Genomic DNA, 240,446 nt, shown 5'->3' with positions numbered 1-240,446 from the left:
AAGTCAAATTCACACAATTTGAATGTGCTGAATCTGATAAGACTGTTTCCCAAGCCGATTTCTCACGTTTTCACCATCTAATTTGCATAAAACAAAATGGCTGCCAAATTGGCCATTTATAATCTTATTTCTACAATTTTCTTATATAATATTCGCTTTCACAGATATGGATACTGCAAAATCATGCATACATAATGTGTACCTTTCGGGAATTTTTTTTCTGTTTGTCGTTATTAATTATGCAAACTTATGCATATTTTGCAATATTATGCTATAATTTGATAATTCCACCCAAAACCTTATTTTTGGTACAAATAGCATTTGTATCATTGTGAATAATTTTTTGGCCCTTAAAAATATAATATTACAGTCAATTTTCTTATTTATTTTATTGTTCTTTGAATTTTTATAAATGTACTTTTTGCATTTTCTGCCCTTTGCTTTGGACATGTTACGAGATCTTTCAAAAACTAATATCAATGGCAGAGGATATTAAGCTTCAATGATTGAATTATTTGATAAACTTATTTTGCTGCAACTGTTAATAGAGAAGAAAACACACATCCTCCCACACCCTCATCGCTATAGAAAGTAATATGCTTTCAAGGTATGTTAGACATGCCAAATACATAAACACACTGATGCTGATCTTATTATGACAATTACCAAATTAAAAAAACCTGTAATAAAAGAGTTTAGAAATTTGAAAACTAGTAATCATGCGGAATTTTCTAAATTAGATACATGAAAAAGTTTTATATGTCCTTTATAAATAGTATTAAATTAAACGTATGATATACAGTGCGTTTCAAAAAAAAGTTTACACTTAGAAAAAATCTTGTAAAATTATACATTTGTAATATCCTGAAGATTTTTCCACATTTTAACATTGTTACAGATTCATTTAAGCAAATTACGATATAACTGTCAAAAAATGTTTCCGCTTGAGTGAGCACCACTTTTAAAAAGTTAGTGAAAAATGATTTGCACAAATCTTTGAAATAGTTATGCAAATAAAAGTAGACATTAATGATGAAGAACATGTGGAATTTAGCTAGTAAAATTGATATGAAGATATCTTTTACCTTTGTACATGTAATTTGTTTCCTTGCCCAAAACACTTCGAAGAGTGCACTGCGCACCAGCCCACTCCCCCACACACCGAGGCCATTGTCACGATATTTGCTTTACACTGAGCAGTGATTTACATAAAATGGCTTAGGCTTGATTTTCATTTAGTTAATCATTGTCAAGCTTAGGAAAAGTGTGGGGAAACATGTATTAAATAAAAATGAAATGTAAACCCACTTTAAATGATAAAACTTAGTGAAAATGCTGAAGATGTCTGATATAAACTTTTGGTCAGATTCAGTTATGTCCTCAGATCCAGCTGGCACAAAATAGGTAAAGGTTGTGCTGACTAAGTGGTGAAATGTCAATTTGGGTGGCAAAATTGTTACAAAAATGCTTGAATGTATCCGTTTTATTTCAACTGACTAAAAGTCCAAGGGAAATATATGAGAAATGTTTCGCAGGGTAAGTTTGATTTCGCCCTTTCCCCTTGACACAGCGTGAAAACAAGCATTTCTGCGCAAACAGATTTCTGCAAGCTTTGCAAAAATGGAAAGTGCTCACTCAAGTATAATATTCTGTCAAAACTTTTACTTTCATTGGATAGATGAGACCCAAACCCAAGAATATATGTGAAAAAATTACCCGCATGTTGTATATTTTTTAATTCCCAGGGCTTTTGCAAAGTGTAAACTTTTTTTTGATACGCACTGTATATAATGTAGTTTATCAATCTGATAGAAGTATCAGTGGTGTTAACATCCTTATAGTAAAACTACATCTTTGATTCAGCTCCATCAGAACTGCAATCATCGCAGTTAACCAAAGAACAGTTTGTAATAAGGGCAAGGGGCCTTTATTACCAGACCACTTACTCATTGTCTTGGTCATTACCGATTTATATATTTATTTGGCGACGATACATTTCCCCGAGTCTACCATCAAAGTGATAACTGAAGACTACGGTTTCTATCCGATCCTTGGATTATACTTTGCCGAACGATACTGAATACAGAATGGGAAATGATAAAAACATGGTTCTAACAACAGATTAGCTCCATGATAAAAGCATGGGCAAGAAGGCTTCCAGCCCAGTCAATGCCCAATGCAGAGCAAATGTTCACACTGCGTCCTATGATTGAAAAGTGCTAGGGATGCCTGATGAAGGTAAACCAGCAAGGAGACAGAAATCCAGTCTAGAGGTTATCGGGGCATAGATGATATTTTCTCTGGCACCTCGTATAAGACAATGCCTGATCTCAGCAATCCTGTGGAGCTGGTTGTATGGAGACTGGCAGACATTTGATGTGTGTTCTTGCTATTGTTCTATCAAAGACTATGTCAAGATTTCTAGCCTTGCATACTGGATATATAGCTTCCCCAACTATTAAGACTGGAGTCGTAATCAAGATAATTACCCATATATGACAAAAAGATATTCAAATTTTTTTATTGTTAAGCTTCAGATAACCTTCATCCACATCAAATCTCACTGGCAGCATCAACAGCAGCTGCACAAACTTTTGCATCTCCAACGTTTGGATCAAAAGTGAGGTATACAGCTGGATGTCATCAGCATAATCTCATAATTCTAAAAAAAAATCATTTTATGATTGAAATTGAAGCAATCAAACATATCGGCTTTGATTACAGATAGGTTCATGAAATTTGCTGGATCACCACCAGTGTGCTTTTAAATGGAAATGTCCTCCTTGCAAGCACTTTTCTTTGTATGCAGATACGGGTGTGGGTGAGGGTGTTTGTGTGTATGCCCATGGATATATACCAGTTAAAAAGTTGTAAGATACATAATTAAATCATTGAAGCTAATTATTTTCTGTCTTTGGTAATCAATAATTTGACAGATCTCAACAAAACATGTACAAAACAAATGATAAGAAATTAAAAAACAATAAAATATCATTATTATTGACTGTGATATATTCTAAGGGCAGTAAAATTATTCATAATGATGCAAATGTTATTTGTACCAAACATTAACATTTGAGCTGAAATTATCAAATTATAGAATAATATTCCAAAACATGCATAAATTTGCATAATGAATTAAGCCGCAAACAGAAATTGCCAATTTTCCCAAATGGAACATGTTATGTTTGCAGGATTTTGCAGTATCCATGTCTGTGAAAGCCAATATTGTAGAAATAATATTCTGAATGGTCGATTTGGTAGCCATTTTGTTTATGCAAATTAGGTGGTCAAGACATGAGAAATAAGCTTTGGAACCAGTCTAATCAGATTCAGCATATTTGAATTGTGTGAGATAGCCCAGTTCTCAACTATTACTCCAAAATACTTCTTAAAGTCTATACAGGCCTCTTTTTCCAGAATGGTTCTAGTCTATATTATTCATACAAGTGGAGCGCCTTTGGCAGTCTCACCTGCATTACATGATTCAATATAGCAGCAGCACTGACTGAAAATTCTGTCCACATTTTATTAATTTTATTGATACACTTTCAAAGTTATGATGGCAATTTAACAATTGCAGAAACCATGGCCAAAGTTCATTGACCTTAAACTACCTTTGGCCTTGGTGATGTGACCTGAAACTTGCACAGGATGTACAGCGATACTCGATTACTCTTATATCCAGTTTTTCTTAGGAAGTAGATCCAGATAGTTTCAAAGCTACAATGGTAATTTAACAAATACCTCCAATTTGTCCGATCTTCAATCTTTAATGATGTTTGACTTTGGTCATGTGTCCTGAAACTTCAGTCAGAATGTTCAGTAATACTTCATTACCCATAGATGAAAGTTTCAAGAACTAGGTCCATATACTTTCTATGTTATGACATTTCAAAAACTTAACCTTAGGTTTAGATTTCGATATTGATTCTCAAAACATGGTCTAATTTCATTGAACCTAAATGATCTTTGACCTTTGTCATGTGATCTGAAACCGAGGCAGGATATTCAGTAATACCCCACAGGGAAGGGGGGCACTTCCATTGACGAGTGGATACCATGCGTGACCCCCAAAATACATTTAAAAAGAATGTTTTTTCAAGATAAGGCACGTAATAAGTGTGTAAAATACACTTTATACTAATGAAAAAAGGTATATAGCATAATTATAATATGTCCATTTTATAGCGCAGTTACTATGTGCATATTATTACCCCAGCTGTAGCCTAGCCGCCCACCATATTGATAGACACTAATAAAGCGTTCAAGGAATAAATCCTATCGAGTATCCATTCGCCTGGGTTGAGTGCAGCACAATTTGGATAAATTTCTTGCTGAAGTTACACCATGGCTGGGATTCGAACCCATGACCCTCTGTTTCATAGTCCAGAGGCTAATCCACTGGGCCACAATGCTCCTCTAGGAAAATACATGTTTATGGTCCAATTTGTGAGGGTAAAAAAAAGACTAGACTACTTTACAAAGGATGTCATTTTTGCCCCAACATTATGTGTTTAGGGTCCGATTTGAGCAAAGTGTGTGGGGTGGTAATAAACCTAATGAAAGTAAAAATAAAGCAGACATCCGTGACATAACAATTAAGATATCTTTGTAGGCTACTAATTGTTTAGGGGTTCAGTTCAGAGAATACTTGTGAAATGTACTGTATTGTTTCAAATGCTTGTTAAGGGTAGGGTTTCATATGCCAATATTTGTTAAGGGGTGCATATTTAAAACGTGGAAAATACTTGTTTAGGGTGTTTTTTGAAACTCCATGGTCATGCATGGTATCCAATCGTCAATGGAAGTGGCCCCCTGGGAGTAATACTTGATCACCCTTATATCTAAGTTCAATGAACTAAGTCCATATACTTTCTAAGCTATGTCATTTCAAAAATTTAATCTTAGGTTAAGATTTTTTAATGTTGAAGATGCCACCACTGTCAGAAAAGCGGTGCCTGTAGTCTCGCATTGCTATGCAGGCAAGACAAAAAAAATAAGGAAGAGTTCATACTACATCAAAATACAGTCAGCAGGTACTTAGAAAGTAGCTTCTATTATCCAAGTGATATTCACGACTAGAAGGTATTTGTATGTTTAATGACCTTCGTGTGGACGAAGACGCCTTTATTTTGCAATTGCTGCTCGAAACATTGACCAAATTTCATGTTTTTGTTATCTTTATAAAGAAGAAACCTTCTTGTAGGTCATGTGTCTGGAATTATAAGCAGATATTGTAATACAGGTGAAAGTTATGATCTAAAATATGATACACAATTTAAATCTTGCTCATTAGCATAGAGACCTGCAGTCTTAATTGTAATACACAACAATGGACATTCATCCTTAAGACCACTATTCATATTAGAGGGTCAATACTTAATATTCATGTAAAAATCTCCTCAGCAGGATGATTAAAGCCAGGGGAAAGTCCACCCCCACAATAGTAAAAAGAGGAAGATCAAACTACCACTTTCCGGTCAGTATGAAAATGAAAACTGAATCCTTTTCCCCTATTATGCGTAGAGACCCTAATGAATACTGACTATCTTTTTTATGATTAACAGTGTGTAGTGGCCCTTATGAATTACAGAAAGCCATTTTCCCATGACCAGTGATCCTTATCATTTGGCAAATATAAAGACAATATTGCTGACTGACATAAAAATATGTATAACATTTCTAACATTATTTGTATAGTGCTTGGAATTGTTCTTCGCAAGTGATGTTATGTTGCCCTTTTACTTGCTGTTAGACTTCTGAGTAAGAATGTAAGAAGAGTGACAAGTTTAGACAGATGAATCAGTGTAAAAGAATACTAAGAACAGGAAAAAGATAAAATAGTTTCCTTGCTGGTAAAAATCAGTGATATGTTTTTTTATACGCCCGTCTCGACGAGACGTATTATGGTATCACGATCGGTATCCATCCATCTGTCCGTGAACTTTTCATTGTGATCGCGATAACTTCAATTTAGCTTAACCTAGGCTCATGTAATTTGGTGTGTATGATACTAGCATGAATCCCAGGAAGCCTATTGATTTTGAGGTCAAGGTCGCAGTGACATATTCTCAATCCTTTTGCAGTAAATGTAAACACGGTAACTTCAGTCAAACTTAAAGGACAAGTCCACCCCAACAAAAACTTGATTTGAATATAAAGAGAAAAATTCAACAAGCATAACACTGAAAATTTCATCAAAATCGGATGTAAAATAAGAAAGTTATGACATTTTAAAGTTTCGCTTCATTTCACATAACAGTTACATGTATATGCACATCTCGGTCGGTATGCAAATGAGGGAACTGATGACACCACTCACTATTTCTTTTGTATTTTATTATATGAAATATTTTGATTTTCTTGTCATTGTCGTGAAAAGAAGTATCATTCCTCCCTGAACACGTGGAAATATATTTTGACATTTTGTGCTTCAGGCAAGGAGGTCCTAATCGTCAAATTCGTAAAAATTGAAATATTTTATAATTCAAACAATAAAGAACCAAAAAAATAGTGAGTGAATGACATCATCGACTCTCTCATTTGAATGTAACTGGCTCGTTCATATAACTATTTTGTTGAAAATAAGTGAAACTTTGAAATGTCATAACTTTCTTATTTTACATCCGATTTTGATGAAATTTTCAGCATTGTGCTTGCCTGACTTTTCTCTATTGATTCAAATCAACATTTTTCTGAGGTGGACTTGACCTTTAACCTAGGCTTGTATAATTTGGTGTGTATGATACTAGCATGGATCCCAGGAAGCCTATTGATTTTGAGGTCAAAGTTCTAACACCTTTATCTTTCTATCATTTTTCTGCTTTCACAAAAGCTAATTTGTTCCACAGGCTTCATTGTCCTTTAGATAGGAAATGTTCACCCTATTCTATTAAATTTTCATTAGAAAAATAACGAAACTAGATAAATTGCATCCTACATCTGCCTGGTAGCATGGACCTACTACATGTATAAGGGTGGTAACCACTGATGGACCTACTAAATGTACAAGAGGCTGCTAACCACCGACGTTTTTACTTGAATATGTAAACAGATTTATTACAAGTATGCCATAGATGTTGAGTTTAACATCCATAAACATTATCTGCTTTGGTATTCTTTGAACATGTCACTAGCCAATAAACACAAATTCGATGTGCAGTTTGTATCTTATTTTCCTAAAAAAAAGTGAAGAGAAATTTGAAATGCATGAATCTATTGGATGAAGAATGACCCAACATCTTACCCCATAAACTTTCATAAAAATGTTCCACTACATTGCTCACACCATTAAACCATTCTTGAGAATGACTCAACATCTTCAACTGTTCCACTACGTTGCTCTATCTGCTCACACCACTTAAACCATTCTTGAGAATGACTCAACATCTTAAAATGTTCCACTACATTGCTCTATCTGCTCACACCACTTAAACCATTCTTGAAAATGACTCAACATCTTAAAAATGTTCCACTACATTGCTCTATCTGCTCATACCACTTAAACCATTCTTGAGAATGACTCAACATCTTACTCCATAAACTTTCATAAAAATTATCCACTGCATTGCTCTATCTGCTCACAATACTTAAACCAATGTTTGCAGGGTTGGCTTCATAAGCAAGACTGCTTTTTAGAAATTTGAATTTGGATGATTTAAGCCACATTTCAACAAAATAATAACTAGCACATCAATGATTTGTTGTTCATCTGGCATCTGACAAAGAATTTAAACAAATTTAATTTTAACTTGGTTGACAATGTACAGCATGTTAAAGAAATGTATATGGCACTCTAGATGGGTATATTAAAATTACACCATATTCTTTATATCTTGACACATGTAAACTATGATTCATTTCCTACAACTGGAAGAAATTTTTGTGATATGGTCCAATAATAACAAAGATACAAACATTATTTCATTACACATCAGGAAACCTATCCCTCTGAGTTTTGTATCAAATAGTTTATGTTGTCAGGTTCATCTTTTCAAGTTCAGCCATGAGCATAAACCTTAAAGGATTTGCATTTTTTCAGGACTTGGGATGACCTATTTATCCCCCTCTGATGAATATATGAGATCATGGATTAAAAAAAAAAGAATTTCATTGTAGTTATCGTATTAGGCCGATAATTTTTTGTTTGATTAAAGATATCACACCATTTTCGTAAACATTCATTAAAGGTCAAGTCCATCCCAGAATATTGTTGATTTTAATCAAAGAAAAATCAAACAAGCATAATGCTGAATATTTCATCAAAATTTGATGTAAAATAGAAAGTTACAAAACTTTTCAGTTTCGCTTACTAGTATTTTTCACAAAACAGTAATACCAGTATGCATAACTCAGTGATATGAAAATTAGAGAGTCGATGATATCCCTCACTCACTATTTCTTCTGTTTTTTATTGTTTGAATTATACAATATTTAAATTTTTACAGATTTGACAATGATTTGACATAAAGATTTGACTTAACCATAAACTGTTAAAATAATGGTAATTCCACCTGTTCAGGGAGGAACAAAATTTAGTTGAACATGAGGAGAAAATTCGAATTTTTTGTATGTCATATACTAAAATACAAAGAAATAGTGAGTGGGCGACATCATCAGTCTGACCATTTGCATACTGACCAGGATGTGATATTAAGTGAAACTTTAAAATGTCATAACTTTCTTATTTTACATCAAATTTTAATGAAGTTTTCAGTGTTATGCTTGTCTCCTTTTATTCAAATCAACTTTTTGTTAGGCTTGGACTTGTCCGTAAAAAAAAAAAGTATGGGACTGCAAGATTTCGGCCCAAATATATAAACAAGTTGAATGCCTCTGACAGTCTCGCCTGCATTACGCAATTTGATATAGCAGCAGTGCTGACCTTTAAAACAGCTATTAAATAAGTATTCACAAATGAAAACATTCATTTGATAATAAAGTACTATGTCCATTGACCCAACATGACCTTTGACCATGATCATGTGACCTCAACATGTGCAACATAATAATTCATACTTGATTACCCGTCTACATGTAGATCTATAAACTTTATTATGACGATTCCACAAATACCTTCAACATTATCAAAGTTGTTGACCCTGAATGACCTTTGACCTTGGTAATGTGACCTGAAAAACGCACAGGATGTTCAGGTATACTTAATTGCTCTTATGTCTACGTTTCATGAACTAGATCAATAGAATGTCAAAGTTATGATGACAATTCCACAAATACCCCCAACATGGTCAGTTTGTTGACCCTTAGTGACCTTTGACCTTGGTAATGTGACCTGAAACTCGGTCAGGATCTTCAGTGATACACTATCATTCTTAGGTCAAAGTTTCATAAGCTAGCTCCATATACTTTAGAAGTTATGACAACATTTCAAGAACTTAACCTTGGTTAAGATTTCGATACTGATTCCCCAACATGGTCTAAGTTCATTGACCCTTAATGACCTTTGACCTTGATCATGTGACCTGAAACTCTGGCAGGATGTTTAGTAATACTTGATAATCTGTATGTCCAAGATTTATGAATTAGGTCAATATACTTTTAAAGTTATGATGACATTTCAAAAACTTAACGTTGGTTAAGATTTCCATGTTGACGCCTATAGTCTCGCTCTGCTATGCAGGCGAGACAAAAAACCCAAACTGATCAGAAAGCCTATATTAATCATATGGTGTTGGCAAGAGTTATATTCAATACAAATGCATTGAAGTATAAAGATGAAACGAGTGGTAAAAACATGTAATTTATAAATACTGATTTATGTGAATACAAAAGGTTTAAACAAAACATGATATCATCTTTCTAGATTTCTCTCTCTCAAAAAAAAATCATGCTTACATGTTCACAGAATAATATGTCCATTTATATAGCGCAGTTACTATTTGCATTGACTCAACTAGGCTTTCATACTTGATATCATATCATTATCCCCGGCTGTAGCTGAGCCGCCATATTAATAGAAAAAAGGCATTGGATACTTTGAATCATACCGCTAAAATTATAAATGCTCAGGGTCGACAAAACAAAAAGGAAATTGAAATTTCTCCTTTTTTGACAAGAAGATTCAATGACAATCACCTTTACAACATTATTGGTAAGTATTTGAATGGTTGATTAGGATTTTGATCTGAGAAATAATGAGTGCAAAATAGCAGGTACAATAGATCACTTTCATTTTGCAATTAATATGTAAAATGTTCTAATGGTGTATCAACATTGTTCCAAGATATTATTTTTTATTCAAATTTCTCAATTATTTCATAGTAGTAAGATAATAACAAATAAGAAAATCTGCTAACAATTTTAAGGCACTTTGAGAATAAGGGTTCATGACATTCGTGATTTGAGACAGGAGAACTGTTGTAGAAACTTAAGTTAAGAAACAAAACAATACATTTCATTCTTATAGTCAAGAAGAGAGGATACAATATTAGCCACATCACTTTTAAATGACTTATTGATATTCTTAAAAATACATGAATCAAATATAATGGAGAAAAATGTATACGTACGATCTATAATTCTACTTATTATGTTTGAGCAGTAAAAACCATACATGATATGACACAGATAATACTGAACAATGTAGATAATGAAACTAAGCTTCAACTTGCTCTCAAAACTATCTTCATCCTATTCCCAACATAATATGTAAAGATAACAAACATCACCCAAACCATCACAGTCCTCTATCTAGTGCTAAAACATATCAAGAGTTAAAAACAATAGGGAGAACAACGTTCTGTATGCCTACATGTTTCTATACAGAGTGAATGATATCATCTAATGTTTAGCGCAATTCCGAACTGACTTTGATATAATCATCATGGCTTTAACAGGGCAAGCCAATTACAGTGCACAAGCATTTCAAAGAAATACTTCCTGCCATGTAACTCTTTACCTCATTTGTGTTAAATGCAGCACAAAAAAAGTAATTGCAGAAGGAAATTATGCCATGGCTGGGATTTCTTCCACTTGAGTCCCCAATGACAACCTTCCTTGGAAGCAATGCCATATTGTTATTTAGGTTAAAGGAGAATGAAACCATTGGAACAAGATAGCTTGTGTGAAAACAGAAAAATCAAAGAAACAGATCAACGAAAGTTTGAGAAAAATCGGACAAATAATGAGAAAGTTATGAGCATTTAAATATTGCGATCACTAATGCTATAGAGATAGCAAATTGGCAATGCGACAAAGATGCGTGATGTCACTTGTGAACAACTCTCCACATTACTTTAGTATATATTTCACTTGAATTGCCTCTTTTATCACATCTATCCATAAATCATACTGTTCTTTCTACATGAGGGCATGTAATACATATTTTTTAAAAATACACCATGGATAAAGAGTTTGTATCATCATAAGAAAAAGCAAAAAGAGACATTTTGAGGGTATTTTATAGTCCACCAAAGGGAAAGTTGTTCATCAGTGACATCACACATCCTTGTCGCATTGCCAATGTGAGGATATCTATAGCATTAGTGATTGCAATATTCAAATGCTCATAACTTTCTCACTATTTGTCCGATTTTTCTCAAACTTTCTTTATTCTTATTCTTTGATTTTTCTGTTTCTACACAAGCCTATTTGTTCCAAAGGTTTCATTCCCCTTTAAAGAATTGAAGACTTACACAATCTGATCACATTTACCTTTAACCTCCCAAATTTGTTAATTCATTTATAATTGTTAGGAAATAGGAATGCAATAGAGAATATTTACACAAACTAACACATCAATGATGTGGAGCTCATCCGGCATCTCGCAACAAAATTTAACACAATTTTAATTTCAGCCCAGTTGACACTGTAGTGAATTATATTGGTGACATAAATTGAGGATATAGAATTGAAATTGATGAAGAAATGACATAGAAGGCTGAAGCATTTTTTTGTGATCTATGAATAAATTTCATATGAATTAAGTATTAATAATTATCTAGTCAAGTTTCTTAACTCTGTGTAGAACCTTAGTGAACCTAATGTAGCTCTCAGATGGAACAAAAATAACCAAAGTCAATCAACAAATAAATAAGTAATTTTTGTGAGTTTGAAAATATATGAATAAATTAGCATATTTCATGAGTTTCAAAATTCCATGTTGAAATTTTGTATCACCACCTCGAGCTATTATATAAAGCAAAATAAATTGAAATTGATCAACAGATGAAGAAAAAACTTTTCTTTGTAATTCTGTGTAGAATTTGGTGAACCTCATAAAGTTCTACAAAATGGAAGAAGAAAAAAAAGTAAAAATCGGTCAACAATTAAAGAAGAAAAAGCATTTTATGTGAATTTCTAAAAATATGAAAACATTAATCTCCCATAAATAAGCATAAAAATTGTTCTAGTAAATATTTCAAAATTCTGTGAAGATTGGTGAACCTCATAAAGTTCTACAAAATGGAAGAAAAAAAGTAAAAATAGGTCAACAATTAAAGAAGAAAAAGCATTTTATGTGAATTTCTAAAAATATGCATTAATTAATTTCGCATAAATTAGCATAAAAATTGTTCTGGTCAAAATTCTGTGTAGAAGTTTGGTGAACCTCATGAAGCTCTACCAGATGGAAGCAAAAAATTCAAAATCGGTCAACAAATAAAGAAGAAGCATTTTTTTGTGTATTTTGAAAAATGCGCATAAATTAGCATATTTAATGAATTTCAAAATTCTATGTAGAAGTTTTGAATCCCCCACCTAGTGCTATCATAAAAGCAAACAGAATTGAAATCGGACTTGAAATGGCGAAGTAGTAGCATTTTGAAATTGTGGACGGACGCCACGCCATGGCATAAGCTCATCTTGCCCTTCGGGCCGGATGAGCTAAATAATGACTATATTCTAGAAGCTTTAAAAGAGCTTTATGGCACAGCCTCTTGGTCACACATTCTTTGTCAGTGGTTACCATGTTGAAGAGTTTATCAGACATCTAGATCAAACTGAAATGCACAATTTCTCCTTTCTTAATCACTGTCTTCAACAGCTCTTGATGACGTCCCATTTGATAGATTAAGTGTTCCCATCTGTTTGCATGAAAAAAAGAGAAAAAGACGAATATAAGGAAAGAAATGAGCATTGGATATACATGTATACAAGAAAAAAGTAAACTTCCATTAAGTTAATATACCACATGAAGGAAATTATTGGTAATTTCAACAAATAACAAAAAAATTTGACATTCATAATAAGCAGTAAATTATCAAATTGACAATCATGGATCTGAATAAGATAAAATATTCAGGAGTTTAAACATCTTCATGGGTTTTAAGCACACAAGTTTACCATACATTTCATTTGGATCAATTACCATCTTTTAATTTCAACTTTGCCAACTTTTTTTTGTTATAAAGAAATCAACCAAGTTGTACATAATGTTTTATTTAAAATTTAAATATAGATATAGTTAATATGGTATCATGAAACTTTCTTATGTAATGCACTTTGTTAATATTTTTTGAATGTTCTTGTGTGTATTTCTCTTTGACAATGACATGAATTATTTTTAAGTTTGCTTTTATTCAAATTGAAAATTCAGTCAGAATTCTATCAAATCTGTAATATACCTATACATGATAGATACAAAAAGAATGCAAGCAAGGCTAATGCTTATTTAACCTTTTTGGCATACTGCCATTTCGAATTAAACCAAATAATAATAATAACAATAGTCATTTATAAGGCACTATCTATCTAGAAATAATCTATTCCAAGGCGCATTGTTATTATTACCCAGGCTTTAGCTCGAGCTGCCTTTCAGCGCTCAGTGCAATCAAGGAATTAATCCTGCCGGGTACCAATTCACCTCACCAGGGTTGAGTGCAGCACAATGTGGATAAATTTCTTGGAGAAGGTAATTATATCATGGCTGGGATTCAAATCCACAACTCTGTTTCACAGTCAGAAGACTAATCCATTGGGCCACAATGCTCCAAATATTTCATCTTCCTTTGTGAATTGGGCCATGAAGTTACAATTCAATGCTCATTCAACAAACCTAAAGTAGGTACAGTATATAGAATGCAGGATCTTGTTGGGACTGCTAATAACTATTATATTATAAGAAATCCTGACAAAAAATACAGGAAAGAATATGATTGCCATTCAATTTTAAATCATTGTACTTATTACATATATCATTTTGGTATGAGGAGAGAGGGTGGGACAATACTAAATTTTCCTAATACACATTTTTCTTAACTAAACCATCCTTACTTTAATAATGTTACAAAAAGAATTGTCAATCTTTAGGCAGTTACCTTGGGGCATTGATTATAAGCATGTCAGCCACTTTTCCAGGTTCCAGTGACCCATGTGTTGCTGACCTTCCTATAGACTTTGCTGCATTGATTGTAGCAGCCACCAAAACCTCTTCTAGTGACATACGGAATGTCACACAGGCCATGTGCATGGTCAAAGGCTGAAAGAATAATGGTATGAATTAGTTGATTATATGTTTTCATATGATCCCTAAAAAATTTCTACAACCATTTCTTCACTCTTTTACACAATTTCATATGCATGAATCTATTAATTTTTCCAAAATATCAAGTGTGAAATTTATTGAATTTTGATCAATTGTCTAAAATTGAACTTCATTGAATTTCACAGCATCCTGCAGAGGTTTGTATTATTGGTTAGATAATCTGTCTCATGATGCTAAAGTGAAAATTTTGTTCTCTGCTTTCAGATGTACAATAAGTAAAACTAATATGGCTCTGAAGACTCTTAGTGGTGTAAGTCAACCTTGAGCACTCAAACCAAACAATCTCAGATCTCTTTTACTCTGAATTTGGAGGAGTGGAACATGTATTTGAGATGAATGTTGTGAATAAGAAACCAATGAATTTGACTGAGCATCATCACAGTTTAGTTGGAAGATAAATGAGTAATACCAAATAAAGAAAAGTGAATTTGGTTAGCATACAACTTTCTGTTAATCTTCCAGTAGAAGTAGTTTTTTGTATTGATAAATTATTTAAAATGTGAGATTGGGTTGAATATGACATAACAATAATATTTATTCTTTACATTATCAATAATATTGATAAACACCTTGCGAGTCTGCCATGTTGATGAACGCTTCTTCATATCAGTAGACTTCGAAAGAAAACTTCAGTAATATTGTTAACAAAATCATCACATAGTAATGAACTCAATATTCTTTATTATATAAAGAAAAAATAATAATTTCAGCAGTTACTATGTCACTTAGTCTCTCCCTTAAAGGTAATAAATCAGTGCCACCTTAAAGTGCTTGTGGGAGAATATAAAAAAAAGAGATGTGACTAGAAGTGAGATGATTACACTGATTAAAAAAGACGAAATGATGAAGAAGAAAAGGAGGAAAAGGGGAAGAATATCTTCCTTGAAATATATAGCAATGAAAGTGATAAAGAAAGGGAGTGAGATGAGAGAGAGATATGATAGATATAAAGGAAATAGAGGAACAAAAGGTGAAAATATGAGAAAAAAAGAGAAAAAGGTAGAAATTTAAATTTTGGTAGTTTGAGAAAGGAAAGGGGGGGGGGGGGGGCTAGAAACAGATTTTAATGTCTTTAATTACCATTGAGAGGCAGTAAGCATTTGGGTTAAAATCTGAGCCTAGCGCTACAGGTACACCTTCACTGATCATTTTCCTTGCTGGAGGAGGCTTGAGCCTCAGGATGTATGCAGTGGTTGGTAGTAGTACAGCTACAGAACCTGCCTCAGCCATGGATTTAATACCAGCATCAGAAACTTCTTCTAGATGAGAGACTGCTCGGGCACCAAGACTAGCTGCTAGCTGGATTAAACAAGAAATTACATGATACACAAATAAAATGAATTTATGCTCTATACCTAAATGTTCACCCTGACCTTAAGGTGACCGTAATTGAATGCAGAGAAAGGAAAAACCTCCATCAGAGAATTTATATATTTAATTGCCTGTTAACCTTTTTTATTTAACACAAAACTCGCAAAGGATGTTTAGTGATACTTGATTACGCTTATTTTCAAGTTTTATGAATCAGATCCATAAACTTTCAAAGTTATGATATAATTCAATAGCCCTAACTTGGTCAAAGTTCATTGACTATACATGACCTTTGACCTTGGTCATGTGACTTGAAACTCAGGCAGGATGTTCAATAATGTTTGACTACCCTTATGGCCATGTTTCATGAACTAGGTCCATAAACTTTTAAAGTTATGATGACATTTCAAAAACTTAACCTTCTGATTCCCCCAACATGGTCTAGTTCAATGACCCTAAATGACCTTTCACCTTGGTCATATGACCTGAAACTCAATCAGGATGTTCGGTAATACTTGATTAACCTTATCTTTAAGTTTCACGAATGAGGTCCATATACTTTTTAACCCTAAATCTCCCGTGGTATTTTGATTCTTGTCATTCCCGGGGGGGGGCCATTATGGCCCCCCCTTAAGATCTCGGCCACCGATCGCGCGAGCGACGCAAAAATTTGCACGCTGGTAGTGTGCGATGAAATCTTCAAGGCTGTATGGTAAAATTTTCCAAAATAATGAGATTTTATTTTATATGAATTAATTATGCTAATTTATGCATAAATCATACTTTTTGCTCTAATTCACTAAATAAAGCTCCTAGAATGCTAATTTTTGGTAAAAATTTTCTTTGTAGCATTCTTAACAATCGTAATTCAAAAAAACTTTGGTTTGGAAATAAATTTCTTATGTATTTTATTGTTTTATGAATTTCTTATGTATTTCTTTGTTTTTTTACTTTTTGTTTTTTAATTGTTTTTTCAATGGAAATTGTTCCAGACATAATTCTGATCATAAACAAGGCAAAATTTATTAAGTTTAATCAGTAAAAGTAGAAATAATGATACATTTATGAATTTTGGCTAAATACGCAATTTGCATTGGATTTGTAGATGAAATCCCGTTTATGAGCAATTTTGGGTCTGACATGCACTTGCATAATGTTGCGTAATGTCGTAACCGCGTACCCGGGCGTCACAAATTTGGTCTCAAAATTTGCGCGAGACTTGAATGTAAAAAGTCAGTGAGCTGCGAGGTGAAAAAATTTCGCGCAGCAGATATATCGCGAAAATTGTTGAGGGGGGGGGGCCATTATGGCCCCCCCGGGAGAATTAGGGTTAAGTTATGCTGTCATTGCAAAAACTTTTGGTTAAGATTTGATGTCGCCGCCATCGCCGTCTGAAAAGCGGCGCCAGTAGAATCACTCTGCTATGCAGGTGAGACAACAATTCACAAAATGATAAAATACATTTACTAGTATAACGTTTTGGCAAATTAAAAAAAAGATATTTGCTAGAAATGACAATAATTGATTTTTCACCCAAACTTAGCATTTTACAAGCTCTTTAAGGCGAGTTAAAGGAAAAATATACATATGTACTTTTTGTATAATAAATCAAAAATAAATTTTAGAATTTTTTTTTACTAGATGCTGTCTCATAGTTTACAACCAGTTCTATGTGCATGCATCAGCAGCTGAGATCTTGAGGGGGGGGGTTAAAAAAAGAAATAGCCCAGTTAAAGTATAGTTAAGGGTTAACATTACTTCCGAGTTACAGAAAGTTGTAAACATTTTAAAAATAGTTAATCTAAACACCTTATTATAGCTATAGATTTTTGTTACTATAGAATTGTGTTTACAACTAAACATGATAGTAGACCGGCCAAAACGATTTTTTATACTTTGGACGGCAAAATTTGTTAATGCTTGCTAATGCTTGGCATCCCAGCTAAGAGTTTTGCAAAAATACCCAGGAATAGCGTACGGGCGGATGCCAAGCGCAGTTTTGCGTGAAAGTGTCATTTTTAGCGTAAAATCTGAAAGACTGTCGAAAATCACGCATTTTGATATTTTGACGGATTATCATCATATTTTTGATTATCTTTGATATGAAATTATTTTTATTCAGAATTTCAAATTATAAGTCTACTAAATATGCATTTCAAATTTGAATATTACACACACACACATATGGCACAGGAAAACATAAAACCGCGATTTCCTCGAAATAAAAGTTTGTGAAAACTATCAATAGTTTGAAGTTTTTTTTACGCAACATAAATTATTCGATTTAAATGCGTTTATCCATCGAATGTATAGTAAATGTCCTAGTGCCGCAAATATTAAAAGAATTTTCTAGTAAGATGGTAGATATCTCATTTTATGTTATCCGAAAGGAGACAATGTGCATTTTACCAGGTGCGCATTTAGAAAGAAAAATTGAAAATACCGTACATTATGTACATAATTACATGTATAAGTACATACTTAAGCGAGTTTTTATTTACATGTATAAGTCCATAATAAAGCGAGTTTTCAATTGGATAGCACAATTTGTCAATTCCTTGCATCCCAGCTAAAAGTCTTGCGGAAATACTGAGTAATAGCGTACGGGCGGATGCCAAGTGCACTTTTGCGTGAAAGTATCATTTTTAGCGTAAAATCTGAAAGACTGTCGAAAATCATGCTTTTCGATATTTTGACGAATTATCATCATATTTTTGATTATCTTTGATATGGAATTGTTTTTATTCAGAGTTTCAAATTATAAGTCTACTAAAATATGCATTTCAAATTTGAATATTACACACACATATATGGCAATATGAAATATAAAATCGTGATTTACTCAAAATAAAGATTTGTAGAAATTATTAATGGTATAATGTTTGTGTTCCGCATCTCAATTTCGTCAAGATTTAGTGCTAACTAAATAAATACTTAATAATTGTTGTCATGTCACTTATAGTGAAAACAAATACTGAAATAAGATGCAAGATATATATCATTTTATGTTATATATACGAAATATAACAATGCACATTATTTTATCAGATGCGCATTTCCGATAAAAAAAATAAACAGCGCACAATATTACATCGATATTGCACATTATCTTCTATCAGTGCGATACTCGTCATGATATTATATAGGATTATGATTGCTTTTGTAGAGTTCGATCTTCTTGTTATTTCCACGAATGAATTGGTGCTGAACTTAAATCTACCTGTGGCGATATTCAAAAATAGGTCTGATATTCAATTTGCTGTTACCGTGGTAGCATTAATTTTACAGGAATATCTATATCCAAAATCATAGAAAACATACATGTATGAATAAAGCCATTGAATTAGCGTTTTTAAACCACTCTGTGAATTTTCAGTGTAATCAAATCAATTTTATGTTGGGGTGGACTTGTCCTTTAAAGTTCACATTTCAAATCTTAAAGCTCATTTCATCACAGTGTATTGCCATTTTGGGAAATGCCGTCACACGACCATTATGACAAACAAATCTAAAGGCTAATGACCAGCGTCCATATATATATTGTAATATATAGATGGTCGTACAACTGCATTTCCCAAAAGGGCATTGGTATGTCCAGGGCTGCCCAGGGTCGGGCTGTCCGGCCCCTGTCTTAGACCAGGATATATATCAACATGGACCTGTGATAATAGCAAATGCAAAAACTTTTATGAAGTAAAATGAATTGAATGAAAATTATAATTTGCAATGCAAAAGACCAAATAACATTTATTGTTCATATTTTAACATAATAATTATAGCAGCAGGACATTGGAAACAACTGAAATTAATAATTCAAAAAAAAAACGCCATCCATAGCTCATCGAACCAAAATAACGTATGACCTTGATCATGTGAACTGAAATATGTGCAAACTGATCGATGATACTTTAATACCCTTATGTTCAAGTGTAATATTTAACTGGATCAATAAAAATAAAAAGTTATGATGACATCTAAAAAAATACCCCCAGCATATGGCCAAAGTTCAGTGACTCTAAATGACTTTTGACCTTAATAATGTGATCTAAAACTTGTGCAAAGACGATCAGTAATACATGAATATTAAAGTGTTATTAAAATTAAAGTGTCATTAATTTTTTTCTATACGTTCAAAGTTATAATGAAATTTTGAAAAATGTAAATTTGGTTAAGATTTCAAGGTTGATATGACGCTGTTATATCAAAACTACCGTCACCTCCACCAGGGAAGTGGCTCCTTTAGTCCTGCTCTGCTATGCCGGCGAGACAAAAAATAGGTACTGCCGTGCAACGGCCATTTTTTTAATATACTTAATATATAATCAAATAACTGAAGTAAAATGTAGATTGACAGAGTGGTTTAAAAGTGCTAATTCAATCGCTTTATTCATACATGTATGTTTTCTATGATTTTGAATATAGATATTCCTGTAAAATTAATGCTACCATAACGGCAAATTAAATATCAGACCTATTTCTGAATATCGCCACAGGTAGATTTAGGTTCAGCACCAATTCATTTGTGGAAATAGCGAGAAGATCGAACTCTACAAAAGCAAACATAATCCTATATAATATCATGACGAGTATCGCACTGATATAAGATAATGTGCAATATCGATGTAATATTGTGCGCTGTTTATTTTTTTTATCGGAAATGCGCATCTGATAAAATAATGTGCATTGTTATATTTCGTATATATAACATAAAATGATATATATCTTGCATCTTATTTCAGTATTTGTTTTCACTATAAGTGACATGACAACAATTATTAAGTATTAATTTAGTTAGCACTAAATCTTGACGAAATTGAGATGCGAAACACAAACATTATACCATTAATAATTTTTATAAACCTTTATTTTGAGTAAATCACGATTTTATATTTCATATTGCCATACATGTGTGTGTAATATTCAAATTTGAAATGCATATTTAGTAGACTTATAATTTGAAACTCTGAATAAAAACAATTCCGTATCAAAGATAATCAAAAATATGATGATAATCCGTCAAAATATCGAAAAGCGTGATTTTCGACAGTCTTTCAGATTTTACGCTAAAAATGATACTTTCACGCAAAAGTGCACTTGGCATCCGCCCGTACGCTATTACTCAGTATTTCCGCAAGACTTTTAGCTGGGATGCAAGGAATTGACAAATTGTGCTATCCAATTGAAAACTCGCTTTATTATGGACTTATACATGTAAATAAAAACTCGCTTAAGTATGTACTTATACATGTAATTATGTACATAATGTACGGTATTTTCAATTTTTCTTTCAAAATGCGCACCTGGTAAAATGCACATTGTCTCCTTTCGGATAACATAAAATGAGATATCTACCATCTTACTTGAAAATTCTTTTAATATTTGTGGCACTAGGACATTTACTATACATTCGATGGATAAACGCATTTAAATCGAATAATTTATGTTGCGTAAAAAAAACTTCAAACTATTGATAGTTTTCACAAACTTTTATTTCGAGGAAATCGCGGTTTTATGTTTTCCTGTGCCATATGTGTGTGTGTGTAATATTCAAATTTGAAATGCATATTTAGTAGACTTATAATTTGAAATTCTGAATAAAAATAATTTCATATCAAAGATAATCAAAAATATGATGATAATCCGTCAAAATATCAAAATGTGTGATTTTCGACAGTCTTTCAGATTTTACGCTAAAAATGACACTTTCACGCAAAATTGCGCTTGGCATCCACCCGTACGCTATTCCTGGGTATTTTTGCAAGACTATTAGCTGGGATGCCAAGCATTAACAAATTTTGCCGTCGAATCCTTATCTAGAGCACTTTTTGAGGTTTGGCCGGTCTACTATGAGTTGAATGCAAACTTGATTACCTCAGCAGCCTTGACATAGTGTAGCTCATCACCATGGATATTGATTGCCATTCCTGCCTTCATACCAGCCTCAAGGATACTCTTAGTCTCTTCAACTTCAAAGAGACCTTTATCACAAAAGACATCAATGTTCTCTACTTGCAGATCTCCTTTATTCATCAGCTCCTGTATTCTTGGTATCTGTACATTAATAATATCCTGAGTAGCCTCCTGTACTGTCATTCCTCTGTATGGATTGGTAAAGGGGTCAATCAAAATTAGGCTAACAAAGGCAATGTCTTTTATAAAAGTCTTGTGCTTGAGATACCTTATTTTGAGCACAAGAAGACACTCAATGTTCATATAGAAATTCACTATAGGATTTGAACCCAACCCTCCATCTTCAATCAAAGATATCAATCTTAGAGCACATTTTGAATTACCACAGAATAATACCATTTGATCTGTTCTATTGGGAAATTAAGGGCAATTCAGAATAACTCATTTTCCAAGAGAGAAAAATTATAGTGTGGATGCTTAAAAAAGATAAACAGCACAAAAAAGAAAGTTCATCCTCAATGAAAATGGCATAAGTTTTCAATGAAGGAGGTTTTGAGAAAAGGTACATACCTGTTGGATATGTCTCTCACTTCTTTACTATGTTTGTGTATAAAATGAAATTAATCAGCCATGTCATGTCTAAATGACTAATATTCACCTATCAAATGTCACAGATGATATGTTTTATTACATATACAGGAGTGTATTTTCAATTTGTTTTATTTTCAAAAGAGATAAAAAGTCTTAATCTTGGTTAGATTTTTCATATCGATACCCCATGGTCAAAGTTCATTGTCCCTAAATGTCTTTTGATCTTGATCATGTGAATTGCAACTCATGCCAGATCATGAATGATACTTTATTACCTTTATGGCCAAGTTTCATGAAATAGGTCCTTATCGTGTTGACATTTCAAGATACCCAAACATGGTATAAGTTCAATGACCCTAAATTTTTTTTTATCTTGATCATGTGACCTGAAACTACTGTAATATGATCTATGATTCTTGATTACCCCTGTGTCCAACTTTCATAAATGAGCAGGGGTCCATAATATACTCCAAGATATAATGACATTTCAAAAACATAGGTTTAGATTTCAATGTGGCGACGTAAAAAACAAAAGCGGCACCAATAGTTTTACTCTGCTATTCGGGCAAGACAAAAAAGAAAATTTTGATGACCAATTATGAAAATAACAAATACGAAAGACTCACTTTGGAACAGCATGTGCTCCACAGTAGGTGCTTGATATCTCAATAGGGATATCTCTCTTGGCTTGTTCTAATACTCTCAACATCTTAATTTCAGTATCTGCATCCAATCCATAACCACTCTTACACTCTACAGTAGTAGTCCCACATCTTAACATGCTTTGTAATCTCTCCTTGAGAAGGTTATATAGATCATCATCACTTGCATTCCGTGTGTGGTTAACTGTGAAATGTATACCACCACCTGCCTTATGAACATCCATGTATGAAGCACCAGCTAGCTGAAAAGTCAAAGAGGTGGGAATAAACACCTTTAAAAGGTATGCAAACATTCATCTCTCTGAACATTACCCAGACTTGGTCTGTTTTGTCTACTTTCTGTTTCTTATCTCCATCTATAACCAATTCATATACTAACCATCATAGTCTAAAAGCAATTTCGCCCATTCACCAATCTGTTGATTTCCATATTTATAAGCTATACTCGTTTTGTCCATATTGTCTTGGTCCACCACTATTTACTCAGTCTGATTAAATGAAGTGTTCGTCAATCTAATTTTCATTTTACAAAATATGCAAAATAAGTAGTAGAGCAGGGTTCCCAGCTTTTCAAGAAATCAAAATTCCCTGATTTTTCCCTGATGACGTATAAAAAATTCCCTGATATTTAAACCCATTCCCAGTTTCGCATGTTGCACAGTGAATTACATATATTTTTAGTATAAGAACAATAATATGTAAAACTAATTAGTACCACTATAACCAGTTATTCAATTGATGTTGTTTTGATATGCAACAAAATACAACAGAGTCTGACTGACTACCGTGCTTTTGACTTTTGGGCTGATCAAAATTCCCTGATTTTTCTCTACTGGAAAAAAGTAAAATAATTTTCCCTGATTTTCCTGATAGGCTGGGAACCAGTTATTAGACCATCTGGTCAATAGAATAGACAAAATTACAATGAGACTATCTGGGTATTTGACCAATATCTTTTACATGATCCTATTGCTTACATTGAATATTAATCTTTATATTATCTTTATTTGCTTGTGTAAAGATTTCCCATGTTATTCAATTGAGTAGAGTTGAAATGAAACAAGTGGAATGCCTCTGGCAGTCTTGCCTGCATTAAACAATTCAATATACATGTAGCAGCAGTGCTAACTATGAAATCAACTATAAATAATTATTCACAAAAACAAAATTCATAAGAAAATAAAATAATATGTTTATTGATCATAATACCTTTGACCTTAATCATACATGTATGACCTAAGACTTGCGTAATTTGATCAGTGATATTCGATTACCCTTATTTCCAAGTTTTATTAACTAGATCCATAAACTTTCAAAGTTATGAAGACATTCAAAAATATAATCAAACATTGTCAACTTTCAATGACCCTAAATGACCTTTGTCATAGTAACCTAAATCTCAGGCAGGGTGTTCAGTAATACTTGATTAAATTCATGTTTAAGTTTTATGAACTAGGTCTATATACTTTGCACGTTATGGTGATATTGGTTAAAATTCAAATATAGACGCTGCAGTCAGAAAAGTGGCGCCTGTGAGAAAATAAAACCAAACTTGAAACAGAAATTTAAACAAATTGATATAAGACCAACTGAAAAACTGCTTATAGACTAAGTGAATATAAACATGAATATCAGATACGTAGATTAAATGAAAAATATCATAAGTAGATTAAAGGAAGAATATGAGATACACTGATTAAAGGAAGAATATCAGATACATAGATTAAAGGAAAAATATCAGATACGTAGATTAAATGAAGAATATCAGATACATAGATTAAAGTAAGAATATCAGATACGTAGATCAAATGAAGAATATCAGACACATAGATTAAAGTAAGAATATCAGATAGGTAGATTAAAGAAAGAATACCAGATACGTAGATTAAAGGAAGAATATCAGATACATAGATTAAAGGAAAAGTCCACCCAAACAAAAAGTTGATTTAACACTATTTTAACAGAGCTATTTCAGACCAAACTGGGCGTTGTGGTGTGCGTCTGTAATCCAAGCTGTGGGGAAGTTACAAATTGATGCAGAGGTTTGAGGTTCGAGCCCTGGTCACGTCTTTCGGATGGTGACGTTAAAGGTCGGTCCCAGACGTAAATAATCATATCTGATTGATAAACGTCTGACAAAACTCAAATACACACACACACACCAAGCCATTGCTGCAAAAATTTGCACACGCGTACTAGAGCCAAATCTAAACTACAAGACTGTAAACTAAAATTTTCTTAAATTTTTTAAATCAATTAATCATGCAAATAAGCGTATAAAATTTGCTCTAAGTTTTAAAATGTTTTTGCCTGTAACTTTGGTGAACATATCAACTTTTACATTTCTAACAAAAAAAATTGCTAAAAAATGATTTTTTAAATTCTTATGTATTTCTTTGTTTTTTCTGGTGAACTTTGTCAAGGATCCTTTTGCGATCATAAAATAAATCTATCTAAACCAACAAAAGTAAAAGCAAGTTGAACGCCTCTGGCAGTCTCGCCTGCATTATGCGATGCAATATTGCAACATTGCTGACTTTGAAAACAGCTTTTGAATAATTATCCACAAAAGAAAACATCGATGTGATAATAAAATATATATGTCCATTGACCCAACATGATCTTTGAAAATATTGACTTGTGTGCAAAACATACTTTTTGATGACCCATATGTCTAGATGTTTCGTGAAGTACATGAGTAGATCCATAAACTTTCTAAGTCATGATGCCAATCCAACAAATAACCCACAACAAGGCCAAAGTTCATTGACCTTAAATGACCTTTGATCATGATCATATGACCTGAAACACATATTAAGGGATACATGGCTACTCTCATGTCCAAGTTTCATGAACTAGATCCATAAACTTTTAAAGTTATGATAATTCCACAAATACCCCCAACATCATCAAAGTTTGTTGACTCTAAATGACCTTTGTCCTACGTCATTTGACCTGAAACTCGCACAATGTTAAGCGATACCTAATTGCTCTTATGTCTTAGTTTCATGAACTTGATCCATAAAATTTTAAAGTTATGATGACAATTTCACAAATACCCCCAGATTGGTCAAATTTTGTTGACCCTAAGTGACCTTTAATCTTGGTCATGTGAACTGAAATTTAGGCTGAATCTTCAGTGATACCGGTATATTATAACATTATTACAATGTCATACTAACTTCAGATGTGTGCAAAGCATACTTGATAACCCTTATGTCCAAGTTTCATAAACTACATGTAGGACCATATACTTTTTAAGTTATGATATTTCAAAAACTTAACCTTGGTTAAGATTTAGATATTGATTTCCCCCAACATGGTCTAAATTCATTGACCCTAAATGACCTTTGACCTTAATCATGTGACCTGATACTCAGGCAGGATCTTCAGTGTTACACTATTACCCTTGATGTTTTGTGAACTAGGTCCTTATACTTTTTAAGTTTGATGACATTTCAAAAACTAATCCTTGGCTAAGATTTCAATGTTGACGCTGCCACAATCAGAAAAGCCGCGCCTATATTTTTGCTCTGCTATTCAGGCTAGACAGCTATCATACATTAACGATTTTTTTGTTGAAAAAAAAACAATTTGCATTGCCTTTGTACACAGACTCACACTTTTGAACAATTTTGGGACTGACATGCGCTTACAAAATGTTGTGTTATTTCGGAACCGCGTGCCCAGGTGTTGCAAATTAATTCTCAAAAGATGCGCAAGACTTGAAATTAAGACAGCAAGCATCACGGTGAAAATAGAATTGAGCAGAAGCATAGTGACAAAATTTATTGAGAGTTGACTCCTCCTCAACAAATTAAGGGTTAAATAAAAAGAGAAAAATTAAACAAGCATAACTGAAAATTTCAAAATCGGATGTAAAATTTCACAAAACGCATATATACATGTATTTCACATCCAGTCTGTGTAAGCAAATGAAGGGACCGATGCCATCACCAACTCACAATTTCTTGTTTCTTATCATACAAAGTATTAGTATACATGTAAAATATTTAAATTCTCCTCATTGTGATGTGAAACAAAGCTTTATTCCTCCCTGAACATGTGGAATTACAATTGTTTGATCATTTTGTGGTTCAGTTCAGTTGTTCCTTATTGTCAAATCTGTAAAAATTGAAATATTATAAAATTACAATAAAAAACGTTAAGAGGTCTGGTTTAGAACCAAAACCAGTGAGATTCTAAATTTTTTCAGATGAAAATCAAATATTCAGATTTATTGGAAAAAACAATTGTGCACTTAATTGTATTTTCATTATATTAAGAAAAACTGTACATGATTGTAAAATCAACAATACAATTCCTCTTTTCAGTATCATTAAATCAATCATTACCAAAATGAGAAATACATTGCCCAACTAAATTTCAATCAACGAAGATTTGCAAAAGATGGTTTCGATTGAAAAATCTCTTTATCGTTTGACTTTCACATGTAAAATTAATTTGTTATACTTGTCAGTTCATTGTTTATATCAGTGATTGTATTATTCATTGTATTCTGTATCTATTGACTGTTGATTGCCATTAAAATCCCTGTGGAGAGGAAAAAGATTTTTTTTAAATTAAAATAAAAAACGAAAGTGAATGAGGGACATCATCGACTCTCTCATTTGACCGAGTTGTGCATACAACCATTTTTGTGAAAAATAAGCAAAAGTTTAAAATGTCATATCTCCTTCATTTTACACTTAATATTGATGAAATCTTCAGCATAGTGCTTGTTTGATTTTCCTCTTTTGATTCAAATCAACAATTTTCTTAAATGGACTTGACCTAAAACAAAACAGTAAGGGGAAGTTCAACTATGGATCCAATAATCTAATTTCGAATAGACCATGTCAAAGCTGTATGAAGTAAAAAATGGCAATACCATGTTTGACAAAGATGGATAAGATTTTGACCATGGTTCATCCTGAATTCATTATCAGACCTGATTTTATAGGCAGACACTGAGAAAAGTCGTATAATAAATACATGCTGATCTAAGCCTGCTTTTTGTTCCAACTAGGCATTTGTTATTAGACTTTTGTCACAATTCACACTAAAATAAGTGCAACTATAGCACAAAATCTGTTTGTATGCTATGAATAAGTAGTGATGAGCTTACCTTCATTGCAAATTCATGGACTCTATCTCCAGCCCACACAGGATGGGTATGACCATCAATCAAACCTAGGAGAAACAAATCAATTCACATCACTAAAATGCATACATAAACGTAAGAATTCATCTATACTTCAAATAAAGACAAAGAGAGCAAAACAATGAAAATGGTAATTTTATGTGACAAATATGGAGTTCTGGATTACTTTATCAAAATGACTTAGGTATGAAATAAAGAATTAATCTCTATCTGTAGTATGAAATAAAGAATAAATCTCTATCTGTAGTATGAAATAAAGAATAAATCTCTATCTGTAGTATGAAATAAAGAATAAATCTCTATCTGTAGTATGAAATAAAGAATAAATCTCTATCTGTAGTATGAAATAAAGAATAAATCTCTATCTGTAAATAACAAAAACCTAACTATGCAGAGACTCCAACTCTCCCGCTTTCGGCGGGAGATCTCCCGCCAAAAGCTCATCCTCACAAAATATCCTGTTCTCCCGCCCAGGCCATGTCTCCCGCTTAATAAGATGTGTTTTCTCCTGCTTAAAATTATCTTTGTCCCACCCAAACACCTTTTTAAACTAAATGGAATCAAATTACTATATCCAAGTTAAGAATTACATTAAGTAGAGCACCAATGCTCCGCGCGATCTCGTACTCATAAATTTAGCAGGCGTGGGCTAGCTTGCTAGCATCATCCCTCCTTATTAGGTCCTCCTATGGCCTATGTGTGTTATTTGATTCATTCACCAAGTACCAACCTAAGGCGTACACCCCCCCATAAAAAAAAAATCACGACCAAGAACAAAAGAGGAAAGGAAACAAGTGGAATGCCTCTGGCCGTCTCACCTGCATCACGCGATTCAATATAGCAGCAGTGCTGACTTTGCATACTACTCTAACTCGCACAAGATGTTCAGTGATACATGGTTACTCTTATGTCCTCTTTATGAACTAGACCAATAAACTTACAGAGATATGATGGTTATTCAACAAAAAAACCCAACATGGCCAAAGTTCATTGACCTTACATGACCTTTGACCTTGATCATGTGACCTGAAACTGGAACAGGATGTTCAGTGATACTTGATTACTCTTATGTACAAGTTTCATGAATCAGATCCATAAACTTTCAAAGTTATGATGGTAATTCAACAGATACACCCAATTCGGCTAAAGTTCATTGACCTTTGACCTTGGACATGTGACCTGAAACACGCACAGGATGTTCAGTGATACTTGATTACTCTAATGTCCAAGTTTAATGAACTAGACTAATAAACTTTCAAAGTTATGATGGTAATTCAACAGATACCCCCGATTCGGCCAAAGTTCATTGACCCTAAATGACCTTTGACCTTAATCATGAGACCTGAAACTTGCACAAAATGTTCAGTGATGCTTGATTACTATTATGTCCTAGTTTCATGAATCAGATCCATAAACTTTCAAAGTTATGATGGGAATTCAACAGATATCCCCAATTCGGCCAAAGTTCATTGACCCTAAATGACCTTTGACCTTGATCATGTGACCTGAAACTTGCACAAAATGTTCAGTGATGCTTGATTACTATTATGTCCAAGTTTCATGAATCAGATCCATAAACTTTCAAAGTTATGATGGGAATTCAACAGATATCCCCAATTCGGCCAAAGTTCATTGACCCTAAATGACCTTTGACCTTGGTCATATGACGTGAAACTCATGCAGGATGTTCAGTGATACTTGATTAACCTTATGTCCAAGTTTCATGAACTAGGTCCATATATTTTCTAAGTTATGATGACATTTCAAAAACTTAACCTCAGGTTAAGATTTCGATGTTGATTCCTCCAACATGGTCTAAGTTCATTGACCCTAAATGACCTTTGACCTTGGTCATGTGACATGAAACTCTAATAGGATGTTCAGTAATACTTGATTAACCTTATGGCAAAGTTTTATTAACTAGGTCCATATACTTTTTAAGTTATGATGTCATTTCAAAAACTTAACCTCAGGTTAAGATTTGATGTTGACGCCGCCGCCGTCGGAAAAGCGGCGCCTATAGTCTCACTTTGCTTCGCAGGTGAGACAATAGAGACGGGTGAAATATAATATCATTATGATGTCAAAATCTATCACAAAGTTGGATTTTTAAAAGTAAAAGTGTCAAATTTATTGCTTGCTCACTTCACTTGCTTGCAGCTTTTTATGAATTTTATGTGATACGCCATATCTAGCCCCCTCAAAATTTTGGGCTCATTATGCCACTGATGCATTCATATATTGAAAAATTAGCCTGAGAGAGCATCTAGAACCCTAGAACTTCCTGGGCCCTTTAAGTGAGACCTGGACCCCGGCCGCAAGGGACTTCGCGCTCGTGATGTGCACTTTGCGCACATCAAGTTGGAGTCTCTAGTTTGCTATGGGATCCAGGCAGGAGAATTTCCAGATCAAAAAGTTCTTTTGGTTGGAGTCTCTGACCATGTAAGAGTCTTTGTTACATAAACTTCTATATTCATTATAAATTTTGTTTGGAATTTCTAAACTCAGGAAATAAGTGATCTTGTCTCCCTGTCAAGGTTAATTCTCTGAAATTGATCATTATTTTTAATTTATTTGAATTGATGCTACTCCTTGCCAACATTTTATCATGATATAAAGGACTCAGTACAATCAGGTACATGGATATGTTACCATTTGTTGTTTGCCTACATGATGTGAGTTTACTATTGACATTATCGTTGTTTGTTATGGCCAATGACTTACACGCAGAACGCATCATCATCGACACATACCAAGATTTTACCTTTCATATGCAAATTTCTTGTATAAACACAATGGATAAGCCTTGCCCTGGATGGTCAAGTTCCCATACTCCCGAATGATATATATTCGGCCACCATACTTTACGCACTGCCTCTTATCCGGTTGAGAAAGTGCGTCAGGTTGCCAAGAAACTCAGTATTGTTCCACGTATAAGGGGTAGATGCCATAATCGTAAGCCAATTAAATCTCTATGTAACAGGCCTTTTTTGAGATTAAATGCCCATTATCAATAAAAAAAATGTACGTGTCAGAACTCTTATCACAATACAAAATATCAACAATGTGAATCATTACTCAACTCCTCTGAACAGAGCTCGATACCTGTCGTTTTTATTGAATAACATTAGATCACTAATAAACTCGATGACTTGATTGTTATAGTGAATGTACAATGAAACTGATATAGCAATTATTTCTGAAAGCTGATTGAATGATTCCCAGCCTGATGAACAATTCCATATTCCTGCATTTGTGCTTCATCGTTGTGACTGTCAAGGTCGCCAAGGAGGTGGCGTCGCAATATACACTAGATCTGATTTCAATGTTATCATCATTGATAATGCAGCATCATCATCAGATCTTGAGGTCCTATGGAATAGATTGGATACTCCTAAGCTCCGGCCAATGTTTGTTCCTGCTGTTGATGCCCCGCCCAGCTTGCCCTTTCACCAAGATCTCAATGATTCACTGGTTGAAACAATGGATATTATTCACACCCGTTTTTCTGATTCTTGAGAGATTTCAATGAGATGCATACTGAATCTATTTCATCCGAGCTCAATTTCTCTCAGATTGTGGACAGACCTACAAGAGGCGATATCATTTTAGACAAGGTGTTGACAAATATTTCTGATGATTTTAACCGACCAGCCATCAACAATCCGATCAGAAACAGTGATTATAGAACAATAACATTTTCTCCAAAGGCTTCTATTCCTAAACCAATGTGCCAGAAGGTATCAATCCACCCCGTTAGAGATTCTTCAGTCAGGTTATTCGGTCAGTGTCTGACTTCTGCTGATTGGAATTGGTTACATGATCTTCAAAATGCTGTGGATATGCAGGTAGCCTTTCAAGCTGAGCTGTCTTTAGCGTACAAAAGATGTTTTCCTGAAATTTCGATTGTAAAAAGAGACAATGACAAGCCTTGGATGAATAATCGCATTCGCTCCCTGATTAACCAATGCCAAAGATTCTTGGCACCTTTCACAATATAATCAACTCAAAAACAAGTAGATCGTGAAATTAGAACTACTAAGAGCACACATGACTCACAGCAGTGGGAAAGTCTGGAAAACAATTCGGATACTTGAAAACGACTACAAGAAGTCTCAGCCAAGGCCCCAAGTTACTGCTGACCAAGTGGCCCACCAGCTTCTTGTGAACAGCTAAGGAAATCCTGGTCATTGCCCACGGAAAGCCAACCTCCTTCAAAGTGCAGGAACAGCCTCCCTCAAGCCATCTGAATCCACAAGGCCTTTCAGCATATACGACTTGTGCAACGCTGTCAAAGCAATGAAGAACAATGCTGCTGGATTGACTGATGTCCTCTGTGAGCAGATTAAACATCTCGGACCCGTTGCAACCCAAATGGCTGCTTGACATGCTTAACTACTGCGGAAATGAAATACAATGCCAAAATTATAGAGCAAATCAAGGGCAGTCACTTTACTTAAACAAGTGGAGCGCCTCTGGCAGTCTCATCTGCATCACGCGATTCAATGTAGCAGCAGTACTAACTTTGAAAACTACTATAAAATAATTTTTCACAAAGAACACAATTTATATAATGATAAAATAAATGACATTTGACCTTGATCATGAGACCTAAGACTTGTCAGTGATACTTGATTACCCCTACATCCACTTTTTGGTATATCAATAGACTTAGACAGTTATGTCAGCAATCTAATACTTACCCCCAACATGGACAAAGTTCATTGACATTTGACCTTGGTCATGTGACCTGAAACTTGCACAGAGTGTTCAGTGATACTTGATTACTCTCATGTCCAAGTTTTATGAACTAGACCAATAAACTGTCAAAGTTATGATGCTAATTCAACAAATACCACAATTTGGCCAAAGTTCATTGACCTTAAATGACCTTTGACCTAGATCATGTGACCTGAAACTTTCACAGGATGTAAGTGATACTTGATTACTATCATGTCCAAGTTTCATGAATCAGATCTATAAAATTTCAAAGTTATGACGGTAATTCAACAGATACCCCCAATTTGGCCAATGTTCATTGACCCTAAATGACCTTTGACCTTGATCATGTGACATGAAACTCAAGCAGGATGTTAAGTAATACTTGACTAACCTTATGGTCAAGTTTCATGAACCAGGTCCATATACTTACTAAGTTATGCTGTCATTTAAAAAAATATACCTTCGGTTAAGATTTGGCGTTGATGCCGTCACTGCCAGAAAAGCGGTGCCTACAGTATAATCTCACTCTGCTATGCAGAAGAGACACATATTGATTCCTAAAATTCTTTATTGGATCAATATAGAAGTGTGGTTTCAAGTTAATTTTTGTTGTAGGCTGTTTAGTATTGTGATTATAACTCTGCACAGGAATAAAGAAAAGCCGTACTGAGGTTGCTTGCCAGAAGTTTTGGGGATCGTCCTCCTTTGTGATGTCACCACGATGAGTCATTGTGTTTGTATTCTCTGAGCGATAGTCGTATTCTTGAATGGGCTCCAATCACTTGAAACCAGCTAAGAACTTAATATTTGTTTAATTATTTTTTTTCCTGAAAAAATATTTATATCATTTATGGATATGAACTATGTTGAAATTATAAAAGATTTGTAATCATTTAATTGAGTTGGAATATTTTTTGTTTTGTCATGTACATGTACTGTAAGTATCGTAACTTGTTTTAAGTACCCACTACTAACCCTATCTAGGCCGGGGGGGGGCCTTGGAGGCCCCCCTCAACAAATCGCGCGATATTTTCGCCGCGCGAAATTTTTTACCGCGCTGCTCACTGACTTTTTACTTTCAAGTCTTGCACAACTTTTGAGACCAATTTTGCGTCACCCAGGTACATGGTTCCGAAATCACGCAACATTATGTAAGTGCATGTCAGACCAAAAATTGCTCAAAACCGTGATTACGTGTACAATGTACAAAGTCAATGCAAATTGTATTTTCAACCAACATTCATTAATGCATGATTATTTTTAGTTTTGCTGGTCCAAATGTATTTATTTTATGCTTTTTATGATCACAGAAGAGCCCCCAACAAATTTAATTGAAAAAAAATGAAAAAGAAAAGGTAAAAAAAAAATATATAAGAAATTGCAAAAACAATATAATACATACGAAAATTATTTGACATCGCAAATTTTTCATGTACGCTTGCTAAGAACACCACAAAGAGTTTCTATACCAAGAATTGGTACATATGGAGCTTTATTTAGGGAGTTAGAGGAAAAAGTATGATTTCGCATACTAAATACGCATAAATTAGCATAATAACCTAATACAATTCGCATTAAATAAATTACTATAAAATCTTGTAGATTATGTCCAAGGCATTCCGCGTGCCAATTTCGGCGCAATCGCGCGGTCGACGGCCGAGATCTTAGGATGGGGGGGCCTGGGAGCCCCCCCCCCGGCCATATGAACTCCCAAAATACCCCGGCCTATACCCACTATTACTTACTTTTTTTTCATTAAAACCGTATTTGCATTTGTATCACTGTAATGGATCCCCTTGATTCATTCATTTATTATTGTCCTGGGGCAGGTAGCTCAACTTGCCCCTATGCTCAACTTACCCACCTTCCCCTACTCAGGCAATCACCTTTTCCCCTATAGTATTTTGTTGTTTGCTTTTGAATTGGGCCTGTGATACTCCCTCCCCAAATGAAATCCTGCTACACCGGTTCCATGACATTTACTCCAATGGAAAATCTGCACATAAAGTCAAACATAAAACCTTACTTCCAAACCTAAATAAACCTAAATCCTTATCTTAACATTATTCTGAACCAAAAACTCTTTCACAATCCTAACTCTAACCCTATGCCCTCTGAGATATTAAGACTGGATCAATTGCTGCAGGAGCAAATGTTGTGTCACCGCTACACCTGCACAACTATGCTGGGTTCATCCACTGTAACTCACCTGGAATTACACACATATTAGTAGCATCAAGAACCTCATCAAATTCACATGCTCCATATTGACTCTGGATAACACTGCTGTGATCAATCGCTATGATATTCCCATCTCTGTTAGCATAAGAAGAATGGCAAAAAAAATACTTGGGTTAGAGTTAATTTGATCAAACATTATTGCCATACATTACAGTGTTATCAAAATTAAGTGCTATGGAGATGGTGCGCATATTGTGTGTGGTGGAGGTATGAAAAAAATCAATCCTAGTAATGATAAATTATTATTTTTGGGGCAATTGATTGCTTTTCATCAATCATCAGTTCTTAGGAGCATTATAAAAAGCCAATAACAATCACTTTGAGACACTTTTCTCCATTCAGCTTTGAGAGACTTTCCTCCATTAATCACATTAACAACTAGAACTAACAAATAATGCTCTCTTTAAATTTAACTAGCACATTAATGATTTGGAGCTCATCCATCATCTCGCAACGAAAATTAGTCCAGTTGACACTGTAGTGATTGGGGAAACAGAATTAAAATTGATGAAGAAATGGCATAGAACCATTTTTTTGTGATCTATGAATAAATTTCGTATAAATTAGCAAAAATAATTTTCTTGTCAAAATTTCTAAACTCTGTGTAGAACTTTGGTGAACAACCGCGTAGCTAGGATTTCATTTTGGAGGGGGCGATTAATGCACGCGAAGCGTGCCAACACTTACAGAGCACGCGACCTAGGGGGTGGGTGCAGGGAGGGGGAGTTTCCCCCTCCCGCGCGAAGCTTTTAGTATTTCATAAATTGAAATGAAAAGGAGCCGTTTCTCTTGTCTCTAGTACCTCCAATCGGTTGACTATATTGCGATTTTGAACCTTGTTTTCAAAAGTGATTGTGAACGCACAAAAGAGGTATACAATGGAGGAAATTAAAATGATAATAACTGAAGCTAAAGCGTTTTATCCATTTTTCTTGCCATAAAAAGGGTCCCGAGAAAAGGGTATTCTCAAAGATATATTGAATACTTTCCTTGGAAAGATCAGATTTGATTACAACCAATTTAGCAACAGTGCATATTTTTAACTCGCAAAAAAGAGGAGAAGTGTGGAGGAAGATATTCCTCCCCGCGCAGAGCAATGAAACTCTGAAATTTCAAAAGGCGGACGTTTCATCAAATGTAGATATCTCTACTACCCAATCGGCTCTAATTCAATTGATTTTCTAAGATTATTGAACTTAATTACAAGGAAAATAGTGCGCAAAAAGTTGAAACTTCTGTGATTTATTGAAATTATCTTTCTATATAAAAAAAAAGATGCCTAATTTCTTTGACTTATCCTGAAGCGCTTCATTTTGAATATAAAGAAACTTAAAGTGTCATTCAAAATTTCAAACTGAGGGCACAAAACAGGACAGGAGATAAATGTATACAGGGAAATGACATGAAGTTTAATACAATTTGATAAAAAATATTGTACTTTTTTTATTTAATACGACACGAATTTCATACCTTCCTCTTTTTATATTAGGAACCTAATTGCTCCAAAATTATGATTGTTTAGTAATGAGCTGAAAAGCGGGAGAAGTTGACTTTATGGAGGTGACGGCAGAAACTGATATAAAGATTTTACCCGCTCAGAGCCGACCAGACCAGAAGTTGCGCGATCAATTGAAAAAAAAGATAACTTCATATATTTACTTCGGCCTCAGTAACCTTACTCAAATTCATGCACTAATGTATACAATTTCAACTCTAACTGGCAAGAAGCACATAGCTGAGGTGGAAAAACAGGGTTTGAGAAAAGGTGGGGGAAACAATGGCGAACTTCAATATTGTCATTTAACCGCGCGCAGCGTGGAAGCAAAATTCATATATAAATTTAGATCAAGAAGAGTGAAGGAGTTTATCTTTTGAGAAAAAAATAACGAATAAAAAGAAAAAAAAACACAAAGCTACCTTTCTTCCCTTTCCTCCCTTCCCTTTTCCTTTTCTCCTTTCTTTTTTCCCTTTTTTTTCTCTTTTTGGGGGCGTTTTGGGGGGGGGGCGACTGCCCCCACCTCCCCCCCTGGCTATGCGCCTGTTGGTGAACCTCATGTAGCTCTCGGATGGAACAAAAATAATCACATCATTCAACAAATAAATAAGTATTTTTTGTGAGATTTGAATATATATGAATAAATTAGCATATTTAATGAGTTTTAAAATCTGTGTTGTAATTGATCAAGAAGGAGAAATTTTTTTTTGTGATTTATGAATAAATTTTTCATAAATTAGCATAAATAATTTTCAAGACAAAATTTCAAAATTTTGTGAACAAGTTTGGTGAACCTCATGCAGCTCTACCAGATGGAAGAAAAAAAACCCAGTGGAACGCCTCTGGCAGTCTCGCCTGCATTGCGCGATTCAATATAGCAGTAGTGCTGACTTTGAAAACAGCTATTAAATAATTATTCACAAAGTAAGTACTCATATAAAATAATAATAATAAAATACTATGTCCATTGACCCAATATGACCTTTGACCATGATCATGTAGCCTAAGGCATGTGCAAAACAATCATTCATACTTGATTACCCTTGTTTATGTTTCATGAACTATATGTGTAGATCCATAAATTTTTAAGTTATGATGCCAATGCAACAAATACCCCCCAACACGGCCAGAATTCACTGACCCTGAATGACCTTTGATTTTGGTCATGTCACCAGAAAGAAGCACAAGATATTCAGGGATACATGGTTACTGTTATGTCCCAAGTTTCATGAACTAGATCTATAAACTTTAAAGTAATGACATTTCCACAAGTACCCCCAACATTATCAAAATTTGCTAATGACATTTGACCTAGGTCAGGTGACCTGAAACTTTCACAGGATGTTCAGGGATACTAAATTGCTCTTTATGTCCAAGTTTCATGAACTAAATCCATAAAATGTCAAAGTTATGACAATTCCACAAATATCCCCAACACGGTCACACGTTGATCGTAAGTGACCTTTGACCTTGGTTATGTGACCTGAAACTCGGGCAATATTCAGTGATACACTATCAAGCTTATGTCAAAGTTTCATGAACTAGGTCCATATGCTTTAGAAGTTATGACATTTCAAAAACTTAGCCTTGGTTAAGATTACAATTTAGTCTTGCTCTGCTATTATTGGCGGCGGAATCCAACAAATTTAGGGGGGGGGGTCCATCTGAATTTAGGTGGGGGAAGTAGCAAACAAAATTGAAAAGAAAAAAAAAGGTTATCACCCCCCTCCCTCAAAACCGGTCAACAAATAAAGAAGAGGCATTTTCTGTGATTTATGAATAGATTTTGCATAAATTAGCATAAGTAATTTTCTTGTCAAAATTTCTAAATTCTGTGTAGAAGTTCATGCATGAAGTTCTACCAGATGGAAGAAATAAAATCAAAATTGGTCATCAATTAAATCATTTTATGAGAATTTTTAAAATATACATAAATTACCATTAAATAATTTCTATTGAAAAGTTCAAAATTCTGTGTAAAACTTTGATGAACCTCAGAAGGAAGCAAAAAATAAAATCTGGTCAACAAATAACGGAGAACCAATTTTTGTGAATTTTGAAAATGTGCATAAATAAGCATATTTAAAGAACAAGAACACCCCAACAAAAAGTTCGGATTGCGAACTGCGGTGTTGTACCCCATTTTCCATTTGGATCTCCTAAAAATCATTTCCAAGCCCTTATCAACCGCGCTTGGCCAAGTAATCCAGGGGTAATCCCCGCTGTCTCAATTTCACCCCCAACGGCCAGTATATGAGCGTTGAGCAAAGGACGAAAAGATAAACAGCTGCACTATTACGTAAGACTTCTCTGCCTGTAGTAGGACCTTAGGAATCCATATTTAATCACGTTTCCAAAGGCATATTGTATTCAGTAACCCAATGTTAGTCCATTTTCAATTTCGAACAAAGAAAATCGACCTCGGAATAAGGAAAGTAAACGAATAAAAATGACGGCATGCTTACAGGGACCGCACTCAGCGCTGCGCATGCATCCCATCGTGCGTGGCCCCTTGCTGTGACTGTATATGCCGGGCTGTTGTTTTATCTTCGGACCAACGTCAAGAAACAGGTGTTTTGATAATTAAATTGCTTTCTTGAGGCAGTTACGGCTGGAGAAGAGAATTGATGAGAATGGGAACTGGGGTATAGTGTTCCCAAATGGAAGCTTTTCGTCATGCACATCCTTGTCGGCATGCAAATGAGGAAACTGATGACATCACTCACTCACTATTTCTTATGTACTTTATTATATGAAATATTCAAATTTTCTCCGTTGTCGTGTGAAACAATGATTAATTTCTCCCTGAACATGTGCAATTAGCATTGTTTTATACTATATGGTTCAATCAAGTTGGTCCATATTATCAAATCTGTAAAAAATGAAATATTGTATAATTCAAACAATAAAAAGCAAAAGAAATAGTGAGTGAGGGACATCATTGACTGCCTCATTTGCATGTCACTGAGTTGTGCATCTCACAGTTTTGTGAAAAATAAGTGAAACTTTAGAATGTCATAACTTTCTTATTTTACATCAAATTTATCAAATTTTAATAAAATTTTCAGCATACAATGCTAATTTGATTTTTCTCTATTGAAATTAACATTTTTCTGGGATGGTCTTGACCTTTAATGAGTTTCAAAATTCTGTGTAGAAATTTTGTATCCCCCACCTAATGCTATCATATAAAGCAAACAGAATTGCAATCAGACTTAAAATGACGAAGAAGAAGCATTTTGAAATTTGGTCTACAAATAAAGAGGCATTTTCTGTGATGTATAAATTTCGCATAAATTAGCATAATTTTCTACTCAAAATTCTGAGTAGAAGTTTGGTGAACCCCATGAAGCTATCAGATTAAAGAAAGCAAATCAAAATCGGTCAACAAAGAAAGAAGCATTTTATGTGAAAAAATATGCATAAAAAAATTTTGCATAAATTAGCAAGAAATTTGTTAAGTTAAAATTTCAAAATTCTGTGTAAAAGTTTGGTGAACCTCATAATGCTCAGATGGAAGCAAAAAAAATCAAACTCTGTCAACAAATAAAGAAGATTTTTTTGTGAATTTTAAAAATGCGCATGAATGAGCATATTTAATGAGTTTCAAAATTCTGTGGAGAAGTTTTGAATCCCCCACCTAGTGCTATCATATAAAGCAAACAGAATTGAAATCGGACTTGAAATGACAAAGAAGCATTTTGAAATTGTGGACGGACGCCGAGGCATAAGCTCACCTGGCCCTTCGGGCTGGATAAGCTAATAATTGGAAAATTATTTTTTCAAATGGGTAGTTTTTCATAAGGACAGAAATATAAAAGTATGTAAATGTACTTAATAAAATCTGAAAAGTGGTATTTTGTCATGTATTTGTGCTATGCAATAACTGATTAACATTATCATCCCAAAACAACACATTTTTTCTGCTAGATTTGCTGGCTACATGAATTTGTTAGCTGAATTAAAAAGTTAAACTGTTTATCATTAATCACCTTCCAACTACGATGTCAACACCATCTGTGTCATTCTGTTGTATTATGGCCAGGCTTTTCATGTTATCTCCAGTAAGGCATGTCTCACCACCATTACAAACCTGAACCACTTGTCTTGCATTCATCACAAGTAACTTCAAACTATCCATTCTGTCTCAAGAAGTGTAAAACAAAAAGAAGAAATATGAATTATCTAAACATTATTTTGATTATACTGTATTGGAAAAATAACAATAGAGCAGTTTCATATCAGTGCATGGTTTATGTGGTAGTTTGTGGGACTATGTCTCAATTGACATATGAGGAACATAAAACGTTAAGAACAAGTAGATTTTAGAGATATACTTAAAATAAATTCTGATTTGATTAAAGGGATGCTCCGGGCTGAGGATATTTATATCTAAATAAAATATACAGAGCAAAATGCTGAAAACTTCATCGAAATTGAATAACAAATAATAAAGTTATTGAATTAAAAATTTTTTAGCAAGTTTTTGTGAAAACAGTCATCATGAATATTCACTAGTTGGGCTGATGATATCACATCCCCAATTTCTTTATTCTCATGTTATTACATGAAATCATAATTGTTTCACTTTTTATAATTATGTGTATATTATACATGTATGTCTCCATCATGATGAAATAAGTTCCAACAAGAAATGACTTATGAAAAATCAGTTGTCAATCCAAAAAATATTGAATAAACCTAATTTCATATAATAAAGTACAAAAGAAAATATGGAGATATGACATCATCAACCCACCTAATGAATATTCATGAAGACATGCCAAGAACTGTTTCAGAGGAATGATGCAAATCTTTAAACTTCAATAAGTTTGTTATCAAATTCTCATTATAATGCTTTGTTAATTTTACTCTATTCATTGAAATATAAATATCTTCAGCCTGGAGCATCCCTTAAAGGATGTTCCACAGTTTAAATTAAGTACATGTCTTAATATTGTCATTTTCACCAAATTTTGCAGAGTTATTTTGGTATCTATGCATTATGAAAATGAAAAAATAATATTGGTTAATGTGCTTATTTCTTTTCTATAAGCTTCAAAGTCGCTGTATTTGAATGATACGAAATGTTGCGCAATGAAGAGAATTATGCCTCCCTCGGTTACACTTCGTAATTCCGAAGGTTTGTAATTCCAAAACACGCATATTGCCTACACCTCGATGTTCGTAAAACGTAAAAGGGTTCGTTAATCCGAACATTTGTGGCGTTATTCCGAAGGTTCAATAATCCAAAAACTAAATAAGGTTTGATGTTCCGAAGGTTCGTTAATCCGAAAACGAAATAAGGTTTGTTGTTCCGAAGGTTCGTAATTTCGAAGATTCTTTATTCCGAAGGTTCGTAATTCCGAAACGCGCGAATTGCCTATACCTCGATGTTCGTTAATCCGAAAACGTAAAAGGGTTCGTTAATCCGAACAGTTGCGGCGTTATTCCGAATGTTCAATAATCCAGAAACGAAATAAGGTTCGATGTTCCGAAGGTTCATTAATCTGAAAACGAAATAAGGTTCGTTGTTCCGAAGGTTCGTTAATCCGTAAGCGAAATAAGGTCCGTTGTTCCGAAGGTTCGTTAGTCCGAAATAAAAACAAGGCAAAAGCAATTTTGTGTCTCGCTCACGTATAAAAATAACCAGAAATATCGTGATACGCGAGGGTATGCAACAGAATTGTATCAAAACTTCATTGTAATATGACTGGGTTGGAATAACACTTGCCTTAAGAGCCTTGCACGTAAACTTTAATGTTGACCTGAAAATGACCTTTGACCTTATCATGTGACCTCTGACTGCAGCATAACATGCAGGTCCCCCAAGTCCATCTACCATCCAAGTTTGGTTGAAAAGCACCTTACGGTTGCGGAGTTAGGTGTCATAAGAGAGTCTTGCATGTAAACTTTAACGTTGACCTGAAAATGACCTTTGACCGTACCATGTGAGCTCCAACTGCAGCATAACATGCAGGTCCCCCAAGTCCACCTCACCATCGAATTTTGGTTGAAAAGCGACTTACGGTTGCGGAGTTAGGTGTCATAGGAGTCTTGCATGCAAACTTTAACGTTGACCTGAAAATGACCTTTGACCTTACCATGTGAGCTCCAACTGCAGCATAACATGCAGGTCCCACAAGTCCATCTACCATCCAAGTTTGGTTGAAAAGCGACTTACGGTTGCGGAGTTAGGTGTCATAGGAGAGTCTTGCATGTAAACTTTAACGTTGACCTGAAAATGACTTTTGACATTACCATGTGACCTTCAACTGCAGCATAACATGCAGGTCCCCCTAGTCCATCTACCAACCAAGTTTGGTTGAAAAGCGACTTACGGTTTCGGAGTTAGGTATCATAAGAGAGTCTTGCATGCAAACTTTAACGTTGAGCTGAAAATGACCTTTGACCTTTACATATGACCTCCGACTGCAGCATATCATGCAGGTCCCCTAAGTCCATCTACCATCCAAGCTTGGTTGAAAAGTGACCTACGGTTGCGGAGTTAGGTGTCAAAGAGAGTCTTGCATGTAAACTTTAACGTTGACCTGAAAATGACCTTTGACCTTACCATGTGAGCTCCAACTGCAGCATAACATGCAGGTCCCCCAAGTCCATCTACCAACCAAGTTTGGTTGAAAAGTGACTTACGGTTGCGGAGTTAGGTGTCATAAGAGAGTCTTGCATGCAAACTTTAACAATGAGCTGAAAATGACCTTTGACCTTACCATATGACCTCCGACTGCAGCATATCATGCAGGTCCCCTAAGTCCATCTACCATCCAAGTTTGGTTGAAAAGTGACCTACGGTTGCGGAGTTAGGTGTCAAAGAGAGTCTTGCATGTAAACTTTAACGTTGACCTGAAAATGACCTTTGACCTTACCATGTGAGCTCCAACTGCAGCATAACATGCAGGTCCCCCAAGTCCATCTACCAACCAAGTTTGGTTGAAAAGCGACTTACGGTTGCGGAGTTAGGTGTCATTAGAGAGTCTTGCATGCAAACTTTAACGATGAGCTGAAAATGACCTTTGACCTTACCATATGACCTCCGACTGCAGCATATCATGCAGGTCCCCTAAGTCCATCTACCATCCAAGTTTGGTTGAAAAGTGACCTACGGTTGCGGAGTTAGGTGTCATAAGAGAGTCTTGCATGTAAGTAAACTTTTACGTTGACCTGAAAATGACCTTTGACCTTACCATGTGAGCTCCAACTGCAGCATAACATGCAGGTCCCCCAAGTCCATCTACCATCCAAGTTTGGATGAAAAGCACTTTACGGTTGTGGAGTTATGTGTCATTAGATTTGTGACGGACGGACGACATTTGGATCCCTAAGTCTTGCCTTCACCTCTGGTGGGCGAGACAAAAACGAAATATTAAAGGTTAGTTAATCATTTAGTTTTCTGACTAATGAACCTTCTGAATTACGAACCTCTTTTCGTTTTCGGACTAACAAACCTTCAAAATTACCAACCTCATTTTGTTTTCGGACAAAGGAACCTTCAGAATTTCAAACCTTCGGAGTATCCGAACCTTCGGAATAACGAAGCTTCGTAATTACGAATGTATGCTGCCTCTCTTATATGCTTTTCACACTGCACCTTTTTCCCTTAACCCCAGGAAATTGGTGGGGCTAAGGGGGGGGGGTCTTAGCCCCATCAATTTCCTGGGGTTAAGCTTAGCCCACTTCGTTTTCACACTACGTTTTAGCAAAGTGGGCTAGCACGGTAAATAGTATGGTACTATCTGGCCCTGCAAAAGAGCAGGGTTAGCCGGCTTATTGTGGTGCAGCACAATTGTGGTGCTAAGAGATGCAGTATGAAACGAAACAGGGCTTAGGAAAAGTGGGGCTAAGCATTAGCCAATCACAGAAGTCGAAATTGCACGTACATCGCGCTCTGTATGGTAAACTCATCAATATTCATGAGCTGTGTGATTGCCCGGGGTTAAGGCGTAAACCCCGGCTAAGCAGATAGTAAGGGGTTAAGACTGACAGTGTGAATAAAAAAAAGACAGTATGGGGTTAAGGATAGCATGGGGTTAATAAGGAAATTATGCAATGTGAAAAGCATATTAGATCCCACAAATTCACGAAATGAGTTTGAATCATCTTTACTCTGTCAATATCGCATCAAACTTTCAGGATATGTAAATATTTTTAGATGAGTCAGCAACAACCTCGTTTGACAAAAATGCTGCATAAACTTAAAAAAAAAATCTTCATAAGACGTGAATCAACTCAAAAATTAAATAAGCTGCACTTTATTCAAAATCCATGTAATTTTCCTCAAATACGGCAAATTGTAGAGGAATGCATTGGAAAGGTGTAGGGAAGTAAAAAATATGGGGTTCATGCGCTCGTTTTTTAACTATCAGTGTCCAAATTGTTGCAAGTTGGCTTGAAAATCACCTAAAATGAGTTGAAAACATTTTAAAAAGTCTGATAATACCGTCCTAAATGAGAATGGTTTCGTAGTTCTGCTCCCAAACATTCAAAATCCATGTCATTTTCACCAAACTTTGAGAAAAGTTGTAGACCAAGGATTACCTAAGATGTGAAAACATTAATAAATATGGGTTCATGTGCTTGTTTTCAAACTATTAGCTTTTTTATGAGAGCAAATGTGCCTTTTAAAACATCCCAAAACATGCCAAAAGCTTTCTCTCATTGTGAGGAAAAATTCCAAACCACTCTACCTTTTATTCATACACGGGGTCATGTGCATTATACTTTAATTTGCAGCACTACAGAGCAAAGTATTTTGAAATTGTAGAAGAATTGAAAAAATAAATGGTCCATGGAATGAATCCAGTTTATTGGCTTTATAAAAAAAACACATTGGATCTGCAATTGGTGCGTATAAGGAGAAAAATCAGCTCAAACCTACAGCTGATTACACACCTGTTCATCTATTGTGACGTCAGCGAACAGAGTGTAAAATATGATGCGCACAAACATAACTGTGGAACATCCTCAAACCATTACATTATCTTCAAAATAGATCTCTATTCCTAATGACACTAATGTGGTTATGTGTGAGTGATACAAACATCCAAGAATATCCAGCTGCATGTACACATAAATAAAATGCTGGCTTTCTTCTTTAAATACAAAAATGTAGAACATTCAACATCATTTCTCAAACTACATGTACATTCACCTACATTTAACTATATTCACCTTATCTCAACTTGGTCGCTGCTTTCTATTTCACCTTGATCATCAGTAATTTGCCTAGCCATACGTATTGGTTGATAAGTTCTAAATGGGTGTGCCAAACGAGCTCGTCGAAGCCGGCTTCTGATGCTTTTAAATGCAGGTACATGGACATGTATATCTGGTGAATGGTGGTGTCTGTCTGAAACAATGTCATATGCTCTCCTTATAGTAAGAGTTGGATCACTTTTAATCAATGCTGTAGTTTCATCAACAAATTGTCGGCGGCAAATTTGATTATCATCGGATTCATGTGTGTGATCCCCAAGAGGTTGTCGTTGAATATCAATATCAGGATTTGAATGATTAATGTCAAACCGATTTGTAATTATTGTTTCACCACAGCCAGGTCTTGCACATCGCCAATATATCCTAAAGCGTGAAGTGTTGCTGCGGACATATCTGCAAGAGAGAACAAGAGAGAAGGAACCAAAGCAGTAGTAATAGTACTTTGTATGCTACGAGAAAAGATTCCAATATCTGAAAAAATCTGAAATGCACTATTTCTAGCAAGTGGCTGGCCACAATGCTGCACAACGGGTTGAGTCTAGAGGCCTGTTTTAGGCCCCTGGTGGAATCCAGTGGTAAAGCCCTAGCAGGGGTCCAGGGGGTTGGGGCCCCAAGAAGCTCCCAGGTTTTAGTGTTTTACAGATGTGCCAAGAGAAGCATTTTCCGTTGTTGGTACAAAGTTAAAAAACACGAATCCCTGATAATTATGGCTTACAATGTATGGGAAAGTTGTCCTTGCCCCTTGTCATAATTTACTTACCCAGATGCCAATTTGAAATCTACATACATGTAGTCTTAGGGATTCTTATTGCTTGTCCGATTTCTTTTAAACTTTCACCATTCTGTTTTATTTATTCTTCTACTTTCCAACACAACACTCAATGACCAAGGCTGGATTCCCCTTTAATAAAAAAATCTTGAATAAATACAAGAATTTCTAAATAAAAAGTACTTTTCAATCATGTCATGAGTTTAAGATCTCTGAATTTGATTTTTGTCTGTACATAGCTTAAATTCGTTTAATTCCACTCAGTAGAATCTGAATCGCTCAAATACCACTTTTGAGAAAAAAAAACATAATGGAGAAATAATAATTAAAAAATGATCAAAACTAAAGTTTCAAATTTTCTCAACGAATAAACATGATTTTTTTTATGATCGGTAAGTAAATTTACAAAAACTTCATCAAATCAATGTCCTTTATAATGTAACTTATATGAAAATATTCGGTTTTCTTTGGATAATACAGCATATTCTCCAATGAAAACTGAAATATGGAATAGTTTCCCATTGCATATTCAATATGCCAAGCTGAAAATTTTCCACTGACGAATGCCTTATGCACCCTCAGCCTTGTGGACCCTTGGCCATGTGGGATAATAATTGCCCTGGTAAACCAGCTGTTACCATGTAAACAGTGTATCAGTATTTATGTAAGGGTGCGTTTATTCGACACTTTTTTACCCTAGAATCATGATTAGAATCATGATTCAAATCACGATTCTGCAGAATCACGATTGCATTTAGTCGAAAGTGGAAATAAACGTCTTTAAAATCACAAACATGAAACACGGAAAAAGGAGCGTTTTGAAAGACGTTTCTGTTGAATCACGAACGAAAAAGGTCGTATAAACGATATCGTGATTTGAATCACGATTCTATGACGTCATTGTGTCGTGCTTCTTCCTGGTTCGACTCAAAGGCGCGCGCTGTGTTTCGTGCAGGTTAATTTTCGTGTAGCAGTACTGCCAGTGTACTAGTACCGGTATATGCCAATTGTCATGTGCATTTAATATGAATTATCATTTTGTGTATTGTACCCCCGGGGTTGTACTGTAGCGTCATTTGTATAGTTCATTGTTTTCATCATTCATGTCTTCAAGTTCCATTTGGACTAACGACGAACTCAGGGCTCTGCTTGTGCTTTGGGCTCAGCCCCGCTACCCTGATAGCACAAGCATCCCTTACCAGGATTCACAGAAATTGAATACAAGTAAACAAAAACTATAAGAGGTACAATACACGGAATTCTGGAAGTAAAAGATTTATTTTTCGGAAGCCGAGTAAACGTGGCACAAACGATCGCGCGTTAGCTCCGGCGGCAGCAAAAATCTAGCAGCCGACGTGAATTTAGAAACACGCGCGAAAATGTTGACCTTGCTTCCTGGGTCAAACTGCCCACTGTGATGCGCACTGGATCGGCCCGAATTCAGGGAGAAACGGCGATAGAAAGATGGTCGTATAAACGCTGATTCTGTCGGATCGTGATTCATGTTGCTGTTTTGAATCATGATTCAAATCGTGATTCAAATCATGATTCTGGGTTGAGGTCGCATAAACGCAGCCTAGGTCTATTTCTGTCAGGGATATGCTATGCTGAGACTTCATCTGGCTTTGCGGTATCCCTTCCGTCAATAGACCGATGATGGCCATAGGATTCGTGATGGTGGAGGTTTGACCGACGTAAAAGGGTGTGCTGGCGAACCCTCCACTATTACTGCTTAATTCCCCCTTTTGATGGGCAAGAAAGGGAGCAATAATAAGATAAAATAATAGCGAACATAATCAGCTAATCACCTTACCAAAATATATGTGTCAGAGTGCCCCTGAAATATATTAACTACCGGTACTTTTTCATCTACCCTGAATTCTCTTGATCCATTTGAAAAGAGCTGCACTTGATCTTTGCAGTGGCGTAACAGGTGGGGGGGGGGCAGGGGGCAAGCTGCCCCCCCCTCTGGTGGATTTCACCGGGGAAAATAAAAAAAAAACAAGAACGCCTCTGTCAGTCTCGCCTGTATTGCAATATAGCAGCAGTGCTTCCTTTGAAAAAAGCTATTATTCACAGAAGAAAACACTAATATGATAATAAAATATTATGCCCATTGACCCAAAATTACCTTTGACCATGATCATGTGACCTAAGACATGTGCAAAACAATCATTCATACTTGATTATCCTTATGTCGATGTTTCATGAGCTAGATCCATAAACTTCCTTTATTTGCCAATTCAACACATACTCCCAACACGGCCAGAGTTCAATCACCTTTGATCTTGGCCATGTTCCAGAAATGCATACAGGGTATTCAGGGATACACTGCTGCTCTCATGTTCAAGTTTCATTAACTAGATCCATAGACTGTTAAAGTTATGAGACAATTCCACAAATACCCCCAACATTACCAAAGTTTGTTGACCCTAAATGACTTTTTACCTTGGTCATGTGACCTGAAACTCGCACAAGATGTTCAAGGAAACTTGATTGCTCTTATGTCCATGTTTCATGAACTAGATTCAAAGTTATGATGAAAATTCCTAAAACAACCCCAACATGGCCAAACTTTGTTGACTCTCAAGTGACCTTTGACCTTGGTCATGTGACCTGAAACTCGCCCATGATATTCAGGGATACATGGTTGCTCTATGTCCAAGTTTCATGAACTAGGTCCATATACTTTCGAAGTTATGATGACATTTCAAAAACTTAACCTTGGTTACGATTTCGATATTGATTCCCCCAACATGGTGTAAGTTCATTGACCCTAAATGACCTTTTACTTTGGTCATGTGACCCGAAACTCAGGCAGGATGTTCAGTAATACTTGATTACCCTTATGTCCAAGTTTCATGAGCTAGGTCCATATACAAGTTATGATGGTAATTCACCATATACCCACTAACTGGGTCAATGAACTTCTACATGTAAATGACCTTTGACCCTGATTACCTGTATGGCCAAGTTTCATGAACTAGGTTCATATGTTTTCTAAGTATAGATGACACTTAAAAAACTTACCCTTGGGTTAAGATTTTGAGGTTGATTCCCCCAACATGATCTAAGTTCATTGACCCTAAATGACCTTTGACCTTGGTCATGTAACCTGAAACTGACATCAAATTTGTAGCTATAGAAACTAATGAATTAACTTACAGCTAACCAATGCAATTAAAGAAAATAGGACAGCCCAACTAAAATGTAGTAATCCAATTCATAATATAAACCAAAAAGATGAAGGAGATAAAAGATGTCTGGGTGATTACATGTATAATAGCATAAGAACAGGGATGCCACTAGGTGTCCTCCAAAAAGGGGGGGGAGAAGACCAAGTGGCTTCTTACCTTGTTGTGATCGATGACTTTGAAAAACTGACGGTAGTTAGTTGTTGTGTGTTTATAATAGAACGCTAGACCAAAAGCTTCAGTCTCTGTATTTGGTTGTTCCGCTGAACCGTATTGGCTCCACTCACCAATACATAGACTGAAGAGTTGTTGGCCTGTACATTAAAGACGTGTCAGCTACAATGTAACCTAGGGAGCTCCGACACTCGAAGTGGTTGAAAAGGGACTCACGGTTGCGGAGTTAGGTGTCCAGCATGTAAACTTTAATGTTGGCCTGAAAATGACCTTTGCCCTTACCATGTGACCTCCGACTGCACCATAACATGCAGGTCCCCCAAGTCCATCTACTATCCAAGTTTGATTGAAAAGCAACATACGGTTGCGGAGTTAGGTGTCATAAGAGTCTTACATGTAAAATTTACCGTTGACCAGAAAATGACCTTGACCTTACCATATGACCTCAGACTGCAGCATAACATGCAGGTCCCCCAAGTCCATCTAACATCCAAGTTTGGTTGAAAAGCGACTTATGGTTGTGGAGTTAGGTGTCATAAGAGAGTCTTGCATGTAAACTTTAACGTTGACCTGAAAATTACCTTCACCTTACCATGTGACCTCCCACTGCAGTCCATCTACCGTTAAATTTTGGTTGAAAAGCGACCTACGGTTGTGGAGTTATGTGTCATTACAGGTTTGTGACGGACGGACGACGGACGGACAACATTTGGATCCCTAAGTCTCACCTTCACCTCTGGTGGGCGAGACAAAAACGATCCGAAGATCAGGTTTCTGCGGAATGTTAGATCTAACGTTACTGCTAATACATTGTCTTTACGTACGGGCCAGGATCTCTTCAGTCTATGTATTGGTGAGTGGAGTCAACGCAGTTCAGCTGAACAACCAAAATACAGAGACTGAAGATTTTTGGTTTAAGATTCGATATGACAAAAATCAAACAAAATTTTGAATTTACGCATATGATATATGAAGTCTTTTTGAAGAAAAAAGTCACAAATTCTTTCTTACATCATTATAATCAAGAATATCTTCTTCACCTGTCCGGAATCATGATGTAATTTGTCACACAAAAAAATAAAATTTTCATGGAGGGGTATGCGCAAGTGAGATGCAAAGAACTTTGGTAATTACCATATATGTAGTATCAAATAATTCTACCATATTCCTAATTTTCATATTTGGAAAAAGGAAGTGCGAATATGTATTGATTGTATTTCCTCTAGAATAAATGGAAATTCTAAATAAATTGTCATTTTAAAGTGCATTGAAATAGAGGTTTCCGGCAATAGGATACACTACCTACCTTCAACCTACACTATTTATCATTTTAATCGATATCAAACAACCAATCAAATGACAAGGATCTACCTAGGTGTAGGTGATTTCAAGTCCGGTGTTGGTGATGAAATTTAGATTGCTTCTCCCAGCTCCAAAACTAAAAAGTTAACTGATCTAGATAACATTATTGACACCTCAACAACTTACTAAGTCAGTGTAGCGACTTTTGGGGACCATCCACTTGCTCACTGCTACCATCCTGCCTTTGGGGAATCTACAGGACTATGGTATGCCAATGCTGTGCATAGCACACACTTTAAAAAACCATTAAAATATCACTTTTGTGATAAAAATTACTAATTTCCATACAGTTGCAATTTATTTTTCATTAGTAACTTAGGAATTATTTTTGTATTCACCAGAGCCCTCAAAAACTTGGATTTTGGGCATATGTTTGTGTACGCCCTCTATTGATGGAAAGTAATATGGCAAGAAAAGTTTTATTTTTCAATCTCTATTTTTAATTAAGAAAAAATAATTTAAAGAATTAAATTTACAGAAGCACCAATATGATGAATAGCTGTAGTGGAAACTGACAGTGTAATGAAATCAAGCATTTGTCCCATAGAAAAAGAAAAAAAGAAGCCAAACATTGCCACCCTTATTTTGCCACACATGGAGATGTAACTGAGAACAAGGTTATATCATAACCTTGTTCATTGAATAAGTGCACCGCCGTGAAAATCAAGCTTGATTTCTCGTAGAGTGGGGACTGTATCACGAGTATATAATAGGAAGAGAACCCAAGAGTGTGTTTCATTTTTGTGTTATCATTTCGCAAGTTCTTGAGCTGTGCCAGTTGTTCATAGCAACCATCCTGCCTGTGGGGAATCTACAGGTAGGACTATGGTATGCCAATGCTGTACAGAGCACACACTTAAAAATCATTAAAATTTAACTTTTCAGACCAAAATTACTAATTTCCATAAAATTGTAATTCATTTCTCATTTTTAACTTGGGAATAATGTTTGTATTCACCAGAGCGCTCAAAAACTTGAATTTTAGGCATATGTTTGTGTACGCCCTCTATTGGTGGAAAGTAATATGGCAAGAAAATTTTAATTTTTCAATCTCTATTTTCAATTAAGAAAAAAATAATTTGAAGAATCAAATATATTTAAAAGCCAAGTTATATGATGAAAAGCTGTAATGAAAACTGATAGTGTAAAAAAAAATCAAGCATTTGTCCCAAAGAAAAAGAGAAAATAGCCAAACATTGCCAATCTTATTTTGCCACACATGGAGATGCAACTGATAACGAGGTTACCGGTATATCATAACCTTGTTCATTGAATGAGTGAGCTGTGCGAGAGTTGGGGACTGTGTTCTGGAGAAAGGAAGTGATTTTCATGCGTTCTGGTACTAGTGGTAGGTATGATTATAATATTCCCCATTTTGGGATTTGGGGACAATTATGCCAAATAGGATCACAGAATCCTCAAGGCTAATTCTACCCCATTTTGGATAGTGTTTGACTAGTAATACATGGATGACTGTACTGCCTGGCTGGGCTCCGGCCCTCCCTGCCACAGTTAAAGAGAAATGCAAGTATAGTGAGTGATTTACTGACCGGCCTTGTATTACCGAACGTGCGCATCGTATGCGTCAGAAAATAATTTTATACGCTCAATTCTTTGCAACATCCTTCCAAAGTGAACTTGAATTGAAAGATGATGAAAAATGGTAAAAAACACATTTTCAAAGTCTTAATATTCTAAAAAATAATAAAATATGGTCAAAATAGCTCATCAGTGATTTTGTTGATTTCTCAACTTTCCCATAGAAAACACACGTTCGGTACTAATACAATACATTTTTCAAGTGACCAAAATATTTCACATCCGAAGAGGTGTCCGATAGGAAGCTAATATCATCAAAAGGAAAAACGATTTCGGCAATTTTTTACATATTTAAATTTTGTAGGTAATTGTGTATTTATGGTTTGGTGAATTTTATGAGAATAATATTTTTTAAATGATTGAATTCATGAAAAGTGTTCGGTAATACGATCCACTACCATACCCACCCATGGTTTCAAATCATCTCACGTGTGAAGGATTCATATGGGTCATTCCATCTGGATTCACCCAGTGGTTGCACCCGACCGTCTCAGAATTCATTGTAATTTGATACACATAAAATTCAACATGGCCCAAGCACAAAACAAAAAAAATTAGTCCAATCGGTCCGTCGGTTCTCGCGCTACGGCCCGCCCTTTTCTCCTTGTTTTGACAAAAATGGGCGTGACCTTCAACTTTCAATGGCCATTGCGTCGTAACGTGTTGACCAATTTTCACAAAACTGGTACCATTTAATTTTAATAGGAAATTCAGAGAGGAATCCAAAACATGCATCAAATAAGGTATTGGAGCAATTTATCAGGTCATGACCTTTGACCTTAACTTTGACCTTGAGTTTGACCCCTGGACAAATAATTTTTTAACTTGATTTTCGTGTATGTTGATTATTGGTATGATATTGACAAAATATGTTAAAATCAATATTTTATTTCTTCACCTTTTAAAACTCTTCCAAAAATACCATGAAATTTCACTCTAGTCCCACACACTGATATTCATGTTAGTAAAGTGTTTACCAGTTACATCATTTCTTCCAATCTTAAGTTACAGTATGCAAACACATGAAAAGAAATTAAGCTTAATCAGTTCACAAATGAAACATTAAATATTTATGCTCATGAATAGGTATCTGTTTAGGCATTTTGATGCTCAGCAATATATATTCATTTTGATGTTCAGCAATAAATAACATAGATATATATATATATATTCATGTTAGTAAAGTCTTCACTTTTATCCTCAAAATATATATATATATGTATATGATATATATTGCTGAACATTAAAATGCCTAAACAGATCCACTTTCATTATCATCTTGTCAAAAGATGGCGTACTTTACCTATAAGTATATACATAAGATGCAACCTGTTGATTTTTGGTACAATTTCCTATTATGCACCGACGACTTGAATCGAGAATGTTCGATAGGAAAAATTGAATTCCGATTGTTGTTTGCGTAATTTCCACCGCAGTATTAAGGATAACTAAGGACGGATCGAACGGTTGATATTTGGAGGTAAGCGATAAAAACACTTTTATAAATAATTTCTAATTCCTTTTTATAATGAACATTAAAATACGGACAAAAATAACATAGTGGAGAAATATTGAAAGGTTTGGCGTGTTTTATTCCCTCACATTCGTGTGATGAATGAAAACGTCAAAGTCCACTATGAAATCACATGCGTTGTGCGAGGTTTGTATTACTATCCTCGCATTGTGTGAGTGTACCATACCAGTAGTTGCAGTAAACACTGATTTCATGAGAAAGTCTATTGTTAAAACCAGGCTTAATTGTCAGTATATCATCGATGATCTAGATCTGATTTCATGAGAAAGTCTATTGTTAAAACCAGGCTTAATTGTCAGTATATCATCGATGATCTAGATCTGGTACAGTCACATAAACTGAACTTTGTGAAAAAAATCTTGAAATCTACGCTGAAAAATATTCACACTGAATGAAGATCACCAACACAGATAAGCGCACGTGGGACAGAGTATACCCAGTTGTTATGTATCCGGACGGGTTGTGTGTCCGGACGATCAATTTTAGAATGTCATTTGGAAAAATTTACAAGCGAAGTTTCATCAATTTTTAGTATAGTGAGTGATTGTATTACCGACCGGCCTTGTATTACCGAACGCGCGCATCATATGCGTCAGAAAATAATCAAATACGCTCAAACCTTTGCAACTTCCTTCCAAAGGGAACTTAAATAGAAAAATGATGAAAAATTATCAAAAACACAATTTCGAAGTCTTTATATCCTCAAAACAATAAAATATGGTCAAAATAGCTCATCAGTGACTTTGTCGTGTTCCCAACTTTTCCCATAGAAAACACACGTTCGGTAATACGATACCTTTTCAAGTGACCAAAATATTTCACTTGCGAAGAGGGGTCCGATTGGAAGCTGATGTCGTAAAAATGAAAAACAATTTCGGCAAAATTTCTGCATGTTTATATTTTGTAGGTATTTGTGTATTTATGGTGAAAGTTTGGTGAATTTTATTGGAATAATGTGTTTGATATGATCAAATTCATGAAAAGTGTTCGGTAATACGATCCACTACCATACAAAATGTTAGGAAATATTATAAATCACAAAATAGAAAATGATTACAAGTAATGAATTCATATTTTTAGTGTAATCCACAAACAAACAAGAAGGCTTCAAAAAGATAGTGTCCGGACACCCGACCCCCCATCCTACCTACAGGTATTATTGCTGCCTTATGCTTATGAAATGCCCTACGCTTCCTTGACCCGAATCCTGTGCTTATTCTAATTTCCCCGCAATTACACAATTTCTTCCAGAATCCTTTGGCACATAGGATCTATTGTTTATTTATACAGACACTTTGGTGGTAATTTCATTGGATTCTGTAGGAACTCATATCGTTACCAAAACTGGCATTTCTACCGGTACCACACTGGCACCACTTGTTCACTGCTACCATCTGGCCTGTGGAGAATCTACAGTTAGGACTATGGTATGCCAATGCTGTATAGAGCACACATTTTTAAAAAATCATTAAAATATCACTTTTGTGACCAAAATTACTAATTTCCATATAGTTTTAATTCATTTATCATTAGTAATGTGGGAATAATTTTTGTATTCACCAGAGCGCTCAAAAACTTGAATTTTGGGCATATTTTTGTGTACGCCCTCTATTGGTGGAAAGTAATATGGTAAGAAAATTTTCATTTTTTGATCTCTATTTTTAATTAAGAAAAAATGATATAAAGAATCAAATTTAAATAAGAGCCAAGCAGTATGAATTAACAGGTCTAATGGAAACTGTCAATGTAAAAAAATAAAGCATTTGCCCCAAAGAAAAAGAGAAAATAAGCCAAACATTGCCACCTTTATTTTGTCACACATGGAGATATAACTGAGAACAAGGTTATATTATAACCTTGTTCATTGAATGAGTGACTGGCACTACACAAGAAACTAATTCATTGGGACACTGTACCGTATTAAATGGTGATAGTGGCATATTTCGACCTTTTATCGACCAAACGTACTTACCTATATCCTCTGTGGATCAATATTCTTCCACCTCGCCTGTCGGCATCTGTCATAAATGGGGCGTCGGCAGTAAAAATGGGTTTCACATCTTCCGTTAATTCCATCGCTGACGCTGATTGTCTAAACTTAGCTATCTCATCTGGACCAGTGTGGCCAGCGCTCAAAATGAAATTATGCTAGGGAGGACCGCAAAATTATGCTAAAATTATGCCAAATGAAATAACTAAATGGAGCAGCAAAAAATACTAAATTACGCTAAAATTTATGCAAAAATGGGTGAGATGACTTAACAATTTTTTGAAATCAAATGAAATAAATAAATATGTCTATATAAATAAAATAAAAACTATTAAAAAAAAAAAAATTGAAAAATAAAATTTGATTTTTTTTTTGAAAATTATAAAATCAAATATAAAAAATAATTAAAAAATTGACAATTTAATTACAATAATCAATTTGCTAAGTAGATGCAAAAATGCAATGACTTGCACGGTTCTCATGCACTGGGAGAAGCCTGAAAGAAGGGGCGGGGGTATGAAAACCTGTATGTGGCTTGTCCAGATTGTGAAGACTTAAAAAAACATAAACAAAATATTGGCCTGAGCCCCCCCCCCCCCCTCCCCCCCCACACAAAATGCATCCAGCCTTGCATCGCCACTATACCCTGCCTGTCTTTATTCTAATCTTTGATAAACAAAATAGTCAAGCTTGCTGAAAAGGGGTATAGTTCTATATTCAAAATAAGTTTTATAGATCCTGCATGAGAATACTTGGTTGACATAGTAACCGAGGGGGAAACTTTCTTGTCGTAAGCATGTAAAATTCATGTTATATCTTTTTTTCTGTATGATGCTGCAGGAATTGCTTCAAATCTATAAAAGACGATTAACAACATTATTGAATATTTCTGTCTCAAATTTTGTGACTGCTTAAAATAAAATTTAAATATGGTATATTTTTTTTCTCAACCTATTTGTTCTTTAACTGCGATTATGACATCATGAATCAACATCTGTCATGCGCTATGCACAACTGAATTACAACCAGAGAAAGAACAACACAAAATGACGCATATAGATGTCTGGTATAATTATTGGCATCTGCAGCTTATTTGTGAGGTATTTTCACAGAGACCCTGAGTCAACATAAGTATTTTGATATAATCTATAATGTGTGCATGCACAAAATGAAATACCTCAGACTTCTGACCTTTAAACTCATGACTTAATATCAAATCTATATACAAGCATAACAATGCATCTACCAACGTGTATAACAATTACATAGCTAGTAGCTACCAAAATTCAGAAGCAGATAACAGTCTTACTTCATGAAAACAGGAGTACACATGTACTTGCCAACTGCATACATTTTACATGGGAATTGACCGACATATAAGCTAGATTCTGCAATTCGCACACTAACGGGAGGGAGTACCTCTTTTTGGTTTTGAATTTCATTTTCATTTCGTTTATTTCCACAATAACAGCAAAGATAATTATTTTACAACAGAAATGTGAGTATAGAATAAATTAACAATTAGAAATATTGAAATAGTTCACAAAGGTCCAGTACACAGATATAATGTACAATTGAATTTTAGAAAGTTCAGTTTTAACTTAAATGCTAGCTGTATATTGTGGGGGAAACCTTGGAAAGCGGAGCTTGTAATTCAGGTTCCCCAAAATAATATTACAGTATCATTAATTAATGAAAATGGTATAAAAAGATACAAACTAGACGGGACGATACAAGACTACACTAAACGGGACAAGTACATCAGAACAACTCAAGCACAAACATGGGACAATGAACAGCCTCCTGCAGGAAAATCATAGTGTAACATTATAGTTATTTATCAGTGTAGTCTTAAGCTTATGTTTGAACGAAAATAAGCTTGGTGTCAGTTTTAAAGATTCATCTAGAGAATTCCAAAAATGGGGACCAGTATAAACAATAGTCTTCTGTTTGTAAAAAGTTCTGAGCTTCGGAAGATGGAAAGATGACGATAATCTGGTGGGGTAGCTGTGCAAAATCTCGTTTCTTAAAAACAGTAAACTTAAGGAAGTTGGCAGCTCTCCTTGGTTTAACTGAAACATAAAGCAGCCCAGGTGAAGAGAGTACAAATCCTGTATTTTTAAAACTTTATTGGAGAAGAACAATTGATCTGAGTGAGCTAATCTGTGTTTATGACAAATGATTCTCATTATTCTTTTCTGTGTAAGTAGTAGTCTATCCAACTGATTTCTAGAGGAACTGCCCCAAGCTAATATCCCATAATTTAAGTAAGAAAGAATAAGGGTATTATACAAATTTGATAAAACGTTTGGAGGCAAAAAAGTTTTTAGTTTGTTTATGACGCCAACATTTCTAGATAAAAGTTTTGATAAATACGTAATGTGCGGCTTCCATGAAAATTTGTTATCTATATATAGACCAAGAAATTTCGTTGAATCGACAATATCGATTAAAATATTATTAAGAAAGACGTTCCTGGGTAGAGCTGTGATTGAATTACTAAAAAGCATGCACTGGGTCTTTGCAACATTTAAAGAAAGTTTGTTACAACAGATCCATTCATGAATACATCTGAGTTCAGTATTTACTATGTTTACAAGAGTATCAGGATTTTTATGTGAAAAGAAAACACTGGTGTCATCTGCATATAATATGAAAGACAAGGCCTTTGATGAATCCTGAAAATCGTTGATATATAGAATGAATAATAATGGCCCCAAAAGCGAACCCTGGGGTACTCCGCAAATCATGTCATTATAATCGGAATTAGAATTGTTTATGGAGACAAACTGTTTTCTTCCAGTAAGATAACTTCTGTACCACTCCAAGGCCTTCCCCCTAATTCCATAATGTGATAGTTTAGACAATAAGATTTCATGGTCAATGGTGTCAAAGGCCTTGGAGAGGTCCAGAAAGATACCAAGAGTGTGAAGGTGGTCGTCAACAGCAGTCGCTATATGATTAATGAAATATAAGATTGCATGTGTTGTTGAATGCTTTTGCCTAAAGCCAAATTGTGATTCTGATAAAAGACCAAAACTCCTCACAAATTTTATTGTACGATTGTATATAATTTTTTCTAAGACTTTGGAAATAGAAGATAAGAGAGATATAGGTCTATAATTACTTATATCGGACGGATCTCCCTTTTTGTAGATAGGAACTACCTTCGCAATTTTCATTCGGTCGGGAACTATACCATTAACAAGAGATAAATTCATGACGTGTTCTAAAGGAATAACAATTTCGTTAATGATATCTTTTAACAAGTCATTACTTATTTCATCATAGCCTGGACTTTTTTTACTTTTAAGTTCTTTTACTATCTTTATGATTTCATTAGCATCGGTTGGAATAAAAAATAGTGAATGTGGGTTTTGGTTCTTTAGAAAGCATTTAAAGGTTTTATCTGTGTGTGGTATTTCGTTGGCAAGATTTGGACCAATGCCTGAGAAATAATTATTAAAGTTCATAGCTATATCAAAATTATCATTAATAACTGAATTGTTGATCTTCACATGTTTTATAGTATTGCGATCTTTTTTCTTATTTAAGACATCATTGATTACTTTCCATGTATCTTTTATATTATTTGAACTCGCTGCAAATTTAGAACAATAAAATTTCTTTTTTTCAGATCTCAAAAGAGTTGTCAAGGTGTTTTTATATTTGACGTATTTTTCACGAGCAGCATCTGACGGGTTTGCACGATACTTGTAGTAAAGGTTATTTTTTCTATTGATAGATCTTAAAAGTGATTTACTAACCCAGGGGTTTCGTGGTGTCCGTTTGTTGTTTGGTTTATATTTTACAAGAGGGATACATTCATTAAAAGAATCGAGAAGGATAGTCATGAAATTATCATATGATTCGTTAACATCGTTTGTAACTAATACTTCGTTCCATTTGAGTGAACTTAGCTTATCCTTGAGTTTGGCAATCTTTTCAGGGGTAATTTTCCTAACCATTTTTACATGAGAAGAGTACGAGTTGTTATCAAAGAGAGATGGTATCCTAGCGAAAATAAGAAAATGGTCAGAGATGTCAGACAGAATGACACCAGAATCAATTTCTCTCTCAACGTTTGAAAAAATATTGTCAATTAAAGTTCCTGAATGAGAAGAAAATCTAGTGGGTCTGGTAATCAACGGAATAAATGAAAATGATAATAAAGTGTTTAGAAAATCTTGAGAGAAATTATCCTCTCTGCATTTTAAGAGGTCAACATTAAAATCGCCCATCAAAAAGCAATGTTTATTTTGAAGCAAAGGATTAGAAAGCAGTTGTTGTAATTCATTTAGAAACGTATTATGATCGGAAGAAGGTGGACGATAAACTGTACCTATAACTACGTTTTTTCTTTTGGATAATGTTATTTCGATAAAAACCGTCTCCATCGTTTCATTCATAAGATTTAAGTCATGAAGTACAATGTAATGCAGGTGTATTGGAACGTACAGTGCTACTCCACCACCTCGCCTATTTACTCTATTATTAAATATAAGGTTATGCTGAGACAAGGAATGTATAGTGTGAGGAGCATCCGTAAACCAGGTTTCGGTCAGGCCAATAACAAAAGAATCTACTTTAGTATTATCTAATAATAAGCTCAGTTGTTCGAAATTTTTATTTGCACTGCGGATGTTAAGATGCAAAAGGTTCAAGTCATTCTTTCCAGCTGACTTTAAATTGTTGACAAATTGGTTCTGGGTGTAGTATTGAGATTTAACAAAGGATTTGTCATTGACATCAAAAGTATATTCAAATTCTTCTACGTTGTTGTTCATAGTGTCAGAAATATTTTGTTCATATTGTTCGTCAGAAATCGAAAAACTGCCAGCATTTTGCTGTAATTGAAAAAGAAGGTTCAAATCAAAGTCACTGACATCACTAAATGGAAAACTACTCATGCCAAGTAAAACAAGACTGAAAAATGAATATTTCCAGGTGAAGCAAGACTACATAATCAATTGAGGTTAAACAAATAAGGAGCACCAAAGAAACTTCAGGCAACAGCTGCAGAAGGCCACATAGAACGAATAAACAGAACATGAATTTGAACGGAAAATTTAAGCACATATAACTACAACGATAAGCATACGTGTAGATTTTCCTCTGTAGATGGCAGCTAAATCAGCTGTGGCTTTCAGCCTATGCCCTATACATGTATACAAAGATCAATATCATTTGCAATTAAATCTTGTAATAATCTTGACTGAATGAACTTAACAATTATGTTATACAGTACCATCACAGTGAGCATGATGAGAGAAAAAAAAAAAAAAAAAAAATAGTGAGCACATTGTAGGTAAGCATTCCAATAAAAAATTCATACTTTTCATGGTGGAAAGGAAAAGAAGAAAGAAGTAAATTGAAAGAGAGAGAGAAAGAGAGAGAAAACCACGCATACGATCTGTTAAATAATTATATACAGCATTAAAGATATAATCTTTCGGTGTTGATGGAAATTCAAACGAGTGTTGTTAGCGGTATCATTCCCACCATGATACTAAAATTATTTTTCTTTTCTTACTCTTCTTCCTTTTCAAAGACAGCAACTAGAAAAAAAAAGCTCATTCCCAATACAGGAAACACTCATTCTATATACTTAACATTAGCGTTTGACTAACCAAAACAGATCTGGCTGTGTGCATCAAAGTTCACATGTTTACGAATTTACTTTTTCACTGAATTTACTTTTCACTGAATAGAATTGGTTGTAAGGCTATGCAGTTACTTAATAAGGTATAGCAAGGCATGTATATTTGTTAGTTGTCAAAGTTTGCAAAGCATATGAAAATAACTACAAAAGTAAAGTTTGAGGTATAACAAGTCATCAAGTTTGAGGTATGGCAAGGCATCTCATAGTAAAATTCAAGTGTAATGTATAAAAAAGACAAGTGGAAAGACAGCAGCAAGTTTCATGTATGTGCCCAGTATATCAAGGTATCTGAACACACGAGTTTCAAGTTTAATGTATAAAAAGGCATGTGGAAAGTGAAAACACAGAAGTCAAGTCAAAGGTCCAAGGCATCTGATGACACATGTACCTAAACCATTCAAGTTTATAAGGTATATCAAGGCATCTGAAAACACCTACAACATTCAAGTTTAAGGTTTAACAAGACATTTGGAAAAAAAAGTTTAAACAAATTTCGAACATCAATTCTAAAAACAGATAATTAGACTTGTCAGTGGCGTACCGTGGGTCACGGCATTGGGGGGGCACCAGCAAAAATTTCGGGTCACTTAGGGAGCGCGCGAAGCGCGCTCAGTTGTCAGGTAGTATACTGACCTAATAGAGATATTTTAAGGACATGCAGTGCCATCAAACGAATATGTATCTCACTGATTAAATAATGCGAGCGTGAGCTGAAAATTTTTTATATTGAGGGCTAAAAATTGACATTATAAGGGAATTGTTTTGTAATCATGATACTTAACTGTCTCGTTAAACAAACAATGCGAGCGCGAAGCGCGAGCTAAAATTTTTGTATATACTGACCCTAAACAAGGAAATTTTAAGGATTATATGTTAGAATCCATTAAGAGTATAAATATCTCACCATAGTCATCTAATGCTATAGTGCCATCCTTTGCTGATTTAAATTGTTAGAATTACATCTAAACACAGTCATGAAGCACCTTTTGTAGTCATGTAATCATGATTATCATACGTATCTTACTAATCAAATACTGCAAGCGCGAAAGTGCGAGCTGAAAATTTAGGAAATATAGACCTGAAGAGGGGCATTCTAAGGGTTGTTTGTAGGAATTCTCTAAGACCCTACGTATTTGACTAACCAAATGATGCGAGCGCGAAGCGCGAGCTGAAATTTTTGTATATATTGACCCCAAACATGGATATTTTAAGGACTATAGTTACGAATCCATTTAGTCAGAGTATACATATCTCACCATAGTAATCTAATGCAAGTGCCAAGCGCTTGCTGATTTTGTTAGAATTATATCTAAACACATGGAGCACTTTTTGAAGTCATTGTAATCATGATTATCATACGCATCTCACTAATGAAACACTGCGAGCGCGAAGCGCGAGCTAAAATTTTTTGATATTCAGATCAGAAAAATCGACATTTAAGGACTGATTTTAGGAGTTCATGAAGAGCAGAAATCTCACCAATCCACTAATGCGAACGTTAGCACGGACAGGAAATGTTTTATATTAAGACCTTAAAATAGGGCAATAACTTTCAGTAGTCATAAAAAAGAATATATTACTACTTAAAACAATAATAACTCTAATTGAGAGGAAATGTATTATTTTGTTGTACATTGATTTGAAAACGGGAGGCTTTAGTACAGCAGTTTTATATATCTCGTTAAAAAGTCTATGTGAGCGCCAGGAACAATGAAGACATTAAGCAAAAAAGTAAAGTTGTGAAAAAATGCTTCTTATGTTACATAACATAATATAATACTATAATAAACAATTTCTTCTTTCCCCCACTACGTTTCTCTTCCTTTTTCCCTCTTTTTCTCCTTTTCCCCGTTTTTTTTTTTGGGCCAGCCGATTGGGGGGGGGGGCCGCACGTGCCCCCACATGGTTTCACCAAAAAAATCCAAATTATGCTAAAATTATGCTAAATTTTGTCAAATTATGCCAAGCATAATGCCAGATGCTGAAGCGGTCCAAATTATGCCAAAAAGCATAATTATGCCAACTCTGGCAACTATGATCTGGACGCGACGCGAGCTAGCTAGCTAGAGACGCAGTGGGCTGCCCCGGCCGCGTATTTTTTTTTTACACCACTGCTCCGCCAAAATATTGAAAAACCCCACAGAAACGGCTCGCGCTAGAGTCTAACACGTTGACCACACACGTTTCGTCGTGCACATCTTGATTTCGTTCAATAGTCATACAAAACAAACCTTATGATTTCAATATAGATATATTATAGCTTTTTAAAAGCGTTTAGTTTGTAGAGACCTAATCGCACTTATGGCACCTCCAGACATTCAGATACATGAAACAAAGAATTAGCGAGGGTTCTTAGCTGCAGATAGACTAGATTTCTTTTCTTCGTCGACTAAAATTTTCACCTCTCTGATCTTCAGCACTCACCCTAGCTCTCTCTCACTCTCCAGCATTCTCCGTTCTGTATTTGGGCGACAGTGGTCTTGCCCAATACAAAAAACCTTTATTTTGTTGTCATTAAATTAGGCACAATCACTTTGGTCTGTATTTATTGATAAGTACACCTTGATACCTTTGCTTTTCTCTATAATTACAAAGCACATAGGGACTGCTTCTGCAGTGATATGCGCTCTAGGAATATGATTTTATATTAGTCATATTTTGATCATTATTATTATTATTTTTATTTGGCAGATAAGATCTTCTCTCTACGGCCTCTATTAATTCTTTCTTTCTCATTTTTTTAAAGGAAAGTCTACGCCAAAAAACCTTTTTTTTCAACGGGACAGGAAAAATCAAATTGACAGAAAAGGCATAAAGGGAAATCGGAAAACTAATACGAATGTTATGAATTTTTAATGAAATGAATATCACTAGGCGATTACCAACTTGCTGACATCATAGGTGCACGACTAACCAGCATAGTTCATTAATCATTACTACAAAATGTAATTTTTTCCGAAATTTTGATTTCCTCAAAACTTTTTCCAGGATATCTAGATGATGGATATGCTTTTCATGTTTCCATTATTACAGACTTTATAGTTCTATTTAACAACCTTGAAAATATGAATTTATGATTCAATATTTATAATAATTGAGTGATTAAAGGTATAAAAATATAGTCAAGCTCAATATTTTGAGTTCATTATATTTTAAGAAGGCCTACATAACAAGGCTTGATTCGAGTTCTGAAAAAAATCATGTGATTGGTCAAATAATGATAAATACATTTGTAAACAAAATGAATGGTTAGTGGTGCATCCATGACTTCATGAAATCAGCAATTTGTCATGTGATTTCCCCATATTTTTATGTGATTAAAATTTCATAAATATTTAGTTGTCCAATGAACGTTTTCGTTTTGTTCATCTGATTTTTCTGCTTGGGTAGACTATTCCCCCACCCCTCTTGCTTAAGGCCCATTTCTTTTGATTTTTTTTCACAATATAATTTCTTTCCAAATCAATCTCCTTGTATCTCCTAGCTCTCCCCCTTTATCTCTATTCCTTCGCACTCCCCACCCCTATAGCTTCTCCTCTCTTTTCGGGCTCTTTTCATCTTTCTCAGATCACAGCTACAACTGAACTTTATCCAACAGGTGCACTACGTACAAATTGCTGCAAATGTATACTCTGTACGTGATTCTGAAAAGTATTTAAGGTTGGGAAAACCTCAGAACAAGTCAATACTAGAAAGCCTAGCTATATCAGTGACGTACGTACCTAGGATTTTTCACGGGGGGGGGGGGCAAATTCGTCCGCCCCAAAATTTGACAAGCAAAAATAAAAAAAAATAAAAAGGTCTTCAACCACAAATATAGGATTTCACGGTACCAGAAAAAAAATTGACAAGCAAAAAAAGGGCTTCAAGCTCGTCAGGGGGGGGGGGCAGGGATACGTCCGTTGCATGGTTTGTGACTCGTCAGGGGGGGGGGGCAGACTGCCCCCTGCCCCTCCCCCCGTAGGGACGCTGGTGAGGCCTATATATATACTGTAGGAAAAATACCTATAAAGTGCCCTCACCACACTTTCAGCAAATTCAATTCGCCACAAGACTTTAAATAGACAATATCCTTTACATCTTATTCATTTTCAATACAAAATCAGCTCAGTTACAAACTAAAATGGTTTTTAGAACCTTTTCCGTAATATCAACAATAACCTTAAGAAAATAATGTGGTAACGGGATGATTTCAGGTGGTTTTGGATGATTCATTCAACTTAATACACCGGGTTCATAATACACATCTCACGCGGGAATTCCGAGAGCTTTGCTTTCAAGAGCGCATAGATTAGACTTGCCCGAGAGTCGTTTCTTTCGTATTTCTGGGGATTTTGGCGGAGCAGTGGTGTAAAAAAAAAATACGCGCCCCGGCCGCGCCGGCCTCGGCCGCGGAGTCGCCGCGCCGGCCGAAAGCTCGCGGGACGCGGGACATAATTATGTCCAGTCGGTATTTATTTATTTATATATTTATTATTTATTTTGTTTTATTTATTTTACACTGCAGCGTAAGCCTGTTCAGTTCTTCACAAAGGCGCCCTTATAATGCTTGATTTATGAAAATTATGAATAGTATCTCGCTAAAACCATGGACATATTGACTTGAACATTATATTTTTAAGCCACAGGTAAGAACAGATAATTTACATAATTATCTCAGTCAACATTTACGAAATTTTGAATTTTGTAGAACTAGAAATGAATGACCCGAAAGATTTATATTGGTGACAAAAATTGTTTGGATGAGAGCTAACAGTGAATGGATGAGAAAAATTAAAAATTAAAGAACGAAAAAGCTGTACTTTGCAGCTTTAGTAGGATGCTTATACACTGCATTAGATTTTTTTTGTAAATTTGGGGGGGGGGGGGTGCAATGCCCCCGCGCCTCCCCCTCGGTGCCGTCACTGATGTTTTTAAACATTGGAGATGACCACTTTTTTATCAAATCGTGGGTACATACACAACACATAATTAACTTCATCGCAGTTGCGGATAATAAACGAAATATTTTGAGGCAGCACATGCAGCATAGGAAATGTACATAGTCGCCAGCGAGCGAAGCGAGCTAAAAAATTTTGTCATTTTAAAATGATTTTGAAATTGAATTCTAATTATGTAATGGCATAGCTTTGGAAATTTAACCGATGTAAATATTCAGAGGCTTTTTTAAAATGATAAGTCTAGCCAGAAAGCTTAAAGGGGAATACCATTGGAACAAGATAGCTTGTGTGCAAACAGAAAAATCAAAGGAACAGATCAACGAAAGTTTGAGAAAAATCGGACAAATAATGAGAAAGTTATGAGCATTTGAATATTGCGATCACTAATGCTATGGAGATAGCAAATTGGCAATGCGACAAAGATGCATGTGTGATGTCACTTGTGAACAACTCTCCCCATTACTTTAGTATATATTTCTCTTGAATTGCCTCTTTTATCACATCTATCCATAAATCATGTGTTCTTTCTACATGAGGGCATGTAATACATATTTATTAAGAATACATCATGGATAAAGAGTTTGTATCATCATAAGAAAAAGCAAAAAGAGACATTTTGAGGGTATTTTATAGTCCACCAAAGGGAAAGTTCATCAGTGACATCACACATCCTTGTCGCATTGCCAATGTGAGGATCTCCATAGCATTAGTGATTGCAATATTCAAATGCTCATAACTTTCTCACTATTTGTCCGATTTTTCTCAAACTTTCTTTATTCTTATTCTTTGATTTTTCTGTTTCTACACAAGCATATATGTTCCAAAGGTTTCATTCCCCTTTAACTTAGGTTAGGACATATAATTATAGGGGTTTATTACGATATTACAAACCCTTGGCTATAACCCTTGGCTAAGGATTTTTGTCCTGATTGCAACCATTATGCATAAAATCTAGCAAGCTTAAAATGATATCCTGTTCTATATATTTTTCAAGCTACCATCACCGGCGCTCAGTGCATGCAAGGAATCAGTGGCGTATACCGGCATGGGGGGGGGCACCAGCAAAAATTTTGAGTCATTTTCGCGCGCTCAATTGTCAGGTATACTTACCTAATGGAGACATTTTAAGGAAGCACTTGTAGTCATTGTAATCATAAATAAAAATACGCATCTCAGCAATCATATAATGCAAGCGCGGAAGCGCGAGCTTAAAAATATGTGATATTCAGACCTAAAAAGGGACATTATAATCGATTCTGTAATCATAATACGTACCTGTCTCGCTAAACAATGCGAGCGCGAAGTGCGAGCCGAAATTTTTTTATATATTGACCCCAAACAGGAAGATCTTGAGTTCTATATTTTAGGAATCCGTTAATAGACATGTCTCACCATAGTCATCTAATGCTTGCTGATTTTGTTAAAATTACATATCTGAACACATGAAGCACTTTGTGTAGTCATTGTAATCATGATTACCATACGCATCTCACTAATCAAATATTGCGAGCGCGAAGCGCGAGCTGAAAATTTAGATAATTCAGACCTGAAGCGGGGCATTCTAAGGTTTGCTTGTAGAAACTCACTAAGACCATACGTATTTCACTAACTAAATGATGCGAGCGCGAAGCGCGAGCTGAAAATTTTTGATATTCAAATCAGAAAAAGGGACATTTTAAGGACTAATTTAGGAATTCACGGAGAGCAGACTTATCTCAACAATCCACTGATACGAACGTAATCACGGACAGGAAATGTTTTGTATTAAGACCTTAACATGGGGCAATCATTTTAAGTAGTCATTAAAAAGAAGCATATATCACTACATAAAACAATAATATATTTGGTGTATATTTAACTTGAAACGGGAGTTTTTCGTACAACAGGTTTATAATGTATATCTGTCTAAACAGACAATGCGAGCACCAGGAACAATGATAACATAGGCCCTGAGCAAATTATGTTTCATAAAGTTATGATAAAAATGTTTCCTATGTAATATAACATAACATGATTATAATGTAATATACCATTATAATGAATGATAATTTCTTCTTTACCACTAAGTCCCTCTTCCTTTCTCCCTCTTTTTCTCCTTTTCCCCATTTTTTTTTTTTTTTTTTGGGGGGGGGGTCAGCCGATTGGGGGGCACGTGCCTCCCATGCCACCCCCGTAGTTACGCCACGGCAAGGAATGACTCCTGCCGGACCCATTTACCTCACCTTGGTCGAGTGCCTCATAGTGTCGATAAATTTCTTGCTGAAGGAAAACACGCCATGGCTAGGATTCGAACCCATGACACTCTCTTTTAAAGGCGTGAGTCAGAACCACTACACCACGACGCACCTACAATATGGATATTGAAAATCTGATACTGTGTTCCCTAGTATTTTTGTAGGGAGGACACGTCCCATGTCCCCCTGGGATTTCCGCCCATACAAGACATAACCTATCCATTTCTGAACAACTGCATAAAAAGCAAACACTACAAAATCGTGACCATTAATAGCAAGTGCTACCGTTATTGCTAAGCTAACAGATAAATGCCAAACTAGTTTTCCATCAAAACCAAAATAAACAATAGTGACGTAAATGCATACATGCAAGTCTGCAACCTTCTCATGTTGGAGCTGGGGCGGTTTAGGCAAGTTGTGATCGGGTTAGAGAAATCGAGTAGGCCTATATAGTCATTTTCAAACCAATATTGTTAAGTAAGCCCCAATCAAAAAGAAAAGGATACGATTTGATGAGATATAGATAGGGAGTAAATATGCATGTACATAAATTACCAGGTAAACCAATAATTAAGATCATCTCAGTGGTTTGACCAAATTGTCACCCTGCTGGCTACACATGCAAGAGAATGGTAGTTTGTGGGGACAGGAACTGACCAAACATATCAATGAATTCTTTAGTTATCGCGATTATTGTCGGCCCATGTTAATTGTTGGCTCACGTTATGCACACGACACCAATCAAATTATTCAAGATAATGCCGCAACTAAGAAGTACGCTAATACCGCCTCTACATCTAATTGGATGTCCAACTTTTCATGCAAGATACTTCTGCAAATATTGGAGGACCGTTCTTCGATCCGTGAAGTAGAAGTTGGCAATTAACATCATTTTGTTGCCAGAAGTTTCGGAGCAACAAGGTACGATGGCGGGAAGGATCCTGTTAAGCTTGGTTATCTGCTATCTCTTGACTTGTTTTGTAGTATCAGCTTCTGATTTAAGAAACACGATTACTATTCATGAAGGAGGTTACGAGAATATCCTCATCGCTATCAACAAGGATGTTGCAGAAGACCAATCCATTATTGATAACTTGATTGTAAGTTTCATTTAAGTATCCAACTAATTATCTTTAATGAATTTGGCAATCCTGTGTAAAAACGATTATAAAGGTAAAAAGTTCTCGAATACCAACCCTGAACAATAACAGTCTGCATTAAAGCCCATTTTTTTTTATCTTGTATTACCATTTACCATTACAGCACTGATATCGATAGGTGGATTAAGTTTGAGCTTTTAGGCGTATAATATTGTCCAAAAAGTCCAGCCAGGGAACTCCGGATAGCTTGAATTAGAGCAGATATTTTCGATATAATTTTCTAATGGTCTGCCTATATACCAAGAAGTTATTAGAGAAATGGAGTTGTGTTAATTCTTTGTCAAGACTGATCCAAATATAACTCTTAAAGTGATGCAATACATTCTCATAGAGTGTCAGCAGGGTAAAGTGAGGTTGTTTAATTCGATACTTAATGTACTCCAGTTCAGGAGATTTAAATTTATTGGGCAGGTTTTCGAAAAAAAGTATATAAAAAATATAAAAAATATTGTTTTAAGAGTGTTTTTATTTTCAATCTGGTGTTTAAAAATGGTAAATTTCTGCTTATTTTGGGTAGAGTGCTTCGGATTCAACCAATCATTGAATATATTCCGCATTTATTCTGGTTTTCGTAAATCCGTATTTTATTTTTGGAAATCTGTATTTTTTTGTTTTTCTTTGTTGACCGTGTCTAAGCCCGGATTCTACTATTTGATTAGTAAATGAGATTACAAGGTAGCGACAAACATGACAAAGATAGTTACTGGGATAGATTAAGAAGATTTACAAACAGTTTTATTTGACGTTGTTGACTATATCCGTGGTAATTAGCCCGACTCCGAGAACGAAGGCCCCAATGTTAAGTTCTTGATTGGAACATCAAACTTACAAACGAGATGAATGAAATATTTGTGTTTTTATCACATGATAAGAATATTTAGCACTATGCTGACGTACTTCCATGGTGTTGGGATTATGACGTAAACGATGGATTATTTTGTAAGCGATCATAACAGGACAGAAAAATATGCAATACGACTTTTGGGGAACAGTGAAGAAATTGAATAAAAAACAGTACGGTTTCCTGAATAGATAATCACTTCATTCCAATGATTTGTTTTGAATAAGAAAGAATTTGTTTTGAATAAGAATGTTTAATTGCCTTAAAGGAAAAGTCCACCCCAACAAAAAGTTGATTTGAATAAAAAGAGAAAAATCCAACAAGCATAACACCGAAAACTTCATCAAAATCGGATGTAAAATAAGAAAGTTATGACATTTCAAAGTTTCGCTTAATTTCACAAAAACAATTATATGCACATCGTGGTAAGTATGCAAATGAGGAGACTGATGACGTCACCCACTCACTATTTCTTTTTTATTTTATTATATGAAATATTCTGATTTTCTCCTCATCTCATTGTCAAGTGAAACAACGATTAATTTCTCCTGAACATTTAGAATTAGCATTGTTTAAAACTATATGGTTTAGTCAAGTTGGTCCTCATTGTCAAATCTGTAAAAAACTGAAATATTGTATAATTCAAGAAATAAAAAAGCAAAAGAAATAGTGAGTGAGTGACATTATCGACTCTCTCATTTGCATTTCACCGAGTTGTGCATATCACTGTTTTGTGAAAAAATAAGCGAAACTTTAAATTGCCATATTACTTTCTTACTTTACATCCATTATGATTAAATTTTCAGTGTTATACTAGATTGATTTTTCTCTATTTATTAAAATAACATTTTTCTGGGGTGGGCTTGACCTTTAAGGACTTGGGTCAAGCAAATTCTTAATCTTATCAATACTGGGGTATTTTGAAGGCTGGAACGACTGGAGGAGGGGGGGGGGGGTTAAATGGCTCTAAAGAAGACGCGGTCGCGACAAAAATCGCTCGTCATCCATGACGTAATCTAAAACTTGGATATAAATTTGAATTATTCCAAACTCATTTTAAATCATTATCTTTTTATGAATTATGCCTATTTATGCATGAAATTAGAATATTGATGTAAATCTATAGATAAAGAAACTTTAAGTGTTTTTTTCTTTTGTTTATTGACTATTTCTGGAATTTTGATCAAAATAATGCACATAAAAAGAAATTCCCAACATAAAAACCCAAAGCAACATTTTTATACTGATCAGTATCAAAATGTCTTTGTCTCGCCTGCAGAGCAGAGCGGCGGCGTCGTCAACATTGAAACCTTAACCAAGAATAAGTTTTTGAAATGTCATCATCACCATGTGGAGTGTTATAGAAATAGTGGATAGAATAAGAAATGGATAGGCGAAAAAGTGGAGATTTGAGAGTAGAGTATTCTTTTCTTGAATGTAGTCCTGAAAAGCAGGCGCGGATCCAGGATTTCGTAGGGAGGGGGGCCCAAATTCGACCTGATTTTGGCGCCCCTGTGTACTTTTCGGAAAAATGGCGGCCCCCATAGGCGGCGGAAGCGGGGGGGACGTGTCCCCTCCTAAATATAGGTGGGGGGACGGTCCCCCCTAAATTTGTTTTTGATAAACTTTTTTTTTTTTTTTTTGGCTGGGCAATTTGTTTTCCTGGGTTCCCCCCTAAATTCACGTGGACTCCCCCTGAAACGTGTGTTGTCCCCCCCCTAGGTTGATGGCCTTTTTTTTCTTTCTTTTTTTGCTTGTCAAAATTTTTTGGTTTAGCAACTCCTAAAATTTAGGTTGATAACCTTTTTGGGGGGCGCTTGTCCAATTTTTTACCTGTGTCCATCCCAAAAATTCAGGTGCACACCCCCTAATTTTTTTGCTTCCGCCGCCAATGGCGGCCCCTCCCTCCCCCAGGCAATCATAAGTGCCTTAAATGCATGTTGAATTATCTTATTTCATAGGCACATGAATCAGGGGCGGATTCAGCCTTCGCCAATAAAACGGCCCGGAAATATTTTTTTAGCCACATTTTCCCCGATCGGCCGCTCGAAGATGTTTTTTTTCGTTTGTTTCTTTGAAGGGGGTACTCCTATAAGTCACCTCTTAGCTTTATTCTTTAAATCAACATAAATGTATAATATCATAATCCTTATTTTATAATGACTGCGCGAAGCGCGAGCAATTTTTTTTTGAAATTGTATGTATTTTTTCCTAAAATTTGAACATTCTGAAAAAAGATGTGCCTGCAATACTGCGAACGAGAAGCGCGAGTATAATTTTTTGATAAACGTTTTGAACTGATTGGAAAGGTAGGCCTACCAGTCCTGTTAAAGACTGCATACAGTTAGCCATGACGACGTTATATATTTCAACAATCAAGTAATGCGAGCGCGAAGCGAGCTGAAAATTTTTGACATTTCTACATAAAGAATGGAAAACTTTAATCAGTTTTTGTAATTATGAACAGGATAGCTATACAGTATAACTAAACAATTGATGCGAGCGCAAAGTGCGAGCGGAAAAATTCTAGATTTAGACCTAGAACGGGACACTCTATTCATGTTTCCTAAATCATGAAAAAGATGAGTAAGAGGGGATCTTCCTACATTAATAATGCGAGCGCAAAGCGCTAGCAGAAAATGTTTGTACACGTTTTGAACTGATCGAAAAGTGCCTTTTAAGGACTGCTTGCATTTTGCCATGAAGACATTACATATTTCACAATCAAATAAATACGAGCGCGAAGCGCTAGCTCAAAATTTTTGACATTTCTACATAAAGAATGGAAAACTTTAATCAGTTTTGGTAATCATGAACAAGATAGCTATATAACTAAACAATTGATGCGAGCGCGAAGTGCGTTTTGAATTGATCGAAAAGTGCCTTTTTAAGGACTGCTTGCATTTAGCCATGAAGACATTACATATTTCATTAATCAAATAATGCGAGCGCGAAGCGCGAGCGTAAAAAAAAATCGAGATTTCGACCTTGAACGGGAAACTCTATTCGTGTTTTGTAAATCATGAAAGGGATGAGAAAGGGGATCTTCCTAATACGAGCACAAAGGGCGAGCAGAATTTTTTGATATTGTGATCTGAAACTGGATAACTGAATGAAAATGCGCGCGCGTGTTTAAGATTTACACCTAGAATCTAGGCATTCTAAACAATCTTTTATCATGAAAATAAAAGCGAGCGCGAAGTGCGAGCTTAAAATATTTGATATTCCGATCTGATATTTCAAACACTTTGTAGGAAAATTGTAAGGTGGATATAAATCGCACTTCATAAAGAGCTGATATGTTTCATTATTACTTTAATTTTGAGACATAGGACCTTGACATCCTTAGGACATGTTATCATATGAATATGATGACTATATATCTTCCTATTCATCTTGCTAAGCGCGAGATAAAACAAAAGTGACAATTTAATTATTAAATTGATATCTTAGTATTAATGCATAATGAGGGCGCGGAATCTGATGATATTATGGCCTGAACACTGAACATTTCAAGCACCTTTTTATTCATGAATAGGATGCATCATTAATTAGTTGATACATTTTTAACCATTAATGCGAGCGCAAATCGCGATCCGAAATTTTTGATAAACTGTCATGAAAAGGGGATTATAAGTAGTTTGTTATACAATCAATATTGAGACATACATAACTCGCCAATCAAAAATGCAAGCATAGCAGCAGCTGATGCGTTTTGACAATCAGACCTGAAAAGGGATATTTTGAAAACTTTATGGAATACATGAAAATGATAGGTACCTGATAAATCAAATTCGCGAACGCGCAGCGCAATTTGAAAATGTTAATATTCAGACCATAAAACTGACATTTTTACAGAGCACTTTTTAAAAATCAATATGTAAATAACAAAAATTAATGAAAGTTCGATTTCCAAGGACAAAATAAGTTTTGTATACTGACTTCCAAACTTGATATTTAAGCTCCGTGTTGAACAAGATATGTGGATCACTTAACAGGCAATGCTAGCGCGAAGCGCGAGCGAAAATTTTAAATAGTGACATAAAATATTTTGTCCAAGTCTTCCTCTCATCTTATTTTATTCATTCGTCTTCCTCCTTTTCTTTTTTCTTTTCCTTCCTTTTTCTCCCCCCCCCTTTTTTTTGCTCTACCAATAGGGGGTCCGGGCCCCTCGGGTCCCCACCTGGATCCGCCTATGCATGAAGAAGAGGCAATTGAATAATGGTTTTATAATGATGTGTTCATGAATAAATGCAATATCACTTTAAAAAATAATCGATGCGAGCGGGAAACTCGAGCGATTTCTATTTTAACCATTTGATGCTTTCAATTCGTTTAACTTCTCATCAGAGTAGGCCCTGCTAGAATTATGTGAGCGGGATCCAGGATTTCTTAGGGGGCCCTAATTTCAAGTCAAGTAATAATCGTTCCGAAATATTGACTCCCATTGCCGAATGGGTAATGTCTAGTTCAGTTACTTCTCACAGAAACCTCTCTTGCATTGTAGGCATTCTTCGTTCTTGTGGGTACTCCCATTATTTTTTTCTTTTCTGCTTTTTGCTTCAGGGGTTGAAAAAATCTTACGGGGATGACGCCCCTGTATCGCCGCATATGAAAACTGGTTGTGCAATAACTAAATTGTATATTCTGCATGAAAGAAAATTAATATTTTATTTTGGGTAAGATATTCTTGAAAAAGATATAAATTTACATGCTTTTTATTATATAGGTGAGGTAGATTCAGTAGTCAGCACTCAGCATTTACTAATTGGGAGTGCACTGCCTACTTTGATCTGTAAGTGTTTGGATATATTATATAATCTTTTGTTATTCGCTTGAATTCCATTCAAAACAGTGAGTTGTCTTGTCAATCCTAATCAGCAAACATTGGCTCTTCCGCTCTTGCAACAATCATATAAAGTATCAAAAGGTTATGCATCTTATAATCTTGCTCAAATTTTATATACTCCAAATAGATTTTCAAAAGAAACAAAATGCGTGTAAACGGTGTATATAAAAAGAATATAAGATATTAAAGATAAATTACTGTAAAAATATATTTTATTATCAGTGTCTTTATAAATATGAAAACAATGCTCTTAAGTTCGCATCATTTTGGACGATAAGTTCTTATCTCTCTCTTTCATACAATACTAGTGAAACATGAATTCCAAGGTCCCATGTATCTTGTATACATCAATTATTTCAAGATGTAACAATAAATGTAAATGATAGCAATGCAGTTTAGGCATGAGTAAATCCACGTAATATTTTCAGTGGAATTCGTTTAAAAAAAATAAAACGTGATTTCCCACTGTAGGTTGGAAACGAAAAGGTGTCGTATCATCAACTGTATATAGCTGTCTTTTACGCATTACTACATGAAACAAAAAATATAGGAACGATATAAACCATAGAGTTATTTCAGTTATTTGAGTATTTGACGATTCGTCAAAACATAAAAAACGCATCCGAAACTTTCACCATTACAATGAAAGTATCATTTATTCTTTTACATATTGCACACTAAAAAATAAACGTTCAAAATTGAACCCCGAAAGGTTCTTGCAAAATCAGCACCCTATGGGTTCAAAAATTGAACCCCTGATTTGGGGTTTAAAAATTGAACCCTGCGGTTGGGGTTCATTTTTGCACCCTGCGGGTTCAAAACTGCACCCCTAAATTTCAAATTGAACCCCTAGGGGTGCAATTTTGAACCTGCAGAGTGCAAAAATGAACCCCAATCGCAGGGTTCAATTTTTGAACCCCAAATCAGGGGTTCAATTTTTTAACCCATAGGGTGCTGATTTTGCATCAACTTTTCGGGATTCAATTCTGAACATTTATTTCTTAGTGTTTGCAAGTAAACTTCAAAATTTCTGTAAATGATATATATCAATATGTCCATCAGTGTTGTAGTCAAGGCTCAAACCTCCAAGGCCAAGGCTTTTATACCCAAGACCAAGGCTTCAATCCCCAAGGCCATGCCTAAAAACCTCAGGGCCAAGGCATTTCAAACTTTCAATACATGGAACAATGAGCCAACAACAAGGCGGCAGTTCGAATATCAGTTCGGCGCCACTATACATGTAGGTCGATCATCAATTTGCCCCCCCCCCCTTCGAACATCATTTTGGCATCCTTTCGAACTCAATTTGCCTTCCTTTATTCGAATATCATTTCGCCCCCCTAGCTCGAGTATCAATTTTGCGTCCCCCTAGTTAGAACATCAATTCGGCGCCCCCTAGTTTGAGTATCAATTTGGCACCCCCACTTCGAACATCATTTCGGCGCCCCCCTAGTTCGAATATCAGTTCGGCGCCCCTACATGTAGGTCGATCATCAATTTGCTCCCCCCCTCTTCGAACATCAATTCGGCCCCCAGTTCGAACATCATTTCGGCATTCCTTCGAACTCAATTTGGCGCCCCCACTTCGAACATCATTTCGGCGCCCTCCTAGTTCGAATATTAATTCGGCGCCCCTACATGTAGGTCCAACATCAATTTGGTGCCCCTAGTTGAATATTAATTTGGCACCCCTACATGTAGGTCGATCATCAATTCGCCCCCCCCCCCCGTTCGAACATAAATTCGGCCCCTAGTTCGAACATCATTTTGGCATCCCTTCGAATTCAATTTGCATTCCCTAGTTCGAATATCATCTCCCCCTAGCTCGAGTATTAATTTTGCGCCCCCCTAGTTCGAACATTAATTCGGCGCCCCTCTAGTTTGAGTATCATAGGCGCCCCCTAGCTCGAACATCGTTTCGGCCCCTCTCCCCAGATCGAGTAATAATTTGGCGCCCCCAGTTCGAACATCATTTTAACATTCCTTCGAACATCATTTCGGCGCCCTCCTAGTTCGAATATCAATTCGGCGCCCCTAAATGTACGTCCAACATCAATTTGGCGCCCCTAGTTCGAATATCAATTAGGCGCCCCTGCATGTAGGTCGATCATCACTTAGCCCCCCCCCGTTCGAACATCAATTCGGCCCCCAGTTCGAACATCATTTTGGCATCCCATCGAACATCATTTCGGCGCCCTCCTAGTTCGAATATCGATTCGGCGCCCCTACATGTAGGTCCAACATCAATTCGGCGCCCCTAGTTCGAATACCATTTCGCCCCCCCCCCTAGCTCGAGTATCAATTTGGCGCCCTAAATGTAGGTCCAACATCAATTTGGCGCCCCTAGTTCGAAAATCAATTCGGCGCCCCTACATGTAGGTCGATCATCACTTAGGCCCCCCCCCCCGTTCGAACATCAATTCGGCCCCCAGTTCGAACATCATTTTGGCATCCCTTCGAACATCATTTCGGCGCCCTCCTAGTTCGAATATCGATTCGGCGCCCCTACATGTAGGTCCAACATCAATTTGGCGCCCCTAGTTCGAATACCATTTCGCCCCCCCCCTAGCTCGAGTATCAATTTGGCGCCCCAAGTTCCAACATCAATTTGGCGCCCCTACGTCGAACATCAATTCGCCCCCCCCCCGTTCAAACATCAATTCTGCCCCCAGTTCGAACAGCATTTTGACATTCCTTCGAACATCACTTCAGCGCCCTTTTGGTTCGAACATCATTTTCTTTCCTCCTCTTCCTCTTTTTTTTTCTTCTCGTCCTTCCCCTCTTCCTCTCCCCTTTTCTTCTCTTCTTTCCCCCTTTCTCTCTTTCTTTTTTTTCTCTTCTTTCTTCCCTCTTCCTCTTTCTCCTTTTCCCCTTTTCCTCTCTCTTTTCACCCTCTTCCCCCCCTCCCTTTTCTTCTCTTCCTTCCCCCTCTTCCTTCTTTTCTCTTTCTTTCCCCTCTTCTTTTCTCCTTTTTTCTTTTCTTTCCCCTCTTCTTTTTCTTCTTTTCTTTCCCCTCTCTTTTTTTCTTTCCTCCCTCTTCCTCTCTCTCCTTTTCTTTCCCCTCTTCCTCTTTTTCCCCCTCTCCCCCTCCCTTTTCTTCTCTTCCTTTCCCCTTTTCTTCCCCCTTCTCTCTCTTTTTTCCTCTTCTTTCTTCCCTCTTCCTCTCTTTCCTTTTTTCTCCTTTTCCTCTCTCTTCCCCCCTCTTCCTCTTTTTTTCTTCTCCCTCCCCCTCCCTTTTTCTTCTCTTCCTTCCCCCTCTTCCTCTTTTTTCTCTTTTTTTCCCCTCTTCTTCTCTTTTTTCTTTCCCTTCTTCTTTTCTTTCCCCTCTCTTTTTTCTTCTCTTCTTTCCTCCCTCTCCCTCCCCCTTTCTTTTCTTCTCTTTCTCCTTTTCTTTCCTCTTTTTCCTCTCCTTTTCTTCTCTTCCTTTCCCCTCTTCCCCTCTCTCTTTTTTTTCTCCTTTTCCTTTCCCTCTCTTTTTCCTTCTCTTTCTTTCCCCTTTTCCTCTCTCTTTTCCTTCCCTTCCTTCCCCCTCTTCCCTTTTTCTTCCTTTCTTTCCCCCTTTCCTCTCTCTTTTTCCCTCTTCTTCCTTCCCCTCTTTCTCTCTCTCCCCCCTCTTCTTTTCCCCCTCTCCTCTCTCTCTTTTCTTTCCCCCCTTTTCCTCTTTTTTTCTTCCTTTCTTCTTTTTCTTCTTTTTTCCCCTCTTCCCCTCTTTTTCTCTTCCTTTCCCTCTCTCTTTTTTTTAACCGAAGGGGGGGGGGGCCAAGGCCCCCTCGGCCCCCCCATGGATCCGCGCCTGCTGAAAAGGACTGTAAACCAGAAGAGAATTGATGAGTTGATAACAGCTTGAGTAGTATGGTGGATGAGGAGATGCTGGCTTGAGTAGGCGAGTAGAGATGATGAGCAGAAGCTGTATCTCTACTACTTTTACCTTTGAAGAATGCGTTTCAGGAACATGGCCAAGATCAAAGGTCATTTATAGGTCAATGAACTCTGGCTGTTGGGAGTGTTGAATTTGCATCATGACTTAGAAAGTTTAAGGACCTTTCTCATGAAACATCGACATAATAGAAGTATGAATGATTGGTTGCACATGTCTTATGTACAGTGTAGGTCACAGAATCACCGTCAAAGGTCACTTTGGTTCCATCATGTCAATGGACATGATATTTTATTATCATATTAGTGCTTTCTTCTGGAATACTATCTATTCATTAAATGCTTTTCAAAGGCAGTACTGCTGCTGTGCAGCTATATCGAAATGCAGGCGAGACTACCAGATGCGTTCCACTTGTTTTTTTATGGTTGAAATTGTCAGCGACACCTTTTTTTATAACAAACAACACGACATGAATTGATTTTCATCCGAAAAAGTAAAAATAATGATAGAATTAAACATTTTGGCTAAAAAACAGAACTTACACTGGATTTGTAGATGATGAAATCACATATTTGAGCAATATTGGATCTGACAGGTTGTAAACCGGGGAGCTTAAAATCATGAAAGTCCAATTCATCCGCCAGTTAAGAGTAAGATTGCTTTTTAGCCAATCAACATCAAGAAAAGTTATTTAGATGTGACAAATTGTCGGTCGAAAATTCAGTGGCGTAGCTACGGGGGGGGGGGCACGTGCCCCCCCCCGAGATTTGGTGTGCCCCCCAGGTGCCCCCCCAGAAAAAATTGGCAGAGCAAATAAAAAAAAGAAAGAAAAAGGGAGAAAGAAGAAAAGAAAGGAAAAGAAGAAGAAAGACAGAAGAAAAAAGGGGAAAATAAGAGGAGGAAGACGAGTGAATGAAATAATGTGAGGGGAAGACTTTCAATTAAAAAACAAATCTTTCATGTTAATATATAAATTTTTTGCTTGCGCTTCGCGCCAGAATTGCCTGTTCGATGAGATTTATATCTTGCTCAATAGGCTGATATGGAGCAAGTTTTGAAGTCAATATACAAAACATATTTTGTGGTCTATATATCAGTATTTTAAGCTCACGCTGCTTGGTCACATTGTTTGATTTGCCAAGTTCATGTTGTCTACGTGTATTCCATGATGTTCCATTAAACAAATGTATTCAGAATGCCCAGATTCTAGGTCTAAATCTAAAACATGCGCGATAGCCTGCATGTTCTTTATTTCAAATGTACTTAAATTCTCAAGTTTCACATCAGAATATCAATAATTGTCTGCTCACGATTGCATTATTAATGATACCCAATTGACTATATCCTATTTATGATTTACAAAATATGAATAGAGTGTCCCGCTTTTAGGTCTAAGATCTCAGTTTTCTTCCTCTCGCGCTTCGCGCTCGCATCGATTGTTTAGTTACATACCTATCCCATTTATTATACAAAAATTAGAATGACCAATTTTTAGGTCGGAATGTAAAAAAAATTGCTCGCGCTTCGCGTTCGCATTATTGAAATTTATTGGCGTTTGCAGTAACCATCTAGTTACACACGAATCTTGTACAGGATCACACATAAAATTGCCCAGAAAATTAAATTTTCAGGAAAAAAATACATGAAAGTAAAAAAAAAATCGCTCACGCTTCGCGCTCCCACTTTTCATAAGGCTTATGAGATTATTTCATGTTTATGTTGTTTTATAAGAATAAAACTAAGAAGTGACTGATTGGGGAAAATATAGGTGAAGATAATTTCGGGCCCCGTCCCCTATTGGCGAAGTCGGATCCGCCCTTGTGTCACATACACACACACACCGGAAAAATGGCCGGTGCCCCCCTGAAAAAGCAAGGACCCCCATGCAGTGCCCACCGGGAAAAAAATCCTGCTACGCCACTGCAAAAATTTTGATGAAATGCTCCCATGGACGTCAAACATTTTTTCGATCTCAAAAGTTACGTGATGATGATGGTGCATAGCGCCATATATCTGTCAAAGAAATTCAAAGGCGCTTTTTGGATATGAGCCAGCCAATCTGCATGGGTCGCCAAGAAGTGCGCGCACACAGAACTGTGACCCGCAGGTCTCTCTTCTGATAACTGATTGGGGGAATGCAGGTACCACTACACAGGGGTTTCCCGTACTCTTATTCGAATAATGCAGTGGGTTCTTAACGTGCAAAGGTGTTGACGTACTGTAAACGGGGCCTCCATTTAACGTCCTATCCGAGGGACGGAGTGTTTTCCACTGTAACATAGCCTACATCTATGAAACAGGGGAAAGACGTTTACACACAACGCACTTGCTTCATTCATCCGCCCGGGACGGACTTCTTGGTTCGACAGGCGCGGACACTTTACCGACTGAGCCAAGGCTTCGCGAGACTTGAAAAAAAGTCAGGAGACTAGGCGGCGCAATTAAACCGTTCACATTGTGGATCTATCGCGAAAAAAAAACTTTTCGAGGATGGCCCATTAGGCCCCAAGATATTTCATTTTTTCTTTGCTCCCTTAAATTATTGTCCCCTCAGAGGTTAGCCTACATTTCTTCTAAATGAATAAATGATAAATAAACACTGGACACCGATTGTTATGCCATTCTTGGAAAAAAAATCATGCGAGGAAACAAAGCGACCTAGCTTTAAAAAAATCCTGTAAAGTCTCTAAAGACTACACAGTGCGAGTCAGAAAAATCATATACACTTTTATATTACCCTCTTTCTAAAATAGACAAATTTGTTATCATTTTGTGTGCTTATAAGATAGTACCTTTTTCTGTTTGTTGTAATACCAAATTTGTTGGGATCATAATTATTTACTGCTGACTAAATATAAATGAGTTAATTTGAATGGTTGAAAACCCTTTTGGGTCAACTCCAACTAATAGTCAACCTGATCTGGAGCTGTTGCACAATGACCGCGGATCTTTTGTGATGTTAATTTATTTCAAATCAGGCAAGGTAATCTTCGCAGACACTTTCTGGAACCCGCAGCGGGTGGTTGGGATGCAAGTTTGAATCTTGTGATCAAAATGCTCGCAAAGTTGAGCCTGCTCGGCAATGAAAAAAGGTGACATTCGTAATTCCGAAGGTACGTTATTTCGAAGGTTCGATTATTCCGAAGGTTCGTAATTCTGACGGTTCGCAATACCGACGGTTCGTCATCCCGAAGGTTCGCTAATCCGAAGGATCGTAAGTCCGAAAACGAAATAAGGTTCGGTAATCCGAAGGTTCGTTAATCCGAAAACGAAATAAGGTTCGTTCATCCGAAGGTTCGCTAGTCCGAAAACGAAGTTCGGTAATTCGAAGGTTCGTTAGTCCTGATGAAATTAATAATTTTATTTTAAAATCCGTAATAAATTCTATTGTTTCCCCGCTTGTGCATAATTTATATTCAACCTTTCCTTAGAAAATGGTTCAGTACCAAATCAAATGAAGATAGCCAAGGTAATTCCTTTATTTAAAAAAGGTGATAAGTTGGATGTCGGTAATTACCGACCTATTTCTCTTTTGTCCACATTTTCTAAGATCCTTGAAAAATAGTATACGTCAGAACAGAATTTTTTTTGTCAATGCATAATATTTTATCTGATGTTCAATTTGGGTTTCGCGACAAGCACAACACCACTCATGCCCTGATGAATTTTGTCAACAAAGTAGTCAATGCTCTTGACAAATCTAGTCACCTTGTGGGTATTTTCCTGGACTACTCCAAGGCCTTCGATACCATTAATCATGAAATCCTACTTAGAAAAAATATCTCACTATGGTGTGCGAGGGAAGGCCTTGGAGTGGTTCAGGAGCTACTTACTTAACAGAAAACAATACGTGTTTGTTAAAGATCATAACTCCAATTTAAAATATGTTAACTGTGGAGTCCCCCAGGGTAGCCTATTGGGCCCACTTCTTTTCAAAAATTATATAAATGATATCTGTAGATCATCCAAAATATCCCTTATCTTGTTTGCAGATGATTCGACCTTATTTTTTTCTCATCAGAATCCACAAACTTTAGTTAATGTTATTAACTCTGAACTTATTAATGTTACTGAGTGGATAAGAGCCAATCGATATGTTATTTATTAATTCCATAAACAAGTTACCGATGAACATTATGTTTGATAATATCCCATTAGAAATGGTACCTTACACCAAATTTCTTGGAATAACAGTTGACAGTAAACTTTCTTGGAAAAATCATATTGAAAATATATCCAAAATAATTTCACGAAATATTGGTATTATTTATAGGTTAAAATTTTGCATTCCCTCCACATCATTAATCATGCTCTACTCATCCTTAATCTTGCCTTATTTGAACTATGGGATTCTCATTTGGGGTGATACCCATCATTATTTATTAGATAAATGGTTGCTTTTGCAAAAGAAAGCACTTCGTATTATTCATAGTACATGTTTCCGTTCTCATACGGACCCACTTTTTCTAGAAAGTAAACTGTTGAAAGTCAAAGACCTGTATTTACTACAGTTAGGGCACTTCATGTATAGTTATAATAATAATGCACTCCCCCATATTTTTCATGCCATGTTCCCTAAAAAATCAATTTTATCATAACTACCCCACGAGACACTCTGACAACTTCACATTCCACTTTACAGAACTTTACTGGCCAAAAATACATTCCTATTCAACGGTCCTAAATTCTGGAACTCACTCGCTAATGATGTTTAAGACAGTGTCTCCTTGAATTCATTCAAACGTAAACTCAAACTTATCCTGCTTAATTCCTATAATTCTTTGCAACGGAACTAACACTTCATTATCTTGATTATAATCCTTACATTTTTTCACTTTTATTTTATTAATTTTTCATCTAAATTGTCCAGTCATATCTTTTGTTATCTCACCAGATCAAGCTGGTTCATGGTCAGCCGTTTCCCATTCATAGTTTTACTCCTTTTTGAAAATAGTTGTCTTGTACTGTCCTGTCTCTTGTTTTGTCTTGTCTTCTACGTCTTGTCATCCTCTCTCTGTTTTTTTTCTTTTGTCTTGCGCAACATATCCTTTAGAACGAAGACCTCTTTGTGTGAAAAGCTTTGAATTTGTTCAGTAATTATGTTTCCGTCAATATGATTTCTTTTTCTCTTTTTCTTTCCTGTAATACATACATGTACGCATAATTATAGTAAGTCGACTATAATTTCTTCTTTTCCAAGGGGGATCCACAATTTTACAAGCTTTGCTTTTTAGTGGATCCCCCTCATTTCCATTTCCATTTATGCTCTATATTATACTGGGTTTTTTTTACGAAGTAAGAATGCCCTTCTGTAAAATTGTATTTGATTTGTATTGTTTTATATTACTTTGTATTATGTTTTGAATGGAAGTGAAATAAAAGAATTGAATTGAATTGAATTGAAAAGTCCTGAAATGAAATAAGGTTTGTTTTTTTTACGAAAATGAAATTAATTAATTTTTGTAACAAAAATGGTGTTGTAATAAAAAAATAACAGGATATTATGCAGTAATAGTTTCAAGGGAGGATATGAATGTTGTCATGGTTGTGGTCAAAGCGTGTATTGCATCAAGAATTGGCGCTTGGATCAAACATCTTAATTTTTGTACTTCTCTGAGTAATTTCTACCTGATCGAGCGAATGGATTAAGAATTGGGGGCTGTGTGTTGGGCACATGTGACCTTAAGATAATGTTGGTTATGATAAAAAATATAAACAAAATGCCCTTTTTCCAATAGGGAAAATGCCTTCTTAAAAAATGAAATGTACCCTTTTTCGAAATGAAATACTCTTTTTGAAGTACAATGTAATACATTTCAGGTTAGAAAATCATTTTTATTTTGCTCTCGCTTAATTGTAGTAAGTAATTCATCCTTTTTCTGGTTATAGAAATGCTTAGAATGTCAATTTTTCTGGTTAGGATATAAATTTTCAGCTCGCATTTCATGCTCGCGTCAATTCTTTTGTTAGATAACATCTTTCTTATGATAACGAGAACTGCTCGGAATGTTTAATTTTAATTTCTCATCGAAATGTCCAAAAATTTGAGCTTGTGATTCGAGCTCGCAACATCTCGCGGGGGATGCCCTTTTAACAGTATGACATAATAATTAGCCAATATTTGACTAAAAAGTGACTTTTAGAACTTCAGAGTTAATTTTTTTCCAAACCACGCAAAAAGTTTATTTTGACATATAAGTGCCCCCTTTTTGGCTTTGCCCCCCCCCTCAGGAAAATACGTTCGGCTGCACCTCAGCATTCCCATCCTCATAACAATTGAAAATGAAACGGTTATTCGACCCCCTTCTGGTATTCCCGGCTTCGCCAAAGATTGTTTCATTTTTTCGGATTAACGATCACATCAGGTCGTACCATCGGTCGGGCGATCATCGTGTGAGTGTTGTTCAACGTTGTACGACTTGGTGCGAGAGGTGGCACAACTACGTATCGTCGCATTTAGTCGACTGGTCGTACAATACTGGCACATGTGCTAGATACCTACAGAGACCAGTCTTGCGACTGGGTGCGATAATATAAGACTGTTGCAAGATCGATAGAAATTACGGCTTACAACATTCCACTACCGTTGCATTCGCATGTATGCGACCGTTCAGCCCCTTTCACAATTGACGTCCGACCAGTTTACGACCGGCCGCAACAGTTTTTTCGTGCTGTTGCACAATCGATCTCTAGGTGTCTTGCGAGCACTCGCAATCGTTGTAGACGGTCGCACGAACTCGAGGTGGTCGTGACTGGTCACATCTGAACTTTGAACATGTTCAAAATCCAAACGCGATCAAATACGATCGATTCACTCGCATCAGGTCGTATCCGGTCGTATCTGGGGTCGTACCATCGGTATGGCGATCATCGTGCGAATGTTGTGCAACGTTGCACGACTTGGTGCGAGAGGTGGCACGACTAAGTTTACTCGACTGGAGGTCGTACAACACTTGCACATGTGCTTGCGACATACATGTACAGAGACCTGTCTTGCGACTGGGTGCGACAATATATTGGCCATATATAAGACTGTCGAAAGACCGATCGCAACGGCATACAACATTGCACTACCGTTTTATTCGCATGCATGCGACCGTTCCCCTCGCAATCCCTCGTGCAACACTCGCATGTGATCGCACGAGCACAATAGGATCATAAGCGACTTACTCGTGCAACGGGTTTTACTGGTTGTTTTTGTTGTACGACAGCTGTTGCAACTGTGAAAGCCCCTTTCACAATTGGCGTACGACCTTTTGCGACCTTATGGTCGTGCGACAAGCTGCAACAGGCATCAATCGCTAGTCATCTTATAAATCGCACAGAGGCTTTCACAAATGCAACAGCTGTCGTACAACAAAAAGAACCAGTAAACCCCGTTGCACGAGTAAGTCGCATATTATATGATCACATGCGAGTGTTGACCGAGGGATTGCGAGTGGAACGGTCGCATACATGCGAATGCATTGCAACGGTAGTGAAATGTTGTAAGCCGTGTTGCGATCGGTCTTGCAACTGTTACAGTTGCAAGACCGATCGCAACACGGTCCTATACCGATTTCCCCCGGGAGAGAGGGGAGCACGTGGTAAGTAGCGTGAGGGAGCAGAATTAATGCCCATCCCGGAAAAAGTGAAAACATTTCTTTCTTACTGAAGAGTTTCAAAAAATTTAATAAAATGTGCACGAAATCATTAAATATCACTTAAGATTCGTTTTTCACACCCCCTCCTCACAGAAAAAAAATATGCGTATGTATTTCTTCAATAAAAAATAACCGGGCATTACATTCTTTTACATGCATTGACAAACTATTTTCGTTTCTCTTCTAAATAACGACAGCACCCGAACAGTGGCGGCCCCATGATTTTAAAACTGGTGGGTGGCAAACAGTGCGAATACAAAGCGCGAGATAACAATTTTAATATACGGACCTAAAAGAGGACACCCAGGGATTGCTTATGGGAATTCATAAACGGCATACATATCTCAAAGGTCAAATAAGTTTTGGTTTTATAATGATTAACTTCTAATTACATACATCACTTGTTTTCATACATTTTCTTCTTTTATATTTCTCCTCCTTTTTCTACTCTCTACCGTCTCTTGTTTCCCTTTTTGCACCGCCAATAAGGGAGGGTCGCTTTACCCGCGGACCCATACATTGTATGAATAAAGCGTAAGCCGAATATGTCATGGGCCCACTTCTTCATTTGTGTTATAATATGTAATATTTCTAAAAAGAATATAAACAATAGGATCATTATCAAAAGTCTCTATTCAAGTGAAATTTGATAATGGGTGACTGGTTCGTTATACTACATAGGGGGTGTTGCAAGAAAATATTTTCGATCAATTGCAGATATTCTTTGCAATTTTGCAACTGAAAGATCAACGTTAGCTGTATAGCAAATCAGATTAAACTTCTTGTTTCAAGGAGCAAATTAGCAACCAATCACTGATTTGCAATTAACTGTAAGACATATGATTGATTTTGGGACCAAAATAGACTTGCAATTGATCGCAAGTTTCTTGCAACACCCCATTAGTCTCATTTATAATAATACTAGCTTCGAGTAGTTCATCTTTCATCTAGAGTGGGAACCTTCATACACGCCTAATAAGTAAACAAACCCTACAATAGGCATGAATAATGGCTCCTTCTGAACTTCATTCAAACGCTTTATTTTTAGGCGAAACTATTTCTTCTTTCAATTGATCCATGAATGTATCCAACAAACCGTCAATACTCATCAATCAAATGCAAAACGTTAGAAGTCGTAAGAAACTTTATGCCCTTGTAGTACAAGGGTATTATACACAGGTCCTTTGTAAGTTACATTGTCCCTCTCCTAAACACACCTTACCCTTGTCATTTACAGTGGCGCCGCAGTGGCGTAATAAACCAAATTATTTAGAATATAGCGAAATTTATGGCAAAATTGAAAAGAAATTTCAAGGGAGCGGAATATGTAATCTTTTTGATAGGAAAATGTAATGTTGTGATGAAGTTTGACATAGTATTCAGAAAATACTATCATGCATCCCCAAGCCCCAAAGTAAGCTAGTGATCAAGATTACAAGGACCGTTAGCTTAATCCTTAGAAATACCATTATTGTCTAATGTGGCTTCTCAGAATTAATCAACTTTTTCTTTTACATCCCTTTCGTTGGATAGGCCTCTACTGACTCGAATATCAAAGAGCATTAATTGGGACTTGATGTAAAAGCACACTTTTGCTTAGGCTTATTCATATTCGGCTTCTTAAATAGTTCAGCAAGCAGGCTGCCAGTCCTTTGGTCAACTGACCTTCAAAGTTAAGTTTGCCAAAAATCTTCACAACACTTGAGATGAGTGATTTCTTTCGCTGATCAGTAAATAATATTCTTTTGTCCACTAAGTTTACTCTTATTAAAAAAGCGCACAGGCCTGGGAAATATGAATACCTTTCCAGTAATGATATAACAACCACACCGTCAAAATATTATCAAAAGAATGGGGGAAGTATAGTAAGAGTATCAATCAACATAAAAATATGCAATGTCTTTACCAAAATGTTCGATTTTTTTTGTAAATGCGTGTAAATAAATCTTTAACTTCAATACGCAACTGAGTAAAGAGAGGGGGTTGGGTCGAATGAATGGCTGACAGAGAGAGGGAGAGAGAGGGGGGAGGGGGATGAGTTGTAGTCTAGAACAAACTCGTCGCCATATTTGAGATCAACTATCATAATTATCAACAATTAAAGGGGTACTGCAGGCTGAAACTAATATGTTTTGAAAAGATAAAGCAAAATAGGATCAACAAAACCCTGAAAAATATAATCAAAATCGGAGAAGGAATTATAAAGATATAAAATTTTTAACCTTGCATTATTTCGGTAAAAAAATTCTAATCATATCCTCATGAATACGCAATTAGCAAGCTGATATTATGATGATGTTCATCCCTACATTATTATATGAACATACAGCAACCGAAGTTCAAAGGTCAGCTATATCAAAATAAATGATTTATTCTTGTGATCGCTATTTTACATAATTGAGTATCATCAACTTTAATTTGGCACCTTTCTCGTGTCACAACTGTCAAGGGCCAGAAGGGTATGGTCCATCGAAGACGATAGGTACACAACCCACTTTTCCAAGTTTTGGGTTTAGGGTTATATGTATATGCACGAAACCGACCTTGTTGTAAGGTCTTTGAGTGTTCCCTTCCAAATTTAAGTGAAATGCTATTCCCTCTGTTAACCTTTTGTGAGTTACATATTAACTGAGATTTGAACACGTCGTTCGCCACTTGCTTTTGCACCAACACCTTGACCGTTTCAAAGTACCTCACAGTCGATGCTGCATGTCTTGCCTTACTCTTCAAACCATTGCGGGATCGTGACGAAAACCATTTATCTTATGCTAAACATGTACCTGCAAGCCACCAGGGATGTGCTGAACCAAAATTGAAGCTAGACACTAGTTTTGTAACATTTACTCGCAAGAAACGTTTAAGAATGGTAATATTTCACTGAATTTGCAGGGAAAATCTTTGACGAAAATTTGCCCACCAAGAATAAAAAAAAAATGGATTAACATCTGAAATAATTCATAGGATATTCATTTTTGCAACTTATTTTGTTAAAAGGGAATCAATTCACATGATTTAAAATATCAAACAATATGATAAACATTATAAAGGTACAAGCTTTCGAAAGATTATATTGAGCTTTATGATGGAATACTTGTCCAATATCATTTTGACAGCTCAGGTGCACTGTCAAAACAAAACTGACTGTACTGAAGAGCTGAACAATTACTTTGACTGATATTCTCTTTACATTAATGCTTCATGATCGAAGCACACTCCCTGCCATGCATTATCCAAGATCTATATACTTGAGACCACAAACAATACAGATTTATATTTCTGACAGTGTTGCATCCAAGCCCTTTTCTATTTTGAAAAATAATATCTGTAAAAATATTGAAGAGAAGTCACGATGATTTGAACTGAACAGGAAATTAATTTTGAAATCAACAAGTCAATGTCTTTTTGTCGTGTATACAACATTCGACTATGATACAGGCCTAAAGGACGAGTGAATACTTTAAATCGTTTTGATAATATAACCATTGGGCAGGCTGTGTATAGTGAATTTATGACTAAATTCTGTTTTCTTGTTTTTAGTTGTGATCCACGAGGTCGTGGATTCACTAGCAATGATCATCTCCCACCAAGGGAGGAAATCTCTCCCCAAAGGTAGGGGGACCAGGGGCTAGAAAATTTGACAAGCAATAAAGAAAAACTTGAGGTTATCACCCCAAAAGGTCATGTCGTCCAAAATACATGTTTTATTTCGATTTTGAATGATGTATTTCTTTCCATCATAAAATACCCCCAAAAGTAGGGGGATATTTGATATTGTGCCCCCCTACTATTTTGGGTAGGGGGGGGGGTCCCCTGCCCCTGGGATTTCCGCCCATGTATCCCACACTAGATCTAGTTTGTAAAGTGGAATGCAGGGTTAAAAGCTGGGTAAAAGTATCCTAAATAAATTTTACAAGCGAATAATAGAGATGCCCTTTTAGTTGAGTTAATTTGATAATCAATTTAACAGTTCATTTGTCAATTATATTCATGTATCCAATTTATGAATTTATTCATCCATTCTCTTTGAATATTTTCAAAAATATTTGTTCAAGCGTTATAAGATGTGTAATGAATAAAAAAGGATAGATATATTCGTGGATTAAAAGAGTACTCGAGGTATACGTCGATTACATTGACGATCGATTAGTTCTTTTAAAAAAGTCACTTGCATGTAAAATAAGGTTTTCAGGTTTTTATCTGATGCATTCAGCAAACAATCTGGAAGTTTGTATACCTATTTGCATTTATATAATTGTATGTCAGGTAATGTAAATGGTTTAATTACCTACATCAATTTTTAAGCTCTTATAAAACCATTTATTTGTTTCCAATTCAGGATATATTCTCTTCGGGCTCTGGGCATCTCTTCACGGCCACAAAACGCCGGGCTTATTGGCGTAACATAACAATACTCATCCCTAAGACATGGACGCCAAAACCTGAGTATGAACCGGCTAAGACTGAATCGTTTGAGACAGCTAACATCATTATCGATGCTGCTAACCCAGAATGGGATGATAATCCTTACACTCTTCAGCTTGGTGGATGCGGGGTACATGGAGAATATATTCATCTTACTCCAGACTACCTTACTGACAGAGCAAACAGCGAGTATATCTGGGGTTCTATGGGTAAGGAAAAATACCCTCATTGAAATAAATTATGAAATCTGCATCATTTTATAACAAAAAATCAGTTGCAATCAATAAAAATAAAGGAATTCCAAAGTGACTGAAAAGTAATATCTCTGTGACATAATTCGTGTGACGAAGGTCACTCCCATATTTGCTACACTACAAACAATAAATTTACTCAAACATCACCTCTTTCAAGTATTCCATTGCATTATTAGTCAAAGGAAAATTCCGCCAGTTCACACGGTACAAGAAATGGTAAGTTATATGATGACTCCAGTGAAAAATAAGGCAAATGACGAATTTTTAGCTCGTGTGAAACAAAACTAGAACCACAAACGCTAGTCACAATCACGAATTCAAATTCTATTCCGGAGGTGAATTCCACATACGTTTCACTCAAATTAGGCTACTAATTTGCCGTGTGAATGGTACGATGATACTAAAGATGAATTGCAGTCATCAATACAATGATGATTCAAAATTCACGTGTGAAAAGGTCTATTGTTTCTTTTAGGACTCATTGCAATAATCTTTAATGATTTACATGATTGACTTCGAATGCTGCCTCAAGGGAAAACGCTAAGAAGAAAATCACAAAATGATTATATCGAAGTACACATACCGCCCTTTCACACGGTAAAAAAAATCGTGATTTGAATGATGATTTCCAGTGAAAAGGAAGGCTAATTACGAGTTTTTAGCACGTGTGAAACCACACTAGAATCACGAACGCTAATCACAATCACGAATTAAAATTCTACTCTGGAAGTGAATTCCAGTTAAATTTTAATCAATTAACGGTACGAACTTTCCGTGTGAAAAGTCCGATGATTCTACCCTGCTGAAAAATCCTGATTTTACAGAAAAAAAAGAGAGAAGATTTTGCAGACAGCAATAACAGAATCATTCTGTAAATTCATAAAACAGGAATTTTTCTGCAATTTAACAGAAAAGGTCTGTTTAAAAAGGGAAAAATCAGTGGCGTGAATGAGCTAAAAAAATTGAGGGGTCCATATAGTGTATCGAGCAAAACGTATTACAAGTTGTGAGCGAACGAAACGAGCGAGCAAAATATTGACATATTTATTTAAAAAATCAAATTTTCTATCAGATTTTGATATAATACTTTGTTTGGTCGAACATTTAAAAGTGGTATAAATTCAACATTTAGAAAGGTTGTCACTCCTCAAACCTTTTAAATGTTGATTGAACATTTCATTTTGGAGTGTAATGTTTAAGTTATGAACAAAAACTTATTCAAACAAGGGAAATAGATGTGAAGAGGAATGAAGGGAATGAAAAAAAAAACGAAGAGGAAAAGGATTTGCAGGTCGTGGAACTAAAACTCCTATCATTCCATTAAGAATATTACGCCATCTAGGCTAGCCGTCCTCCTCGTCTATCAAAATTCTTGGTAATTCCTTCACGTATATGATGTTAATACCGAGGTTAAATTGTCCTACGATTTTGACTTAAGTAGCAGTATATATATATATATATATATATATATATATACATATATATATATATATATATATATATATATACATATATATATATATATATATATATATATATATATATAGGCCTAAAAAATTCCATATATATTATGAGTAGAAATACATACTGCAGATAATATTACAGATCGATAATTATTACCTTCATCATTTCGTAAAAGAAATCATGAGAACACAAACTCTCTTTAAAGGGAATGAAACCTTTGGAATAAGTATAGGCTTGTGTCGAAACAGAAAAATCAAAGAAACAGATCAACAAAAGTTTGAGAATAATCGGACAAACAATGAGAAAGCTATGAGCATTTGAATATTGCAATCACTAATGCTATATAAAGATCCTCCAATTGGCAATGTGACAAGTATGCGTGATGTCACATGTGAACAACTTTCCCTTTGATGGACTATAAAATACCCCCAAAATGTCTCTTTTTGCTTTTTCTTATGGTGATACAAACCCTTTATCCATGATGTATTCTTTAAAAATCTGCATTACATGCCCTCCTATAGAAAGATCTACTGATAGATGTGATAAAAGAGGCAAATTAAGTGAAAATAATGGAATGGGGAGAGTTGCTCACAAGTGCATCACACATCTTTGTTGCATTGACAATGTGAGGATCTCCATAGCATAGTGATCGCAATATTCAATGCTTATAACCTTCTCATCATTTGTCCGATTTTTCTCAAACTTTCGTTGATCTGTTTCTTTGATTTTTTTTTCACACAAGCTATCTTGTTCAAAAGGTTTCATTCTCCTTTAAGTAATTTAGGTTACAATATAGGGTATAGGTGCATTACTATGCGCAATAAACCAAAGACGAAAAAAGAGGGTGTTTTAATATCTCATAACACATCCTTCTATACAGGATGCCAATTTGTCTAATTGTTCATTATATTTATTACCTCCTCTCCTTTTCACAGGCAAGCTATTGACTCATGAATGGGGTCACCTACGATGGGGGCTTTTTGATGAGTATCATACAGAAGGTGATGGCGAAAGTGTCCAGAAGTTCTATGTCAACTCTTTTGGTGATATCGTCGCTACTCGATGTAGTGATCAACTTGAGGGTGAAGCACTTAATATCAACACTTTTGCACCATGTCAACGTGATCCGTCTACCGGTCTTTACGAAGAAGATTGCTTCTTCTTCCCCAATCTAGAAGGACAAACATCCCCAGCTTCAATAATGTATGCTCAATTCTTGGATTCGGTAAGTTTATAACACGAACAAACTAACCAAACATACAAAACACACAGAGAAAAGCAGAAATCCCCCAAAACAGAAATCTCCACCCAAAAAAAATTTCTGAGTCAATTTGAAAACGGTTGGCTAGTCTTAACAAAATTGGAAAAAACATACCCTAAATTCGTTTGACCCCGCGATTGACCATTGACCAATCTTTCAAAAGTACCCTTAAGAAAAAATATATGTGTTTGATACCCTTAATGATTGCACTCGCGGCCCGCGTCCAAAACTGAAAAAAAAAACCTTTAAACGCGTTTTGGGGTTGGCCACGCATGATGTGTAAAGCAATGATTAGCCCCCAAGATTTTATCTTTGAATTCTGTTACCATTTTGCAATCTCTTTTTTTTTACATGTAGGTCCCAGAAATGCGTGTGTGTGTTGGGGAGATTATCATTAATTCTTGTTAAATTTTATAGCAGAGTGTATTATCTTAATCTCCTCTAGGTGATCGGATACTGCGACAGTAATGACGGACCACATTTCCACAACCGTGAAGCTCAAAATAAACACAACAAGTTATGTGACGGGAGAAGCGCGTGGGACGTGATGCTTGAGACAGAAGATTTCTTGGAAGGCAACAACCCTCCAATCGAAGAAGATATTGACACCACACCGACCTTTAGACTTGTACAGGCTCGAGAAAGACGAGTTGCTCTTGTCCTTGATGTCAGTGGGAGCATGGGGGTAAGTATACAAAGATATCAGAGACACCATACAAATTAATGGAAAAAAACACAGTCCACAAAAAAAATACAGAGACACCCATACAAATTAATGAAAAAAAAAACAGTCAACAAAAAAAAAAAAATACAGAGACACCCATACAAGTGAATGAAAAAAAAAACCCAGTCCACAACCCCAACATGGCATAAAGAAAGCGGATTTCAGTGTTTTTTTTTGCAGAATTACCCATCGTTTGGTTTAAAGAAAAAGGATTTGGGTCAAAATTTCTACATTTTAGAATATACCGACCAGATTTTCAGGGGATGCTGCCCGTGTATACGCAGTACCGTCCTAATATCTTGGGATGCTTCAGCTTCTGCACCCCCACCGGGCACCCCTTCTTCCCTTGGAGGACCATGGGTTGATCAAAATTCAGCAAAGATTTATAGCCTGATAAAAGGCGTCTCCATTAAGTGTCACAATTAAGGGGCTTAAAAGCAAAATTGATGTTAAACTAAACTGTATAATACATGCGTGACCAAATTATTTCCAAACACCAACAAGTTTTTCTCTGTGTGCAAAATAACCCCCTAAACTTTTATTTCGCGGGCTTCATTTACACACATTGGCCCCTAAACAAGTTGTCGCCAGAATTAGTTCCATGAACAAGTTTTTTTTTCTACTTGCTAACGATAAGCTTAAGCAAAACTATATTCATGTGTATTAATTATATGCCCCCCCCCCGTACAGTAAGGGTTAAAATACCACAATCGAGAAGAACCCGAACACTTTTCAGAAACGAGGAGGAAAAGCCCCGGGGAAAAAACTTTGGGAAAAACCCCCTAAACACGCTTGGCCAGTCTAAAAAAGCTTTGGAAATAAACATATCCTAAATACGTTTGACCCCGTGATTGACCATTGACCAGCAGGAGTCTTTAAAACCAACCTTTTTTTTTGGATAATTTGTGTTTTGTGATAAAATGTTGATTTGTGTTTTTTGATAAAATGTTGATTTGAATAAGTAGTGAAAATTCAGCATAACACTGAAAATTTCATTAAAGTCGGATGTCAAATAAGAAAGTTATGGCATTTTAAAGTTTCGCTTATTTTTCATAAAACAGTGATATACACAACTCAGTGACATGCAAATGAGTCAGTCGATGATGTCCATCACTCACTATTTCTTTGTATTTATTGTTTGAAATATACAGTGCGTCCCAGAATAAACGAAACCGAGATTTAGCGATCATTTATCATAACTTAATCATAAATAGAATAGACAAATGACCTACCAATTTAAAGCTTAGAATCTCCTCTTTCATCTGATATTACTTAGGTTATTTCTTATTCACGCATGAGTGAGCAAAAACAATTTGAAGAAAGGATACCAAAAACTCATTTGGCGGGGGTTATCTGGGTTTCAAAAAGAAAACTACATTTCTGAAAAGTTCAATATCTGCTCTTTAATTTGGTACCAAAATTACAAAAAATGGTCAAGAAATAAAAAAGTTCTGTTCATTTGAAATAAAGCTTGTATTTCCATAATTTCATGAGATAAACGTGTTTTCACCGATTTCCCACAGAAGCTTTCACATGGTGAACAAAAGATCTCATGCATGGCTAATCGTCAACAAAACAGAGTGTCGAGAGAGTTTGAAAGCCATCCTGGAGAACCTCTTCATTTTATGAAATTATTGATATTCAAGCCTCATTTCAAATGACCAGAACTTTGTTATTTCGTGACCATTTTTAATATGGTAAGTAGTATTCTTCCGTGGTCGTCTTTAACAGTGTTTACAACGTCAAATGAAGCAGATGGTTTGAAGAGAATGCACACTCCGGCACTTTCGGTGTTTTACAGATTTGACAATAAGGACCAACTTGACTAAACCATATAGTTTTAAACAATGCTAATTCTAAATGTTCAGAGAGAAATGAAACTTTGTTTCACATGACAATGGGGAGAAAATCAGAATATTTCATATAATAAAATACAAAATTAATAGTGAATGGATGATGTCATCAGTCTCCTCATTTGCATACCTACCGGGATGTTACTGTCTTGTGAAATTAAGCGAAAATTTAAGATGTCACAACTTCCTTATTTTACATCCGATTTTGATGAAATTTTCAGGGTTATGCGTGTTGGATTTTTATCTCTTTATTCAAATCAATTTTTGGTTTGGGTGGACTTGTCCTTTAACGAGTGCACGCGCGGCCTGCGTCCAAAACTGAAACACCCATTTAAACGCGTTTTATTGGGGAGTGTTCAATGTCGATTTCCCAATTTAAATGGCAACACGAAACGTGATTTAGAACGTAATTACAAAACACTGATATAATGAGAAACAAAGGATGTGTTCAATGTCATCCATTCCCGGTCGTAAGAGTTTCGAAGAAAATTTGAACGTCGAAAAAGATACGTTTGTAAACGCAATCAGCTCAAATTTACGACCTTGAGCATCGGGCATTGAACACACTTGCGTTTTAAGGACGCTCCACATTTAAAGTGAAATCCATGTCATTTTCACCAAACTTTGCACATAAGATACTTTAGCACCTGAATATTACAAATATGCTAAAATTAACACTGGTCCATGTGCTTGATTTTTTGCTATAGAGCTTCAAAGTTCACCCAAATGGATGGCCTTAAGAATTGCGCATTATTAGACCCCACGAGATCACTATATGGCCCGTATTATGAAGTCGGGTTTAACTTAAACTCAGGTTTAAATTTGTGGTTTAAGTATGGATAGCCAATTTTTACATAAATCACTAACAGTATAGATATATCATATTTCAGCTCATTTGGCTATCAAATCATTCATAATTGTCTCGGAAGTATAAATAGATAATTGTCTTCATCATCGATAAATCAGGAAGGAGCACAGTAAACATAAGAAACATACAACTTAATAAAGAAAAAATTATACTTTTGACTTCCCATAATTTTAGCGCAGAGTTAGACCATGCTCTAAGTTAAAACTGACTTCAGAATACGGGCAAATGAGTTTATTAATCAATCAAAATCCATGAAAATGTCATTAAATTTCGCAGTATGGTTAATAACTGTATCCTTAAGATGGAGAATAGATTTATAGTGCTATTTGTTTTTTTTTTCTAACAGCACTGTCAGTTCTTTAAAATGGTGTGAAAGATAACAAAAACCCAATCTCAAAAATGTGAAATTTCAATAACAAATTACTTAAGAAGTACAATTATTGCTGCACTTTATTTATTCAAAACCCATGTCATTTTCATCAGACTTTGCAAAGTTGTAGAGGAAAGTAGACCTAAGAGGTACAACCATTAAAAATGCGGGTTCATGTGCTCGTTTTTGAACTATCAGCACTTTTATTAGAGCGAAAGTGCTTTTTAAAACATAAAAAACGCACCAAATGCTTTGCATCTACGTGAGGAAACATTCCAAACCATTCTACCATTATTTTATTCAAATTCGAGGTCATATTCATCAAACTTTGCGCTCTCGCAGTTGAAGCCTATACTCCATGGTCCAGCCTATACACTGTAAAAAATAAAGAGCTAATCTGCTTACAGTGCTTGTATCCCTTGTATAGTGACTGCACTACGAGTGCTGATTTTCTAGTTTAAGTTTGAACTAGAAAATCAGCACTCGTAGTGCAGTCACTATACAAGCACTGTAAGTGCTAAATCAGCACTTTATTTCTTACAGTGTACATACATTCAACCTAGTTCTAGAACTAGAACTAGGTTGGAGTGCACACACCTGGATTTTTCTCTGATATTTTTCACTCATTTATCTCTGAACTGAATTGTTTTTTTCTACAATGTTGTAATTTGTGTTGGAGTACATCCCTCCAGGAGACATTTGACAATCAAGATGGTATCATATGACATAGATTTAGAGTGATATTTATATTTCAAGGATTGGTGTTCTTGTCATCATTTTCTCTGAGGTCCCATATACTACTTTCTATGTCAGCTTTACTTTGAACAGACAGGAACAGACATCACGGTTCAGTGAACTCCAGTAGTGCAGTATTTAATGACCTGAGCCTTAACTCCATTGTGCTGTTTTCAATAGCAAGACTTTCAAATCTACTCAAGATAAGCCTCCGGATTGTCCAGCATGTCAACCTCTCCTGTGACCACCAGATCACGTTCAAAGAAAAAACTCAACACTCATTGAAGAAGTCATTAAGGACCTACTACAGAACAAAGGTTTTATATCATTGGTTCATGACTCAATTGCCAAGAAGATTAGAGTCCTGGAAGAAACTATTGAAAAGCAGGAATCAGAGATAATGGACTTACAGATCAGTAAAGCTGCAAAAGAAAGGGAAATAGGGGACCTAAAGAAAAGAGTAAATGAGCAGACAGACAAGATGAAAGGGATCAGCCAGAGCATCAACGCACAAGAACAATATTCACGTCGGAACTGTCTTCGATTTTTTGGATGTCCTGAGAGAAAAGGTGAAAGTACAGACAATATAGTGATGAAGATTGTCAAGGATACCCTCAAGGTCGACCTCAAGCTTGAAGACATAGAAAGAAGCCACCGAGTCGGTCCACCAGAGCAAACTTCAGAAGCAGGAGCAGCACTGAAATCACCGCGTGGAATTATAGTGAAATTCAAGTCATATAGAAAACGTCAAGAAGTGATAGCAAACAGAAGAAAATTGAAAGGACAGAAAAGAGCGATAGTTGAAGATCTAACAATAACAAACCAAAAGCTACTAACTTCCACGAAAAGTCATCCCAATGTTGAAACTGCCTGGAGCAATGATGGTAGAATAATCGTTCTACTGAAAGGAAGTGAACGCAAGAAACTAGTCATAAGAAATCAAGATGATCTCAGAAAACTTTGAAAACAATAACTGAAAGTGTAATGAATATGAATTACCCAAATCTTCTGGAAGGAAATCTCTTTTTGTTTGTCATTGAAGCGAACTTTTATTAAATTCATTTTGTATGACATTTTTTTTTCTTCCTTTATGTTTTTTGCTTACTAGGAATTAATTGCCATTTACTGTCTTCTCTTTTTGTCAAAGTGAAATTTTACTCTATTCATTTTGCATAACATTTTATACATATATATTCCTCACTTGGAATTGATCAATTTTTACTTTTTATTTTTAATGCTATAGTCCTTATCTGACTGTTAGTTGATTTAAACATTTTTCCTTATTGTTATTTAGCCAGTTCATTTCATATTTTTGTAGTTGTACTTTTTTCTAATGTGTCAACCTTTACACTTGTGTGACTTTGTTGTGAAGAAAGGACATTTAAACAAAATGTCATTTATCTTTGCTTATATATACAGTAGTTATTCTGATGTATCCTTACATCAGCTTAATTCGTACATTATGCAAAGCTGTATCTCTCTTTTTTACATTTTTCTTAAGTATTGTACAGTTTTCGGAGTGTTTTATAACTTCAAGGTAAACACACTTTTATACTTTTATGAGTAATCCTCTAATTGATCTTGACCTAGAACTTGATATAAACTGTTTATCAAATGCATATACTTCTAATTATTATACACCGTCAGAGTTCAATGCAGATTTTCAAAATGATAATGATTTAAACTTAAATATAAATTTAAGTATTGTACAGTTTTCGGAGTGTTTTATAACTTCAAGGTAAACACACTTTTATACTTTTATGAGTAATCCTCTAATTGATCTTGACCCAGAACTTAATATAAACTGTTTATCAAATGCATATACTTCTAATTATTATACACCGTCAGAGTTCAATGCACATTTTCAAAATAATAATGATTTCAGCCTGATACATCTTAATGCACGTAGTCTTCATAAGAACTTTGATAATATCTCAGATTTCTTATCTAATTTAAATAATAGTTTTTCAGTGATAGCTTTATCAGAAACATGGATATCCGGCACACCTGTAATTCCATTTCACTTACATGGTTATGAGTTTGTAAACTTCGATAGAGTAACAGGCAGAGGTGGCGGTGTTTGTTTTTTCATTAAAAACGATATAAATTTTTTTGTAAGAAGTGATATTTCTCTGTCTGCAGATGCAGAAACAATATGTGAATATTTATTTATTGATTTATTTAGACATGAAAAGGACAATCTGACAATAGGAGTTTTTTATAGAAAGCCCAGTACTGATGTCGCATCATTCATTGATTTTTATTCTCAGGCTCTTAACAAACTTGGTAATGATAAAAGAGAAATAATTATGACAGGTGATTTTAATATTGATATGCTGAAAGAAAATGACGAAAACACAATGTCCTTTTTAAATATAAATTCTTCTTTCGGTCTACATCCTGTCATTAATCAACCCAACCGCATCACTTTAAATACAGCATCTCTCATTGATAATATTTTCTTAAATGCCTTTGCAATAAATTTGGAAAGTGGTATTTTCTCTATAGACATATCCGACCATTTACCTGTATTTTTTATATTAAATGAAACTGATTTGCTATCAAAGAATCAACAGAGGGCTAATACCTTTAAACGTAAAATTACTGATGATGGTGTGAAAAACTTACAAAGAGAACTATATAATACTGATTGGTCATCGTTATATAATTGCAATGAAGTTAATGGTGCATATGACATATTCTTAAGTAACTTTTGTAGTTTGTATAATAAACATCTTCCCATGAATTTGAAAAAGAATAAAAATACTTTTATACGTAAACCATGGATTACTCCTGCATTATTAAAACATATCAAACAGAAAAATGCATTATATAAAAAATTCCTTAACAATCGATCAACTTTTAATGAAACAAAGTACAAAAAACATAGAAATATGACTAATAATATATTGCGGCATGCTAAAAAAAAGTATTTCTGTGATAAATTGTCAAAAAATAAAAACAATATCAAGGGTACATGGTCTATAATAAACAAACTACTCTGTAAGCGCAAACATAGTCTACCAAAATATATTACATGTAATAATAACAAAATTAATAATCCACAGCATATCGCCAATGAATTTAATTGTTATTTTGTAAATTGTTGTACCAATATTTTAAGATCGTCTGAGAATATTGCTGAAACTAATGATTATAATGTATACTTAAATAACTCATTTAATAACTCACTATTTTTAAAACCTATTACTGAATCGGAGATTGTAGAAATAACCAAATCACTAAAAAAGGGTTATTCATGTGGATTCGACAGTATTAATATAAACATTGTAAAAAGAGTCATATATTCCATTGTAAAACCTCTGTGCTATATATTTAATATGTCTATATCATCAGGTAATGTTCCAGATAAATTGAAAATTGCGAAGATCGTCCCTGTTTATAAGAAAGAAGACCCCCATTTTTGCAAAAACTATAGACCGATTTCAATTTTACCAAGCTTCTCAAAAATTCTAGAAAAATGTATATATAATCGTTTATACTCATTCCTAATGCTTAATAACATACTAACTGAAAGCCAGTACGGATTTAGAAGTAACCATTCCACATGTCATGCTTTAATAGATCTTCAGGATAAAGTAGTATCAGCATTAAACACTAATAAGTTTGGAGTAGGAATATTCATTGACCTTTCTAAGGCATTCGATATAGTAAATCACAATATTTTATTATCCAAATTACAATATTATGGTGTACGTGGGCTTCCATAATTATGGTTTAAAGATTACTTATACAATCGTTACCAATTTACACATTTTCAGAATACATCATCTACTTATAGCTTAGTTAAACATGGAGTTCCACAAGGTTCAATACTTGGTCCATTACTTTTTCTTATTTATTCTAATGATATTGTAATGTCATCCAGTAAACTCAAGTTCATTATGTATGCAGATGATACAACACTTTTTTACACTCAACCTGATTTTGAAAATATAAATGAAAACATAAATTCTGAATTAAAACATGTATCCCGATGGTTTAAAGCAAACAAACTGGTGGTAAACATAAATAAATCCTCATTCATCTGTTTTCATAACAAATTTAATGCTAGTAATATATGTAATGATCTCGCTCTAAGTATTGATTCCAATCAGCTATCTAAATCTCAAGTTGTTTGCTTTTTAGGGGTTCAGGTCGATGAAAATATGAATTGGGATTCACATGTAAACTACATAAATAAGAAAGTATCAAAATGTACTGGAATTATGTACAAGTTAAGAAGTTACCTTCCTAAATCTGCCTTATTCTATATTTATAATTCTTTGATATTATCACATATTATTTATTGTATTGCTGTTTGGGGTAACTGTAGTAAGACCAAGTTAGATAAACTCTATAAATTACAAAAAAGAGCAATTCGTATATGTACCAGCAGTCATTATCTTTCACCCTCTGCACATTTATTTCATAAAATGAATACTTTGAATATTTTTCATCTTTATCAATATCAAGTAGCAATATTAGGGTTTTTCTACTTCACAAAAAAGTTGCCAAACAAGATTAGTAAAATGTTTTGTATTAATAATACTGTACACTATCACAACACACGTATGAGTAGTTTATTTCATTTATGGAAAGTAGGAAAAACCTTTGTACAAAAAGCTATACGTTTTAATTCCCCTTAATCTGGAACTCTGTACCTAATTTTGTTCGGTCATGCAAATCTCTATCCCTCTTTAAAAGAAGATTAAAACAATATTTTACTTCAAAATATGTATAATTTAGCAGCTTTGCTACAATTTTATATCCACACTATGGATTTTCTCAAACACGTGTTACTTATCATTTTTTGTATATATATACATGTATCCTTCAACCTTTATGTCACCTTTGTTTTTTATGTATATATATTTGTTTTTAGTATAATATGCAAAGTATAGCCTCCACATAAGCATTTGATAGTTAAGGAGACTTTATCTCACAAGGCCATTGCTGGCTTTATTTTAAGTCTTCCTATTTCATTTCTTCTATGACCATATAGGCCAAATTATATCATTGTATCTATCCTAAGTTATTTTTGTATGATTTATTCGTTCTATTATTAATCTGTATACTTGATGTGTATATTTGATGCAAATATGTACTCATTGTTTTTAGAGATGAAATAAATACGAACTGAACTGAACATGTAAACTGACCTTTCGTGTGACGGGTCAAATTGAGCACTAAAGCTGCGCTCACGCCAGCGGGAAATTTAAAGACGATCCACATATAAACGACTATGTATTTTCGAAACTTAACGGTGCACCGCTGATCATATTTGTATTCGGTGTTTTGGAATTGAGTTTTCAATCATGATTAATGTTGCTATTTAGATTTGAAAATCGACATTGAACACACCCTTGGTCACGCATGTGTACTGATTATATTTGAGTGGCCCTATATCTCCCCGGGGCTATATCTCCATGGTTAAACCAACGTTCACCCATCCCACACATCCTATTTCACTGTATTGTTTTTTAAAATAGACAATCTCGATCTCACAATAATTAAGTATCTTGAGTATGTTAAAATAAGTTGCATTCTTGCATTTTCACGTTTCATTTGTTTTAGAACAACGACAGATTGACCAAACTCAACCAAGCAGCAACACAGTATCTACGCTATACCATCGATGACGGTAGCTTTGTAGGGATAGCACATTTCTCCGACTATTCCCGAACCATTGCGCACTTGACCGAAATCACAGATACCAGCCGCGAGAGTCTTGTCTTGGGATTGCCTGATATTGCTAATGGTCCGACTTGTATCGGATGTGGAATCTTGGAAGGGATTGAAGTAAGTTAAAGGTCAATTCCACATCAGAGAAATATTGATTTGAATCATTAGAAAAAAATCAGACAATCATAATGCTGAAAATTTCATCAAAATTGAATGTAAAATAGGGAAGTTATGACATTTTAAAGTTCGCTTAATTTTCACAAAATAGTTATACACTGTAAAAAATGAAGAGCTAATTTGGCACTTGCAGTGCTTGTGCACTACGAGTACTGATTTTCTAGTTCAAATTTGAACTAGAAAATCAGCACTTTTAGTGCAGTCACTTTAAATTAGGAAAATAAGCACTTCATTTTTATGGTGTATGCATAAAGAATGGATGATGTCCCTCACTATTTCTTTTGATTTTTTGAATTTGAATGATACAATGTTTCATTTGTTAATACAGATTTGACAATAAGGAACAAATTAACTGAACCATGGAATGTTAAACAATGGTAATTGCACATGTCCAGCGAGAATTAAAACTTTGTTTCACAGGACAAGGAAGAGAAAATTAGAATATTTCATATAATGAAATACAAAAGAAATAGTGAGTGAGTGATGTCATTAACTAATTCCCTCATTTACCGACCGGAATGTGCTTATGACTATTTTGTGAAATAAAGCGAAACTTAAATATTTCATAACTTTCTTATTTTACATCAATTTCTGATGAAAACTTCAGTGTTATGCTTGTTAGATTTTTTCTCTTTTTATTAAAATCAACTTTTTGTTGGGGCGGACTTGTCCTTGTGTTACCCTATTTTTTTTATTAGTAAATCTTCCAACAGACAAAGATTTATCATGTTTGAGTCTTGACATGCAATATTTTCCTAAACATTGTGAGCTTAAACAATGTAATTGCAAAATATCTGACAAAGAACGTAATTCTGTTTGCAATTTACAATTTCGTAATCTGTATCAACATCATTAATAATCAAATCTTTATAAAGACAACAAGAAACCCTGATGACACCTTAACTTGGGTCCGTTCATTAAGGTTGGCATAAATTTATTGTTATACATGTAATGGAAATGGCCAAGCAAGATCATCGTTACATTTAAATTAAATTATGTTAAATTTAAACTAGAAAATCAGCACTTGTAGTGCAGTCACTATACAAGCACTGTAAGATATCACTCCATTTTTTACAGTGTACTTATTTATGTTTGCAATTCCTTGCAAAACTTATGTGACGTAGCCCACATGTACCTGTTATTATACGATTACGTACTTAAACAAATCATTCGAAATGTAATGCTTTCCTCGTCAAATCATAAAAAAGCTGAATAGTTATTTCTTTTTACTTGATATCAGAAAAGACGCATGGCATTGATAGGATAATCAAATAATCTAATTAGTCCAATCATTAAGTCTCTATTATATTTGAATGAAATCAAATGAATGAAAAGGTGAAATTAACCCAAGAAAATTTAACGACATCAATATTCAAAACATATCTCTGTCGGGTCTGATGTGAATAGTAAATGTATTGTTTTTTTTTCGATCGGAATGACGTCGAATATTTGTAACGTTATATTCAAGGGATCTGTATATGTAAAATATTTCATTCACTGTATTTATTTTGTTAAGATTTTGAAGGGAGTATCAGGAACTGATGATCCAGCCGGTGGTTACATACTCTTAGTAAGTGACGGACAACAAAACAGACAACCATACATCGAAGATGTCTTTGACGAGGTCGATGAAGCTGGGGTCATCATCGATACCATCGGTAATATCATTAATTGTGGTGGTGATGCTGGCGTCTGTGGCTAAGTGGTTTTAAGTGACTGACTCAACACTATTTTCAATTATTTGATATTTCTTCAAGTTTCGAATAGTAGCCAGACCACTCAGATTTTTCGCCTCTCATTTTTTTTCTTTATGAATATCTTTCTTTAAAGGACAAGTCCACCCCCAAAAATTGAATAAAAAGATAAAAATTCAACAAGCACAACACTGAAAATTTCATCAAAATCGGATGTAAAATAAGAAAGTTATGGCATTTTAAAGTTTCGCATATTTTCAAAAAAATAGTTATATGAACGAGCCAGTTACATCCAAATGAGAGAGTTGATGACATCACTTACTCACTATTTCTTTTGTATTTTATTATATGAAATATGAAATATTTTGATTTTCTCTTCATTGTCATGTAAAATGAAGTTTCATTCCTCCCTAAACACGTGGAATTCCATTATTTTAACATTATGTGCTTCAGGCAAGGAGGTCCTAATTGTCAAATTCGTAAAAATTGAAATATTGTATAATTAAAACAATAAAAAAACAAAAGAAAAAGTGAGTGAGTGACATCATCGACTCTCTCATTTGGATGTAACTGGCTCGTTCATATAACTATTTCGTTGAAAATAAGCGAAACTTTGAAATGTCATAACTTTCTTATTTTACATCTGATTTTGATGAAATTTTCAGCATTGTGCTTGTCTGATTTTTCTCTATTGATTCAAATCAACATTTTTCTGAGTTGGACTTGACCTTTAAGCCGTTGAGGTTTTTTTTTTTTTTTTTTTTTTTTTGGGGGGGGGCTTGTTTTGAGAACTCATTGATCACGCATGGGAGTGTCTTACGTCTGACCGAGATTAAGATAGAATGAGGATGAGAATAGAATGAGGGGGGGGGGGGGGGGGGGGGGGGGGGGGGAGAGATGATGGTGATGAAAGAAAGGAGGGTGTGTGTTTCCTGTTGAGTGAAGATGCGTGTTATAGAGTATGTGTGCCTTTTTTAACTGCTCTTTATCTTTTTTAATCTGATACTGGTCTCACTTAACCCTGTTTGAATCTACCTTAGTTTTTAAATCCATACTATACTTTACCTTATTTTGAGATCTCTATTATCATAACTGGTAATGATATATGTATGTGTTCAATAGGACATCGTTGAAAACAGCTTTGCTGAATAGATTGTTCTTTTTTTATCATGTAGATAGGTTGAATAGTTTACCCATTGATCTTAAATTATTTCCAACACTCAACTCTTTTAAACGAAAGTATAAAAAAAAATCTTGTAAACTCATGAATTGTTCTTTAAGCCGTTTTGTCGTTTGCTTTTGTGTTTGGTTAGTTCTGTTTTTTCATGTTTTGTTTTTATCTAAAAAACTTTTTTTCTGCTTACAATAATAATGCTTACAACCGTTTGGGATTTGCCTTTGATAGGCCTATGGCCTTTGTTAAATTCCACACATTTGTATTCTCTGTATTTTGTATGATCTCATGTATTATATGCCTTTTATCACTTTAACTGTATGTATTGTCTTTTTACGCAAATGTGAAATAAATTGAATTGAACAATAATAATAATAATAATAATGATAATAGTGATAATAATTATAATATTATAATAATAATATTGATGATAATAATAATGATAACAATATAATAGTAATATTAATAATAATAATTATAATAACAATAATATTAATAATAATAATACTATTATCATTATTATTAATAATAATTATAAGTATAATAAAAAGTCTTGGGTTCGATCTCCACCATAGAAAATTTCACAGAAAACACAATGTTAATCAATGTAGAAATTTGCTTTGATGAATTATCATAATGACTTACTATGACTTATATCAAATTCGACTTATGAAAAAGCATTCAAGTAATTGTTACATTGATATCATGGGTTAGGAAGGGGATACGTCGAACACTAAATTCATATTAACAGTTAGGTATGAAGCTTTGTTCAGATTATTCCATTCTGATTTTCTGGTAAATTTTACAGCTTTTAGTGAAGCCGCTGATCCGAACTTGCTGGAATTGTCTGTCCGAACGAATGGACTTGCTTTCTTTTACCCTGACACGGCCACATCTACAGCTCTCAACGATGCATTTACTGCCACTGTGTCGACTAGACCAGGTCTTAGTTCAGAGACATTACCCATTCAGGTGAGCCCAGTCGTGTTCTCATGTAGAACACTTGACCTTCCCCAGAAAATCACACGTTAACCCCCCCCCCATCATTCTCTTCATCAAATCACTTTTCTTTTTAATTTTTTTTATTTTTATTTGCCGTTTTCTATGAAACAAAACATCAATTTACAATACATTAAAATAGGCTTAATATATAGGCGGAAGTGACATTAACTTTTAAATCAAAAGATAATAATTAAATCCTGGCAAGAAACAAAAGCATGTAACTTAATTCCACTGGCAGGGCAAACAAAACTTTGTGTATACAGGTATAATAAATAATACAAAGAGAAAGAAAAAGAAAGGAAAGATAACAGAAGAAACGGAGAAGGAAAGGTAGAGGATAAGAGAGAACAAGTCATCTCGTATCGTGTGAGTAATACATGATATTAATATTGCACACCAAAATGTCATCTTATTTCATCTTTTATACCTCATAAATCGGTTTGAACCCAGTTTATTTGGATTGTCTGTATCCTTCTTGTGCATGCTTAGAAATGGATAGACATCTTTTGGATACCATAACATAATTTGATATGTTTCAAAACTCATTAACCCCCTGCAGAACATAAAGCGTACATAACACTGAATGGAGACATTTCGTCTAAAATTATAAGAATGATGCTGACGATACTGCTGCTGATGGTGAAAACAATAATATTGGTTTTTGTTTGATTATATTTTAGTTATATAGTGGAGCCCTGACAATCCCAGCTGATGGCCCAATCGAAGATACTTTTCTTATTGATTCTTCACTGGGAGTGAATACTGTTCTCACTTTCTCCTGGCTTGATGATCCTATCGATGTAGTAGTGATAGACCCTTTTGGTGTTATCATTGATAGTAATGATACAGTACAGTATAACAGAGATGATACAGCTCAAATCATCGCTGTGGTCATCAATGAAACAGCTAAGGTGAGTCAGTGAACGTGAATCTTGATACAATATGAAGATTTTTTAAAAAAGTTTTATCCTTTTGTTGGATTCAGAATCATGTTTCTCATTCAGTCAGTCTTCATAAAACACTATTATCCGATTCAGGGACAATTTCATTAAGCGCTATTTGGATTATGGTGATCACTGTTTTTTTTAAGGTGATAAAAAACGTAATTAAACACACTAAAGTGAAAACGGGGAAATTGATAAAGTCATATAATTCTTTCTAACTCGTTAAGTCTTTTTTGGAGACTTTTATCTCTGTTTCGTTTAGAGGAATTGAAGAGAGAGAACATAAAGAATATGCAAATATCTAATCAATACTGCCTTTTGAAGGTGTATACAGCACGAGTTTCTAATGGCAGGAATAGGAATATTAAAACGATTAGTCGATCAATACATCTTGCTTATCGAAATAAAAGACAGGACTTTGGAGGTTTTCTGTGGACAGCGAATCAGATGATGTCCAGACTGTTCTGGTTACCATCGAATCAAAACCTACGTCACAAACTGATGCACCAATCACAGTTAACGCCATTGTTGGATCACAGGTAATATATTAACATTTCTTTAAAAGGAATATGGGTGATATCAACTCAGATGACGACCATCTCTTTTGAATATTAACATGTTGTTTTCAAACGAATCTGCAGTTTTAAAACACAAAACGTATACTACTTTACTGGATATTTATCATTTATAACAGATAACGACTTAATCAGACGGTTAAATCACATTCAGACCCATTTAACTTGTGAGTTGAGAAGACCTGTATTGATTTCCACTGAGGTTGCGGATATAGTTTCACTTGCACTGAAGCTGTGGATAACTTCATAATCAAAGTATACTAACGCATTTTATCCGTTAGTTGATAAGACCTGTATTGACTTCTCCTGAAGTTTCGGATTACTGTATACTTTCGTTCAATCAATGATCAATCAATGATTTACTTTGGATCATTAATTATTAATTTTATAAAAAACAAAACATTGAGTGTACCGAATTGAAGAAAATGGGGAGTATTAGTGTCATTATTCTTTATCATAAAGTATATTTATATCAATTTCTCTTTCAATTAGACGATAGATCACACTGTGACACCTCGTCTTGAGATATTTGCAGAGGTTCGTAAGGGATATCTACCTGTAGTGAATGCCGGTGTTCAAGCTGTTATTGAAAGCCCGGGCTTGGCTACCACTTATCTTCCACTCTTTGATAATGGCGCGGGTAAGTTACAATTGAATTGCTATTTTGATTGCATCAATTTTCTTGCGATAATCATTCCCCAGAAAAATATCCAGATAGTGATGGACGAAAATGTGATTGAAATAGAGGATTCAAAATATAGCGTCTTAATTAATCCCTGAGTAAGAGCGATACATTATGCAAAACCAATTCGTAGAATCTCAAAAAGGGGAAGTGTTTCATATCATGTTAAAATCTCAGTTACCATAAGAAAGGAATAAAAAAGAAAGCTCATTTTTTAAGAACTATGTGATAACTTATATGAAGAAATAAAAACTTCATATATCCCTTATCTCTGTTAAAACTTTACGGTTTTGCTATTTGAATTTTTTATTCTTTTTATTTCTCTTAGAATACATCAAGCAATTGCAAATATTGTTGTTCAATTCAATCTCAATTTATTTACTCATAAAAATCCATACAAAAACATCACATATACAAAGAATCGAATTCACAAAGTACGAACAGCAACAATTAATATGACTAGACATTGAATTGAATGAGAGGGACAGCAAGAAAGGAACAAGCCTTGTGACTAGCTGACTCTATATAACATAATGTTATACAAAGACTTCAGTAACAACGATAGAAAAAAAGTCACTAAACTATAACATAGAGAGGCCTAGGAACCCTTTTAATGAGCGAGAAACTTTACGATATCAGATTTCTTTGTTTTTTCGTCATTTTGATTTTCCTTGTTAGGCCCCCTATTGATATTTGGTTGAAAACGGAATATGTTTTATTTTTTTGCACGTTTCTGATATATATATTTGGCATGACATGCTTCTTCAAAAGTATGTGCATCTTCGAAACCGTCTGAATTTGGTCTTAAAAAAAGCGGGAGATTCGTAATAAAAAATTTTTTTTCGTGTTGTGAAAATATCAGTTCGAGAAACGTCGAGGCACCCTGCCTAGTGGAGGCACTTTAACACTTTTAATACCAGATGGGAAACTTTTATTTTCATAATTTCAGGAGCTGATATTACCAAGAATGATGGCATCTATTCTGCCTACTTTTTACAGTTTGACAACAATGGAAGATACAGCATTAAGGTACAAGTGAGCAATGAAGACTCGACAGCTTCTATCAGTTCAAGATCGAGAAGGAGTTCGGGCGGTCTTCCATTATCTCCAGGTTAGAACGAGGGATGCATATATATATATATATATATATATATATTATATATTTGTGTGTGTGTGAGTGAGAGAGTGAGAGTGGGTGTGTGAGGGTGTGTGTGTGTGTGTGTGTGTTTGAATGCAGTGTGCCAGCAAATTGGATTCAGCCAACCAAAGACGTACCCTTCGAATTTTTTTTTATCAGTTTGCTTGGATAATTTTTTTTGCCCAAACAAAAAGTTTTACGCAACATGCCACGAGTAACGACTATAAATGAACTACAATATATTGTGATAAAGGTGCGTAGGTCTCGCCACTGCTGCAATATTCTGACAGAAAATTCACTACTGCCGTTGTCACTATAATCGACAAGCTTACCGATGTTATACATGCATTATTCTGGCGCCAAATTGAATGGCCCTTCGATCACGATCTGGACTAAAAAAAAGTATGAAATATAGGTTTTAATAACCTTATTAATGATCTCGTTATCTTTTTTGATAATTAATGTCGTCTTTATTGATCAATAACAAATCGAATGCAAGTCATATTATTCTTGTTGCACAGATCGATACACTCCATCTCCAGCAGCATATGAGCCCGCTGAGCCTTTTGTTCGGACTGGATCAGGTGGTGTATTTGAAGTTGAAAATTTTGTTGCTCCAATTGGTGACGAGCTTGCTCCGTCACGAATCAACGATCTTGGTGTCCTTGCTACGAGTTACGATGAATCTAGTGTGACTTTACAGTGGACAGCAGTCGGTGATGATTACGACCAAGGAACAGGTGAATTCATGTGTCTTATTCTTATTTCATTTAATCCAGACAATTAACATTGTTCCTCAGCCCATTAAGTTTCCCAATGGACTTTGTACACAAAAGTGGAAAAATAATCATTATTAGTTACCTCAAAATACCTGTGTTATGAGAACAGTGTTTGTATTTTACATTTCCTGATATTTTTAAATTGATGATTTTTTTATGATCGAAACGGCAAATTTCGACAAAATATAATTGAAAAATATCCGAAGTCATATTCTTGTTTTATCTAAAAGAAATATTTTTAAAACACTTAGTACCTTCTTGCAATGCTAACATTTCCATGCTTTCAAGAATTTCTCTAATTCCATCAACGCTCTTTACTCTAAACAGGGAAATTTTCTTATTCATTAATGCTGGTTTGGCCGTGTGTTTCTTTTCTCATTGTACCTTGTTACTTTAGTAGTCCCATCTTTCTTTGAAAAGTTTAAAGCAGTAGCCATTGAAATATCCCATTCTCTGCAATGAAGTATACACTGGGTGTTAAAACTGACACCAATATGGGCCCCTTGTTATCACACTCGTGTTGAAATTATTCTGAAGAACTTTAATACAACACCAAGCTATGAAAAATCAACAACCAAAGATGCTGTAATAACACATGAGTGTAGACTTAACACCACGAATTTGACCGGTGTTGTCCTCTATGTAGGCCTACACCCAATTAACACCAGTATTTGCCTTGCCTGCATAGCAGAGCGAGACTATATGCGCCGCTTTTCCGACGGCGGCGGCGTCGTCGTCAACATCAAATCTTAAGGTTGAGTTTTTGAAATGACATCATAACTTAGAAAATATATGGACCTAGTTCATGAAACACGAATGTAAGGCGATAAGGGTAATCATATATTACTGACCATCCTGACTCGGTTTCAGGTCACAGGACCAAGGTCAAAGGTCATTTAGGGTCAATGAACTTTGGTCATATTGGGGGTATTTGTTGAATTACCATCATAAACTTGAAAGTTTATGGATCTAGTTAATAAAACTTGGACATAAGAGTTATCAAGTATCACTGAACATCATTGTGTGAGTTTCAATCACATGACCAGGGACGAAGTTCATTTATAAGGTCGAATAACTTTGGCCATGTTTTTTTTCAATTCAATTCGGTTTATTAGATATGAAACAGAATACAATATGTAGTCCGAAGACTAATTGTGCAATGTTTACATTGAATATTATTTACTTTTGAAGATTGTATATACACTTGAAAAAATTATTCACATTTTGATAAATGAGAAACAGTTGTTTGCTTGATTTATGCATAAGTTAGATTTCAGTAGATAAAACTAGCATGGGATTCTGATAATTGTGTATTGGGGGAAAAACAAACTTGCTTTAAACTTAAAATTATACAACGAAAAGGTCATAAATATAATTAAGATTTGATTTTCTTTATGCAGTTATGAAATAGAGATTTAGAATCAAGTTATTACAACAAAATTAATCATATAGTTATAGAACATTTAAATGAAAGTAATAAGGTAATTTTTGAATTGCCATCATAACTTTGAAATTTTATGGATATAGTTAATGAAATTGTAAACATAGGGGCAATCCAGTTTCATTACTCATCTCGCACAAGTCGTAGGTCACTTGATCAAAGTCAAATGTCATTTAGGGTCAATGAACTATAGTAGCATGTTATTATATGAATTGTGTTTATTGTGAATAATTATTTTATATATAGTCGTTTTCAAAGTTAGCACTGATGCTATTATGAATCGCATAATGCAGACGAGACTGCCAGAGGCGCTCCATTTGTTACGCTATGAGTCCATGCTTGACATTTTGGAAGGCATTTAGACCAAAACCAATTTACAAAGTAAAAACAAAATAGCACGTTGTTTAAGCCTGTCACTCTAATAACAGGTTGTTTAAACTGTTTTGTAATTGTTTAAACTTCTTAAACAACTTGTTAAAAACAGTTTAAACAGTTGTTTAAAAGTCTAAACATTTGTTTATATATAGTTTAAACAGTAGTTGTTAGAGTGACGGGCTTAAACAAAGTGCTTAAAATTTTAAACAGCATTTTTACAGTGTTGATTTCGACTAGTGTACATGCAAAACATGATTGTGAAACTGACCTCTCTCGACCCCTCTCCCAAGTTTAGTGTAAGTATTTTTGCCCTTTGAATTATCTATTCTAAAATATTTTACACTGTTCGTTAAAACATGCTCTCTCTACCTTAGAAATACTTTTGTACTGATTTACTTTATTATCCTTGAAGATTCGAAATGTCAAAATTCTATCTTTTTCTCTCTCAGAAGTGTTTATTTTCCCTTTACCTTTAGTTTAACAATTTCTTCGCAAGTAATTGACTTTAGTCTTCTTAAAGGGGAATCCAGCCTTGGCCATAAAATGTTGTGTTGGGAAGGAGAAAAATAAATTGAACAGAATGATGAAAGTTTGAAAGAAATTTGACAAGCAATAAGAAAGTTATAGCTGCTTTAAAATTGAGATCAATACAATGTAGAGAGATTTCAAAATGGCAACTGGGTAAGTAAATTATGACAAGGGGTAAGGACAACTTCCCCATAGGCCATGTAATTTATTATCAGGGATTTGTGGTTTTCTCCTAAGTACCCATTCCCCTGGGGCAGTAATCTAAATATAACCCATGTAGTATATTGTTTTATGTCCTCATGAAAGAAAAATATAATTTGAAATAAAAATTTTGGGAAAAATGACATTTTAGCCATAATATGTATTGGAGTACATGGAAGAGTAGTCCTTGCTTTACATCACTATGACATCCCATATGTGGCCAATGTGAAATCTCCATGGGTATAGTGATTACCAATATTTACAACTTTTAAAAATTCATATCTTTCTTTTTGTTTGTCCAATATTGTTCAAACTTTCACCTATCAACTTGTCTGATTTTTCTTTTCCTTATGAAAACAAGTTTTTATTTGGGTTGGATTTCCCTTTAAACCATGTATATACAAACAAACATGTATGGGTTTTTCAAACCACGACTCAAACCATTTCATCTCACACATAACATCACTACATAAACCACAACAATAAAACATGAAGAAGCAGGCCAGGGGACCCTTCATGGCTATTTTCTGCTCGTTTTGCAGCTTTTCAATTCAGACTTCATCCAACACTTTTGAATCCTGCTCTTTTCGTGATGGCATGATCATAATAAGCATGGTATCATTTTAAAGAGAATTAAACATGTTAAATGATCGTTTGAATAACTTATGTATTGTGTAAAATTTGGAGTTGTGAGTTTTGAGGGGTTTATTTCCTGAATCCTTTTTGACAGGGTTTACCACTCCTATAGATAACCTGAATCCCACTAACAGGACTGACCATTCCCACGCTTTTAAAATTGTTGCGCAAGAAATGTCCAACTTTTAACCAACCCTGGGCAACGTACTGTCAACATAACTATTGGTTAAAATCTGCCCAAATTGGGTAATGACATTTAAAGCTAATAATTGGGTTTTAAATCTGCTTAACTGGATAATAATTGCCCAGAATAATATTTACCAACATTGATTACGAAACATAGTGGACAGTATGTTGCTCAACATTTTAAGTGTGTATCGATAACATAAATCCTATCTGACAGGGTTGATCACTCCTATCTTTACGTTGAATCTTACATGGGATAGTTGAATGTATACCTCATATGAAATAAGGCTAACGAGATTTGCTTGATATGGAAATCGAGGGAGGCAGAGGTAATGATATGGAAAGATGGATTTCGTGATGAATGTCCTATAAACACGATAAGCAATAATCTGAGGACCGTGGAACAGCTATCGTCAATCGATATTCACTTCTCGAGAGAAAGAAGGACTGATGAGGTACGTAATGTGACCATATTTACTATTTATTTCATAATGAAAAAGAATGATATTTTGATTTTCATGACTGAATCAACCGAGAATCACCAGGACTTAGTTATTTCATTTGAAAAATTAATGCACACTGGCATTAAGGAGCCGATACTATTTTATTTGTGATCATTGATTTGTTCAGTAGTTTGTAATTCAAGGCAAGCTAGGGCTCATTCAATTTTGTTCAAATGATGATGTAGACGTGACCACACTCGTATTCCTATTTGTTCTTATCATGCAAGTTAAACGAATTATGAATCATAATGTGTGCATGAAATTCATCGATATCCCTTATAAGTAGTTAATTAGTGCAAAGATCATTTTCCAATTGCTCATTTAATGTTATTTTTTCTCAGCCCACATGCAATCCTTCTTTCTTGATAATCGCTATAAGTCGCTTTTCTTCATGCTGCCATTATTTTGTTATCTTTTAAGCAAGATATTATTCCAAATATGAATAGAACATCGGAACAAGAAATTTGCGTGATTTCCAGTTTGTGCTAGTATTCTTCATTATACTATGTCAGCAGCCTTTCATTAAAAAGACAAAAAAAAATAGTTGATAAACTTAAGTTTGCTAAACCAAATTTCAAATGATTTTCGCAGTATCACGTATGTTTCAAAGGGAAAGAGCGCAATGTGAATCCAGCTCGGTAGGCTTCTTGCTTATAGCTATATAATTTACATGTATTGTTCAATCAAACTTGGGTTTTCAAATACTTATTTTGTTTTGTTCCCAATATATAATAATAATAATAATGATAACAATAATGATAATAATATTAGGAATTTATATAGCGCCATCTATCTAGAAATATTCGATTCCGAGGCGCGTTGTTATTATTATTACCCCGCCTGGAGCGTTGTGGCCCAGTGTATTAGTCTTCGGACTTTGAAATAGAGGGTTGTGGGTTCGAATCCCAGCCATGGTGTAATTTTCTTTGGGGGGACCATGCATTCTCTGTTATAGGACCAAAGCTTTGGAATCAACTGCCTATCCAATTACGCCAAATTTCATCAACAGTAACATTCAAGTCCCAGTTGAAAACTTAATCTCCCATTAACAGTTTAATATTGTGTTTATTCAGGAGAATTCAAATTCTATTCTTGTTTGTTTTCTATTGTTGTGTTTTGTGTTTATTTTCCTTGAAGCGCCATGAGCACCGAAAGGTGGACCTGTGCGCTATATAAGTCGCCACCATTATTATTATTATCCACATTGTGCTGCAATCGACCCAGGTGAGGTAAATGGCACCGCGCTGTAAAAGGCTGCGGGGCTAAAACCAGGGAAATAATGTCCAATCAAGCACATAGGGACGCATTTGGCAGTGATATACGCTATACCGGTATAACCATGTTGGTATTATTATTATCATTAGCTCGAGCTTCCAACGCGAGCTGCCTTTCAGCGCTCATACATTCAGGGAATTAATCCTGCCGGGTCCCCATTCACCTCACCTGGGTTGAGTGCAGCATAATGTGGATAAATTTCTTGTTGAAGGAAATTACGCCATGGTTGGGATTCGAACCCATGACCCTCTGTTTCAAAGTCAGTAGACTTATCCACTGGGCCACAACGCTCCATATATGAAATTAATGATCTTAAATACCTCAATCATATTATGTTTTTAAAGAAAAAAAATATTGTTCATATCACCAATTATCATTATGACTAATAATTTTCATAATGACGATTGTAATAATAATAATAATAATGGTAATAATCATGATAATAATAATGATAATGATAATGATAATAGTAGTAGTGAGAATAATAATAATGATAAGAATAATAAAGAAAAATAAATAATTTGTACTGCTATTATAATTATCATCATTATTATCAACTTCAGTACGGTTAATCATTATGGTAGCATTGCTTTTATATTTGGCTTATATTATACACCATAATGTGCTAAACCAATTTGTTATAATTGCTACATCACACTTGGTCTGATATCCACGAAATCTTATTTTAATATAGTATAAGGAATAATTGGCCCGGATAGTTGGTCTAATTTTATATTCATCCACAGATTACTTGTTACTTTCATATATATTTCATCTAAATATAATAGGTTAATGGTTTAGACGAAAAGGAATTAGACGCAACAGTAATTGGACTAAGTGGAATTAGACCAGAACTTTATTAGACGAGCTGGTTGAAAAAAAGGGATTAGTTCAAATTGGATGAGACCAAACTGTAGACAGAGTGGTCGTAGACCAATAGAATTTACATATTTTATTATTCAGTTTTGGGAAAATTAAAAGTACTGAAAAAAGATCATTTAACATCCTTTTTTTATAGCTTCTTCTTATGACTTACGCTACGCAACAGCATTTGACAGCTTACGAGAAAACTTTACAACCAGCGACCCGATAATGGATGACCAAGTCTTAGCAGGAAATCTTTCTGTGGTTGGGTTGTCGGGTACCGTCGAATCGGTGGTCGTAAAGTTACCGGTAAGAGGGGATAAAGTGGTTTACTTCTTTGGTATCGTTGCCGTTGACGAAGCAGGGAATGAAGGAGACGTATCCAACTTGGTGTCAGCTTCTCTGGAATATGTGGCACCCACGACGGCTATGATGACGACAGATTCCCATGAAGCGATCACGCGTCATGAAATGACAACGAGCTCTGAAGCGAAGACGCAACATGAAGTAACTACCGATACAGAACAGTCGACAGAATATAAAACAACGACGGTTAATCGAGTAAAGCCAAAGTCTGGTCTGGAACCCTGGGTTGTAGGCGTGGTGACGGCAGTTTCCATCATACTCGCTGTTGCTGTTGGTCTGGTAGTCGCTTTGGCATGCAAGATGAGCACTTTACCAAAAAAGAAAATGAACGACGATGGGATACTATACAACGATAACGCAATCAAACCAACCACGGAGTACCGTAACAACGCCTATATGGCATAGATTGTAGCCCTATCATATTGATCGTTTTCATTTATCATGAAGGGGTCATCTAGGTTAGAAAAAATGTCCGATTTGAATACATAGAAGAAATTCAGACAAAATAAACACAAAAAATCATAAAAATCGGACGAGGAATAAAAACGTTATGACAAATCCTAATTCACATACCGCTGTCAATTAATAAACTACAATACCAAAACATGATAGAAAGAAGGCATATACTTCTCATGTTACTCATACAAGCACTGGCGGATCTTGGAGGGGGGGGGGGCAAAGTCGGCCCGTGCCCCTCCTTTTTGAGAGGCACAATAAAACATTTTAATGTAAAAATGCCGCTAAAACAAAGTGTGTCCCCCCTTTATGAGAGTGAAGACTTTTTGTTTTCTTTCTTTTTCGTGGACGAATTGTCTTTAATATTCATTTAGACACCTTTTTTATTGGGGGGGGGGGGCTTGTCAAATTTTTCCTCGGAAAATGTGCCCCCCCTTTAGAAAACCCTGGATCCGCCCCTGCATACAATTATTCATGTTTGTCAATACAGTTTGTAGAAAATGAGCTTAATCTTTTACGAATTATCTGTTACAAAGTTTTTTGTAGTAATATGGTAATATAATGAACTATAGCCTTGTAATAATATACCAAGAATACTGTGAATTAAAAAAAGAAAGAAAAAGTGTCATTACATTTCTAGTTTCTAGTTAAGAGCTATATAGGACACAATCTAATAACAGATATTTCGAATACTATGAAATTAGCATTTCGTCTGATAATAATTTTAAACGAGTCTTGTATACGAATTCTGATCCAAATCTTATATCACCTAATATCATGAACATTGGCAAGTGATTGTCAATGTATTTCTGATGTATTATCAATTTTTCTACATTCTATAATTATTTCCAATCCGTAACAAGTGTGGCGTATCTAGGGAGGGACAAGGGAGGCGATTTTGCTGGGGGTCACTTTCAGGGAGCAAAAAAAAGAAGAGGGCGCAAATAAAGAAAAGGAAAACAAACAAAATGAACAGAAAGGGCAAACTTTTTTTTGTAAAAGGCAAACTTACAGGAATAAAGGCACAGAAAAGGAATACCACTGAAAGTTATTAATACCCCCGTCCTATGCTATTACCATGGTAATGCAGTTTCCAAAATGAATTTTGCAAATTTTACTCAAGAATGAATATTCGTGCCAACTTTTGATAAGTGATATACTTATTCTTTTCAAAAATTTCAACAAATGGTCCTTAAAATATTTCTTTTTCAAGCACTCATGTATCATAACTTTTCATCTCTAATTGCAGGTTTGCGTCTTGATACGTTACTCTTCATTAATTCTAACAAAAAAGTTGTAAACGTTTTAATTGTCAAAGAATTTCATCATGGATTGATAAGGGAAATACAAACCCACTTCATTCATTTTTAGAAACAATCATTAAAATGTCCCTTTTTAGGAGATAGGATATATTACATTTTAAAAAGCGGATCGTGCTTCGCGTTCGCATTACGCCGATGAGATGAGTTTATGACGTTCAGTCATGAATTCATAAAAATACTCCTTAAAATTGTCCCTGTAAAGGAAAAGTATTTCGAAAATGTCAACTCATCGCTCCTGTCTGCATTAGTTGCTGAGTTAGATCCGCACCATGGGATTACTTCTCCCTATTAATGTCCCAATTTCAGGTCTAAATATTAATAATTTTTGGCTCGCGCTTCGCGCTCGCATTGATTGTTTAGAATATTTAATCTTCACGTTTACGATTACAAAACAAACAAACAGAATTATTCCGTCTTAACCTTTAAACGATTTTCGCACTCGCATTGCTATGTGTATAATAATACACTTTGAAATGGGCGCGATTTTATATAGCACTTGCCCTGGTTGCCGTTTGTTCTAGATACGCCACTGTCCGTAACTCATGATAATTAATAACACCCTGAAGGGTTTTCATCTAGACTCTGAAATATGTCACTGCAAATCGTAACTTATAATGATTGCTGAAAGCTATAATTATCATATCATGTGATAAGTTGTTGTTTTTTGTATCTCTTAGTATAACAAAATTAAAGAATGTCTCATAGTCATGTACAATTCGTTAATGGCGTACAGAGGTTATTTATTTTGTTTGTTTGTTTTGGGGGTTCATAATTATCTATCAAAACAACACTACCGTGTGAGTAAAAAAAAAATTGACACCTCACAAATCCCTATTTTAAGGAAAAAATGTGATGAACGCCTTATCATTATATATAGTTGGAAAGAGTATTTTCTCCCAAATAATTTGATACCATATAGTTGTATGCCATCATGCTTGGATAATCAGTAGGTATTATTTGCAGTAATGTAAATTACGACATGCGCCTTAGTAAGGCAAGACTGCAATGAATGAATCCAGATTTCAATGATGTCATAATCCTAAGAGTTATATAGTAAACATTTTTGCTAATCCCTTTTCAATGAAATTAACTTGAAAATTGATACTTAAATGTATTTATTTAACACTTATAACATAGATTTCTGAAAAAGTTGTTTTAATATGGATTTTAAATCAACCCTTGTAAGATTGTGACGTCATTGACATCTGGATTCATTCATTGTAGTCATGCCGTAATTTGGCGCAAATCGATATTTGCATCACTGCAAAGAATACCTCCTGGTCATCAAAGAATTATCGTATACCACATAAATATGCTATCAAATTATTTGGGAGAATCTATTCTTTCAGACCATATATAATGATAATGTGTTTGTGACATATTTATTCCTTAAACTGGGGGTTTCTGAGGTTTCAAGTTTTTTTTTTTACTCTCACGGTATATCAGCATCCGTCAATTGTAATTTCCTGAATAAAGACATTCATCATGTTCATACAGCTCATGGGCCAAAATTTATTTTTAACGGTGTAGTCAGGCAGCATATGTCATCTACTTCGAAAAATTAGCTAAGTCTGATTTTGCACTTTTATGTGATTGGTGACATCACAAGGAACAACTTTCAACTTGGTGACAAATTTCTAATGGTCATCTTGACCATGTGAGGGGTCAAAAGGGGGTCAATAGGGGTCAATTTTTGGAATTGCCCCGATTGTATTGAGTCATGCATCAAATTGTTTGTCTGGTTATACTGAACAAAAAAGTGTACACAATCATATACTCTTGACCTCCCATTAAAAGGTTATGACCGGAAATGTCAAGAGGTCAATGAACTTTCGTTACATTGTATTATATGGCAAAATTACACTGAAGGTGGTAAAAAGCTAATATTTTCATTTTTTTGTGTGCATGTGTGTACTCTTTTATTTTTTATTTTAATAAGTTCATATGCAGAGGCCGTTATCCAGAAGATATTAAGGGTCATGGCAAGGTCAGGGAAAGTTCAAAAGGTCAACAAACTTTCATTGGTATCCAAAATACAATAAAAGCGGTTTGAATCTTAGAAGTAGGTTCTTCATTTTGAAAAGTCTCTAAGGAGACATTATCCATTAGATAAAAAGGGGGCTAAATGTGCTCATTTAGGAACAAAATAGATAAACAGTGATAGACGTCGAATAGTTTAGTGTGGTATTATGTTTTATTGCAGGAATACCTTGAAACGACTTGACAAATCCTATAAAAATCATATCATCTTCATGATGTTATAAGTGCAACCAGCTCTTTCCGAGTTTCTTGATTTAGGAATTCAATTCAAGTTCTTTTCATTTCCAATTTACCGGTCTTTGATATGTAAAGAAACATTTCATCCATTTGCTTTGTACAGAATATGTTAATCAACAAAAAATATTGTAATGTAATGGGGTATATGTGTAATACTATGCTTATAAACACATCGATTGATCAGCCGTGCTCCCAACTCCAAAGAAAGATGACTTAACTTACGAATAAGATAATGAGGTTAGGATTGAGGATGATATGATAAGTTGGGCTCCAACTGTTCCTTGATTAAATGGAATGAGTGACGGTTATATTATTTCTAACAAAGCATGCAAAGAGGCAACATTTTGCAGGCATGCTCATTGTAGTCGTTAGTCATGTACATTACGCTGATGTGATATATTCTGACCATTACTCGATTTCTCGAGCCAAAAAGGACTGCACAATCAGAAATGGCTGTGATGATTTCTGATTGTGCTGTCATTAACACGGCTTTAGGCCTACTATTTTATCAAGTGTTTATCAAGTTTTTTTTTCCAGAGCATACAACGTGAATCTATACTTAATACCTGTTCTCACGATAGTGATATGCATAGATGCTGATTGTTCTTTTGTAGTGTTTTTTCCTTCTTGGTGAACTACCTGGACGTTGCCAGAAAGAATAATCACAAATGTCATTGAAGTAAAACACGGCCATGCCGCAGGAAGCGGGGGTGGCAGCTGCCCCCCGAAATTGTGAAAATTTTCATTTTTCTTCAATGAAAGATACATAATAATTGACCAAAAGTATGTACGAAATCTATAAATTTCTCTTTACTATTATGCAAAAACGGCCCCGATGATTAGCTCAGAACAGCACCAGAAATGTGTAGTCCTTTTTTACTCCAGAGATCGAAATGGTCAGAATATATTACATTAGCATAATTGACATACACGACTACAATACGCATGCCTGCATGATGTTGCCTCTTTGTCAGAAATAATATACCGTTACATATTTGAATTTATTAAGGAGCGATTGGAGCCCAACTAATCATATCATCCTCAATCCAAACCTCATAATCTTATTCTTAAGTTAATCCAAATGAATGTTATGCATCTTTCTTAAGAGCTGGGAGCACTGGTAAATCGATATTTATTCTGTTAACATAGTATTACACTTATACCCTACTACTATACAATAATTTCTGTTGATTGAAATATTCTTACAAAGCAATGAAGGAAATGTTTCTTTACATATCAAAGACTAGTAAATTGAAAATGAATTAAACTTAAATTAAATTCCTTAAAAAAAAAGAGAAACTCGGAAGGAGCTGGTTGCACTTAATACATCATGAACATGATGAAGATGATAAGATTTTAAGGGCATATGGGTTTGTCAAGTTGTTTCAAAGTATTCCTGCAATACCATGATACCACACTAAATGCATTCGACGTCTATCTCTGTTAATCTATTTTGTTCCTAAATAAGCCCCTTAATACATTTATTGTCTTAGATACAGATTTGTCAAAATAAAGAACCCACGAAAAATTAGACTTCTAGGATTCTAGTCGCTGTTAGTGTATTTTAGCTACATGTTGACCTTTTGACCTTTCCCTGACCCTGTCTTGACCCTAATATATTCTGGATATGGTCCTGAAGGTGAACGTAATAAAATCGAAAATAAAAAAGTACAAACATGCACAAAAAGAAAGAAAAAACCCGGAAAATAGCTTTCTTAACACCTTCAGTGTAATTTGCCATATATACAATGTAACGAAAGTTTTAACCATGTTAACGGGAGGTCAAGAGTATATGATTGTGTACACTTTTTTGTTCAGTATAACCAGACAAACAATTCGATGTATAACTCGACACAATCGGGGCAATTCTAAAAATTGCCCTATTGACCACATTTTGACCCCTCACATGGTCAAGATGACCATTAGAAATTTGTCACCAGGTTGAAAGTTGTTCCTTGTGATGTCACCAATCACATAAAAGTGAAAAATCAGACTTAGCCAATTTGTCGAAGTAGCCGGTAAATCATGACATATGCTGCCTGACTAGTGTGGACACAATTGATTTTTTCCACACACGCACATACTAATACTTTTTGGGACACCCTCACACCAAGGTCTTTGTATACGGGGTATATAATCGCGAACATAATACTACCATCTTTCAGTTAAATGCCCATAACGATTTTCTCAATAGCTACATTGTAATGGATTAATTGTGATTAAAGTAATGAATTGCAGTTTATGTTAATATGCGAGCGAGCATAGCTTGTGAGAAAATGTTGAGTATTTGAAACATGAAAGATAGCATGGTGTCCAAAAATCTCTTTCAAGTGGTGTGAATCACATCACGGGCAATGTATTCGTAGAGTACGTATATGCGTCCATTATACTACCATATATCAGTTAAAGGTATATCGCGATTTTACGATTGCTTTATATCGCAATGTGTTTGTTGGAATATCAAAAGTAATGAATTAAATGAAAAAGATTAACTCGCCCATAATACAGCTTGATTACATTGTATGCTCAGAAAATCTGGACTTTTTTCTTCTCTCCTCGTAACAGTATGCATTACAAACTGTCTACATTTTCAAATCAGGGACAGCGAGAAGGAATTATAATCTAAGAGAATAAGCTTTCTTTCAAATTGTCAACTTTTGCAGACTTTAAATCGTACCTATTTCGCAAATACCACAAAATTGCATACCTTACATAAAACAAGGCATAAGCGATTTCGTGTCTCGCCCACTAGTGCCAGAATTCTTTTAAAAACTTCATTATGAAATAACTGGGATGGAACAACATGTGTCATAAGAGTCTTGCATGTAAACTTTATTGCTGACCTCAAAATGAATTTGACTTTACCATGTGACCTCCGAACATAATAAAATGTAGGTCTCCTAAGTACACCTAAAACCCTAATTTGGTATAAAAGTCACTTAGGAATGCAGAGTTATGTGTTATAACATTCACCTCACAATGACCATTGACCGTACCATGACCTCTAAATGCGTCATAACATGCAGGTCCCCTAAGTACATCTACAACCCAAGTTTGGTTGAAAAGTGTCATAAGAGGGCCTTGCACGTAAACTTTAACGTTGACCTGAAAGGTCACATGGTAAGGTCATAAGAGGGCCTTGCACGTAAACTTTAACGTTGACCTGAAAATGACCTTTGACCTTAGCATGTTACTTCCAACTAAAGCATAACATGCAGGTCCCCTAAGTACATCTACCATCCAAGTTTGGTTGAAAAGTGACTCATGGTGGCTGAGTTATGTGTCATTAGAGAGTTTTGCTGGTAAACGTTAACATTTACCTGAAGATGACCTTTGACCTTACCATGTGACCTCCGACTGTAGCATAACATACAGGTCCCCCAGTACATATGCCATCCAAATTTGGTTGAAAAGTGACTCACGGTTGCAGAGTTATGTGTCATAAGAGAGTCTTGCACGTAACGTTGACCTGAAAATTACCTTTGACCTTACCATATGACCTCCAATTAGAGCATAACATGCAGGTCCCCTAAGTACATCTACCATCCGAGTTTGGTTGAAAAGTGTCATAAGAGGGCCTTGCACGTAAACTTTAACGTTGACCTGAAAATGACCTTTGACCTTACCATGTGACCTCCGACTGCAGCATAAAGTAGATCCACCATCCAAGTTGGTTGAAAAGTGACTTACACTTGCGGAGTTATGTGTAATAATTGGGACCTTTCGCAATCATCACGGACGCTAGTATTAGGGTCCCCTAACACAAAAGTTAACGCTTAATCATACACTTGATTTTTAAGATTGATTGTGCATTACAGTCAATAGAATCAAACGTAGAAAACTGCTCTACGATCAATGCTAAGCTTTGTGTAACAGGGGGGTTACAGGCCCTACAAATCTGCTTTTCGTGTGCAAAATCCCTTTCCGCGACACCCGTACCGCATACATGCATGTATATTACGACTGATGGCTGGAGATATTCAAAATGCAGGACCTAAAATAGATTTATGACATGGAGAAGAAAGTGGTTTTTCAAACAAATCGAGAACATATTGAGTGAGGAAAAACTTACTGAATGAAGGCTTAAATATAGATCATTACAGTCCATCGAATCGATATTACATTTAATGTGGATTATTGGTGGATCACTGGCAATTTATTTCATGGATAAGATCAACCTCTCCAGCCGAACATTTCGCATGCGTTGATATGTATGTACACATCATATGCGATACCTTTGAACTCGTTTCCTTTTGTTTCTTTGTTTCTTTTGTTTACTCCTTATACACAAACGATATGCCTCACGCACACGATGTGAGGGGCATTATGTTTTACATTCCCCAGAAATGGGGATTAGATTCAAATTCCGGGGGGACCACTTCCATTGATGAGTGGATACCAGGCACGACCATGGGGTTTCGAAAAGTACCCTAAACATGCTAAACAAGGGAAGCAATTCTTTTCCAGATTATGAAAATGCATCTCTTAACAAGTATTTGGCTTGTGAAACCCTACAAGTATTGAATATATATCCCTTATTTCAGCATTTTAAACATCGTTTTGACACCCTTATAACGTTACATAGGCCTATATACGTAACGTACCTGCCCACTCTGTCCCCCTTTACGGGTGGTCGCTACTGGTATCCACTAATCAATGGAAGTGGGCCCCCCGGGCGGCCTCTCGAGCTCTAGGAGGAGTCAAATGTGGCTTTGGAAAGTCGTCCTCAATCGGATAAATCGCTGTTACCATAGTAGCAACCAGAATTTTGCACACGAAACGCATATTGAATGTTTCCGTCGCAGATGCGAAACGAAAAAAAAATCTCATGTCACACAATTTGCATTGCAGAACTGAGTTTTACGACCATGATGACGGGCCCAAAAAGTCCCTTCCAAAGTCAACTACCGTTGTAAATAAGCGTGCGCGTCCTCAAACGAAAGGTCGGGAATGTTTGTGACGGACGGACGAACGGACGACATTTGGATCACTTATAGTCTCTCCTTCACCACTGGTGAAATTTATATCTTTGCTGCCAGCGTTGCATGTTTTTGCTCTCTTCATTTTCAAGGAATATTGCTTTTTTGGCTTGGAGCCGATGGATGCGGAACGGAACAGCTTAATCACGAAGTCAAATCACAATGGCACCTGTATAAAGCGAGAGAGATGAAGGGGGGGGGGGGGTAAGACTGCTTAAATATGCTATCTAAAGGCGCTGTCACACCTTGGCGTTTTAGACAGCGTATGCCCGACGTATGAGGAATTTGGCGAATACGCTGGCGTACGTCGAATACGTTACGGGTAAGTTTTGCATACGTTAAGAGTACGCTAAAACACGCTGGTATACGTCGTCATACGGCGAGGTCGTCGAAAAATTTTGTGCAAGCACAAAATTTTTCGACGTATATGCCAGCGTATGGCTCATACGTCCCACATACGTGGGCCATAAGTTGTAGGCAAGTTACGCGATCGTTGATACACGTTGACACACGTTACTCGTAAATTACTCATAAGTCAATGTACGTCGAGATAATGTCCAGTGTACCCTAAAACTTACTTCTAACCTATGAGTAACGTGCTTTGAACGTATGTGTAACTTAACTCCAACGTATATTGACGTATGAAGACGTGCTCCGGACGACCACAAAACTTTCTGAACGTGTTAATAACTTACAGCTACCGTATAATGACGTATTGACAACGTTTATCATGTTTATAGGAATTGGTATATAAAGGTGGGGTTCACAGGAGTTTTCTTCGGCATGGCGGTGGTGTTGATAGGTGATGTATCGTGCGGTTATATGATTTGAATAGTCGAGCGGCAGCCTTTTTATAGGCTACGACACGTGTTCGTCAGCAATACGCTGCCGCGCGCTATGCGTAAGTTAGGCTATCGTAGGGCATAAGTTGTGTACGCCAGCAATACGCTAAGCATTCGTTGGAATACGTTACTTATAAGTTAACGAAGCGTTCGATATAAGTTACTAATACGTTATGTATACGTCCAACTCGTTATGAATACGGTAAGTATACGCCCAGAGTTGAAAAAAAATCAAAGTTCAGCGTATGCCGACGTTTTAGAGAAATTTTGATACGTCGGGCATACGCTGTCTAAAACGCCAAGGTGTGACACCACCTTCAGTTTTAGTATTTTGGTGATCTTTCAAGTGTTATTGGGTAGAACCAAGTTATAAATCACTTTGAGTACGATCAAAACGAATATTCAATTTAAATTCGTTTTAATTTATGTACCTAAATATGATACATATTGTTTGAATATTTGTGTTTTAGATTTGTAAGTTTTTGTTTGTGCAATTTCTGCATTTTATTCATAGCCTCAGTAATGAATTAACATGTTCACATAATAACACAGATATTAATGAATAAATTTAAATGTGAAACTCAAAGACATAAATAATACTGACAAAGACTGATAATAAGTTGCGGTAGTAAGTTTAGTAAAATACATGCAGGGGCCAGGTATTTTAAGCACATAACTACTCGAAGCAATAGCAGCCAAGGGAGGGGGCTACGTGAAAACAATCATAAAATATATTTTTGGACAAAATAATGTCACGAAATATGAAATATTGAAAATTAGAAACTCGGTTGGGAGAAATAGAAAATCAATAATGGTAAATGCTAGTGCGTGCATGTGGGTGAGTACAGGTGACAGAATTAAATGTATATTGGTTATTATGGCAATCAAACGTCAAGATTGAATTGACCGGATTTTTTTTGCCGGGACCTATAAATAAGTCAAATAAATAAATAAGTCTAATATTAAGCATTCGACATATCAGGGCCATGGTTGCGTATCGTCTTATGAGCGAATACTATTTTTAGGGTTGGTTAAGTGAAGATCTATTGAATGTCGTGTTGATTAAATGACCATCTTTATCAAAAATTCTCCTTCAGTTACAGTCTTCTAACAATTGAAAAAAAATTAAGAGAAGTAATTTAGAGAGAAAACTGTCAGTTGTACGAAAATAAAGTCAATTACCCTGAATTGCTTAGTGCGATGCTTTTATTTTTTTTCCAGTACTTCTTTGTGCAGGGGAGGGAAGTTTGGTGTACGCTTGAGAGTCACTTAACTTCTTGATTTTCTTACTTATTAACAGCTACACTTGGGGCATGATCTACTCTTATTGGAGTTGTACTGATTGTTGTCATCGTGTAGAGACACTGTCATGAGAATATGGGAGATCTGTTTCTAACTGAAAGACAATTATCACTCATCATATCATGTCTTCGCTAGCGTATCTAGTAAAAACCTTGGTCGTGTTTGTCAGGCACTGAAATCGTGCACCTGCCAAATATTCACGCCTGTGTCATTTTAATCAAAATTATTATGCGTAAACAAAACAGAAACTAATTTGATCGGGCCCCCGATAAGATTCAGTTTAATTTTCGTTGAAAATCTATCATATAAAGACAATTGTATTTCATGTCCTCCATATCATAACTGTTTTTAGGCGTAGTGAGCCAACAATTTTGAGGGGGCACAATATGGCATATCGTGTAATATAAGAAGAAATGTTGCGAGCGAGCGAAGCGATCGACCAAAATTTTCGACATTTTTATTCCAAAATCTAAGTTTTGTGGTAGATTTTGATATAATATAAAAAAAAATAATATCACCATTATCGCTTTCCTTTCTTTTTCTCTCCTTTTTTTTCTGTTTTTTTCTTGGTCGTGAATAGTTTGGGGGCAAGAGCCCCAAGCGCTCTCCCATCTGTATGTCAGTGGTATTGATTAGAACGGTGACAATCATATTTTGGGGGAATTGACCAAAAGTATATTTCAGTTTATTATTTTTTTTTTCAAATATATTCCGATTGGATATCAAGATCAGGACACTGTATTTCATCTTGGTCGTGTACTATACACTAGGTTTAAACTTTCGATGGGTTTTCCTTTCCTTCATTCCATATTTTTGAATAATTTCTAATGGGTAGGCCCTCATTCGATTTTGCATTTATATTGTATTTCTGTTTTGCAAATAAAACTAAAGGCTCAAATAGTCTTGTAATCATATATCAAATGTAAAATTTAGAATTAAAAGGAACGAAAATTACAGGGGCGGATTAAGGATTTTCCAAGGGGACACATTTTCCCCGAATAAAAATTTGATAAGGCAAAACAAATCTTCACTGTCAAGGGGGGGGGGGCACTTGTGTTTTAAATGGCATTTTACAGTGCAAATTTTAGTTGTGCCTCGAAGGGGGAGGGGCAAGGGCTGACTATGCCCCCCTCCTGGATCCGTCAGTGGATAATATATATAAAAAAATGATTTTTTCCTCTATTATTTATTTATGCAGCATCTTTCTACGACCTTCGCTACGCAACAACATTTGACAGCTTACGAGAAAACTTTACAACCAGCGACCCGATAATGGATGACCAAGTCATAGCGGGAAATCTTTCTATGATTGGGTTGTCGGGTACCGTCGAATCGGTGGTCGTAAAGTTACCAGAAAGAGGAGAAAAGGTGGTCTACTTTTTTGGTATCGTTGCCGTTGACGAAGCAGGGAATGAAGGAGACGTATCCAACTTGGTGTCAGCTTCTCTGGAATATGTGGCACCCATGACTACGGCTATAATGACGACGACAATGGAAATGTCAACGACAAATAAGGTGGAACCAAAGACTGGTCTTGAACCCTGGGTGATAGGTGTGATCACTGCAGCTTCCGTCGTATTTGCTTTCGCTGTTGGTCTACTAGTTGTCATGATATGCAAGATGAGCTCTTCGTCAAAGAAGAAAGTAGATGCGAACTACAGTGGAGCTGTATATAACGAAAACGCAACAAAATCTACCTCAGAGCACCATAATAACGCCTACGTGGCATGAATTACATGACGATAATTTTCAGAGTACTTTAAAACTGTTTTTGATATTTGTAATCTTACATTCCATTCTATGATAGAGAAATCATATCATTCTTGTTCACAGATTTTCTATTTTGTCACAAAAAGTGATATTTCATTTGTGTTGGTATTAATTTCAGTTTAGTACCAAATCATTTAGATTTGTTATCTATATTTTCCAAGACTGTTATCTGCGTCCTAATATTTTATATTTACATGAACCAAAAATATTATTGCCAATAAATGTTAACAAGAAGACATCATGAAAACGAAAATGATGAAATTAAATCAATTTACTTTAATCTATATCTGTTGTTTAAACAACAATTAAGTACTGGAAAAATAATCAATACGATACTGTAATACAGTGCGTATCAAAAAAAAGTTTACACTTTGAAAAAGCCCTGGGAATTTAAAAATATACGACATGTGGGTAATTTTTTCACATATTATGTTGGGTTTGGGTCTCATCTATCCAATGAAAGTAAAAATTTTGACGGAATGTTACACTTGAATGAGCACTGTCCATTTTTGTAAAGCTCGCAGAAATTTGTTTGCGCAGAAATGCCCGTTTGTACGTTGTGTCAAGGGGAAAGGGTGAAATCAAACTTACCCTGCGAAACATTTCTCATACATTTCCCTTGCACTTTTAGTCAATTAAAATGAAACGGATAGATTCAAGTATTTTCTAACAATTTTGCCACCCAAATTGAAATTTTAACACTTAGTATACACAACTTTTACCCTTTTTGTGCCTGCTGGATCTGAGGATATAACCGAATCTCAACCAAAGTTTATATCAGACATCTCTAGCATTTTTTCACTAAGTTTTTATCATTTAAAGTGGGTTTACATTTCATTTTTTATTCAATACTTGTTTCTCCACACTTTTCCCAAGCTTGACAATGATTAACAAAATGAAAATCAAGCCTAAGCCATTTCATGTAAATCACAGCTCAGTGTAAAGCAAATATCGTCCCGATGGCCTCGGTGTGAGGGGGAGAGGGGTGGGGCGCACTGCACTCCTCGGAGTGGTTTGGGCAATGAAACAAGTTAAATAGGTAAAAGATATCTTCAGATCAATTTTACTAGCTAAATTCCACGTATTATTCATGATTAAGGTCTACTTTTATTCGCATAACTATTTCAAAGTTCTGCGCAAATCATTTTTCACTAACTTTTCAAAAGTAAGTGTTGCTCACTCAAGCGGAAATATTTTTCGACAGTTTTATCGTCATTTGCTTAAATGGACCTGTACCAATGTTGAAATGTGGAAAAACCATCAGGATATTACAAATGTATAATTTTACAGGATTTTTTCTAAGTGTAAACTTTTTTTTGATACGCACTGTATAGTGATATTAGTGAAGCAGTTAAGTCTACAAAGTGTATATAAAGATAAAACAAAATAAATATTGCACACTACCATGATTGACTATCAACGATAAATTTTGATTATTTGTAGAATTCCCAAGCAATATTTTTAACAAATCCAACAACAGTAATGAGTTTATGAGAATGAAATGCACTCATGGTCGTACTGTTACGAAATTTATAACGCAAACTCGCACAGGTCTCTCTGATTTCACTAATTCTGTACATTTTTCTCCTGTCATTGACTCTCTAAAGGCCTATATATAGTTCTCACATGAGTTCTTTCAGTTCTCTCATGCACAATGTGAGTCTATACATGCGTCTATATTCTCTCGCAGGTGGGGAACAACTATAAGCAGAGCTGACTTTTAGGTTAGAGTCGTCCATTTATTAATAAGAGACATTCGAAGAATAGACATAATCCAACTACACCTATATGAAATTATACTCCTGACATGCACCGATACAACTCTCCTCAAATTCGAATTTAAGGATTAAGAGCTAAATCGAGCAAAGCATCTTTGAGTGCATTTCCATCTCATTAGACTCTATTGTTGGATTGGTTCAAAATATTGCTTGGGAATTCAAGCAACAATATATTTCTGTACACATACGTGACCAAAGAAACGCATTCTACATGTTCTAAGGCCCGGGGGCCACTTACATTGACGAGTAAAAAGGATGTCTTTTTCACGATAGGGCACGTTACGTACGTAACGTGATAAGGGTGTCAAAAACACAAAAATAATGAATAAAGGGTATCTATTTCGCTAGGAAAATTACGTGTTTAGGGTCGAATTTGCGGGGATGATAAAATAAAATTAAAATGTTTTATAAAGGATGTCCTTTTTGCCCCAATACTTCGTGTTTAGAGTCCGATTTGCGCGAGGTGTACAAGGTGGGGTCGTACTAAACCAAATAAGGTAAAGCCGACGACCGAAGGACCCGTAATAATAAAACATTCATATACTTGTTTAGGGGTTCATTTTAGGGAATATTTGCCAAGGGTATCGTTTTGTTTCCAATACTTGTTAAGGGTAGGGTTTCACACGCCAATACTTGTTAAGGGGTGCATTTTCAGAATGGGGAAATTACGTGTTTAGGGTGCTTTTGCTTTTCGAGATCCCATGGTCGCGCATGGTATCCACTCGTCAATGGAAGTGCCCACCCCCGGGTTATCACCTAAAAAGTAAGGTATTCCTTTCCATCTTAAAATACCAAAATAGTAGGGACATTTGACATTGTGTCCCCCTACTAATTTGGGTAGGGGGACGCGTCCCCCTGTCCCACTTGGATTTCCGCCCATGGATTGATAACATATATATGTAGGAAGAAATTTAATCTGAAGTTGTAAAACTAGCTTTTGGTCAATTATGGCACTAATATCTATTAAAAGGGCATCTTTGCGAGATGTTGCAAGCGCGAATCGCGAGCTCAAACTATTTGACATTTTATGTAGTGAGACATGAACTCAAACATTCTGAGCAGTTTTTTTAATCTTGAAAAGATGTGTAGGCATATAACGCGAGCGCGATGCACGAGCTGTTATTTGTTTATATACTGACCAGAAAAGTATATAACCTATTAACATGATCAACGACTACATTAATGACTCATGAATAGGATCGTATCTCATCAATCGAATAATGTGAGCGCGAAGCGCAAGCTTAATATTTGTGATATTCCAACCTGGAAATTTGACATTTAAGAATATTTTGTAACCAAGAACCTTACTAAACTGTAAACGCGACCCCAAAAGTTGTGATTTTCCAACCTGAAAACTGGACATTTTTTGTAACCAGGCACAGAACTGCAGAATGAGCGCCTCACTAAACACTATTTGATGCGCGCGCGAAACAAAATCATGTTTTACTTCAAGAAGGGTATTACATTTTGAAAAAGGACACATTTCACTCTAAAAAAGGGTATTTTTTCATTTTGAAAAAGGGCATTTTTTAGAGGCAAGTGTCCCCTGCCCATGGGCGGATGATCCCAGGGGACGCGTGCACCCCCTACCCAAAATAGCAGGGGGGGAACACAATATCAAATGTCCCCCTATACTATTTTTGGCCTTTTATGATGGAAAGACATCATTCAAAATCGAAACGAAATATATGCATTTTGGACGAGATGACCTAAATTTTTGGGTGATAACCTTTCTTTTACTTGTCAAATTTATTTTGGTCGAAAAGACCTTACATTTGGGGTGATAACCTGTTTTTTTGCTTGTCAAATTTCTTTGCCCCTCGGGTCCCCAGTAGCGGACCGTGACCCGGAGGAGACAAAGCATTGGGGGCACTGCATTGTTTGTGAACAATGCCGTGCCCCCCAATGCTTTGTCTCCTCGGGTCACGGTCCACCACTGTGCCGGGTCCCCCTACCTTTTGGGAGAGATTGGCGCCCTTGCCCCTGCCCCCCCCCCCGGTTTCGCCACCACCGAGTGAAGCGAGCGGAACTTTGTGGAGGAATAGCCGCTATAGTAACTTGACATTCTAAACTCTAATCAAATGCGCTGATTTTTTTCTTCTAAACTTAACACTTTTTTTGTAATCACGAACAAGATTCGTAATCACGATTCTCGCTGAAACAAAGCTACCAAAATCGAATCGTGAGCATAATAATCTGTTTAAATTGATTGACTAGAAAACGAGAGTACTTTTTAAAAATATTTTTTGTACCTTTCCTCCTCTCCTTCATTTTTTTCCTCTCTTTATTTTTTTTGGTTGTTGGCACCATCCCCCCTGGCTACGGTCCTGTCATGAATTGCCAGGTGCCAGCTTAGGGACGCACACCACTAATGGGATCCGGCAATTTAGGGAATCTCCTTTAGACGTACCGAAAATGACGTAAGGGGTTGGAAAAATATTGTGGAAATCTGAACTATTTTTTTTTCATATGGGCATAGAGGGGGATTACTACTGGATCTCTATGGTTCAGTCCCATGGGAGAGCTGTAATTTGTCAATGCTGGATTTTATGGGAACTTGATCAGTTGCCCAAGAAACCCTGTGAGCACCAGTAGTGACTGCATGTTGTTGTTATTTTGGGTTTGAAGATATGAATATTACGTGCAACCAAGTTTGCACGTAGTCTGCGTTTGAGCCCTTGTAGCGCGAAAAAATGCTGAAAACCCCCTACGTATTTTTAGCGTTGGAATCAGTAGCGGACCGTGACCCGGAGGAGACAAAGCATGGGGGGGGGCTGTTACACCCACAAATGTAATAATCGCCCACAAATGTAATAACGCCCACAAATGTAATAACACTTTACCCACAAATGTAATAACGCCCACAAATGTAATAACACTTTACCCACAAATGTAATAATTTCACCCACAAATGTAATAATGCACTTTACCCACAAATGTAATAATTTTTGATCGCCCACAAATGTAATAATGACTTTACCCACAAATGTAATAAATTTGAAGGGATTTTTGGCAAATCCGTTCTAAGCTAAAATCGTATAGTAATGCGTTCATTTAGCACAAACGTGCAAAGTCTCATTTCCTGACCCGGTTAATTAACAAATTATAATAAAAGTCCAAAGTCTTTATTCCAAACCCGGTTTTTTTCAAAAATTATAATATAAATCCAAAGTCTTTATTCCAGACCCGGTTGTTTCAAAAATAATCATATGAGCCCAAAGTCTTTATTCCACACCCGGTTGTTTCAAAAATTATAATATAAATCCAAAGACTTTATTCCAGACCCGGTTGTTTCGAAAATAATATAAGTCCAAAGTCTTTATTCCAGACCCGGTTGTTTAAAAAATAATCATATGATCCAAAAGTCTTTATTCCAGACCCGGTTGTTTCAAAAATGATAATATGAGCCCAAAGTCTTTATTCCAGACCCGGTTGCTTAAAAAATAATCATATGAGCGCAAAGTCTTTATTCCAGACCCGATTGTTTCAAAAATAATAATATGAGCCCAAAGTCTTTATTCCAGACCCGGTTGCTTAGAAAATAATAATATAAGTCCAAAGTCTTTATTCCAGACCCGGTTGTTTAAAAAATAATCATGTGAGCCAAAAGTCTTTATTCCAGACCCGATTGTTTAAAAAATAATCATATGATCCAAAAGTCTTTATTCTAGACCCGATTGTTTCAAAAATGATAATATAAGTCCAAAGTCTTTTCTCCAGACCCGGTTGTTTCAAAAATTATAATATAAATCAAAAGTCTTTATTCCAGACCCGGTTGTTTAGAAAATAATAATATAAGTCCAAAGTCTTTATTCCAGACCCGATTGTTTCAAAAATGATTATATAAGTCCAAAGTCTTTATTCCAGACCCAGTTGTTTCAAAAATAATAATATGAGCCCAAAGTCTTTATTCCAGACCCGGTTGCTTAGAAAAAAATAATATAAGTCCAAAGTCTTTATTCCAGACCCGGTTGTTTAAAAAATAATCATATGATCCAAAAGTCTTTATTCTAGACCCGATTGTTTAAAAAATGATAATATAAGTCCAAAGTCTTTATTCCAGACCCGGTTGTTTAAAAAATAATAATATAAGTCCAAAGTCTTTATTCCAGACCCGGTTGTTTAAAGAAATAATTATGTGAGCCAAAAGTCTTTATTCCAGACCCGATTGTTTCAAAAATGATAATATAAGTCCAAAGTCTTTATTCCAGACCCGGTTGTTTCAAAAATAATCATATGAGCCCAAAGTCTTTATTCCAGACCCGGTTGTTTCAAAAATTATAATATAAATCCAAAGACTTTATTCCAGACCCGGTTGTTTCGAAAATAATATAAGTCCAAAGTCTTTATTCCAGACCCGGTTGTTTAAAAAATAATCATATGATCCAAAAGTCTTTTCTCCAGACCCGGTTGTTTCAAAAATGATAATATGAGCCCAAAGTCTTTATTCCAGACCCGGTTGTTTAAAAAATAATCATATGAGCGCAAAGTCTTTATTCCAGACCCGATTGTTTCAAAAATAATAATATGAGCCCAAAGTCTTTATTCCAGACCCGGTTGCTTAGAAAATAATAATATAAGTCCAAAGTCTTTATTCCAGACCCGGTTGTTTAAAAAATAATCATGTGAGCCAAAAGTCTTTATTCCAGACCCGATTGTTTAAAAAATAATCATATGATCCAAAAGTCTTTATTCTAGACCCGATTGTTTCAAAAATGATAATATAAGTCCAAAGTCTTTTCTCCAGACCCGGTTGTTTCAAAAATTATAATATAAATCAAAAGTCTTTATTCCAGACCCGGTTGTTTAAAAAATAATAATATAAGTCCAAAGTCTTTATTCCAGACCCGATTGTTTCAAAAATGATTATATAAGTCCAAAGTCTTTATTCCAGACCCAGTTGTTTCAAAAATAATAATATGAGCCCAAAGTCTTTATTCCAGACCCGGTTGCTTAGAAAAAAATAATATAAGTCCAAAGTCTTTATTCCAGACCCGGTTGTTTAAAAAATAATCATATGATCCAAAAGTCTTTATTCTAGACCCGATTGTTTAAAAAATGATAATATAAGTCCAAAGTCTTTATTCCAGACCCGGTTGTTTAAAAAATAATAATATAAGTCCAAAGTCTTTATTCCAGACCCGGTTGTTTAAAGAAATAATTATGTGAGCCAAAAGTCTTTATTCCAGACCCGATTGTTTCAAAAATGATTATATAAGTCCAAAGTCTTTATTCCAGACCCAGTTGTTTAAAAAAAATAATATGAGCCCAAAGTCTTTATTCCAGACCCGGTTGTTTCAAAAATTATAATATAAGTACAAAGTCTTTATTCCAGACCCGGTTGTTTAAAAAATAATCATATGAGCCTAAAGTCTTTATTCCAGACCTGATTGTTTCAAAAATAATAATATGAGCCCAAAGTCTTTATTCCAGACCCGGTTGTTTCAAAAATAATAATATGAGCCCAAAGTCTTTATTCCAGACCCTGTTGTTTCAAAAATCATGATATGAATCCAAAATCTTTTTTCCAGACCCGGGTGTTTAAAAAAAAATCATGATATAAATCCAAAGTCTTTTTTCCAGACCCGGTTATTTCAAAAATTATAATTTTAGTCCCAAATGAGATACATTAATGATATTCTAGTGGAATAAAAATGAGAATCGAGCTTAGTCTTTTCTCCAGACGCTAATGGTAAATTGAAAATCAAGCATAGTCTTTGCTCCAGACCCGGTAACTAAAAGCTGAAACTTTATAGTAATGTGTTTATATGGCACAAAAATGCGAAATCTTTTTTCCAGACCCGGTTAATTAAAAAATTGTAATATAAGTCCAAAGTCTTTTTTCCAGACCCATTTATTTAAAAAATTATAATAATTATAAAAAAAAACAAAGACCCACGATCCTATTTATTTTGAATTACATGGAAATGTAGCGTAGTCTTTCTGTCAGACCCAGTTATAAAAGTGATTAAAAACACAACAACAACAAAATAAAGACCCTGCAACCATTAAAGGTCAAGTCCTCTTCAGAAAAATGTTGATTTGAATCAATAGAGAAATATCAGACAAGCACAATGCTGAAAATTTCATCAAAATCGGATGTAAAATAAGAAAGTTATGACATTTCAAAGTTTTGTTTATTTTTAACAAAATAGTTATATGAACGAGCCAGCTACATCCAAATGAGAGAGTCGATGATGTCACTCACTCTTTCTTTTGGTTTTCATTGTTTGAATTATACATTATTTTCAATTTTTACGAATTTGACGATTAGGACCTCCTTGCCTAAAGCACAAAATGTTAAAATAATAAATTTCCACGTGTTGCAGGGAGAAATGAAACTTCATTTCACATGACAATGACGAGAAAATAAAAATATTTCATATTTCATTTAAGAAAATACAAAAGAAATAGTGAGTGAGTGATGTCATCAGTTCCTCATTTGCATACCGACCGAGATGTGCATATAACTGTTTTGTGAAATGAAGCGAAACATTAAAATGCCATAATTTTCTTATTTTACATCCGATTTTGACGACATTTTCAGTGTTATGCTTGTTGAACTTTTCTCTTTTTATTCATAACAAGTTTTTGTTGGGGTGGACTTGTCCTTTAAAAAAATAATTTCTTGTATATCCTTCTTTTTTTCTTTGAAAAAACCTAAATAACAAAACATTAAAATACATATGAAAAAAACTGAGAAATAAGATATCAGTAAACAATAGGGGGATTACTTCCCGAAAACGATAAAGTTGTTGATTGACGATCTATGATATATTATATAAAAGAAAAACATTCTAACAAGAGGGGATAACCATTCCATTCCATGTTTTTATTTGGCAATAAATCATGATTGACTATTTTTGCGACCCACTATAAGAGAAGTAGGGTAACAATTTTATTTAGTATTATTTTTATTACTTCTTTTTGTCTCACCTGCATAGCAGAGTGAGACTATAGGCGCTGCTTTTCCGACGGCGACGGCGGCGTCAACATCAAATCTTAACCTAAGGTTAAGTTTTTGAAATGACATCATAACTTGGAAAGTATATAGACCTAGTTCATGAAACTTGGCTAAAAGGTTAATCAAGTATTACTTAATATCCTATCAGAGTTTCACGTCACATGATCAAGGTCAAAGGTCATTTAGGGTCAATGAACTTAGACCATTTTGGGGGAATCAACATCAAAATCTTAACCTGAGGTTAAGATTTTGAAATATCATCATAACTTAAGAAATATATAGACCTAGTTCATTAAACTTGAACATAAGGTTAATCAAGTATCACCAAACATCCTGCATGAGTTTTACGTCACATGACCAAGGTCAAAGGTCATTTAGGGTCAATGAACTTTGGCCGATTTGGGGGTATCTGATGAATTACAATCAAAACTTAAAAAGGTTTTGGATCTGATTCATGAAACTTGGACATAATAGTCATCAAGTATCACTGAACATCCTGGGCAAGTTTCAGGTCACATGGTCAAGGTCAAAGGTCATTTAGGGTCAATGAACTTTGGCCGAATTGGGTTTTTTGTTGAATTACCATCATAACTTCGAAAGTATGTTGGTCTAGTTCATAAAACTTGGACATAAGAGTAATCAAGTATCACTGAACATCCTGTGTGCATTTTAGGTCACATGACCAAGGTCAAAGGTCAATGAACTTTGGTCTTAATGGGGGTATCTGTTGAATTACCATCATAACTTTGCAAGTTTATTGATATGACTTTTGAAACTTGGACATAAGAGTAATAAAGTATCACTCAATATCCTGTGCAAGTTTCAGGTCACATGATCAAGGTCAAAGGTCATGTGAGGTCAATGAATTTTGGCCACATTGGGGGTATTTGTTGAATTACCATCCTATCTCTGTAAGTGTATTGGTCTACTTCATAAAACGTGGAAATAAGAGTAACCAAGTATCACTTAACACCTTGTGCGAGTTATAGTAGTTTTTAAAGTCAGCACTGCTGCTATGTTGAATCGCGTGATGCAGGTGAGACGGTCAGAGGCATTCCACTTGTTTATTATTATTATTTCTTGTATATTCATTCCTTTTTTTATGAAAAAAACACACAAAACCTTTAAATACATATAAAACAAAAAACTGAGGAATAAGATATCAGCACACAATATGGGGATTACTTTCCGTAAACGATAAGGTTGTTGATCGACGATCTATGAGATATTATATAAAAGAAAATCATTCTAGCAAGAGGGGATAAAGTTTTAACAAGTTCTTCGGTACTTTAAATTTTTAGTGTACCAAGCACCATTTGTAATATATTCAGCATTTTTTTTTATTAGTTACAATTCCAATAATCTCAGTGGCCTAAGATATATTTTCTGGGGTTATATTGACCCGTTAAGTAAAGAGAGAGAGAGAGAGGGGATCTATGTGATCAAGAAGTGATAAGATAGGGAAAAAAATGATTTGAAATGACTGAAAGAGAGACAGGCAAAGAAAGAAGAGCCCCCTCCCACACCCGTACCAGAGTTACGGAGTTAGGCTGTCCCGTCGGTGGATTCAGGTCCATCAACATCTTGAGGTTTAATCTTTCCAGGGGGCAAACGTGTGTGGGTGTGTGTGTGTTTGAGTTTTGTCAGACGTGTCTCAGTCAGATATGATTATTTACGTCTGGGACCGACCTTTAACGTCACCATCCGAAAGACGTGACCAGGGCTCGAACCTCGAACCTCCGCATCAATTTGTAACTTCCCCACATAGCTTTGATTACAGGCGCACGCCACAACGCCCAGTCTTTAAATATGGTGTAGTCTTTGCTCTAGACCCATGCAGTTATTTCAAAATAGGAAATTATTAGAAACGATAAAAACAGACAAACAATATTAACAAAGACGCCACAATATCATTGATGTAGAATAACGTTGTTGTTGTTATTTTGGGTTTTTAAGGCGCGTACCATTCAGATCTGAATATTTACACCTTTTATTAATTTGACGTTTTGTGTTATTCAATTCAATTCAATTCAGTTTTATTTATTTCACTTCCATCAAAGAAAAACAAGTTGTATACCAACTTACGGTATGCCTTATCAAAGGGTTTTATAGTTTGGGAGATGCTTGTGTCTAAGTTTTTAGATTAATCTTTTGCTTAATTTGTATTTTAAGAGAACTGGATGTGGGGTAAAGACAACTCTCTAAACCCAAGCATTTTAACTGGGTTTAATTTTAAAGATTGGTCTTAGCTTTGATTTTTTTGTCAATATTTGTTTATCTTATAAATAGCTGGGTCTAGACGAAGGTCTAAGCATAGTAATAATGTTATTCAACAGGAATAAGAATACGACAAATTCTTGTGTTTTTTTAAGATTGTTTGAATTAATTTGTAAATGACTGGGTCTGGAATAGAGACAACGCTCTAAACATGTGCTTTTGTACTTGGTCTTAATTTGGAGGATTGTTGGTTCTTAGATTCGTTGTTGGGGGTTGGGTTTTATTGTTTTTTTATTCTTGAAATAATTGTGTCTGGAGGAAAGTCTACAATCGATCTCCATGTTATTCCACAGTAGTTAGATTATTGGGTATTTCCTTTAGACAATTTTATTTTTAAATAATAACCAAGTCTGGAAAATTGACGTTTTCTTTGCAAATGCATAATTACAATGTTTTGTAGGGGTCTTAGTATTATTATACAAAAGAATCTGGGTGTGGGGTACAAACATACTTTTTACTGGGTATAAATTTTAAAAATTGGTTTTAGATTTGATTTTCTTTTTTAATTCATTTCTTAGATAACCTAGTCTGGAGGAAAGAGTACGTTTTACAACTCATGTTATTCCAAGAGAATATGATAGGGTCTTATGTTCGAAGATTTTTTTTTCGTAATTTTTGTAATGATTATGTCTGGAATAAAGACAACATTCTAAACCTCTTTTTAAAAACATGTTCTTAGGTTCAAGGATTGCTTGGTATTAGATTTGGAGTTATTTATATTTTTACTCTTAGCCTTATTTTGAAAAACAAATGACTGGGTCTGGCTGAAAGACTACGCTATATGTCCATGTTCCAGCATTAATAAGATTATGGGGTCTCTATTGGTTTTTGTTGTTGTTGTATTGTTATTTACAATTTTTGAATAACAAGGTTTGGAGAAAAGGCTAAGCTCGATTTTCTTTTTTTCCACTGGAATATCATTATGGTATCTTAGTTTGGACTTATATTTATAATTTTTGAAATAACTGGGTCTGGAAAAAGACTTTGGACTTACATTATAATTTTTGAAACTACTGCGTCTGGAAAAAGACTGGACTTTTGTGCTATTTGAAGGCACTACTATAGGGTTTTAGTTTTTAGTTTTAAATAACCGGGTCTGGAGAAAAGACTATGCTTTATTCTCAATTTACTCATAGCGCGTATATTCACAATACGTTCAGTATAATTTAAAACAACAACGAAGACTTTGATTCCACCAGTTTTAATTAACTGGGTCTGGAGAGAAGACTAGGCTCGATTCTCATTTTTATTCCACCGGAACATCATTATCGTATCTTAGTTTGGACTTATATCATAATATTTGAAACAAGCGGGTCTGGAATAAAGACTTTAGGCTCATATGATTATTTTTTAAACAACCGGGTCTGGAAAAAGACTTTGGATTTATATTGTAATTTTTGAAACAACTGGGTCTGGTGAAAAGACTTTTTACTTATATTATAATTTTTGAAACAATCGGGTCTGGAATAAAGACTTTAGGCTCATATGATTATTTTTTAAACAACCGGGTCTGGAATAAAGACTTTGTACTTATATTATAATTTTTGAAACAACCGGGTCTGGAATAAAGACTTTGGGCTCATATGATTATTTTTTAAACAACCGGGCCTGGAATAAAGACTTTGTACTTATATTATAATTTTTGAAATAACCGGGTCTGGAATAAAGACTTTGGGCTCATATTATTATTTTTGAAACAACTGGGTCTGGAATAAAGACTTTGGATTTATATTATAATTTTTGAAACATGAAACAACCGGGTCTGGAAAAAGACTTTGGACTTATATTATAATTTTTGAAACAACCGGGTCTGGAAAAAGACTTTGGATTTATGTTATCATTTTTGAAACAATCGGGTCTGGAATAAACACTTTGGACTTATATTATTATTTTTTAAACAACCGGGTCTGAAATAAAGACTATGGATTTATATTGTAATTTTTGAAACAACAGGGTCTGGAAAAAGACTTTGGATTTATATTATAATTTTTGAAACAACCGGGTCTGGAGAAAAGACTTTGGACTTATATTATCATTTTTGAAAACAATCGGGTCTGGAATAAAGACTTTAGGCTCATATGATTATTTTTTAAACAATCGGGTCTGGAATAAAGACTTTGTATTTATATTATAATTTTTGAAACAACCGGGTCTGGAATAAAGACTTTTGGCTCATATTATTATTTTTGAAACAACCGGGTCTGGAATAAAGACTTTGGATTTATATTATAATTTTTGAAACAAACGGGTCTGGAATAAAGACTTTGGATTTATATCATAATTTGTTGATTAACCGGGTCAGGAAAAGAGACTTTGCACTTTTGTGCTATATGAACGCATTACTATACGATTTTAGTTCAGAACGGATTTGCCAAAAATCCCTTCAAATTTATTACATTTGTGGGTAAAGTCATTATTACATTTGTGGGCGATCAAAAATTATTACATTTGTGGGTAAAGTGCATTATTACATTTGTGGGTGAAATTATTACATTTGTGGGTAAAGTGTTATTACATTTGTGGGCGTTATTACATTTGTGGGTAAAGTGTTATTACATTTGTGGGCGTTATTACATTTGTGGGCGTTATTACATTTGTGGGTGCAACAGGGGCACTGCATTGTCTGTGAACAATGCTGTGCCCCCCCCCCCCATTGCTTTGTCTCGATCCTCCGGGTCACGGTCCGCCACTGGTTGGAATGATATTGGATGAAATACCAATGATAAAGGTTGGATGGTGTCATTATCAAAACTTATTTTTGGCGATTTTTTCAAACATCATGACATTTTTTTAACACATGAGTCTGGCGAATAGTTAGTGGTGTGTGCTCTTTATCGTCTTTACTTATAGTAGCGTAAATAATTCTATTTGAGAACAATCTGCAAACAAACTTTTGGCGCCCTCTACGTTAGAGATCTTGGTGTATGTATCGATCATAGAGATGTCTCTATGGTATCGATACGGTCTTCTTCATCAATACAATGAATTCTGTAAATTCATTATCGTGCTTGCCAATCATGGCCTTAAGATTTCATCGCTGGAATGCGGCCTTGGTTCGGAGAGCGAGTTCAATGAACACGGTGAGCTAACTAATATAGGTTCTAAAGACTAAGCTAAGTTCGATCTTGATCTACTGCACTGCCACTGGCGATGCACAAAATCAAACTCAAACTTTCAAAGTTCTAACTTTTGTTAGTCCCACATGTTGCAATTTGTGTGTGTGTGTATTTGAGTTTTGTCAGACGTGTATGGTCACGTATTGTATTACCGGACACTATCATATTTCCGGACGCGCATATTACTGCATACGAAGTCAATTTCGTAGTGCAAGGCTTCCGAAGTTCAATTTCACAGATCAATTCAAAGAACAAGATTGCAAAAACAAGGCGAAAAAATCTAACTTTTACCTTATTTTTCTTTAAAATGACAGGAAATGCTTAAAATACCATAGCATATAACATAGTTTTGCATTAACAATCGATCCCAATTGATCTATTTTCTGATGGAAATACGGACCTGATAATTACCGAAATTCAATCTCGTCCGCTCCATCGATCAGATCGTCGCCGGGATCGTTGACGGCTAGTCTCAAGGTTTACCGTGATAGACAGCCGTCAACGATTGACAGCGCATCGATAGAACTTGATGACTGAGTGAGGGTCATGATATGAACGAGCAGTAATACTGGAAAGTGCCATACCGGGTGCCATATCGATAGCGCAATTGAAAAAAAAAAAATAGCTGGCAAACACAAATTTTTATAAAAGATTTGCTCAGAATCGATATAAGAAAGCACACAAAAACTTAGAATTTACTCATGATATGACATATGAAAAAATCACACCAATTCTTTCTTACATCATTATAATCAAGAATATTTTTACCCGTCCGGCGCGCGTCCGGAATTATGATGTAATTTGTCACGCACGAAAATAATTGTTTTTCGCGGAGGGTATGCGGCAAGTGCGGTGCAAAGAAAACGGTTGGAAAAAGTAAAATATCATATTCATAATTTTCAGAATATTTGGAATAGCAAGTGATAACTTTTCTTGATTGTATTTCCTCTAGTTGTCATTTTTAAGTCACTGAAATAAAGGTGTCCGGCAATAGGATACACTGCCATACGTGTATCAATCAGATAATAGGTATGTGACAAAAAAAATGAAAATCATCAAATATGAATAAATTTGGTATCACTTGAAAGCTCTTAAAAAGACCTTCAAATGATACCCAGAACTTTAATTTCATCAAGAAATTATAAAATAATTCCATGTTGTTGTTGTTGTTCGCTTGGGTTTTAAGGCGAGTGTCATTCAAATATAAATATTTACGCCTATATCAATTTGTCGTTTTTGTGGTTATAAAATTTTGACGCATAATGGATTAGCGCTGCTTTCAGTAAATTTGAATGAGATCGTGAAAGGCGGCTCATCACAAATCCTTGATTGTTTGAATAGTATTTTCTGGCCAACCCGGATCAGTAATTTGAACGGGCTTCTCAGCATGCGCGTGGTTGCTATTAAAAACAAGCACTGCCTAGGCCCCCCCAATACCCAATCAAGACAGTGTGATGCCTGTCAACAGACCTCTCCTTCCGAAGTTTGAAAAGAGAACAATAAAAGTGTGTAATATAAAATACATGATGTATGGTATACCATAACCAATATAAGGACACAATTAATGCAGACATTCAGGGCTTGTGCTCGGTGCAATTAATGTCATGTGTTATTATTAAGTGTTACATGTTTAACATGTTATCTGGAATATTCTATCGATTCATAGATGAGTGACACCCGTGTACGTAGACTCAAGAGGAACTTCAAAATGCAGTAGCCAAATACAAGTAAATTTATAGAGAGGAAAAGAAAATAACAAAACAAAATAAAACATATTACATACATATGTACACATTATATACATTTATTTACAGGCGCTTTATCTTATAATATGTTATGCAGAAAGAACTTAAAAATAAGAGAGTCTATGTGTCCTTACGAAAGACACAAGTGCTCTCTGGTGTGAAGCTTCTGATGGAGATAATGATCCCTCGAGATCTGCTGCCTCTTGGGAGTCTGTATCCACTAACAGCATTGTTCTTTCTATGATATATTTTGCGCATTCAGTTAGAAAATGTCTTGTTGTTTCGGGCACTCCACAAACATCGCATAATCCAGTTAGGTGTGTTTTGAAAAGAAATAGGTTTTGGTTTAATCCTATATTATCCATTCTTAGACAGTGCAAAATGGATTCACTATTCTTGTGGTTCAAGGAACATTTAAAAGTTCCTGCTACGTTTTTTTGGATTCTTTTTAAGGGGGATACAGTTTCTTCCCATCTATTTTGCCATTTTTGCATATAATAAAATTTGATCAAACTATTTGATTCTCTTTTATTTAGTTTATTATGGATGTCAATTGTGGGGTGTGTTAACGCACCTTTGGCGGCCTTATCAACCACTTCATTACCAGTGATATTACAATGCCCAGGTATCCACTCATAACAAATATGTATTTCTTTTTTATGAAGTTGTGTCTGGAGCATCAACAACTCATAAATAAACTGTTCTTCATTGTTGTTTTTCAAAGCTTCTAGTGCTCCAAGAGAGTCGCAGAAAATAACCGCTCCTGTGAGTAATCCCGGTACCTGTATTTGGTTTAACCAGTATAATGACAGAATAATGGCAGCTAATTCTGCTCTGTAAGAGGATGTATTGTTGTGTAGTCTTTTGGACTCTACATAATTAAAGCGTGGTATAAAAAAAGCAGCAGCTGCCCTGCCCATCTCTGGAGACTTGGAGCCATCCGTAAATATATGTAGGTGGTTTGGCCATTTCTGATTAATAAGTTCTATACTTCTCTGTTTTTGGAGCAAGGGGTTGTCTGCCTTGGAAATAAGGTCACTGAGTTCATTTGATACTGATGTGGTCTCATAATGCCACTTTGGAATTGGTGTTGTTATAAACATGTCCTCAATCTTGTATGATAAAATCGGTGGTAATACTAACACTCTTTGACCAAAGGGTTCCCGAGTATTTTGATTCACTTGTATATCAAATTGCCAACAGTCTTTCAAGTCCTCCATCAAAGGGTGGTTTGGGATACTTTCAATACGTTTTTCAATTTGACACTTAGCATTTCCCGACGTATGTCTAAAGGCATCTCCCCAAGCTCTACCTGTAATGTTCTAAGAGAAGTTCCTTTTCTTGCTCCAGCACAGATTAGCAGTGACTGATATTGGATCGAGTTCAAAATATTTTTTACATTTGTTGTTGCAGAGTTGTATGCTTCGCATGCGTAATCCATCAGTGACCGTATGATGGCTTTATATACCTGGAGGGTTTCCTGAGCGCTGTTACAAAAAGGGCTGTAAGCAATGCATTTAAGTAGGAGTGGGCTATAAATGGGTGATTTTTGGTTTTACTGTGGGAACAGTTTTTTTGTGTTCCTTTTACCTTATCTCAACATGAAATGACAATATTTTTTGTCTCGGGTCCGAGAAAAAAGTGTGCCGGGCCAAAATCCAAAATGGCCGCCAAAACCACCCAAAATCACAGTTTTTGCCACAACTTCTTTATTTGGTGGTCTTTTTCTCTGGTTTTGGTGTCTATTCATATGTTTTAGGTGGCAGGCAATTTGTTTTTCCTATAATTAGCACTTTTAAACCATTATTTGTAGAGTTAAAAGGTAATTATACCTAAATTTTCCAATTTTTATAGCCTTTTTTCAGACAAATGTAGGTTTTATTGTCCTGGAGTTCTTGGATATTAGATAGTACGAGGTCAACAATAGCAAGCAGCTTCATAGAGCTATATTGCTTTTATTCCTCTACTGTGGGTTTTACGGATATTTGTGAAATATATCTTATTAAATAAAAAATGTTAATTATCCATAGGGGCAATACAGTATACAATGTACTGTTGTACTGTACATACTACACTGCATATTTCCATGCATTGACCACCATGACATATGAAAAGGCCTGTAGAAATAAGCTCTTAAGGTTTAAAATTAGATTGTGAATTGTGAATTTGATTGTTTGTCAGCTGATGTACATGATGAAACCAGCAACATGAATTTCACATAAAATATCACATATCATATACGTACATCACATATCTACATTTAGCCATATCTTCTTCATTTGGAGGCTTTTTTACCTGGTTGTGGTGTCTAACTGGCCTGTTTATGGGGTCAGGTAACTATATAATCATGGTAATGTTGATCAACAGCCAATCAGAACCAAGGATTCCATGTAAGTTACCATTAAAGTTAACATAATGGTAAATTTTTGTGCAACGGGACCCAGAATATCTACAGTGTAAATGCCATGATGTGGGGTTAATTACCTTTCTCCGCCCCCTGAATTAGCATATTTGACAAAACATGTCCTCAGTTTCTGAGACAAAACATATCTTCAATTTCTAAGGCATCTAATTCTAAACCTACATTGTAAGAGCTCATTTCTACATGTATAACACTATGCCTTGTCATGGTGGCCAATATGCAGTGCATTATATGTACAGTACATTGTATACTGTATAGCCGCTATGGATAATTAAAAAATTTTTAATTTAAGATATATTTCACAAATTTCCGTAAAACCCATAGTAGAGGAATAAAAGCGATATAGCTCTATGAAGCTGCTTGCTATTGTTGACCTCGTACCAACTAATATCGAAGAACCCCAGGACGATAAAATCTACTTTTTGGCTGAAAAAAGGCTATAAAAATTGAAAAATTTAGGTAAAATTACCTTTTAACTCTACAAATAATGGTTTAAAAGTATTAACTATAGGAAAAACAAATTGCCTGCCCCCAAATACATATGAATAGACACCAAAACCAAAGAAAAAGACCACCAAATAAAGAAGTTGTGGCCAAAACTGTGATTTTGGGTGGTTCTGGCGGCCATTTTGGATTTTGGCCCAGCACACTTTTTTCTCGGACCCAAGACAAAAAATATTGTCATTTCATGTTGAGATACATTACAAGGAATAAAAAAAAACTGTTCCCATATTGAAATTACAAAAAAAGTATTTTTGACCCATGTATAGCCCACTCCTAATTTAAGTACATTTATTTTTTGTTTACATCTATGAACAATGCTATCAATATGTGGCTTCCATGTCAGTCTCTTATCAAATAATACTCCTAAATATCTGTGCTCCTTTTGTGGAATTAGAATACATTCATTCAAAGTGATCCTGAAATGTTCTTCTCTATTTGAATGTGAGAATAGCATTGGACGAGTTTTGTCAGGAGATATATTCAATCCCCATGATGAAAACCAATTGTTCAATTCATTTAGATATTCTTGAATATATTCGCTAGATTCTTTCAAGTCACTTCCGTGTCTCCAGATAACTTAATCATCTGCATATAACAGATTGTACACGTTAGGTGAAATAGGAATGTCGTGTAGCATTATATTGAACAACTCTGGGCTGAGTGTACTCCCTTGGGGGAGACCATTATTAATTTCCATACATGGAGAAAGTTGCTTTCCTATTCGGACCTGGAAAGTACATGTACGACGCGATAGAAGATTATAGATCTTCTATCTACATGGAGAAAGTTGCTTTCCTATTCGGACCTGGAAAGTACATGTACGACGCGATAGAAGATTATAGATGTAGAGAAGTATGTTGCCTTTCAGTCCAATTTTACCTAATTTGACTAAAAGTCCTTTGGTCCACAATGAATCGAACGCTTTCTCTAGGTCTACAAATACAGCTATCGTCTTCGTACCGACTTCCAGATTCTTTTGTATGCTATTTTCAAGATGTATAATGTTATCTAAGGTACAACGCCCCCTTCTAAATCCATTCTGGATTGGGGATAGTATATTATGTCTTTCCAAATAAAACTGGAGTCTCTTTTTTACCAAACTTTCTATTATTTTCATAAGGCAAGAAGTTAAGGAAATGGGGCAGTATGAATTTGTTAATGTGGGGTCTTTATTTGGTTTCAAAATTGGAATCATTATGGAATGCTTACACGAGGGTGGAATTTCACCGGATTCCCATATTTTGTTGATTAGCATAAGCATGGCTTCTTTTGCGTTCGTTGGAAGATTCTTATATACCTGATATCCAATGTTATCTTCCCCTGGCGTTGATTCTTTTTTCGTTTTCAGGATATAATTTAGTTCTGTCATGTCAAAAGGTTCATTACTGGCAAGTTTACCGTCCATTTCCTTAAATGGGAGATCATTAAATTCTTTATTAATCTCCTCTTCTTCTTTGTTATGGGGTTTGTTTTTTCCCGCAGATATGAAACTTTGTGCGAATGCGCTTGCCTTTTCTTCGTCTGCGGTAATTATCTTACCGTCTGCGTGAAGAACTGGCATTTTATTGGTTGGTTTAGTTTGTGAACCATTTAGTCTCTTTACAGAGCGCCATATCATCGTTAGGGGCGTAAACCGGTTAAATTTAGAGCACAGTTCCCGCCAATATTGCCGTTTTGCTTGTCTAACGAGTCTTTGCGCTTCTGCTTTCTTTTTTCTATAGTGTTCCAAATTTGGTTGGGATGGATTTTTCCTCAGTTTGTTTTTTGCTTTATTTCGTTCCCTTATTTTGGTGGTGCAATCTTTTGTCCACCAGGGAGTTGGGTTTTGTTTGTGTTTTTTATAAGGTGGGGCAGTTTCCTCCAGAACGCTTGTGATTAGTTTTATGAAAAGGTCATAGGTTTCTGAAGCGTTCAATGCACTCGTATCAGGGTATGTGTTTTTAAAGTGTTCCTCGCATTTCTTTCGAAAATTTGACCAGTTCATATGTTTAAAAGACCATTTTTTGGTTGGATAGTGATCTGGATCATTCATGGTTGGGGCTTTCTTAAGATGCAAATCAATTCTGACGGGAAAGTGATCGCTGCCACATTTGTCAGATAGGACCTGCCATTCACAATTGATAGCTAAAGAGGGTGAGGTGATGGATAAATCAAGGCAAGATATTTTTCCTGTATGTGGATCTAATCGAGTCCCAGAACCATTATTAAGTATGATGAGGTTATTTTGATTAATAAAGTTTTCAATTAAATGACCGTTGCTATCAGTTTTCTCACTCCCCCATAGAGTGTTATGGGAGTTAAAATCTCCTATCAATAATTTAGAGGTGTCCTTGACATTTTGAATGAGTAAATTTAAGTCGTCTTCTTCTAGTTTTTCACATGGATTATAGTAATTAATAATTGTAATAAAGGACTTGCCCATGTGTATATTAATTGATTGCATTTCGCAATCTACATTTAGAGATATGTATTCGTAATCCAATGAGTTATGGATATAGAATGCACATCCCCCTCCTCTTCGGGAATTTCTGCTTTTAGAAAAACAAGTATAATTAGGAATATGTATTGATTGAGAACCTTGATACCATGTTTCTTGTAAACATATTAAATGGATAATTTCATCTCTTTTACAATGTATATATTTAACAAGTTCATCACCGTGCCCTTGCATTCCCTGCGCGTTCCATTGTAAAATGACGAGCGCGGGCATAATAACACTTATTAGCTTGCTTGTGCTGGAAATTGTTCCGCGGTTGTTCTGATAAAAGAGATAATTTCCGCCTCTGATTGGTCTTTTGCAAAGTTCATGAGTAATTTGGCAAAGAAAGTAACAAGTTGTTCATTGCTAACTGCTGTTAGAAAATTTTCTTCTTTTGGTGTTGGGCGTGGGGTCTTGAACTTCCTAACATTAGAGAACGACTGTGTGGGGATCTGATTATGTGTGGGTGTTGGTATTTGTGGTAGCTTAAGGTGATTGGGTTCAACGGGATCGGGATTCCTGTGTATTTGTGCCTGGACAGTAATTGGTTTGTTATTGTTTACTTTGATTTTATTGAATTGCACCGAAGTCGGCATTGTTGGGATCTGAGCCTCCGTTTGTTGAATTTCTGAGAAAGCTTTGGTTGCCTGTGTATAGGACATTTTGTTCACAACCTTTATTTTCTGGATTTCATTCGCTATTTTGGCTTTTGCGCAACCTTTATACGCCGCCGAATGTTGACCACCGCAATGGATACAATTGTTTAGTTCTTTTTTTGTACAGTCATCAAAATTATGTGCTTCCCCACATCTTACACATCTTTGTTTCTCACGGCATGTATTTGCCGTATGTCCAAATTTTTGGCAGTTGAAGCATCTACTGACAGGGGGGATAAACATCCTCACCTCCATTCTTTGAAAACACATTGTTATTTCTTTTGGGAGAGACTGTGTGTCAAAGAATAAAATAACACTACGTGTCGGGGAAGTAGTAGGTCCACCTTGTGTTTCCATATCAACCTCTTGCTTTCTGGGATTTTTTGTCAATATTCTTTTGGTGTTTACAACTCTTTGACTTTTTAATTCTGCTATTATTTCCTGGTCTGTCATTTCGGTTGGTACTCCTGAAATTACTCCCTTTTGCAGGTTTGGACGATTGTTTATTTTTACTAGGATATTTCCAATAGATTGAATTTCCTGGATTCGTCTGTACTGTTTGATATTTTGGCATTTCACGAAAATTCCATTTTTATGTATTCGGGAGAAAGGCTTGAGCAATTTTCGATAGCTCTAATGACAACTGATAGGCTAACATTTTTTAATGATTTATCACGATCTATTGGTACAATGAAAACTTTCAAGTTTTGGTTTCTTGTTTCTGCGGATGGGGTGCGGAATTGGAACTCATTGTCAGATTCACCCGACGAGCCACTCCTTATAGATACGTTTTCTACACTAACACTTCCTTCTCTAGTTTTACGTTTTTTCTTTCGTCTAGACGTTTCTACTGTTTGAAATTTCCCTTCAGGATCTGTGTAGGGGGTACCCGATTCAGATTCTCCCCGAAATAGAGGATGTGGATACTTTGCCGCCATTATTGGCATGTGCCAATTTGGCGGGAAATTTGAAAATCAAACAAGTGCTGTATTAGTCGTGTGTAAGAGAAAGCCCAAAATGTTTGCTTACCAGTTTCGTGTCCGAGGTATAGCAAATATAGCTAGAATGATCCCTATTCCAGATAATATAAATCCATTATAGGCAAAAATCCAAAGATAGGCAAAATTCCAAAGATAAAGTAAAATATCGAGCGAGCGAGAAATTCGCAACACGTCCGGACGCAACCACAAGCAACCACAAGTTTAAGTCGCGCATATTCTTTTTTTTTCTACACAACGGCAAATTGTCCATAGACTGTGTACAACGGATAGATCGTCTCTGCACATGATCATGATCACGTGGTCCGAAAAATAATTCCTTCGGACTGCGTGCGGAAGTATCGATAGCGATAACGATATCCGGTCACGATGTGTACGTGGTAAATGGTCTTGGTTCGTGATCGGATCGCTCCGGTATTGAAAGAAAATTATCGAAACTCTGCAATTTCATGCATATTCACGCGACGCTCCGAAACCCGGAAGCCAATTGACTTTGTGCACGTTGCGATAGACTACAAATTCCAACGAACACGATGACATATAGACGCTAATTTGTAAGATTTTGATGGAAAAGCAAAAAGTAATCGAAATTCTCTTACCTGTGCGGTATCGGTGAGAAAATAGATCCTCCGAGAATACCTTTCATAATTCATATAATATACGCGAAAGTGAAATTCTAGGTCGATTTTGGTACGAGGAGATAGAGAATTGCACACTTGTTTTGGTGGAATTCTGGTGGAATTTCCAAGTATTGAAATGTGTTGCTAAGTACAATGTACATGCACGATTTGAATATGCTACTTATGAAGCTACAAAAAGCTATGATTTCAAGGTCAAATGATATGGTTTTGAGTTCAGTCTGATTTATTGATTTTTCATGATTTTCAGCTGTATTTTCAAGGTCATTGTCATGAAAGAATAGTTCCTTGATCTGTAGATCCTGCAAGAACTCATTACAGACTACTTATACTGCAAATATCAGCCTGATCAGGTATTCTCTCTTTGAGAAAATCCATTTTGAAATGTGTTGCAAAGTACACGTGTGATTTGAATATGCTACTTATGAAGCACAAATAGCTATATTTGGAACAATTTCAAGGTCGAATGATAAGGTTTTGAGTTCAAATATTTTATGTAGCTTAAAGTAGACCAAAAGTGGAACATGATTTGCAATTATCAGCATGAGCTCACAATATAAGATGGAATAACACACAATGAAAAGTTGGTAAAAACACTTGATTACTAATGAAATATGTATGATTTATTGATTTTCATGATTTTCAGTTGTATTTTCAAGGTCATTGTCATGAGAGAATAGGTACTTAATCTGTAGATCCTCCAAGAACTCATTACAGACTACCAATACTGCAAATATCAGCCTGATCAGGTATTCTCTCTATGAGAAAATCCATTTTGAAATGTGTTGCAAAGTGCAATGTACACGTGCGATTTGAATATGCTACTTATGAAGCAATAATTAGCTATATTTGGAATAATTTCAAGGTCAAACGATATAGTTTTGAGTTCAAATGTTTATGTTGCTTAAAGTAGAACAAAAGTTGAACATGTCTTTCAAGTTTTGGCTTAAGCTCACCCTTCGTATTGAAATAACACCCATTTGAAAGTCAATATAAACACCATTTGAATGCCATATGATTCTGGAAAATTAGCGAATTTACTGTTTTTATTGAATTTTAGGTGTGTTTTCAAGGTCATTACCAACAATAAAAACTATTTCTGAAGATAAATCCTTTTAATACCAATTACAGACTATCATCACAGAAGATATCAATGTCTTTTGGCATTTCATCTTTGAGTTATCACAATTTGAAAAGTGTTGAAAAGCATGTAAGTGTCATTAACGTCAAATTTAGGGTGTTTACGACCATTTTGGAATGCGCAAATCAGCCCGTGACCTTGAACTTGGCATCTTTTGAAAAAAATCCAACTTTGAGGGCGCCCTACATGAAAACGACACACACTCTTGGGTCAATTTTTTGTAATTCTGTTGAGTATATGAAAGTCCATAAATGTGCATGATATTTGGTTCTAAACTAATTTAGTTTTGGATTTATGAGCCTCCAAACATGCTTCTGAAATCATTGACACGGATGCTTAACGCCATTTTCGGTGACCTCGTGTGCGAAATACGGTTGACACGTCCACGCTACAGTATACTCTGCATGTTTAGACCAAAAAGTTCTTCCAATTTACTTAAAATGAAGACTGTAATCAATCAAACTTTGCTGCAGTAGTCAATCAAAAATAGGCAATTTTATTTAAAATAATTTCTTTGAGTGCGCATTGGTTGCTATGGGACACCGTATCTTAACGACCATTTGACCTTGGGGCAAAATATTTCAGATTTTTCCGTCAGACACTTGGGGCAACATTTGGTGCGAGTTTAAAGAAAATCGAAGAGGGTCGGGTGACAAGCATTGGTTGATTTGACATGGATTGACCCCTATAACCTTGGGAGGAAAGAATGTTTTTGTGACAAATATTTAAATCAATATCAGCATAATAATCTATGGAATGGCACAATATTATCAAGTAAAAACAATACAGATCCAGTTCAATCCAGCATGAACGACTCACTATCGACCGCTGCCCTCACCAAGCCCTCCGCATCGGGTACCGGTAGCTTGACTGCCAAAAGACTGTCGGGAGCCCACCGCATCGGGCAGCTCGACTGTCGAGAGACCGGCTGTGACAAGGGTAGCTGGCACCTCTTACATCTGGACTGCGGCATGTCAGAATGGTATGATTTAGATTTTTTGGCAATTTGAATATATTTAAAGTCAATTCTGATACCTAATTGGAACGTTCTTCTACTTACCATAAAAAAATTTCGAACATTTACGCGTCCAAAAATTTGATGAACTTTCAAGCTCCGATATCCATACTTTACAGGCGAGTGTCCACATTGAAACTTATATGTACAGAAAGTGCACATCTTCAACTGTCCGTTAAAAGGCACAAGATTGCATAGATCTACTATGTGCGCATGCGCATTAAACCCCATTTTCGATGAGCCGCCCAGACAGAGGCGATGCCACATGCAGCAAAACCCGCGCGAAAACTGCCACCAAAACCAGCGCTCGCGATGCCCCTTATTCGCACATACGTACCTACTGTATGTAATCCAAGCTGTGGGGAAGTTACAAATTGATGCAGAGGTTCGAGCCCTGATTACGTCTTTCGGATGGTGATGTTAAAGGTCAGTCCAGACGTAAATAATCATACAGACGCACGCCACAACACCCAGTTGTGGCGTGTAATTTGTGTAACATTATAACTGTTTCCCGGGGGGGGGGCACTCGACCAAAAAAGTGGTAGGGGTGTACCACGGGCGAGACAAAAAACGGGGGCCTTGGAGCGGGCTAATTGTAAAAAGGAGGGTCCTCGGAACGGGCTTCGGAACTACAATTTTGTGAAAACGGGGGTCCTTGGAACGGATCGCCAGCGTGTGAGTACGTGCATATGCACCCCTATGGAACGGGCATGCGTGCATGATGCAGCTAGCGCGGCCTCCGCCTGGTGCGCTAGCGCAGAGACGATGGTCGGACAGCGCTCAGCGGCCGATTTTTACCGAAATTGCAGCAGATCAATGCGACCGGAACGGCATAACGATAAATATGCGAAGCTTTGGAGCGGATTTCTTTCTTTTTTTTTCTTGATAAGAACAAAATGCTATGCCTTGGAGCGGCTTCCTTTGATTTTTGTCTCAATAAGACAAAAATGCTCTGCCTTGGAACGGAAAGTTGGGTGTCAAAATGGGGGTCCCCTCCGCGGCACAAACCCACAATGCATTATATACAGAGTGCTCCCCCCCCACCAGGGTGGTCGCCATACTATTACTTGTTCACTGCTACCACCCTGCCTGTGGGGAATCTACAGGTAGGGCTATGGTATGCCAATGGGTGATTTCAAGTACGGTGTTGAAATCTCGTGTTGGTGTTGTGACAACACCAACACCAGCCACAACACCGTACTTGAAATCAGGCTGGTGTTGGGATTGACCTCGAAAAATGTGACTATTTCCGGCAGTTCGTGTTGAAGATTGGTGTTGAATGTCGTCTGCTAAACCCAGCATTGCGGCTGGTGTTGACGATCTACGTGCAATTTCCCCGTTCACCAACACCAACCCCCATGGATTAGGAAAATCATGATTTCAAGTTCGGTGTTGGTGTTGGCAATCTCTAGCTCGTGAACTAGTGCGAACACGATGAAACATCCCCTTAAAATTAGCTTTAGTTAAGATGAGTTCAAATTATTTGAGCTTTATACATTTTGATGAAGAATAATGTTCACTCTTTCGAATTTTTGAATTAATTAAAGCATTGGTTTTCTGTACGATGAGAATTTAATGCATTTCTCTCCTATTTCATTTTCATCGTCGAGACTTCTCGTGTGAAGTTTAGATGATTTAGCAGCACAGCGCAGAGGTGTGACGTCATGTGCTATCAATAAACGCAACCGGTATTGTTCCTCTGAACCCAGCTCGGTGTTGGAGCTCGGTTTAGCGGACTTTTTACGCTCTCAACACCAACACCGAACACCGTACTTGAAATCACCCAATGTTGTACATACAGAGCACACACTTTCAAAAATCATTAAAATATCACTTTTGTGACCAAAATTAATAATTTCCATACAGTTGCAATTTACTTTTCATTAGTAACTTTGGAATAATTTTTGTATTCACCAGAGCGCTCAAAAACTTGAATTTCGGGCATATTTTTGTACGCCCTCTATTGGTGGAAAGTAATAGCAAGAAAATTTTCATTTTTTGATCTCTATTTTTAACTAAGAAAAAAATGATTTAAAGGGGAAGTTCACCCTGAAGAAAACTTTGTTGTAAAAATAGCAGAAAAATTAATAAAAAATATTGGTGAAGGTTTGAGGAAAATCCGTTAAAGATTAAGAAAGTTATAAGCGTTCAAAGTTTTGTATTTGTGACGTCATAAACGAGCAGCTGCCCAATATGTTATGTAATGTGAAATGCATGAATTTACAATTTTGTATGGTTCCTGATGACTTAATTTTGTTTTCTATTCATGATTGAGTGTGAAATGATTTGTCTATATACAGTATATTCAAAAGGTGTAGTGAAAACCATTTTCAAATATCTCAGAAAATGACATTTCATTGATTTTTTACCATTCGCTATGTAAAAATGCGGCTCGCATATGACGTGACAAATCAAGTAATTTAAATTCTAATAACTTTTTAATTATTTGATGAATTTTTCTCAAACCTTCGGCAATATTTTTCATTATTTTTTCTACTATTTTTACAATAAAATTTTTGTCAGGGTGAACTTCCCCTTTAATGAATCAAATTTGAATCAGAGCCAAGTTGTATGAATAATAGGTGTAATGAAAACTGTCATTGTAAAAAAAACAAGCATTTGTCCAAAAGAAAAAGAGAAAATAAGCCAAACATTGCCACCCTTATTTTGCCACACATGGAGATATAATTGAGAACAAGGTTTTATCATAACCTTGTTCATTGAATGAGTGGGTCCCAAAAATTTGATGAACTTTCAAGCTCTGATATCCATACTTGACAGGCGAGTATCCATATTAAAACAGAATGTGCACATTGTCGACTGTCTGAAAAAAAAGGCACAAAATTGCACGCCAATATGTGTGCAAATGCATTAAGCCCCATTTTCGAGGAGCCGGCCAGGCAGAGGCGATGCCACTTGCAGCAAAACCTGCGTGAAACCGGTGCGGCCAAAACCAGCGCTCGCGATGCGGCGGCATTCGTACATACCTACTATAGGACAAAATGTAACATGGTAATAAGTTTAAAAAAAAAAAAATCACAATTCTATTATACAAAATATCACGCTAAAAGAATGAATAAAACAATTAACAAAGTTTATAGAATAATATTGAAATATGAAAAATAAACATTGCTGGTACATGTAGATCAAGGACATGTCCTTATTTTATAAATTTGCCCATGGTAATGTACATAACATTTGACATTGATTCTATTTTAGATTTAAGAGCCTATATACTTGTATATAAGAAGTGTATAATTAGTATAGATCCTACCTCTTAGTGGCCCAGGTTCTAAAATGTAAACATGGTGGACATTCAATGCCTTCATCTGTAATTTTGTATGGGTTGGTCTGGATGAGTATCTATGATGCATGCACATGATGATGATCTTTCATCATAGGTACTGTTTTTCTTGTTCTTTAAAAAACTCTACCTGTTTGTGAAAGAAAAGAGAGAACAATAATAAGATGTGATCTTTTTCATGGCCATATACAGGGGGAGGGGTGGGAACTGAAATGTGAAAACGTACATTAAAAAAAATATTGCATGAAATCCTACGATTCATTCTCCTGATTATGACAAGAACACACTTGTCGAAAATGTCGAGATTGGGTGGTCCTCATCAGGACCAACACTTGCCCAAGATGGTGTACTGTGAAACCTACTACACTATTCTTCTTCACCATGGAAACCTCTTGACTGCTTACTGAATACACCGTGTTCTAATACACTTTTCCATCTTATAGTCAAAAGATATAATATTTACAACAGGTATTACAATATATCAATAATTTTCTTGACCTCTAATATTTACACAAAATTGTTTAGATCCGTAATGATTTAAATGAGACTTCATATATGACACAAATTCTGTGATCAATCTCTTATTGCTATGATTTAGATTTTGAAGATTGCATTTTTCATAATGATTATAAACTACAAACTGGGTCATTCCATGGGGTAAGGGTAAAGTTTGCATGCAATGTCCATGTAACAGAGGTATCCACCTTCGCAGTTCACCATGAAGATCAATTTAGATGTGGATAACTTTTGAGCCATTAATAACAAATTGCTTTCTTTTCTCGGGAATAAACATTAAATGTGGAAATCTTTCATGAATTTGAAGCAAGAGGCATACAAAAATCTACCACTGTTACATGGACATCGTATTGTTTTTACATGGGCAAGAAATTTTTCATGAGTCAAATTGCAATATGCCATGGTCTTTGAGAAATAATACTGGATGGGACACCATTTTTTTGCTCATTCCATTTAAATATTTTGCCCAGTTTGAAAATCATATGGATTTGTAGTTGTGGTATGTCACAAAAATTGCCCCAACCAACCCTGTGGAATCACCCAAGTGTGCAACATTGATCGTCAAATTAATAAGATCAAATTTTGGGTTGTCTATTTTATATCCAATTAACAATGTTTTCATAGTTATCACCATTTCTTCTTTGAAAATGAAATAAATAATCCTTGATATAATTTTCTAGTAAACTTTAATCTTTTTGCAAAAAAGAGAAAATGACCAATGGCCTCGATTTCATTACAGATTTTGCATTGATTTTTATTTGCAACCTTCCACTTGAAGGTAATATTTTATGTAACAGTCTGAAATTGAATTGCTTAATTCTGTTGGCTTTTGTCTTTTTAAATCTAAAATGAAGATGTTGTTTATATATATATTGAACTGCTTGGCTTTCAGGGTCAATAGGCAGTCTAGCTGTACATGTACATGACAAGAATGTCACCCCCCACATACACACACCTTGATAAAGAAAAATTACTCCTACCCCTTGTGCTGCTGCGGGTAATTGCTGCTAATTTAGTTTAACACTCATTGTCCACTAAAAAAGGCATAGGGTCAAGATAATAATAATAATAATAATAATAATCATAATAATAATAATAATAATAATAATAATAATGATAATGATAATGATAATGATAATGATAATGATAGTGATAATGATAATAATAATAATAATAATACTTATATCATGCAAAATCCACTTTGTAGAATGCTCAAGGTGCTTTTTAGGAAATTATAAAAGAATTATATAAGAAGAATTGAAGAGAAATGTTTTAAGGTATTGTTTGGAAGTTTCAGAGCTTAAGCACTGTTTGATGTTCTCAGGGAGGCTATTCGACTTCAGTGAATTAATGAATGCCTATAAACATAACACATGAAATGAATCAAGAATGACAAATTAAATATATTGATTCACTTATTGCCAGCCTATTTTCCAGCAGACCCAAGCTTTAAGTTGTACACAAAATAAATCACAAATCAGGAATAATACTAATACTAATTTATTATCAGGACATACATTTCAATTTAATTCAGTGTTAAAGGACCGTATTCTGAACTCAGGATCAATTTAAACAAACCCTGGTTTAAAGTTGTGGTTTAATTATGGAGAGCCAATTGGGTACAAATCCCTATAGTACACATCCAATTTAACTCATATATGATGCCCGAATTGTCTAGGAATGATAACTGAAGTATTTTGAAGTATTTTTGTCTCGCCCACCAGAGGTGAAGGCGAGACTTAGGGATCCAAATGTCGTCCGTTGTCTGTCAGTCACAAACCTTATGACACATAACTCCACAACCGTAAGTCACTGTTCATCCAAATTTAGATAGACATGTCATGCTGAAGTCGGAGGTCACATGGTGTCAAAGGTCATTTTCAGATCAATGTTAAAGTTTTTGTATGTAAGACTCTCTTATGACACTTGACTCTGCAACCGCTTTTCAACCAAACTTGGATGGTAGATGGACTTGGGGGACCTGCATGTTATGCTGAAGTCGGAGGTCACATAATAAGGTCAAAGGTCATTTTCAGGTCAACATTAAAGTTTACATGCAAGACTCTTATGACACCTAACTCCGCAACCACAAATCACTTTTCAACCAAACTTGGATGGTAGATGGACTTGGGTGACCTGCATGTTATGCTGCAGTCGGAGGTCATATAATTAGGTCAAAGGTCATTTTCAGGTCATCGTTAAAGTTTACAGTACATGCAAGACTCTCTTATGACACCTAACTCCGCAACCGTAAGTTACTCTTCAACAAAACTTGGATGGTAGATGTACTTAGGTGACCTGCATGTTATACTACAGTCGGAGGTCACATGTCATAAGGTCAAAGGTCATTTTCAGGTCAACATTAAAGTTTACGTGCAAGGCTCTTATGACAAGTGTTATAAGCGGGTGAGACACAAAATTGCTTTTGCCTTGTTGATCAATAAAGATTGAAAGAAAAAAAAGAGAAAAAAGGAACTCAATTGTTATTTTTATTTTTTAAATTGTTTTAATTTTTAAAAATCATGTCCCACCAAATTGTAACGACAGCTCAAATGTGTTTTATTGTAGCTCCATACTTACAACCTAATTTTTTTGGAAAAAACTAACTTGGCCTTCTTTTCAAAATGCAGTATTTTTATGCATGACTTCTGGTGTTCATTCATAGAATCACAGTCTCCACTGGATCTTCTTGCCCTCCATGAGTGAAAACCACTGCCCTGGGCCAACCTTGGAGCTGGTTTGCTAATGCATCTGCTGGTAACAGTCAACAAGAGGTGGATGCATATTTCATTCTCCATTTTCTTGGTAGTTTGAAACTACAGTATACTTTAAAGGAAATACAATTATAGTCAGTAGCTGGGAATTTCATAGATATTAGATGTGAAGAATTTCAGGAACTTTTAAGGAATGCTCCCCCCTTCCAATGCCCCTAAATTATAAAAACTGGTTAAATGATTTATGAAATAGATATGACTCAGACCTACTATTAGTAATTCCATATCACTTGACTTTTTTTCCAGAGTGAGTTAAAAAGGACTCCGCTATCAGACTTTCATGAGGAGCATGGTGCCAAGATGGTCCCTTTTGCTGGTTACTCTATGCCAGTTCAGTATAAATCTGGACTTGTAAAGGAGCACCTTCACTGTAGAACATCTGCAGCCATCTTTGATGTGTCACATATGCTTCAAAGCAGGATCTATGGAAAGGACAGGATCAAGTTTATTGAGTCATTGACAGTTGGTTAGTATAATTATGCTAATGAATAAGATACATTAAAAAACATTATTTAACAATAGTGAGAATTAAATTGATAACTTGTCTTAAAAAAAGAAGATATTTGTTTCATTTATATTTAAAGCACAGATCAGATGATTTGTCTGTCTTATATCAACCTGCAGGAAGCCCACTAAATCATTTACATGTACTTGCTTATTAAATATTTTTAAAGTTAGTTTTTGTCTCACCTGCATAGCAGAGTGAGACTATGGGCGCCGCTTTTCCAACGGCGGCGTCAACATCAAATCTTAACCTAAGGTTAAGTTTTTTAAATGACATCATAACTTAGAAAGTATATGGACCTAGTTCATGAAACTTGGCCATAAGGTTAATCAAGTATTACTGAACATCCTATTAGAGTTTCATGTCACATGACCAAGGTCAAAGGTCATTTAGGGTCAATTAACTTAGACCATGTTGGGGGAATCAACATCAAAATCTTAACCTGAGGTTAAGTTTTTGAAACGTCATCATAACTTAATATATAGACCTACATGTAGTTCATTAAACTTGGACATAAGGTTAATCAAGTATCACCAAACATCCTGCATGAGTTTCACGTCACTTGACCACCAAGGTCAAAGGTCATTTAGGGTCAATGAACTTTTTGCCGATTCGGGGGTATCTGTTGAATTACAATCACAACTTTAAAAGTATGTTAGTCTAGTTCATAAAACTTGGACATAAGAGTAATCAAGTATCACTGAACATCCTGTGCGCATTTTAGGTCACATGACCAAGGCCGAAGGTCAATGAACTTTGGCAATAATGGGGGTATCTGTTGAATTACCATCATAACTTTGCAAGTTTATTGATCTGACTTTTGAAACTTGGACATAAGAGTAATCAAGTATCACTGAATATCCTGTGCAAGTTTCAGGTCACATGATCAAGGTCGAAGTTCATGTTAGGTCAGTGAACTTTGACATTGGGGGCATTTGTTGAATTACCATCCTATCTCTGTAAGTGTATTGGTCTAGTTCATAAAACGTGGAAATATGGGTAACCAAGTATCACTGAACATCTTGTGTGAGTTTTAGTAGTTTTCACAGTCAGCACTGCTGCTATGTTGAATCGCGTGATGCAGGTGAGACGGCTAGAGGCATTCCACTTGTTGTTGTATGATATTCCCCTTCATCCCATCAACGAAATAATTCTGTATCTATTATATTTGTTTTCAGCTGATGTTGAAGCCCTGAAACCAAACACTGGTACCCTTAGCCTTCTGATCAATGACCATGGAGGGATTATCGATGACCTTATCATTAATCAAACCTCTGAGGACCATCTATACATTGTCTCTAATGCAGGATGTGCAGACAAAGATCAAGCTCATATCAAGGTATATTTTGTGTTGCCATGCAACTGACTATTTATTTTAAATGATGAGACTGAAATCATAATTATGAGTTGGTTCCGTATTAGCTTTAACATTACATTACTAAATTAAAAAAAAATGTTTTGATGATAATTATTCAGTGGTATCATAAAATATGGTATATCCCTGCTCCAAGTCACATTCCATAAAAACCCTGTCCAACCACAAATGTAAGTTAAATTGTAAAGGATAAGTTCAATATAAGTTTATCTTATTGGAATACGAAGTAGAGTATATCAAATGAACATAACAGTGACGTACATAAAAGATTTACCCTTTTTTTCCATTGACAGTAATAATAGTCATGCATGTATCCAGCATCAGATCCTACAAAGAATTTCATGGGCCTATATGTCAGGGGACAATAGTGACTCTATTATGATTCTTCATGGGCCCGTACATTTATTTGTCATAGTTAACGCTAGATACGCTATTGCTAGTAACTTTCTTTTCTTAATACTTACTTCCTTACTCCCTATTATGCCTCCATTGGCATGTCGGGCAGCATTGAATGTCCTCCACTTCTGTCTGTCCTGGGCCAAGATGTGTACAGTTCTCCATGTGTGCCTTAGGTTTTTGTCTCACCTGCATAGCAGAGTGAGACTTCCGGCGCCGCTTTAAGGTTAAGTTTTTGAAATGACAGCATAACTTAGAAAGTATATGGACCTAGTTCATGAAACTTGGCCATGAGATTAATCAAGTATTAGTAAACATCCTGCCTGAGTTTCATGTCACATGACCAAGGTCAAAGGTAATTTAGGGTCAATGAACTTAGACCATGTTGGGGGAATCAACATCAAAATCTTAACCTAAGGTTAAGTTTTTGGAATGTCATAATGACTTAGAAAATATATATGGACCTTGTTTATGAAACTTGGACATAAGGTTAATCAAGTATCACTGCTCATCCTGCATGAGTTTCATGTCACATGACCAAGGTCAAAGGTCATTTATGGTCAATGAACTTTGGCCAAATTGGGGGTATCTGTTGAATTACCATCATAACTATGAAAGTTTTTGGATCTGATTCATGAAACAGAAAAATCAAAGAATAAGAACAAACAAAGTTTGAGAAAAATCTGACAAAGATTGAGAAAGTTATGAGCATTTGAATATTGCAATCACCAATGCTATGGAGATCATCACATTGGCAATGCGACAAAGATGTGTGATGTCACTTGTGAACTGAACAACTCTCCCTATTACATGTACTTTAGTACATTATATATTTCATCGCTAGAGGGTATTCATTTGTCTCGCAATGTAGTATGGTCAACAAGGAAATTTGTGATCATTCTCGCAAAAAGTGTTCACTGGCTTTCTAGGAAATTCGTGATCACTCTCGCAAAAAGTGTTCACTAGCTTACAAGTTCAAGAGCTTTCGAGTGCCGCTGCAACTCTTTATCAAGTGACGAAAATTGTCCGATATCGTACTCTATTTATACCAATCTCCAAGACCGTACGCACAAACGCGAGAACAATAGGTGGGCACTGATCCGTTGTGTAATTGGTCACGCCGACCCGATCGTTCCCGGCCCCGATCGAGGGACCGCTCAGCTAGTCAACCCCCGCCCACGGGAAACTAGCGAGCCCGCCAATTTTGGTCTTATTTGCATATTGCCGACCCACGGCGTGTTTGCATAACTCCTGACCAATCACGCAACGGATCAGTGCCCACCTATTGTTCTCGCGTTTGTGCGTACGGTCTTGGAGATTGGTATAGATAGAGTACGATATCGGACAATTTTCGTCACTTGATAAAGAGTTGCAGCGGCACTTGAAAGCTCGTGAACTTGTAAGCTAGTGAACAATTTTTGCGAGAGTGATCACGAATTTCCTTGTTGACCATAGTAGATTGCGAGATAAATGAATACCCTCTAGCGATTATTTCAATCCGCAATAATGAACCTATTTAGTATTATATATTTCACTTAAGCTGCCTCTTTTATCACATCTATCAGTAGATCATGTTTTCTTTCTATAGAAGGGCATGTAACACAAATTTTTACCGAATACATCTTGGATAAAAAGTTTGTATCAGAAAATGCAAAAAGAGACATTTGGGGGGTATTTTATAGTCCATCAAAGGGAAAGTTGTTAATGTGACATCACATATCCTTGTCGCATTGCCAACAGGAGAATCTCCATAGCATTACTGATTGAAATATTCAAATGGTCATGACTTTCTCATTATTTGTCCGATTTTTCTCACACTTTCTTTGTTCTTATTCTTTGATTTTTCTGTTTCGACACAAGCCTACTCATTCTAAAGGCTTCATTTCCCTTTAACTTCAAATTTTTTGTTGCTACAATGTATTTCCCACTTTGCATGTAAAGTTTAAAAGCTCTTATAATCTGGACAATGTCCTTTGGTATTCCATACGATTGGAGACTTTTCCACAAGCTCTCTCTATGGATGCTGTCGAATGCCTTCTCAATATCAACAGGTCTGAAGGTACATGTTTTATAGTCAAAATTTCAACGAAAGGGAACCTGAGGAACTGCAATAAATGGTGTGAAATCACTCTCTTGTCAATACCTAGTAAGAATTTTTTTAAAGATAATTGTGAAACGTATAACAAGCGCAGTAGACCAGAATCTCAGAGAAGAGCAAGCAGGGTTCTGCAGAGGAAGAGGATTCATTGACCAAATATATATAAAAAAAAAGAGAGATGGTGGGGTGGGGGGGGGGGGGAGAGGGAATACATGTAAAGGAGGGGGTGTTACTTAGTGTGAAACTCACACATTGTTGTAAGTATGAGTATGCTACATAATAAATAGATATAAACAGAATGCATTTCATGTCTGTTCAATCTTTCTATAAATGCAGAACAAACTGGATTCATTTAAATCAGAGGGTCATGATGTATCATTTGAACCAATTACAGATATGGCATTGATAGCCCTGCAAGGTCAGTATGAATTGTCATCAATTTCTTGATTTCACCAGGTTTTTTACAATACTATCCTTGACCCTCACCCTATAACATTATACTTTACTCTGATCTATAACATAATTTCTCATCCTAAACCTAATCTTATTTTGATATCCTACCCCCATACTTGACATAAACCCAGAACTAAGATGAATCTGATTGTTATTTTGATTCCATCATTAAAGTATGCCTTATTTATTTTGTCTTGTCTGCAAAACATACAGTAGGTGGCACTTTTGTGATAGAGGTTGTTTCATCATTGTCAATATAAATTCGTAACTTAAGTTTGAGTTGTTTATCACATGGTTAGCAACTAAGTTTCAGAGAATCTCTTTGCAATATTTTCCCTTCTCAGATCACTTAATTATCAGAAGCTTTTATTTTTATCATTGATTGGCCAGCCTTTTTTTCAACTACATGGTGAAACTTGTAGAAAACTGCAAATCCTCTTACAAGAATTAAGTGCTCCAACTTGCTGTTTTCTATAATGATGAAATTATTGATGTCAATAAATTGTAATTTAGTGATGATAATAAAGGGATGATTATTTTTTGTTTTAAATTGTGTTCATTGATTCGATTTCTAGTTAAACTTGTGTGTTCCACACAAGTTAACATATTTGTAATACTCTCTGAGATGTACATGTATGAGACTATACATGTATTCTGATGAGCTATTAAATGCCTTTATGAATACAAATCTATGTGTATGAGGTACATGTAAATCAGACAAAAAGAATCCACACAAATAAAGAGAGGGGGGAAATAAAGACGGCCATTTCAGGGAATATGATTAGATGCTCTTTGGTCAAGAGATTTAAATGCTAACTGTATCTTTAATAGTTTACCCTTAACAGTACCAGTAACAACACATAATATTTTCATAGAGCTCAATTTCTGTTGTATGTTAAGGGCTAGTACGTAGTGCTTCATAAAGCTGACAAGTCACAAAAATCAGATTCTAAATCAGCTTGGTTCCTCAAAACTTTGAAGTTGGAATCTGATCTTTTTACATTGGATGGAAAATATATTTCTTAACCAGCATCAATTCTTGTATCTATTAGAATGTAGAATTTATTTCAGTCCCCCAGAGTAAAACACAAGTAAAGGTATGCCACATAACGCAATAGGTCATCAGATGTATTGTGTGAAATTTGCAAACAATCATGTATTTCTGCATGCTTGATATTAATGTAAAAAGGAAGTCTTGATATTTTTAGAGAAAAGACAACTTTTTATAAGCCAATAGAGCAGGTTCCTATAATTCAGCACAAATGAAAGAAAATAGTGCATAAATGGCTGATTAATTAAAAAAAATAGTGAGGCTTGTCAATAGGGGGTGTTCATATAATTATTTTTATATCTGTTCAGGGGGGCGTTTCATCAATATTTTCGTCCGACAAGTTGTCAGATCTGACAACTTTCCTGGATTCTGATTGGTTGAGAAGCACTGTTACTATAGTAACTGTCGGATAAAACAGGACTTGTCGGATAAAATGTCTGACAAGTCCTTTCATGAAACGCTCCCCTGATGTACTGTGTGAGTTAAAAAAACTTGACACCTCACAAATCCCCATTTCAAGGAAAAAATATATGAGCTGATGATCATTATATATAGCTTGAAAGAGAAGCTTCTCCCAATTAATTTGATACCATAGATAACATGTGTTAACGCTTGGATATTTAGTAGATATTCTCAGTAGTGACGTTAATTTTGACTTGTTCCAAAGTAAGCATGACTGCAATGAACGAATCAGATTGCCAATTATGTCATAATCTCCATGAGTTAGTAAACATATTTGCAATTATTGCAAATTCCTCTTTAATGAAGTTAACTTGACAATTGATACTAAAATGTGTTTATTAAACTATTATAATATAAATTATTGAACAAGGTGTTTTGAAATGGATGTTAATGCAACCGTTGTTGGATTATGGCATCATTGTCAATGACATCTAGATTCATTTATTGCAGTCATGCCTTACTTTGGCACAAATCAGACTTTACATCACTAGAAAGAGTACCTCCTGATCATCCAGTGTTAACACATACCACATAAATATGGTATCAATTTAGTTGGGAGAAGATACTCTTTCAGGCCATATATGATAATTATGTGTTTGTAACATAGTTTTCCTTAAATTTGGGAGGTGTCGTTTTTTTTTTACTCACACACACCATATCCATACTTTGTGTTCTAAGTGTGACAATTGATCTTTTACAGAGACACCATAGTTTCTGTACCAAGAGCTTGAGGGCAATTTTGTACTTTTAAATGAATGCATGAGAAATAGAGAATTGAATCTTAAGTCCATGGCCTTGGTGTATTTGCATTGAAGTCCTGATAATGATAGAAAAAATTCCAATACACCAGTCTGTCATATGTGTATTTGGTTTATAGGCCCAGCCATGGTCAGAGTGCTACAAGCTGGAGTTTCAGATGATCTCAGCAAACTGTCCTTTATGTCAGGAGTTAACACCTCAGTCTTTGGCATCCCAAAATGTCGAGTGACAAGATGTGGTTATACCGGAGAAGATGGTGTCGAGGTAATAAAGTTCTATACTAATGTAGCTTTTCATTTCTCTCTGTTTGCATTTGTTTTAGCGTGACATAGAAATGGAATAACCACCTTTTTAAAGATGCTTTGTAAATGTTCAATGATACTTGAGGAAATTGAACTAATTTAATTGCCTTTACATGTATTAATTGATTTAGCTTAAAAGTTACCTGGCTTATTTTATCATTTTGGACCTTTTATTAATTAAATCAGCTCAAAATATGTATTCAGAATCAGAAGGTTCTGCATTGTTTTTTAATCCTGAATAAATGCCAATATTTGATCATTGGTATTTGGCAAAAATGTTTAGATTACATACAGGTTTTTGTTACTTACCCAATATTTTTCAGCTCCTGTCATGTTCTAAGATTTAAAGTTTCCACAATATTGATAACAAAATATTTCTACAACATTGTGACTATGCATACCTATAGCATGTGGAGCGTATGTGGAGCGTTGTGGCCCAGTGGCTTAGTCTCCGGACTTTGAAACAGAGGGTCGTGGATTCAAATCCCAGCCATGGCGTAGTTTCCTTCAGCAAGAAATTTATCCACATTGCGCTGCACTCAACCCAGGTGAGGTGAATGGGTACCTGGCAGGAATTTATCCCTTGAAATGCCACCGCGCTGTAAAAGGCTGCGGGGCTAAAGCCAGGGTAATAATATCCAAGTCCTTTGGAAGCGCATAAAGACGTTATTTATAATGTGTTATGCGCTATACAAGAACTGTCTATTATTATTATTATAGCACACATTATTCACCAAAAAAAAAAAGAAAAGATGACCCATGTTCAGCTAGAAATCCAATTTTGAGACTCCTTCTGTGAGCATCCATTTACACATAGAGAATGACCAGGTCAAATCATGCCAAAGGACATTGACCAGTAGCAAGACAAGAACTATGAGATCCACAGGCGAATTATTCAATGCGTTCCATAAAAAAACACAAAAAAAACGGAGATTTAGTGATGATTTATCATAAGACCTTTCTTTGTAGAGCTTAGAGTCCCCTCTTTCTTCTGGTACAACATAGAAGATTTCTCATTTACTGGAGCCTTGTGGCCCAGTGGATTAGTCTCCGGACTTTGAAACAGAGGGTCGTGGGTTCAAATTCAAGCCATGGCATAATTTCCTTCAGCAAGAAATTTATCCACATTGTGCTGCACTCAACCCAGGTGAGGTGACTGAATGGGTACCCAGTAGGATTTTTTCCTTGAACAATTTAGCACCTATTAATATGGCAGCTCAGCTACAGCCAGGGTAATAATATGATACCAAGTTTCAAAGCGCAGTTGAGTATATCTATGCACATAGTAACTGCGCTATATAAATGGACATATTATTATATTCATGTGAGTAAAAACAGTTTGAAAAAAGGATACCAAAAAGCCACTTGGTGGGTAGTATCAGGGTTTTAAAGAGAAAACCATATTTTCATTATTTTTTTTTCAATATCTGCTCTTTAATTTTATACCTCAGTCACAGAAAATGGTCACGAAATAACAAATTTCTGTTTATTTGAAATAAGGCTTGAATTTTAATAATTTTATAAAATGGAGATGTTTCACAGGCTAGCTTTCAGACTTACTCTACACTAAGTTTTGTTAACAATCAGCCATGCACAAAATCTTTTTTTAACCACGCAATAGCATAGGTGGGAAATTGGAGAAAATGTTTGTTTAATGAAATTATGGCAATACAAGCATTGATTCCAAGGGACAGAAGTTTGTTATTTCTTTACCATTTTCTGTGATTGAGGCATCAAAATAAAGAGCAGATATTGAACTTGTTAAGCATGTGATTTTCTATTTGAAATTCAGATACCTTCTGCCAAATGACTTTTTGGTATCCTTTCTTGAAATTGTTTATATTTATTCATGCATGAATAATAAGGATTCTTATTCAATGTTGTAACAGATGAAAGAGGAGACTCTAAGCTTTACAATTATAGGTCATTTGTCTATTGTATTTTATGGTTAAGTTATGATAAATCATCGCTAAATCTTGAGTTTCATTTGTTTTTAGATGCACTGTATATTCACTAGACTCGAACCAACATTAAAATCCTGCAGCACTTTGTTTCTTCTAAATGTAGATCTCTGTCCCTAGTAAGCGATCAGTGGAATTAACCTCAACTCTTCTTGATTCAACTGATGGATCAGTGATCATGGCAGGTCTTGGTGCTCGGGATAGTCTTAGGTTAGAAGCCGGGCTATGTCTCTATGGAAATGACATTGATGATGATACAACTCCTGTAGAAGCCACACTAGTGTGGACTATAGGTGAGTAGTCTAACCTGTAGATTTTTTGGCAATACTCGCTTTTCTTTAACACCTAATTATATCTATGGACTGCATATTTTCTCTTTGAAAAAATAAAATAAAATCAGATTAGTGTAATGATTTGCATGGGTACATGTTAATTCCATCTATCTGTCCCTCACCTATGGTCATTATATCAGGTTGTATTTATTGTCTTGTGGAGAATCGTTACAAGTACACAGTTTAACTCCTAGATATGACAAATGCGATCCTCGCAGCTATGATCACGTGATGGCATATTGACCTATAATTGATAAACTGCTTCTAATAAGATTACAGTTACTGTTACATTAGGAGGTATGATGTGAAATTATATGATATTCATTTCAATTTTGCTATAATTTCAGGTAAGAGGAGACGGCGATTACGTGACTTTCCAGCAGCAGATCATATCCTACAACAAATAAAAGAAAAGCCAAGCAGGAAAAGAATTGGAATAGTGTCATCTGGACCGCCCATTCGAGGTGAGATTACTCTATTTCAGATATTTATTCATCCTTCAGCAGTCCATTATCATAGCTGAAGATAATTTTGTTTTCCAGCCATAACTTGTGGTTCTCTATTTCGGGTTCAAAATTAGTTTCATTATTCTGTTCATTCATACATTATATGCTCGTGCACGTCAAATTCCATTATCCAAATGTCTCTTCTCAATTATTACGTAAATTTTTAATTGTTTTAGAGATAACCATCTATGTATTTTGATTGGAGCAATCAATTTTAAAGTGTAGTATTAATTTTATATTTTATTAGTTTGTAAATATGTTAGTATTATATCCAAGTGGGTTAGGTGATCAAATATGTCATCTATTCCCTTTGAACAATAGGTTCACTACTCTAATTGCTACCAGTGGCTATCTACCATATCAAAGTGAATAGGGAAACTTACTGAATAGGTATTTTGACACACAGTTGTACATAGACTTTCTTTATTTTATACTTTATCCCTTTCAGCCATTTTACTCTTTCATTCATTTTCACTCTTTCATTCATTTTCACTCTTTATCTTATAGGAGGGGAAATCTACAGTGAATCTGGCGAGTGTATAGGTCATGTGACCAGCGGGTGCCCATCTCCATCCTTGAAGACCAATATTGTCATGGGATATGTGTCAGCAGCCCATGCCAAGAATGGAACAAAGGTACAGTTCCAAGTGCGTAAGAAGACTGTTGATGGGGTGGTTACTAAGATGCCATTTGTGCCTACCAATTACTACATTGTAAAATGAGGGAAATTCATACTGGACTCTCTTTCGCTGCCATGGTACCAAGCCACACTTCTATTAAAGTATTGTTAGGATGAATGAAGTGTTACCTGAATGGAATGGACACTTGTGGACAGTTATGTATCAATTAATCCTGCATTATGGAGATGGATAACCTGCAATGGTTTTGGATGTTAACCTACTGTACTATTATTTGATCTGCATGGTTTATCCTTGAGAGAACTGTTAAACAGATAGATACAATCATATGTTTTCAAATATTTTACTCTACTTCTATGGTAACCTTTCACATACCTTGTGGACATGGTAGAATTGGGTGCTGTGTAAGTTCCAGGAAGAGGTTTTATTTCTGTTTGTTTGAGACTGCAATTAGGAGAAGAATATCATTGATTCTGATTTAGTAGAGAGAATGAAATGTTATTTTTTTTAAATGAAGATACATATATTGCAGATAAGTTTGACAATTATGTTAATAGAATTTGCATACTATTTCCTAACAAGTAAGAGTACTGATTATTCACTCAACTCTGTAGCCATTGAACGTATTCAAACACCATCTTCCAACAAAGACCTTACATTTATTATTAAGTTATATTCCTTGACAAAAGTATCTAACAGATAATGAAAAAGAAGTTACTGTATATCAGCAAAAAGAAATATCTTGGTATGTATTAATGGGAACAGGTTTTGTGAGGTATTGCTTTGTATAATGTTTATTTTTAGGGGATAAAAATGACTGCTTTGAGCTTCCTCTGCCCATATTAGGTGATGTCGGAGAGATTGTGCTTTTGAGTGCTCTGTCTGTCCCATTTTTGTTCTCGTGATAAGTCAAGAACTGTCTTCATAATTTGTGTGCACAATAATTCAGAGTGACAATGGCGTAATTAGGATTTAGGTAATTTTTAGAGGTTAAAATTATCAAGATCACGTAGGTTTTGTATACATGTACCTTAAAGTGGCATACCATTGACAAATCATGGGGAAATCAAGGCCTATCTCAGAACAGAGAAGGGAATAAAGTCTTTCACTTGGCTTGCTTTCACTACAAGGATAGTCTATTCCAAGTGCCATGATTTATTGCCGTTTCAAATTTCGCTCAATGAGAAAACAGCTTATGATATGGAAGAGCAATTACAAGGCCTGCTTCCAGACTGCCTGGGGTTGTTATTAATAGACACTGGCATGTCCGGGAGGTCTAATAGGAGAGCGATAGGTAGCAGACTCGCCAACCAGAAGTGAACTGCATGTTTTCGCTTTGAAACATTCGACTTCACAGAGGATATTTGTTTTGGTTTAGCAATCAAGAGACCTGCTATTAGATTCTAGGAATTGGGATTGTTGGAAACTGCAACAACCTGAAGTAAATAACAATCATGAGTTTGGCCAAATTTGTGCTGTCTGAACTTTTATTGCATTGGTCCGACGGGCTCTCATAACAGACGTATTAAATTATGCAAGTCGATTGGCGTTTTGCAAATTTTTAACTGATTCAATTTCTCCATGATTTGCCAATGGTAGGCCTTTTAACCCTTTTTAAACTGGGAGGGGGGGGTCAGTTTGACGCCATCTACAAAGTTTGTCACTACGCCGTTGCGCAGAACCTTTTAACGGCATCGCTTGGTGACTCTTTACTTTCAAGTCTTTTACATCTTTTGAGACCAAATTTGCGATGCCTGGGTACATGGTCCCGAAATTATGCAACATTTTGTAAGTGCGTGTCAGACCCCAAAATGCTCAATAACGTGATTCCGTGTACAAAGTCAATGCAAATTGTGTTTTTCAACCAAAAATTACAAATGAATGATTATTTGTACTTTTGCTGGTTTGAATGGTTTTATTTTATGCTATTTATGATCACAAAACAGTCCCTGACAAAGCTCATTGTAAAAAATAATAAAAAACAAAGGTTAAAAAAAACTACGAAATACATGAGAATTAAAAAAAGAACAATAAAATGCATAAGAAATTAATTATATTTTTGCAATTTTTTTAGATACATGTACATGTATTTGTTAGAAATGTAAAAATTGATACTCTCACCCAAAATTAGCTTTCTACCAGCTATACAAATTGAGTTAAAGGCAAAAACATTAAAAAAAAGAAATACACTTACATGTATTTGCATAATTACTTTATAAAAACTATAAACACTTAATTTTTGAAAATTTTACTATACAGTCTTGGAGTTTCCTTCCAGCTCTATGTGCATGCAAATTTTCGCTGCGATCGCGCATTCAGCGGGCGAGATCTGAGGGGGGGGGGAGTCACTTTGACCCCAGTTTATCCTGGTCTGAAATAGCCCTGTTAAAATAGGTTTATGATGCACTGTTTTGCGATTGCTCATGAGTCCTTTGACAGATAAACTTCATACTAAGTCCTGTATGTATATTGGAGTGATCATAATCTGATATGTTTGCAGGTCATAGGTTCAAGATTACATAGTTTATTATATAACTTAATGTGCTTTGTACTTGTGCTAGCTCAATAACCAATTGAGGTATCAGCTTCAAATGATCTGATCAAAGGTCATGTACATGTATGTATGTCACAAAGGTCATACATCTTAACATGTGTATGATAATTCAATACTTACAGTCATGTTTGATTATATAGAAACATGCAGTGACCATGGCATATACATACTGGTAGTTTTTATCAGAGCTGAGTGCATGTTTCAATACTTTCATTGACACTTCAGTTCAACCAGTGCCTGTTGAGATATTGTATGAAAGATGCAAAAGTGTGATTGAGTCGAGCTGTTTCATACAAATACTGTGTGAGTTAAATCAATTTAATGGATAATTATAAAGCAGAATCAATGAAGCAGTTCTAGTCATATCCTTGCTTTTCATGTATATCTATTATTTTGGATGATGCAATGTTTAAAGAGAAAAAAATTTGAATGAAGTGCAATAGTTTTGTTATGGGATTTGTATCATTAATCAGGATTTTTATTTATGTTTTTTTTGTCTCGCCTGCATAGCAGAGTGAGATTATAGGCGCTGCTTTTCCAACAGCTATGGCAACAGCATCATTATCATTGAAATTTTAAACCAAGGTTAAGTTTTTAAAATGTCATGGACCTAGTTCTTGAAATTTATACTAGTAATCAAGTATCACTGACCATCCTGTGTGAGTTTCAGGTCACATGACCAAGGTCAAAGGTCATTTAGGGTCAGTGAACTTGTATCTTTGAATTACCATCATGACTTTCAAGTTTATGGATCTAGTTCATAAAACTTATAAATGAAACAAATAGAAATTGTGCAATATATATGTACAATTATTATGTACAATTCCTAGCCATGGCAAAATTTCCTTCAGCAAGAAATTTATCCACATTGTGCTGCACTTAACCCAGGGGAGGTGAATGGGAAACCGGCAGGATTAATTCCTTGAATACACTAAGCGCTGAAAGGCAGCTAGAGCTAAAGCCAGGGTAATAATAACAATAAACAATGCGCCTCGGAAAACATGTAGACTATTTCTGGATAGATGGCGATAGAAATGTGTATTATCATTATTATCATTGAACTTTGGCCATGTTGTGGGTATTTGTTGAATTACCATCATACCTTTGAAAGTTTATGGATATATTTTATGAAATGTGGACAGAGGTAATCAAGTATCACTGACAAGTCTTATGACCAAGGTCAAATGTCATTTACGGTCAATGAAAGTAGTATTATATTATATGAATGGTGTTATTTGTGGATAATCATTTTATAGTAGTTTTCAAAGTCAGCACTGCTGCTAATCAAGTATCACTGAACATCTTGTGCGGGTTTTAGGTTACATGACCAAAGTCAAAGGTCATTTAAGATCATTGAACTTTGGCCATGTTGGGGGTAATTGTCTATTTGCCATCATAACATTTATGGATATATTTTATGAAATGTTGACATAGAGCGGCTGTCAGATGGTAAAACAGTCTATGTCGAAAATCGCTGTTGTAAGAAAAATGACTTTAAAGTTGAGAGGTTTGAGCTTTTTTATGAGATGGAAAAAATGCATTTTTAGCAATGGGAAAAGAAGAAGCACAATAAAAACTAATAACTGAAGAATTTTTAGCTTATTTATTGTGTAGATGGACTGTTTAACCATAGCACATGTATACACTCATACTGCACATCATAGGATGGTAAAATGGTCTATCTTTGAGATAGACCATTTTACCATCTTACGCCAATGCACAACATTCTTTAGCGATTTTAGAGATACACCGTTTTACCATCTGACGGCCATGTGACGAGGCGGTAAACTGGTCTAACTCGTAGATAGACAATTTTGCCATCTGACAGCGATGATAACAAAATCTCAATTAAGGCGGTTAAAAGGTTTATGTCAAAGATAGCTCATTTTACCTCTAAACGATATTACCGACAATGGGCTAACTCAAAGATAGACCATTTTAACATTAAATCTGAGGGAAAAAACAAAAGAGTAGCAAGATAGCGGAATATATTTCTAAATCAAAACATGATGGGATTTTCTTGATTGCACCATTGGAAAGTGCGCCCTCACGTTACAAGGAAATTGAATTTACCTAAAAAAGTTTTCAAGGTCAGCACTGCTGCTTTTGCAGGTGAGGCTGCCAGAGGTGCTCCACTTGTTTTAAATATTTACTGGATCTATATATTTTCTGAAGTTTTGTATTTTGTTTGATTTAAAAGTGATAGTGGTTAACTATTCACAGTGCTTTTTTGTGAAATCATTTTCCTTCTTTGCTGTGTACTACACTTTAGTTTTACTCAAGAATTCATGTATGCATGAGTTTGTCTTCCACAATTTTCTAAGAAGCAGTACCATTTATTGCAAATACTGACTGGTCCAACTTAAGTTATGTCATGGCTTAAAACTGGAATGTTGAATAAGAAATAGTTTAGCGAACTCTATGATTTCTACTGTAAAACCTTGTTGTGTCTTAGAGGCTGTTCTCACTATACGTTCCTAAAACTACTTTACTGGAAACCGATTCAGGAAACCACTTTGGAAGATCGCTTTGCTAGCGTTCTCACTTGATCAACACGAAAGTGGTTTTCAAAATCACTTCATGTAAAGCGCTCTTGTTGCTATGGAAACGCTCTCAGTGGATTGACACGTTTCGCGCGAAACCGCAGCATAGGCATTCTACACCTGTCGTGTGGAGTAGCGCGCTCAAAATGTGCGAAGATCGGTTCCTGAAGAACGGTTGTGTCCTCACGCTAAAACCAGTTTAACGAGGCAAAACGATCTTGAAAACTACATAGCGAGGTGGTTTTCCAAACTGGTTTGCAAGATCGCTTCCAAGACCGCTTTGACCGTTCTCACGACGCGTTAAACTAGTTTCCACTAAACTAGTTTCCAGTAAACTAGTTTTAGGAATGTAGTGAGAACAGCCTCTTACTCGTGGTATAGAGCATTCCCAGTGACTTCATCCATGTTGGAGGATTATACAATAGAAACCTGTACATCCAGCTGTGATATCATGAGTCTGGTATCCTAGTATGGTAGCACAAGTCTCCTATTGTTTGGTCTTCCAGTGTGACTGCTTGTGACATCACAACAAGTGAATGCTCTATAGTCTATATAACCGTTTAACTTGATATCCTGTTCCCTTGTTAAGCTTACTTTGTAAACAATGGGAGTATTCATTGCACTTCTCTTAGTGTATTAATTGGCTTTTTATAATAGGGTGTATTATATCTTTGATGGAGGAATAATTGAACATGGATTAAGTTAAAACTCAACAGTAGAAAATACATGTCTAGTCAATACACAGAATCAGTGTGTATATTTAGGAGAATCTTTTGAAAACCTTTGTTTATTGAAATTCCATTGAATTCTTTCATCACCTCACAAGTCTGAAAGATATCAATTGATATGTACCTTTTTATATTGATTTACTATGCAATGAGACTATTCAGCAAATTGAAAAGTTTAATTGATCTTATCAGTATTGATTTTAGTTTCAGAAAGCATTTACTGTTTAACTTCAACAGTAGTTTTAATATCCCACTCCTGACTTGTAGTGAATAAATATTCTTGCCTCTTTTTGTAATGACTGTGTTTATGTATTTTGATTGTCAAGTTTTTGTGAAGTTTTTCTGATTATATTTTGAGTCACTTTGTCTAAAGCCTACTATTATGGCAACCTTGTAAATATGGAAACTATCATGGAAATGACTGGGTTTCGAACAGTGCTCAGCTGCCAATAATGTTTTTTTTTTACCATACATGTAGTAGGAAGTTGCTTTTAATGCAAAGAAACCTTGTATTGTATTTTGTTTTGAAATAACTTAGTCATCTAAATTAGATTTTGAAATTCAAGTCGATAAATTTCCATGTTCACTATTGCAGGAAGGTTGCATGAGGAAGATATAATGTGTGCAACTCTATCATGCAAAATTATATTGCTACATTAGGTCCTCATTGGATCATCTAAGGGTTCTTACTCATTTAATTTGACCATTATTAAATTTCATATAAAGGCAGAGTAGGCATGAAAAATCTCCTATACCATTAATTTGGACAATGGGCAGCATAAATAATTGAAGATTGTCACTATTTCCACTTTCACAATGTCCCCCTCTTCATTTTTGTCTCATCTGCATAGTAGAGCAAGACTAGACGCCGCTTTTCCGACGGTGACGGCACCGTCATCATTAAAGTCTTAAATGAAGGTTAAGTATTCAAAATGTCATAACTTGGACAGTATATTGAACTAGTTCATGAAACCTAGACATAGAAATAATCAAGAATCCTGAACATCCTGCGTGAGTTTCCGGTCACATTACCATGGTCAATCAACTTTGGCCGTGTTGAATTGCCATAACTTTGAAAGTTTATGGATCGACAATAGGTCATGAAATGTGGACATAAGGGTAATCAGGTATCACTGATTCATTGATCATCTTGCACAAGTCTTCGGTCACATGATCATGGTCAAATATCATTTAGGATCAATGAACATTGTATTTTATTACAATACAAAAGGTGGTTTTTGTAAATAATTATTCTATAGTCATTTCAAAGTCAGCACTCAGTGCTGCTATATTGAATCGTAATGTAGGCAGGACTGCCAGAGGTATTCCACTTTTTTTTTTTTATTTATGTTGACATCTTAACTAAAATTTGATGTAAAAGTATTAAAATATAGTTTGTACTTAGAGGGATTGTCTGGGCTGAAAATATTTATATCTTAATACATAGAGTCAAATTCAATGAGCAAAATGCCAAAAATTTCATAAAAAATAGATAACAAATGATGAAGTTATTGAAGTTTAAAAATTCGTGAAAACAGTTGTCATGAATATTCATAAGGTGGGCTGATGATGTCAGATCCCCACTTTCTGTTTTCTTATGCTATTACATAAAATCATATTTTTTTCATTTTTTTGTACTTGTGTGAATAATGCACTAAGTCAGTTGTCAATCCAATTTCTAGTTCTTGAAAAAAATTGAATAAACCTAATTTTATATAATAAAATACAAGAGAAAAAGTGGAGATGTGACATCATCAGCCCACCTAATGAAGATTCATGACAACTGTTTTTGCAGAATATTGCTAAACTTTAAAATTCAATAACTTTGTTATTTTTTATCTGATTTTGATTAAATTTTTGGCATTTTGCTCAGTGAATTCTACTCTATTTATTAAGCTATAAATACTTTCAGCCCGGACCATCCTTTTAATACGTAGTTAACAGTAGTAAATCAAGGATATTAGACACATGTTTGTTTTTTAGTTATTTATTTTCAAACAAAGCAGCAGATTTAAGAATGTATAAAATCATATTTACATATTTTTGGTTACACTTAATTAAATTCTCTTAATTACCCTAAAATTAAATACAAGTACATTTTTATTACTAGAGTTGTAGGTATACTTATTCAACCAAACATCTGATTGTTCGCCATAGAAAGCACTTGGTGATTTCATTTAACATACAATTTCTTTGTGAACTAAATGTATATGAATAACTATATTTGAACTTGATGGACAATTAGATGATGGGTTTGTTATATAGTAATATACTGAAATTTATACAATCTGAAAATATATTCAAATATAAATCTTTAAATGTTAGTTTGAGAATGTGACTGAAAATAATTCATTTACATTTTTAAACTTCCTGTATAACACACAATCGACCCACAATACTGGAAATCTACATTGAACATACATTGACATATACGTATATTTCAATTGCACCATAAAACTCTCAAAGCCTGATAGAACCATCACCCTTTGTACATTTTATAATACCTTTGTTGCATTAGTGTACCTGGGGGGGGGGGGGCACAGGGGGCAGACTGCCCCCCCCCTGACGAGCCACAAGTGGAAAGCTCCTTTGAACTTGAAGACCCTTTTTTTTTTGCTTGTCAAATTTTTTCTGGTATGAAATCGTTTATCTATGAAATTTTCAGTGTTATGCTTATTGGATTTTTCTCTTTTTATTCAAATCAAATTTTTGCTGGGGTTGACTTGTCCTTGAAGACATGGGGTGACACAAAAGCCAATGACATATAGGTCTCAACATTATTGTAGGGGTAAGGGGCATTTCTTTGTTACAAGGGACAGTAAAATGTGGACCATTGAAACACTGATGAAAATTTAGCAGAAATTAAAACAAGTTGGCGCACATTGTCTTGTATTTTATAGATTAACTCATGACACCATTCAACAATATCATAACTCATGATGTAATAATGAAACCATTATTACATCATATCACTTAGCTCATGAAATTATAAGGGCATGGTGTCATGAGTTTGTGCACCTTTGGATTGCTTTGAGACTTGGAAGCATATAGTGCACATTTATTAACATAAGTGAGGTGATGTGCCTTGCCTTATCTGAATGCTTTGATACGGTAATTGTTCCTTAATTTTGTTTCATATCTTTACTCAGGAATCACTAACAGCCATGAGTCCAGGATATTTTTAATATAACTCAACTGAGTAAAGAGCTGACTTTAGTTTTGTCAGAAGGGCAAAACAAGTTCTAAATAGGTCATATGCTGTCACTCATCAGTGCTTGTTTATCACATGCTTGGGCAGCTCCTTGATGTGAGTAATCAGTATCTGTAATCATTGATGAAGTCATCGCCTCCATTGGAACTGTTGATGTTGCAGATGGGGTTACACCAAAGTGAGAGGAATGACTAGGTCCTGATTGAACTAATCTTGGTAGTGTTCCATTCACTGATGGGTCATTCCTATCATCATTTGGGACTTCTGGTAAAAGCCCTATGACAGTTTTTGGACGCTCCCTCCGAACAGGCAGCACATGGACCTGCTCATTGTCCCCATGACTATGCCAAATCATGCAATCTGCAACACTTGATCTGAAGGCTGGGGCAGAGGTTATCCTTGATCTACGTAACCTAGTCACTGATTGAACAGGATTCTCATGGACTGAAGCAATCTTTGGATTGATGAAGCTCATAGTTTTTTGATCTGGTACTTGATCTTGATCTACTGTTCCTGTGTTCATGTTGGTATTGATCATTCTATTTGGTTGAGAATGCCTGTGTGTCAGCTGATAGGTAGTAGATAGTGGTTCAAGCTCATCCTCGGCAGTCTTCTTGTCAATGTAAGGTGTATTGAGCAAAGGCCTTCGGTTTGGGTCAGGGGGAGGCCGAGGGGCCCTGACACTAGGTACTAAGATCTGTGGGACACGAGATGGATCATCACTCTTGAAGGTCTCTCTGTAGCTTGAAACTTTGGGGCCTGCCTCCTCTAATTCTTTCTTGTGTGGCACCCATGCAATAAAGTCAGGGATGAATTTTGTCTTATAATTTGACTGCACTTTCCTTTTTCCAAGGTTCTGGAAGCAAATACAGAAAGAAAGAGAGCTCAAGGTTAAACATATTAAAATAAGAAAGTTTTAGTTGGTAAGAATGCAAGACTTAATGGGAGGTCAAATCCCAGCCAAGTCATAACAAGTATGGTGCCTTGTATATTCAAGCCAGATGCATGACAGATTTTTGTAGAGGAGAACGATAAAAAAAAATTTCAGGGCCTGCTGGCAAGTCAGATGATAAATCACATTCTTTTTTCTCTTTTTTTTTGTCTCGCCTGAATGAAGTTCGGTAGAGACCTAGTGATCACTTTTCCTGTTGGTCTGTTAGCTGGTAGTCTGTTCAAAATATTAAAGTTTTTGTTCAACTCTCTCTCTTATTTCTTTATTTCTGCATCAATTAAGTTCATACATGGTACATATGATCCTTGGGTAATACCACACATGTGTCCATGAGGTGATGGGTCAAAGGTAATCTAGGGGTCAAAAGGTCAAATGATATGAGGTCAGTCTGTTCCAAAAATTTTGGCAATTTTATAGGTAATTATTAGATTGCTGTCATAACTTTCAAAGTTTATAGATATAGTGTAAATATGGGTAATCAAGTATCACTGGCAAGTTTTAGGTCACATGATCAAGGTCAAATGTCAATGAATGTAGTATTGTATAATTTCATGAATGGTGTTTTTTGTGAATAATTATTTTATAGTAGTTTTTAAAGTCAGCACTGCTGCTATATTGAATCGCGTGATGCAGGTGAGACAGAGGTGTGCCACTTGTTACAATATATAGCTCATGGTATTTACTAAGAAAATGTTATTACCTCAAAAGGAAGTAATTATACTATTCTTTGTGTCATAAATGCAATAGAATAAAGTTTATTCTAAACACATACTAACATTTTGAATCCACTGATTCTCCGCAACACCATTTAACACTGATATACATCTATATATATATAATTAAAAATAGATCACTCTTCAGTTGAATCTATCTACACACACACATATATGTATATGTGTGTGTATATATATACACACACACTATGTATACACACAGGGTTTAGTAAATGCAGTAGAAATAAAATTGTATATATGTATATATATATATATATATATATATTTATATGAATTCAATTTTACTCTGATCATAATAAACATGGTTAAAATCCTCATAGAAATTTATTCACTTTGACTGTAACTTAGAGTGATAAAAGCTAAAAGGAGCTTGAAATATTATGCCATTCTAGATTTGTTGAAGACTTACCCCTTGAAAACTGTCTACAGTGTTGAGAAAGGAAAATCGATTGTCATGATGAGAGAAGTGATGGGTGCTTGGACGATCCTGAGATTTAAGAAAAATTATTTGTACTAATTAATAAACTTATTACAATAATGATGTTTAAGTATAAGTAATTTCAAAAATTATTTCATTCATTCATTGAAAATTACAAGAAATGTGGACAACATTGAAATTCATTGTATCTATCCATAGTAATTTATGCCAAAAAAAGAGAATGACAGATGGCACATATCAATAGTTCCTTTAAGTTAGACATAATATATGCCCAGCACATCATGAGAAACTCTATTTTGTGAGAATAGAAGAGATACATTCATACAAAACAGGGTGTGGTTGTTTACCACAACCATATGTTTCAGAGCATTGGCTACAAGAAAATAATACTTAATAAGAAACAAACAAATAGAAGGAATGACAATCACTGGCTCAATTATTCCACTATAACCAGTTCTCATGAATATATACGATGCCTCAAATTCTGATATTCTATATGCCATCTAAACACATGGCTATAAAATGCTGTATTTGTCATGCTATACATACTGTAATTGTTCACATCTGACAAAAATATATATGTTTTTTATACACTTAGAGATTTTAATTCATTATTCACTACTCATATATAAAGGCAGAATATTATCAAAACTATGTAATACACATACTTATTTGCTAGCGTGAAACTGTGCCTTCTAACTTTTATTAAAAATTAAAAATGCGGAAAATAAAATGATCACATAATGCTGCAATAAACAATGAATTTAAAAACAAAAGTTGAAGCTTGAGACATACTTACAGTGATCATATCATGGAACTTCTGAGGTGGGGATGGTTTTGCTTGCTGTCTGTATTGATTGATGAAGTCATTCCGATGCTTGCTTCGGAAATGGCCATAGTATCCAGTTGAATGCTTTAAGGGATGAAATTTATAAATGATATATTAATTATTTTTTAACCAATAAATCATTTACATAAGTTGACTTTATATCTAAGGGAAGATATTTTCATTTGAAAGAATATTACTCATGTATGTTGAGGCAGCGTAGCATGTTTCGGATAAGATTGTAGATCTCAACGTGAGGGCGGGTTCGAGTCATGCCGAAACGCATGGGGCATGGGGGGCACATGCCCCCCCCCCCCCCCCCGATTGGCTGCCACCCAAAAAAATAAAATGGGGAAATGGAGGAAAAGAGGGAGAAAAGAAGAGAAACAATGTGGGAAAGAAGAAATTATTGGTCATTATAATTGTTATGTTATATTACATAAACATTTTCCCGTAACTTTATGAAGCATAGTTTGCTTGGGGCCTATGTCTTCATTGTTCCTGGTGCTTGCATTGTCTGTTAAACAAAATATGTAGTCCTGTTACTAAAACCTCCCGTTTTCAAGTCAATATACACCAAATATATTTCCTTGTTCTTTTCGAGTTATTTTTTTTTAATGAAGTGACATATGCTTCTTTTTCATGACTACACCCTGTAGACAAAGAGGTAATGCATTAAAGTTCAAACAAAGTCTTTTTCCAAGGTTTGCATTGAAAATGAGGGGAATACTTGAAAATAAACTTTGTTTGGATCTACAACGCATTACCTCTGTCTTTTTATCTCATCAGTGTCCAACACGTGGAATGTAATAACGTTTTATATATATATATATATATATATATATATATATATATATATATATATATATATATATATATATATATATATATATATACATATATATATATATACATATACATATATATATATATATATATATATATATATATACATATATATATACATATATATATCTCTAAGTTTCACGTATTGGCTTCTGTAATGGTAACAAAATATGCTGAAGATAATGCTTTTAATGCCAATATAGTTTTTATTCTTTACTCAAATTTTCGATGGTCCTCCGTCTTCTTCAGGAGTATATACAATGTGTGGTAGAGAGCGCATCCTCAGACAAACTATATATATATATATATATATATATATATATATATATATATATATATATATATATATATAAAATATAAGACAAACTGTTATTTCCCTACATTATATATACATGTATGGTAATTTGGCCTATATATAATGGCTTCATACAGTGATAATTTAACAGATCCGAAAGTGAATGCTATTTGTCATCACTATATGAGCAAAATAACAAAAGAAAAGTCCAAGAAAATTACCTAGTAAAGTGATATTTTCTTTGACTTTTTTGATTAATTTATTCACTATTGTTTATTTCATTATTTTGACGTGTGTGTAGGCATATATATATATATATTATCAATTACTGAAGACAACATGAATTCAGTCGATACATAATTATGTAGCATGCATACAATATCTTCAATTAACTTACCCAACTTCCTTGACTATTTGCTGTTCTATCTCTTTGCCCACCCATTTCCTTGGCAATACTCAATATCTTGTCACAAATTCTTTAAAATGTAGTCCAATTTAACAGCTTTATAAAAATCACGAATAGTGATAACACGTCGTTTGTTCTGCGATAGCGATGTTTGCGTCTCTGTTATTGCCGCAACATGGACTCTGTCTCGTTTCTAAGGTCACGGCTTGGTAAACTTCCTGAAAGGCAGGTGGTTGTCTTGCAAATCTACATATTCATGAGGAAGACCCCCAGGCATGCCAGGGGATAAGGATCCTTTGGTACTTTTGGGAGGTTTCAAAACCAAATTCACACTTTATTGCATTGTAAACATTAGTCTTCCCGCTTTTTTTTTGCCAGAAGCTCGATTTTATAGAATTTAGTGAAATACCGGGCTGTACTCTCAAACAGTAGAAAATACTAGTAATGATTGCATCCAATCAGTGACAAAGTACAACGATCGATCGATCGTATTATGATCGACGGATCGCCGGCCGGCCGGACGCAAAACTAGTCGTACGGTACGTACCACGTACGCGTACGGCTGCTGTCGCGGGTAAATTTGAATGTTACAAATAAATGAAATAGGCCTACAATTTTACAACAGCTGAGTAAGTATCATTTTGAATCGTTTTACTTTTAGCTCAGTATGGTGTGTGAGAGCGATCCTTCAAAATATTAGTGATTGATTGAATATATGACCAACACTGTAGCGGTATTGAATGGCAGTTTTAAACTTGATTCGGCCGACCCGGCCCACGTCGGTCGTCTGCATCTGCACTACCCAGGGAGCGCCGGCTCGCTTAGCGGCCCGGCGCCCCGGTGGGGTCACTCAGCCGCAGAGGGGGACACGTATGACCGTTACCACAAATGCAAGTGACCCCCTATTGCAGTCCATTTCAAGGACATTTTGTGAAATCAACCCCCCTATTTTCACGCAAAACAAGGACAAAATTGTGGTAAAATGGTACCTTGAATTGAAACACCCTTTAATTATGATATTGTAAGGACATTTTGGCCTTATCGTCATCCAAGTCACTGGGGACAAACTTGAGACACACCTCAAATATCAGCAATCTTTCAATAGAATCCACGGTTGGAAGATTTTCAAAAGAAATCTATTGTTCGCGATGCGAAACGGTGCGAAACTTCTCACTGAGCGGGGACTTCCTTCCACCACACGTTTTCCCATTGACACAATAACAACTGACTCGGACACTTTTTCAAACGACAAAAATAGTCTCTTTCTTTTCACTCTTGTGGCAGTATATTCTTCCAAGTTGATGAAACAATGATCAAAACACTAAATAAGACAAATTTAATAACACTAAAAACACTATTTAACTGTCTAAATACTCCTCGTGATCGGAGTCCCCTTCCCGTGTTGAGTTCGTCTAATTTCCCATAGGAGGGGACTTGGATAACGAGGAGTACTATTAGTCGTTATCCAAGTCCCCTCCTATGGGAAATAGGACGAACTCAACACGGGAAGGGGACTCCGATCACGAGGAGTATTTAGACAGTTAAATAGTGTTTTTAATGTGATTTTCATTGATTTTAATGATTCTTATTATCGAAAATATTCATTAATCATGTCTATTAAACTGTCTAAAAGTGGCAGAGTGGTTTTGAAGAGAAGGGAAATGAGGGGTAGATGAATATCAACGGGTTAATTGCCGTTTTGTATTTTTAGGAGAGGGGACTTGGATCACGAGTAATAGTACTCCTCGTTATCCAAGTCCCCTCCTATGGGAAATTGGACGAACTTAACACGGGAAGGGGACTCCGATCACGAGGAGTATTTAGACAGTTAAATAGTGTTTTTAATGTGATTTTCATTGATTTTAATGATTCTTATTATCGAAAATATTCATTAATCATGTCTATTAAACTGTCTAAAAGTGGCAGAGTGGTTTTGAAGAGGAGGGAAATGAGGGGTAGATGAATATCAACGGGTTAATTGCCGTTTTGTATTTTAGGAGAGGGGACTTGGATCACGAGTAATAGTACTCCTCGTTATCCAAGTCCCCTCCTATGGGAAATTGGACGAACTTAACACGGGAAGGGGACTTGGATCACGAGGAGTATTTAGACAGTTAAATAGTGTTTTTAAAGTGATTTTCATTGATTTTAATGATTCTTATTATCGAAAATATTCATTAATCATGTCTATTAAACTGTCTAAAAGTGGCAGAGTGGTTTTGAAGAGGAGGGAAATGAGGGGTAGATGAATATCAACGGGTTAATTGCCGTTTTGTATTTTTAGGAGAGGGGACTTGGATCACGAGTAATAGTACTCCTCGTTATCCAAGTCCCCTCCTATGGGAAATTGGACGAACTTAACACGGGAAGGGGACTTGGATCACGAGGAGTATTTAGACAGTTTAATAGTGTTTTTAATGTGATTTTCATTTATTTTAATGATTCTTATTATCGAAAATATTCATTAATCATGTCTATTAAACTGTCTAAAAGTGGCAGAGTGGTTTTGAAGAGGAGGGAAATGAGGGGTAGATGAATTTCAACGGGTTAATTGCCGTTTTGTATTTTTTAGGAGAGGGGACTTGGATCACGAGGAGTAGTATATACTGTTTTAATTCAATTCTTTAGACAATTAAATAGTGTCTTTAATGTGATTTTCATTGATTTTAATGATTCTTATTATCGAAAATATTTATTAATCATCTCTAGGAAACTGTCTAAAAGTGGCAGAGTGGTTTTGAAGAGGAGGGAAATGAGGGGTAGATGAATATCAACGGGTTAATTGCCGTTTTGTATTTTTAGGAGAGGGGACTTGGATCACGAGGAGTAGTATATACTGTTTTAATTCAATTCTTTAGACAGTTAAATAGTGTCTTTAATGTGATTTTCATTGATTTTAATGATTCTTATTATCGAAAATATTTATTAATCATCTCTAGGAAACTGTCTAAAAGTGGCAGAGTGGTTTTGAAGAGGAGGGAAATGAGGGGTAGATGAATATCAACGGGTTAATTGCCGTTTTGTATTTTTAGGAGAGGGGACTTGGATCACGAGGAGTAGTATATACTGTTTTAATTCAATTCTTTAGACAGTTAAATAGTGTCTTTAATGTGATTTTCATTGATTTCAATGATTCTTATTATCGAAAATATTTATTAATCATCTCTAGGAAACTGTCTAAAAGTGGCAGAGTGGTTTTGAAGAGGAGGGAAATGAGGGGTAGATATATCAACGGGTTAATTGCCGTTTTGTATTTTTAGGAGAGGGGACTTGGATCACGAGGAGTAGTATATACTGTTTTAATTCAATTCTTTAGACAGTCAAATAGTGTCTTTAATGTGATTTTCATTGATTTTAATGATTCTTATTATCGAAAATATTTATTAATCATCTCTAGGAAACTGTCTAAAAGTGGCAGAGTGGTTTTGAAGAGGAGGGAAATGAGGGGTAGATGAATATCAACGGTTTAATTGCCGTTTTGAATTTTTAGGAGAGGGGACTTGGATCACGAGGAGTAGTATATATACTGTTTTAATTCAATTCTATTGATCTTAATAATTCATCATCGAAAATAGGAAACAAGTGACACAGTGGTTTAATTCGGATGAAGAGGGACTTGAATCACGAGGAGTAATTATAGACCGACATTCTAATTACGAGTTACGAAATAAAGCAATGGAGACAGTTAAGAGAGAGATATGCATTTTGATTTATTTAGTAAAATCGTGATAGACGAAATAAAGCATAATCATGACAAACATAATGAGATTTATTCATAGTATAATTAAAAAGTACGACGAAATAAAGCCTATATATACTGAAAAGAAGTAGATGCAATTTTGATTTATTTAGTAAATTAGGGATAAACGAAATAAAGCAATGTCTGCAGAAGAGGGATACTCGGGACCGATTTATAAGTTAGTAAAAATGTAAACGAAATAAAGCAAATTTCATAGTGTGGGAAACATAAGAAGATGAATATACTCTTGATTTATGTATATGAAAAGTACTAATTTACGAAATAAAGCAATGGAGATTGAAAAGATGATTCAATCCTGATTTATTTAGTAAATTAGGAATCAACGAAATAAAGCAATTGAGACTGTTCGAGGGATATACTCGGGGCCGATTTATTTAGTAAAAATGTAAACGAAATAAAGCAAATTTCATAGTGTGGGAAACATAAGAAGATGAATATAATCTTGATTTATGTATATGAAAAGTACTAATTTACAAAATAAAGCAATGGAGATTGAAAAGATGATTCAATCCTGATTTATTTAGTAAATTAGGAATCAACGAAATAAAGCTATTGAGACTGTTCGAGGGATATACTCGGGGCCGATTTATTTAGTAAAAATGTAAACGTAATAGAGCAAATTTCATAGTGTGGGAAACATAAGAAGATGAATATAATCTTGATTTATGTATATGAAAAGTACTAATTTACAAAATAAAGCAATGGAGATTGAAAAGATGATTCAATCCTGATTTATTTAGTAAATTAGGAATCAACGAAATAAAGCTATTGAGACTGTTCGAGGGATATACTTGGGGCCGATTTTAGTAAAAATGAAAACGAAATAAAGCAAATTTCATAGTGTGGGAAACATAAAAAGATGAATATAATCATGATTTATTTATATGAAAAGTATAATTTACCAACTAAAGCAACAGAGATTGAAAAGAAGTATATAGATGCAATTCGATCTGATTTATAACGCCAATAAAGTGAAGATAGACCAAAAATTGTAGAGCGCGCGTACGCGGCGCTCTACAATCTTTGGTGGAGACTGAAAAGAGACAAGTCACACACAACTACGATGGAGGTTGGTAGAAACAGGTAGGACATGTTTTACGTTGTGAAAAATTGTCCGTGGATCCGAGTCACCGGGGACTTGGATCACGATAATGCCGATATTTTTGCCCATTTTGCAAATGCAAATTTAGGCCTATACACCCCTAGGCCCTATTTCAAATTAATTATTTACCGTATCAAGGACATGGCATTTACACCCTTTCCTCATTAGAGGAAATTGCAACACATGTGTCAGAGTGCTCAGTCCTTAAACTTGACCAAGAGCCATGTCATACTGATACAATAATCCAAAAGAACTTTATTTTTCTTGAAAAATAAGAAAAGTAGAATTCTTTGTAAAAATGAATGTACCTAGACTAGCCAGTTGTCCATATGGCCATGCGTTTTAAGTTGGGCCCGCAAATAGGTGTACTGTTATCGTTACATTTGTACGACAAGCACAGAAACAATTAATGGTATAAAACTTGAAATACATGGGTATATTTGGTATCATATTAAAGGGAATCTTATACCAATTAGGCCTACTTAAAAGAAAAAGAAATACTTGAGATTACTTCGTTTACCAGTAATTAGCAATTATGTAACATCAATTGGCCATTTTTGCATGGTGATAGACGAGGGGAGCATGACGAGGGGAGCATAAATTTTCATTTCATTAAGAAACTAAATGTGTAACATCACAGTACCTAAATATGTAATAGTTTTTGGGCTCACTAGCTTATTCTTCAATCATAAGTGGGTCAAATTTGAACTTTTAATTTTAAAGGGTACCTAATTAAGCTAATTAGTATAATTAATTGATGTAAAACATGAAATTAACATGATTGAAATTGTGACTGTCTGATGTATAGGAAATGAGGAGAAATAAAATACAGTTGTGGGTTACACCTTGAATAAAATTTAGAAGCTGCATAAATTTCAAAAAGAAAAGCACAAACTAATTAAAGGCTTCAGAGACAAATCAATCTATTGTTTTAATAATTATGACCTCATGGTTTCAATATTGACAGCGTAGACTGATAGTGATAACTTTGTGTCAGAATCTTCAGATTACTATGCCTTTTATGGTAACATAATATATATAAATACACCTTTTATGCAATTTCAATTAATGAAAACTTGTTTGTTGCAATAAAGTCCTCATCTGATTCTATTTACTTTTTTCTTAATGTTACATCACACTGCTTAGATATAAATCAGTAAATGACACATATTTGGTTGGCACAAAAGTGTTCAGAGAATATTTTTCCAAATTATGAAAAAAACTACTTGAGAATGAAACTGGTACAAAGATTAAACTAAACAGAGGCAAATGTACCCATAGAAATATGTTCTGTGCATTGACATTCAATTGACCCAGTACCAAGAGACCATGTCCTGCAGAATGTTGAGCAAGAGGATATATTTAAAATATAACACTCTGAAATAGCATAAAGTATTTTTGCCAAGTGTCTGGATTTATTTATAACTTGTCAGTTGTTTTTGTTGACACTAATTTTAAATAAGCTTAAGCAGTAATGAGAACTTTTCATTGTGCATTCACATTTTTCCTATATTTACATGTATATGTTAAACCTGACTCTCAGTTGTCAACCTGTGGTCCAACGGTCTTTGAGCCAAGAGGTGACAAATCCCACAATTTGAGTCAAATGAAATCATTTTTTATTCATAATAACCACAGTAAATATATTATAATATACTGGTTAGTGTTTGCAAGTGTATTTATGCAACTTAAGGCAAGACTAATTAACCAATTAATAGTTTAGGGGTAAATCAAGCATTGATACATATTTACCTGCAAAAATTGTGATGTGAAATTTGGTCTTAAAAGATGATTGCGCCCAGTTATTTTGGTAGAGTTATCCCCAACAAGTTATATATCACTGGAAAGGTCTCACTCTAAAGAGTTGAAATATGCATGTTATTTCCCTATAGGGTGTAAAGTTTATCTGATTCTCAGATTTATTGGGAAGTATGTTTTTTTCGCAGTTTTCCACATATTTTGACCTTTAACTTTTTATGACATTACCCTATGCCTTTTCTGATTGCATTTTTGAATTCCTCAGACAATTTCCTGTCAGAATATATATACTTTTATGGGTAAAGGATGTCAAACATAAGGGTCAATCCATGTCAAATCAACCAATGCTTGTCACCCGACCCTCTTCGATTTTCTTTAAACTCGCACCAAATGTTGCCCCAAGTGTCTGACGGAAAAATCTGAAATATTTTGCCCCAAGGTCAAATGGTTGCTAAGATACGGCCTCCCATAGCAACCAATGCGCACACAACAAAATTATTTTAAATAAAATTGCCTATTTTTTATTGACTACTGCAGCAAAGTTTGATTGATTACAGTCTTCATTTTAAGTAAATTGGAAGAACTTTTTGGTCTAAACATGCAGAGTATACTGTAGCGCGGACCTGTCAACCGGATTTCGCACACGAGGTCACCGAAAATGGCGTTAAGCATCCGTGTCAATGATTTCAGAAGCATGTTTGGAGGCTCATAAATCCAAAACTAAATTAGCTTAGAACCAAATATTATGCACACTTATGGACTTTCAGATACTCAACAGAATTACAAAAAATTGACCCAAGAGTATGTGTCGTTTTCCTGTAGGGCGCCCTCAAAGTTGGATTTTTTTCAAAAGATGCCAAGTTCAAGGTCACGGATCACCTCCCGTCCCATCGAGGAGGGGGACCAATTTCTGTGTTTTGATAGACATTTACCCATATTTTCAAGTGTTACTTGAGAAATTTTGCTACCGGAATGTGAAGGGGCTGATTTGCGCACTCCAAAATGGTCGTAAATACCCTAAAATTGATGTTAATGACACATACATGCTTTTCAACACTTTTCAAATTGTGATAACTCAAAGATGAAGAGCCCAAAGACATTGATCTCTTCTGTGATGATAGTCTGTAATTAGTATTAAAAGGATATATCTTCAAAAATAGTTTGTATTGTTGGTAATGACCTTGAAAACACACCTAAAATTCAATAAAAACAGTAAATTGGCTAATTTTCCAGAATCAAAAGGCATTCAAATGTTGTTTACATTGACTTTCAAATGGGTGTCATTTCAAGACAAAGAGTGAGATTAAGCTAAAACTTGAAAGACATGTTCAACTTTTGGTCTACTTTGAGCAACATAAAATATTTGAACTAAAAACCATATCATTTGACCTTGAAATTATTCCAAACATAGCTATTTGTTGCTTCATAAGTAGCATATTCAAATCACGCGTGTACATTGTACTTTGCAACACATTTCAAAATGGATTTTCTCATAGAGAGAATACCTGATCAGGCTGATATTTACAGTATAAGTAGTCTGTAATGGGTTCTTGGAGGATCTACAGATTAAGTACCTATTCTCTCATGACAATGACCTTGAAAATACAGCTGAAAATCATAAAAATCAATATATCATACAATTCTCATTAATAATCAAGTGTTTTTATCCACTTTTAATTGTGTGTTATTCCATCTTAGATTGTGAGTTCATGCTGATAATTGCAAATCATGTTCCACTTTTGGTCTACTTTAAGCTACATGAAATATTTGAGATCAAAACCATATCATTTGACCTTGAAATTATTCCAAATATAGCTATTTGTTGCTTTATAAGTAGCATATTCAAATCGCACGTGTACATTGTACTTTGCAACACATTTCAAAATGGATTTTCTCATAGAGAGAATACATGATCAGGCTGATATATGCAGTATTAGTAGTCTGTAATGAGTACTTGGAAAATCTACAGTTTAGGTAACTATTCTATCAAGACATGAGTGGGTTAAAAACACTTGATTACTAATGAAAATTGTATGATATATTGATTTTCATGATTATCAGCTGTATTTTCAAGGTCATTGTCATGAGAGAATAGGTACTTAATCTGTAGATCCTCCAAGAACCCATTACAGACTACTTATACTGCAAATATCAGCCTGATCAGGTATTCTCTCTATGAGAAAATCCATTTTGAAATGTGTTGCAAAGTACAATGTACACGCGCGATTTGAATATGCTACTTATGAAGCAACAAATAGCTATATTTGGAATAATTTCAAGGTCAAATGATATGGTTTTGATCTCAAATATTTCATGTAGCTTAAAGTAGACCAAAAGTGGAACATGATTTGCAATTATCAGCATGGACTCACAATCTAAAATGAAATAACACACAAGTAAAAGTGGATAAAAACACTTAATTATTAATGAAAATTGTATGATTTATTGATTTTCATGATTTTCAGCTGTATTTTCAAGGTCATTGTCATGAGAGAATAGGTACTTAATCTGTAGATCCTCCAAGAACCCATTACAGACTACTTATACTGCAAATATCAGCCTGATCAGGTATTCTCTCTATAAGAAAATCCATTTTGAAATGTGTTGCAAAGTACAATGTACACGCGTGATATGAATATGCTACTTATGAAGCAACAAATAGCTATATTTGGAATAATTTCAAGGTCAAATGATGTGGTTTTGAGTTCAAATATTATATGTTGCTTAAAGTAGACCAAAAGTTGAACATGTCCTCCAAGTTTTGGCTTAAGCTCACCCTTTGTATTGAAATGACACTCATTTGAAAGTCAATGTACACACCATTTGAATGCCATTTGATTCTGGAAAATTAGCCAATTTACTGTTTTTATTGAATTTTAGGTGTGTTTTCAAGGTCATTACCAACAATACAAACTATTTTTGAAGATATATCCTTTTAATACTAATTACAGACTATCATCACAGAAGAGATCAATGTCTTTGGGCTCTTCATCTTTGAGTTATCACAATTTGAAAAGTGTTAAAAAGCATGTATGTGTCATTAGCATCAATTTTAGGGTGTTTATGACCATTTTGGAATGCGCAAATCAGCCCCTTAACATTCCGGTAGCAAAATTTCTCAATAACACTTGAAAATATGGGTAAATGTCTATCAAAACACAGAAATTGGTCCCCCTCCTCGATGGGACGGGAGGTGATCCGTGACCTTGAACTTGGCATCTTTTGAAAAAAATCCAACTTTGAGGGCGCCCTACAGGAAAACGACACATACTCTTGGGTCAATTTTTTGTAATTCTGTTGAGCATCTGAAAGTCCATAAATGTGCATAATATTTGGTTCTAAGCTAATTTAGTTTTGGATTTATGAGCCTCCAAACATGCTTCTGAAATCATTGACACAGATGCTTAACGCCATTTTCGGTGACCTCGTGTGCGAAATCCGGTTGACAGGTCCGCGCTACAGTATACTCTGCATGTTTAGACCAAAAAGTTCTTCCAATTTACTTAGAATGAAGACTGTAATCAATCAAACTTTGCTGCAGTAGTCCATCAAACATAGCCAATTTTATTTAAAATAATTTTGTTGTGTGCGCATTGGTTGCTATGGGAGGCCGTATCTTAGCAACCATTTGACCTTGGGGCAAAATATTTCAGATTTTTCCGTCAGACACTTGGGGCAACATTTGGTGCGAGTTTAAAGAAAATCGAAGAGGGTCGGGTGACAAATTGTCTGAAAATTGGTTGATTTGACGTGGATTCACCCATAAGAAAAAAATACAATTGTATAAGATGGTGCGATTTTCGAGGAAAATTTGAGTTGTAATGGAAATGGGCCCAACTCAAAACACATGGCCATATAATAAAGATACAGAGCATGATGCGCGCGCCCTTTGCGGCTGGTGACTCGGCGACGGATTTTAATTCCTGTAATTGTTCTCCCCTTTTTCCTGACCCCTATTTCCATCAGATCGAGGACGGTGAGCACCCCTATTTTCACTACTTCGAGGAGTGTTCTGTCCGCGGACGTTCCGTGAAATTGACCCCTTTTCCTGCGATTTTGGTAACGGTCATGCGGTCCCCAAGTCATATTGAGTGACCCCACCGGGGCCGGCGCCCAGGAGCTCACCGTGTATTTACCCATACTCACGGGACAAGGGTAGATTATGGTCAAAATATCTAGCAAGATAAATTATGAAAACAGAAATTATGCACTTACCACGATTATATGGATGAAGGTCTAACGTGTGGTAGTTTTCCTGACATCTGGGCACAGACTGGAACCTCGGGCTCAAAAAACGAAAAGTTCTCTCCTAGTCCTAGGCCTACCCCCGTTTCGATCGGCCATTTTGTTACAATTCATAACATAAAATGGCCGATCGAGACTGGGTTAGTGAGCGCCGGGCTCATTACTAACCTGGCATGTTGTGTGAGTGCGCTGGGCTAACCTTAGTCTAGATTCACGCTAACTCAGGGAGCGCCGGCCCACGTAGCGGGCCCGCGCCCAGGAGCTCACCGTGTATTTACCCATACTCACGGGACAAGGGTAGATTATGGTCAAAATATCTAGCAAGATAAATTATGAAAACAGAAATTATGCATTAACAACGATTATATGGATGAAGGTCTAACGAGTGGCAGTTTTTCTGACATCTGGGCACAGACTGGAACCTCAAAAAATGAAAAGTTCTCTCCTACCTCCGTTTCGATCGGCCATTTTGTTACAATTCATAACAAAAATGGCCTATCAAGACGGGAGTAGAAGGAGAGAACTTTTCGTTTTTTGAGGTTCCAGTCTGTGCCCAGATGTCAGAAAAACTGCCACTCGTTTGACCATCATCCATAATAATAATCATGGTAAGTGCATAATATCTGTTTTCATAATTTATCTTGGTAGATATTTTGACCATAATCTACCCTTGTCCCGTGAGTATGGTCAATTACACGGTAAGCTCCTGGGCTCCCGCCCGCTATGAGGGTGGGAGTTCCCTGGGTTAGATTCACGCTATCGTTAGCTGGCAGCCGTCTGTTTCAAGGAGTTTCTTAACATTTTAAAGTTTTATTTTATTACGAGGTTATTTTATTTCTCCTCGTACACAGACAGCTCGGCTATCGTAATCGTGCAGCCACCATGTCCATGGCATTATTTGGGGGTCAATGCATCGATTTGTCATTTTTGTCTTCATTTCATAAAAAATATACGTGTAGGGTCTAGATCTAGGCCTAGACCCTATTACTATTAGATCTACTATTAGTATGGTACTTATACTAGTGTAGGCCCTAACTTAGACCAAAAGCTCCAGTCTCTGTATTTTGGTTGTTCCGCTGAGCTGAACTGTGTTTGCTCACTAAAGTAAAATGTCAGAAATTGTTGAATAAATCCCCAGAAACGACGGTTATTCCTGTCTAGCCCTAACTGTAAAAAAAATAAAGATGATTAAATTTCGTTTTGGCCTGAAATGTACCAAAACTGGGAAAACAATCTTAAAATAAAAAGGGGGGAAAAACAGTGACTTACTTCACTTTTCAGCTGTCGTGCAAATTCACTTCCCTGTTTTTCCATTTAGTATAGGCCTACATAAACATATGATATGGCCATTGAGTCCCTGTACAGATCGAGCTACGTTACAACTTCGGTCTCTGTATTTGGTGAGTGGAGCCAACGGATTTTAGTGGAACAGCGAACATAACAGAGACCGAAGCTTTTTGGTCTAGATCTACGCTACCTCAGGCTCAGCCTCAGGCGATGGTTCGTGTAGGCTCCACTTCACTTCGCTATCTCACTCATCCTACGAACGAGGTTATATTATAATTAATATAATTTTGTCTAAGAGTAGACTACGCCATTGATGCCACTTGTTCACTGCTACCATCCTGCCTGTGGAGAATCTACAGGTAGGACTGGTAATTAACTGGTATGCCAATGCTGTATTGAGCACAAACTTAAAAAAATCATTAAAATATCACTTTTGTGACCAAAATTATTAATTTCCATAAAGTTGTAATTCTATTTTCATTAGAACTTAGAATAAATTTTGTATTGACCAGAGCACTCAAAAAATTGAATTTTACTAGTACCTTATTACCTTAATACCCTATTACCGGATGTACTGGAAAAATGCAGAAAGCTGCAGCCAAGTTTCCAGGTCTAGCTTTCGTCCAAGCTCAATCTTCTTCCACAAGTATAATATGTGTTACAGTGTCAGTGTTCAGTGTACATGGTGCAATTGCCATCTTTTTTGTCAAATCAATTCATTCCCAAGGGTGACTTTACCATTCTCTATTCCAGAATTTATCAAGCCTGGCTTGGAAGGAGTTTACAGATGGAGCAGAGACAACTTCATTTGGTAACTAACGAGTTCCAGTCATGCACTATTCTGGCTCCGAAGGCATTTGCTCTTTAATACATTCAGTCTATTTCTTTTCGTTTAAATGGGTGACCAGGGGTTGCCTCAACAGTAATAGACGAGAAGAACATATCCTTGTCAAGCCAGTCAATTCCATGCATTATTTTATAAGTCTGGATCATGTCACCTCTTCTCTTCTTCTTCTTCTTCCAGTCTGGTACAGTCCGCCACTGGCGTATTATCGTACCTTCTCATTCTGTATTGCAGAGATGGTAGTTTTGGGGCTCGAAGTCTGTCTCCATAGTTTTGCATTGCCAAGGATGGTGTGAGTTCTTTTGCTCTTCTTTGTACTTTCTCAATCTCTTTCATGTCTGTCTTGTGTCTTGGGGTGTCACGCGCGTAAAACATTACCCATAGACTTGTGTGTTAAAATGGCACTTATGAAAAATTCATAAAAAATATTAGAGGGTGGAATGTTTACTACCATTGGATAGGATATATATCTGGCATTCCATATCTGACCAGGAAAGGGTACCGTAGCCAGCTCATTTTAAAAATAAATCGCCATTTATGAAGATAACTATGAATGGATCAAATTCATCGACTGAAACAGTAAAATAGCCCTAATTAGTCCGCCAGTCAAAAAAATAGTTCCAAGTGACTTATTTATTTTCCCAATTCGGGCGAAGAAAGTTCAGTAGTTACCATTTCTAGAATCAGTGTTAGATTTTGAATGATATTCATACATTTTTGTCAATCAGCAACATCAAATTGAAAAAAAATTCGAATGGGTTGGGTTGAACAAATATCTTGAGCCCTCCTGATGTAATTAGGCTCATGGCACCTATAGGTGTCACGCGCGTAAAACATTCCCCATAGACTCGTGTGTTAAAATGGCACTTATGAAAAATTCATAAAAAATAAATGTGAAATTAGAGGGTGGAATGTTTACTACCATTGGATAGGATATATATCTGGCATTCCATATCTGACCAGGAAAGGGTACCGTAGCCAGCTAATTTTAAAAATAAATCGCCATTTATGAAGATAACTATGGATCAAATTCATTGACTGAAACAGTAAAATAGCCCTAATTAGTCCACCAGTCAAAAAATAGTTCCAAGTGACTTATTTATTTTCCCAATTCGGGCGAAGGAAGTTCAGTAGTTACCATTTCTAGAATCAGTGTTAGATTTTGAATCATATTCATACATTTTTGTCAATCAGCAACATCAAATTGAAAAAATTTCGAATGGGTTGGGTTGAACGAATATCTTGAGCCCTCCTGATGTAATTAGGCTCATGGCACCTTGGGTGCCAAACTGCATTCCCATATATTTTGGGCATATTTTTGTGTACGCCCTCTATTGGTGGAAAATAATATGGCAAGAAAATTGTCATTTTTCAATCTCTATTTTTATAGAGAAAAAATATTTCAAAGAATCAAATTTAGTTAAGAGCCAAGTTATATAATGAAAAGCTGTAATGTAAACTGACAGTGTAAACAAATCAAGAATTTGTCCAAAAGAAAAAGAAAATAATCAAAACATTGTCAACCTTATTTTGCCACACATAGAGATGTAACTGAGAACAAGGTTATATCATAACCTTGTTCATTGAATGAGTGGACTACGCCTCACATATCTCTTTTCTCTAGTCGCATCCCCTAGGCCCTACCTTTTGCTGTATGGCGAATGGTCTGGGATGAGGAGTGCGCTACCGCTACCCTCACCTCTGCAAGCTACACCTAGGCTACGGTACCCGAATTAATATTAATAAAGGGTAGGTGTAGCGGAGGGTAGCGGTAGCTAGTGAAATATACTGTAATGACCGTAGTTTACTGTAGACCAAAATTGGTCCCTGTTTTATTGGTTTTTCTGTATGGCCATGAGGCATGATGGCCATGGCATAACTTATGTTCGAATAAACCATGGTCATGTCAGTGACAGGGTTTGGCCGGGAGTTGCGGAACAGTCGCAGACTAGACATAACGTACATGTATGTAGGGGCATAGACAGCTGGTAGCCGTCTGTTTCGAGGAGTTTTTAACATTTTAGTTTTTTTTTAATTTCTCCTCGTACACAGACTTAGCTGCCATTAGGGGGTATACAATGCAAAATTCCCCTGACGGGGTCCATCGATTTTTGTCTTAAAGGTCAAGTCCACCTCAGAAAAATGTTGATTTGAAATAATAGAGAAAAAGCAGACTAGTAGAATGCTGAAAATTTCATCAAAATCAGATGTAACATAAGAAAGTTATGACATTTCAAAGTTTCGCTTATTTTTAACAAAATAATTATATGAACGACCCAGTTACATCCAAATAAGAGAGTCGATGATGTCAATCACTCACTATTTCTTTTGTTTTTATTGTTTGAATTCTACAATATTTCAATTTTTACGAATTCAATGATTAGGACCTCCTTGCCTGAAGCACAAAATGTTAAAATAATGGAATTCCACGTGTTCAGAGAGGAATGAAACTTCATTTCACATGAAAATGACGAGAAAATAAAAATATTTAATATTTCATAGAATAAAATACAAAAGAAATAAAGAGTGAATGATGTCATCAGTTCCCTCATTTGCATACCGACCGAGTTGTGCATGTAATTGTTTTGTGAAATTAAGCGAAACTTTAAAATGTCATAACTTTCTTATTTTACATCCGATTTTGATGAAATTTTCAGTGTTATGCTGGTTGAATTTTTCTCTTTTTATTCAAATCAAGTTTTGTTTGGGTGGACTTGTCCTTTAAGAATATATAAAATGAACTGTAACAAAATAAAGATTATTATACCGTTTTGGCCTGAAATGCACTAAAACAGGGAAAAATAAACTTAATAGGGGAAAAAACAGTGACTTTAATACTTCGGCTGTCGCGCAACTTCACTTCCCAATTTTATCTGAATATAATACATAAACCTATAGCCATTGAGTCCCTGTACAGATCAAGCTAGAACTTCGGTGCCTGTATTTGGTGAGTGGAGTCGATGGAGTTCAGCGGAACAACCAACATAATAGAGACTGAAGCTTTTGGTCTAGTAGGGGCAGTGCACTTTATTACCATCCTGCCTGTAGGGAATCTACAGGTAGGACTATGGTCACTCAAGGGTTCATTACCATCATGCCTGTGGAGAATCTACAGGTAGGACTATGGTCACTTACATGTAGGGTTCATTACCATCCTGCCTATGGGGAATCTACATATAGGACTATGGTCACTCAAGGGTTCATTACCATCATGCCTGTGGAGAATCTACAGAGGACTGGTCACTCGAAGGGTTCATTACCATCCTGCCTGTGGGGAATCTACAGGTAGGACTTTGGTTAACCTAAAAGGGCCAAAGACCATGACTCATCCGTCAGCAAACGTCCATGTAATACTAGGTGGACATATGCCTCTCCAAAATGGGGTAGAATGGAGTCACAAGTTTGTGCCTTGATGTCAGGATTCTGTGCCTCACAGTAGACCTTCATCCATAAATGTAATCGAGGTATTAAAGTGCATAATTTATTTTTTCCCCTTTTATTTGGAGTGCTATTGCGACACCATTCTACCCCATTTTGGAGAGTATATGTTTGCCTAGTACAACACGGACAAGTCCTGGACTCTGGAGCTCCCTGGGTTATGATTAACCAAGCCTCAAGGATTTTGTGGTGATATCTCTTAATATTGAATCCCCTCCCATGTACATATAAGAGACAAAAAATAGAAAAGATAGAATTATAGAAATTTCTATAATTTTATACACCTTCATTCATGCCTAATGCATATGCAGTTGCAAAAAATATCTTAACAAAGAAAATAAAAAATGAGAGGTTTCTTACCAGACCGATCTCGTGTAGGTCCCTGGATCCATTTGTATACACCGCACATACAGGAGGCTTGACACTTGAACTGCATCGTTATGAAGTACGTGTACGTAGCTTGAAAAGCAATGTTACAAAATGCCGATTTGAAGAACAATTTATAGATGAAATAATCATTCAACAAATAATAAAATTTAAAACTTGATTATAAATCTAAAATTTCCTATCTATTAAAATCTACATTCTACATTCTTAGTGAACAATGTAGACCAACTTGGCTACATCTTCACGGGGGTCAAATATATTGCTGTACACATATGACATGTGACCAAATTATTTCCTAACACCCCTAAACGAGTTTTTCTCTCTGTGCAAAGTAACCCATAAACAAGTTTTTCGCGGGCTTCATTTACACAATGTGGCCCCTAAACAAGTTGTCGCCAGGATATGACCTCTAAACAAGTTTTCCCGTTTTCCAGGCCCATTCCCAGGGTTGTTGCTTACAGTCGGGAAGAATAGACCAGTTCGTAGTTACTTCATGGACAATTTTGGTCAAATGACCTTTCATTTCTTTCATTATGATAGGCAGATTTCTAAGCAAGATATTACGTGAGCTTGCCTTACATAGCAGGATAAAGAAATTGAATAGACCTGGGGTGGTATTCTGAAAACGTTCTTATCTTTGTTCTTATCTTTTATCTTATCTCACTGAGATAAGAAGACGCTAAAATCATTGCAAATCGGTATTCTGAAAATCTTCTTAACGCGTTCTTATCTCTGTAAGGACTGCCCCCTTCTTATCTCCAACACGCCCATTTTTAAGATTTTACCAATCAAAATGCGCTTTATATTGGCAGTTTAACCAATAGAAGCGTTCCTTATGTGAAGAGAATATCATGGGCGCTGCGCGTTCACCGTTTCTGGCGCATTGCGCGAAAAAGGCATTTTATACGCAATGACTGATTTTATTATTTCGAGATGTCCACGTGCAAAAAAAAATAAGAAAAGTAAATAAAGCAGGTACGAATAAAGAACAAAATATGAAGAAAGAAAGTAAATAGGTATGAAAGAAAGAAGACAGAAAAGGGTCAGAATGAAGCAGAAAAAAAGATGAAAGGGACAAAGCAGAAAATAATGAAAAAATAAAGAGTAAACGAAAGAAAGCAAGCAAAAAGAATTCAAAAATAAAAAAGAAAGAAAATAGAATGAATAAAAGAAGGAAAAGGAAGAAAAAAATAGAACAATTATCCATGATAAAGTGAAGGAACGAAAATGAAGAAAAAAAAGAAATTAACTAAAAGGAATACACACAAAAATAGAAAAAGGTCAAACTAATATAAGATAAAATAAATTAACAAGGAACCGAAAAAGAAAAACAAGTCTAAAAAAAACGAATGAAAGAAAGTTAGAAAGAAATAAAAAGAAAGAAAAAAAAGGGAATAAAAATGTAAAAAGTGAAGGAAGAGAGAAAAAAAAAGAAAATTAAACAAAGAAATAAAGATGAGAGAAAAAAATGAAAGGAAATTTGACGCAAATATGAAGACTACAAAAAGATAAAGAAAGATAGGTAACTTCAGAGAAAAAAGAAATAAGGAAAGAAAAAAAGAAAAGAAAGAAAGAAAGAAGGAAAGAAAGAAAGAAAGAAAGAAAAAGAAAACGAAAGGGAAAATAAAAAGTTGGGGAAAAAAACCCGAAAAAAATCAATGGAAAGAATAAAGAAAAAGTTAATAGAAGAAAGACAGAGAGAAGAAAGAAAGTAAAGAAAAAGAGTAAATAAAGAACGAACGAAAAAAGAATGAGCAAAATGAAGAAAAAAAAGAAAGAAAGCAAGTAAAAAAAGACACAAAAGTGTCAGAAAGCATAAATAAAAAAATAAGGAAATTAAGAATTATTAAAAGAAGGAAGAAAAAGGGGGAAAATGAAATGAATGAATAAAAAAGGAAAAGCATGTATAAAAACGAAAGAATGGAAGAAAATAAAGATTACAAACAAGTGAAGGAAGAAAGAAAGAAAAAAGAAAAAGAAAGAAAAGGAAGAGAAACGGGGGAAAGCAGAAAAAAGACTCAGTAAAGAAAAAAAAGAAAGGGATAAAACGAAAAGGGGGAAAAAAAGGAAGAAAGATGAAGTATAAATGAAACAAAGCAAAAGAAAAAAACTAGAAATTCAACAGATCAAAAGATTCAAACAGAACAAAAGTAAAGATATAAATGAAGAATGAAAGAAAAGAAGAAAGACAGACAGATAGGAAGAAAGACAGACAGATAGAAACGAAGAAAGACAAACAGATAGAAAGGAAGAAAGACAGACAGATAGAAAGGGAGAAAGACAGACAGATAGAAAGGAATAAAAAAATGGAAAAGAAAGAAGGGATAGAAAGAAGAGACGGGCAAAATAAAGGGTGAATGAAATAAATGGTGGGAGGAATACTTGTGGGTACTTGTTACTACTAGAGGCCATCGATTTTGAGCAAGAAAAAACGCGGACATCGTGAGATGTGATAACCCTCTAGCTATCTTAAATATTATCTTAAATATCGTGAAAGATAAGAAAGAAAAAAGATAAGAACGTTTTCAGAATACCACTTATCTACATTCTGTTCTTATCTTTTAGCGCGCTTTGGTATTATATGCGCGAGTTGTAAATTTACGCGCTCAGCATTGGGTGGAGAGCAAGATAAGAACAAAGATAAGAACAAAAGATAAGAAAAAGATAAGAACGTTTTCAGAATACCAATTTAAGAAAGTGACGTAGATAAGAACAAAATTAAGATAAGAACGTTTTCAGAATACCGCCCCAGGTGACTAGAATAGCACACAAATAAACACTTCATGGAGGTATTTGTTGCATTTTACTTTGAATGCATATCATGGCATGTTGCAAAATGTACTTGGCAAGCTGTGAAATACCAGTCATTCGTGGAAGCATTGTTGTTTTTTGTAGATGTAAATGAAAACCACAATTAAGAAGAATATATTAATAATCAAGACATCAAAGTTGGTGCTTATCTCATTAGATTTTAAATCACCATGTCACTTTGGTACAAATGACCTTCCTCTGATCATGCGTAGAATCTTTTGATCATGTGCAGAAAGGAACTACGAACTGGCTTATCTGAACACTTTTTACAAATGAGGATGAAAAAGCCCCAGGGAAAATACATAAAATGCAAAAACTTAGGTGCAAATCTTGCGCATCAAACTACTTTCTCAACTTTTAACCAATTCTCATGAAACTTGGCTCACACATTGGTTTTGAGGTAAAGATGTGCAAAGCACATTTATTGTACGTTTCAGAAATTGTGTTGTCATGGTAACAGCAAAATATATGCCCCAAATTGGTTAAAAGTCTTTTGGTTCAAATTACTTGATCACTTGATCAACCAATTCTCATCAACTTTGGCTCACACGTTGGTCTTGGGTAAAGATGTTCAGGACATATATTTGCGTGTGTCGGAAATTGGAAATGTATGTCTAAAATTGGGTATAAATCTTTTAGGTCATACTATTTTATCAGTTTTTAACCAGTTCTCATGATATTTTGCTCACACATTGGTCTAGGTAAAGATGGGCAAGACATCTTTTTTCCATTTGTTGCAACTGTTGCCATGGTAATGGTATACCGTATAGGTATTTATCACCTTCAGTGATAGTTCTAGTTTATGACTGGAGTTCGAGTTCCAAATTTATTCAAGCAGCTGTTCATTTCTAAAGTAAAGAAGCACAAAACAAATAAACTAGACCTAGACTAGAGTATACATGTAGTAGATCTAGATCTATGCCATGCCAGTATAGATCTATAGATCAAGATCTAGAAAGTTTAGATTCTACCTAGACCAAGAGCTTCAGTCTCTGTTCCGCTGAACTACATTGGCTCCACTAAGCAATACATAATGGGGATGATAGTAAAATGTCAGTATTGTTAAATAAATCCCCAGAAAGTGAGACACAAAAGTTATTCCTGTCTAGACTCTACCTAGACCCAGTTGTTGTGTGGCCGGACAAAATGTTTTGTTCAGACAAACTGAACTTCATGTACATGTTGTTCAGTGGAACAACCAACGGACAGAGATTGAGGCTTTTGGTCTAGTTATTTTGAGAAAATGAAGACTTGGACATGAGTTTTTGGCCCTTTTTCATAATTTTTCCATTCAAATTCCCCTTGGATGTTGCAAATAATAAAGTTCTATAAAATCTATGTATGGTGTGTGAGACCTTTTTTCTTTTGTTTACATTATGCACACATTTGGTAAAAGTAAGTCAAAACTCTTCTTTTCATGAAAGAAATATAATAATTTGTTTGTACAAACAATAGGAAATACAGGAGGAAAACTGTTATTCATTTTTTTTTCTTTCACTGAATAAGAGCACAGTGCAGGAAATGGGATACTACCATCAGGGACTTCTTACTATCACTGCACATCCAATCGAAGATGCCCAATAATCTTAACAAATCAGAGCTGTTTTCATCCTTTCCTGGGTAAGTTTCGCATCTCATATATCTAAAGCTTTGCCGTTTGGCAAACGACACTAGTTTCTTAAAATACCATTTTTTTGTGTGCCTTTGAATGTTTTTTTTCTCGCCCACCAGAGGTGAAGGCGAGATTTAGGGATCCAAATGTCGTCTGTCCGTCACAAAACTAAGGACACATAACTCCACAACCACAAACTCACATAGTAAGGTCAAAGGTCATTTTCAGGTCAACATTAAAGTTTACATGCAAGACTCTCTTCTGACACCTATCTCCGCAACCGCAAGTCACTTTTCAACAAAACTTGGATGGTAGATGGACTTTTGGGACCTGCATGTTATGCTGCAGTCAGAGGTCACATGGTAAGGTCAAAGGTCATTTTTAGGTCAACATTACAATTTATGTTCAAGGCTCTTATGAAAAGTATTATTCCATCCCAGTCATTTCACAATGAAGTTTTGATATAATTCTGTTGCGCGCTCTCGCAAATCACAATATTTTTGGTTATTTTCATAAGTGGGCGAGACACAAAATTGCATTTGCCTTGTTAAAAACAGATAACTATACAAATGCTGTTTATCATCATCATTTATTGTACCTGTTGTTCAGCCTAAATCATTCTAGAGGGATTTACTTGTGGAAGTTATACTGTTTTATTTTCTCGTATTTTTTAGTGGAAAAATTAATCAGCCAACTTATCAAATGAGCATTTCTTATGCTATACAAGAGATGATAGATACTATCTCATTTACAATAGATATTATCTAAAGGTTGAAAAGTGACTGTTGCCAAGAACACCTGATCTTTTCTTGAATGAAAAATAAATTGAAAAATTCAGATGTCGCTTTTTGTGTAAAGTCTTGCTATTCTAATCCAGTAAACTCTGCATTATTCTACATGTACTATTGTAGATTATATACTCTTCAAAAAAAGTTTGGAAATCTGAGTTTAATTTCAGACTTTAACCCTTCTCTTACATTTTTCTGATGATTTTATGAAAATTTCATCTAAGTAGATAGTGTTTTGTTTCTTTCTGAAGTTGTCATTTATTTTCAGACATTTCCTTGTATGAAAATTTGCAGGGAATTCCTTCAGAGAGGCAGTTCGAAGTCTGACTATACATCTGATTCCGCATTTAATTCCAGCCAAAGCTTTTCAAGCAGCGCAACAAACTCTCAAGTTATGGGATCTCAGATGGAGAATTCACAATCTAGCTCCTTTGATCTCTTTTCTCAAATGATGTCTCAACAACAGGGTTACTCACAACAAAATGAGGTATATTTTTTACTGTGATTTTTTCGTTTTAACCTGCATAGTTCTGGGGTATTTCAAAACTTGTGAGTCCAAATGGTGGGGTGGGGGGGGGGGGTAGGGCATAATTGTCCTTTTAGGTGCTTGGCAGTGAAACACACTTGATATTCGAATTGACTTGTTGGGATGGACTTGCCCTGAGCTGTAGGAAATAATTTGTTTAATAACCATCATAGTAACAAAGATTTGATATTTAACACTTTTAAAGCCCGTCTGTTAAAAGTTTTGGTAAAAGGTCATCATTTACCATTCCAAAAGTGTAGTTTTAGACATGAAAGTGAGAGAGAAAGCTTTTCTAATAGAGAGCGAAGTTGGCTCAGTCGGTTAAGTGTCTGCCTGTCTAACCAAAGATCATGTGGTTCGAGTCCGCCCCGGGCGGATGACTGAAGCCAGTGCGTTGTGTGTAATCGTCTCTCCCCTGTTTCATAGATGTAAGCTATGTTAAAGTGGAAAACACTCTGTCCCACGGATAGGACGTTAAATGGATACAGCAATGTATCCCTGAATACCCTGTGCACGTTTCAAGAACATGGCCAAGATCAAAGGTCATTAAAAGGTCAATGAACTCTAGCCGTGTGGGGAGTAGGCCTATGTGTTGAATTGGTATCATAACTTAGGAAGTTTATGGATCTAGCTTATGAAACATTGAAATAAGGGTAATCAAGTATGAATGATTGTTTTGTACATGTCTATGGTCACATGATCATGGTCAAAGGTCATTTTGGGACAAGGGACATAATTCATGTTTAGTGTTTCTGTGAATAATTATCATTAGTTGTTTTCAAAGGCAGCACTGCTGCTACATATAATTATATCAAATTGCATAATACAGGCGAAACTGCCAGAGGCGTTCCACTTGTTAATGTTTTTATGTGTTTTTTTCCAGGCAAGTAAATTTTTCTTTTGGGCAAGTGAAAATCTGAAATTGTAATTTTAACTTGTCCAAGAGCAAGTAAAAAAAAATGTTAGTGTGGAGCCTCGCGGCGTACGCGTACTCAAAGTTGAATGTTGATATTAAATTTGAATTTACTTTTTTCTCAACTTTTCAGAGCACATCTTCAAACTTCTACATGAAATATATGTCAAAGCCTCCACTCTTTCAGAAAGATGGTGCATCAAAGAAAACTACATGTACACTTCCAAGGAGAAAGAGTTTCCAAGGAATGCAAGAGTTTTACAGAGAAAAGGCCAAAGATAGAGATGATAGGTACATAAAGCACACCTGATGTCTTTTAATTCATTTATTTCATTGATTGTTTGTTTAGAGTAAAATATATATTATCTCCGGAACATCAATAAAAGTAAGACTGATAATGTGATATCAATTTTTGTCTCACCTGCATAGCAGAGTGAGACTATAGGCGCCGCTTTTCTGATGGCGGTTGCGGCATCAACATCAAATCTTAACCTAAGGTTAAGTTTTTGAAATGACATCATAACTTAGAAGTATATGGACTTAGTTCATGAAACTTGGCCATAAGGTTAATCAAGTATTTTTTTACTGAACATCCTCTTAGAGTTTCTTGTCACATGACCAAGGTCAAAGGTCATTTAGGGTCAATGAACTTAGACCATATTGGGGGAATCACCATCAAAATTTTAACCTGAGGTAAAGTTTTTGAAATGTCATCATAACTTAGAAAATATATGGACCTAGTTTATTAAACTTGGACATGAGGTTAATCAAGTATCATCAAACATCCTGCATGAGTTTCACATCACATGACCAAGGTCAAAGGTCATTTAGGGTCAAGTATCACTGAACATCCTGTGCAAGTTTCAGGTCACACGATCAAGGTCAAAGGTCATTTAGGGTCAATGAACTTTGGCCGAATTGGGGGTATTTGTTGAATTACCATCATAACTTTGAAAGCATGTTGGTCGAGTTCATAAAACTTGGACATAAGAGTAATCAAGTATCACTGAACAGCCTGTCGCATTTTAGGTCACATGACAAAGGTCAAAGGTCAATGAACTTTGACCATAATGGATCCAGAGGGGGGCACAGGTGGCATGTGCCTCCCCCCTTTGAGAAGCAAAGTAACAATTTTTAATATAAAAAAAAAAATTTCTTGGCTTGTCAAATTTTTTTGGTATGAAATATCCTTATTTTCTGGTACAAAATATCCTTTAATAATTTGTGGTTGAATTTTTTTTTGCTTGTCAAAATTTTCCTCCAAAAATTTGCCCCCCCCCCCTCCCCTCTTGTAAAATCCTGGATCCGCCCCTGATGGAAGATTCAGTTTTCCTATAACATAACCATGTTACTCCTTGTAAATGTAATAATTTCCATTGCAAAATATGATTTGTACAAAGGAGAAAGGAAAATTAATGAACATTTTAAGATTCTGATGAATATAAAATGTGTGCCTTTTATTATTTTGTCGGAACAGAAATTTTACAATTTTATTCATGATAATGAAGACCAGGGGAAGGTGGATGGATGAAGACTTATATGTTTCTTCTAACGATGTGTTCTTTCTCTGACGGTACTGATGGATATTATTGTCAGACAACACAATGATGATGATGATGAAAATGCTTGCTTCTTTGAGAGGAGGGAAGAATACAGAGGGAAAGAGAGGGAATGGGAAGAAGGAGACAGAATTTTTATGAGTTGTAAATACAAATTATAAAGTGTGTTTTTTTCAGAATGGAGAACATTACAAGAAGAGAGAGAGAGGGAGGGAAGACATGCAGTAGAGACCTTGTACTGGTAATTAGTTGGACAGGCCTATGCCGGTGAGAGGGAATAGTTCGAACCAATCTTACTAAAAACAGTGATAAATATGTATTGATTAAAATTTAGAGGATTTTAATATCATCACAGTGATAAAACTTGTAATAAATGTAATTACTATTATCATTATGATCATCACGATGATCATGATTATTCAAAATTGTTTCACCATCCTTTAGTAAACTGAAAGATATGAGCCAGCCCTTTCATCCTGGAATAATTTTAGGGACATTTATCTTTCCATTTTTTCCCTGTCTCTATTTTGCTTTCCACTGTATAATCTCTCATTTCTCACTCTCTCTTCAACTACACATACACAGAAACACAAAGAGGCAGGACTAGACAAATGCATAAATAAAAAGGACAATATGCCTTCTTCTTTAATGGAATAGATCTTGTCACTTGAAAAAGGAATTGCTATCATTTCTTAAAATAAGTCCACGGCGAAATGTTATGCTATACCAGAATTCTATAAAGACTAGTTTATATGTCCATTTTCAAGTGTATGTTGTGATTAAACAGTTTATGAATACATATTTTCATCATAATGCATAATACAGACCCACAGCACACTACTAACGATATGTGTATACAGCTAAATTGGTAGGGCAATTTTTTCTGCTTGTGTATTCAGTTTCAGTCCGACACGGGGATCAACAATTTTCTCAACTGTTTGGTACATTTGAGGATGTTATTATAGAATATTCATATATTGCGATGATTTACAACTAAAGGTAGGTGATTGACGTCCATAGAGATTTCCAGGGATACGATATACTGAGAGTAGAAATAATACCGTTTATTACTGACCAAATCGACTCGAAGTTCGACTGTAGGGCTCACATTTCCCCGCTGTGCAATTGCAGTGCGCATGTCTAAATGTCCGGCTCGTACAATAACTAGGTAGCATGATAAAACCGGACTTCTATATTACATATTTTGCTAACTGCAGCGGGTTTACTGCGGGAACAAGCCATTTCCCAATCAATGTATTTTTCTTCGTTTTTTCAATATATCAAAAATATCTCAAGGTCAACTGAAGCAAAGTTAAATACTAAAGTACTTTTGATCGTTCGGCCCACGGCATATATGTATCTGTGTGTGAGAGAGAGGTAAGGGAGGTGGTGCAAATAGAGGTAGAGAGAAAAGGGTGTGTAAATGTGGGGAGAGAGAGAGAGCAAAACAGAGAGATAAGTCACATGGGATTTACTGACTTGTTTGTTAAAATCAACAACTTTCATCAGTTGAAACAACTTCTCATCTAAAACTGAAAATTGAGCTCATTGCCTACATATGAAATACAGTATATAGGCAACTGGAAACTAACCTGAACATTGAAAGAATTCAAAAAATGGATTTCTCCAAAATATATTCAGTTTCACTTTTACCAGACATTTTGACAGACATCGACTTATTGTTCAAACATGTATTATATTATATATGTAATTTGTTTTTGTTCTCTGAAACACCTTGAGCATCTAATCAAGACGGGAATTGCGTTATACACGTCTAATATATTTTACCGCATACATCTGTAATTCCGAAGCTTTGTTATCCCAAAGGTTCGTATTTCAGAAGGTTCGTAATTCCGAAGGCTCGTTAGTCCGAAAATGAAATGAGGTTTGTAATTCCGAAGGTTCGTTAGTCCGAAAACGAAGTGAGGTTCGTAATCCCGAAGTTTCGTTAATCTGAAAAAAAAATGAGGTTCGTAATTCCGAAGGTTCGATAGTTCGAAAACGAAATGATTAACAAACGTTATTTCGTTTTCGGACTAACGAACCTTCGGAACAACGAACCTTTATTTCGTTTTCGGATTATCGAACCTTCGGAACAACGAACGTTATTTCGTTTTTGGATTAACGAACCTTCGGACCATCAAACCTTATTTCGTTTTTGGATTGTCGAACCTTCGGAATAACGCCACAAATGTTCGGATTAGTGAACCCTTTTACGTTTTCGGATTAACGAACATCGAGGTATAGGCAATTTACGTATTTCAGAATTACGAAGTGTAACCATATTTTACCTACTCCATGTCTGGTCTGTCTTTCAGAGATCTGATTAATACTTTCATAGCCATAGTGAAAGATTGTGCTGATGAAGTGAAGCATGCTGCATCATCCATAAAGAAAGATATTGATTCAAACATCACAGAAACAACATCCCGCACAGCCGAAGTCATGAACAAAAGTAAGTGTTTATTAAATGAAGTGTTATTAAATTGAAATGTCAATTACCCAGACAGGTATTTGTTTTAAGGCTATTTTGTAGGGAAGAGATGATCTCCAAATACTACTTCTGCAGAGAGATGCTCTGAACAAGGGTACTGCTGTACAATTTGTGTTGTATTTGTTTCATTTGATGTATTGTTTCATAATAAGATATCTGACTATTTTAGCGCAATAGAATTGACAGGAATGCAAAAAATCATAGTATCACCCACAAGGATGACCAATTTATTTTCAACTTTAATTGATCATTTATATACTAATGTTCATTAGTAGGATATTCATGCGGGTGTAATTGAAACTGATGTTTCAGATCATTTTCCCATTTTTGTAGGGCAGAGTCGTGTAGGGAATAGTTCTTTTGCAAGGAAATTTACTTTATCATATAAACAGTACAATTTTATTTGAAGATGATATAACTGATTTGGACTAATTTGTATGGATATGAAGGTGTGAATGTAGCTTATGACAAATTTCATGAAATGTTTGCGCAAGTGTGTGATATACATGCACCTAATATGGCCATTAACAATTCAAAGAAGAAATCTACTCCCTAAAATCCTGGGGCCATATTCTGAACATTGTCTTTTCTCCATATTTTATCTTAGAGATATGACAAAATCGGTATTCTGGTGGATGTCAGAACTTTTGTCACAAAAATTGTCATAAATTTTGTCTCTTTTCTTTAGCGCGCATCAAAAATATGCGGCTATATTATACGCGAAATCTAATATACAAGCAATAGATATTACAAAAGCTATGACAGGGGATAGCAGTCATACATTTTGTCATATCTTTTATTACCAAATATCCCGATACCCTGCAGACAAAATGTCAAGCAAATAATTATATTATTTAGATTACCGTAGATTGTGGTATTAGTTTCACTCATCATCCATGAGAATTTTCAAATTTTTTTTTTCATGCTACAATTAGTTGGGCCCTACATATTTATTCCTCTTTTTTACTGTTTTCCTTACTTTTCTACTTCTCTAAAATCCTTCACAGCTCCCTGTCTCTCTTTGTAATTAAGCGCACCAATATATGTGTAGTTGTGCGATGCCAGCAACTGTTTTGGGGATACGCCCGTCCTGCCACGGGGCCTTCCTATTGGCTAGAAGGGCTCCCACTGGGAACTAACGATGATTTTAATTGGTTTGCTTCCGAAAAGATGGGTGGGAACTTTGAGAGATATGACAGGGAAAAGACAATGTTCAGAATACCAATTTGTGACAATCATAGCGGTGTCACATCTCTCCGAGAGAAATGACAAAATTTATGACAAAAGTTATGACAGAGTTCCAGAATACCACCCCAGGATATATTTAGGACGAAGCATAATCTATACAAAAGATATAGATCATCAAATTTTAATGATGAATATAGAAACAGATAAAAAAAATATAGAAACATGCTAGTAACGGTTGTAAAGATTGCTAAAAGGATGTATTATTGCAATTTTTTAGTGAAAATAAGAACAACATGAACAAGACCTTGGGAGTTATCAACGAGTTGATCAATGGAAATAATAAAAATAAGAAAACAAACATTGAAAAGCTAGTTATTTGAGATGAGGGTAAGGATGAAGTTTTGTCTTCAGATGATGACATAGCTGATGAGCTTAAATATTTTACTGCTACTGGATAGACATTAGCGCAGGAGATTCCACATGTTAATCTTGATTACAGAAAATATTTGGCAAGAGGAAATGAAAAATCCTTCTTTTGGAAACCTATAAAAGAAGAGGAGGTTTATGATAATCTAAAACTCTTTAACAGTAGGATATCACATGGATTTGACAACTTGCCAATTAGGTTAATCAAGGATGCCATATACCATATATTGTTGTGCCACTTACCTATATTTTCAATTTATCATTGGAAAAGGGAGAATTCCCAGATGGATTAAAGATTGCAAAAGCGACTCCTTTATACAAAACAGGCCCCAAAACGGACCCAGTCAATTATAGACCAATTTCTGTTCTTCCCATCATTGCAAAGGTGTTTGAAAAAATAATAAACGGTTGTCTTATGAATTTTCTAGAAACTAACAAAATATTGTATGAACATCAGTATGGTTTTCGAAAACGATATAACGGTAGTATAAAACTATGATTGATAAACCTTGTAGATATTCTCATGCTCTTGTATACATGTAAATCCTTTATCCAGCCGTACATACTTCATGGAATAGAAGTCTTGGGAAGTTCCTACAAAAGTCATACTGCATACTACTGGCATAAAAAATGGCCATGCGTGTAATAACTTCCCCATTTCGAACAAGCTCCAGAGTGAACCACATGTAAAGAACAAGAGGGAGAGAGCATTTTAATGCTAAAATTACCTACCGGTAAATGTAATATGACACATGGGACTTTTTCAATTTCTTTCATTGGTGCAAAGTTGTGGAATAATTTACCCATAAAATTAAGGGAAGAAACAACAAGATAATCGTTTCGCAAAAATGTAAGAATTAAACTTTTGAGTTGTGGTTAATCATTAAGATTAAATTATATAATTTTTAGCTCATCCGGCCCGAAGGACAAGGTGAGCTTACATGTATGCCGTGGGTTGGCGTCCGTCGTCCGTCCACAATTTCAAAATGCTACTACTTCGCCATTTCAAGTCCGATTTCAATTCTGTTTGCTTTATACATGTATAATAGCATTAGATGGGGGATTGAAAACCTCTACACAGAATTTTGAAATTCATTAATTTATTCGCATTTTTCAAAATTCACAAAAAATGCTTTTTCTTCTTTATTTCTTGACAGATTTTTATATTTTTCTTCCATCTGGTAGAGCTGCATGAGGTTCACCAAACTTGTACACAAAATTTTGAAATTTTGTCTGGAAAATTATTTATTCTAATTTATGCAAAATTTATTCATAAATCACAATGTTTTTCGTCTTCATTTGTTGATCACTTTCAATTTTGTTTGCTTTATATGATAGCTCGAGGTGGTGATACAAAATTTCAACATTGAATTTTGAAAGTCATCTGCTAATTTATTCATATATTTTCAAAAATTCAAAAATTATTTATTCATTTGTTGATTGATTTTGGTTATTTTTGTTCCATCTGAGAGCTACATTAGGTTCACCAAGGTTCTACACAGAGTTGAGAATCTTTGACTAGATAATCATTAATACTTAATTCATATGAAATTTATTCATAGATCACAAAAAATGCTTACATTCTTCATCAATATCAATTCTATATCCTCAATTTATGTCACCAATATATTTCAAATTTTCAATACAGTGTCAACTGGGCTGAAATTAAAATTATGTCAAATTTTGTTGCGAGATGCCGGATGAGCTCCACATCATTGTTGTGCTAGTTTTTCCCTTTGTTTATAAAATGAACCCAGAGCCTTTGACTTTGGATTCAGAATACAGTAAAAGAATTTTGGAGAACCAAACTCAACTAGCACTCTGCTAACTTTTGGTTTTCCTTTTTAACAACAATCCCCCTTTTGTGTACTGTTAATAATACAATTTGCACATGTGCTGTCTGTAATATGGTTGATGGTTGTTGATAATGGCAATAAATTGAGGGCAGTATTGCATAAATTTATTTAAAGGCATTAAATAAAATTACAATGTTTCAACTTACCCCGCATTCCAACTTAACCCCAACCTCCCGTACATCTTGCAGCATTCCAAGACATGCTCATTTCAATGGACAACAAACAGTACTTTGCAGGATTTATGATAGTTTTAATGATTTATAGTTATTTCATGAGTTTAACAAAACAAGGCATTCAGGGCTCTAGCTATTACAACAGGAAATAAATATGCAATTCATATCATTAGTAATCAAATAGGGAAAGAATTATTGGAATTTATCATTAAACTGAAATGAAAGTAAAACAGGAAATTTATATGACAGATGTGAACAATTGTGTTATAAACAAAAGTTCATAATTCTCTTCATAGACCGAGTTCATCTTTTCATGCCTCTCCTTCTACCAGTAGAAAATGATAATTTTCTGCATTTCACTCAGAAATTGCACGATATATTGTGCAAGTCAGAAAATTCTTGACATCACATTATTGATTCCTGATGGAAAATCCTTGGTCTTCATTTTTCTATTTCCAAGTGTTTTGATTGATTGCTTTTCCATCCATACATATATTTTCACATTGATACTGTCAAGGGAGAACCACGTCAGAGAATATCAAAATTGACTGATGATCTTGAACACAGCAAATAGATGATTGCTATATAATCTACATTTATACATTTACCAAGTGTCAACATTGATATTTGCATGCTTTTAGTGATTCATGATTCATGAATTCAGATTATTGTAACTTAACTTTTATCCATTTTGTTGTTTCTATTGAGTGAATGTAAAATAGATCTAAGAAGATCATTCCTTTTTTATGTTTTTGTTTACTCATAAGTTGCAAATGAGCTGGCTCTTCATCATAAACAGCTTCTCAATAGCTTAAAGACAAGAGAGGATCATGAAGCAAAAGTAAAAGACTTGATGGAAACCATTGCTTCTGTAAGTGTCAACATCACCGTCAGAATTTTTTAATGTTGATGCATGTTTGTAAATGAAATGTAAATCTTATTGCAGTACAAAGATTTTCTTCCATTCCCTTGTTATATACAAGTTGAAGTAATTAGTATACATTGTACATAAAGTCACACACATCAAGGGTCTAATATCATATTGTCAGCATAATTCTTATAATGGGAGTGTCTGCAAATATATAGCCAGAATCCAATGACTTGGGATATACATGTATTCTGTACAGCATTTCAAGACATCGCCAATGTATTGTAGGTCACACTGAAACGTATTACTCCAAGATAGTTTAAAGTTTTACTTCAATAAAGTTAAGTATGTTGATTGTCATCATCTGATTTTTTTTTGTAGATGTCAACTTTCCATATAGAATTTAAGTGTTGAAATAATCTGACTGGAAAGTCTGCTATTGGGAAACTTACATTCTAATAATAATATTAAAGTAAATGCATATTTATAGAAATGTTCATTCAGGTATTTAATCAATTAAGCCATTAGTAACTGTTTTTTATTTGTTGATTTTAATTTTGGATTGAAATGGCAGTTAATTGATTATCCTCTCCACTCTTTTATTTGCATTGATTTGCCTCACCTCAGAAAGATGCCAAAATTCAGCTCCTTGAATCCCAGCTGGAAACAGCCAAGTCTGATAGAAATGAGCACCTCCTGAAAGCTATGCTTGACATGTACAAAGAACAACAAAGTGTTACAAAACAACATCTTGATAAGGTTCATGAAGAACAACAGAACATAAAAAACCAGCAGAGTATGCTTCTCAAAGAAACAGAGAAAAGCCATGCCACCCTCAACAGGATGACTTCAGCTGCACATGCGAGAGGAGATGAATCAAAGAGAATGTTTCAGATTGAAAGAGAAATAAATCACTCAACATCTTCATCAGTACCTCCAATATCAGTTGGGACAACATTCAACAAGTGCAGATATTTGCCTGGGATAGCTGAGAGTGATGGCATTGAGCGGTCAAAAATTACACCTCTGCAAACAAACACTGATTCTTGTCAAGTGACAAGTCAACTCCATGTCAACCAAATGAGTGTACCCAATCCTACCCAGGGGCAGTTACAGAGTTTATATCCTAGTTCTAGCCAATGCGGAGTGTCAGATGATGTCGTGCCCAGAGCTGAGCGAAAGAGGATGCCTCTGAATACTTCTTCACAACTATTCCAGAATCCACCTGTTAGTTATCAAAACTATCACCAAGATCTATCAAATGGTATGTATGCTATTGAACCTGTAGTGAGACCAGAAAGTCTGTATCAACCACAAGGATCAGCCCATCCTGCTCTACCTCAATATAGAAAGCAAGCAGGAAGCACCAGGAATCATTTGCAAGATAACCAAAATCTTTCCACTTCAACCAATTATCCAACAGGCAAGAAGACATCTTGTTACAACCATTTCAACAACAAGTTCAGTAGCCCTAATTACACCAGTAGTAATCAACTATGGTCAAAGAAGAATTTGAAGCCATCCCCTGTTGCAACCATTGCCCCTCAAGCCCATTGCATTAAAACCTATGACGATGGATCACAGGATACCCAGGTAATTTCAACAAGAAAGCAGAGCTCTCAAAAAAGACATGGGAAGGGAGCAGCAGAATGGCATCAACCACAGAGGAAGTCGGCTCGTTTATCTGCAAGGAATAGCCCTGAAAATGCAAATGGCTTTTGTTCCCTGAAGGAAGAAAGGGGAGAGGAGGATAGACCATCTAGAAGAAAGAGTAAACCAAGAAAAAAAGGAAGGTCTCATTATGTTGCCCAATCAGAAAAAGAAAATGAAAGTCGATTAGATGAGTCTCAAAGTGTGGACGAAATGATACCCACTTACATGGAGCAGAAATTCCCTTCTGCCAAAAGGGGGGCATTCCAAAACCACATATCTATGAAGAAACTACCAACCCAAATAAAGCAAGATAAAACTTGTTCAACAATTCCAAGTACAAGTACCAGAAGTATTTCTGATATCCGAACTATTGAAAACAACTCTTCTGACGAAGATGATGAATACACATTTCATGATGATCATCAGAATCCACCAGCCACAACTTTTAAGGCAGTCCATACTGTCAAGCGTAGTACTTCTTGTGGAGATAAAGTCAAGCATGAACAACAAGAAGTTTTCACAAAAAGGTTAGTTGGGATATTTTTGCTAAATGTGACACCAAATTTTTTTCTTCTGTTTTTACATGGTTGGACACACTCTGAGTGATTTATTTTATAACTCTAATTAAATTTTGACAAATAATGAAATCTCCATGCTAACACTTGTTTAAAAAAATAAATCTGTAAAGGATGGAACAGGTATTCAAATTTGCATAAAGTAGTGTGTGACTTAGGAACAGATTGATGAAATAACAGCCTGGTTATTAAGGTACATTTATGATGAACTATTGCTCTAACCCTGATCTGATGCACCTGTTACCTTAATCGACATTTCATTGACCTCATTTCGCCTAAAAAATCAAATCTCATTTGGTCTTGCTCTCCTTGATCTCTCTGTCAACTTGATCTGTCCATGCATTTCTAGTTCCCTCAGACCAGTTCTTTCTTTAATAACCTTCCAGCTCAAACTGAGACCCTGATCAAACACCAGCTATGGTGATCTAGCCTTCTATGCAAATGGATACTTCAGAGATAATTGTGGGAATCTCTTGATTGATACGCTGTAGTGTGCATCCCTTAAATGTGATCTGACCAATTGTGTCATGCCTTACATACCACACACTACAAGGAATTCAAGCACAATATTTTTCCATTTGCAGTATGTTGCTATTTTGGAAGTCTACCTCTCATTTCATTATGTTACTGTTTCAGATCTGTTATCACATACTCCACACCCAAGGGAATGAAAGAGAAATGCACCTCTGCTCAAGGATCAACATGCAACATGGGACAAATGAATAATTCTACATTGGGAAGACAAAATATCAAAGACAAATGTTGGCAAGGAAGAGGAGTATCTGCACAGTGTAACAATCCAGGTGAATGTACACTACACACTGCGATATAGTGCCACCAATTTATTGATTTAATGTAATTCATTACAGGAACTTCCGAATAACACAAGATGTCATTTTTGTTTTGCGACATCATCAAAATTGAAATCTTAACCAAGGTTAACATTGGAATTAATGGACCCATGCAGTTCATGAAACTTGGAAAAGGTCGTTATGGGTCGAAGAACTTTGACTACGTTTTGGGTATCATGATTGAAGTCATAAAAACATTAAGTTTTTAAATGTCATCATACTTTAGGAATTAATGGACCTAGTTTGTGAAACTTGGTCATTAGTGTAATCAACTGTCACTGATCATCTTGCGCGAGTTACAGGTCATATGACCAAGGTTAAAGGTCATTTAGGATCAATTAATTTGGACCATGTTGGGGGTATATTTTTGAACTACCATTATAACTTTTTTGGATCTAGTTCATGAAACATGGACATAAGGGTCATGAAGTATCATTGATTGTCTTGCATGAGTCTTAGGTTACAGGATCAAGGTAAAAAAAAAATATTCATCTAGGGTCAATGAACATAGTATGTGAATGATGTTTTTTGGAATAATTATTCATCTTGACATTCAAAGTCGGCACTGCTGATATATTGAATTGTGTAATGCAGGCAAGACTGCTAGAGGCATTCCACTTGTTTTAAATGTCTTCATAACTTTGAAAGTATAAGGTCATATATAATTAAACTTGGACATAAGGGTAAACCACGGAAATAAAAGGAGGGGAAAGCTGATCGTGCGTGAAAAAGTGTCTCCCGCGATTGTACGTAGTCACGCAAGTGCCGCCATCTTGCCAGTCCCTTCATGTTCATCTGCAATGCGAACCAGTGTGATTCCTTGTCACTTGCGCCATAAAATAACTACATGAAACAGAAATATGTGTGTGCTTTCTGCATTTAACTGCACCAGTATACAACGCCAATGAATTGGAAAGACTTTTCACAAGTATTTACATTGTATACCTACCCAACTTTTCTGTAAAATAAGACAAATTTTCTTACAAGGTCATTCGGAAAAACTAAAAAAAGTGTAGTCTCGCATTCTGCAAAAGGTGTTGGAATTGACTGTCCGTGTTTCAGTTTGGTTTATTTTCATATCTTTCAAAATATTAAAGGCCCATTTCAATATTCGGCAAGTACGAAAACATTAATGATACAATAGTACAATATCATAGTTCAATAGACATTTTAAAATGTTAATATCTTTTAAAGCTGCAGATTAGAGATGCACACATGAAGGGAAAATAAAAGCAATTCTTGTAATTTATAGTTTTCATCATAATAAAACTGATAAGTATCGTTATATAATTTGTTGTATTATGAATAGTAAAAAAAATATACAAAGAAAATAAATATGCTTTAGAACAGGAAGAGAGAAGGGAAAATGAGGGTGGGCTGCATGTTTAACAGGAACATGAATAAAAGCCCTATGATTATACTAAATGAAGGTCATTTTGGTACTGCCTAAAAAAAAGTTTTACCATAAAATGAAGGATCCAAAAATATACTTTTCTTTTCCCTTGGCAGCCCAATTAAGGGGATGGGGTAGATCAGCCACTGGGTTGTGGGTAGAGTAATGGTTTACAATTTTCTTACTATACTTGGCTGTTCATACTTATGTTGAATTTAAGATCAGGGTAATTCATAAAAGTACTTGTAGGACATTTTATCTGATATCAAGCATGGTCCTGGGAAGTGGGATGTTGGGGTGCTTTGATCAGCACCCCTAAGATTTCCCTGGGGGTGCTGCATGTATAGGCAGTACCCCCAGGTATTCCACTATGTGTTAAAAATTGGGAAATGTAAGCAAAATTACCTGGCTAAATTCCATTTTCTATTTTCTATTTTTTTTGCTGGTCAAATTTCTCTGGGACCGTGATCACCTTCATTTTGTAGTAAACCTTTTGGGGGGGCTTGTCAATTCACTTCAGAACCCCTTGTAAAATCTTTCCCAGGGTTCAAAATTATTCATGATAGACCGAAATGCTATAAGGATACAAAATTGTCATTTTTTGGTGTGCTGGGCCTGAAAAAGTTTGTGCTGGCGTCATTAAAAAAAAATCTTTACCCCCGCTATCTGAAACATATGGAATGATGTACCTGTCGACAATATTACGTACATGCACACTTCACACCCCAAGTATGTAAATTAACAATCTATTCGAAATGTCAATATCCATTGTTCAGGAGTGTACACGTACTGTTAAACCTAGACTAGACTAGTACTGACCCCCCCAAAAAAATGACTAAAGCAGAAACAGAATAAAGACATATAGTGACAACCCCGCCTGTAATAGAAAAATTTTATTTCAGTAGCAGTTTAAGGCACAGACAGCTTGATACTTGATATTCATTGGCAGTATCTTGTACGAGCGACTGTATTTTTAGATTAAACATTCATCGAAAATATAGCAAGATAATCAATAGAAAATACAAATAATCTCAAGATTTACAGTCAAACGTAGTAAATTAACATATCAACAGTCCATGAAGAGTATAGGTGGAGAGTGTTTCAAAACAGAACCTTCACTTGCAAAAATTAGTAGGGGAAGGCGGGGTAAGTTGTGACACTTTTTGCATTTTGCATGTTAGAATTGATATGACTAGTACTATTGTAGAAATAAGTACCTTGCCTTTAAATTTGATTCTTGGGAAATGTTTTTCACCTACATATAACTTCTACCCCCACACTGAAAGTCATTCTGACCTTTGAAAAAACCAATGTCAAATGGCTCAACTTGCCCCAGATATGGGGTAAGTTGAGCCGCAAAAACTACGTACAAAATGTATGGGGGGAGAACCAGCATGTCAATTATTTGTTTAAAGTCTTTTCACTTGCTAATTCTCTATAAATACTAACATCCTTTAAAAGGAAAAAAGCAGTCATGTAAATTTGCTCCTTTCAGTCTGCTTTTCAATCGATTTTATGGTTTGTTTGTTTTTAAGATACATTACCATAAGAATTACCATGGCTCAACTTGCCCCATGCTGTTTGGCTCAACTTACCCCAGTCCGAACTTAGTGCGATAATTTTGTATCCACACATTTATTATGCATCCATCATATAAAAGACTATGACAAGAATGAAGATCCATACCTGGACTAACAATGTTGTTATCATGTCTTTACTATATTTAAAGACGTGTGTGTGAATAAAGCACTTATCTATTTCACACTCTTTTTTACTTTTTTGGCTGAAATTCATACTTTTCCCTCTAAAAAACTACTTTTTGTTTCAAAGTGGAAAACAATGTGGTGGGGTTAAGGGTTATGCTATGGATCATCAAAACATGACACCACCACAATGTCTGACCCATTCATTATTGGCCTGGGGCTGGTGGCTCAACTTGCCCCTATGCTCAACTTACCCCGCCTTCCCCTATAGATTACCTTTCCTAATTATATCGATGCTTGTTATAGGCCTAGTAAATTTCTTTGTTTCTCATCGTGAGGTTTAAAACAAACAAGGATCTTATTTTCAAATTTTCAGAAATAGATATAATATTGTAACTGTAGAAAAATGTATGAAATAAGATAATCTTCGCTTACATGTAGGACTGTTTTTTTATTCTGCACTGAAATCTGACCTACCTACGAACACAGTACGATCCAACACTCTTGGGGACTAGCAAGATGGCGGCGGTGCACTGAAGCGAAAAGCTGTTGAATTGGCGACAATTTGATGCATGAATTGTGGATGGGTACAAGCCTTCCCCTTCCTTTTATTTCTGTAAGGTGAACAAGTATTTCTGTAAGGTGAACAAGTATTTCTGAACCTCCTACTTGAGTTTCAGGTCACATGACCAAGGTCAAAGGTCTCTTAGTGTCAATGAACTTTGACCATGTTGGGGATATTTGTGGAATTGTCATCGTGATTTTGAAATTGTATGGATCTAGTTCATGAAACTTGGTCATAAGAGTTATCATGTTTCCCTGAATATCCTGTGTTCGTTTTAGGTCACATGACCAGGATCAAAGGTCATTTAAGTTCACTGAACTTTGGCCGTGTTAGGGGTATTCGTTGAATTGGCATCATAACTTATTTTATTAATTAAGTTATTATATGATTGTTTTCTTTAATTTGTGAATGTTTTATTCAATAGCTGTTTCAAAGTTAGCACTGTGGCTATATTGAATGGCGTACATGTAATGCAGGCGAGACTGCCAGAGGCGTTCCAATTGTTTGTAAAAGCAGAATAGTCCCATTCAAGCCAGAGCCCTGCTATCATTCACATTTCGAACATTATACATTATTCATGTATATCGAAATGCACAATGCAGGCGAGACTGCCAGAGGTGTTCCACTTGTTTATACCATGATTTTATATTTGTATTCATGATACTCATTGCAGGCATTATATTAAACAAACTGTTAAATGAGCTTTTGGTGTGTTGAAAAATGCGCTTTACTACATTGCATTACTAATCAACATTCGATTAAATTAATTCAGAGAGCTATACGACTGGAATATATTTGGGAATATTAGAATAGAATGATATGAAAAAAAATAGATTAGCAACTTTCATTTTGTTCTTTTTAAATTCCTTCTCTTTGTGTTGTTAAATGGAACCCGATTTTAAGCAGTGGAAGAAATTTGGCTTTTATATTAATCAAGTTGAAAATAGTGACTATAATGATAATTTTGTTTATTTGCAAATTCTTGTAACTTCATATCAAGATGCTGACATTTTGGACACAATCAAGACATACACTCAGAGTGAAGAAGAAGAAAGTTCTCAAGAAATCCAGTTTTCCTTGATACTACCTGATCACCTTGGTGAGCCATCTTACTTGTCTCTCTGTAAGGGTATAAGACATGAAATGTTATTCCTTGATAATGTATGCTTGTAATTGGTTAGGCTTACAACTATAACAAACAGATCGATCAAAGTTTTAAAGTATTATTCAGGCAAAGAAAACTAACCCAGGTATGAAAATCAAACGTTTAATTGTGGTCTATGTGCCTGTGCCCATGAAAGGTTGCTGTCTCTTTGTTATCACTTTGTTTTCATGATTCATTAAAAACATTTTTTGTGATTAATTTCAAACATCAGTCATGAAGGCCTATTATGAAGGAGAGACATTGAACTGATGTTGTTTAGTGTATCAAATTCAAAGAAAGCTCAGAAAGGTAATTGTATTCATGAAAGACACTATCCATTTATCCTGCATTCTTAAGAAATATTACCTATTTCATCAAACCATGCTTCATGTATGTGGCCAAAATTACTTATATGACAAATATTTGTAAACATCCATTTTGAAATGAATAAAGGGATAAATTCAATGATTGGATTGTGAGTGAATGATTTTACAACCTATAGAGATTATAATGCAACCAGACCAGTGTCTGTGGTGTTCTTTAGGAACATTCAATTGATTTTTTTTTTTAGAGTTGGGCGAGTTATAATAAGGCAATGCCCTGTTCTTAATACCGATGTCTGATATATCTGATTTAAAGGATGTTATATAAAGTTATATATTTTTAATCCTGCAGAGTTGCAGCAAAATAATAATCTTGTCCCAGCTGACTGGTCATCTGTGATGTCACCATCAGTTAACAGTTGCCACTCTGAGCAGGTTGTTCCTGACAAACTTCTAACCAAACGGCCATCAAAGGTATGTTTTGTCATAAGAGAATACTAGCTTACAAAACCACCGTGATGATGTCATCTTATACAGTGCGTCCCACAAAAAACGAAACCGAGATTTATCGATGATTTATTATAACTTAATCACAAAAACAATAGACAAATGACCTACCATTTTAAGGCTAAGAATCCCCTCTTTCATCTGAAATTACTTAGATTATTTCTCATGCACGCATGAGTGAGCAAAAACAATTTGAAAAAGGGATACCAAAAAGTCACTTGGCGGGCTGTGTCTGAGTTTTAAAAAGAAAACCACAGTTTTAAAAAGTTCAATATCTGCTCTTTAATTTGATACCTCAATAACAGAAATTGGTCAAGAAATAAAAAAGTCCTGGTTATTTGAAATAAGGCTTGAAATTCAATAATTTCATAAACTCACTAGCGTTCAAACTCACTGGACACTCCGTTTTGTTGACAATCAGCCATGCATTAAGTCTTTTGTTACCGTGCGATAGCTTCTGTGGGAAACCGGTGAAAACATGTTTATTTGATGAAATTATGGAAATACAACCATTGTTTCGAAGGATCATAACTTCTTTACTTCTTGACCATTTTCTGTGATTAAGGTATCAAACAAAAGAGCAGATATTGAACTTTTTAGTCATGTGATTTTCTTTTTGAAATTCAGATACCCCCACCAAATGACTTTTTGGCATCCTTTCTTCAAATTGTTTTTGCTCACTCATGCGTGGATGAGAAATTATCTAAGTAATATCAGATGAAAGAGGAGATTCTCAGCTTTAAATTGGTAGGTCATTTGTCTATTGTATTTGTGATTAAGTTATGATAAATCTTCGCTAAATCTCGGTTTCGTTTTTTCTGGGATGCACTGTATATGTTGAAAATTGATCTGGGTTCGCTGCCCTATTGATGTGTTTTTTTTAAGTCAGTGATGCAAAGGGGCTATTTCATCAACAGTATTCCAGGATTTTTTCCCTTCTCTTTCTATTTCAAAGTTTGTTATGAATATCTCAAGAATTTTGAAATCTCAATTACAAACTGCTTTCTTGGTGTTTGTGTCAATTGTGTGTGATATAGGAGGGGGGGGGGGGGGCTGACTTGCAATATTTTCGCAAAGCAAGAAGCTTTTGCCATGATGTATCTAGACTTTTTTTCTTTGAGTCTTTCGCATTTCTAAAGACCAAATTTGTGATGCCCGGGTACGCGGTTCTGAATATAAGTATAATTTTATACATCAATGTTGCTCAAAAATTGCTTAAAAACATGATTTTGTATCAATACAAATTGTATTTCAGCCAAATATATGTATATAGATATATTTTTTCGTTTATGGATTTAAATTACTTGATTTTATGCTGTTTTATGATTGCATATAAAGTTGCTGTCAATATCATTGAAAAAAAAAGTAAAAACAATGATAATATATAAGAAATTGCAAAAAACAGTATAATGCATAAGAAATTGATCTGATATCACAAATTTTTTCAAGTGCACTGTAAAAAGGGTTTCTAGATTATTAGTCCTCTGAAATATTGTTTTACATGTATGCATACCTCTGCTGTGACAGGTATTTTTCCAGACCAATTGTTTTGATGTAAATGGAAAAGGGCACATTTTCAAGGATAAAAAAACTGAATTATTTAAAGGACAAGTCCACCCCAACAAAAAGTTGATTTGAATAAAAATAGAAAAATTCAACAAGCATAACACTGAAAATTTCATCGAAATCGGATGTAAAATAAGAAAGATATGACATTTGAAATTTTCGCTTAATTTCACAAAATTGTCATGAATATTTGCCACTCTCGACCCAGGTGTAATAAATGGGTAGCCGGTAGAAAGGAATTCCTTGAATGCTTGATGCGCCCGATCAGGGTAGGTGTTAAACATTTGTATTAAGCGCTATATAAAAAAATTGCATATTATTATTATCATATCATGTTCGGTATGCAAATGAGGAGACTGATGACATCATCCACTCACTATTTCTTTTGTATTTTATTACATGAAATATTGAATATTCTAATTTTCTTCTCATTGCCAAGTAAAACAACGATTAATTCCTCTCTGAGCATGTGGAATTAGCATTGTGTAATATCATATGGTTCAGTCAAGTTGGTCCTTATTGTCATATTTGTAAAGAATGAAATATTGTATGATTTAAACAATGAAAAACAAAAGACATAGTGAGTCAGGGACATCATCAACTGACTCATGTGCATGTCACCGAGTTGTGCATATCACTGTTCTGTGAAAAATAAGCGAAACTTTAAAATGCCATAACTTTCTTACTTTACATCCGATTTCGATGAAATTTTCAGCGTTATGCTAGTTTGATTTTTTTCTCTATTTATTCAAATCAACATTTGTCTGAGGTGGACTTGACCTTTAATCTTCTGTTGATAAATGCATCATAGGCATCAGGTTTGATGCCGCCTCCAACATCAGCTTTCAACTCGGCCTCAAGTCTGCAATTTGGGTGTTGTCACACACACACACCAAAAGTAGACTGAAACTGCTTTGATATCCTTTATCTAGTTCACCTATTCAAATGCCTCTCTCTTCACATCAACATTTTCTATTGTTAGTAATAATTATTGTTCGCTATTTCTAGTTCAGTGATAAAGCTGCCTAAGGGTAATTGCGGTAAACTTGATCCAGTCCGGCAGTCAGAAATAGTGAGCTGATACACATATGTCGAGCTGGCTCCGGGGATGGCCTCAATCCACTTTCAATGCATGTGTATCTTGGGCCATAGTTCATTCTGACATTGTACCAATTTTTAGTATTTTTGTGGATACAGCTGGAATTTGAATATTAAATTTTGATTGTATGTTCATGACCAATGAATCTCAAATTACATAATACCTATTTGTTCATTCTTCTTTGCTAATAGAACTTGACATCTACTCGTAAACGAAGAATGATATATGGATCAAAGGATGATCTTAGGAAATCAATGGCTCAACTCATCACCCCTATCTAGCTGAAGAAATGGTAATAGACTTTCTCCTTCTTTGTTTCTATAGTCAAAATACAAATATTGTTTGTTTTTAGTGATAAATAGAGTTTTTTTATGAACATTCAAATTTTCAGTAGAAAACTTTGATTTTTAATACAGAAATATCATAACATCTCAGCAACACTTGTAGAAGACATGTAATCTGATTAATATTTTGCAACAGCTTGAATACTGTTTATGCTACAAGATCTCATTCATTTATTTGTTATTTTTTTCATTGAAGTTTCATTGTAGTAGTTGTTTATTATATTTCATACTTCCCCACGATTCTAGCAAATCTTTTCAATCAAAATTTATTATTTTGATGCTGTGCGTTTGCTGCAGTTAGCTTTTTTTTATTTTCAAAATTGGTAAATATATTCTACTAATGTGTAGATTGTAATATCCATGGAAACTAAGTTAGTGTATGAATTTGTTCAAATTAGTGAATTTGTTTACCATATATGTGCATATTTGTTGGATTGTTTATCCGAATAATTCTCATGTGCATGAAGAGACAGCAAAGAAAAAACATAAGAATAAGAATGAATCCAGAGAAAGAAATAAATATCATTAACAATATTGCCAGTGTAAGCTTTAGAAATAACTTAAAGGAGAATGAAACCTTTGGAACAAGATCGCTTGTGTGAAAACAGAAAAACCAAAGAAACAGATCAACGAAAGTTTGAGAAAAATCGGACAAATAATGAAAAATTTATGAGCATTTGAATATTGCGATCACTAATGCTATGGAGATAGCGAATTGGCAATGCGACACAGATGTGTGATGTCACTTGTGAACAACTCTCCCCATTACTTTAGTATATATTTCACTAGAATTGCCTCTTTTATCACATCTATCCATAAATCATGTCTTCTGTCTACATGAGGGCATGTAATACATATTTTTTAAGAATACATCATGGATAAAGAGTTTATATCATCATAACAAAAAGCAAAAAGAGACATTTTGCGGGTATTGTTATAGTCCACCAAAGGGAAAGTTGTTCATCAGTGACATCACACATCCTTGTCGCATTGCCAATGTGAGGATCTCCATAGCATTAGTGATTGCAATATTCAAATGCTCTTAACTTTCTCACTATTTGTCCGATTTTTCTCAAACTTAATTCTTATTCTTTGATTTTTCTGTTTCTACACAAGCCTATTTGTTCCAAAGGTATCATTCCCCTTTAAGGAAAAAATTGGTTTTTGTAATTTTCTTTATGGAAACCTTGAAATTAGATTAAAAAGATGACATCTTTAAAAAAAGAAGAAAATTTTAAGTGAATTAGGGTGTTAAATATGCAAACAATTTTTTTCATGAATAAATTTGCAGATTTTATTCATAATAATTAAAAAATAATTGTTTTCAGTTTTTTGTCTCACCTGCATAGCAGAGTGAGACTATAGGCGCCGCTTTTCCGACGGCGGCGGCGTCAACATCAAATCTTAACCTGAGGTTAAGTTTTTGAAATGACATCATAACTTAAAAAGTATATGGACCTAGTTCATGAAACTTGGCCATAAGGTTAATCAAGTATTACTGAATCCTATTAGAGTTTCATGTCACATGACCAAGGTCAAAGGTCATTGAGGGTCAATGAGCTTTGGCCGATTTGGGTATCTGTTGAATTACAATCAAAACTTCAAAAGTTTTTTGATCTCATTCATGAAACTTAAACATAATAGTAATCAAGTATCACTGAACATCCTGTACAAGTCTCAGGTCACATGGTCAAGGTCAAAAGTCATTTAGGGCCAATGAACTTTGGCCGAATTGGGGGTATTTGTTGAATTACCATCATAACTTTGAAAGTATGTTGGTCTAGTTCATAAAACTTGGACATAAGAGTAATTAAGTATCACTGAACATCCTGTGCGCATTTTAGGTCACATGACCAAGGTCAAAGATCAATGAACTTTGGCCATGATGGGGGTATCTGATGAATTACCATCATAACTTTGCAAGTTTATTGAGCTGACATTTGAAACTTGGACATAAAAGTAATCAAGTATCACTGAATATCCTGTGCAATTTTCAGGTCACATGATCATGGTCAAAGGTCATGTGAGGTCAATGAACTTTGGCCACATTGGGGGTATTTGTTGAATCACCATCCTATCTCTGTAAGTGTATTGGTCTAGTTCATAAAACGTGAAAATAAGAGTAACCAAGTATCACTGAACATATTGTGCGAGTTGTAGTAGTTTTCAAAGTCAGCACTGCTGCTTTGTTGAATCGCGTGATGCAGGTGAGACGGCCAGAGGCATTCCGCTTGTTTTATACTAGCTTTTAGTTTATGTGGTAAAGAAGGTGCGTGCCAAATTTCAGCGCAATTGCGCGAACGGCGGCCAAGATCAAAAGGGGGGGATGCCCCCATCCTCATTACATCTCAAAAAGCCCTGTCCTTTTAGGATTAAATCAGTCCCGATGGTAGGCCCATTATGATTTTGATAAGACTACCAAGTTATGATCTTTTGATCAAACTATAATTTTAAAAAAGTTAATCACATCCCAAACTTTACAAATGAAGAGCTCAGTTGCAAAAAAAAAGTGAACAAAATTAGCAAAGAAAAATCCCTTTTTTTTTAAATAGGGGTTAGGTCCATTTCAGTTTGGTTGCGAAAGGGGTTAGGTCCACATTAAATTTTTTTGGAAAAGAATATAAAAAATATGAAGACGGTTACATTTATTTTACACCCAATTTTATGTTCACATGGTATGATATCATGAAAATTTAGTTTCGTTGAAGAATATTGCAATATGGGTGAAAAAAAAACATGATTTTCTTGGAGTGGACCTATAAACCTCTGTTGCAACAAAACTCCTCTGAAGAGCTCATTTGTCAAAAGGGGTTAAGTCCATTTTTTTTAAAATTTTATTGTTTACTGTCTCCAAACCTGTCAATTATTTTGTTGCTCTGATGATACCAAAGAAAATTTGAAAATTGCATTAAAACATTAATAAAAGTGGCAAAAAAAGACACTTTTTCATAAAAAAAAGGTTGGATTATTTAAGTTTGCTTGTAAAAAGGGGTTAGGTCCATACCGTCCATAATGATATTTTTTGAAAAAGAAGACAGGTAGATTTCTTTTATACCAAATTTTATGTACACATGATAGGGCAGTACATCATAACAATTAATATAAGTTTCTCATAAGAATATTGCAATAAGTAAGAATAATATTCCATGATTTTTCTCAGAATGTTCCAAAGTGGACTTAACCCCTTTCGCAACCTAACTCTTCAAATATATATTTCTAAAATCAAATATAATGAATTATTAAGCAATTACTGCAAAGTGAGAAGTTATCAAATTTTCCTTAACAATTGTAAGCCATTTGCAAAATCTTTAATATCATTGGTTATTCTGCTGAGAGTAAATGTGACTCAAATGATGGGTTATTTTTTACTAATGAATATGAAGGATGGAATTAATGTACCCTTATTTTGGCATATTTTGACTACTTGAAAGCACATCAAACTCATAAAATTTATATTCGGGCCATGAAGCTAAATATGCTATTAACATGGGCGTTTGATACCAAAAGTACAGTAGGTCAGATATATGTATTATTGATGTTATGTATGTACAGTAAATGATATTGACTTCTGTGAAAACTTTACAAAGTCCATTTTGTCAGTTATTCCTGCAAGATGCTAAGGCCTGCAAAGCTCAAATGAAGAAAAGATTTATATTCCTATCAAGATGATTAAAGTAAACTATTATAAAGATAACGTCCTTTGAGAACAAATATTGTTGATCTGGAATCATTCAAATATTGATAGGGATTGCCAATAAAATTTGTAGGTTTTTTTTATTGCTTTATGGCTCTAGCTTTGGATCATTGGTTTGGAATTTGGATTTTGAACCATGGTTTATAGGAAAGGAATTAAAGCAGATGTTCCTTTTTTTTCACTTTCTAAGTTCTCAAATTATGTTCATGCCAGTTATTTCATATTGATGAAAGCATTAGATATCATAATATCATATACACTGTAGCATGATAGAGCGGAAAATGAATACCAAATTGACTATTCAGATAATAGTGGCAAAGGTATGAAATGATACACAGAGAGTGACTGAAGTTGGGTCATAACCCCACAGACATCTGTCAGAGCACACTCTTGTATTACATTAAAAAAACGTAACTATTTTAAGACTCCAGTTGGAAAGAAGGCATTTTTTTGGACAAATATTTTGAATATCAATTTTCTCATGATTTTTTGTTGAATATCAAACCACTTTCTTTGAGAGATAAATTATATTCAAATAGTGGAAATGTGATCTTCTATTATAATAATGCCAGTGAGCGATTTGTGTAATTTAAATAGCATTCCAGGCCTAATAGTCAAGTAACCACCACAAGACCATCAAGTCGGGTATATTTGCAATTTTTTGCTGAAAGTTGTGGTATAGGGTGTCTACTTCAAGAATCCGACAGATGCCACTTGGGCACCCATGGGCATTTTTTTTTAAATTGACATCATAGGCCACGTCCCACTTTTTACATACCTCTTAATGACTTTCATATTTTACCAAATAAACATGTCATGTTTGGTATCAAATTAAAGCTAATGAAAAATCATATGCAAAAATATGGATCACTGGGCATTTAAATCATGCATATAAAGGTTAGTTAAGGTCATGAAACGTCAAATTGCATTACAAATAGGAGTGGGCTATAACTAGGTGATTTTTGGTTTTACTGTGGCAACAGTTTTTATTTATTCCTTTTACCTTAACAATTAAGAGAAATGTAAGAAAGGATGGTGTGGTTTATGACATCAGAAAATGGCATGCCCCTGTGCCAAAGTAGCCCCTGTCAGATTACCGCTATAAATATACACATCCTCAACATAACTATCAGCAAAATACCGGCAAAATATAAATAATGCCCATCTTGTTTGTATTCCAAACATGAGATAGTCTGCATTATGTGTCGCATTGCTTACATTTGTGACTCAACTTGACCTTGTAATACCTTAACTGACCTTTAAAAGTGAAGACCTTTTTTTGCTTGTCAAATTTTTCCTCGGGGGGAAAATGAATGTGCCCCCACTTCTACAAAGTAGTCCTTTGTAAAATCCTGGATCCGCCCCTGTTCTCTAAATTTTCTCTCTTCGGACCTCTCTCTTTGCCATCTCGCAGTCTTATTCATATACAATATGTAAGATACATATATCTGAGATTATAATGTATATGGGCTATTCCACGGTTACTCACGTTACATTTGGAGACACCTTGACTCATACTTGGAGCTGTAACTCCATTATTATTGATAGGAACTAAACATCTCCTAATCACAACAAAGTACACAGTCTGACTATCCTTCGTATAAAAACAAAACTTGGGAAATTTTATTATGCTCCTGGCAAATCTTTGGAATGTGTCGGTTACTCACGTTACATGATTTGGACATGCATAAAATGAAAAGTCAACATAAGTGAAAAGTCTCCTCATACAAGGATTTTATGAAAGTTGATTATATCCATTTCAAAGAAGTATATTAGGGAGACAAACTTTGTATATAATTAAAAAAATCAAGAACACATGGTTTTTACTTGGGGTGCAGATAATATGGTTACTCACGTTACGGTTACTCACGTTACATTTTGTCCATGTATGGTTAACAACACACATGTCATTAAAAATTCAATAATGTGTGTAAAATTCATTGCTAGGAACATCTAAAAGAGGTTTTATACCAAAAATTGGAACAATTGGAGCTTTATTAGGGAGTAGGAGGGAAAAGTATGATTTTGCTTACTAATTATGCATAAATTAGCATAATCGCTTAGTACCGATTTGCATGAAATAAATTACTGTATAGTATTGTAGATTATGTCCAAGACAACCTGCACGCAAATTTTCGGCGTGATCATGCGGCCAATGGCCGAGATCTCAAGGGGGGCCTGGGACCCCCCCCTACCCCCCACCCCCGGGCCATATCAACTCCCAAAATACCCCGGCCTAGATAGGGTTACAGGTAAGGGCATTCAATGTGTTGTTCAAACACTCTTTAAAGTTTGGTTAATCAAAACCAAGTCTTACTAATGCACTCTCGCATTGTGAATACTTCTACTAATATTCAATTTTTTGTGTGATTGTATGACCACTGATATTTTGATGAACAAAGAGTCGCATCAAAGAGATGTACCCTCATTTTGCTTTTAATTAATCAAAAATAACTTCACAACTCACCATGAGACTTAAAACTTGACATCCCACAGAAAATGTTACTGAACTGAATAATTTTTACTGGTTACTCACATTACATGATGGTTACTCACGTTACAAAGTTACTCACGTTACAGTTTTTCTTCATCAATTTTATAAAAAAATTATACTTTTTAATGATTTTGATAGTCATCACTATGTCAAAGATTGTTTGAAGGAAGAGAATTTAAAATCCCACCAATTAACTGTGAAGAATTTTTCTCTCAGAAAACAAAGTCATTTTTTTCGGTTACTCACGTTACATCACCTGAGCAGGTTGCAATATTTATTTTTAAATGAGTACTACAAATTTACTTGAAAAGCGGTTGTGTATTTTAAGTAATTTGACTCTTCTAAACTTCAGAAATATATAAAGTGGTATGTTGTTGCAACAACAAAATGGTAATAAGGCATATTTCATTTTTCACTATTTTTCTTGTATTTTGGTACACAATGGAAGACATGACTTTTCACCATTTTTTTCCAAAGTATACATATGAAAATAAACTTTTTATTTCTTGTTCCTGAAACTATCATGTATGAAGGACTTAAAGTATTAAAAAATTCAAGAAAATATTGAATTTGAATTTTTAAGCTCATGTCCACCAACCTGTGGAATTGCCCATATCCTTATTGTGAGTTTAAGAAATCTAATCAAACTATATATAGTTGTTTCATTGTATATATACAGTTGTTTTTAACTTTCTGTCCAAAAAAAATTAAATAGCATTATGTTGTGAATTATTAATTCAATCATTTCTTAACATTTCTAATTTTTTCAGTGGGGAAATTTCCTCCGAATTATTCTGCTTGTATGACATTTTTCTCATTTTTCATCAATCAGTTGTAATGATATAAGGATGTTTCCATTTGCTATGTTTTTATCCTACTTATATTTGAGGAACACTTTAATTGATAATTACTATTTATCTATTTGATTAATAATTTGTATTAAATTTGTATTGAAATTCATTTTAGTTCCTTATCATTACATAGCATTATATCATAGTGATTAAACTTTGACA

At 35.2% G+C, this 240,446-nt stretch overlaps 5 protein-coding genes across 10 annotated transcripts; 3 read left to right on the top strand and 2 right to left on the bottom strand.

The window, feature by feature from the left end:
- Positions 1 to 12,774: 12,774 nt before the first annotated feature.
- On the bottom strand, positions 12,775 to 64,173 carry LOC121410092 (probable imidazolonepropionase). Of its 2 annotated transcripts, XM_041601960.1 has the most exons (11): positions 64,158 to 64,173; positions 56,441 to 56,579; positions 45,792 to 46,229; positions 40,595 to 40,744; positions 35,076 to 35,182; positions 28,109 to 28,173; positions 22,945 to 23,222; positions 21,689 to 21,914; positions 15,587 to 15,805; positions 14,280 to 14,440; positions 12,775 to 13,046 (listed from the first exon to the last, which is right to left on the bottom strand). In XM_041601960.1, the coding sequence occupies exons 2-11, from the start codon at positions 56,542 to 56,544 to the stop codon at positions 12,953 to 12,955; spliced, it is 1,842 nt and encodes a 613-aa protein (XP_041457894.1). In that variant the 5' UTR covers positions 56,545 to 56,579; positions 64,158 to 64,173; the 3' UTR covers positions 12,775 to 12,952. The 2 variants fall into 2 exon arrangements, with proteins under 2 accessions (XP_041457894.1, XP_041457895.1); XM_041601961.1 differs by lacking the exons at positions 56,441 to 56,579; positions 64,158 to 64,173 and having other exon boundaries at positions 45,776 to 45,838.
- Positions 64,174 to 70,035: 5,862 nt separating this feature from the next.
- On the top strand, positions 70,036 to 133,129 carry LOC121410091 (calcium-activated chloride channel regulator 1-like). 2 transcript variants are annotated; one of them, XM_041601959.1, is made up of 14 exons: positions 70,036 to 70,394; positions 92,001 to 92,295; positions 94,740 to 95,029; positions 95,511 to 95,750; positions 105,193 to 105,417; positions 106,994 to 107,135; positions 109,154 to 109,317; positions 110,028 to 110,258; positions 110,702 to 110,830; positions 111,359 to 111,506; positions 112,498 to 112,659; positions 113,208 to 113,426; positions 119,629 to 119,900; positions 119,970 to 120,556. In XM_041601959.1, the coding sequence occupies exons 1-14, from the start codon at positions 70,221 to 70,223 to the stop codon at positions 120,243 to 120,245; spliced, it is 2,967 nt and encodes a 988-aa protein (XP_041457893.1). In that variant the 5' UTR covers positions 70,036 to 70,220; the 3' UTR covers positions 120,246 to 120,556. The 2 variants fall into 2 exon arrangements, with proteins under 2 accessions (XP_041457893.1, XP_041457892.1); XM_041601958.1 differs by lacking the exons at positions 119,629 to 119,900; positions 119,970 to 120,556 and adding an exon at positions 132,217 to 133,129 and having other exon boundaries at positions 70,046 to 70,394.
- Positions 133,130 to 146,765: 13,636 nt separating this feature from the next.
- LOC121410090 (aminomethyltransferase, mitochondrial-like) lies at positions 146,766 to 177,935 on the top strand. Of its 2 annotated transcripts, none has more exons than XM_041601956.1 (8): positions 146,766 to 146,887; positions 165,362 to 165,581; positions 166,799 to 166,959; positions 169,826 to 169,907; positions 172,333 to 172,478; positions 174,584 to 174,770; positions 175,157 to 175,273; positions 175,823 to 177,935. In XM_041601956.1, the coding sequence occupies exons 1-8, from the start codon at positions 146,789 to 146,791 to the stop codon at positions 176,035 to 176,037; spliced, it is 1,227 nt and encodes a 408-aa protein (XP_041457890.1). In that variant the 5' UTR covers positions 146,766 to 146,788; the 3' UTR covers positions 176,038 to 177,935. The 2 variants fall into 2 exon arrangements, with proteins under 2 accessions (XP_041457890.1, XP_041457891.1); XM_041601957.1 differs by lacking the exon at positions 146,766 to 146,887 and adding an exon at positions 164,945 to 165,115 and having other exon boundaries at positions 175,823 to 177,934.
- Positions 177,936 to 184,500: 6,565 nt separating this feature from the next.
- LOC121410089 lies at positions 184,501 to 189,691 on the bottom strand. Its single transcript, XM_041601955.1, has 4 exons — positions 189,479 to 189,691; positions 187,914 to 188,027; positions 187,085 to 187,162; positions 184,501 to 185,845 (listed from the first exon to the last, which is right to left on the bottom strand). Exons 1-4 carry the CDS (start codon positions 189,521 to 189,523, stop codon positions 185,030 to 185,032), a joined length of 1,053 nt encoding a protein of 350 aa, XP_041457889.1. The 5' UTR covers positions 189,524 to 189,691; the 3' UTR covers positions 184,501 to 185,029.
- A 317-nt stretch (positions 189,692 to 190,008) lies between these two features.
- Positions 190,009 to 233,876, top strand: LOC121410088. Of its 3 annotated transcripts, XM_041601952.1 has the most exons (12): positions 190,009 to 190,116; positions 202,393 to 202,450; positions 210,626 to 210,739; positions 211,814 to 212,006; positions 213,092 to 213,249; positions 216,836 to 216,972; positions 221,422 to 221,525; positions 222,150 to 223,702; positions 224,387 to 224,553; positions 229,263 to 229,361; positions 230,082 to 230,203; positions 233,093 to 233,876. In XM_041601952.1, the coding sequence occupies exons 3-12, from the start codon at positions 210,693 to 210,695 to the stop codon at positions 233,180 to 233,182; spliced, it is 2,670 nt and encodes an 889-aa protein (XP_041457886.1). In that variant the 5' UTR covers positions 190,009 to 190,116; positions 202,393 to 202,450; positions 210,626 to 210,692; the 3' UTR covers positions 233,183 to 233,876. The 3 variants fall into 3 exon arrangements, with proteins under 3 accessions (XP_041457886.1, XP_041457887.1, XP_041457885.1); XM_041601953.1 differs by lacking the exon at positions 202,393 to 202,450 and having other exon boundaries at positions 211,877 to 212,006; XM_041601951.1 differs by lacking the exon at positions 202,393 to 202,450 and having other exon boundaries at positions 190,010 to 190,116.
- The last annotated feature ends 6,570 nt before the right edge of the window (positions 233,877 to 240,446 follow it).

The sequence above is a fragment of the Lytechinus variegatus genome, chromosome 3, assembly GCF_018143015.1.
Source record: "Lytechinus variegatus isolate NC3 chromosome 3, Lvar_3.0, whole genome shotgun sequence".
NCBI classification, from domain to species: domain Eukaryota; kingdom Metazoa; phylum Echinodermata; class Echinoidea; order Temnopleuroida; family Toxopneustidae; genus Lytechinus; species Lytechinus variegatus.
The sequence above is the reverse complement of the archived record's forward strand: the minus strand, read 5'-3'. Positions and strand labels throughout refer to the sequence as shown.

What these genes read in the sequence shown, in the direction of transcription:
- LOC121410092 (XM_041601960.1), bottom strand. Translation starts at nt 56,544, where the DNA reads ATGGAATTAACGGAAGATGTGAAACCCATTTTTACTGCCGACGCCCCA. An exon ending in AGCGACCAAGTTGAGATAAG is followed by an intron (nt 40,745 to 45,791) that starts GTGAATATAGTT and finishes TTCTTGAGACAG; the next exon opens with AATGGATAGTTTGAAGTTAC. An exon ending in ATGCTTACTGCCTCTCAATG is followed by an intron (nt 14,441 to 15,586) that starts GTAATTAAAGAC and finishes TTATTCTTTCAG; the next exon opens with CCTTTGACCATGCACATGGC.
- LOC121410090 (XM_041601956.1), top strand. Translation starts at nt 146,789, where the DNA reads ATGAATTCTGTAAATTCATTATCGTGCTTGCCAATCATGGCCTTAAGA. An exon ending in GAGCGAGTTCAATGAACACG is followed by an intron (nt 146,888 to 165,361) that starts GTGAGCTAACTA and finishes CTTTTTTTCCAG; the next exon opens with AGTGAGTTAAAAAGGACTCC. An exon ending in GGCATTGATAGCCCTGCAAG is followed by an intron (nt 169,908 to 172,332) that starts GTCAGTATGAAT and finishes TTTGGTTTATAG; the next exon opens with GCCCAGCCATGGTCAGAGTG.
- LOC121410091 (XM_041601959.1), top strand. Translation starts at nt 70,221, where the DNA reads ATGGCGGGAAGGATCCTGTTAAGCTTGGTTATCTGCTATCTCTTGACT. An exon ending in GAATCTTGGAAGGGATTGAA is followed by an intron (nt 105,418 to 106,993) that starts GTAAGTTAAAGG and finishes TATTTTGTTAAG; the next exon opens with ATTTTGAAGGGAGTATCAGG. An exon ending in TGATTACGACCAAGGAACAG is followed by an intron (nt 113,427 to 119,628) that starts GTGAATTCATGT and finishes CTTTTTTTATAG; the next exon opens with CTTCTTCTTATGACTTACGC.
- LOC121410088 (XM_041601952.1), top strand. Translation starts at nt 210,693, where the DNA reads ATGCCCAATAATCTTAACAAATCAGAGCTGTTTTCATCCTTTCCTGG. An exon ending in GCCAAAGATAGAGATGATAG is followed by an intron (nt 213,250 to 216,835) that starts GTACATAAAGCA and finishes TCTGTCTTTCAG; the next exon opens with AGATCTGATTAATACTTTCA. An exon ending in CAAGAAGTTTTCACAAAAAG is followed by an intron (nt 223,703 to 224,386) that starts GTTAGTTGGGAT and finishes TTACTGTTTCAG; the next exon opens with ATCTGTTATCACATACTCCA.
- LOC121410089 (XM_041601955.1), bottom strand. Translation starts at nt 189,523, where the DNA reads ATGGGTGGGCAAAGAGATAGAACAGCAAATAGTCAAGGAAGTTGG. An exon ending in CAAATAGTCAAGGAAGTTGG is followed by an intron (nt 188,028 to 189,478) that starts GTAAGTTAATTG and finishes CATCCCTTAAAG; the next exon opens with CATTCAACTGGATACTATGG. An exon ending in AGTTCCATGATATGATCACT is followed by an intron (nt 187,163 to 187,913) that starts GTAAGTATGTCT and finishes CTTAAATCTCAG; the next exon opens with GATCGTCCAAGCACCCATCA.